This window comes from Myodes glareolus, chromosome 6 (genome assembly GCF_982192425.1).
Source record: "Myodes glareolus chromosome 6, mMyoGla1.1, whole genome shotgun sequence".
NCBI lineage: Eukaryota > Metazoa > Chordata > Mammalia > Rodentia > Cricetidae > Myodes > Myodes glareolus.
Window position 1 is genome coordinate 99,921,571 of NC_142031.1, and position 286,858 is coordinate 100,208,428.

Sequence of the window (286,858 nt, forward strand, 5' to 3'; positions counted from 1 at the left end):
TGACGTCACAGTACTGACAGCCCATCACCACTAACCCGTGTCCTGACGTCACAGTACTGACAGCCCATCACCACTAACCCGTGTCCTGACGTCACAGTACTGACAGCCCATCACCACTAACCCGTGTCCTGACGTCACAGTACTGACAGCCCATCACCACTAACCCGTGTCCTGACGTCACAGTACTGACAGCCCATCACCACTAACCCGTGTCCTGACGTCACAGTACTGACAGCCCATCACCACTAACCAGCCCACACAAAGCTGTTGTAAAAATAATTCTGCAGTGCTAACTACGACATCATACTCTTAGTTAAGACTTTCAATGTCTTTCATGCTTTCAATTATTTCATATCTCGTATAATGAAAATGATTACTGGAGTCAAAAAGTAAAACAATAACATCCATAAAATAACTAAATGTATTTGATTTCTGCCTTAATTCCAACAATAAAATTAAATTCCTCTCCCCACACCGCTTATCTTTTAGACATCTACAAATTCTTGTCAAATTACCTGTTGCTGAGATTTAGCCCCAATGCTGTAAATTATTGCCCCCCCCGAAAAAAACATTTTTAGCCAGCGACTTTTTTCAAGGCATTTCTTTCATTAACTTATTTTAGGGGGTGAACACAGCACTGTGACAGCTTGAGGGGGTTAGTTCTCTCCTTCCATCATGTGAGTCCTGGGAAGCAAACTCAGGTGCTCAGGCTTGGTAGCCAGTACCTTAGCCCACTGAGTCATCTCCCCAGTCTCTCCTGGAGCCATCTCTAATGCCTAGGTAATTCTGACCTCTAACAAATTTCTATTTGAATTTTATCGGTCACTAAGTTTTCTTTAAATGTCCATACCAAAATATCCTCATAAATGGAGATGGCTAGAGCCCATTGAACAGAATATCACATTAAGTGATTTCCTGGCCAATCTTTTCTTGGAAAAAAAAAAGGACAGAGCATTTGATAGAGAAGACCTGGGCTTTAGTCCAGACCCCCACCGCTTATCAGCTAAGTAACCTTCAAAGAGTTTCGCAAACTCTTGGAGACTTATGTCCTCGTGTGTTTAAATTTTTTAAAGAGGGGGATTAAGATTCTACACAGATTTACTGACAGCAAAAATCAGCCTAAGTAAGAGATTTACAAAACTCAAGGCGCTAAATTCTCTTTATAGAAACACACACACACACACACACACACACACACACACACACACAAGCAACAGACATTAAGTCAACAGCATTCTGAATCCACAGGAAGCCCTGGTCAGTGTCCACTGCCAGCTCAGAGTAAAATCAACGTTCCTGCCGAGGATGTTCTGCAAGTGTCGTTTCTCTAACACACATCGTGTGCCCCTGCATAGGTTCCCAGTGCCTGAGGCCAAAGGTGTTTTCCTTTGGGCCTCAGTCCTCCCTAGTCTGTTGCATCCATCTAAAGCCCACTGCTTCCCTGGCAGCAGCACAAAGCCTTCCTTACTGCCCTGGGAGTCCTACAGCAGGAACTTGCTCCCAGCATAGTCACCTTCCCTACAAACTGTGCAAGTCCAACACTTTACTGGGAGACTTGCACCATAGAGATGGGACTCCCAGTTAGCCCTCAGCGTTCATGGTGTCTTACTCTCCTGACCAAGCCTGAATTTGATAAGTATCTTTCTAAACCTCTCTCCATACTTTTGTACATATGTATCCACACACACATACGAGAAAGGACTTTTCTACAAAGGTACAATCAATCTATACCTATTACTCCATGGTCTGGCTCTGCCTTCTTTTCATTCAGTCACAATCAACATAACTTTATCTTAACCTTTTGGAAACCTCGATAGTACCTACAAGGGGCAGGCCTGAATGTGTTCCAGTGAGCACAGCTTCCTACAGCATCATCGATTACTTACTGAATTATTTACTTTGTGCCAGGAATAGGGTGTACAGTGTGGAACAAAACAGTCATTGTCCTGAGGGAGCTAAAAGTCTTCGATAAAAACCAACACCAACAACAGGTGTGGTGGCACACACCTGTAATCCAGCTCTCAGGAAACCAGAACAAGATGATGTGTGCGGGTCTGGAGCCAACCCGGCCTACATAGAAACATTCTCTCAACATCCCCTCAAGAAACAGGAGGGTAGATGAACACATGAAGAAAAGTAAGTAAATATAGCTTATCCTGAGGATACCAGACATACACACCCTATTGGGTGCCTGAAACCCTAGACAGAATTTTTTTTATTATCTGGGTCTTTAATTTAGTATTTTTATTAATACTTTGAGAATTTTACACAATATATTTTGATTATATATTACTTCCCACTCCTTCCCCTAACTCTTCCCAGATCTCTAGGCCCCACCCCCAACGTCCTGCCTGCCATCTTTGTTTCACCCCACTGAGTCTATCTGTGCTGCCCATACACTTTTAGGGACGGGGTCATCCACCGAACCACAGCTGGCCTACCAATGGCCATACCTTAACGAGAACTATAGCAGCCACAGAAATCATCAAGTGTCAACACCTCCTCAGTTAGGGGAGGGGGGCTCAGGAGATCCTCCTTCTCCATTCTAGCATGTTTACTGATTTGATATCTTGCTGGTCATGTACAAGCAACCACAGCAGCTGCGAGTTCCTAATTATAGAGGTCCCCCGTGTCCAGAAAACATTGTGTTGCTCTGGTCCTCCCTGACTTCTGACTGTAATCATCTTCTTGCCTCCTTTTCCTTTCATGATGGTCCCCAACCTTGCAGGGGAAACAGAGTCACTGTGTGTGTGGTTGAGTTCTCCACTGACATTTACTCTCTGCACTCTGTTGGGAGGCTCTGCATTAACCACCATCCACTGCAAAGAAATGTCTCTGATATGGACCGAGAGCTGCACTGACTAATATGTACAGTGACAGGAATCCAGAGAGCCGTTTAATACCATGTTCAGAATAATAGGAATAGGCCCACTCCTGAGCAAAGTGAGCTCCCCAGCCAGATAGATGGTAAGATTTAGAGTACAGGGCATGCACTTCCTTGTGTGGAGTGGGTCTTAAACCCAATTAGAAAGCATAGCCCCATAATATCCATGCCACTATTGTACCCACAGGCTTATCTTGTCACGCCAGGCATTAATTCCCCGCAGCCTACACAGACCTTCTATCCTAGAAAGACAAGCCAGTATGGGAAGCCTCCTGGTCAGTACCAACCTGATTTCACCATGTCCTGTCTGTGCCTGAAGTGTGTGGGATCTTCAGCAATAACCCAACACTACTAAATCCTATGGATATGTTTTTCCTGAAACTATATACCTATAATAAAGTTCAGTTTACAAAGCAGACATTGTAAGAGACGAACCATGAACAAGAATGAGACAAAACAACTAACTATATACAATTATAAAAGCCATGTGAACATGGCTGCTTTCTCTTTAAAGTCCCAAGAAATACTAGTATTTTTGGATTGTTGTTGGCTGCAAATAACTGAAACTACGGAAAGTGAAACTGTAGATAAGGAAAGACTATGCAAATACAATACAGTCATCAAAGCACTTACATTACAAAGACAGCATTATTCACAGCAGCTACTACATTATTGTCCTCACTGCTAAACCTGTGTTCTTGAGTTAACCAATGCCTTGGCATGATCTACATCCTATCTCCATAATGGCAACAATCTGATCACTAACATAACAATAAAATCACTAACTCTAGATTAAAAGGTTTCTACTCTGGAGGAAACAGGTGCGTCAGTGAATGAATGGTTTTCCTCTCCCTTGGGAATGCCAGTAATATGATAATCTGGCTCAATTTCAAAAGAACTTTTTCTAGGTGTGTGTGTGTGTGTGTGTGTGTGTGTGTGTGTGTGTGTGTAGGTTTATGTGTACACATGCACACATGAAGGCCAGAGGTCAATATCATGTGTCTTCCTCTATGGCTCTCCACCTTGATTTTTGAGGCAGGCTCTCTTGTAGAACCTGAAGCTCTTTAATTTGGTTAGGCTGACTTGCCAATAAACTCCAAACATTTGCCTATCTCTGCTCCCCCAACACCTCCCTGCTAGCTCTAGGGTTACAGAAGTTTGCTCCCATGCCTGGTTTTTACGTAGGTGCTAGGGAATCTATATTTGCATTCTCATGCCTATGTGGCAAGCGTGTTACCAAGTGAGCCATTTCCCCATCCCCTTTTCTAGGCTTTAAAGAAAAAAATAGACAGAAAACATCACTACAGGTAAAGGAGGCTAGAGAAGTGATCTCAACCTCTCAAAGGTTAATTTAGCAAAGTAAAGAACATACACTAAGTACCTTGGACTTCAACAAGGTAAGAATTTTGTGCATCAAATGGCATTATCAATACTGTGAAAGAGTGCTGCATGTTAATTCTCTATAGCCCATATTGTAGAAAATTATATGATGAGTCATCAAAACCAAGCATAGAACTGCCATATCATCCAGTAAGTCCTGGAAAACAAGTTCAGACAGTTGGACATCTTTGCCAACACCAGAATTATTCACAACAGCAAAATGACAGATACAACAGACATCATCACAACAGGTACACAGTGTACTACATAGATGTGTGCATGCACAAGCACACACACACACACACACACACACACACACACACTGGAAACGTTTCTCAGTGTCAGAAGGAAAGAAAATTCTGACACCATGCTACAATATGGATTAACCTTGAATATACTATGCCAAGGGAAATAAGCTAGTCACAAAAAGATAAACACTCCATGATTTCACTTACTACCTACAATAGTTAAACTCAGAGAGACAAAGCAAAATAACTTAGTGGCTTAGTGCAGGGGGGGACTAGGAAGTTACTGTTTCCCTGGTATGACTGAGTTTGCAAGACTTAAAAAGGGCTGGTCTTAAAAAGAGTGTACATCTCCATACACCACACATTTGGATGCACTTAATGCCATAGAACTGTACATTATAAAATGATAAATGTCATGATAAATATATTTTATCACATAAAAAGTATGTACAAGATAAAAGTTGTACCTGTATATTAATAATTTACTCAACCAATAAAAATAATACTTTTAAATGAAAACATCTAAAAGTCCAAAGACGAAAAAAAATCATTGAAGATTTAAAAGAAGATGAAAATGTTCTTCAAAACATCAACTTGATTCAAGACTTGCTGTCCAGAAATTGACAAGAGCAAAAGTTGAGATAAAAATCTTTTGAGAAAACAAAAGGTCAAGAGCAGCAAGGTCAATGGGATAAACTTGACTTTCATGACTTGCCATAAGAAAGATAACCAAATTACTCAGGAAATGTGGCCCTGAAAAGGAAGGTTATAAAATCATTTCTCAAGCAACATGGCACAAAAATCAAGATTATTCAGCAACATGGAAGCTACAATGGGGAGTTAATCTAAGGCCAGCAAGATGGTTCAGTGGGTAAAGGCACGTCTGACAACCTAAGTTCAGAACCCATCACCCACATGGTCGAAGGAGAATCCTGCAAATTGTTTTTTGACCGTCATACTTATACACACTAAATAAAAAATAAATACATAAATGTAAAGGGGATAGTAGCTCACCTTTCTACACAAGCATAAGGCCCCTTTAAACATGCAAAGTGATACCATAGAATTTGGAGCCTTAAAACACAGTTATTCCCATATAAACATGATCCAACCAAAAGGCTCTCACTGATCTTCTAAACTCAGAATCAGACCAAATAAAAACTATTCACAAAATACTACCTTAAATTGTACAGAATGAAGGCTGAAGAGATGGTGCCGTGGTTAAAAGAGCATATAGCTCTTAGAGTGGACCTAAGTTTGGCTCCTGGCACTCACCTCTGTCATCTTACAACCTCTCTTACTCCAGTCCAGAGGTCTGATGCCCTCTTCTGACCTGCAAGGGTGTAGTAGTTTGAATGCAATTGGTTCCCATAAGCTCAGAGGGCTATTAGGAGGTGTGGTTTTGTTGGAGTGGGTGTGGCCTTGTTGGAGGAAGTGTGTCACTGTGGAGGTGGGCTTTGAATTGTCATATATGCGCAAGCCACACCCAGTGTCTCAAAACACTTCCTGTTGCCTGTGAGTCAAGATGTAAGAACTCTCAGTTCCTTCTCTAGCATCATGTCCGCAGACATGTCGCCTTGTTTCCCACCATGACAAGAATGGATTAAACATCAGAACTGTAAGCAAGCTACCACAGTTAAATGTTTTCCTTTATAAGAGTTGCTATGGTCATGTTGTCTCTTCACAGCAATAGAAACCCTAAGATTCACTCAAGGGCCCATAACTCTACACAGACACACAGACTAACATATAACTAAATCCTTTTTTCCTTTTTTGTGCAGATTAAAGGACTGGAAAGACAGCCCAGAAGTTAAGAGCACTTGCTGCTCTTTCAGAGGATCCAGGTTTGGTTCCCAGCTACTACCCAGAGGCTGACAACCACTCGTACCTCCAGTTCCAGGTGAAATGACTCCTTTTTCTGGGCTCCACGGGCACCAGACAGACACGGTGTACTTACATGCATGCAGCCAAATACATAAAATAAAAATAAATTAACATTTTCTAAACCGGACGTAATAAAAAGTATAAAAGCCAACAATGGAACAATTTTGTTGCTGCTCCCTTGAAGAATGTGAAGTTGAGTCAGGCGCTGACTAGAGTCCTCTGCCCTCTCTCTCTCCTTAGCCATATTAAACCCGTTACTTCCCTTCCTTTCTTTCTCCACCCCAACCTCCATACAAATTTTTTTTATTTTACTTTGTTTGTTTTCGAGACAGGGTTTCTCTGTAGCTTTGGAGCCACTCCTGGAACTTGCTCTGTAGACCGGGCTGGCCTCGAACTCACAGAGATCCACCTGCCTCTGCCTCCCGAGTGCTGGGATTAGAGGCATGTGAAACCACTGCGTGGCCATACAAAATATTTTTAAATCACTCTGGAATGAAGTCATTGCAGGACATGAAAAGCCTGAGTTTCACACCACGTAAAATCCAATCCACATTTATCAAGGTCTGACCACTCCAGATTCTGGAGTACCAAAAGTTCCCAAGTGAGTAATTTCAGGGTCTACTGAATCAAGGCCAATACTACCACCACTTAAAATCCTAAGTATAAAATATAAACTAAAAATCACATGTGGCCAGGAGGTGCTTGTTTACTTGGGGTTTTGATTAGGCTCTATCTGACCACTGAGCTATCTCACAGCCTCTTCTTACTTCTTATTCTGAAATGTGACCCACTAAGCTGCCCATGCTGAGCTTGAACTACCTCTGCAGCCAAGTCAAGCCTTGAACTTGAGACCCTCCTGCCTCCCTTAGAGCTACGGTACAGGATTACATCATCCCTGGCTATTGAAGCACCTTTAAGTATTAAAAGCTCCATAGATGGCTTAATTGAAATTGCATGTATTACTCTGTCACACAATTACAGTCAGAGTAGAGCTTCACAGACAGCTGCTGGGATAAAGATCTAAGGGAGGAAAAGAGCATGAGAAGTACGGAGCCTAGGTTTCTTCTGTTAAAATAAACATCTCCCTAAAGGGTACTCGGTAAAATCAGCAAAACATCAGCAGCACACTTGAGTATCCAGCTGTTTATAGAACACAGCTAAGCACCAAGATCTAGATGAACTTCTACTACACCCCGTGCCCACACTAGCAGAGCTCAGCACCACTTATACCTATGATTCCTGGATAAAACTCCTTCCTCCAGTCTGCACACTGTCCCAACAGGTCTTGGATGAAGGTGAGCTACAGGGCTAGGTATTAATTATGGGGCTGAAATTAATGGGGCATCCTCTCCCAAGGAGACCCATAAACATATCAATCATGGTATCCTGAGAGGGTAGAAATAGAACTGCCAGGCTCAGAAGGCCAAGACTCAGAGTCAGGTATTGCTTAGTAAAAGCCAAGTCACAAGGAACCACACACTAAAGAAGTAGAGAAAGGGCTGGAGAGGAGGCTCAGCAGTGAAGAATGCACACTGCTGTTGCAGACAGCCTGGGGTTAAGTGTCTAACACATCAGACTGCTCTCAACCACCCGGAACTCCAACTCCAGGGGAGCTGACACCCTCTTCTGGACTCTGCTTGCACACACATGACACACATACATACACTCACTCAGACCCACACACGGACACATAAAAAATTTTCTTAAAAGTAAATAAGGAAACAGAGTGCCTCTTGACCAAAGACAAGGCAAGGTTATAATCAAAGGACAACGGATAAAGGAAGGCATGACTTTTCAGGGGCCATTATTATAGCAATCCGACACGGCCTGTGCTCTACACAGAAAGAAACAAAGAAGGCTTGCAGGCACAAAGAATGTCTTTACAAGGAATAAAACAGTGCCGCAAGAGCAGTGGCCTCCAAAGACCAGAACTGAGGGGACAGGGGAAGCTACGCACTGTCTACTACCACCCTCTGCATCCTTCCTCCGATAGGAGATGCACTTATCAGGTTTCAAAAGCAGAAGATGCTGGAGGATTTCTGCATATTATATATTAACTGAGAGACATTGAAAAGTTGGGAGGAACACAGGCATTACATTAAGGAGAGTGTTACATTTGGTAACATACAAAGGGTTTTATAAATTACTAAGAAAAAACAAATACCCCATTGCTCTCTACTTTCTCTCTCACATACACATAAAAAAGACAAAGCAAATGACTAAATTAGTACCATGTCTATTAAATTAACAAGTAATCTTTGAAACTTATAATATCAAAATTAAGAGTGTAGAGGAACTGGCAGCTTCACATATTGCTATTAGAAGAGCAACTTTAGCTGGGCAGTGGTGGCGCACACCTTTAATCCCAGCCCTCACAGGCAGAGGCAGGTGGATCTCTGTGAGTTTGAGGCCAGCCTGGGCTACAAGAGCTAGTTCCAGGACAGCCAAGGCTACATAGAGAAACCTTGTCTTAAAAAACCAAAAGAGAAAGAGAGAGAGAGAGAGAGAGAGAGAGAGAGAGAGAGAGAGAGAGCAACTTTCTAATGCACCTTCTGAAATGTGTGTGTGAATGTTTACTAATGTGTAACATACTACTGGACTAAGGGTATCACTCACTAATGTGTAATATACTACTAGACTAAGGGTATCATTCACTACTAATGTGTAATATACTACTAATGTGAAATATACTACTGGATTGAGGATATCAAAAGCCTTAAAGTGTACATAATTTGGTCTACAAATTGGGATTTTGCTGATGAATGAGGCAGGCATCCATATGGGTTTATATTACAGTCTAGAGAAAGTCCTTCAAATAATAAATCTAGCAATCACCCTATACAAAGGGCCAGTGTTGCCTAGTAACACTGCAGTGGAACTCAACAGTTAACTCATTCAAGCTCAAAGAGCTTCAAACATGCATCTTAGAATCATATTCTTTAATAAATATGGACTACCAATATTCAACAACTTGAAGAAAAGCCATTCACATGAAAGATTAGCATAGCACAGAAGAATTTCACCAAAATTAATATCCTTACAGAAATAAGACAGAACACTGTCTCCATGACATTTTGACAGTATGTGTATTGGGTACCTCCAAAATTACGGATCAAAGCCTCCAAAATTCAAAAGGAAAATCATTTGTAATTAGATTTCTGTAACAGCACCCAAATTGCTGATGAAGCTTAAAACAAGAATACAAACACTTAGATTTTAAAGAACTCTACAATATATCTCTTCCTCTCCCTTTGAAAGAGAGAATTTGTTCAATTGGAAGAGCATCTTTTAAAGCTATAATAGACATGGCAGTATCAAATGACACAGAGACAGTGAGGGTGAAACCGCCAATGAGAAAGCCTAGAATTAGTACACATGTGAGATCTACTTGAATTGGCACTGCGGGAAAATGGGAAAAGAATGATACTGGCTCAATCAGTTATCCATATGGAAGGATATCTATGTCTGTATCTTGTTTTATATGCTAGAGCAGAGAAAAAAAAGCTAATTTCTATTTAAATATCAGGAAAAGTAAAAATCGTTAAAATTCTTAGGAAGGATGTATGGCTATTAAAGAGATCAGAATTTCTTAAAACTCTCCCTCTTCCCTCTTTCTTTATGCATATTCTTTTCCTTCTCTGTTCTGCTTCTCTTCAAAATCAAAGTATTAACGAATCTGAGTTCATTAAAATTAAGACTCCTAGGGGCTGGAGAGATGACTCAGAGGTTAAGAGCACTGGCTGATCTTCTAGAGGTCCTGAGTTCAATTCCCAGCACCCACACAGTGGCTCACAACCATCTGTCATGAGATCTGGCGCCCTCTTGAGGTGCAGGTGCACATGCAGGTGATCATTGTCTGCATAATAAAATTGAAACTCCTGAATATTAGCAGTGTCAAAGAAAAACTCTAAGTCATAGCCTGCATGCAGGTATTTCTAATACATGTAATTACCAAAAGCTTAAAGTCTAAAATACATGAATAATGCTTTCAATACACATCAACAAACAGCTCACTTAAAAGATGAGTAAAGACTATCTTCAAAGTAAAAACTGAATTGCCAGTGGGCACATAAAAAGATTGTCACAGAGATCGGAGAGATATAAGCTAAAACCAGATGAAATACCATTTCACACTGTATTGGCTTGATAAAAGCCGAGGTCTGCAACACTGCCACTGTGTGAATGTGAAATGTTCTGATAAGCTCGTGTGTTGGAAGATTTGGTCCCTGCTGGTAGTGCTGTTTGGGAAGATTATGGCACTTTTAGGCACTGAACCTATGTTGCAAGAGGCAGGTTGACGTTTTATAGCCTGCTCCTACCTTCTGTTCTGTTTCTTGGGAGCTGATAAAATGTAACCAGCCAGCTTCCTCCTCCGACCACCATACCTCCCTGCCTGTTGCCAAGTCTTCCCACCATGACCCGCTGCATCCTTCTAGAACAGCACACCAAAATAAACCCTTGCTCCTCTAAGTTGCTTCTGTCAAGGCATCTGATCACAGCAACAAAAGACAAACTATTGTACCAGGTAACAGTGAAGCTACAGACTACAAGAAACTCTCCTACCTTTCTAGTGAAAGGAAACAGACACTAACTATGTGGCTACAGCCAAAAACAAAAAAAACTCCACACAGTCTAGGAGTGAGTAACTGTATTCCTAGGAATAGAGGATCCAGGAACAGCTGACAGACGGTTTCCATCATCACACGTATTTTTCACTATGACCCACCCAGTACACTTATACTTATTTTACTGAAAATTCACAAAATACTCTTTATTCTTACTACACATGACATGTTCTTAGAGTTTCCATGCTGGCTTGTTTCCCCTTCTTGAATGTTGTTATGACTCACTGTCTTGCTTTTACAGCACTAATAGATAAACATACCCAGGTGGAGAGATTCCGCCTGAGACAATGTTCTCATGTGCATCTTCTTGTATGGACACAACAGAATGTTCACTATGGCATTCTTTGTCGGAAAAAAATATTTAATAATGAATTAAAACCGAGGCTATTTCAAAATGGGAGAGACATGCTGAGGGCATGTTTGTGGGGAATAGAATAAGGAAGTTATGGGTGTGCATGGTAAAGATGCATTATATACACATATGAAATTATCAAGGGATAAATAAAAAATTAATAAATATTAATTTAAAATAGGGGTCATATTCACACAATGGACTATGATATACTAAATCAAATGAAAGAATTATGTTTATGAATACAAATCTTACCAGCTTAAAACTAGATAAATCCGGAATGGTAGTGCACTGACTACAAACCCAGCATTTAGGAGGCTGAAGCAGAATTCAAGTGAGTTCAAGACCAGCCTAGACAATAGAGAGAGAGAAAGAGAGAGAGAGAGAGAGAGAGAGAGAGAGAGAGAGAATGAAGACATGCTCAGGGAGAAAGAATGAGATTAAAAGAGAGAAAAAAGCAATACGAAGAGCCAAGTGAACATCTATATGCTAAAACATTAAAACTGCCATCTTTAACTGAACCTGTTGCCTCCCAGAACAGCAGCTTCCTTCCAGACAGACTAAGCAAGCTAGAGACAGACGCAGCCCAACTGAGCTCAATCATAAAAGCGCACACCACTCATCGTTTAAAATTACCCTCTTTAGTAATCAAGTACTTACACTGAGTATCTATTTTTAACTAAGTAACGAAATTCAGAACATGCACCAAAAAAATGCAACAGGTACTTGTGGGTGGATGAGATGTCACAGCAGATGCCCCAAACACAGCCATGTGCCAGTGAGGTTGAGTCACTTGCAATATGCCAAAAAAGGATATTAAGGCTCAGCTGCCACCGGTTGCAGTGAGCTGCTCTGCCTTCCCCATTTGACTTGCCAGGCATCATTACAGAGTGCTGATCAGACACTTAGACAACATCAAGATTACAAAACTCACTAAAAATGACAAAGTACAGCATCCTGCAAATAGAACAAGCCTGTGATCAAGTTACCACACATCAGAGAATTAACAAATTGCAGAAAGTTCATGGGATAATTCCCTGTCATTAACAGTGGCCCCTTCGGTCTCAGTATATATTCTATCTAAAAGGATCAATCTGGAGTTGGTGAGATGGCTCAGTGGTTAAGAACACTTGCTGCTCTTGCAGAGAATCCAGGAACTTGGTTCCTAGTACCACATCATCGTTCACGACCCTATGCTAACTCCAGTTCAACGGATCCAACACCTTCTTCCAACCTCTCTGGCACCAGGCATGCACATGGTGCCCATATGTACGTTCAGGCAAAAAACTCACATGCATAAAACAAAATAAATCTAAAAACATGGAAATAAGTGTAACGTTTTTAAAAATTAAATCTAATGCTGTAATGTATTTTTGCTATAATTTCAAAAGGGTCTGCTTGTTTGTCAGGGAATGTCAATTTTTAGAATGATGTATAATAGAATTATGTTAGCAAGACAATAAAAAGTCTCCTGAGTCACAAGAACAAAACTACTCTGACCCTGCAAACTAAGTAACCTCTCCGTGAAACACCTGTCCCATCCACCCACTCGCTTAGCCCATGAGGCACCATGGCAAACTCACAGAAGCATACAAAGAAGTTCAGTAAGATCTCTGTCCTTAAGAGACCGATGGCCCAGCGATGGAGCTTAAAAGTGCACACAGTCCTAAGGACACAGAAAAAAATCCAAGGTCCATAAGGGAAGTGAGGATGAATTATCACACTTTTAAAAAAAGAATCTTGCTTTTATTTGGATCTTGCCTGTCTGTTCAGCTTATCAATCAAATAAGGAAAATGGGTACTAAAATAGCATTTCTTCAAGGATAGCTAGCTATAATTACTAAGAAGATTGTCCTTATAACTTCAAAACGTCTCCTCAGATGATATTCTGTGTGCGTTGTGCCCTACATGGAGTAAACAAAAATTAGAATATAAATCCCAACTATTCCCCATAACCCAGAGCTCTGCAGGTCTAAAAGAAAGAGAAAAGAGAAAAAATGAAATGGTTCAGTGGGTAAAAAGGCACTTGCCATCCAAGCCTGATGACCTGAGATCAATCCTGGGACTCAGGTTGTCCTCTGACTTCCACATATGCATTGGGGTATATACATGTTCACACACAGAGACAGACGAAATATAAATAGATACAATATAATAGGATAAAAGGCCTAATAAGTATCACTAAGAGAAAACCAAAAATGCAGCATATGGGGCCACTCATCTGGACCCCTCTCTGAAGCTGTTGCTGGACTTTCTCTCTGTCTTTCGTTCTCTCTCTCTCTCTCTCTCTCTCTCTCTCTCACACACACACACACACACACACACACACACACACACACACACACACTCACACAAGTGGCATTTCTAGTAAGAAAAAAAAATGGGGAAATGTCAAAACATCAAAAAGTCACTTGACAGACCTCCCAAAGACAAAAGGTGGGAACCAATAATGACAGATATTTTACTCTCTGGCTTACAAAGAGGGTACACCTCACTAAACACATCAGAAATTGGGAAGATCATATATTGAAAATGCATAAAAAGTGCCTAATGTGTCAAGCACACTCCTGGCTGCATGGCTGAGTAGCTGTGGTGTCTGTTATCCTAGCTACTCAGGAGGCTGAGGCAGGAGGATGACATAAAAAGACATGGCCATCATATAGACATGCATTGGATGCCCTGAGGTGGAACAAGACCACTATAGTGCTCTTGGGGAAGCGCGTACAGTTCTGATTTGAATGCAAGAAAGTGTAGTATAGAGGGAGGGACAGATCACAAAATATCTAGCCAATATTCTTTAAGAATGCCAAGGTCAACCTGGGGGGTGGTGGCACACACCTTTAATTCCCCCCCCCCCCCCCCCCCCCCCCCCCCCCCCCCCCGCACTTGAGAGGCAGAGGCAGGATCTCTGTGATCAAGGCCAGCCTGCTCTACAGAGTGAGTTCTAGGACAGCCAGGCCTGTTACACAGAAAAACCCTGTCTTGGAAAACAAAACAAAACAAAAAACAATGTCAAGGTCATTCATGATAAAGAAAGACTTAAAAAAAAAGACAGGCTAGAGAAACTGAGAATACTGACAATTAAACACTATTTGTATTCTGAATTAATCTTAGTCCATGAAAGAGGAAAACAGCTAATCTCAAATAAGAAATACAAAATGATCAGTAATGGAAAAACAATGTGAGTTTCTGTCCTACTTTGCTTCTCTGGTGCTCTGGGAAACACTGGCTACAAACAGCCTAAGGGATGGACTTATTACACCTTAAGGGCTCTAGACCATCACTGAGAGAAGCAAGGCAGGAACAAAAGCAGGAACCCGGAAGTAAGAACTAAGAGCCAGACCTTGGAGGGGTGCTGACTGCTAGCTTGCTCCCCCAGGATACTGCCAGCTATACTTCTCATACAGCGCAGGCTGACATGCCCAGAGATGGCGCTGCCTACCAGACTGAGCCTTCTCCCTCCATCATTTGAAAATCATGAAAATCCCCTTCAGACATGCCCACAGTCTATAAAGTTGACAACCAAGATTATTGCTGCAAATTCCTATAGTATTTTTCCATCTTTTCTGTAGATCTAATTTTATTTCCAAATGAAATGTAGAGCAGGTTTTTCCACTTCTTTTTTCTTTTTGTTTATGGGTTTTTTGTTTTGTATTTAATACATCATATCCAGGTGTGAGACTGGATGTTTTAACCCCATTGTAAAGAGTGATGATGGAGGAGGGTTATCTGTCTATTGTTACTTTCATTGGTTAATAAAGAGACTGCCTTGGCCTTTTTGATAGGATAGCCCTTAGGTGGGTGGAGTAGACAGAACAGAATTGTGGGAGAAAGAAAGCAGAGGCAGGCAGTCGCCATGACTCTCCTCTTCAAGACAGCCACAGATTAGAATCCTCCTGGTAAGCCACCACCTCGTGGTGCTACACAGATTACTAGAAATGGGTTAGATCAATATGTAAGAGTTAGCCAATAAGAGGCTACAGAAAATGGGCCAGACAGTGTTTAAATGAATACAGTTTCCGTGTAATTATTTTGGATAAAGCTACCCGGGAGCCAGGTGGCGGGACACAGCCTGCCGCTCCTTTTACAGAGTGACTCATTCTGGCTAGCTATTGTATTTTTGTATTAAGGGAGATTAGCAAACGATGGCAGACACGGTAGCGCTAAACCCAATCTTACAGTATGTCAGGTTGCAGTAAACAAGAAAACAAGCCAATGAAAGAAGAACACACACGCTGAAACCCAAAGAGATGAATCAGAAAAGAATATATGAGTGGTTCCAGTAGAAATAAATGTCCACGCATGGACACACACACTTATGAAATAAGAAGTATAAAATGTCAAAAATTAAACAAAACCAAATGAATTGAGAACTGGCATGTAACTCTATGGTCAAATTCTTCGCTAGCATGTGTGAGACACTGAGTTCAATCCTCAGCACACATCGTATACACACACACACACACACACACACACACACACAGACTTCTTTAACTCGACTAGATTAGTCAGTAATAAGAGCAAGACTTGAAAGCTACCTGTGATGAACAATTTTAATGAATTCGGTAAGAAAGGTTTATTGTAAAGTAAAGGTTAAGTTAGTTCTGTACATACCCAGACTTCAAGTCCGTTATTCTCAAACAGTTTGTAGCATCCAGCCCCACCTTTCCATTTCGGACCACGCTAGATATGAATGGGGACAGCATTGGAGAAATTCGGTTCAAGGCAATTTCTGGAGACATTTTAACTTGATTTATGAGTCACCACTGAAAGTAGAAAGAAAGGAAAGTGATCAGTTTACCAGATACAATACAGAAATACAGACGTACCAAGTTTCCTGGAAGCTAGCACAGTGCTCAGAATGTCTCTCGTATGAGCAAATGCTCTATAACCCAGTAATACCTCTACCATTAGTCTTCCGGAAGAAACCAGATCCCTGCTGCTCAGATAGTCAGGGCATGGGCAGCTCCATGCTGTTCAGGAAGGAAAGGAACCCTTGAAGAACAATTCCCTCCTCCTTTCCAAAGACGACCCTCCACTAGCACAGTACCCTTAGGCTGCACAGCTTCACAGCACAACCGGCCCTTCCAATGGTTGAGACGGAGAAGCCTTCCCTAACGTCCCTTCCTAGTAACACACAAAACACATGCCGCTGACTTAGGAAGCCCTCTATCCAGTCCCCACGAGGACAAAGAGCTTGATGGGCAACAACAAACTCTAAAGCAAACACAACCAATTATTACTTACTAGACACCATTTATGGCTGAATCCCTTTCTTAGTAAGTCCTTCCATGGTGGACTGTAATTACCTGTATACATGAACTCTCCCCAACAAGACTAAAACGCAAAAGGCTCACATTAACAAATGCATTCAACATATGCTTAGTATTCAGTAACATTTTAATAATAAATAAATTAAGTGGTAAGTTCAAATAATAGATTTTTAGCCAAATTTGAAGCAAGCTTTATTAACTACTGGTCAGGACCATGGATACTGGTCAGGTCTATACATGAGACCCATGTTCAGAATGTGGCCTCAAATAATAGGTTTAATAAAAAATAAACTTCAAACGTATTTTAAATAAATGATTAAGGGGAGCAAAGCTGGAAAAATATTTAGGGATGGAGAGAATATACCCTCAAAAACTGATAGGGTGAGGGGCACCTGGGGAAATGGTTCAGTGAGTAAAATGCTTGGTACGCATGTATGAACATGCATGAGTTCAGATCCATGGCAACCAATAAAAGCCTGACCCAGAGACACACATATGTAACCAAGCACTCGGGCTTGCAGCAGACATAGACACTATACATATATACCATGTACACACATATACACACACAAATATACCAAGCACACACACATATACTATACATATGCACACAAATATACCACACACACATATATACACTATACATATACATACAAATATGCCATACACACACATACACTATACATATACATGGAAATATGCCATGCACACACACATACACCATACATATACACACAAATATGCCATGCACAGACACACACATACACACTATACACAGACACACAAATAAATCACAAACACACCTATATACACAAATGACAGGGGAATAAATACAGTAGAATCTGAAGAATAAGTGAAGAAAAAAAAATGTACTTAACACTTAAATTATAAAAACATACTCCTGTCTAGATACTAAGCACCAAAAAGTAATTGAGTCTTTTCCGTCTTTGATTTTTCAGGTGCTACGCCACAAATACATAGCAACAAATCACATCAACACTACCTGGATATTAAAGGAACTGGAAGAGAGAGTGTATGAATTCCTAATAGACTTCTAAATGAAAGCTGCTACTTTAGAGGTGAATAAGTCAATTCAAATGATCGTTGTCTTTCTCAAACTAAAAGGTTAATCCCACATTGAGAGCTAACTAATTTCCACCCAGTTACAATTATGAGTATCTGCTGTTCCGGTTCTAGATTCTACACACTGTGGCACATAAGGACTTACAAGCTCTGCTAAATTGAATAATTGTTTTATCATTTTTGGATAGCAATAAAGGAATGACTATAGAGATCTTTCCAAAAAATACCATGGTGACACCAGAAATATTTCTGAAATGGTTAAGCTTTATATCACATACTTTAGTTCCAAATGATTCTTTCCTAACTCCTTGGTAGATGCCTTCCCAATACCATTCTAATACATCATCACAAGCAAGAGTACATGCTTCCTCTGCTGTACTATCTACCATAAAAGAATACACATTTCATAGCATCGCATCACTCCTAAAGCACTTCTACATGCGGTGTTGCCACCCATAGCCCGTCTAAGGCCGGTTTCTAATTCCCATTTCCCAGATGACACGGGTAATTGTTTTTTGAATAATATACTATCACCTTGACGTCAAGACTTTTCTTTCTAAATTCTGCAGTGCTTCTATCTGATTTCTTCCCACCAATGCCACAGTTCCTGAAGGGGATCTTATTTACGCCACAGGAATAGCCATCTGGTAGAAGCAAACAGAAAGATCTCTCATGACAACAAATGATTTTTGTCATGATTTTTTCCCCACAGTACCTATCATTTTACCTCAGATTTCTTAAGAAGTAGAAACAAAACTAGCACATTCAAAACCTCACACATGAGCTATTACTCACCTTTCTGGACAGCTATCCACTGCCCTCCCCCCCACAAAGCAGTTTCTAAATGACTATTGTTTCCCTTTTATAAATACAAAACTAAAGGCCAGCAAGATAAAGTGACTTAATGTCGCACACAAAGCAAACAGAAGGATTAGAATTCAAATCCAGACCTCTCTCAAAGTCCGCTATTCCTGCTTTCCTCTCAGGTACTCGTTTCATTGGCCACTGCAGAAAGCATCAAGGTGCAGTTTTAAAGCGCACACCTTGTCAAATGTGAGGACACGGTCAGGAATTTATCCACATGATTGCTTTACAACTAGAAATCAACTAGGCTACTGCTGACCGAGGGCTAATGCCAGCCTGAAGGATTCACTAGCTAAATGCCAAAAGAAACAAGCCGACTCCAGATGCCAAACCACGCTAGTGATTAGGACAGCCTCATCCACTGCAGCAAGTGTCAAGACTTCCGGATCGCACCTGAGGGAATGGATTTCTGTCTTTATTTCCAGAGCGGCCATAATACAGCTTTTGACTGTGCAAGGTTTTGTGCAGCTCTTAGATGTTTCAGTTTTGAAGTGGGAATTCTCTAACAAAGAGGGAAAACTATACTGACTCCAAAACCCGGAATCTGGAAAAAAAAAATGGTCCTTTGGTACAATATGCAGGGATTGTATGGGTTAGAAACATACCCCCCCCACACACACACACTCTTTTACACATGGCATCATTATAACGGATCTCACAGAGGCAGGAATTTTTGGTGGCCAGCTTTCTTGAATGCTTGTTTTGCAATTTGTATTTCTTTCCTGATTTTGACGTATTGCAGGAGGAAAATGCAAATGTATAATATTTATAGATCTCTGCTGCCGCAAGGTAAGGTCGCATGAGCTCTTTCGGTGGGCTGGCTATCTGGGGAATACAAAGACGTATAACAAGCACCGACCAGGCTCTTGCAATTAGGAGGATGACAAACACGAAAACATGTGCCCCGTTGACGTCATGGAACGGAAAGGGGTGGCCTCCTGCTGCATCACGTTCACGTCATATGGCGCAGGACGGAAGTTACGTTGGGGGAGCAATTTCTCCACTGGGCAACATCGGGGAGGGATGTGGAGCGCGAACCGGTTCAGATCCAAAGAATGGCCGGCCACCCATTCTGAGGAAAACCTAAAGTGTTCCGACCCTTTCTCCCAAATTGTATGATTCCCCCCATCAAGCACAAAAAGAAGCGGGGTTCATCAGGGGCCAGGAATGAGCAAGATGTGTGGAAATAGAGAGAGATAGAGAGAGAGTAGCCTCGGGTTTGGGGGGCTCGTTCTTGAGGGGATCCGTGTGCTGGGGGCGAGCGGGGCATCTTTGGAACGCGGGCCTTCTCTTGAGGGAGAGGCTAGCTCTCTGGCCATACTCAAACATGGCTCTCTGCGCCACCTGTGCGACTGAGATCCAACCTCCCCGCACCAGCCCGGGTCCAGGTACCTGGAACTCAGATCAGAAACCGGCGACTGGACGGGGTACAGGTTACCCGAGCGCGCCCCCAACCGACGCACCGACCAGCGCGCGAAGCGCGGGCCTGATGCGCGCGCGCTCCCCCGGACGTCCCGCGCCGAGCACAGCCGGAAGCTAGGGAAGGCGGCCCGGTAGTGCTTGATGTTTCGCCGCGGCGGCCGCCTCCAACCGAGCGAGCTACGTCGCCTCTCGCCGTAGCGGCTGAGCCCTGTGCCGTGAGGCGGGGCGGGAACATAGGTGCTAGAAGAACCGGGAGCCGCCGGAGGCCGGGAATGTTTCACGGACATTAGGGTGGGCAACCCAAACAGACGTGGGGGACCGGCCTCGTCGTTAGGGAGAAGGAGCGGCGTCTCTGGTTACGGGTTCAGGCAAAGGGCAAAGGGCAGCGTCGGGGTCGAGCTAGAGCAAGGCTTTGTAATGGCGGCGTCTGGGGAGCCCGGTAGGCCCTGGCAGGAGGAGGTGGCGGCAGCGGTGGTGGTGGTGGTGGGTTCCTGCATGACCGACCTGGTCAGGTTAGTGCGGGGCCGCAGTGCAGGGTCTCGGGAGGGCAAACCACACTGTTGGGTGCTCGGGCCTCGGATCTGTGGGCACCCGCCGTGAAGTTCTGCTGTGAGCCTCGGGTTTTCCACAGCGCGACTTCTGACGTGGAAAAGGCAGAATTCAAGTCTGGAAGTCAATGGCAAGGGAAGGGACTGGCGCCGCTGAATGACAGCTCTGTTGCCAAAAGACACCCCACTCCTCCCTCCCCAAACACCTGCACCTGGTTTTTTGGCCAGGCTGTCCCATGATATTTTAACCTCTGAGAGAACGGACCTAACTTACAGGGTTGTTATGAGGACTACAAGAAGTGTTTTGTTAACCAGACTCATCTGGGTATTACTCGGTTGAACACGTGTGAAATAAGGCGTCGAGGTGAAAGACACACACCTTTTCACTCTGTCGATTGTTGACATTCCTGCAATGTTTCGTATTTACAGTTTATTTTTGTGTAGAAATGCAACCGTGGGTCAACCTTGTGGTAAAACCCAAGTGGGAGTCCGAAAAAAAAAAGCATAAGAATTATAACTACTAATCACTATGATCAAATAGTGATGAAAAATATGCTAAGTGAAAATAGTTGAGTTAGAAGACCTGTCTGTCCCTAAACCTTTTCCCAAATGATAAGAGAGAACCTTGAAATAAGGCCTTGGTGTAATCAAAGTAACCAAATCCTCACACCAAACTACCTATATCTACTTTTAAATATAGCTCCAAGGTCTTCACATATCCAACTTAATTTTGCTAAAAATAATTATAAATTGTTCAGGGTCATCAAGATGTCTTAGGACAGTGTTTCTAAACCTGTAGGTCGCGACCCTTTTGGGATCCGCATATGAAATATTTACATTATGATCCTTAATAGTCGCAGAATTACAGCTATGAAATTGCAACGAAGAAAATTTGATGGTTGAAGGTCACCATAACATGAGGAACTGTATTAAAGGGTCACAACACTAGGAATGTTGAGAACCACTGACTTAGGAGGTAAACCCGACGACCTGGGTTCAGTCCCTGGAGCCCACTGTGGTAGAAGGACAAAAACTGACTCTTGGGAGTTCTCTGACTTCCTTCCACATGTATGATACACACGTACACATGCAATAGATAGGACAGATAAATGTATGTTATCAAATTAACAAACTCGACGTCAAAGGATAGAACTCAAAAGGAGACTAGTAGGGGCAGCTGTGATTGACAGAAACCTCAGACAGTACATTGCAGGGACTGGAGCCGATGGCTCAACAGTTAGGATCATTGTTTCACAGCCACCAGTAATCCAGCCCCGGGGATGCCCCACCTGGCCTCTGAGGACACTGCATTCCTGTACCCAAACCCTTGCATGCCAAGTGAGCACTTTACCATTGGACTACACTCCTAGCCTTTTATTCTTTTAAGACAGAGTCTCATGAAGTCCCCCATGCTAGACTTGGACTGTGTAACTCAGGCGGGCCTTGACCTTGCTATCCTGCTATAGCTGGGATTACAGACCTTTACCACCACATCTGACTCCAAATTTTAAATTTTGATTTTTCTGAAATATTTGAGCTGCAGTCTTTCTGTATCACTTGGAATAATTTACCACATTTCTAAAAGGTTACTTTAAAAATGTAAGCTAGACCATGTACGACATACCAAACTTAAACATTTACTGTCTGGAGCTTTATAGGGACGTGTGCTGACTTCTCTAGAAAAACATTCATAAGCCTCCTGACCAAGTGTCTTAAACTATAACTACATTGTCTGCCACTTAAAAACAATCATGTCTATCTTGGCAATGACTTATGACAAGGTACAGTGTCATCCTCTTGAAGCACATCATAACTAATTGATATTCCTAGTGGTGGTTCTTCAAGAAAAGGTAAAATGCAGTATTCACTTTATATAAAAATGGGGAGTATGTTTAACTTTAGAAATAGTTCCATCAAAAACATACCAAGTTGAGGGTTGTTACTCAGCTGTGCTTGTGAAAAGTCCTGATTTCAGTCCAGCACCTTCTGTGAATCTTGAGCAGCAAATACTGCTGAGACCTCAGGACCGTCTGCGGTGCTTACTCCTCAGGCTCAGGGTGTAGGGAATAAGCAGTGGCAAAGGCTAAGTTTATGATGTCGGAATTTTAAGGTCTTGTTTCAGAGTTCGAGAGAGTTTAGTGCTGTGACCTGACTTAATGTAACAGAGTCACTGGAGACTGAGGATAGCGTGAATGCAAAGTTAAGAAACAGACAAATTCAGAGTGGATCTCTGTAACCTCCAGGTTATTTGGAAGAGAGGGCAACTGAAAGGATTTGCTGAGGGGATCAAGCCAAAGTGTGTGGCTCTGCCGCTGCAAGGGGGAAATTGACCTTTGCCAAGAGACAAGAAGGACTATCACACCTCAGGGTTGAGGGATAAGGACTGGAGTACCCATCAGACATCTGACCTAGTATATTGAAGGGGCCAAAAGGACAGATACAGCAGTGTAGCGTTCCGAGAAGTCCAGTCTGGAGATACAAATCTTGAAATGTGTCATTGTGAATGAATATTTAGCGCCATGAGGCATGATGATATCACTGAGCTCTGAACTCCAGGAGCACTTCAGTATTTTGAGGATATGTTTCATTTCCTGCCTCCCTTTTAGCCTCTCTGCAGCCCCAAACCTTGCTCTAAGTACAGGTTTAATACACATTTCCAAAGCAATCGACTGTCAGCTAACACCTGTGTTGTCATTTTCCATGCTTCCAATGGGAAGGGGTGGCTTCAGAGAGAAGGCTCAAATGCATTCAAACTTGTAACTTTATCCTTAGCAAATCAGTAAGTGATTGCTTAATTCACAAAAGATTTTATGATACTAGAATAAGGGAAGCAGTAAACCTAGATTACTTTAAAAAATAAAGAGGAAAATAATTTTTTTAATGGGCTAAAGAGATAGCTCAGCAATTAAGAGCAACTGTTTTTGCAGAGAACCCAGGATCAGGTCCCAGCACCCACAGTGTGTGGCTCACAACTGCCTGTAACTCCAGCTCCAGGGGCTCCAACGCCCTCTTCTGACCTCCATGGGCACCAGACATACACTAGGTGCACATACATTTATGCAGGTAAACTCCCATCCTGCCTTCCTGATGCTGTAACATCAGGCCTAATAAAAGTTTCTAGGAAAGTGAGGGGAAACTAACAGAAATTTCCTTTTCATGGCAGCCCTGTAGCCTGGATTGGACTAAGGCATAGTATCATATTAGATCAGGAAAATCTCTTTAGGCCACATTTTCAGTAAAGTAAAAACCAAAGAAACGTTAGTCTAAAATTATCTGACAGTTCCCAATATTTGAAAAATATAATGCCATTCTTCATGATTTCTGCTCTTTTGGTTTTTAATAGATTGCTTTTAAGTTGTAAGTCATATTTTAAAAATCAGTATTTTTAAATATGTTTCTGTCACTTGTGTTCTGTAATGCCAAGAGAAATCATGAGAAATTTGCTAATTTTGATACCTCCAGTGAAAAGAGATACTTTAAAAAGTCAATTCCAAGTGACAAGAAAGAAGCAGAGTGTGATAGCAAGCACCTGCGATCCCAGCAAGAGAGGTGGAGGCAGGAGAATCAGTTCAAGGCCAGCCTTGGTAGGGAGTTCAAGATCAGCTGGGGCTACATGAGACCCAATCTGCTAAAAAGAGAGAGGAGGAGAAAGGGAGGGAGAGACTGCTGTTACTAAGGTATCCATCCCTCATCCCTCACTAGCTCTTCTGTGTTCTGGGGTAGGACAAAGACGAGCGCCAGGGAATTTTGCTTCAAAAGTCTGATGATTTGTATATAAAGACAGTGAAAATATGCTAGACATTGCTCTGAAGCAAGTACCCACAAGTTCTCTGGAAGCACAGAGAAAGCTTACAAAAGGAGATAGATGCTGAAGATGGGGAATCCCAAAACGACCTGAGATGATCCCAGTGCCGTTCTCCCATGCTTCATCATGCTTAACCAAAGCTACCTTTTGAATATAATTGTGTTTGCGCACGTACGTGTGTGTGCACATGTGTGTATTTATTTGTTGTTGTTTTGGGGTTAAGTTTGTTTTTTTCAAGACAGCGTTTCCCTGACTGTCCTGGAACTCATTCTGTAGACCAGGCTGGTCTCAAACTCACAAAGATCCACCTGCCTCTGCCTCCTGAGAATTGGGATTAAAGGTGTGCACCACCACTGCCCAGCTTGAATATAGTTTTAATCCCCACTTTTATGGCCTTGGAGGATAAACTTTCTTTGTATCATATAAGAGTCCATGGCAAATTTGCAAGAATGCCTTTGAGAGCATTCAAACCTTTCAATATTGTTGCCTTTTTTCACAGTTATTCTCTGACTAGCTTGTCTTGAAGCGTGTCTTCTGCTACTGCCAAGTCAAGTGCAAATTATCTTTGTATATGGTTGGTTTGTTGTCTAAATTAAACTTGGTGGTTTTGCTTGTTTTTGTTTTAGGTCTGGGGTTTTTTGTTTGGGATATTTTGTTTTAGTTTGGTTTTTTTGTTTGTTTTCCAAATACATCACATCTTAGGTACTGACTTTTCCTTTTGTGGTCAGAAAAAAGAATCTTGAAATACAGTTCTGTAATATTGCACAAAGTAATTTGTGCAGTAGCTTCCTGAGCGCCCTCTATAAATTGCTCTGTGTGTGTGTGTGTGTGTTTGTTTGTGTGTGTTTTCCTCGAGGTAAGGTCTTACTGTGTTGCCCAGGCTGGCCTCAGACTCAAGGGTTCAAGTGATCCCCCTTCTTCAGTCTCCTAACTAGTTAGGACTATGCTGCCATACCCACCTACAAATTATATTTTACAAGTATTTTTATATATGCACATTTTATAGTCGGTTTTTACCATTTTCGTCAGAATTACTATTTGGGGTAGGGATTCTGATTAAGAGTCTTCATTTTTAAGTGAGAAATGAAGGTATGATTTTCAATTATCTGTGTCTTCAACCAAAGATCTTATAGAATCTCGGTTTTAAAGTCCACTGGGGCCATCTTTGGTGGTACATACCTTTATGTGGTGGTAATTTCAACACATGAGAGGTGGAGACAGGAGTTAAAGGTCAGCTTCAGGTATCTTGCAAATTAGAGGACAACCAAAGCTGCAAGAAATGCTATGTCAAAAACATTACAAAATAAAATTTAGCCACGGTGGCACATGCCTTTAATCCCAGCACTTGGAAAGCAGAGGCAGAAAGGTCTTTGTGAATTACAAACAAGCCAGTGCTTCTTATCGAGAACCTCTCTCAAAAATGAATAAGAAAAATAGTTTGTTTTGCTATCTTCAAACATAAGTATTTTTTTGGTTTTATGTTAAAGCCGAAAGAAAGTAGACAGTATACAGTCTCTAAAACAAGGGTAATAAAAAATAGTACCCTGTTTGTACTTAGGGTTTTACAGCACCTTGCACAAGATCGCTACTTGGTGAATATAAGCTCGCATATCACATGTTCACTCATTCTGTGATGCTATAATAGATACCTACAACCGGGTAATTTCATAAAGAAGTGGGCGCCCTCCTCACTCACCCTTACTTGAAAGGCATGAAGCTGTGGTGGTTTATACAAGTTCACAAGCCCATGTTAACTTCATGTGCCTAGTACTTTATATTCTTCACATTATGGAGGAGAGAACAGAGAGGAAAGGAGGAAGAGAGGGGAAACGAATCAGACCAGGAAAAATAATTGATTAATTAATAAAAATTTTAAAATAATTATATTAAAACCATTTTATATATGATATATGATGGTTTGTCTTTCTAATTATAGCTATATTTATTTTTGTTTTATAATATATATATATATAAATAGAATATTATTTGTCAAATTTATTAAGGTTTATTAAGGTTATACAGCACAACTAAGTAATTATTTTCTGGAATGTCATAGAACATTAAGCTTAAGTTAAATGTGTTCATGTTTCACATGAATTTAAATGATCTCTTCTGATAGACTGTATTTTATACAAACAGTGACCCTCTATAGAAATCCTGACTCTACGCTGGACATGGTAGCATATGCTTGTCATCTCACACTTGGGAGGCAGTGGCAGAGAGTCAGAAATTGAGAATCATCCTTGGCTATACAGGGAGTTTGAGGCCCTGTCTCAAAAATTGCTGAATGAGTGAATAAACCCTCATTTTGCCATCTAAGCAAACATGGGTGTGCTTTTTTCAATGTGTATGATTATACTTATTATAAAAGGAGATAAAAACAATTTTTCATGGCATTTTTTAAATTGATAAATAAAAAGTATTTGGTGCAGTACTTATGATAAACATTCTAGAAACAGTATCTAGCACTAGTGTGTCACTTCAGCAAGTGTATTGAGGCAGCATGTTCATAGGTACAGTCTTAGCTGGTGGTGGTACAGAAACGAGAATGGCACATGACTTCGTAAATGACGAGAGATCTGAAGCAAGGTATCTCACCCACCAGGACAGTTGCATTGGAAGGCCTGGGGAGGCCATACTGGGATGAATGGTGGAAGAATGGATGATTTAACTAAGTGAGGAAGCAAGGGAAAGAACTTTAAGGCATAGGCAACAGACTGCAAAAGATTTAAAACACAAATAACTTTCTAGGAATAAGCACTCTTTTGAGACTGGAGTGGAGACTGCCTCTGGCACGTGAACCTAGAAAGTCAAAGAAGTGGTGAGACAGAATAAACCACAGGGCTTTATTGAACCTCTTTCAATGTCCAATTGTAACTGCTATCTTGTCTGTATTCTGAATATCTCCTCTACTGGTCAAAGTTTGTAAAGTGCTGTCAGAGTACAGCAGCATAAAGACAAACAGCGTGAAGCATTAGCCCTGGAAGAGCTGAGCTGCGTTTAGTTCAGCCCCTTGTGACAGCTATGAGATTTTTGATAAGCAAGTACTTTTCTGGATTCTTTCTCCCCAAAACAGAGGTGATGATGATGCCTATATAATCTACCTTATAAATATTTCATGCTAATTTTAAGTATAATCAGTTCCTGATTATTTATAATGCCTACCCAACCTGCTTACAAATACATTGTTAACTTCAAATACAATGTAATCAGCTGTTGATTACTTAAAATAATGGGAAGCACAATCACCCAAAATCAGAAATAGTAGATAAATGAAAATTTAATAATTAATTCTAAAATACACGATTTTCCCCTCAAGATTTATCCTTCTAATTACATTTTGTTAAGGATGAAATTAAAATCCATTTTTATTGCTTTAAACTATACCAGCAGATGGCAGGAAGATGTAGCCCAGATAATTATAATATGGTGACAGAAGTCATTTTGGAATTTAAAATTTTACTGTAATTAATTGGCAAAATAGAAAATAAAGCATTGGTTCTGTAGCTCTCTGCCACTGTCTTTTTGGTACTGTTTCCGTGTCTGTTAATTGTGAACATTGCTAGGTCTCACTGTGACCTTCCCATCCGAGCCTATGCTGTGCTCTCATTGCCTTTACCCATCACTCACCCGTGCTTGTCCTCCCTCCCTCCGTCTCCAGCCACACCCAGAAGTCTCCACCCCAGTCCTGCTTGTGAGAGAAGCAAAGGATACTTTTCTTTGTGAGGCTGGCTTGTTTCACTCAACATGACAACTTCCAGCCCCATTCACTTTCCTGAAAATGGCATGACTTCATTCTTTGGGGTTGAGCAAAATTTCACAGTGTGTGTGTGTGTGTGCTGCATTGTATTTATCCCTTCTTCTGCTGACAGGCACTAAACTGACACCTTCACTTGTAAATATCACAGCAGCAAGCATGTATATTCAGATATCTGTATGGTTGACTTAATTCATTCGATATACCCAGAAGTGTCATGATCATGTATATGGGTATATAAAATCATGTACATAACAATATATAAATCATTATATTAAATTATATAAATTGTTATAAAAAATAAACTTTTCCTGTCTTCGGTAAATTTAAAAGTAACATCATTAACTTTGCCTTTTGTGAAATACTTGTGTCTGCCAATTTCCTTTCTGTTTTCTATGCCTCCTAGCTTCTTACTGTGTAGAGTCCATGGAAACCTTTTGGCATTTATAACTGCCGGATCCTTCACTTCCTCACTCCCAAATGTGCATTTGTTTCCTGTGTTCTCTTCCTCTTGCAGCCCCGAGTTACGGAACTGGTTCATTCTCTACCTGTTCAAGCTTCTAGTATTTCTCCAGGACTGTTCTTGGGTAAAATTAAGGGGTTGGGGAACATAATACACACACACACACACAGCACGTGTGTGTGTGTGTGTGTGTGTGTGTGCCAAAAATTGTTACTATTGAGGCTATGGGCCTCTCTTAGCACACTATATATTCAAATCTTTCATGTCACCTTAGAAGAGTAAAATCAGCATGTACTTCTTGTCCCCATTATTATGATCATTACTTTGTGGGGTGGGCGGTTTTGAGGCAGGGTCTCTCAAAGTAGCCCTGGCTGTCCTGGAACTCACTCTGTAGACCAGGCTGGCCTTGAACTCACAGAGTTCCGCCCACCTCTGCCTCCTGTGTGCTAGGATTAAAGGTGTGCCACCTCCCTGCTGATCATTGCTTCTAAACTGAGATTAGAAGTTCCCCTCTCATAACCACTGTTCCATCTTGAAATTTTCATAACTAGTTTGTGTGGAGGGCCGGACCACATTCTCCATTGCTTCTAGGAACAAAGGTAGAGATTGACCTCTGTGACCCCAAGGTGTGGCGGTACACGCCTTTAGTCCTGATGCCTGGGCGGCAGAGGCAGATTGACCTCTGTGACCTCAAGGCGTGGTAGTACATGCCTTTGGTCCCAATGCCTGGGAAGCAGAGACAGGCAGATCTCTGTGAGTTCAAGGTATTGTAGCACACGCCTTTAATCCCAGCGCATGTGCTTGGTAACTCTCTACCACTGCGTCCCTGCCTACTTCCGAGGCATCATCAGGGATAATGGGCAGCAGACCAATCCAAGAGTGACACGTCAGAAGCGAGGACTGTTTCCTTTATAAGGGCTGGGTTCCCCTCATTCTGGGTCTCCGCCATGTAAGCTTATGCTCTCCCTCTCAAGACGCATAAAGCTTTACTGCAGAAGAATCCTAAGTGTCCCGCGTCGTTCTTGCGGGCGAGACGGTAGCGCGGGACAAGTTTGCTTTCTCCTTGGATTTCTACATGGCAGAACTTTCCCCTGCCTTCATGTCATTGTACTGCTGGTTAGTAGGGGGGCATCTGTCACCCCAGCTTTCTCTAACTTTATCCTGAGGTGGAAACTTCACCCCGAAATATTCCTCACCCTTTTGTAATATCACACTTATCCTTTCAACATCAATAAACAACTTCCTCAGATAGTGAAAACAGGCAACATGGAAGAAGGAAGCAATCACGATTAGTCCTGACCCCACATAAAGAGAAAATTCCAGGAATGTACAATACAGTAATATCGGAGAGGAAAGAAAACACAGTTCTTAGTTTGGGGAGAATGAGGATGCTAGAATTTGTGTGAAAGGAAGGGGCTAACCAGGAATGTTGAAGTCTCTCCTTAAAGTCCCATGGACTCTACTGCAAACGGTAAATGGATATTTATAGAGAAACTCCACAAAGGCAGCAACTCCTGGATAGCTACAAATTGATCATTTTCCAGAAATTATACAGGAGTGGGTGATGGTTGAATTTTATCCAACCAGAGTATTGCTAAACAACCTAGTTACAGGGGTAAATCCACCTCCAGTCAAGACTGCTTTAAACCCATGCTAACAGATCCCAACAGCCACCCCTAAAGAATCACGCTAGTCCACAGTTAACTACAACGTAAGGTCAAATCCCCTTGGAGAAAGAAAGAAAATAAGTTAATTAAGATGAACTGTAATACTTGTAAAACTCAGCATCTAATCCAATAGTGTTAGATTTTTTAAGAATCAGGTAAATGTGATCCAGAACCAAGAGAGGAAAAAAGGGCAATCAAAAGACAACAAACAATGATAGGGATATTGGATTCAACACAGACATGAAAAGAGTCGTAAATATGCTCAATAATTCAAAGTATGAACCTGGGTAGATGGAAAAAGGTACAGAACCTTTCATGCCTGAGAGACAGCAGTCTGAAATAAGTGATTACAGTCTAAAAGAAAAAAGAGAGAGAGGGATGCAGAAAATATTTGAAGAAATAATAACTAAAATGTTTCCAAATTTTATGAAACCAAAAAGATTTTTATTGAGAGAATAACTCTAAACAGGATAAATAGTATCAAAGCATATTCTAATGAAATTCAGCACAAATCCATTACAAACAGAAACTCTTAAAGTACCAGAGGAAAAATACACATGACATATAAAAGAACAAATGCTTAGATCCAAATTCCTGTCAGAAACAATGCCAGATAAAAGACAATGAAATGAAACTGGGGGGGGGGGTATACAGGTGTGTTCAGTGTATAGGCCTGGGCGTGGGCATTCAGAAGCCAGATGTGCACATGTATATTCAGGTGTATGAGCCTGGGCATGGGCTTTCAGAGCCCAGATGTACACATGTGTATTCAGGTGTATGGGCATGGGCATTCAGAGGCCAGATGTGCACATGCATGTTCAGGTGTGTGAACCTGAGCATAGGCATTCAGGGACCACATGTGCACATACATGTTCAGGTGTATGAGCCTGCACGTGGGCATTCAGAGGCCAGAGAAGATGTCCTCTTCTACCGCTTTTCATCACATTGCCTTGAGACCGGCTTTCACTGAACTGCAAGTTCACCTTTTCAGCTAAGCTGCCTGGTCAGCGAGCTCTCAGGATCTGCTTGTTTGCCCCCGCACCCTGATGTTGGCTGGGGTCACAGGCCAGGCAAACAGATTTTTTGCATGGGTGCTGAGTATTCAAACTCAGGTCTTCATCTTCATGCTTGCAGAACGAGTGCTCTTGCTCACTGAACCATCTTGCCAGCTCCTGAAATGAAATATTTAAGTACTTGGAAAACAAACTATTAACATAGACTTCTCTGTTCTTCATATTTAGGAATCAGAGGCCAGATATGGTAGCACATAGCATAATCCCAACACTCAGTAAATACAGGGGGGAAGATCACAAGCTCTAAGCAAGCCTAAGTCACACAGTAAATTGGAAGCCAGACCTTGGGCTGTATGGTTAGGACTTGTATAAAACACCAAAGAAATTATTCATATTCATATATATATAAAATATATATGAGTCATTCCTTTGACCATCATATTCATTATTTATACATTACTTGGCCACTAATTATTTAGTATCATTCTTGTTTAGCAAACTGACTATCACTGCATAAAAATGCTTATTATGATCAGCTGACACAAAGTGCAAAAATGGTGGCCATGGCAATTTTACTGCAGAATTTTGTTATGATGTTCTGTTTCAGCATTGTTAATTGTTAGGCTCTTACTGAGCCTAATTTATAGATCAAACGTTACTGTAGGTAACCCTTATAGGAGAAGCATAGTGTGCAGCTGTTGGGCCTGGTACTGCTGTTCATGGTTGCATACATCCAGTGGAGCCGGGGTGTGTTAGGACTGACTTCTGGAGATGGCTCAGTGGTTAGGAGAGAATCCTGCCCTTACAGGTGACACCACCTAGGTAGCTCACACCTCCTGTAACTCTAGCTCTAGGGCAATCCAAAATCCTCCTCGGGCCTCTGTGGGCACCAGCACTCATGTCGCCACACACAAGCACATACACATAATTAAGCGTAAGTCTTAAAGAAAACAGACTTATTCACATGAGTAAGGGAGGGCTACCGTGTCCACATGTCTCTAAGCCTGACATCGTAGCACACACCTGTAATCCCAACCAGAGGTCAGGAAACAGAGGCGAGAGGATTGCTGCGAGTTCAAGGCCAGCCTGATCTACGTAGTGTGTTCATGGTCATCCAAAGCTACAGAGTGAGGCCCTATCTCAAAACATAAAAAGGAAAATGTAAAGAAGATGTCTGATTCAGAAATTTCATGTTTCTTAACAGGAGAAGTAATACTGAATAAAAATTATAATTGAACAACAGAAGGTAATGTGATCAGAGAGTCTAAGGTACCATGAGCCACTACGACCATTCAATTGTAAGGTAACATGAGGAGGTTAACATGTGACCAGAGGTTCGTGAATGAAATCACGTTTGTCACGGGGTTACCTGGGAGACTACCGTCATACATGTAATCATCTGCTGTGGTTTGAAAGAAAGTGACCCCCAAAGGGAATGGCGCTATTACACTTTCTCCAACAAGGCCATACTTCCTAAAAGTGCCACTCCCTTTGGGGCCAAAGTGTAGAGAAGGGTTTTGAGATCTCCTCTGCTCAAGTTTCCCTTCATGTGACCGTGAGTTGACTTCCTACTGCGTGCAGGATGAAGCGCTCTCCGCTCCAGTACCATGTCTGCCTGTACCCTGTCATGCTCCCCATCATGATAATGGCTGAACCTCTGAAACTGTAAGCGAGCTCCCTCAATTAAATATTTTTTTGATAAGAGTCACTGTAGTCATGGTGTCTTTTCACAGCAATAAAAAAATTCAACATCATCTTTATTGTCTTTCTGAACCTACCTTTTTCCACATATAACCAAATAAATACAATGAGGTCAGGTTCATGACACTTAAAAGGCTGACTACCTCTGCCTAGAATTTATCTACTCCGAACGTGAGGGTAGCTACCTATATATTAAGACAAAAACAACATCTGAGTTTAGAAAAGTTAAGGGTTGGACACACCCTTGTCAAAAGCAGTTAACTGCTTAAAGTGTAATCAATAATTTATTTCTTTAATCATATACATGTCTTCAAGTTTAGATTAGAAAGAAGGCATTTTGTTGTATTTTGCATGGAAGTGAGACAGCATGTCTCTATATATCCCTAGCTGTCCTGGAATTCACTATGTAGACCATGCTGGCCTCAGACTCACAGAGATCCACCAGCCTCTGCCTTCTAAGTATTGAGATTAAAGGCACACACCACCATGCCTGGCAGAATGCTCTTTTACTTAGTCGATTAATATCTTTCTACAGAGAAAAATGCATTTTATTAATTCGATTGTTAAATTATTAACACATTTATGCATTACAGTATACTATTTCAATACATGTGCTCATTTTATAGTTATCATGGTATTAGCATATCTGTTACCTCAAACGTTCATTTTATGATGAAGAATATTCAACATCTGTTTTAGAATATACAATATATTACTTTTCACTGCCATCACCATACTGTGCATAGAATACTGGCTGTTACTCCTCCTATTCAGTTATGGTTTTGTAGCCAGTTCCCTCTCCCACCTCACCCCTCTGGCCTCTGGTAACTTCCTTTCTACTCTACTTCTGTGAGTTCAACTGGTTTAGCTTTCACGGATAAATGAGATCATGTGGTATTTACCTCCCTATCCCCGGCTTATTTCACTTAACAGAATGCCCTCTAAGTTCACTCATGTTTTTGCAAGTGACAACTTGATTTTGAAATTACACTTAACCTTTTAAATGTGACATACACAAATGCGGAGAAGAACAAGAATGGTTGAAAAATACAGACAGTAGGAATAATTAGTTTGAATTTTAATTAGGTATTAACTAATATACAGTCTCTTATCATAGAAGCTTATTATATACCAAAAGCTTGCAACCAGCAGGAAGGGTCAATGCAAAAGCCAGAAAGCAACCTGTTTCTTGGGTTTTGCCGAAGCAGATGTCAGTGTGACTTCTGCTTATCACCAGGTCATCCCTTCCTGTGGTTGAAGTGATCTCTTGAGAACCTGTAACAACCACCTCATTGTCAAAAAGTTCAAAGCAATTGATAAGATGTTCTGGTAACACCTGTCAGTGAATTCACTCTGAGCACAAAACCCTGGCATTTCAGGAGTTGACAAGTATTATTAAACTGTTTTGCAAGAGGAGAAGCTGGTTCAAAGAGGGGAGAGCTGTCAAGATAATGAGATCAGTAAGTGGGTCAGGCCTCCCACTTCAAACACCATCCTCTAACTGAGCGACTTCTCAGGGCAGGGACGATGCAGGGCTGTCTGTGAGCATGTGTACAGTGTTCCTTTCTGTCCAATTCAAAACTACAACATTTTTTAAGCTATGAATTTGTTCTCAGTTTAAATATGTCTTACGCATGGTTTTGTCTGTTGGGTTTTCTCTATCAAAAGTTTATACTGTTTTAACTTTTAAATAATAGCAACCTTGTTTCTCTTTTCCTTGGTCTTTGCCCCACACTCTCACTGCCTCCACCTGAAGCCTTTTAATTTGTCTGTCTTTGCCACTTTGCTAAGCCTTGGGTTTGACTTAAGGGAACGCCATATAATGCTTCTGTGATGGTTAATCTCTATTGTCAACTTGACCGGGTTAAGAGAAACCTAGGGCGTTAGTATAGTGCACCTTTGGGTGCATTTGTGAGGGTGTTTCCAGTGAGAATTAATTAACTGAAGGAAGTAGACCCGCCCTGAATATAGCCTACACCAACCCATGGGCTGGGGCCCCAGGCTGACTACAAAGAGGAAAGGAGAAAGCTAGCAGTGTGCTGTAGCTCCCCTTTTGCTCGGCTTCCTGACCTGCCCATTTGTCAGCAAGCCAAATCTTCCCTGCCATGGTGGACTGTACCCTCCCCATCACACCATACATAACGTAAATCCAGCTTCTCCTAAGTCACTTCCAGCAGCTGTTTTATCACAGAAAAGTCACCAGAGACATCCTGTGCAAGGGATGGCACTGCGTGCAGGTACTTTCCTGAACTTGAGTGTACTTGAGTGTAACTTCCTGGTGAATGAGGGGTAAAGTTAGGAAAGCCTAATTCAGCGTAAAGTAGGATTTATGGTTCGGGAATATTTCTGTTTGTAACTAACGCTCCAGTTTCTCCATTCTCTTTGCACTGTAAACTATCTTACCCTGGATTAAACAGAAGCAGAGGACAACACAAAGGTTTAAGAACACACACTCAGCCAGGAGGTGGTGGCACACACCTTTAATTCCAGCACAGCACAGAGCAGGTTGATCTCTGTGAGTTGAAGACCAGCCTGGTCTACAGAGTGAGTTTCAGGGCAGCCAGAGCTGTTACACAGAGAAACCCTGTCTTGAAAAACAAAACAACAACAAAAAACCCCACATAGTCTATTCAGCACTGTGGTGGGGGTGGGGCACAAAGGTCCTTGTACCCACAGAGCACTAGGGAATCAGGAATGTTAATCACACAAGGACCCCTCCTTGTAGGTCTGTTTCCTGTCCAGAAGACTGCAAGTGAATAATGTTACAACCTAGTAACCTTTTTGCTATCTGTGGAGGTAGACCTCACCCATCCTGTACCTAGACACTGACCTCACCCACCGTGTACTATAGACATAGACCTCACCCACCATGTGCTATAGACACAGACCTCACCCACCGTGTACTATAGATTCAGACCTCACCCACCGTGTGCATAGACACAGACCTCACCCACCGTGTACTATAGACGCAGACCTCACCCACTGTGTACTATAGACGCAGACCTCACCCACCGTGTGCTATAGACACAGACCTCACTCACCATGTACTATAGATTCAGATCTCACCCACCGTACGCATAGACACAGACCTCACCCACTGTGTACCTAGACACAGACCTCACCCACCGTGTACTATAGACGCAGACCTCACCCACCGTGTGCTATAGACACAGACCTCACCCACCGTGTACTATAGACGCAGACCTCACCCACTGTGTACTATAGACGCAGACCTCACCCACTGTGTACTATAGACACAGACCTCACCCACTGTGTACCTAGACACAGACCTCACCCACTGTGTACTATAGACGCAGACCTCACCCACCGTGTGCTATAGACACAGACCTCACTCACCATGTACTATAGATTCAGGTCTCACCCACCGTACACATAGACACAGACCTCACCTACCGTGTGCTATAGATGCAGACCTCACCCACCGTGTGCTATAGATGCAGACCATATGTTTATCCAGATCTACCCTCCTGGACTGTTATCCTTAGGCCCCGGTTAATAAAACCCATCCTTATGCAGATGTCACATGTGTCTTATGGTCTGCTGGCCTCTGTGCTATCTCAGATCACATTAAATTCTAAGCTTTTAACTACAGAGCCCACCCTCATGGTCACATGTGCTTTGTAAGGAGTTGCTAAGTAGCCACACCTTAAGCTTTATTGTACACCTGGATTGGAATGACTATTGCCTGGAAACCTTTTCCCAAATTGTACTGTGTTTTAAATATGCTGGCAAAGAACCGCTTGGCATCAGACTCCCCAAGTCTGATCCAGGTTGACGAAGTCAATCTGAAGCCAGTTTTCATGCTCACTTTGCAGTTTGCTTCCCCGCCTGGACATCTGCAGGCTCCCCCTCAAGGGAGGAAGCAAGGGCAGGGGCAAGAGAGTTGAAGCGGGGAAGATAGGTGGGTGTGAGACAGCTCGTGGGGGAAGGTGCTGACTGCCAACCCTGACTGTCTGAATTCAGTCCTCAGGGCACACACATTGGAAAGAGAGTCCTTTGACCCCCACGGCCTGTCCTGAAGGATCATAGCAGAGAAATGGAGACGCTCTCAGGAGGAACATAGTGCAGCCCTAGGCAAAGTGCGTTAGTCGGTATCTGCAAGAAGCCAGTTGCTACCCACACAGAACAGGAAGCCAGAAAATAAGGCAGAAAGACAAATGAATCTGAAAGAGTGAGAAGTGATATGCCATCATACAGAACAGTCTTCCTGTGTGTGACTAGGTACATAAGTATCTAACATAAAACATGAAGGCCAGGCTGATAGCATAGTCTATAACCCCAGTTCCCTGAGTGGCGAAAGCAGGAGAATTCAGGGACTACCTGAAGTATGGAACCAGCTCAGACCGAGTATGAGCCTGGAAGAACACTTGCCTAGCACATGTGAGGCCTTGTGTTCAACCCTGTACTGAAAATGGAAACGGGTAGAATGTGAAGTTTCTGCTCCCCACCCTTCTGTGCGGGAGCCGCCATAGCTCATTTTCTGTGTGCTGCCCGCTCCTATGGAACCTAAGCAATTGCATAGTGCATCAAGCTATTGCTGTCAATCACGGACTGTGCGGTGATGATAGTCTCATAAGATGTTCCATCACCTAACGGCACAGCCACCTTGGTTAGTACAAGCTGACATTTGACAAACAACAAAGCTACTCATTTCCCAGAATGTCTACTTGCCGTTAAGCAATGCACACCTGCACACATACCTTTTTCTCTTTAAAAGGCATGCTGAGCTTTTTCTAAGTTCTTGGGATTGAACTCAGGGCCTCACATGTACTAGGAAAGTTCTCCCCAACTGAGCTATGTCTCTTGTAAAAGATATGACTCAGACCTTATATCAGGCTCAACTTTATCCCCTCATCAGCAAGATGATACTGCCCTATAGAAAGCACATCCGGAAACACTAAGTCAACACTTACTGAATTGTTGAATAAACGGGTAAGCAATTGTGTGTTTTATCGTTACAACTCTTGCTTAGAGAAGAGGAATTATAGAGGCTGAAGAGATGGCCCAGACGCTAAGAACTCTCGCTGCCAGACTCTGTCCTGACTCCCCCATCTGGCAGCTCACAAGCACCTGTAGCTCCAGCTCTGGGGGATCAGACAGCCTCTTCTGGCCTCTGAGGGCACCAGCATATGCACACATAAATTTTAAAATGAAAGTAAATCTTTTAAAAAGGAGAGAGGGAAGGAAGGAAGGAAGGAAGGAAGGAAGGAAGGAAGGAAGGAAGGAAGGAAGGAAGGAAGGAAAGTTCTAAGCCAGGCATGAAGGCACAGCCTCTAACTCTAGCACTTGGAAGATAGAGGCCAGAAGCCCAGGAGTTCAAGCCCAACTTCAGCCACAGAGTGAGTTACAAAGCCAGCATGGGCTAAGTAAGACTGTCTCAAAGATGAGGAGGGGAGGAGGGGAGAAAGAGGAAAAAAAAGAATCCTGCTAAAATTTGGAGTGTAGTAGGCAAGATATGGCAAAACATGGAATTGTTGTTAGATAGTCATATAGCCATGGCTGCTCATTTCCTCTTCAATCCCATAATTAGCACCTTACATCCCCAATTCAGAAGCAAAATGGATGTTCTACAGAGGAAACGTGGGAAAGAGACAAAGTGAGTACCTTTTACCCTTCTGTTAAATGGCAGACTCTAGGAACACAACACTGTTCTCTGTCCCCATGCAGGGAACATTAACAACTGGAGACAGGAAGTGCTAAGGGCACAGGGAAGATGGAAAAGGAAGAAAAAAGAAAACAGGAAAGCTCCAAAGATGTGAAGTTTCAATGACTGATGAAATAATTCCACACTTGCTAACATCTGCTGCCTTGTGCTAATATTGCTAAGGGCTCTAGAGAGATGTTTCAGTGGTTAAGAGCACTGGTTGCTCTTCCAGAGGACTGGGGTTCAACTCCCAACACCCTCATGACCGCTCACAGCTGTCTATAACTCCAGTCCCAGGGAATCTGATGCCTCTTCTGGCCTTCACAGGCACTGCATGTACATGGTGCACAGACATATATACATACAGGCAATGGCAGTACACATGAAATAAAGTTAATGTTTTTAAGAAATGAGTCTAAATCTGACCATCTGCTCCCACATCAAGTACACATACATGCCGCCGTGGTTTCACCACCACCACCCGATTTGTTCATACACATCCCATAGTAACCTGGCAATGTAGGGCTCATGATTTCCCACAGGTGATGAAAAGGGACACTTGATTCACAGCAGTGACCCATGACCTAAGAATAAATAGAGCTGAAGGCCTAAGTTCCTCCAAGCCGTAGTCTTGCTAATGAAGTTATTATCTAAGCACGTTAGATATTCTTTTTAAGGTTTGATGAGAGCCGTTTGTAGCAGAGTCAATAGCCAAGAACTCACATCATTACTCCGTCACATGGATTACTCACCGTGGCTGCTCAAAACGGAGTCCTGAAATGCTTGAGATTTCTGATGCAAATCAAAATCTCATCACCACTGTCATTGCTAAATTAAATGACAGGATAATAACATTACTTTAAAACCGTTTTTCTCTTGATTGAGTACCTTTTTCAGAAGTGAACCTTTTAGACGTATATTTTTTCATCAGTACTATAAATGCATGTAGAATCCGAGATAAAAATAGCATTGAAAAGAGGAGGAGTGGGATGTTTTCAAATTGTTGGTGAGTCTCTTGAATCTCAACCGTATTTGACAGTGCGGTGCTGGGGAGAGGGAGAGTCTTGGCTGACTGACTTATTGATGGTTTTAGAAGCACACAGAGAGGCTCACGGGCTCATCTTGGTCTTTATTGAAACCATTGTGCATTCTGGCCTTAATTCATGTCATCCCCCTGTAAACAACCTGTTAGTGGCCTGGAGGAATTGGCACTGTTCTGTCTCTCTCTTCTGATAAAATATGGTGCTCATTTCAGATATATCAAGCCTATTAATGAATACAATCTTATAATCTCCTCAAACAGCATAGATTCCCAGCTGATTTCCACTGGGAGCCTACTCAGCCTTTCTTTCCTACAGAAAGCAGATTCACTTCTGTGGTTCTATCTGCCGTCCTTGACCCCTTTGTGGTCAGGCGGTCAGGCTTCCTCTTGCTTGACCCTATGTTTGAAACTCCTACCATTCTGAAATCAGTCATTTCTTTCCATCCTTTAAAAATGTTATTTCCTCAAATCTTGCCTTTGAAATTATGAAAATATTTATCTGGAACAAACGTTGTGTAATTTTGGCTTGGGTAATACTGCCACCGTTGGCCATACCATTATGGTAAAGATCATGCTTAGCTTCTTGGTCATGGTGAAGACCGTGCTTAGCTTCTTGAGATGCCAGTGGAAATGGAAACAAGAGCAGCTCGGAGCTGATAATAATTAAATCTGACTGGTGAGTGACCAGATAAGGGGTCTACTTATCATTCATACGTTGCATAATAAAAGCTAAAGCCGAAATTTAGTACTTCAGTCTCCATTGTTTTAGGTATGAGTTCTTTTTGACCTAGTGCATGAAATGGCATGGTATGGAGGAGACGGAATTCAAGTCTGTTCCCACCCCACCCTCAAGTAAACAAAGAGGATTGTTTCAGCCCAAGGAATTGCTGCTTCCCTCTCCCCGTTAGGTCCTACACTTGACTAGAATCATGTATACCTTCTGCTTAAAGTGCAGGAGAGGCCCAGACACATGACTTCGCTCCACCAGCTGAGTCCCACTGTGAATAATGCTTGGGTTTGGTGTGAGCAGTAGCTGTGGAGAGAAGAGAGGAGTTCTCTGAAAGAGATGGGTTCTGTCTGTCAGGACCCGAATTGAAAGGAAAGACTGTCTTCCTGGCAGCTTAGCCTCAAGAGTCATCAAACCCCCCGTGGATACCTTTCCGGGCTTCTGAGGCAGGCATGTCCGCTAATTGCAGTTACCAACGTGCTTTGTTTTCTTCTCTTTAAATGATATTAGTCTGACTTCTCACTTGCCAAAAACTGGAGAAACCATCCACGGACATAAGTTTTTCATTGGCTTTGGAGGGAAAGGTGCCAACCAGTGTGTCCAAGCTGCTCGGCTTGGAGCGAAGGCGTCCATAGTCTGCAAGGTAAGCGTGAAACATAGGGGAGGGGTTCAGGGTGGGTGAGGCTGGTTCATGTTCATCATTTCTGTTCTCCTTCACCATTGTCCAATGAACACTTCACTGGGGATAGCGGGGCAGTCCTGTGCTACCAGCTACCCATGAAACTAATTACAAGTTTAGGGCCAGCCTGAGCTACATAGTGAGGCCCTCTCTAAAGAAATAGTAAAGTTCAGCAATACTTAATAATCCACAATGTTTTGCAACTGCCACTACTAGCCAGTTACAGGACATCTTTATTCGAAAGGGAAACTCTTGTCCATTTACACAATTTCTTCCCATTTCCTCTTCCACCTGGAACCCCAGAACCAGCACTCTCCATTCTGTCTCTGTGAACCTATCAGTTCTGGAGACTTTATATAAATGGACTGTGTAATATATGATTTTTGCTTCTGGCTTCTTTCACTGTTTTCGTGTTTTCTCCATTTTGTAACATGTATAAGTATTACATCCTGGACAGTGGTCAAATAGTACCCTGTCGTGTGGGTACACCATCGCTTCTCCATCAGTGAGTGCGCCGATGGGCTCCTGGACTTCTTCCTCTTTCTGTTTCAGAATAACCTGTGGCCATGTTTGTGTGCCTTGTACTTGTTTGAGTACCTGTTTTTAAGTCTTTTGAAAATCTAAATAAGAACGATTGGGCTTTCTTATGCTTTGTATGAGTGGATCCTCTGGCAAGTAGCAGTCCTCAAATGAGTTGATTCCCTGAATACAGCGAGCTTTAACCAAAGTATGCAATGCGAGGGGAATTAACCTGTGCCCCGGCGCCTACAGTCCACCTTGTAAACGGCCTGAGTCTCTCTGTGTCCAGCAGCTGTCACCGCAGCAGCACAGATCTTGGGAGCACAGCCACTCATCACTAAGCCATCATCTACTGCCATGTTGTAATGGCGGTGGGATGTAGGCTTTCATAGCCACACATAACAAATACCTTGGCAGATTTCTGGTTTTGGTGATATAAAGTATGTAACAGTCGGTAATTCTACTGAAATAACTGGTGCGGGAGAATTATCTGTCTTCTGTCAATCATGTATTTTATTAAAATGCTGATTGGCAGGCAGGAAGTATAGGTGGGTCAACCGGACAGGAAGTAGAGGCGGGGCGATGAGAACAGGAATATTCTGGGAAGCAGGAAGTTCCCTCCGCCATTCCTGCCCAGATCACCAAAGAAGCAACATGTGAGCTGACAGCTGAAAAAAGTACCAAGCCATATGGCTAACATAGATCAGAATAATGGGTTAATATAAGCTATAAGAGTTAGCAAGAAGCCTGAGCTAATGGCCAATCAGTTTATAATCTTATGGAGTTCTGTGTGTGAGTTCTTTGGGGCTTGCCGGCTGTGGGATACTGGGCAGGACAGATACCCCAACAAGCTGGCCAGCCTTCATGTTACAAATAACTTGGAAATAATTGTGTTTGGCTGTCAGAAGTTTCGAATTTTATATATTTCATATCATTTGAAAGTGGTAACATTGCTATTGTGAGAAGGCGAAATCATGTGAGTTTAAATACAGGGAAAGTTAGGTTTTAATCTGCACAGCTGCTGATAAGAAAAGCACAAAGAAACTTAGGAAAGATGTCTCTTGATTTTCAAAACGAAAATTTGCAGCAATGTCATTCCCGTTTCCACACAGCACTCTCCTCTCCGTGGGAGCCTTCGTGATGGGTAGGCTGTGCAATTATCACTTCATCTGCTAATGAGCTGGGCTTCATTCCTGGTCCATGACCAGCATACTATTCTCATGGCTGTTTGGTCAGAAACATCACAGGAAACAAAAGGTTCCAAATACGAACCCTCTGCTCTGAAGATTTGGTCCATAAGGATTTAAAATAGTAATATAGCAATCAGGACATAATTATATTTCTAGAAATGGTGGCACTCTGAGAGACTCTGAGAGAGGGCTTACAAAATTCTTTACACCTGACTTATCCCATGTTTGATTGATGAGATTTAGGTAATGGCCCAGGGATGCTCACAGAGGGGTCTCGGGAACTGGGAAGAGCATGTGATTTCCTGGATGGCCAAAGCTGGACGTAGAATTGGTATGGGAAGGTAGGCATCCAGAGTGACTGTCCTGGAACAAGGGGAGTTCTCTGGACCTGGGATTGTAAAAGACATGGCGCATCTTCCCTCTTGGAAGCTTTATGCAAACTACTCGTGTAGCCTAAAGTCAAGATTGCATGTATCCTGGGATCTCATCCTATGCTAAGATTTGGAGATTTTATTTTAGGTCTGTGGAATTTGAAGTAAAGATAGAAAAACAAAATAGACATCCTTGAGTTGCAGAACTGAACTTGGGGGTGAACCGTGACACCATGTAGGAAAGGGGAGAAGAGCAGGCAGGAACTGTGCTCCAGTTAGGAGGGCAGTTATTTCACCTTGGCCTGTTTGCCAAGGCTCATGCCAGCACCTGAGTGCTTCGGGATCATCTCCCATACACTTCCAGTCATCCCATGTTTGTTCCACACGGCTTAGTCTAGGTGTTTACTCAGTGACACATAAGAAAACCGATTTCTAGCAAATCCCACCTAGGGTAATTTTACTTTTGTGCCTTGGTAACTAAGGCAGGGATTTATTTAGATACTTAAATTAAGAAAGCTGTGTGATAGTCCTAGTCTTCTTGTTTTATTTATTTATTTATTTACTTACTTACTTTTATTGTTTTGGTGTTGGAGAAGGAATACAGTCTTACAAATGTAAATGCCTTCTGCCTCTGAACTTCACCCCTAGTATAAAGCCTTTTTATTAATTGATTAATAAGGGGTTTCTCTTTGTAACCCATATTAGCCTTCAGATTATAATCCTCCTGCCTCAGTTCCTGAACACTGGGATTATATGTATGTACCTCTTAGAATTTTTTTTTTGGGGGGGTGGCTTTTCAAGATGTGGTTTCTCTGTGTAGCCCTGGCTGTCCTAGAACTCACTCTGTAGATCACTCTGGCCTCGAACTCTCTCAGAGATTCATCTGCTCTTGCCTCCCAAGTGCCAGGATTAATAGACTTTTATAGTGAAAGTTATCCATTTTCATTATAGTTTTCCACTGTGTAGTATTGTGCTGTGTTGCATTTTTCTTTTTGGGTGTGTGAAACAGGATTTCATACAGCCCACACTGGCCCTGACCTTGCTTACAATGTAGAAAGTCCTTCATTCCTCCTTCCTTTGCCTCTGTAAAGTTGGGGTTACAGATGTGCCCCAGCATTCACAACTTGCAGTGTATGTTTGTTAGACAAATTAACACACTTGTTTTCTAGCAGTTTCTGAAAGATGACAAGTTTCAAATCCAAACCAAAGTCATTATAATAATCAAGATAAAAATGAACAGATGGAGCAAAAGAAAATCTGGTAGCGAATCCGTTGTCATTCTCCTAGCAACGCTACCTATGTATGCTGCACCTCAGCACACTAGATGCCAGGCTCTCCAGGGAAGCTCGGTGGACCAGGAGAAACCAGGAAGGAGAGTTATCTGTAAAGATAACTGTGACAAAACATTACGCAAGAGTTACATCAGTATTCATAGTGACGAATAGATACAGAAGCTCTCTAAGCAGTTAAGAATCAGGCGTTTGGCATTCAGCTGAGTCGTGTGCTAAGGCTAAAGTTCAGCGATAATTGGGGATGGTATTTTTGAAAATGAAAGCCTTCATCCCAAGGCAAAGAGCCAGCCAGGAGCTCTCTATAGACTTCGCCTGATTTGTGTAAACGTTTCCTCCACTTCTCCACTGAAGCCAAATGTTCAAGGTAAGATGTTCCTTCTAAGCATCAAACACGGGTGAACACCTGTGATCCCAGCACTCTGGAGGCCAATGCAGAAGAACCAGCAGACGTGCGAAGCTACCCTACCTTGGGTACTGAGATCCCATGCAGTGTGACGAGTATGTGGATCTGATCTCAATAAATAGAACCCATGTTTATTAAAAACAAAAGCAACCGGGTAGTGGTGGTGCATGTCTTTAATTCCAGCAGAGGCAGGCGCAGCTCTGTGAGTTCAAGGCCAGCCTGGTCTACAGAGCAAGTTCCAGGACTGGCTCCATAGCTACTGAGAAACCCTGTCTCAAGAAGTGGATGGGGGAGGGGGAGGTGGACAGAATGGGAGGAGAGGAGGGAGTGAGAACTGGGATTGGTATGTAAAATGAAAAAAGATAATTTGTTTTCTTTTTAAAAAATAAAAATAAAAACAACCAGACATTCTGGTGTTCATCCCCACACGGGAGAGGCTAAGACCAAGACAGAAGGAGCCATGGAGCTCACTAGCCAGCCAACCTGGCCAAATTGGAAAGTTCTAGGCCAATAAGAGACAATGCCACAAACAACATGAATACTGTCCCAAAAGGACGACGCCTAAAGTTCACATGCATTCACACAGCATGCATACATGTGTATGTCCTCACGCGCGCGCGCGCACACACACACACATACACACACACACACACACATACACACAAAGGAAGATGAAGAAGAACCATCAAACATTGATAACAAGAACCATGTTAAATAAAGAGCTCAAGATGCAGGGGCCCACTGGGAGCCCAGAGCACATTATGTGCAGATGTAAGGAGACCACAAGCAGACATGGACCCCAGGAACCAAGCCAGGAATCAGCACACTAGGGTTGCCTAAAGAGATGTAAAACTCACTCACTCCTAATGCGGGTAATCACCGTTACAAAGGTCAGTCAGGAAGTCCAGGAACAAAGGGTTAGGACAGTGCCACTCAAAAGCCTACTCCTCAGGCCAGTGCCATGCTCAGTCTGTCCCTAGTCTAGACAGTACAAAACCAGAAGTAAACAGAATGATTTATAGTAACTTAAGGCTAGATTTTTACAGCCACTGAATTTAATAGCAATAATAAATGAGACTTTATATCTTATGATACTCTTTTTTGCTTTTATTGCATTGTTTTTCTATTTTACAAATTGTTAATCTGCACTGTGTGTAAACAAGGAAAACAGTAAGTGCGGGGTTGAGGGGCTTCGGGTAAGAGAGCTTGAAGAACAGGGCATGAGAATACCTTCATAATGAGAAGACCCTTTCGATGCAAGACCACTGGGTCCTGAGAATTGCCCTGGCTTACATCTTTGTTGAAGCTGCCTTTGACTGCCTCCTCTCTGCTGGAACAGGCTGCACACACAGACTGCCTCAGATCATGTGCAGTTACAGGAACAGCCCTCAAGACAAGAGCCCTGCTATAGCAAAGCCTTGTCAGCACCAAGCCTTGTCTGCAGCCACAACAGAATACTCTGGTGCTCGTGGTCACATCCCTTCAGGAATAAGACAGGTCCAAGAAAATAAACTGAAAATAAACTGATGTGGCGCTAATGGGACACCTTCCGTGTGCCGGACTTTGGGAAGGACAATATATTTTAAGCTAGCATAACTCCAAGTTTAAGGAAGCCCCAGTGGACAAATATGGAGTTACAAACAGTGTAAGATGGCACTGAATTATGGCAGTGATCAGGAATGCTGTGTAGGAGGTCTGGAAATGAGAGGATTAATGAGAGCCAAAAGAAGGAAGGTAGACGTAAGTTGGTGCTTGAAAAACAGGTACAATTTGAGTAGGTGGAAGAGAGAAGAATGGACTCCTAAGTTCTCAGAAGTAAAGGCAAGGAAATAAACATGAGCATATTGTACGCACATTGTGTTCTCACACAGTCAAGTGACGGGGTCAAGTTAATAATGACTTTCTACTCACAGCTCCGAAAATAAAACCTAATTATTTTTGGCCAAAATTACTTTAGAAAATTAGCTACGGAGACTGCCTGGTGAACATTTGTTTCCATGTCAGACCACAGTCCACGGTGAAATACAAAGCTTATGAAAATGAAGAAAATCAAACAAGATCATTTTTTAAATGTTTAACCTTTTGTTTTTTGTCTCAAGTCCGTCATGTTTTTTTATAGTGAGGAAAAGAAATATGTTCTAAAAAATGCATATGTATACAACTGTGCATAGTGTAAAGGATTAGTAAGTGTGGGTAGTTTGATGGGCCGTTGCTAATGCAAAGAAACGGTGCTACTAACTGTAAAGATGCCAGGTTTCCTCATTGTATAGGTGATGGGTATAAATTAGCACTAATTACTTATTTTTTTAACTCATTCCAGATGGTTAAAGGTTAAAAAGTGTTTCCAAGAATTAGTGTCACATTGAAATTGTTCAAATAAATTATCCATGCCAGGCTGTATATTATGTGATTGTAATTTTCTTCCTTTTCTTGTAGAATTTACATATGAGACCAGAGATGCTGCAACAGGAGCTGCTTCTATAATTGTCAATGATGAAGGTATGTGCTTCACATGCGAGTGTCACCGCCTGGAACAGACAGCCCATTTCCAGAACTAGGTTGGAAGCAACCATTTTTCCCTAGTCCTTCCGGCCTCTTACCACATGCTCCTCCATGACCTGAGGTGTGGCTGTTCCAATCCAAATAAAAACATTTCCCTTAAATTATGTCCCCCACCTTGATCATATGTAAAATACTTCACCTAGTATATATGAAGCATATATAGAGATATTTCCAAATAAGATCTTTGTCCTGTCATGCCCCCTTTACCCTTCATGGGAGCTTGGAACTGATATGTGTATCTCAAAACAGTCAAGTACTTACCTGTCATTTCCACTAAGTAAATAAATGTAAATGGGTGCATACAAAATTTGACAAATCATATTTATAGATTATTTACTGAGAAAATGGCAGCAAGTAATTACTTCTAACTTATCATTAATATTCAACTTTGTCTTTAATCAGCAATGAAGCCTCAGAAGTCAATGTACATAGTTCTGCCATAGTAAGAACATTGCTCTTTAAAAACAGTAGCCACAGCTAGGCCTGGTGGCAGATCTGTGAATTTGAGGCCAGCCTCATCTACATGGAGTTCCAGGACAGCCGGGGCCATAGTGAGACTCTGTCTCAAACAAATAAACAAACAAAAACCAGCAATGACTTTCAAATTGAGATTTCATAATCTACCAACTGTTCTAAGTGTAAAAATATCTACATTGAGTTTTTTATTTTAAATTAAGGTCTATATTTGTAAAGACGAGGCACCCCTGGGGTATGTAGAATAGAACCTAGTGCATTGTGAGATATGTTAGGATCTGTTACAAGGTCTGATTTATAACGTGGTTCTCCCTTATCCTTAGAGCTGGGGTCCTCAACCTTCCTAAAGCTGCGACCCTTTAATACAGTTCCTCATGTTGTGGTGACCCCAACCATAAAATTATTTCATTTATACTTCATAACTGGAATTTTGCTATGTTATGAATTATAATATCTGATATGTGGCCCCTAAAGGGTTGCAACCCCACAGGTTGAGAACCACTGCCATTAAGAAATACATTTTAAGACCGCCAATAATCCTGGTCTCTCTATATGTTTTTTTGTATGTATATCCCTATAGTAAAGTTTAGTTTATAAATTAGAGACTGTAAGAAATTTACAATAGTAATAATAAAATAAAATGTTTATAACAATATAGTATAGTGAATGTATGTCAGTGTAATCTATCTGAAAAGATCTTATTGTCCTGCACTGGCTGTCACGTGATGCTGTGAGGTGACATGACACCTACATGATGAAAGCAAGTGAGGGAATGGCGCGGGCATTCTGCTGTAGCGCTGTGCTGCTGTGCAGAGCTTGAAATGAGCACCAGACCTGCGCTATCTAAACAGCCCGTCTGATAATCAAGATGGCTACACAGGCAGCGTCTACATGCTAGGGTAGGGAGTGCATACACAGGCAGTGTCTACATGCTAGGGTAGGGAGTGCATACACAGGCAGCGTCTACATGCTAGGGTAGGGAGTGCATACACAGGCAGCGTCTACATGCTAGGGTAGGGAGTGCATACACAGGCAGCGTCTACATGCTAGGGTAGGGAGTGCATACACAGGCAGCGTCTACATGCTAGGGTAGGGAGTGCATACACAGGCAGCGTCTACATGCTAGGGTAGGGAGTGCATACACAGGCAGCGTCTACATGCTAGGGTAGGGAGTGCATACACAGGCAGCGTCTACATGCTAGGGTAGGGAGTCCATACACAGGCAGTGTCTACATGCTAGGGTAGGGAGTGCATACACAGGCAGTGTCTACATGCTAGGGTAGGGAGTGCATACACAGATAATGTCTACATGCTAGGGTAGGGAGTGCATACACAGGTAATGTCTACATGCTAGGGTAGGGAGTGCATACACAGGCAGCGTCTACATGCTAGGGTAGGGAGTGCATACACAGGCAGCGTCTACATGCTAGGGTAGGGAGTGCATACACAGGCAGTGTCTACATGCTAGGGTAGGGAGTGCATACACAGGCAGTGTCTACATGCTATGTTGAACAAAGAGATGACTCACAGCCCAGGTAAGACAGAATCAGATGGCATGAAATTTCTTTGTGCCATCCAAAGAGGCATGCAATTTGAGATATGTTAAATTTTTCCTTTCAGGAATCTTTCAATATTTCCACATAATATCAATAATATTTTTCACTTAGTATATTGACTGCATATATACTTTTTTAAGAGGAAAGTTATTTGTAGCCTAGACTCACTTTGAACTCAGTGACATCCTGTCCAGCCTTCTGAGTGCTGGGATTTCAGGCAGCTGGTTTGTTTCTTTGGAGGTTGGTTTCTTTGTTTTTTGTTTGCTTTGAGACAAAGGTGTCATATACTCCAGGATGGCTTTGAACTTCTGATCCTCTTGCCTACATCTTTCAGGTAGTGGGATCACAAGCATGTTCCACCGTGCCCAATTCATGCAGTGCTCAGGACCAAATCTGGGCTTTGTGCAAACTAGGCAAGCACTGGACCAACTTGAGCCTCATCTCCAGCCCCTGATAGTATACTTCTGCATGACCATTTTACGTCGTGGTATAGCGTTTTCATCTCAACTTCAGCAATGCTTAAGTTGCAACAGTAAAAGCACTAGGTTAAGTTCTCATTATGACCATAGAACGCACATTTGTTACGTTAAGCTATGTCATCGATAAGGATTTTTGCCGAAAGCAGGTTATTTCTGACCGTAACTCCATGTTGTCTTCTAGGAATGACTTCAGCTTTTCTGTCTTCCTTTCCTATGAACAAAATCTTCATTTTCAATTCAAAATTTAGTAGTATATATGAACGCCTATTATGGTAAGCCTGATTTATAATAAGGTCATATCCTAGGATGTAGACTGTGCGGGACACGGCAGCACAAGTCTGTTATCCAAGCACTCTGAGGCTCACACAGGAAGATTACAAGGAGCTCAAGGCCGGCCTAAATTGCAGAGAGAAACCATCTAAAAATAAGAATAAATATGGAGAAGTGGAACAATCAGCTCCTTCATATGAAGGGGCAAGAGTGCCAGACAAAATGATGAGCGTTATTTTGGCAAGTTAAATTTAAGGCATGATCGAGCTAGTCACGTGTCTTTGTCTATGGACAGTTTTGGTCTTAGGTTGTCATTCAGCCACAAAAGTCCATCTAGAAAGGCATAGTACACTACACTGCAGTTGTCTCCAGCAGAGGAATGAGGTCACTGCGAGGGAAAAGACGGAGAGATGCAGTCTTTCAGCACGTGGGCTCTTTGCATTTTTCCAAGACTGAGGTTGTGCCTGTGCAGAGCCATCCCCACTTTATTGAGTTTTCCTCGTAGCCAACAAACACACATGTGGTAAGATTATAGGCTGGGGCGGGTCTGTGTGGAGAGGCAGTTTCAGGTCATGTCTGTACACGCTCTGCACAAGCAGCCTGCAGCACTGAAAAGTGCCTGCTACAGCTCATTCCTTTACAGCTGTGCCGTCCAATGGAAATAAAATGCAAGCCACAGGCAGTTTTAAAATTGTCCAGGAACCGCGTTTTTAAAAGAAAAAAGAGAAATAGATAAATTTAATTTTGACAGTATGTTGACCCAATTATCCAAAATATTATCACTTCACCATGTAGTTAAATTTATTTTAAAATTAAAACTTTTCAGTGTGTTTTTACAAAATTAGATTAGCCAGAGAGATGGCTGAGCAGGTAAAGATGCCTGCTGCCAAGCCTGCCAACATAAGTTGCATCCCTAGATCCATGTGGTAGAAGGCGAAAGGCAACTCCCACAGTTGTCCTGACCTCTACATGTGTCCTGTGGCACACACTGCCCACGCGTGCACACACACAAATAAATAAATAAATGTTTAAAAAGAGTGAGATATGTGACTTCCTGTTCTTTGCACTAAATTTGAAGCCATTGTGTATTTTCTATTTAAAGTGCATCTCAGTTCAGACCAGCAATATTTCAAGTGTCAGTAGCACATGTACTGTTGTGAATCCAACGCTGGACAGCACACCTCTTAAGAGTTCATTTTTCAGGTGCTGGCGAGAGAGATCAGTCACCACAGTACTTTAGAAGACTGGAGTTCAACTCCCAAAACTCATATTGAAGAAGAAGAAGAAGAATTTAAAAAAAAACAAAAAAAAAAAAACAAAATCTGGGCATGAAAGCACATGATTGCAATCCCAGCTCTGATGCCTGGGGCTCATTTAGTCTACTTGACAAACTCCAGGCCAGTAAAAGACCCTGTCTCAAAAGATAAGATTTCTTAAAAAGGCAGCTGATGAAGAACAACATTTGTTTTTCCTCTGCCCTCTCCACACACTCAAGCGCACACACATACGCATGCACACTCACATACACATACACACCCCCATATGTCTGCAGATAAGGAGCATCACAACCCCTCCCATGTGGGTGTATATAAGGATTATAGAGAGTGGGTCCAGATGCTAAAGTGTATCAGATCGTTGGCTGTATTTCTTTGTTTGATCTGTACAGTACAGGCCAAATAAAGTTAGAGATTGCATATCTCATTTATTTTCTGTCTTTTAGATATTAAAAAATGTGTTCAGAGTAACAAGGTCACTTTTGGGAAAACATGGTACACACATGAACTGTTCGCATACAGTAGAGCGTTTGTTTCGAGCGTTCTGCAGGGTTATTCCTACCTATATTCATCTCTGTGGAACCCATCATTTAGAATCCACAATCTTTACCATATGCATGTATTAGTCATTTCACATAAAGAAATAAAAGTAGGTTATGTATCATTTCTCAGCTATTATTCTTTGTATGTAAGAATATTGAGATTTTCTTCAAGGTGATCATTTTGCAGGAGAGATGGCTCAGCAGGCAGATCCCTGGAGACATGAGTTTCGTTCCTGAAACCACATGGTAAGAGGAAGGAACTGAATCCTAGGACCTCCACATGCATGCCCATGGCATGCATGCACACACACTCACAAAATAAATAAGTACATGTAAAATGATTAAGTTCTCATAGTAAATCAGTTATAGTGGTATGTACCCATAGTCCCACCTATGCGGGAAGGTGCGGCAGGAGCTCTTAAGCCCAGATGCTCAAGGCCAGCCTGGAAAACATAGCAAGATCCTATCTCCTTTAAAAAGAAAAAATTAGAATATTATGAATCTCACGGAAATAGTGCCAACAATACATTTGGAACATAATAACTAAACCTGAATGTCCTGGAAATGTTAAGATTAACTCTTCTAACGCGTTCCGTATAATGCCTTCAAAGGACTGCTCAACAGTGCAACATATCACTGCTTGGCTTGGTTTGGTATAAATATGTAGAATTTCTTTATAGGCCAGAATATCATCGTCACAGTGGCTGGAGCAAATCTGCTTTTGAATACTGAAGACTTGCAGAAGGCAGCCAGTGTCATTAGCAGAGCCAGAGTGATGATCTGCCAACTCGAAATAAGCCCAGCAACTTCTCCGGAAGCTCTGACAATGGCCCGCAGCAGTGGAGGTAATTCTACAGATTTGTCACTCTTTCTGTGAGAGCTTTTATCACTGTCTTAATTAAAGCTAACCTTTCAAGATGAGTTAAAGCATTGCTTTGTAGTAAAACATTCGTTCCTCCATCTGTGAGATTCACCGGCTTCTAGTTCTTGATAAGGCTAGAAAAACTCCCAAATAGAGTAAAAACAACATGAGTAGCATATCCGATATCCCGAAATATAAAACCTGGAGTCTACTCAGCAGAAACGACCTAAGGAGCAACTGGAGCCTCTGAAGATTGCAGCAAGGTAACAGCCAAGGTGGAAAGCTGTCTCCTACCGCCTGCTGTCGCCCGTCACTGCCCGGTACTTCTGATGCATTGCTCCAGATGTCAAAGATTCAGTCTTAGCCGGGCAGTGGTGGCACATGCCTTTAATCCTAGCACTCGGGAGGAAGAGGCAGGCAGACCTCTGTGAGTCTGAGGCCACCTGATCTACAGAGTAAGTTCCAGGACAGTCAGGGCTACATAGTAACGCCTATCTCAAAAAGCAAGACAAACAAACAAACAAAAACTAAAACAATGATCCATTATTTCTTCTTCTTCTAAAATTCTATCATCTTTTCAGTATACAATAGATTATTTGTATGCAATAGGTGCTATATTGCCAGTGTCTATTATCTGAATTTTGTTTTACTTCAACTTTGAACATATTCAATCCGACCCAGTTAGTCAGCACTGTATGCTGAGGCCCACCTCGGGAGTTAGCCGGCCGGGGTTTCTCTCTTCTTCCTCTCTTGACCTCCCAACAAATACTGCATGAGCATATATTTTTAATCTAGGTAGTTTGTTTCATTTTTTTTCCATGGCCTAGGAGAGAAAGCATCTCATTTCTACCCTTTGTCGGGTTTGGGGTCTTAGCAAAATTAGCTAATTTTTCTGGAACTGATTGTAAAAGACAGAAATGTGTCCTGTGGGCTTGGTCTATGGATAGAATGAAATAAGAGATGATGCCAGGCATGATGTCATACTTGTAAGTCCCAATTTTCTTCTCTCCTATCCATTTTTCTCTCTGAATTGGAATTGGAATAGTTTAATGTTGTGGGCACACCTGAAATCCCAGCACTCAGGAGGTTGGGGCACAAAGACCATGCAATTAAGGTTAGCCTGGGCTACATGCGGAGCTGAAAGCCAGCCTGAGCCAGACCCTGAGCCTGAGTCTCAAAAATAATAAGCTAATACCTTGATGTAGCCCCATTTGCTCAAGACAAAACTAGCTGCTGTTATGATAATGTTTGTATTTGTGGCAATAGAGCTGGAGAGCAAGGAAAGAGGTTTATTGATTGAGGGAGCCATTATGGAGCTAGCAAGAAACCTGGCACTAGAGAAATTTCAAGGAATCCACAGGATAAACCCAGCCTAGACCCTAAGCAATAGTGGAGAGGGTGCCTCAACTGGCCTTACCCTGTAGTTGGAATGATGACTATCTTAAATGTCATCATAGAACTTCATCCAACAACTGATGGAAGCAGAGATCCACAGTGGAGCACTGGGTTGATCTCCCAAAGTCCAGTCAAAGAGAGGGAGGAGTGAGAATATGAGCAGAGGGGTCAAGACTATGATGGGGACACCCATTGAAACAGCTTATCTGAGCTAATAGGAGCCCACTGACTCCAGCCTGACAGCAAGGGAGCCAGCATAGAACAAAACTAGGCCCTCTGAATGTGAGTGCCAGTTGTATGTCTGGGGCAGACTGTGGGGCCACTGGCAGTGAGACTAGAATTTTTGAGCACTGGCTTTTTGAGACCCATTCTCTTTGGAGGGATACCTTGCTCAGCCTAGATATAGTGGGGAGAGCCTTGGTCCTGTCTGAAAGCAATGTACTAGACTTTGGTGACTTCCTATGGGAAGTCTTACCCTCTCTGAGAAGTGGATGGGGAGAGAGTGGGAGGAGGGGAGGGAGAGGGAACTGGGATTGGTATGTGAAATGAGAAAAGATAGTTTTTTAATAAATAAATTTAAATTTTCAAAAGAAGAGTAGAATAGAGAGAAAATGACAATGACTTTCCCTAATAACACTTCCCAGCAAGATGGGAAATAAAGATGAAGACAACACAGTATGTACAGGCGGTAGGTGTCAGGCACTGGGCCCTAGGGAACAGAGCATATGTGTATGGGGTACATGTGTGTGTGCGCATGTACATCATGTGCATGATTTCTCCTAAAGCATTTCATGTTCTATCTGACAATAAGTGGGAAAGAAGTCACTGAGAACTGGCTAGATGGCTTAATGGGTATAGACACTTGCCACTAAGCCTGACAGCATGAGATTAATACCTGGGAACTACATGGCGGAAGGAAAAGCCAGCTCCTGCAAGCTCTCCTCTGAGCTCCACCTGTATACCATGGCGTGTGAGCACACCCCTCCCCCACAATAAATCAATCAATCCAGTTTCTTCTTTAAAGGAAACTCAATCTCTAAAATGATTTTTGTGGAGAATTTTAAAGTGTTTATACTGATTTAACAAATTTTCCTCTTGGCAAAACAATATACTATGGCAAATTCTCACTGACATTTACTGTATTTTTAATGGACTCAAAGCTGTCAGAAAGAATTCGAAGCCAAAATTCATTTGGTTCCATCTTCTTAAAGTGTCACAGATGAGTCCAATGCTCGTGGCGAGCAGTCTCCGGAGCTGGAGGTAGCCAAGCTGTAGACTGCTTCTTAGCATGTGAAATCCAATCGCTCTTGGATCCCCGAGCGTGGCAGTGCACACCTGTCATCCCGGAACCTGGGAGGTGGTGGCAAGACGATCAGGAATTCCAGGGCCGGTCAGTGAGATGGGTCACCTCGGGCCCAGTCTCGTGACCTGAGTTCTGTCTCCAGGACCCACACAGTAGAAGCAGAGAGCTACATATATATGTAACCCACAGTCGTCCTCCATCCTCCACGTGTGCTCTGTTGAAGGAGTGTGCATGTGTGTGCATGAGTGCATACAATAAAGGAATAAATGTGACTTTTGAAAATATTTTTTTTTAAGTTCAGGTCATCCTCAACCACATAGCAAGTTCAAGATCAGCTTGAGCTAACATGAGATCCCATCTCAAAAACCAAAGCCCAGTCTGTGCCTTGTACTCATTGTAAGCAGGTAAAGTGGATACCGTGTGCCAGTCTGCTCGCCTGCCTGATGTTTTCCCTGGAAGAAAACACTGTATGACTCTGTGGACCTGGATTCCAGCCTCGCTACTCTTGTACTTTGGAGCCACTGTTAATAAAATAAGGGTTCCTGGGGCTGGAGAGATGGCTCAGAGGTTAAGAGCATTGCCTGTTCTTCCAAAGGTCCTGAGTTCAATCCCCAGCAACCATATGGTGGCTCACAATCATCTGTAATGGGGTGTGGTGCCCTCTTCTGGCCTGCAGGCATACACACACAGACAGAATATTGTATACATAATATATACATAATAAATAAATAAATATTAAAATAAATAAATAAAATAAAATAAGGGTTCCCTGAACACAAGCACTTCGATACCTGAACAGGCCACCTAAGTGGCTAACAATAGAAGCCGTATATACACGGTGGTAAAGTGATTGACATCCCGGGGGTGGGGCTGGATCAGGATGGCATGAGGCCGGACTGCAGGGCTCAGAATGGTGTGAAACTTATAACTGTAATGTCTGAGTTTTTCCACTTAATATTTTTGGTATCATTGACATTGTCCATGTATAACTGAATCTGTGGAGAGTCAAACCACGATAAAGGCAGCTGCTCCATCATAAGACTAGAAGTGCTAGTAGCTTGTGCTTATATGTAGTTTCCAGTTTGTAAGTTATAAAGCTCTTTTTAATAATTTGATTCTAGGAAACCCTATAAGCTGAGCGTGCTGGTGCATGCTGAGAATGCTAGCATTTGGGAGACTGAGGCAGGAGAATCAAAATTTCAACGTTATCTTCAGCTACATAGTTCTCTCAGATTGAGAATGAAGGAGCTGGGACTCAGGAGGTTAAAGACTTAGCTCAATCAACCTCCCACTTCTTTTTTAATAACTTATTTCTTTTCATTTTATTTGCATCAGCCTTTTGCCTGCAAATATGTGTGAGAATGCCAGACCTAGAGTTACAGACAGTTGTGAGCTCCATGTGGGTGCTGGGAATTGAACCTGGGTCCTCTGGAAGAGCAATCGATCCTCTTAACCACTGAGCCATCTCTCCAGCCCCTACCTCCCACTTCTATTTTTTGTGCACTTTTTAAAATTGTTTTTATTGAGCGAAACATTTTTCTTCCTTCTTCTCCCTTCCTCCTCCTCCCCTTCTACTCTCTCCCGTGATTCCCATGTTCCCAATTTACTCAGGAGATCTTGTCTTTTTCTCCTTCCTATGCCTATCCATGTATGTCTCTCTTAGGGTTCTCTTCGTTGTCTAGGTTCTCTGGGGTAGTGGACTGCAGGTTGGTTTTTCTTTATGTCTGAAAGTCACTTATGAGTGAGTACATATTATATTTGTCTTTCTGGGTCTGGGTTACCTCACTCAATATGGTTTTTTCTAGATCCATCCATTTGCCTGCAGATTTCAAGATGTCATTATTTTTTACCTCTGCGTATTACCCCGTTATGTAAATGTACCACATTTTCTTTATCCATTCTTCAGCCGAGGGGCATCTACAGCTCCCACTTCTAATGAGAGTGGACAACAGGATTTCAGGTTCCACAGCAAAAGCAGCTGTCCCCTAGACCCCACTTTAGAGACTGCCACGTGGTCCTGGTGTAGAAGAGCGTGTACAGAGCAGTAAAGTCCACACATTGTAATAGTGGCCGCATGCCCCCTAGAGCACACCCACTCACCTCTGCCTAGCGCTCCTCCAGATGGGCAGCTTTCTCTAGACCAGTGAGCTGCCCTTATTTGGTAGGTACCAGCCAGACTCTGCACTGTGAGGTGGGGGTGGGGCGGGTGAGAGAGAGTGAGTGTGCGAATTCGTGGGTGTGTTTAGTGCATCTTCAGCTCCAGTGAGACAAGAATGTAAAGATGAAAAGAGAACACTAGTTTAGGGGTCATGAAGAATGGTACTGACTTCCAAATGAATCACTTAGCAAATAGGGAGCCTCAGTTGCAAGTCAGGTGCTTGCTCCACCCTCCCACCCCCCATGTCTCTGCTGAACACTCTCCTGATCACTGCTGTCACCAAGGACTGATCACAGAGCCCACCAGGCAGCACTAGTGACCGGTTCCCACGAGGCAATGGGGTGCTTCTTTGTCATCTGAGTTCATTATCACCCCTTACAAGTAGCAAATTTGAATTCTACACATTACATAACCAGATGACCTACAGTCGCTAAAATGCCAAGAGAAAGTCCTGTATTGACCACACTGTCTCAAAATTGGATTTTACCCAAATGAAAGAATTGCTTTTAGACACAGCACTAACAATGTCGAGACAAAGAAACAACAAAATCAGCTCACACCGGGTCACAGTGCAGTTAGGCGGGCCTGCTGGAGAGCTGGTGCTGGGGCTGCCGGTGGCGAAACTGTTCATGTTGGGTCTGGTCTTTATATCCATTTCAAAGCAAATGGAACATTACAGGGACAATTATAAATTATTGAGACTGTAATATCACCAAGATTAAATCCTAGGTATGATACAAATGTCTTTTAATGCCACTTTAGCCCTTTTCCATTTGGCAAACTGAAGCTCTTGGCAGACTTTTGCAATAACATTGTCCCACATGTGGGCTAAACTTGGAGCTATTTTACAGCTCAACTCCCCAAAAAAGAGCTCCAGTGAAGGGACAGCCAAGCCAGTGTTGGGATCCCACTCTCCTCACAGTTTCTTTGTTTGGGTTAACTTTAGTTCCCTGTTCCCCTGAATCTTAGGCATTCTTTGTTTGCTTGTTTGTTTGTTTTTCAAGACAGAGTTTCTCTGTAGCTTTGGAGCCTGTCCTGGAACTCACTCTTTAGACCAGGCTGGCCTTGAACTCAGAGATCTGCCTGCCTCTGCCTCCCCATTGCTAGGATTAAAGGTGTGCACCACTACCGCCCAGCACCAGAACAAATTTTTTTAAACATGTGTAAAATTCTTATAAATGAGAACCCTAAATTCTTCTTCTTCATCAATGCTACTTTCTGATCTCTGATGATTGCATACTTTTTCTGGTCAGCTCTCCTGAATTCTGATTTTTTTTTTCTGAGACAGGGTTTCTCTGTGCAGTTCTGGCTATCCTGGAACTCACTCTGTAGACCAGGCTGGCCTCAAACTCACAAAGATCCGCCTGCCTCTGCCTCCCGAGTGCTGGGATTGAAGGCAAGTGTCACCACCACCTGGCTCTCAGGGCATTCTGAGCTGGCCTTCCTCTCTTCCCTGGCAGTGTTAAGATCTTCTGCCCCATTTCCCAGCCTACCAGCTGTTTCTCTAGGCTCACCTCCTCCTCGTCAGCATTACTGTGTGAGCTGTTGGTGTGTGGTTAAAATAACCAGGGGGTTAGTGCATCTCCCACTGTAATGGGTGATAATTACTGTTGTGTCCTGTCACCCTCTCTGCAGCTCCAAGTTGTTCTCTGGTTTTCCCGGTCCCGGGGTGACATCATCTTTTCCATCTTGGGTGTGATAAATTTGTACTTCTCTCTAACTACCTGTGTCTACTAGTTCCTCATGTTTCTTCATCCTGGTAAAGGGTTTCTGTTTATTTATAGCAGGAGAAGCTGAAAGAGTGATTTCCTAGCAGCGTTTTCACTTCTGCCCTAAGCTTAGGTCCTCTAAACCACACATTAGACACTAACCACGCTTACATAACCAGAAGCGGTTGGAAAGAATGCTCTTCCCAAGGGAAAGACAGGCAAATAAGATTTGCTTGATTGTATGCAATATTTATGGTAATTAATTTAAAGAGTCTCTTATTCCAGTCATTGATGCTTAAAACACAATGTAATTTTCTTTAACATTTATTTTCATTATAGAAAATTCCAAGTATAATAAGACAGAGAAAATAGCCTAGTAAGCCCACATAATGGCATCATTTAGCTTCCACAACTGTTGAAACCTTGTTGATGGCATGTCATTTGTATCCCAACTTGTTTTCCACTGTCCCTCACTACTAACCTGAATGTCATTTCGTCACTGGTAGAAGACAGGATGCATGTTCAGAGAATGAGGTCTTTCCCTGAAGTATAACACTGAATCTGCAGTCAGACTTCTTCCCAGTAGTCTTTGCAACTAATCATTCATGGTTTTGTGAGCAGCCTCTCAGACTCTTCCTCTTCTCTATGAGCATATGCACACATAGCTATGCTTTGTTTCGTCTTGGAAAGAAAGCCACAAAACTGACTTCTTTTTGTTTATAAAGTACAGAAATTTCTCTGACAAAGCAAAAGTGACGCCATTCATTTTAGCAGCTTTAGAGTATATTGGCTGAGTTTTCTGTCCTGCCCGGTTCCCACAGTCATTAAGTCTCAAAGTAATCACACAGAGGTCTACATTAGTTATAAACTGATTGGCCCACTAGCTCAGGCTCCTTGTTAACTTTTATAACATATGTTAGCCCATTATTCTTGTCTATGCTAGCCACGTGGCTCGATACCTTATTCAGCAAGGCAATCACATCTTGTTTCTTCTGTGGCTGGGTCAACACTACAGATGGAACTTCCTTCTTCCCAGAATTCTCCTGTTCTTATTGACCCTCCTCTACTTCCTGTCTGGTTGACCCACCTCTACTTCCTGTCTGGTTGTCCCACCTATACTTCCTGCCTGGCTAGTGGCCAACCAGTGTTTATTTAAAATATAATTGACAGAATACAGACTATTGCCCCACAGCAAGAGTATTTATCAGGTGGACCAAAGACAAAAAAGGACCAGTGAATGGACTGAGGCCAGCCAGTCCAGGGAATCAACTTAGACCGGCCAGTCCAGGGACCTGACTTAGACCAGCAGCCAGTCCAGCTTTTCTCAGCCAACTCTTCAGAGGGACACGTAGAATTCCCTTTGTTTTTCTCCTACAAGCATGAGCGTCACCATACTGCTCACTAATGTGCCTGTCACCTTCTGTAAGGTGAATATGTACAACAAACTGCTTGATCCTGGATCTTTGGAGGAACCCAAAGGAACTTCTCTAAGAATGGCTTCATTCTGCATCTTTGTTACTGGTGACTTGATGTAGCACCTCTGCTCAAATGCTCGGGGATGCAGGCTTGAGGACCATGCTGGCTGAACAAGGCATTCATCGGATGTTTGGGGGAATAGAGAACAATGTGCTTGTATTGATTGCTTGCCTATGGCTGTAATCAGATACCATGATCAAAGCAACTGCAATAGTTTAATAAAAATGGCCTCAAAGACTCAGAGATGGGGATGCTCAGTTATTAGGGAGTGGCATTATTTGAAAGGATTAGGAGACATGGCCTTGTTGGAGGAAGTGTGCCAGTCAGGGTATGCTTTGAGGTTTCTGAAGTTCAAGCCAGGCCCAATGGCTCTTTCTTCCCATTGCCTGTAGATCTGTATGGAGAACTCTTTACTTCTCCAGCACCACGTCTGCCTGCATGCCACCATACTCACCACCATGATAGCAATGGACTAAACCTCTGAACCTGTAAGCAAACTCCCGTTAAATGCTTTACTTTATAAGAGTTGCCATAGTCACAGTGTCTCTTCATAGCAATAGAATGCTGACTAAGACAGCAACTTACAAAAGAAAAAGTTTATTTGGGGCTTTTGGTTTGGGGGTTAGAGTCAGTGGCCATCAAGCTTGGCAGAGAGCATAGCAGCACACAGGCAGCCATGGTACCGGAGGAACAGCTGAGAGCTCGCATCTTGGACACAGGCACAAGGCAAAGAGAGCTAACTGGGAAAGGCAGAGCTTTTGAAACTTCACAGCCCACACCCAGTGACACACCTGCTCCAGCAGTGCCGCATCTCCCAATCCTTCCCAAATAGTTCCATCAGCTGGGGACCACGTAGCCAAACATATGAGGCTAAGGGGACCATTCCCATTCACATTACCCCAGTGCTATCCAGGAAATATAAAAGCTGACTACATTTGAATGCTGGGCACAAAGGACCTTCTTGTAGAAGGTGCAGCTCTAAGCCCTAAGAGATATGAGAACCCACTGAGAACTTGGTGGTGGGCTCCACACTTGAACAGAAGGCAGAAGGGGTTGGTGTGGGAGAATTGTCTGTATTCTGTCAATCATATTTTAATAAAACGCTGATTGGCCAGGCAGGCAGTATAGGCAGGAAAGCCAGACAGGAAGTAGGGGTGGGGCAAAGAGACTGGGAGTATTCTGGAAGCAGAAGCTCTCTAGCCACTCCTACGCAGACCACTGAAGAGGCAGCATGTAACTTGCCCAGCTGAGAACAGTATGGAGCTATGTGGCTAATGTAGGTAAGGATAATGGGGTAACATAAGTTATAAGGACTAACAAGAAGCCTGACCTAATGGGCCAATCAGTTTATAATCTTATGGAGTCCTGTGTTTGATTTTCCTTGGGGCTTGCCGGTTGTGGGGAACTGGGCCGGACAGAAACCCCAACAAGCTGGCCCTCATGTTACAAGGGGTGGACGGGGGGGGGGTGTCAGCTGTGTGCAAAGGACAGTATAATAACAGTAATAATCTTTTATATCCGGACAACACCTTATAGTTTACATGGGGCTTTAATGTGCGTTTTCTAATTTAAGCTATACAATTGCACTGTACAAAAATCTGAGCAGGAAAAAAAGCAGAATTTATGTGGGAGGGCATTGTAGAGTCTAAAATAACAAAAAAACGTGGAAATACTGTTAGCCTATACTAGCTGAGACCACTGATGGACCCAACTGTTAAATGAGACCTAGGAAGGTACAGAAACAGGCTGTACACACAGGGTTGCAGCAATGGATCACCTCCATCAGTTATGAGTCGATTAGCATCTCCCCTGGACAGTGGGATGTGTCACTACCAAGTTAGCTATGTGAGAGCCACCTGGAGAACTTATGTATGTGCGGGTTCCCTGACAATACCCCCAGAGATTCTGATTCCGTGGCCTGGAAGTGGAGCCTAGAAATCCTACATCTGAACAGGTCTGCTATTGTGCGTACAAATTCCTAATCACTGTTCTGGAGCAGTCTCTAAGAACTGCGGCTAAAGGGTTTTATGTATGACTAGACAGGTAGGATGATTTCCCACATGAGCCGATGGATCCAGTTTGGGAAAAGAAAAGCCAGTCTAGCTGTTTTATCCCAATGTGAGAGATTTTTGCAAATGGAATTTTTTAAACTCTTTAAAAGAATTCACAGAATTCCAAACCAAAATGTAATATATCATGCATTGGAGGATGTGTTGCAATGCATAGAGCTGTGGTCTAGATATGTTGCTATTTTAAAGAGGATCAAGCACTAAAATCAAAGCCAAAGAACTCTCGGTTAGGGCCCAGCCTGACCATGTCCAAGAGGATGAGTGTGATGTCCAGCGTTGGCCTCCTCTCGGAGCTTTACTTCCCCCTCTGAAAAGCGTTCTGTCCATGTAACAATGGCTGAGCGTTCTACCTTCTCTGCTCTGCTGTGCCCATCCATCCTACCCTTGGAGTTGTCTGGTCTGAGCCAGTGCTTAGTCTGTGAGTGACATTTCCTTCCTTTCTAATCTTGTCCTGCTTCCAGTTAGATCCTGGAAGCCAAGAATGGAAGATGGTGTGTGTGTGCGTGTGTGTGTGTGTGTGTGTGTGTTGGTAATTTTAATCTATTGTGGAGGCATACCTGGCTACCCAAAATACATACATGTCCACTAGTTTCATACCTACTATTAATATCAAGAAAATTTTGAATTCTTTGCTGTTTCTTTCCTATCATCACTTTTCCTTCTCTTAAAAGTGAGTTTATGGGGGGGTGGAGAGATGGCTCAGCGGTTAAGAGCACTAGCTTCTCTTCCAAAGGACCAGGGTTCAATCCCCAGCACCCACATGACCGCTCACAACTGTCTGTAACTCCAAGATCTGACACCCTCACACAGACATACATGGAGGCAAAACACCAAAGCACATAAAATAAAAATAATTTTTTAAAAAATGGATTTGTGGACGAGCCCCACAGATAAGCACCTAAATTAACCTACAAAATACTCCCCTTCCCATCTGCATTCATGCATGTCTTTTCATGCCAGACTTTTACTTCAATGTTTTTGTTGCCTGCACCTGAACTATACGACCATGTTAGTTGCAAATGTGATGCTTGCCCTTGAAGCTGACGTGCTGAAGTAAAAAACAGAGGAAATGAAAATAAGAAAGAATTGATACTAGGCTCTCGTGGAAGCTGAGGTCTTGAACCTTTATTATCTGTGGTTTAATAGATGTTTAATCTGGTGAGTGCAGAAATGGTGGCAGATTTCTCTCAATGTCTGTACGTACACCTTGTCAAGATGGTATGAAAACTCTTACTGAAACCCATTTCTTTACATCTAACCTTAAAGATATGTATAAGGACTAAACTAATATTTTTAAATGATAACTACTGAGCCCCTTTCCCATTCCATTGCAGTGAAAACATTGTTCAACCCAGCTCCTGCCATTGCCGACCTGGACCCCCGGTTCTATGCCCTCTCTAGTGTCTTCTGCTGCAATGAGAGCGAGGTAAAGGTAGTGGCTTTCGGGCAATGGGATAAGACCAAGAGGCAGGACTAACCATATCAGTTTGAGCACATGGGAATTCAGTAAAAAGAGATTTTTCAGTTTATTGGGATGTGGAGGACAGAAAATAATTAACCAAGCCTTGGGTGGTCATAAAGGATTCTGATCCATGCCTGACTGAATCTGACACTGACTAAGCCTCTGACCGTGTTAGCGCCCTCCAGTCTGTTTTTTCGAGACAGAGTTTCTCTGCAGCTTTGGAGCCTGTCCTGGAACTCACTTTGTAGACCAGGCAGGCTGGCCTCAAACTCACAGAAATTCCTGGTCTCTACCTCTGAATGCTGTGATTAAAGGTGTGTGCCACCACTGCCCGGCTAAATCACCATTTTTATAGAAAGATAACCTTAGACTAGAATTCTCTCTCATGTTGAGATGCAGAATCTCTTACTCAGTTTGGCAAATGCAACACGCACAGAGAGAAGGGACTGACGATAGATAAAGCTTGCATTTCCTTTGGCACTAAGGCTAAATGAAGGTCTAGGCTCTCTGAACCTGCTCTCTTTACAACATCGTGACACAAGACAAAGAAGGCTGCTACGTGGAAACTAATTTTAACAAACCGCTGTAGATTATGCAACATTTTTGAGCAACCACCATGGCTAGGCATCAGGCTAGAAAAAGGGAATTGTGGGAGGTAGTAACCATTTCACAATAAGAGGTTACATTGCTCTCAACCACCAAACTGGCTTAGATTTCCCTGGTAGGTACTGAAAAGACACTGTATTTATTCTTCAGACAGTTTTCACAGCCCAAATTGTTTATTCAGCTAATGTGTCTCCTCCATTAAATTACAAATTCTATTAGAACACAGCCTCTGTCTGATTACATCCTGCCCTTGTCTATATAGTTGCTATTGCTGTATAGCACATCCCCCAAAGCAACAGTGATACTGCCATTCCCAGTTTCCACGCATGGTGAATTCGGATAGGGAACAGCATGGCTCATTCTTGCTCTGTAGTGCCTGTGGCAAGAGTTGAAAAATTCAAAGGCTGAGGGATTCTTCATTCATATGTGTGATAGTTGATACTAGTGTTTCCTGGAGCAGAATGGGTCAGAACACTTACACATGACTTGTCTTTGTAGCCTGGGCTTCTTCAAACATACACACATATGCACATACATGAACATATATGGGGTAGAGGAGTTGTTAACAGAGATTTCAATGTTTTTAAACACATTTTTAAAGATTTATTGTGTATGTATGTGTGTGTGTATGTGTGTATGTGTGCTCTATCTGCGTGTACAACTTTATATCAGAACAGGGCACCAGTGCTCATTGTACATGGTTGTGAGTCACCATGAGGTTGCTGGGAATTGAACTCAAGACCTCTAGAAGATCAGTCAGTGCTCTTAACTGCTGAGCCATCTTTCCAGCCCCAATTTCGGAGGTTTTTTTAGAAGATATCAGTGAGTGTCTCAAAAATGGATCAGTGAATTTAGCAAACAGAAGTGGTCCTGGGAAAACAGATTAACACAAAACTTATTTTTTAAGATAAAAGGTCTGGGCCTGAAGAGATGGCTCAGTGGTTCAGAGTACTGACTATTCTTCCAGAGGACCTGGGTTCAATTCCCAGCACCTACATTGTAACATGAGCAGTTGGCCATTTGTCACACGGGTGCCTGCTTGTTTGTGCCATCTGTAACATGAAGGCTGGCTTGTTTGTTTATATTTTCTGTCCTGCCCGGTTCCCACAGCTGTTTAGGCCCCCAACCCAAAATCACACAGAGATCTCTATAAGTTATAAAGCTGATTGACCCATTAGGTCAGGCTTCTTATTAGTTCTTGTAGCTTATATTAACCCATTGTTCTTATCTATGTTAGCCATATGGCTCAGTACCTTTTCTAGCTGGGCAGCTCACATGTTGCTTCTTCAGTGATCTGGGCAGGAATGGAGGAGGGAACTTCCTACTTCCCAGAATTCTCTTGTTCTCATTGCATCACCTCTACTTCCTGTCTGGTTTTCCTGCCTATACTTCCTGCCTGGCCAATCAGCATTTATTTAAAATATTATTGACAGATTACAGACAATTCTCCCGCACCACTGCATGGCAACTCACAACTGCCTATAACTCTGTCTCCAGGGGATCTGATACCCTCACGCAGACATACATTCACGCAAAACACGAATGCACATAAAATAAAAATAAATAATTACAAAAAAAGACAATGGCCTCGGGTTCTGTTTTCAGCACCAGCCTGTTAGTTCACAACCATCTTTAACTAAGGTTCAGGGGATCCAGTGTTCTAATCTGGCCTCCTTAGGCTCCTGCACACACTTGGTACACAGACATACACTCAGGCACACACACACATACACATACAAATTAAGTAAATACTTAAAATTGGAAGATGGTCTCAGAGCACAGCAAATCCAGACTGAAAGGGAACATCCAGAAGACAGAAAGAGAAGATACCTGGCCAAGTTCAGGAAACCTTTGCTGTTGGGATCAAGAATGAGCCGACACTTGAGGAATGGGTTTTACACAACAAAAAATTCATTTGGGCGTGATCAGAGCAAATAAAAGTGAAATGTAGTCCCATTCTTAAGAAAATATAAGATATGATTAAAGTGTAATACAGAAAATACATAACTTGGTTATACACTTTAAAAGTTTCTTATACATTGTATGAGTGTGCATGTCCATGCATGCTCACATGCCATGACACGTGTATGGAAGTTTCAGGGGAGTCAGCATTCTCTTTCAACCAGTTGAGTCCTGGAAATTGAACTCAGGTCATTAGGCTTAGCGGCAAGTGCCTTACCCACTGAGCCACCTCTGCAGCCTATTTGCATACTTTTTGCTTTCATATAACAAATGGGTTTCATTTGGGCACATTCACAGTGACTATACACAGGGCATACATGCAGTCTTACATAGTGTATGGTTAAGCGATCATATGGAAAAGAAAATTCAGTTAGACACACTGAGTCAAAAAGTACTATCTAATTCCTTGAGTACTTTTTTAAAAGTGCGGGTCACAAGCAGAGGAGCACCCCAGAGACGCAAGAGGGGCACCTCTCAGCCCTGTTTCAGCCCGAGATGCTTGTCTGTTCCAGGAGAAATGCTGAGCCTGCGTAAGCCCTCCTTGTTTATTGTATGTGATTTAAGGAAGGTCACAGAGGGCTCTTCTGCTTTCAGTGGTCTGCAGCAGCGTGAGAGGGACACCAGGCCAGGAGAGGCCGGGGAATGGCATCTATAGGTGCCCGTGTTCACGGGTGCGGGAATGGCATCCTTAGGTGCCCGTGTTCACAGGTGCGGGAATGGCATCCTTAGGTGCCCATGTTCACAGGTACGGGAATGGCATCCTTAGGTGCCCGTGTTCACAGACACAGCATCTGTGCAGTCACTGGTAGCCGTTGCTCTCCACTTCCCCACATTCCTGCTTCCTTTCAGAGACTGCATTTGCCCTTCCCAGTTCTATACCCAGAAGAGCTGAGAAAGCAATACAGCAAACAGTCTCCCCTCACTGTGAGTGTCCACACTACTATATTCTCCCACCCCCAGTGCATATTTCTTTTCTGTTTTTATTGGAAAATAAAAACAGGGGGCTGGAGAGATAGCTTAGTGGTTAAGAGCACTGACTGCTCTTCCAGAGGACCCGGGTTCACTTCCCAGCACCCACATGGCAGCTCACAACTGTCTAAAGATCAAGTTGCAGGGGATCTGACACTTCACACCAATGCACATAAAATAAAGTTAAATAAACCATTAAAAATATTTTTTTTAAAAAAAGTAAAAACAAATATTTTGTTTTGGTTGAAAGTGAGGTGTAGATAATGCACAGTACCCCTAACTTTTTCAGTGTGCCTCTCCTAAGGACCCCGACACTCTTGTCACATGTAAGATTATCACTAATTCTGTATTGTCATCTAACACACAAATCACATTAATTTCCCCAGTTGTTCCAAGAATTTAAAAAATACTTTTAGATTTATTTTATGCATTTGAGTGTTTTACCTGCATATATGCATGTTCTGGGGCCTGTGGAGGCCAGATGAGGGAGCTGGATCCTATGGAACTGGAGTTACAAGTGATCGCAAGCCACCATGAGGAAGCTGGGAACTAAACCCTAGTCCTCCGCCAGCGAAACATGTGCCTTCAACCACTGAGACACGTTTTCGAAAAGGGCAAATCTGCAGTAGATCTCAGTTGCTTTATTCTGACCGCGGTTTCTTTCCTTGTGTTACCAGGCTGAGATTTTAACGGGCCTCACAGTGAGTAACCCAACCGAGGCTGGGAAGGCTGCATTGGTTCTCCTAGAACGGGGCTGCCAGGTCGTGGTCATTACCTTAGGAGCTTCAGGATGCGTGACACTGTCGCAGACCGAGCCTGTTCCAAAGCACATTCCCACAGAAGCAGTCAAGGCTGTGGATACCACGGTAGGTTCCAAGTTTGAAGAACCCTTTCCACTCTAAATCATGTTAGCACCTGGAAATCATCTAATAGCAAAAATGCCTTTTCTGAAAACTGAGATGAAGAGGTAAGACCTAGGCAGGGTGTGACAGAAGACAGCCAGGCAGGAGAACCATCACTGGGAGACTTTATGTCGCCAACCCTCTCTGAGCCTCGGTTTCCTTAAGGAAAAATATTGCTGTTTCCTATATGAATTCATTCAGTAATATATCCAGAATATATTGCTGTATTTCCTATATACATTCATTCAGTAAATAAACATTTGCTGACCACCTATTGTGTGGCAGCCATGCTCTGGATGCCAGGAACATATGAAGAAGAAGGCTGGAACTAAAACTACAGCAGTAAACACAGCCATGTCTTATGAGCTTCTTGGTGGCAGGAATGGCAAGGCTCACTGATTAACAAGGCTCACTGGTTATGAGGCTCACTGGTTAACAAGGCTTGCTGGTTAACAAGGCTCTCTAGTTACAAGACTCACTGGTTACAAGGCTCACTGGTTAACAAGGCTCTCTAGTTACAAGGTTCACTGGTTACAAGGCTCACTGGTTATGAGACTCACTGGTTAACAAGGCTCAGTGGTTACAAGACTCGCTGGTTAACAAGGCTTAGTGGTTACAAGGCTCGCTGGTTAAGAAGGTTAACTGGTTAACAAGGTTCACTGGTTAACAAGTGTTGGAAGAGGCTTGTTTGTTTGTTCCGGACGCCCAAAACCAAAATAATCCCACAGAAACTATATTAATTAAAACACTGCTTGGCCCATTAGCTCTAGCTTCTTATTGACTAACTCTTACATCTTAATTTAACCCATTTCTATTAATCAGTGTATCGCCATGTAGCGGTGGCTTAGTGGGTAAAATTCCCAGTGTCTATCTCTGGTGGCTCCATAGTGTCTCCCTGACTCCGTCTTTCTTCCTCCCAGCATCCAGCCTAGTTCTGTTCTTCCCTGCCATAGGCTCAAAGCAGTTCTTTATTCATAGACAGAAGGACCTCCCACACCAAACAAGGCTCACTGGATGACATTCTTTGTTTTGTTTTCTTTTGTTTAGTCTTCAGATTAGTACAGAAGTTAATAGGTTTTATTACAGCATCTTCACATGCATGTGTCACACGGCATCTTCACACACACACGTCACACAGCATCTTCACACCCGTGTCACACAGCATCTTTATACACATGTGTCATAGTCACACAGCATCTTCACACGCGTGTCACCCAGTCGCAGTACACTTTGTTCTCATGAACTCTCCCCCCACACGCACTCCACGCTTCTGCTGGACTCTTTTCCCGCAGTCCGTCCTTTCCTTTGCTTTCTTATTACACATTTCACCACTCTACTTCCCACCTCTCTGGACATCTCTTCCTCCTCCTCATTATCCTTTCTAGTTACACACACACACACAAACACTCACACAATTTTAAAACCGGGTTCTGCATATAAGAGAAAACATGGCTCTCGTCTGAGTCTGGTTTGTTTTGCTTAACATGATCTGCAGTCATGTCCATTTTCCTGCCACCGTTATGGTTTCATCCTTCTTCCTGACTGCATAATGGTCCATTGCGCATCTGCACTACATTTCCTTCATCTGTTCGCCTATGTCCTGTGTATCTTGAAAACTGCAGCGATGAACATGGGTGTACAAGGACCAAAATCCTTCAGATGCTAACCGCTAACGTCCTTGCAGACTTCTGTGTCTCCTACATGTGTCTCCTCGAATCCTTGCAAACATTACATGAAGCAGATGTGTTGTCACCCTCATTTTACTCTCTAGTAAGCAGCGGAGCCGTGGCTCCAAAGGTGCTCACATTTCCCACACAGGAGCTTTGGCAAGAAAGCACTGTGTTCAGGAAAGTGCGTGAAATAGCAAGTCACAGCTGCCAGGGGAAATGACAGGGACATGCTGGGAAAATGGTTCATGATTGCCTAACGAGGGAAACAAAAATTGTGTAATATCAGAAAAAAGAGCTAGCCAGCTGATGGTGGTGCACACATTTAATCCCAGGCAGAGGCAGGCAGATCAGAAAATGTCCACCTTAGCTTTCTCCTCCTGGATATGATGGCTGAAGATTGCTTCCCCACAGAGACTCTGTCCACATGCCTCCTGAATTCAGCTCTATCCAATAACCCCACCCCCTGTTCAACCTGAGATGACAGACACTTCCAGAGTCCTGCAGTCTCTTCTTCGGAGAGCCCAGCCCACCAGATCCCAGCATCTCTCTGTGCCTGTGTGTTTGTCTTTTGCATTCCCTCATCTTGAGGCATTTGGTTTGTTGACAAAATTGGCCTCCAATAGTTTGATTCAAACTTAGTACAAATTCATCCTAGTTCATAAGGTACAAACAAACCTAAGAACTTCATTTAAATTTGCTGGTAGGAGAAAATAAAAGCATCAGCAGAAATTTGCCTGTCATTATTGTTAGATATTTAAGGTATAATGTCCATTTTTTTCCAGTTTACACACAACTTCCTGGGTTTTCACTTAAGTACAGTTATTTTTGTTAAGGAAATGACCTAGATTGAGAAACTTTGTGAAGAAAAATAGAAGAACCAGCAAATATTAGAAAGGTATAATGTTTTTAAGTTAAAGTTTTTTTAAGTTTGAAAAAACTTTTAAGAAAAGATTTTAAGATATAAAATACAGATTTTTTTTTCCCTGAAAGGAAAAGATTGTTCTAAAATAGAAAAGGAAAGATATGGCCAAAACCAGAAAGCATGTTGCAAAAGGCCTGCCAGGCCACAACGTTTGTAAAAGATAAACCTTAAATGATTTTACTATAATGAAAGGCTATTGGCTTCCTTTGGTCAAAACTAAATGATGCTCTAATGGAAGAGTAAAATCTAACTCACTTCTTCCAACAATAAGGTCTTAAATTTTTGTTGTTGTTGTTTGTTTGTTTGTTTTTTGAGACAGAGTTTCTCTGTATAGCTTTGTAAGGGGGAAAAGGACTTAGAGAACAAAAACTTTACTGCCCGAATGAGGCTCCTGAAACATTAGATTTTATTACTTAGTTACACGTTTCACTGCTAAGGCTGTCTGTTTTCTCACTGAGTTAAGTCAGGACGCCAGCATTAGCAGCAGGAAAATTTCTATTGGAAAGAATTAATCCTACTTACTGGCCATGACCATACCATTTCATAAAACACCTTTATTTTAGTTAAATTGTAATAATTCCCCAAAACTACAGTAATCAGCACTTCTACACCTGAAGTGGCTTGTTTCCCTAGATCTTGCCACCTGCTGAACCCATGACCAGGGTCATGCTCACTGCTCCCAGCATCCTCATTAAGGGCAATCTCAGACAAAGAGGGAAGCTTTGACCCCCTCCCCTACCCTCTCCCCAGGGCTATCCCTGGTCTTCAGCAGCCAGAGCTGCCCCCACGTTGGGCGCCAAATAATGGCGAATCAATCCCACACCAGTTAGGTTTTAAAGGGGTATTTATTTCGGGGGGGGGGTAAAACTTACATATACACAAATCGTCAGGAAAGGAGCCAAGTCGCTTGAGCAGGAGCTGGAACCAAGCACCAGAACCAAGAGGCCGAGCCAAGGCTTGCTGCTCTTTTCTAAAGAGAAATATACCACGCCCCAGTGGGCTGGTATTTCAGTGGTTATTGGCTGAAGGAGCGGAAGGTGCTCCCGCAGCACTGTGGGCTCGTACTTCAGCGACTATTGGCTGAAGGAGTGGAAGGTACGCCCACAGCACCTCCCCCTTTTGTTTAAGTAAGAGAGTTCTAAGCCTACTATGAAATTATATACAGTAAGTACAAACCTACAAAATTATATACAATAAGTACAAATATCCTATTCTAACTAGCTAAAGTCTTATATAATAAATGACTTGGCCAAGTCATGAGAGGAAAGTAGCTACATTTATCTAGTCTTCAACCCCATAGAAGATCCGAGAAGGGAAATAATGTTACCTGTTACAATTAGGAAGTGCAATCAAAGAACTTCCAAAACATGCAACAAATCACAGAGACAACTGGCTACCTGGGCAATCACCAAAGACCTATTTGCAGCGTTGAAGCATCCAACTTTGACTAAGGCCTAGAATAGCTGACAGATTATTTTTAACAGGCAAGAGATTTTTCAAAACCATCTTACCCTGTCTTGGCAAGATTTAACAGTTCTGTTTATCCATTTCTGGATTTTATCCATTTCTGGATTTTAACAGGCAAGAGATTTTTCAAAACCGTCTTACCCTGTCTTGGTAAGATTTGACAGTTCTGCTTATCCATTTCCAGATACCATGTATTTGTCAGTAGTTGAGGTATGGGCAGTTCCTTGCCCAGAGGCCGGTTTTGTCAAGAAGACAAGCTCCAAGTGGAGTGTCTTTGGTGCTCAACAATCTCTCGGGAATAGGTCGGTGTTGCCAGGAGTGATTGTGTCTCACTACACATAACTCTAAGATTAAATTAAATGCCATTTTCTACAGCTCTTCGAAGAGGTTAAAGACTATTTATATATAATCTCTATGTATCTAAAGAACCTGATTAGTCTAACCATAAATATGACAGACATAGATGACTATTGATCTACAATTCTTAACACATATCTAACTTAAAGACTAAGAGAATAAACAACTGTGCAATAAATGAGGACAATGACCTCCAAATGTAAACAAAAAATATCAATACATAAACAATATATAAGTATCTTAATCAGAGGTAGAAATGTACACTGCAATATGGTACACATATATCACTACAATATATATCAATACATAAAAAATGTTTTAAACAGGTAGAAGCATGCATACATACAATATTGAATATAATTTAACTTTGTATCCATATACAAAAATCTATGCCGATGTAATTATCTATAAACAATAACTCACAAACACCATTATTATCTATCAAATTCCCCCCCTTTTTTTCAAAAAGATCCCTGAGCTTATAAAATTCCTTTCCCAACTCTCAACCGTATACTAATTATAATCAATCCCTAAATATTGTTCCTAAACCTGAGGACAAACTTTGCTGAGAGAGGGGACATCGTCCTCTAGAATTACTTCCAGCTGTCATGGGGGTGAGGTTCTTTCTGGAGGATCCTATGAAAGTAAAATGATGGTTAAATTTCAAGATCAATGTCTTTTAAAATTGCAAACAGTCTCTGAGTATTTTGTGGAGGTCTGGCCAGAATGTTGTACAAGATGTGCACCATTTCAGCTAACCAAGTTGGAATCATCTGTGCAGCTGATACCCGAAACAGGACTTGTAGTAGCACTATCAGTATCATGATGTCATATCAACCGAGTGGAGTTGTTGTTATGGGGGTCCCATCTTCTTCCTGGAAACTTCAAATGTCAGCGCAGGAAAAACTCATTGTTCATTGTGGAAAACTTAAACATTAATTGAATAGACATATACAAACATATATTCAATGAAAGGTATGATAGACATATTCAATGAAAAGTATGATAGATATGAAGAAAAGCAAAGATGTTTTCGAAACTCATATTTCTTTCTGTCTCATATCATGGCTCTTGACATAAGACAGAAACTCCAGAAACTCTGGGTTTTTCTCTTAACAACAGGCTTGGAATTAGAGACGGACCGAGTCGAGAGTCCAACTCCAAAACCAGCTCTATAAATTCAGAAATATGATTTAGTATATTCCAGAGCTTCATACTCACAGAACCTATTCAGTTTTCTTGATAATCCATATTGGGTAGTTATTTTTCCATCTGTCAGTATTCAAACATCCAGGGTCCATCGAATTTTTCAAAGACGAGTGTTTTCCTGTGGCGATAAGGACAGAACCCTGCCCCCATTCTATGTTTTTCTTATCACCTGTATGGTTATCATCATTGTAGATGCTGTCATTTCTCCTTTCCAAGAGGTTTCTTCTCTTCAAATCTAACCTTTATTAATCTTGATGCTATCCACAATTTTTCTTCTCCTGTGGAAACAAGAGCAAAACCCCTTCCCCAACGGAGCACATCTCCTGGCTTCCATTGAGAGGTCAGCACATCCTTGATATAAACCGGTTGATTTAGTTCAGCAGACTTTTCCATTATCCAATATCTTTTAGCTGCTGTTGCTCCTTCCTCGGCATTCAAACGATTTAAACAGAGCATAATAACATACATTATCGAGATTCTCTGTATATTATCCATCTTTATGCAGCTTTATCTTAACCTCTATTTCTTTTACTTTTACTTTTAACTTTTGGCTTTTTGAGACAAGTTCTCTGCATATCTTTGTCCTGGAATAATTCTGTAGACCAGGCTATCTTTGAATTCCCAGAGATCCGTCTGTCTCTGCCTCCCAGGCTGTTCGTTCTTTCTTTCTTTCTTTCTTTCTTTCTTTCTTTCTTTCTTTCTTTCTTTCTTTCTTTCTTTTCTTCCTTTCTTTCTTTCTTTCTTTTTTCTCTAAGAATTTTAACCTTTAGCCTGTATATATTTTTAACATAATGTAAACCATTCTAGGTTTTCTTACTCTTTGAATCTCTCTTTACTATATATCTCTCTTTTTCTGACCACATGAGTCTTTAATTTGCTAAGGAATATGGAGAAAATAACACTCAATAGCTCTTAAGGCATTTCAAGGTCCTTTCCAGGAAGCAAGCTGTAACAATGTATCCATAGTCCCGACTGCCTGCTTGAAAGAGTCAGAGTTTTACCAGGCAGGACGGCCCAGAAAGCCGGCATTTTAAAACAGCGCAGCTTTTTTCCTGCTACGGCTGAAAACTGAAATGCTTTACTCGAATCTTTCCCAAGCTTTCTCAGGCTTTCTGTGGATGCAGTTATCCACGTGGGTGCCATTCTGTAACATGAAAGGACCGGGCCTGCTTGTTCGGGGTTTTTCTGTCCTGTCCCACCCCTCCCCAGCTGTTTAGTCCCAGAGAAAAATCACACACAGATCTCTGTAAGTTATAATGCTGATTGGCCCATTAGGTCAGGCTACTTATTAGCTAACTCTCACATCTTGATTAAACCATTTTTCTGATCTATGTTAGCCATGTGGCTCAGTACCTTTTTCAGTGGGGCAGCTCACATCCTGCTGCTTCAGTGATCTGGGCAGGAGTGTGAGGAATCAGCTTCCTCCTTCCCAGAATTCTCCTGCTCTCCTTGCATCATTTCCACTTCCTGTCTGTTTTTCCCGCCTACACCTCCTGCCTGGCCAATCAGCATTTATTTAAAACATGATTGACAGAATACAGATAATTCTCCCGCACCAGGTTCCCCAATCCAGAGAGCTCCCTTATGAGGGCTTTCTTGGATTACACCTGTTCTGCTGTAGAAGTCACTGTTTCCTTGTCTGTCTGTCTTTTGCAGACCTTGCACTTGGGACACAAAGGCCAGAAGAGGGTGTGGGATTTCTTGAAGCTGGAGCACCTGGCTTGTTATTTGGGTCCTGGTATCCAAACTTAGTTCTCAAAACTGGGCAGTGATCATTCTTAACAATAGAGCCATGTCTCAGCCCTAATTCTTACTCTTTTAAGACAATTTTTTGAAAATATCTTTTAAAACTTGCCTGAAATACTTGGGGTTTACTTTTGTATGTTTTTTTAATGATAAGAAGAGTGCCGATCTTTATGATTCAATATATCATGTCTTCATCATCAGCCATGTCATGTTTTGGTACCAACTGTTTGCTTAGCCAAACGTCTTTTATCTATTAGATTTTTAAAAAATATCAATTCAAGTTTTCACTCTCTCCCCTCCTTCCATTCCCTCTACACACCCTCCCACCCCAACCCTATCCAATACTCAGAGACGGCAAGGCACCCTGTCCTGTGGAAGGTCCAAGGCCCTCCCCACCACATCCAAGCTGAGCAAAGTATACATCCAAAGAGAATAGGATCCCAAAAAGCTAGTATAAGCAGTAGGGATAAATCCTGGTGCCATTGCCAGTGGCCCCACAGTCTACCACAGCCATGCCACTGTCAACCACATTCAGAGGAACTAGTTTGGTCCTATGCTTGTTTCTTCCCAGTCCGGCTGGAGTTGGTGAGCTCCCATTAGCTCAGGCAAACTGTTTCAGTGGGTGAACCCATCATATTCTTGACCTCCCTGCTCACACTCTCCCTCCTTCCACTCTTCAGCTGGACCTTGGGAGATCAGTCCGGTGCTCTGATGTGTTACCCAAACTCCTTACAGTACTTGAACCAAATCTTCACGACAGGAACAACTCAATTGTTCCCTACTCCCTTACTACTCAGTGTTATCGGGATAAAGAACAATTCCAGACTTTACATTGCCAGAGCTCTGTATTAACTCTACCAAGGGAGTTTCCTTGTGGGAGGTAATTCTATTTAGATCTATAACCCCTAGAGAAAAAACAATGGAAAGTCTTCCTGCTAAGAATAGTAACTGGGTCCAAACAACGGAATAACCATTATGCCACAATATTGGAAATGATAAAATACAATAAATTCCTAGATAAGAGTCAGCCTAGAGGCTGGAAAGACAGCTGAGATCCCTTGCCGCCAAGAATAACAATCTGAGTCCAATCCCCAGAACCCACAAGGTGAAGGAACCAACTCACACGATTGTCCTCTGACCTCTACACGCATGCTGTAGTGCAGAGCATATACAGGCACATACATACAATAAATAAGTATAAAGAAAAAAGTGTCAACCTGGCCAGGTGTGTTGGCACATACTTCTAACCCCAATACTCTTCCTTAGGAGGAGTGGTAGGCAGATCTTTGTGAGTTCAAGCAGGCTACTCTACGTAGTAAATTTAGTCTAGCCAGGGCTACAGGTGAAACCCTGTCTCAAAAAAAAAAAAAAAAAAATCCATCTGTTACAGCTCTACCCAGATTTATTTTGGCATAATCAGTTCTAACGACGATCCACCCTGTTAAATGTGGTCAGATATTCCAACGAATGGGATCTAACCAAACTATCAAACATTCAAACTTCACTTTATAGGAGCAACTTGACAGACTCAAACTCCAGATGATAAACACAGTGCCATCAGAACTGAAAGGCTTTGGAATGACATTGAGATTATTGATTCTTACTAGGGATACTAGAAAGATTTTGGATTGATTCTTTTTATCCAAATTATGCAAAAACAGCCCTTAAAGGCAAAAACAATCATGGTGTTTTTAATCAAAATTGGCCAAATGCTTGAGACAAAATTAAGCCTCTCTGGATATATGTGTACTAGACTGGGAATTTTAGGGCAGACTGAATTTGCTAAATGCACACTTTAAAAAAGATCACACCTAAGGAGCCCATGTTTTCAGATCAGATGAGACTTGCAGGCACCACACGCTATAGCTAGCCAGGATTAGAAAAGTGAGAACAAGACTCAGATTTTGCCAATGGCAAGTAAATGGGTAATGCTACAGAGTGAGTTCAACAGTCACACTTCCCGTGCTGATTGTGAAGTAATGAAGGCTTAGTGATGCCCGCAAGTGCAGTGGGACCCTGACTTCTCACAAGTCTGGACTCTAGTTTCTTCTCCTGCCACTATTGTTTGGTGTATGAGGGAAGGACAGCTTTGCTCAGAAAGAATTCAAAGTGATTCCGTATTGTGATCATACTTCTTTTTTAATGTGATTGTCCACGTCGGGATATTGTATAAAATCAAGTGACATTCCTAATCACAAGAAAGAGTTATAATAACTTGGACATTAAAGATCAACTGTTCCTACAAGTAGAGAAAGCCAGTGCACACAAGGTTTATGGTTGTAGAATCAAGAAGAAAAACTAGATTTAAAAAGCAAAATAAGCCAGGCGGTGGTGGTGCTCACTTTTAATCCCAGCACTTGGGAGGCAGAGGCAGAGGCAGAGGGATCTTTGAGTTCCAGGCCATCTTGGTCTACAGAGCAAGTTCCAGGACAGACAGGGCTGTTAGACAGAGAAACCCTGTCTTGAAGAAAATAAAAAAGAATAAAACATTTCAAACACAAACATTAAAATAAAACCTCACGAACTAGAAATGAAATCATATTCAGTCTAGCTGAAGAATAGGATGATAGGTTTTGTTTTTGTTTTTGTTTTTTTCTGGTTAAAATGCCTGTTTCCACCGGGTGGAGGTGGCACACACCTTTAATTCCAGCACTCGAGAGGCAGAGGCAGGCTGATCTCTGAGTTCGAGAACAGCCTGGTCTACAAGAGCTGGTTCCAATACAGGCTCCAAAGCTACAGAGAAACCCTGTCTCGGAAAACAAACAAACAAACAAACGCCTGTTTCCCTCGTCTGCAACCTTTACCATTCCTCCTTTTTGATTTTGAGACGGGGTCTCTCTATGTAGTTTTGGCTATGTTGGTCCTCACTACATAGTCTAGGCTGGCCTTGAACTTACGGAGATCTTCTTGCCTTTGCCTCCCAAGGGCTGGAGATTGGTAGCTTGTGCCATCATGCTTGATTTACCTTTGCTTCTTTGGCTCATTCTATGTTCTTATTTTAATTGTAGGTATAATATTCCTGTTACCTTTGTGTAAACATGAGATGGAGATGGGAAAGAAAGACCCAGAACACGAGGGCTAACAATATTAATATGGTCCAGGGCTTTTTCCTTAATGGCTTTTGCAGCTATTCCTCTCTCTGAAGAATGCCTGCCTGCCCGCTCAGACTCACCTTTACCACGTCTCTAGCACTAGGAGACACATAGAAAACAGCATCTGAATTGGCCAGTTGGCTCAGCTGGTTAGATCTTGGAGTTAGAAAATATCTGGCCTTTGCATGCATGACCAACAGAAGTGTTATCAGAAGTTCCGGGGAAAAAACTATACCAAACTGCATATTCTACCAGAGTGACTGACTGCCTTATTAGAACTCTGTATTTGTAAAAAGTTGGAATGCTGAAGAACCAGAAACAAACTATGTTGGGCTATTTTGGGTGACTTTGATAGACATTTATTGTCCATCTCTGTGTCTGATCCTATATCCTCTAACAAATGAATCTTGGGAACATACTGCGGGTAGACCGCTAGCTTCCACCAACCCCCAAGTGAAGAATGTCATGAGAGCATCTGAACGCTACAGCAGAGCGTCCCCACGGTAACTCACCTACCTGCAGTCTCCTCCCGCGTAGTTAATACACGCACTGATTTATGACCGCCTTTTGTTTTATACTAATAAAAGCTCATATAGCCACTTCCACGGTGGACCTACTTCCATGTCCCTTGGGCAGACCTAAACCCATGCCCCTTGGCCACGGCCACTCACATTTGACTACAAATAAACTGCCTCCTATTCTCCTTGAGAAGAAAGGTCTGTTTTGGCATTCAACCTGAGTCCTCTGGACAATCCATTTTCACTGGGGGGGGGGGGGGGGAGGTCAGCCAGAATGGCACTAGGTACCAGCACAGCCCCTAAATTATATCAGAAGCTATGACCTAAGGTCAACATTGTGGAAATCATCAGCACCTTCTCATTTTATAGTGGGGTAATGTCTCTTATTGTATTGATTTTCAGTGTACACGGTTCCTTTTTACATATATACACAAACACTTAAATATAAACAACAAAATTCAGAAAAATCCAACAGGCAGATAATTTTAGGAAGCCAGGGACACAGAAGAAAAAGTCAGTCACCAGATTTTACAAATGGTCATCTGAACTTCCCTGGCCATGACTTGATATATCATCCCAAATATCCTGTGATCCACAAGATCTTCCTTTGGGATGCTGAACCAATTAGTAGCCATACTTGTCATTAAGATGAGTTCTGCCATCTCCACTTTGACCTACATCAAAAGATAAAAAGAAAAAATGTATTTACTTTTCCAAAGTCAAGAAGAAAAAAATATTCAGACATCAGAAGGTCAAAAGCCAAACAAGGCAGTTTCTTTTAAACAAAAAATTTACTTAAATTTTTTTCTTTTTGTTTGTTTGTTTATTTGCTTATTTTTCAAGACAGGGTTTCTCTGTGTAGCCTTAGCTGTCCTGGAACTTGCTGTGTAGACCAGGTTGGCCTTGAACTCACAGAGATCTGTCTGCCTCTGCTTCCCAATTATTGGAATTAAAGTCATGTGCCACAATACTTTGCTCAGAAAATTTACTTTTTTGGCATAATTTCAGAATATAGTTTCTTTTTACTTCTATTTTAACATTTATTAGTGGATAAAAAGCAAATATTTCTAGAAACTAAAGTTGTAACAGTTGTTAGTATTTTAGAAACACCATCCATCAAAAACAAACAAACAAACAAAAAAAACCTGTGATGGGCCTATGGGGAAAAGAATCACTTCTTACAATGTATGCACCGACTAGTACAAGACTAGAATTGCATTCTAGTACAAGAATTGATTCTAGTACAAGACTAGAATCTAGTACAAGATTAGAATGCAATTCTGGGCACACCTCTGACCCAGGGACCTTAACTTCACTGTTTTCCCTACAGATTATCACCAACCTTATACATTTTATTTACTCACTTTGTTCAGTAATCTTTATCTTTCTCAATTTCAGTGTTTAATAATTTTCTTCATAGTTTTTTTTTTTTTTTTCCAAAACAGGGTTTCTCTATAACTTTGGAGTCTGTCCTGGAACTTGCTCTGTAGACGAGGCTGGCCTCGAACTCACAGACATCCAGGTGCCTCCCAAGTGCTGGGATTAAAGGCGCATAGTGTTTTATTTTATTAGGCAGGGTTTTTCATGTGACTATATAATAAACTTTTATTCCCCTGAATCCCACTACCCTTTCCTTTCTCCCCTCCCTTTAGTCCCTTCATTCCTCTGGACAGTTTCCCCTTTTATGTGTAAGCGTATGATCTCATGTGTCTATGAAAAGTCTCAGACCCACAAATATGGAATATTTGTCTTTCTAAAACTGACTTAGTTCATCTAACATGACTCATTACAGAGTTGTTTGTAATAAACAGCAGAAGACTAGAAACATGGCAAATTTCCAATGAGAGAATTATTTAAATAACAAAGTCTGCTGTAAAAAGAACGAAAGTACACTTAGCCAGACACAGTGGCATATACCTGTGTGACCAAGCTGGTTTTGATTTCAAAATCCTCCTGCCTCAATCTCCAAATGTGCACCATAGAACAGACACCCCCATCTCTATCATATTTGTTCATTATATACACACAACAAAAATTAATAAAAATAAATACACAAATAAATAAATGACAAATAAGGAGCTGTTGAGATGGCTCAGTAGGAAAAATCACTCGCTGCCAAATCCAACAAGCCCAGGACCTACACTGTGGAAGGACAGACAAGCTGACTCTTGCAAGTTGTCCTCTGTGTTCCAAATGTACATCATGGCATATGTGTGTCTGAGTGCACACGTACACACACACGTATGCACAATAAAAAATAAAAACCAAAAATCAGTAACTATGATGTCAATTAAATGAGAAACAAGAAATCTATAAATAGCAGTGGATCTCTGAATTGTGCTAAGTATAAATAGTAAGTAGAAACCCTCCATTTGTGTGGATAAGGTGCTGAAATACATCTTACCTTTTGTGTAGGCATTTTATGGAATGCCTAAGAACTAATAAGAAACTGATACTATTTCATTATCTTTAGATGAGAAAATGAGTAGATGAGGTAGAATCTGTTTTCTTCTTTCAGTTAATAAAATTAAAATTCTTGCAAAAATAAGCAGAAAAATCTAAAGAACCCATATATCCCTTACCTAGCTTTAATGATTAATCATCTGTGGCCAATTCTACTTTATGTGCTATCCCTGAGTAACCCCCACTACCAGAGCATTCTACCTGTGAACCTGTCTAGACTATAAGGACACTTTCCAAAAGCTACCATTCAACATCATGCAGAGTTTTAAAGAGTCAATGGTAATTTCTAACAGCATATACTCAGTTAGTGTTCAAATGTGTATGACTGTCTCATTAGTTTACAAAAATTATTTTTGCTTATTTGTTTATCTATTTATTTATTTTGAAGCAGGGTCTCACATAGCCTAGGCTGGCCTCAAACTTTCTATGTAGTAACAAATGACCTTGAATTTTTGACCATGCTGCTTCCACTCCTGAGTGCTGGTAATGGGCCTGTGCCACCACACCTGGTTTATGCAGTTAGGGATTAAATCCAGGGCTCTACAAATGTTAGGCTAGCACTCTACCAACTGAGTTACACACTAGACCATTATAATTTTTTAAAAGATGCACCAATTCTACTCAGTTGATGTGTTTCTGTATCCTTTAGTAACATCAAAAGGGAGACTTACTATATACTTTTGTAACTTTCTTAAGTATATAACCTATTCAAAAATATAAACAGGGGCCAGAGAGATGACTCAGAGGTTAAGACCACTGGCTGCTTTTGCCGAGGACTTGAGTTAAGTTCCAGCAGTACATGGCAGCCCACAAACACCAGTAACTCCAGTGCCAGGGGCCCCAACACTCTCTTCTAGCTTCCATGGGCAATGGGTTTACATGTTGTACACATATGTACCTACAGGTAGGCGCTCACACACACACACACATACATCTTGAAGGATAAGAAAAATAAAAACTGCACCTTCAGGTGGAACCCACACACAGTAGTCTGGATCATCTTCAGGGTATTTGGAAGAAAGTACGGGTGGGAACTGCAAAGAAGAAATAGACAATTTTACTCAACAGAGTTGTTTCTTAGGTCAGAGTCTCACTGAGTGGCTCAGGGTCCCCTGGAGTCAGTGACACCCTACCTACAATTGTAGGTTTGTCCCATCATGTCCCATCATGTCTGACCCCAAGGACTTTTAGCTGTAAGAATTATTCTTATTCCTGTCAGTAAACAAAACTGAGAAAACAGTTTCCATGAATGGGGGCACACTCTCTCTCAGTGTTGAGTGTCTTCCTCAATTGCTCTCCACTTTTATTCTATTTTTGGGACAAAGTCTCACCATGAAGCTTCAGCCGGCCTGAACACATTACATGGACCAGGACGGCCTCAAAGTCACGGAGATCACTTGCCTCTGCCTCCCAAGTTCTGTTCCACACCGGTTCCACCAAGTATTTATTAATTTGTTTATCTATCTATCTATCTATCTATCTATCTATCTATCTATCTATCTATTTTTGGTTGTTTGAAACAGGGTTCTCTGTGTAGCCTTGGCTGTTCTGGAACTTGCTCTGTGGACCAGGCTGGCCTGGAACTCAGAGATCCCCCTGCCCCTACCTCTGCTGGAATTAAAGGCTTGTGCCACCACACCCAGGTTTCACTTGTTTGTTTGTTTGTTTATTTAACTTATCTATTTGTGATTTTGAGTGTGCGAATTATCCCAGGATGACGGGGACCTGCAGACACAATCCAACAATCCCACTTCTGGTAGCTTGCCATAGTTACAAGATGATACATCCCTAAGATAACTAAGACAGCACTGGTATAGTAAAAATCCAGAAAGAACCCAGCTGTCCTTCTCTAAGGATCTAGCTAAATAGGGTTCATCTACACAGCAGGAAGCTCTTGATAGTAAATGATTTCCATAATAAGTTTAAAAATTAAGATTAGACAAGAGAACATCAATTATACTTTTGTGTCATAAAGGAGGAAGATAATACATTACTAAAGTATCTTTACCTTGCATACTAAGATAAGAAAAAATTAATAAATTAATAAGAGGTAGCTTGTAGGGTAGATGACCAGGGTAGATGGAGAATTAAAACAATGAAAATTAAGGAGAGCCCAGATTTCTACAAGGAGTTAAGGCTGCTAGAAACTCTAAGGCGGTCTCAAGTCACAGACCCACGGTAATACTTACTTTGCCTGGGCCAGGAGCTTTCTTTTTCTTCAATTCATCTCTCTTTTTTTCATATTCATTCTCTGGTGCTACTTTAAGGAGAAAAAAGTAGAAATAGCTATTTTCAGAAAAAGTAAGTGTTCCAGAAAGAAGCTCCCTGGGATGCTGCTGTTACTGATCCTGCTGGCATGTCTACAACTCTAGGATGCATATTGGGCTCAGAAAGCTGGCTCAGGGGTTAAGAGCACTTGCAGAAGAGCCACACTGGACAACTCCCAACTACCTGTAACTTCAGCTGCAGAGGACCCTACACCTCTGGATTCCGTAGGCACTGGCACTCATGTGTACTTACCCACATGTGTGTGCGCGTGCACGTGCACACACACATAACTAAAAACAAATCTTTTTAAAAACTGTTTAAGAGTGCTTGCTGCTCTTCCAGAGGACTAGAGTTTGGTTCCCAGCACTCGTCAAGCAGCTCAGAGGCATCCATAATCTGGCTCCAAAGGAATCCAATGCCACCTTCTGGTCTCTGCAGGCATCTGTACACACGTGGCATACAATCACACACATACATACATGCATTTTAAAGTTTTATACATAAATTTAAAAATAGGTAGGGGCTGGAGAGGTGGCTCAGCAGTTAAAAGCATATATTAATCTTGCATGGACCTGAGTTTGGTCCTCAGCACACATATCAGGTGCCTCACAACCATCTATAACCCCAGCTCTAGAGGGATCTGGCACCTCTGGCCTGTGAGAACAGCAGCACTCACATACATATATCCCCACACAGCCATACACATAATTTTAAAAATAGAATAAATCATATAAATACACACACACATATACATATATGTGCTGTGGAATAGTCCTTTTGTACACTGTAAAGATTTGTCACTCAAATTGGTTTAATAAAAAGCTGATTGGCCGGTAGACAGGCAGGAATTATAGGTGGGACCACCAAACTAAAAATGATAGGAAGGGTGGAATCAGATGAGTCACCAGCCAGATACCAAGGAAGCAGGACATGCACAAAATGAGGTAACAAGTCATGAGCCACGTGGCAGAGTGTAAATAAAGGATATGGGCTAACTTATAATATAAGAGTTATTAATAAGTAATAAGCCTAAGCTATTGGTCAAGCACTTAAAATTAATATAGAAGTCTCCGTGTCAGTTATTTGGGAGCAGGAGGTTGGGACAGGGAAACTTCTGCCTACATACATACATACATACATACATACATACACACATGCATATATACACACACACACACCTGCACGCACACACACACACATATATGAGAATTATGTACATAATGGGAATTTTCCTTTCACTATTATCTTTTAGCTTCTAGTTAACAAAGCTAGGCTATAAGCTTGATTACGACAAGGCTGCTTTTACTAGTCATGCTTTAACTATAACAAGCAAAGCCAGAAAAAGCAGCCTTTCTAAGCCAACCTATCAACTGATTTATCACTACAGATTCGATTCACTTCCATGTTAGAATGTAAGGACTGAGAGATGTAATGCTGGATGGGCTTCTTCTATCTGGTCAGAGAGAAGCATGAGGCATTGAATGCTCTGTGGAACAGATAGGGAGCCCCTGGAAACGGCTAGGAGTAAAAACAAATAGGAAAAAATATGGCACCAAACAAAACCTCTGTGCATTCTCATCTCGTGTACGGCCCTGGCTGTGGCATTTATGTGGCCATTTTCTGTCCTGTCTCCCAAGGCAGTAGCTGCCACCCCCTCGTCACAAAAGCAGCACCTGTGTGCAGAGCAGCACTGGAGTCAGCTGTACGACTTACCTGAAGGGTCCTCACACGATGAAGCTATTTTGCCCATCTCTGGATAATCTTTACTCCGTTCCACTTGGCTCAGTTGAGACATGTTTTCTATAAAAAACAGTGCCAGGATATATTGTTGTTATTTAATTCACGGTAGAGTCCAAAAAGGAAAACCAAGAAGAGCACCTACATACTCATTCAGTTAGAATACCAGCAGATGCGTTAATGTTGACGTCTTTGGTAAATGAGCCCCCAGAAGGCTAGCAGAACCACCAAGCCCCACTTTAAAAGACTTTAAAGCTTAGTGGTGATTCTTACAACAGGCCTTAAAATGTAAATATATCCCTCTCAACTTACAAATTTAAGTTCTAGAAGTATATATTTAAAAATATACCAGAATTAAGCATCAAGTTTTATTATTTACATTTTTGGAATAGCAAAAATTAATACGGCCAGTGAGACAGCTCAGCAGGTAAAGAAACCTGCTGCCAGACCTGAGTTCAGTCCCATGACACACACCGGCAGAAGGAGAGAACTGACTCCTGAAAGTCATTCTCCTGCCTCCACATGCACACCATGGCACAAACACACGTGCCCCACCGCCACACACAATGAAGGTCACTTAACATTTTTCAATAACATTTAAAAAGGATGAAATATTTTACATGTTTAAAAAGTAAAAGGTAATTAAATCATAATGCATACATACACTGGACCACTACGACCCTCTGTAAAAGAAAATCACATTTTAAAAATAATATTTTTACTCTATCTGTTCTACAAAGCCAGTAAGATAGCTCAGCAGCTTCAGGCACTTGCTGCCAAGCCTGATTCCCCACAATCCACATGGTGGAAGGAGAGAACCAACTCCCACAATTCTCTGACTGCCACATGTATGCCATGGCAGTCACAAACTCACATACAAACATAAATGCAATTTTAAAACTAAAAAATAATAGCATTTTTAGAACACAGAAAAAATAGGCTGTAGAACAGCAGGTAGAATATGATTCTGTTTCAAAAAAATAAGAAGAGAACCAAAAGCCTGGAATAATCCCTTATTGATCAGAGATTTACTAATTATTTCATCTTTAAGGCTTTTAAATCAAGTTTTAAAACCTGAGTTCTTAAATCAAGTTATTTCACTCAGGCTGACAACAATTCCCAGAAGACCATAAACTACCTAACAAAAGGCCCCTCATCGGGCACGAGAAACCTCTCCCAGCAGCTGGTCACATCAGTCCAAGCGACTCCCCCAACAACACAAGCTATTTCTATTGCCCTCCACTGCCTTCCAGAGGCTGAAGACCCTGCACCCTAGAGCCTGGAGCTATCTACCTAAGAAGCACTGGTCCTGCCCTCTAGCTTCCACAGTACCAGAAAGTACTATGCAAACTGACAAGGGAAGAAAGGAAGCAATTAACAGTCCCATCCAGCTGTGACCAGTCTGAGCCAGGACAATGACCAACACGGCCAGATCCCCCTAACAGTGCAATAGTGTTACCAACAGCTGCCTCAATAGACTTAAGGCTGGCTAAAAAAGAGAAAAAACAAAACCTGCTATTTTCACATACACATATACTTTGAGTCTCTGTAACAACAAGCAAAACAGGTTTTGCTTTTTCAAGTCTTCCTATAATGAATACAACTGCCCACCAGCAAGCATAGGGAAAAGAAAGATACTACCGTGGCCTTCTGTCTCCGTAGAGCAAGAGGGATCTGTGGGGGCTCTCGGGTCCGGCACTGCGGTTCCCAGCTCTGTCTCCATCTCCTGAGGCAGCCTACTGCTTCCAGCCTCCATGTGCTCCTCATGCTTCTCCCCCACTTTCTCCTCCTCTTCTTCCTCTTCCTCCTCCTCTTCTACTTCAGGTTCATCCTTCATTTTCATTAAAGCTGGAGGGAGCTCTGGACGCTTGGGCGGCAACTTCTACAAGGGAAATAAGACCATGAACAAGTAGTTTTGCATAATGGTAAAAAGAGACAAATTTCTTCTAGGAGGTTAGGTTAAATATATACAATACAAACTTTAGATGAGCAAACCCCAGTCTGCTAGAAGCATGACCTCCACAGGGAATTTTGTCCATCTATGGATCTTAGTAACCACTTTCAGCAATTTCTAGGGCCAAAGACCACTAGACTGAGAACACGTACAATAACCTACACTGGATCTGCGGCACAAAAAACAAAACAACAACAACAAAAAAACAAGCACAGATTATTCAACACTGCATTGAGTATGCAGCTCCGTGACGGTATGCTTGCCTAGCAGATGCAAGGCCCTAGGTTCAGTCTTCAGTGCTACACGGGGTTACAGGATTATCAAATATAAAACACTTTTAGGGAAATAGAACATTATTCAATTGAGAATAGCAGCAGGAATTCCGTCCTGTTATACCTGTTGCTGTCAAAGGACTTTAATTTATTATAAACTCTCCAGGGAAGTAAATCAAATATATGTTTTCAAGAAAACAAACCATTTGTACTGTCCTCCCACCTGCTCCCTTGGGTATTTTGAGACAAGGTCTTACTATATAGTGTTGGCTGGCCTGAAACTCGGTATGTAGACCAGTCTGACTTCAAATTTGGGAGTGATCCTCCTGTCTCTGACTCCCAAGTATAGAAATTATAGCCCCAGGCCACAAGCTAGTCCCTTAATATTTTTAAAATAAAGTAATCTTTTCTTCTTTTAATCTCTTTTTATTCTAGACAGAGTTTCTCTGTGTAACAGTCCTGGCTGACCTGGAACTCATTCTGTAGACCAGGCTGGCCTTGAACTCATTGAGATCCATCTGCCTCTGCCTCTCAAGTGCTGGGAAGAAAGGCATGTGCCACCACCACCCAGCTAAGTAATCCTTTGTTTTGTTAAAGCCTTTTAAGAAATCATTTTTCTTCTATTTTAACCTGGATTATGTCTCTCTCTGTAACTTCATCTTAAGTAAGTCATATAACTCATTCCAAATCTGTAACTGGGACTTTACAGACATTTGGTTCATCATAATTCAAGGTCCTTCAATTTAAATTGTTTTGTTGTTTATTTTGAGACAGTTTGGCTCTGTAGCTCAGGCTGGTTCAGAACTGTCTTAGGCTCCCCAATATGGGGTTAGAGATATACAGTACTAAATCTGCTTTGTTTATTCACACACACACCCTACACACAATAAATCCATGTGTGAGATCCCAACTCCTAAGATCTCTCAAAATGTGATCTCATTGGAGATAAAGTCTTTTAATTGATAAAGTTAAAATGAGGCATTTATGGTAGGGCACTAAGATATACTTAGTCAAATGGCTGAGAAATGCCTGGCTTACTTAAGTCAGTAAGACTGACATCATTAGAGAGGAGAGGCAATTATATGAAAGGACAGCCACCGTAAGCCACAGAGGACACCAACTGCGTCAGCAGCTTGATCTCGGACCTCTAGTATCTAGAACCATGAGGAAATAAAAATTGCAAGGCATAACAGGCTGATTTTATTTTTTTTTATTTAAGCCACTATGCTGACTACTTGCTGTCAACTTGACAAAAGCTAGAGTCACTGGAGAGGTGGGAGCCTCAATTCAGAAAATGCCTCAGTAAGACCAGGCTATAGCAGGCCTGTGGAGCATTTTCTTAATCAGTGATTAATATGGGAAGGCCAGGAGAGCCCAGTCCATGGTGGTGGGGCCATCCCTGGACTTGCGGTATTGGTTTACATAAGAAAGCAGGCTGAGCAAGCCACAAGGAATGAGCCAGTAAGTAACAGCCCTCCACAGCCTCTGCATCAGCTCCTGCCTCCAGGTTCCTGCCCTGCTTGAGTTCCTGTCCTGACTTCCTTCAGTGATGAACAGTGCTGTGAAAGTGGAAGCCAAATAAACTCTTTCCTCCCCAAGTTGCTTTGGTCTTGGGTGTTTCGTCACAGGAATTGACAGCCACCTAGTTTATAGCAGCCTTAGCAAGCTAACACAAGGGTCAGCTCTTCAGGGTGATGAAAATCTTTTAAAGTCAGACTGTGAGTAGAAACGTACATAAGACACACATCATAAGGTTCGACAGGAGAGGAGGAAGATGATGAAACTTGAGAGAAGATGGTCTGACTTTTGCAGCTAGTGACAGGATGATGGATGTGATCTGGGATCCTGCCTGGTTCTCTGCATGGAAGACATAGCAATCCCATGTTGTACAAAGTGTTAGGACTTAATCAGTCACAGAAGGTCATATGGTAGGTGTGAGCACACTGTTATACTAACAAACAAGTTAATGTGTTAGTGTATTTATCAAGCAAATTAAAAACATTCAACACAGGAATTCTACCCACACCCGTGGGCTGCCTAACAGCCTAGTCTTGAGATTACTGGATCTCTGAGCCCTCATCAAAGAAGCTTCTACTTGTAGTAGGTGGTGACTGGCATAAATGTGCATAATGGGTCAAGACATAGAGAATAAGAGACGATGGGTTGTTTACCTCCAAATGGGACATCTATATTCTATCTGATCTTCCCAAGGGTCAGGGATCATCGCAGAAGAGGGGACAGAAAGATGCTATGGAACCATCCCTTTGTACACTATGAAGATTCGTTGCTGTAATTGGTTTAATAAACAAGCTGCCCAGCCAATAGCCAGGTAAAGATTATTAGGTAGGAGAGCTAGACTAGGAAAATGTTGGGAGGAAGAAGAGCAGAGTCTAGAGTTGCCAGTCAGATGAAGAGAGAGAAGATGAATGTGGCATGCTATAAAAGGTACCACCACGTGGCAGAATATAAATTAGGAATATGGGTTAACTTAAAATGTAAGAGCTAGCTAGTAATAAGCCTTAACTATTAGCCAACAATTTATAATTAATATAAGCTTCAGTGTGTTTATTTGGAAACTGCTGGTGGGACAGAAACTTCCACCCACATGTGGTGCCCAACATGGGGCAAAAACTTCCACATAAAACCTGATAAAGCTTTAAAAGGGGGGGGGGTTTAAACATACAAAAACGGAGTCAAACTCAGCTTCTTGGTAACCACCTTTTCTTGGGCAGACTTTTATGTTACTGGCAGCAAGCAGAAGCACAGCTCCTTTAAGAGACGGCTTCCTGACTCAGTGCTAGTGGCAAAAATCCTGCATCTCTTTTCAGAGGTTGCTGTGGGATAATGCTTTTGTACACCGAAAAGATTTGTCACTTGTTTTAGTTTAATAAAATGCTGATTGGCCTGTAACCAAGCAGGAAGTATAGGAAGGACGACCAGACCAGGAGAATTCTGGAAAGAGGAAAGGCAGAGATGCAGTCACCACACAAACATATAGGAAGCAAGATAAGACTGCCTCACTGATAAAAGGTACCAAGCCACATGGCTAAACATAGACAAGACTTATGGGTTAATTTAAGCAGTAAAAGCTAGTTAATAAAAAGCCTAAGCTAATATGCCAAACAGTTTACAATTAATATAAGTCTCTGTGTGTTTCTTTGGGACTGAAAAGCTGTGAGACTTGGCAGGACAGGAATTTTCATTTATAAGAGGCCTGCTACTTAACACTGAAATGGAGTCTATGAGCAGCAGGTGACACACCACTCGGTGGCGGCATGGACCCAGAAACTTCCCAGAGTCGAGACAGTAAACACGGCTCCCAGAGCTGGCAGTAACCGATGCCATGAGACTAGGTTCTCAGAAACCCAAGGAGTGGGGCAAAGCCACTTAGCAGTTTAAAGGCTCATATAGTCAGAAAAAGATAGAGATCTGTAGTAAAAACAGATTCAGACAGAAAAGAAAAAACCCTCTAAATGATTTAAAGTGTGTTTTAAAATGTGCATGGGTTTGGGAGAGAGAAGAGAAAGAGCATATATAGTCTTAGATTTTAAAAATCCAACCTACATATTTTAAAAATATGTTGACTTCAAAATATAAATCAAAAGATAAGCTACTTTGGGGAAGAGGTTATGCTTTTATTTCTACAGAAAATGAGAGACTGTCGCCTAAGACTGCAAGAGTCAGAGGCAGCAAATGACTATAAGAAAACAGTGTTTTCTGGACATAGCAGGACAGTTACATATATGAACACACAGTAGTTCTAACAGCACACACGAGACTTCCACAAGCACAAGCCAGACAAAATCCCAACATGGAAAAGAGAGATGGGTACAAAGTTCTAGCCCTAAGCAAGGAGCTACTGGCAAATGGTAGATGCTGGGAGAGTGAGAGTCGGTTTTCTCTAAGAATACAGCCTCTGATCAGCCAATTATACTCCAGTAGAAGGACACACAGCTAAGAACACATGGACAGCACAAATTCGGTTCAATGGCTTAAAAAAAAGAAGAGGTGCTGGGCTGTGGTAGTGGTGCACACCTTTAATTCCAGCACTTGGGAGGCAGAGGCAGTCTGGTCTACAGAGCTTGTTCCAGGGCAGCCAGAAACTCTATCTTGAAAAATCAAAATAAATAAATAAATAAATAAATAAATAAATAAATAAATAAATGGTCTACAAAGTTGGGTGATCAGAAGGGGCCATGGATCTTGGAGAAGCTGAAGGAGACTGAATACAATCAAAGCACACTGTACAAAATTCTCAATTTTTTAAATGAGAAGAAAAACAATATTCCAGCAGTAAACAAAAACATATTGGGGAAAAAAGAAACCAACACAGGCACTTCTTCCCTAATATAACATTCATTAGAAACTAATAAACTAGTTCCAGGATAGCCAGAACTACATAGTGGGACCATGTCTTTAAGAAAAACAATTACAAATGAGTTATTTTCAAATTGACTAATTAATCAACTCTCCTGTGTACATGTGCATGCCTGTGCACACACACGAGGCCAGAAGAGAACAATAGATGTCCTCTCCAACACGCTCCACCTCATTCCTTTATGGTAGCATCTGTTACTGAACCTGCAACCAGCTAGGTGTTGTAGAATAATTCTCTTGTACACTGTAAAGATTTGTCACTCAAATTGGTTTAATAATACACTGGCCAGTAACCAAGTAGGAAATATAGGCGGGGTGACCAAACTAAGGATGATGGGAAGAAGGGTACCAGCAGATGCAGAGGGAGCAGGAGATGAATGTGCCATGCTAATAAAGGTACTGCCACATAGCAAGAGCGTAAATAAGGAATATATAAGGGCTAGTTATCAATAAGCCTGAGCGATTGGCTGAGCATTTATAATTTACATTAAGCCTCTGAGTGGTTATTTGGGAACTGGGGGAGGAAGAGAAATGTCCATTTACAGCTAGGCTTGTCCGTCACCAAGCCCAGCAATCCTCCTGCCTTAGCATCCCTCAGTGCTGGGACTGCATCTTGCACAGGACCATGCTTCACTTGACATTGGTCCTGGGATACTTGGGCAGCAAGTACTTCAACAGCTGAGCCATCTCTGCAGCCCAGTTCACCACTTCTGAGAAGAGATACTCACACTAAGCCAACAGTCCTTTCCCACATTACTAGGGAACAATACAGAAACTCTTGCTCAGAGACAGTACAAGGACTAAGAGGTAAACACACTCTACACAACTTACCCCAACTGTTCCAGTTTTTAATTTGAATTTGCTTCCTCCTTTCATGGCACCAAAGAGAGGTAATGCAAGTTTCTTAGCTTTGTTTTCAGCATTTGTAGTCTGAAGTTCAGTCCTAGGAAGAAGAACAATTATAAATATCTATCCTAGCAAAGTCCAAGATTTAACTTACATACCAAGAAACTGGGCCCATAGATGGCTCCGTGGATAAAAGTACTTGTCAATAAAATTTGACAACCTAAGTTCAAACCCCCGAGCCCACATAAAGGTCGAAGAAGAGAACTAACTCCCCAAAGTTGCCCTTACGACTACACATACATACCACCCCTCAACCAGAAACACACAGAAAATAATAAGAGACAAATTGTTTTTTAAAATACCATGAAACTAACCAGTACACCTCTGAAAAGCAGAAATGACCACAAGATGATTATGTGGACACAAACTGAGAGGTCAGCAGAGCCTACTGAGGACTGTGAGACAACACAGGTACTAGAGACAAGACGATGCTGCCCTCAGCCCAGTTATTCCCGACAGTCACAGGGCTTTGCATTTATCACATGGTGACTACAGGACACGGTCACTGGTGAAGGAGAATAAAAGTGTAGCCCATCTTTAACGTCTAGATGCTCTTACACTAGAGTTCCAGGTGTCATACAGAGGGAGGAGGGTATGACACACGCTCACCAATAACCTAAGGCAACACTGTGCAATGGAACTTTCTGCAACGAGGGGAAAAACCTTATGTTTAGATTGCATTATTCATTTGATATCAGTTACATTTAGGCAGTGAGCACTTGAAATGTGGTTAATATGCTGAAGGACTGAATTTATAAAACATTAAGAAATTTTAATAGTATATGTTTAGAATGATAGGATGTTACACTGGATAGTACAGACCTAAAACAAGAAATGTTCTGCACAATGTCCACCCGTAATGTACTCACCAGGCTTATTCTTGTATCAACACACTCTACATTTTCAAAACGTGTCAATAAAAGCACATAAAACCTTTAAGTACTGTCATGTTGAAAACAGGATCTTGGGCTGGAATCAAGAGCACTGGCTGCTCTTCCAGAGGACCCAGGGTTCAATTCCCAGAACCTACAGACATCTGTAATTCTAGTTACAGAAGATCTTCAGGCCTCCATGGGTACCAGGCACACAAGTGGTGCACAGATATACATGAAGGCAAACATCCATATACAAAATAAAAATACACGCTCCCACTCATAAATATTAGCTAAGTAAGGGGAAATGTCAAAATCTGGTTTATAATCCAATATACTTCTACAGATAGAAGTAGGGTCACAAAACCAACTCCCTAGAGGTTACAAACCCACCTTTTACAGGAGGTGCTGCTCTTCCAGCAGACCCAGGTTCAATGCCCAGAACTCTAAGGCAGCTGACAACCAGCTGAATCAGTTACAACTCTGGTTCCAGAGGATCTCACTCCCTCTCTGGCCTCCAGAGGCACTGACTATGTGGTATACAAACACATACAGGTAAGTACTCATACACATAAAATAAAAATAAATATTTTTTGGAAAGTACTTAAAAAGTTGTTAGTTGGTTCTGAGGTATACAGATGACAGAAAATAAAAGATATTTGTGCTTAGTGTGGTGGCACATGCATTTAATCCACCACATAGGAGACAGAGGAGGGTGGCCCTCTGTTAGTTCAAGGTCAGTCTAGATTATATATGAGTTCCAGGACAGCTAGTGCTTGTAGGGCCCGGGTCTACCCTTCCTCCTGGGGTGCATTTTGAGGACAGTTTCTGGTCAGCCAGCTAAAACATCCTGTTTGTTCCTGTGCTCCCTCTGCCTCACCTGGTGATTAGCTATAGGGCATTGTTTCATCTTTGGTATGGTAATTTCCCACCTGCCTGGGTGGAAATCCTTGTGCAGCAGCTAGGTATATAAGGATTTCCCCAAAGTTGAATAAACAGCATTCGGCTGATCTCCTTTCGAATGACCCAGGTCTCTTGTGTGTTCTTTCAATCTCCAGGCCCTTGCCCGACTGTACCGAGGGGGTAACACAGAATCGGGTGTTACAAGTGCTACATATAATACCCATGGAAAATCCTCTAGCAATCCATATTTCACAAACAGTCCTTCTGTTCTTAAAGGTTGTCTGCACCAGGGATATGTTTCAGAGGTACAGCACATGCACTATGTGAAGATCGTTTTTGGTTATATACATACACACATACACACACACACCTATATACATTTGATGATATATATATATGTGTGTGTGTATATAATTATAAAAGCACACAAAGTCTTATTTATAATTATAATATATACATATATGCCTACATATATCATACACACACATATCTAGAGTTATAGCTACAATTCCAGCACTTGGGAAGTAGAGGCAAGATGTAATTATATGTGAACTATACATATACCTCTCTAGGTAAATCTGATAAGAGGGGGGAAAAGAGAGGGGATGGAATTATATGAAAATCTCAAAGAATTAATAAAAATATTACCGAAATTTTGTTTAAAAGTTCAGTGTTAGGCTAGAGAGATGGCTCAGTGGGTAAAGTTGCTTGCCACCAACCCTTATAGTCTGAGTTCAATTCCAGAACCCAGATGATGGAAAGAGAGAACCAACAGCTAAAATCTGACCCCAACAGCAACATCTGCACACTCACATATACACAATAAATAAATGTAAAAATAAAAACAGAAGGTCAAGGTCATTGGCGTACAATAACCTGTTTGAGGCCAGGTTGGGCTATGTGAGATGCAGTCTTAGAAACAATTTTTTAAAATTTTCTTTATTTAATAATTTACTTTTATTTTATGTGCATTGGTGTTGCTTGCATGTATGTCTGTGTGATGCTATCAGATCTTGGAGTTACAGACAGTTGTGAGCTGCCATGTGGGTGCTGGGAATAAAACTCAGGTCCTCTGAAGGAACAGTCAGTGCCCTTAACCACTGAGCCATCTCCTCAGCCCCATAATTTTTCTTTTGCAATTAGAACTACTTACTTTTTTAGTTCTGGAATCTCCGCTGGCTTTACAAGTTTTATTAACCCTTTAAGCCTCTGTTGTTCTTTCCTTAGTTCAAAAGTCCTCAAGTGAAGCTTCTTCCGGGACACACCATCTAATGTGCTCCCAGACTTCATCTCTGACATGAATGCATCTAAAGAGTCCTGTGATGACGATTCTGACAGAGCTGCCGAGAAAGGAGTAATACATGGTTAGAAAGACGGCCTAAACACTTTAAAATTCAGTCAAATCATCCACAAAGAGGTCACAAATATAAAGCAAAACACATTGATATTAAGAATGAACCAACAAGCTAAAGCTGTGTGAGACCTTGTGAAGTAATTTAGGCTTCAGTCCCTTCAACTACTAAAAAAAAGACTTTAAGTCAAACAAGTTTTAACATTTTTCTAGCTTTACAATATTACATTGTGGGGCTAAAGAAATGGCTCAGCAGTTAAGAGCATTTGCTGCTCTTGCAGAGGTTCTGGGTTCAGTTCCAGCAACCACATGGCAGCTCACAACCTTCTGTAACTCCAGTTCCAGAAGATCCAGCGCCCTCTTCTGGCATCTATGAGTACAAAACACACATGTGGTACACAGACACATATACAGGCAAAACACTCATAAAACACACACAAAATAAAAAGCTATATTGCTCCTTAAAAGTATCTCCAAAACCTGAACCTTCCAGTGTATCCTAGTGCCTAACATGACGCAGAACATACTTAGTAGACAGGCACCCGGTGGCTACAGGCAGACAGTCTTACCTTTGCTTGATGCCTTGAGTCTCTCAGAGATTTCAGAGAGCTCCCTTTCGGCATCATTTAACTTCGCAACCTAAAAGTCCAAATCAACAGAATTAGCAGATGCTTTCCTTCTTATCACCTTATCGTCATCGTGATTACAAGTTTTAAGATAATTAACTCAGAAGTCCATCTAAATTGGCTTCGGATGGAGTTGATATTTCATTTGTTTACTGTATTCTAGCTGAACTAATTTTAGAATTAAAAAACTCAAACATAATGAGTTACTGGAATTTTACAAGAAAACACTGAAGACATTTGCTTTCATCAATGAGCCAAGAGGCAGATGCTGGATAATGTTTGAAGCTAGGAATACCACTACATATAGTGTGAAATCCATGCCACCTTAAGGCAATTTGATGAAGGCTACGCCATTCCAGACTAAAATGATACCATTTTTCTGAGTTCTCTTAAATGCTAGAGCTTAGTATCAGGTTCATTGTGGACAGCCAAATTTGGAACTTTTTCTTTGCTTCTCGGGGAGTAACATCATATCCAAAGACTGTTCATTCATGGATCAATACAAACCGAGAGGAAAGTCTATATTAGTGAGTAAACTCTTTTTCCACCAATTTGAATAGAATTCGTTATTTGTTACCATTAAATTTAGAGAACACAAAAGCTGCAACTCATCACTAGATTTCCACACTGTTGTTTTTAAAAGTTATAATAACCATAAAAATAGCTACTTCTATAAACAACTTGCCAGTGATTCAAAAGTTTCTGGCTTCTCATCGATCTTCCCAGCCTTCTTCATCCGATTCAAACGCTTCTTCTCGACCAGGCCGGTTCGATCAAGGAACGTATCATCATCACTATCATAAAAATCTTCATCTTCCCAGTTCTTAGCTTTCCTTTTCCGGGATACTAAAAATAAAATCATTCATAATGAAGGCAGTGGAGGGGGAGGGGCCGGGTATAGGTATAGTGTGTGTGTGTGTGTGTGTGTGTGTGTGTGTGTGTGTGTATGAGAGAGAGCGGGAGGGAAGGAAGGAGGAGACTGGGTATACACTTCATTTGGTAGAGTCTGTGCCTAGTATGCACAAGGCCTGGGTTTGATCTCCAGCAGCACCTAGGTATGAAGGAGCACACCTGTGAGCACAGCACTTGGGAGGTAGAGGCACAAGTATTAGATGTTCAAGGCTCTCCTTGACTAAACAGCAAGTCTGAGGCCAGCCTGAGATACACAAGAAGGCACTTATATCACTTATATGAGGTACCAAAGTAGTCAACTTTGTGCTGAGATGACTTAGCAGATGAAGTACTTGCCTCAGAAATATGAGGACAAGCGTTCAGATCCCCGATACCCAGTGAACAATGGGCAGGGGTTGCACCCCACTGTAAGCCCAGCACACTTCTATGTAGAGAACTGAGAGACAAGAGATCCCCAGAACAAGCTGGTCAGCTGAACAAACTTAGGTCTCAGGGTTCAGCAGGAGAGTCTACCTCAGTAAAGAATGCCCAAGGCCAGCCTCTGACCTCCACATCCGTCATATAGTAACAGATCACAGAGACAGAAACAGAATGGAGTCCCCGTGGGCTGGGAGGATGGAGAGTGGAGCTAATAGTCACAGGATACAGCTATACCAGTGATATGGGAAGGGCGAGCTGGGCAGTGGGGATTATATAAGTAAACTTAGTATCAATAAATCATAGTATGTTTTATGTTACATGTACTTTACAACACTAAAAAGTTAAGACAAAGCTGGGCAGGGTGGCGCACACATTTAATCTCAGCACTTGGGAAGGCAGAGGCAGGCGAATCTCTGAGTTTGAGGCCAGCCTGGTCTACAGAGTGAGTTCCATGACAGCCAGGGCTACACAAAGAAACCCTGTCTCAAAAACATTAATAAATAAATAAAGTAAGTAATTAAACCAAAAAAGTCAATCAATAAATAGTAAGAACATGATGTTGGAGAGATGGTTCATTGGTTAAGAGCACTGGCTGCTCTTCCTGGTTCAATTCCCAGCTCTCACTGAGAGCTACACGTTACACAACTGTTTGTAACTCAAGTTCCAGCAGATCCTCACACATGCAGGCCAAGTACCAATACACATAAAAATTAAATGAACAAATAAAAATTACTTTAAAAAAGGTAAGAAGATAAAAAGATCACTAAATATAGAAATAAACCAAGGAATATGGAACTGGTCTGAAACTCACACATGGACCAGGATGGCCTTGAATTACAACCATCCTCCTGTGTCTACCTGGCAAATTACAGATATATGCTACCAAGTCTGGCTCCCAGGATACAGGTTTTCGGTTGTTGTTTGTTTTTCAAGACAGGGTTTCTCTGTATAGCGTTGGCTGTCCTGGAACTCACTCTGTAGACCAGGCTGGCCTAGAATCCACAGACATCTGCCTGCCTCTGCTCCCAAGTGTTGGGACTAAAGTTATGTGCCACCACTGCCTGACTTAGCATTTTAGCCAGGATTTAGTATTTTATAAATGTATATTCACCTATGCACCGAAATGTCTAAGACAATATAAACAACTGTCTTAGGATGGTGATAGAGGGAACTTTTCTCTGCACTTTAGAAAATTCTGTACAATTTACAGATTATCCATGTAGAGAGATTATGCTACCCTTTGTGTTACATTTTCCTTCTTTGTTTTTTTAAAAGAAAAAGAAAGACTTTCATATACTGACCTGCTTCCTGCCGCAGCAATCCCAATGTATCAAGGATCCGACAAGCTTCCAGGGAGCACTGTACCATTGCTTCTTTCTTCTTCCCTGAGTGAACGGCCTCAGCCACCAGCTGCTTCCCAGCGGAGTCATCTACAGGTAATCTGCACGGGTTCACAGGGGTCACAGCTCAGCAAAGCCTGACTCTCATGACAGCAACTGTCACGACGCCATGGTTCCTGAGATGGTGTTTCAGTCTCTCAGGTAAATTCATTCTGTCTTGCCAGGGTTGGACCTGAAACCATTTCCTTTGACTTTTACTCAGTTCACCCCGGCTCCCAGTGCTACTACACTATAAAGGTACCCACTTGGTAGCAGCCTAAAATGCAGAGTAAAGTAACCCTTGGGGATAGGCTCTGCAATCATATGCCAACTTGAAAGTAGTCATTTCCAGTTACAGACATTAACAAGAAAAGAACCCATGAACTCAGTATTTAGTAAGCAAAAGAAAGAGGAGTCCCACAAAACAAGATACTGTCTCAAAAATATAGCTAAAAAACAAGCAAAAAGAACACACCTCACCCTGCAGAGCCAAGTGCTATGGCCCTGCTCATCAAATTCATATTCTAATTCTTCTCCTGCAGAAAGAAGAACAATTTTAGTAAGATCTAAAAATTACTAGTTGGTACAATAAGGAGAACAAAGTTAAAGACCCAAGTTTTAATATCACAATGAGCATTAATTTTCAACAGACATCATTCATTCCTAGGGATCATCACCAGGAAATAAGACTAGAATGAGTGTGACATGGAAGAAAACAATTTCAAATCAGAACAATCAACTCAGGAGGTCTTGGTGGCACGGACTTTTATTTCTTTCTTTGTTTGTTGTTTGGTTTTTCAAGACAGAGTTTCTCTGTGTAACAACCCTAGCTGTCCTGGAACTCACTTTGGAAATTAGTAGACCAGGCTGGCGTTGAACTCACAGATATCCTCCTGCCTCTGCCTCCTAAGTGCTGGTATTAAAGGCATGAGCCACTACCACCTGGTTGGTAGCTCATATTTATAATCCCAGAACTCAGGAGGTACTAGAAAGATCACTACAAGTTCAATGTCAACCTGAGTTACATTGAAAGTTTGAGGCTAGCCTTGGCTGTAGAGTGAGATCCTATCCCCGATTTAAAAAAAAAAAAATGAGGGAAACACCTCAGTGGCATAACGCTTGCTTGATATTATGTTCAACCCCAGTACCACAAAACACAATCCTGGTTTTACAGGCTTGTAATACTAGGTATTCAGAAATTGGGGCAAGATGATCATACAAGGCTGACCTGGTCTATAGGAAGTAGGGTTGGGTTTCAGGGGTAGTTTAGTGATAGAAGGCTTGCCTAGTATGAACAGGCTCTGGATCTGATCCCTGAACTATCAGAACAAAACACCCAAACCAATCATCTCTCTATACATACTTTTATTTATGCAATTTGTGTGTGTGTGCAGAGTGAGGGTCCTCCTCAGTCATCCACCTTAGGATCGCTCACTGAACCAGGAGCTCATCAATTCAGCTAGGCTGGCTGACCAATAAGCTCCAAGGATCCATCTATACATGCTACCAGGTCTAGCTCTTTTTTTTTTTTTGGTTTTTCAAGACAGGGTTTCTTTGTATAGCATTGGAACCTGTCCTGGAACTTGCTGGGTAGACCAGGATGGTCTCTAACTTAGAGATCCGCCTGCCTCTGCCTCCTGAGTGCTGGAATTAAAGGCAGGCACCAGCAATGCCTTTTTAGAAGCATAAATACACATTTTGTTGTTGCTAGAGACCGAGTTTCATCGAGTCTAGGCTGACCCTGAACCTGTGTAGACATTAAACTCCTGATCTTCTTGCCTCTAATTCTGGGACAACAGGCAACAACCACCATGCCTGACTAGAAGCATAAATATTATGTGTTGAAAGCAATTTGCTCATATATATATTTCTAGTTACATATGTGTACATACATATGTATACACACACACAAACACACACACACTGGATATTTTTTCCTTATTGGTAGATAACCAATTGCAGATTGAAAAAGAACTGTCTAGGAAAGATCAGCAGTTAGGAGCACTGACTACTCTTCCAGAGGACCCAGGTTCAATTCCCAGCACCCACAAGGCAGCTTACAACTGTCTGTAACTCCAGTTGCAGGGAATCAGATATCCTCACACAGGCATACATGCAGGCAAAAATGCACATAAAATTAAAGAGAGAGAGAGAGAAGCCAGGCAGTGGCAGTGCATGCCTTTAATCCCTGCACTTAGGAGGTAGGGACAGGTGGGTCTCTGTGAGTTTGAAGCCAGCATGGCCTAGCCTACAGATAGAGTTCCAGGTCAGCCAGGGCTACAAAGAGAAACTCTGTCTCAACAAACTAAAAAAAAAAAAAAAAACTAAAAAAAAAAAAAAAAACCTAAAAAACACTAAGGAAAAAAAAAAACCTGTCAAACTGTCTGCTTTGAACATGTATACTTTTGTTATTATTCCCTAAACAGCAGGTATAATGATCATTTGAATAAATTTACAGCATATTAGGTATTGTAAATAATCTAGAGTAAAGGAGGCTATATGTAGTTTATATGCAAATACTATGCTACTTGAGCATCTTCAAATCTTGGTATCTTCAGGGAAGGGTTTTGAAACCAATCCCCAAAAAAGCCCTGTGAATAGCTATGAATGTGTAAATATATCCATAGAACATGAACACACACATAAATATGCATTAAGGTTCTCTCAAAGTGTCTCTACTGAAACAATTCTCCCTGAGAACTTTTCTTATCACATGAAGGTAAAATCTGCACTAAGAACTGAAAACACCAGGGCTGTACGGCATGGCTCAGTTGGAAAAGCGCTTGCCTAGAGAGTATAAGGACCAGAGTCCAAGGACCCAGAAAAAAGGTAAAAAAATCGGGCATGGTGGCCCACACTTGCAGTCTAGCCCTGGAGAGGCAGTGACGAGGGGATCCCTGGGGGTTTGAGGCCAGCCAGTCTAGTGGTCTAGTGTGATTAGCGAGCCCCAGGACAGAGAGACCCCGTTTCCAAGGAGGAAGATGGTACTTCTGAGGACGACACCTCAGGTTTTCCAGAACACATTCACACTAGAAAGTATTGATTATAACAGACCACAGGATTAGAAACAATGAATTCTAAGGCTTTGCTTCATTTCCTACCACTAAGTCCAAGATCTTTTGAGAAGAATGGGTTTACAGTATTTCTTTAAAATGAAAAGAAAGGTAAACTAGAGTTTTGCTATTTTCAAAACAAAACAAAACAAAAAAACCTGGGGTTGCTGGTACAGCTCAGTGGTCGAGAGAACAGTTTCCCAGCATATACCAAGGGTCTGAGCCTCAGCATCCAACAAAAAGTAAAAAATAAATAGAGCCAAAGAAACTGGTCACAGGGCAAGAACCAGACAAGGAAGACAACAGGTAAATAAATTGTTTATATGTATGAAGTCCAAAGCTTTAGGAAACGGCACCGCTGTGCGCACATCTCACTGCCAGGGTCAGAGCCACATTCCCTTACATACCTTCCCTGTCAAAGAAGCCTTGGAGAGCCTTCTTCGGATCCTTTATATAAAATGCCTCCCGGTCCTGCTGAAAATCCAGGGCAATGGGGTTCTCTTCAGCCTCGTCCTCTACAGCATCCTCGCCTGCAGGGCACAAGAAAGAACAAATGTTCTTTGAGAAGATGTATGAATGACATCCATGATCCTTCTAGATGGAATAAGGATATAATAGAAGAGCTGGCACAGTGACACACACCTGTAAGCAGTGTTCAGGAGGCTGAAGCAGGAGGATCATAAGTTCCAAGATTGCCTGACTACAGAGATAATGTTTCAAGACAGACAGACAGACACACACACACACACACACACACACACACACACACCTACATTTAAAAGTGATTAAAAGATATTTGAGGGCATGGGATGAACAACCACAAATCAAAAATTGCGCAGTTCCTTCAACTGTGTTACCGTTAACTCAGATTCTGCCTCTCGGTCTTCCTCTGGCCCCTAATGAATCAAGGGGGAAAATATAGACATGTATGGATTCAGGAAAGGAGAAATTATTTTCAGAGATACATACCTGTGGGGCCAGACTGACCCTTATTGTCACTGGTGACTGGAAGAATCTTTTTTTCTTTTAGTTTTCTAAATTATGAAGGAGACAAGACTTGTTTCCATGGCGTCTTTCTTTCCATCACTCTAAGACATTTACCTGCTACACTCTGGGAAAGCACTGAGTGCTTTAGCCTATCGCTCTCTTTCTCTCCTACTCGGGTCTTACTCGTTGTGACTGTTCCCTTTCCTGACACTAACTCTAGCATGCTAATGGCTTCTGACCTAGTCTTGACACTTTATATATATAGGCCACAGACATACAAGTGCCACAGAGCACATGGAGGTCAAAGGACAGCTTGTGGGAATCCATTCTCTCCTTTCACCAGGGGAGTCTCAGGGATCAAACTTGGGTCATCACAATTGGCAGCAGACATCTGTACCTGCTGAGTGACCTCATCAGTCCACAACTGCTTTCTTTTTAGATTTTTGAAACTGGGTCTCTCCATAATGTATCTGTGGCTGGCCTTGAACTCACAGAGATCTACCCTGCCTCGGCCTCCTGAGTGCTGGAATTAAAGGTGTGGGTCACAAGCCCTGTCAGCCTCTGACTTCTGTCTTTTCATAAACCCGAGTATTCATCTTCCAAAATGTCTGGATATATCCAAAATGTTTGTGGATATATCGATAGTCTCTTGAATTTTTGTACTTTGTGAAAATAGCCTGGAAGGTGAAATATCAAATACTGATTTCTTAGTCAACAAAATGAAGTAAGTTCTCTACACCCTCCAGTGATAATTATGGAGCATTCTGTGTGTGTATCTGTTTGTGAGTGTGTGTGTCCTTTTTTGTTTGTTTGTTTGTTTTGTTTTTTGAACAGGGTTTCTCTGTAGCTTTGGAGCCTGTCCTGGAACTCACTCTTGTAGACCAGGCTGTCCTCGAAGTCACAGAGATTCACCTGCCTCTGCCTCTCCAGTGCAGGGATTAAAGGCATGCACCACCACCACCCGACAAATGTGTATTAGTCTTTACATGATGAAAGCAATAAGCAAGTTATATGGTGAGAAAGAACTTGTATAGTGCTCACATTTCAATTTTTTTATAACGCTCAAGTTAATGAACCTGGGCTTTGGTTACTCCATTTCCAAATTAAGTTTGCCCTACATCTATATCAAAGACCCATGAAGAGCTGTATGATCAAAAGCATTTAAGGGCGCCACTGGTAATGAACTCAGAACTTCCATTTGCAATGACTTACCCATGCCCCACGTGCAACCCATCTCATCATCTTGGCCACTAGTATTTCTCTTCCTTTCAGTGGTATCTGTTTCCTCTTCTTCATCTGAGTCTTCACCTAACATCTTCTTCTCCAATAACATCTGTTGCTGTTTGCGCAGCTCCTTCAACTGTGTTACCGTTAACTCCGATTCTGCCTCTCGGTCTTCCTCTGGTCCCTAATGAATCAAGAGGGAAATATATACATGTATGGACTCAGGAAAGGAGAAATTATTTTCAGAGATACAGCAATGTACACACAGACCTGTGGGGCCAGACTGATCCTTATTGTCACTGGTGACTGGGAGAATCTTTTATTCTCAACTAAACCTTAAAGAAACTCAGAATCCCAGCATAGTAAATCCCAAGAGTCTTACTTTAGATTTTTCTACTTACCTGAAGGATAAAGAGCCGGGTGCTGCCTCCAAAGCGAAAGACGTGCCCAACGTAAACTCTACAGTAAGTGCGGGGAGGGATGCGAGTTTTGTTGAGGAAAGTACCGTGGGTACTTCCCAGATCATAGAGATAGAAGCCCTGCCCATGACTGTCAGCTTCTCCGTCCGGATCAGACCCCCGGTGCTGTAGCACCGCATGGTACCGAGACACGGAAGGATGCTCCAGGCATATGTCACAGTTAGCGAGCCTCCCGAAAAGGCAACAGCTCATCCCTTTCAAGGTGCGGGTGCCAAGGATGGTGCCACCCTTCAGGGTTTCGAGACTGTAGGGGGCCGTGGCTGGTCTGCCCCACGATGGCTCTTGGTAAGGGGGAGTCCGGGCCGGACCGCCAGAAGCAGTAGCTACCCGAGGGGACCGGAGCTGCTCTGCCGGTGGACTTTCAGTCTCCCCGTTATCCGGATGAGCCGATGGGATCTCGGGTCCCCTACAGCCGGGGTCCAGCAGCACCGTGGGGCATTCCTTCTCCACATCCTCAGGGACTGCGGGACCGGAGGTTGGAGCCTTACTTCGCACAACTGGCGGCACCGGCAAAACAGGCTTCTTAAACTCGCTTCTGACTTCCTGAGGAGCTGGCTGTTCTGGCTGAGAGGTAGTATCAGCCATCCTCAGTCGGGTGCAACCTCAAAATGGGTCCCTCCGAAACTCCGGCCCCTCGTTCTCCACGTTCCCGCGCACGTATCTCCTGCCCAGCTTCCTGCCGTTTTTATGGGCGGCAATGTTGGAGTTCCTCTTTGAAGACGCACCAAGTTGTAAAGATGTGAATAGCCCTAGTGGGTCACAATACCGGGGGTGGGGGGTGGGGGGGGGAACGCTATCGTGGTGTTGGGCAGAATGTGGACATTTTTAGGCGTTACAACTGACTGGTAATAACTTCCTGTGTCATAGGGCGCTTGAAAAAAGGCGCTTCCGGAGGCTTGGACCACTAATCAATAAACTAGCCTCTTAGGCTTCACCTAGTCGTCGATCGAACCTGTCAGAGTCCGACAGCTGCGTAGACCGCTCCTGGAACACGGCGGTGAGTGTTTGAGATTTGCTATCTGTTTCAAGTCCAGAGTTGCCCCTTTTACTGCTCTCCGGGAAATCAGACTTCCCAGGATCCTGTGATTGGCGCCTAAGCCTGCTGGTCGTGATCACGGAACCCCGACCCTGCACCTTCCGGACTTAAACTTGATATCCCTTTTACTCCTTTTGTGAAGTTAAGGAAGAAGGCAATTTCTTGTTAGTTAGTCCAGTCTCTTATTATTTTTGGAATGAATTATTGAGGTAGCATGTTCAGTCACTTTACGAACCTGGCCTTGGAAAGCAACTTTTTCTTTCACCCTTTGTATTTATGACATTGGCATGACGCTGGAGCACAGCTTCCACGTCTGAAAAATTGGAAATAGTAATGTTCCTTTTTTCACAGGATTGTTAAAATGTTTAACTAAACAGTAGTTCATGTTGTAACTGTTTAACAGATGACCTGACACTCTACCAAGATGGTAGCCATAACAGGTAGGAGAATGCAGGTGATTAGGTCAATTAAAGCTAAGGTTCAGGAATAAATGCAAGTCGATGTGAGAATATGAAGAAAGGATGTAATTGGGGAAATATTGGGGATGATGATTTCAGTTATTTTAAAGAACAAATTCAAGTCTGATAAAGATGTAGAGAGTGATACTGGGCGGTGGTGGCGCACGCCTTTAATCCCAGCACTCGGGAGGCAGAGGCAGGTGGATCTCTGTGAGTTCGAGCCAAGCATGGTCTACAAGACCTAGTTCCAGGACAGGCTCCAAAGCCACAGAGAAACCCTGTCTGGGGCGGGGGGGTCGTAGAGAGTGGCAGAGGACACAACTCCAAGAGTCAATTATGAAAATGTCTGATTCCTCAAGAAGCTGAGTAGTGAGGCTGGAGAGTTGGTTCAGTGGTTAACAGTGCTTGCTGCTCTTCCATAGGACCTGAGTTCCATTCCTACTACCCATGTCAGGGCAGCTCACAACTGCCTGTACCTCAGGCTCCGCGGGATCTGAGGCCCTCTTCAGGTCTCCTTGGGCAGCCTGCATACATGTGAAACACACACATACACAAGAAAAATGAAATTTTGGCACCAGGCAGTGATGGTACACACCTTTAATCCCCACAGGCGGATCTCTGTGAGTTCAAGCCCAGTCTGGTCTACAGAGAGAGTTCCAGAACTACACAGAGAAACCCTGTCTCAAAAAAACCAAAACGATAAAAAATAAAATAAAATCTTAGCAAAGAAAATGAGCTGGGGGGCCAGTTAGATCGCTCAGCTGGTAAAAGCAAACCTAACAACCTGGGTTCAATCCCTGGAACCCACGTGAAGGAAGGAGAGAACTGACTCTCACAGCTGTCTTCTGACATCTACGTACACACCCCCAAATTCATACCAAAGTAAGTAAATGTTAAAAAATAATTTACAAAGAAAAAAAACCGAGTAGTGTGATATTGTTAGAACTTAGGTCATTTAATGTAGGAAACCCCTCTGTGTGCCTGCAGGGCACTGAGTCCATGCCTTTAGAGCAGCAGTCACCGGACGATACTATACTAAGATATATTATTTCTGTTTTTCTCACCTCAGGACAAAGAGCGTGAACCTTCACACAATGTCTGGTAGTCAACTGATGTGTATTGAACCTGAAGAGACATCTAGGCATTGAATCTGGAGACGTAAATGGAAGACAGATTGTAGGCTTCATTGAACGGTAAGGCTCAGCATTCTGACTTTTTCCAAGAGACAACAGGATGTCTTCAACTGGAGTTTGTCTGACACCAAGAAGCAAAACAAAAAGCATGCTGGAGGTGTGGTTCGTTGATGAAACACCTGCCTAGCCTGTGTTCAAGCTTCGGTATCATAAAAAGGAAACAAGGGAGCAAGCCCAGCAGCAGTGTAAAGGATAGGTCAGATTCTGAGGAAGACTAGAGGAAGGGACACCATTAGAAGGCAGCTGAAGTCGCTCTGCTTCAGTCTGGGGACACAGCTCAGTCTATAATGTACTTGCCACTGCAAGCTTGAGGACCTGAGTTCAGTCCCCAAAGCCCATATAAAAAACCCAGGTCTGGGGACTGGAGGTGGATCAGAGGTTTAGAGCACTGGTTGCTCTTCCAGAGGTCCTGAGTTCAATTCCCAGCAACCACGTGGTAGTTCACAATCATCTGTAATGAGATCTGGTGCCCTCTTCTGGCGTGCAGAACACTGCATACATGATAAATAAGTAAAATCTTTGAAAAAAAGAAAAAAGAAGAAGAAGAACCCATGTGTGGTCGCATGTGCTTATAAACTTAGTTCTGGGGAGGCAGAAGCAGGCGGGTCCCTGGAGCTCACTGGTCTGGAATGATCAGCAAGCCTAGGTTCCAGTGAGAGATGCTACCTGAGAAGCGACACCCAGGGCTCATCTCCAGCCTCCGTGTGCATGCACACACAAAGAAATCTCTTTTATTCTCTCATATATGTGTTAGAATTGAAAAGCATAAGGCTAGATTAAATGTTCATGAATGCTCCCACCAGGATGAATGAAAATATACTCAGGCATGGCACAGCATAAGAACCATCTATTAGTATTTGTTTGTTTTGTTTTTAAGATGATGTCTCTCTGTGTAGCCCTGGCTGTCCTGGATCTCACTCCATTAGACTGGGCTGGCCTCGAACTCAGAAATCTGCCTTCTGGTGTTAAAAGCTGTGCTACTGCGTCTGCCTGTCCGTTAGTATTTTTAATGCTACTCTTTTTCCTATTAATCTAGCACAATTGTGTCAAAATACTCGGGAAATACTCTAGACCTCTCATTTAAGTTTCACGCTTTGTAAAGTGTTTAGAATTAGGCATGGTGTGTATTCTGGTAAGAAATCACTACTGTTCATCTACTAATGACTGTATTCTTTTGTCCTTCAGTCCAAGAGGAATTGTCATTATGTGATTGGCTTCTGACAATTATTTTTCTCTTAATTTCTTCAAGGAGAACATCCTTCCTCTAGAGTTTTGCCAACACCGATTTCAAATTGATCTTAACTTGCTTTTTATGTAAGAACTGCGTGGACTTCATATTTTTTTACCAGAGAAGCCTATGACCTACAACTGCCAAAGACTTAAACACATTTCCTATAGGGTATCAACTACATTAAACCTGGGAGCTCTTCTCTGTGTGCCCTAAAATGTTGAGATACTGGGGAGAGATACCCATCCCATCGGGACAGACCAACCGAAGTTCCTTTGATCTGCTCCCGCGGGAGTTCCGCCTGGTGGAAGTCCATGACCCACCCCTGCACCAGCCCTCGGCCAGCAAGCCCAAACCCCCGACCATGCTGGACATCCCCTCAGAGCCGTGCAGCCTCACCATCCACACCATCCAGTTGATCCAGCACAACCGACGCCTTCGCAGCCTCATTGCCACCGCTCAGACCCAGAATCAGCAGCAGACACACGGCGTGAAGGCTGAGGAGAGTGAACCTCTTCCCTCCTGCCCTGGGTCACCTCCTCTCCCTGATGACCTCCAGCCTTTAGACTGTAAAAATCCCAATGCACCATTCCAGATCCGGCACAGTGACCCAGAGAGTGACTTTTACCGGTAAGACAAAGCACTGCTATGTTGTCTTTTTCTTAAACGAGATCCCCTCCCCACCAGTGATCCTGTTAAGCTTATAGGAGCATTTCCACTTCTATATGAGGAAACTGAGGGTGGGAGTGATTGACTTGCCTGACATGACTCACGTCATTAGTGGGCTGTTTCAAATGTTAATCCAAATCCTGAGAATCTAGAGTCCGTATTTTTTTCAATTTTTTAATACAGTAGGCATTTATTAAGTGCCTATTAATGCCAGATATTTTACTAGAAGTGAAATAATACACTGATAACACGAAAGGTAAAAAGAGACTGGGGATACTGCTCGGTGGTGGAGCCGTGGCCTAGCAATAGGGAAGAAGACAGCCTGTTACAGTAAGGACCACATTCTCATTTCTTGAGGGGTAATTCAACAAATTATTGTTGTTCACTGTATTAAATTCATGGTATTACTACAATTTTATAATTTTTTTTGTCAAGTTCCTATTTTAATTGTTAAGGAGAATGGTGACCATACCCAGGGACTGGGGCAACTGGTTGACCTCGTGTTCTGTCCCCAGAACCCATATTTAAAAGCCAGCACTGGGAAAACAGAGACAAACATCTCTGAGACTCTCTTAGCCAATCAGCAAGCCCACTTGGTGAGCTAAAGGCCAAGGAGAGACCCTGCCTTAAAATACAAGGCCGTAGCCAAGGAGGCTGCTCAGTCAGTAAAATGCTTACCATGAGAACCTGAGTTTGATAACCCAGTTAAAAAGCTGGGCACAGTGGTACAGGATTGTAATCCCAGTGTGAGGAAGGCAGAGAGAGGAGGATCCCTGGCACTTGCTGGCTGGCCAGCCTAGCCTAATCAGCGAACCATAGCCTAATCAGCAAGTTGCAGGTTGCATTGAGAGACCCTGTCTCAAAAGCCAATAGGAATGTCACCACAGGCCCACAAGCATTGTGCACACATATACATGTATCAAGCCTCTACACACACACACACACACACACACACACACACACACAATTTGAAGCTAGTTTGTTTTATACATATAATACCAGCTACAAGGTGCCAAGACATCATTTTTCATTAAAGAAGTCTATGTAGACTATCGATGTTGCTCAGTGTAGAGCACTGCTGGCTTGTGCAGGCCGTGGGTGCACAAGCACTACAAAGGAGAAAACAAAAGTCCATATATTGCTCACATTAAGTGATAGTAATTAGTGCTTTAATAGGCACTTCTGATGCTTTTAACCTTTGGCCCAGATAGACTGGCCATGGACATGTTATAAAAAGTCAGTTGCTGTCTTCTTTTCGGCTGTCCATAGCATGCAGTGTTGCTGTGAGCAGAGCATAGGTAAATGCGTGAGTGGCTCTTCAGGCCCCCACTTCTACAGAGCACGGCGACTTCAACAAAGGAGCAGGGATTTTCTTCTCTGCTTTATTTTTATTTACAAAATAATTCCCTTGCCAGAGGAAGGCAGAAGGCCAATAAATGTTGAGAGAGGTTGGAGGGGTTACACCTGGGTAAGAACACTCGTTGCTCTTACAGAGGAAACAGATGCTATTCCTAGCACCTGTATGGCTGGCTCACAGCTGTGTAACTCCAATCCCCAGGGATCTGATACCTTTGCCATTCTCCTGTACTGTTTATTTTAGACATGCATGGCCTGTTCCATCTGTGTAACTGGGGGGGCTCATGCCCTAAGAAGAGCAGGATGAAGCTGACTGTTTACCCACAACAGGGCCAAGGATTTCTGGAACTGTAGAGCCCCCAGTGAGACAGGTTGGTCCCCCTTGGCAAGTACACAAGTAACGCCGCCATGTCTCCACTTTCAGCGGAAAAGGAGAACCAGTGACTGAACTCAGCTGGCATTCCTGTCGGCAACTCCTCTACCAAGCGGTGGCCACAATGTTGGCCCATGCGGGCTTTGAGTGTGCTAACGAAAGTGTCCTAGAGACCCTAACTGACGTAGCACATGAGTACTGCCTCAAGTTCACCAAGTTGCTGCGCTTTGCTGTAGACCGGGAGGCCAGGCTGGGACAGACCCCTTTCCCTGATGTCATGGAGCAGGTGTTCCATGAAGTGGGGATTGGCAGCGTGCTCTCCCTGCAGGAGTTCTGGCAGCACCGCATCAAGGACTATCACACTTACATGCTACAGGTGAGGTGACCCTGGGGCAGTCGGCAAAGGTGTCATAGTCTGGGAATGTTTGGCAGGGTCTACAACATGTGTTCTGGAGCGTAGCGCACAGGGAACGTAACCCACTTTCTCATGGCCTGTTGTTTCTCTGTCCTCACACTGATGTAGTGAGATGTCAGGGCCTCTTTCAGTCAGTGGACAGCCCCACTCATTGCTTCTGTCTCTGGAAGACATACACAGGTATCTGGAGTCGTAGACACTCTTCCTCAACAAGTATTTACTGAAGACTTACTATGAGTCAGGCATTGTGGGAGACTGTAGTTTACAGGTGGGTAAACGCTTGTGAGCTTACAGTAGTCATGAGAACAAAAGCAGGCAAGCAAGTAATAGCCACAGCAATTCAGACGTCCCTGCGGGCTGAAACTGAAGACCCAAGGAGTCCTGGAAGGGCGCCTGAGGGTAGAGCAGAGCACAAACATCTCTCCACTTCCTGAGGGTTAGGCAGTTTCAATTCTCCACTTAAGATTGACCAGGAGCTTGGCAGTGGTGGCACACGCCTTTAATCCCAGCACTCAGAAGGCAGAGGCAGTGGATCTCTGTGAGTTCGAGGCCAGCCTGGTCTACAGAGCGAGTGCCAGGACAGGCTCCAAAGCTACAGAGAAACCCTGTCTCGAAAAACCAAAAAGAAGTGGGGCGGGAGTGAAGGGTGAGTGACTAGGAACCTTCATCGTCTAACAGAAAGCCTTTGCTTAGGGTCCAGATCGCTGCTTCACTCAGTGTTTGCCTATGTCACTTGTCTGAGAGGTTTCTATTGTGCGACAGGATTCCACTGTGCAGGTTGGCTTTACTCTTCACCCTTTTCAACCTCCTAAGAGGTAGAATTCCAGGTTTGTGTTGCAATGGTCAAATAATTGTTTATTTTTATAGGCAGAAATGCAGTATTCTGTCTCAGATCTTATTTGCCTTATGTAACTTTTAATTAATGATCAAAACATTTTCTGACACATTTTCCTTTGTATGTCTGTATCATAAACTCTGACCCAACCCATTGCCAGTGGAAGTTGTTCTTGTTGCTTTGTGGTGCTTGGGATGCCTGGCCTTGCACACCGTAAGCATGCACTCCCACTGAGCTGCACGCCCAGTCCTAGCAGCAGAAGTTTTAAAATTCATCTTTCAGGCTGGCTCAGTTAGTAAAGTGTTTGCCTCAAAAGCATGAGGACCTGATTCATATTCCCAGGGCTCATGAGATGCAAGGCGGACATGGGGATTCCTGGAGCTCGCTTTCTCAAAAAAGTGGAAGCACCTGAGGAAAGACAACAGAACTGACTCTTTGACCTCCATACACATGCACTCAAGTGTGCAAGTAACACAGACATACACACACACACACATGCACACACACACATGCACACACACACATGCATATATACATGTACATATACATGCACACACCAGAAGGAAAGAAAAATAAACAAAAGTACACCTCATGTATTAACTTGTACTCTGCTGGGTTCTCGTTGGGTACCACCAGTTGACTATCCAATCTCCTTCTGAAATATCCTTGGAGAATTAATTCTTGTTTGCCAACAGATTAGCAAGCAGCTGTCTGAAGAATATGAAAGGATTGTCAATCCTGAGAAGGCCACAGAAGACACTAAGCCTGTGAAGATCAAGGAGGAGCCTGTGAGTGACATCACGTTCCCTGTCAGTGAGGAGCTGGAGGCTGACCTTGCTTCTGGAGACCAGTCCTTACCCATTGGGGTCCTGGGAGCTCAGAGTGAGCGCTTCTCATCCAACCTGGAGGTGGAGGCTTCGCCACAAGCTTCAAGTAAGGAACAAAGTGTATTCATTTTGATCCAAGTTCTGTCCATCTCAGCAGTTAATGACATCTTAGAATCATACTCAGAGTAGGAGAAAAGCTGGCATGGGCAGAACGGAGGTTGCTGGGACAGACAGAGCTGTGGTAAATGCTTAGGATACACTCTGGTTAAGTAGCCGTGTTTCCTTGACAGAAGTTGTCTAAGAAATTGCAGACCAGGGCTGGAGAGATGGCTCAGAGGTTAAGAACACTGACTGCTCTTCCGGAGGTCCTGAGTTCAATTCCCAGCAACCACTTGGTGGCTCACAGCCATCTGTAATGAGATATGATGCCCTCTTCTGGCCTGCAGGTATACATGGAGGCTGAACACTGTGTACATAGTAAATAAATAAATCTTTTGAAATTGTTCTGCCTGGTTTGAATAGGCTGGTCTCTTGTAGGTTATAGCTGTGATGACATTAGGAACCTGGACAACTGTTCATCACTTTTTCATTTTTAGGGAATTATATGTTTATTTGTTTGTTTAGTTGTTGAGACAGGATCTTGCCATATAGTCTAGGTTGATCTGAAATTCAAGACCTCCTGCTTCAGCCTCCCTTGTGCTAGGATTACTACCCCACACACTGCCTGCTTCACTGCCTGAGTCAGTTAAATTGCAAATTCATTTGGATACTTACTTGTTTACAAACATAAATGTGTAAGAAATTTAAGTATCAAATCTTCAGATGTGACCCAAACAGAATTAGGCCAGTGTTAAGCGTGCTGAAGGGAGGCGTCGCCAAGGAAGAAGTCACAGTTAAGAGCAGAGCTGCACTACCTGAGTACAGAGAGGTAGTGTTGGACCCTAGAGTCCAGTCACCGAGGAGGAGTTGCCCCAAGAGACCACCACAGTTGATGGAAAAGCATGAGGATTTTATTAGTTCTGTCACGACAGGGTCTTTCAGCATTCGAGAAGCCAAAAGACCTCAAATAGCTGGTATAGGCTACTTTTAAAGCAAAAAGCCACAGAAACAAAGGGGGGAATCTGGGGATTGTTTTTCCAACTATTAGGATTCGCTGATTCAAAGGGCTATTAATGATGATTGGTCTGAGCCTGGACTGGAGGTCGGTTGCCTGATCAGGTGATGTAAGAGGAAACATTTGAGGGTTACTTTGACCCCTTCCCAGGGACTGAGTCAACATCTAAGGGTTATCTTGCCCCAATCTCAATAACTGAGTTCTATCTGGAGAACATCCACAAGGACACAGGGGGGTGGAAAATCCCCAACATTCCAGTACTTGCATGTGAAGTTGTTAGGTCCTTGGTTCCCAGGGGAGGGGTAGCACTACTGCTGAGAGGCCTCAGAAATGGCCTCAGAGTTGTTAGAAATGACTTCAGAGTTATCCTAGAGTTTTACAGTAGGGGACATCAAGGACCATGTCTCTTGTCAGGAGAGACAAGCAGAAAACTGATGTCAGCATCAAGTAGTGATCATAGTCTTCAAAATGTAGGAGAGGCCCAGAGGATCCTCTAATAAAAGACAGAAAAATAAGACAGCCTCATAAAAGGAAGGAAAAGGAGCTAGAGAGATGGCTCAGTGGGTAAGAGAACTTGCTGTGCAAGCACGAGGACCTGAGTTCAAATCCCCAGCACCCATGTAAAAGGTCCTGGCTATGTGTGCTTGTAATCCCGTTATTGGGAAATGGAGACAGATGATCCTAAAAGCTTACTGGCCAGCCAGTCTTGCAAAAATAGTGAGTTTCCGGGTCAATGCAGTAAGAGAGCGATAGAAGATACCAGCACTCTTCTCTGGCTTCTCCATATAGATGGGCACACATACCTACAGGTTTATTTGTATAATACACACACACAGAGGGGGTGTGGAGGGGGAGAAGGACAGAATAAACTAGCTGAGTAAGGCCTGTAACTATATCTGCCTTTAAACATAATCTTTCCAGTGGGCGTGGGTAAGGTGAAGGAGAGAAAGATGAAAGAAGTTGGTAACTTGGGACTGACATTTTGAACCATAGATATCCTTAATCCAGGTGTAGAACAGCGATGAATACAGTGCAAAGGAACTGGGTTGTGGTGGTGCACACCTTTAATCCCAGCACTTGGGTGGCAGGGGCAGGCAGATCTCTCTGAGTTTGAGACCACCTAGTTTGAACTAGTTTGAGCTAGTTCCAGGACAGACACCAAAGCAACACAGAGAAACCCTGTCTCAAAAAACCAGAAAGAGAAGCAAGCAACACAAAGGACTAGTCAGCCCTGAATGGGAGATTCAGTTGCTCTATTTGGCTCGGCCCAGGGCTCATACTCTTTGCCTTCATTTCTAGGTGCAGAGGTAAATGCTTCTCCTCTTTGGAACCTGGCTCATGTGAAAATGGAGCCTCAAGAAAGTGAAGAAGGCAATGTGTCTGGGCATGGTGTGTTGGGCAGTGATGTCTTTGAGGAACCAATGTCAGGCATGAGTGAAGCTGGCATCCCTCAGAGCCCTGAGGACTCGGACAGCAGCTATGGTTCCCACTCCACTGATAGCCTCATGGGGTCCTCCCCCGTTTTCAACCAGCGCTGCAAGAAGAGGAAGATTTAGCTTCAAAAGGACACTTCCAGTCCGGACCTGTATCAGCAGAAAGTGTTGTTTAGATTGTCTCTATAAGTAGTGATTGGCTGTTTTTTGGGGGTTTTTGTTTGTTTGTTTGTCTGTTTGGTGTTTTTGTTTTTCGAGACAGGATTTCTCTGTAGCTTTGGAGCCTGTCCTGGAACTAGCTCTTCTAGACCAGGCTGGCCTTGAACTCATAGAGATCCGCCTGCCTCCTGAGTGCTGGGACTAAAGGCACACACTATCTATGCCCCGCTGGATTCTTATTTTTAAATTCAGTGGGCTTTCCGAATTTTGGAGAAAAGGTTCTTAACCTAGTTACATTTCACTTTGGCATTGTTTGTACTTTTTCAGAACAGCTAAGTAAGCCACTGTCACAGATGGATTGTGATGCTGGCAGTAATCAGACCAAAGCACTGTCCCAGCTGTTATTTTACTGTGGGACAACACACTTTTCCTAGCTTCTCTCAGCCATCTCTCTGGCAGGGTTGAGAAGAATCAGGTCACTTTGATGCTCCCTGCAGAGGTGTGAAGCTGAGATTGCTTAATGCTTAAATGTCAAAGCTTGCATAGCGTCACAAATATACGGCATTATAGATGTCAGACCTTCATTCATTTATTTTGGAACAAGTCACGTCACTGGGATCCAGCAGTAATACAGGAGATAGTTAAACATAACGGAGCTCAGCAGGCAAGTTTCCAAGCCATTTCTGCTGCTCAAGCCTCTCACAAAATGAGAGCCCTGTGGTGACAGCCATTATCTTTATGCAAACTGCTCTTTCCCCACAAGTCTTCCTTTTCTAGATCATTCCATCCAGCCTCATCCTTTTCACTTTTAGTATGCTTTCTACTGACAGACTTTCATGCATTTCCCCCGTGCTCATTTCCTGTGAAGAATACAGACAGGGCCCTGCTGCAGTTGCTAGGTGGGCAGCCTTTGGTTTGTTTCAGGTTCTTTGTTCTTTAAAAACACATTTGAGGAGCCAGAGAGATGGCTCAGTGGATGAAGACAACTTAATGCAACTTGAGTTCGATCCCCGGTACCCACCTGCTGCAAGAAGAGAACTCCAAGTTGTCCTTTACATGCCGTGGTGCATGCCGGGACACAAACACAAATAAATTATTTTTTAAAAAAGTCATTTGAGTTATCCCAACTCTTTATAAAATTCTCTGACCATTCCATACATGTACATAATAAATATTTCCCTCTTTCAAAAAAGTCCCATTCCTCATCCTTCCCCCACAATCGTCTCCCCCACCACACACACAGCTCCTTTCATGTCTTGTGTGACCCAGAGTTGCCTCAAGCATGGGTGAGAACTTACTGGAATAAGAGCAACTTAGCAGCAGCTGTCTCACTGAGGAAAGGTTTGCACCACCCTCCCTCAACAACCATTCTTTGCCAACAGGCCCTGGGAGGGGCGGGGGCTCACGGGTGCCCTGGCATCACAGTGAATGCTGGCAGGCCTGTCCTGTGCAGTTTGTGAGTGCAATGGCTACATTACGTCCAGAAGGTAGCTTTTTCTGTACATCTCCCATCCAGTGGTTCTGAAATTCTTCTCACCCCTTATTCAAGGTTCCCTGAGCAGGGAGAAGGGAACAGAGATGTCCTAATGAGCGCTTCACCATCACTCACTCTGTCCAGTTCCGGGTTTCTGCATTAGCTGATGCCCACTGCTATAAGCACCAGTGAAGGCCGAGCTCAAACAGCAAGTTTAGACCCAATGACGTGTGTTTCCGTCTCAGAATGTTTCAGGATTTACTATGTGCATTTATGTTAGCGCATGGTATGTGAGGGGGCATGTATGGGGAGGCCAGAGACAGCCGTGTGCAGTCAGTTCTCTCCTTCCTGCACACGGCTCCAGGGACCGAACACATGGCGTCAGGTTGGCATACTCTCCATTCCAGGTTTTCGTTTTGTTTCTTTTTTTTTTTTGGCTTTTTGAGGCAGGGTTTCTCTGTGAAACACTCTGGCTGTCCTGGAACTCACTCCCTAGACCAGGATGGCCTTGAACTCACAGAGTTCCACCTGCCTCTGCCTCCAAAGTGCTGGGATTAAGGGCATGCACCACCACTGCCCAGTTAGTTCCAGGGTTTTCAAAGACAGTCACATCATGTACCCTAAACCAGCTTCCTGCAATCCTCCTGCTTAAGTTATAACTTACTTAAAATATTTATAAACTTGTGGCCTGGCAGTGGTGGCACACGCCTTTAATCCCAGCACTCAGGAGGCAGAGACAGGAGGATCTCTGTGAGTTCGAGGCCAGCCTGGTCTACAGAGCGAGTTCCAGAACAGGCTCCAAAGCTACAGAGAAACCTGTCTCCAAAATATGTGTGTGTGTGTATGTATGTGTATATATATATATGTGAATTTGGAAATTAATCTTTAACATTCTTAAAAATCTATTCTATTTCGATCCTCACTTTCCAGAATGAAGTGGCCAGCAGGCAGCTCGTGTATGTAAAGTTTTTAGCTCACTTAGAAAACATTGAGCACAGTGAGATGAAGACAAGCCGCTTGCAGAGCTGACGGCAGGAGAGGGAGGCGCCATGGAGAAGAGCAGAGTGTGTTCAGAGCTTTGCTTTGCAAACGGTTTCCCCTTACATAGGTCAGGCAAGTATGGTGGCCCCGCCCTATAGAGGCAGCACTCAGGTGCAGAGGTGGTTTGAGATACACACAAGGGTGGGTCCTTTTTCTCTTCCTGTTTTAAGAAAGGGTCTCACTATGCAGTTCTGACAGGTCTTGAACTCAGAGATCCACCTGCCTCTGCCTCCCGAGTGCTGGGATTAAAGAAGTGCACCGCAATGTCATGATGTTGGGCAGAGAAGATTTAAGCTTTGAAAAAAGAAAGAAAAAGCTCATATTTTTAGAGGTATGGAATATTGAATAATAAATGGTAAGATAAAATTCTATGTTGCTTTAAAATAATACTAGAGAACAGGCACCGAGTCTGAAAGGCAAGTTGTGACGACTGGGACTCAGGCTGAGCTGGGGCAATGCTGTGAAGGCAGAGCACACCAGGCCACCTGCAGGACTTCCTGAGCGGCCTGTTGAGCTCCCCACTCTGGTGAAGCTCATTGGAGAGGTGTCGCTAAGACTCTCCTGGCTGCTGACCTTCCTTTTGTTCCACAGACTACACTCTGAGAACCAAGGTAAGCCCTTCTAGTTATGGATTATTGGGTGGATACCTAGCCAAACCCTGCGGTCACAAGCAATGCTTTATATTGTTCTAAGGACAATATAAACAGGACAGGTTTGGGGACCTGGTTAGGCGAATGCATCTGGGAAATTAAACTACAGCTTACAGCCGACCAGGTCTGCCTTTAAAGCTCAGTTGTAACATCTATTAGTGATCACACAATTTCTAATCTGAAATCATGACACAGAGTTAAAGTTGAAAACTTTATCCAAGTCACCATTCAAACAGGATTCTTTATAACGTGTTACACGTCTTGTGCAAGCACACCTCACTTCAGCACTGGCTGCCAAGGGCAACGCGCTGTCCCTCGGTTCAAGCTCATTCTCCCCTCCCATTCTGCTTAGAGAACAGATGCAGAGTCAAGAGCACAGTGCTAAAGAGCTGAGGCCACAGATCCAGCCTAGCCAAGGTCCAAAGTTGTCTCCAAGATCGAAGTTCTCCTTGTCCAATCAGCAGCAAAAGACTTGAGTTCAAACAATGCAGCTTGAAGTCTCAGGCTGAACGATTGTCAGCTTCCAGAGCAGTGAAAAGACACTTCCTTGCATAAATACCAGGAGAAGCTGACCAAGGACGGGCACCCACCTGCCAGCTCCACCTTCACCGACTTCATCTCAATCTGGAACCCTCAAAGAAGCTACTATCCTGCTCTTGACTGCAGCCCTGACTCACAGGAAGGGCTTCTCTGTGTGGAGACCCAGTACGTTCGACTTCCAGCAACAAGTGGGATGGTCTATTTGTTTCTCTTCCAGTGTTGTGCCATTGATTCTTGCATGAAGTTCTGAAAGGCTGGCTCTTCGCGGCTTTCCTCTGTAACTGTACGAGGGAAGGATGATTCTTTGAAAACCCTCGGGATGACAAGCCAATCAGCAAGCCTGTTACTCACCCGACAGAAACCCCATTTTAAAATTATTTTTCACGTTTTCAAGACAGGGACTCACTATAGATCCCAAGCTGGCCTGGAACCCATAGTCCTCCTGCCTCGGTTTCTACCATTGAGGTTACAGGCATGTGCCATAACACCTGGCTAAAACTATTTTATGGCATTAAGGACTCACACCCTCCAAACATGCGGCATCTAAGTAAAGAAAACATCCCTTTCATAAATAATAACAATGAGCTCTACTCAGGTAGGCAAGAGACAAAAAAATATCCATTGTAGATTTACCTACTGCTTCAGCCACCCAAGAGCTAGGAATAAAGTAGGGAACCACCAAACTTGACTGTTAAACACTCAAAACAAACAGAACAGTCAGGGCTGGAGAGGGGATTCAGTGGCTAAGAGCATTTGTTGCTCTTGCATAGGCCCCAGTTTTGTACCCAGCAGCCACGAACCTCCAATTCCAGGGGATTTCTGACCCCTGTGGGGACCAGGCATTCACAGAGTGCATACACAGACATGCAGACAAGACTCTCACATACATAAAGTAAAAATAAATATATCTTTAAAAAAAAACCCAATATTAATGACTCAGGATGTAGCTCAGTAGCACATGCTTTTAGCAAGCAAGAGGTCCTGGGGTACACCCTTATCATCAATTAACCAAAACAGCAGTAACAGCCAGAACAGTGGCACCTGCAGGTCGAGTCAGCAGTTACAAGACATAAAAGGCATGGCACTGGGGTTGCCCACTGTGTGTAGCCCGTTCCTAGACGGCAGTGCTGAGCTGTATCAGTGGAAACCAAGCTGATCGCATACACTCAGGTGGAGCTGTACACAGGTACTGCTCTCTGCTCCTGACTGTGGATGCGACAGAACCAGCGTTTGAAGTCCCTGCCTTGACTTCTCCATAGTGACAGAACGTGGAATTTTGAAATAAACCCTTTCTCCTCTAAATTGCCTTCTGTCAGGCTGTTCTGTCACAGCAAGGGGATGAAATGAAAACATGCAGCAAGACCAGAACCCTCCACATAGGAAACTTCGCTGGCACCATAAGCTTTGCCACCTCCTATTCCTGCCACTGATCACAGGCTCAGGATCTTCAAGTCTCCGCCCACCACCTCTCACCTCTGTGGTCAATGTCATCAGTGTCACTCTCGGCTTCCTCGTCCTCTTCATCCAAGGTTCCTCGCGTCAGGATCAAGTCACAAGGGTCCAGTGCAGGAGACAGGCTGTCTAGGGTTAAAACACTAACCAGTACAGACATGCCTTGGTTTCTGTTCATCAAGAGCACTTTTCACGATTCACTGGCAGCATGAAAGTACTCTTGACGAATGGAAAAGAAGGAGCTGAGTCTTCTAATATCAGAACTTCACTTGTCACCTATACAACTTCTACGATTGGTTCCACCGAGGAAAACCTAAGAATTGTATCCCTGAAACCCCAGCACTCTGCCTCACGAGCTTACAGACTGGAAGAAACTGGTTTTTCCAATGAGAGATAAAGGAACATAAGGCTGCAAACTGGCAATAGTTCAAATAATGCAGACGCTTCTAGGGAGGATGCAGGTCAGGGGGAGACTGGAGAAAAAGGTTGAAATAATATGGAATAGAGCAGCTGTGGCAACTTTCAAGCAATGGAAGGGGGGGGTAAAAAAGGGAAATCAAATATACTACTAGCCGGGCAGTGGTGGTGCACACCTTTAATCCCGGCACTCGGGAGGCCGGGCAGGCAGATCTCGGTGAGTTCGAGCCCAGCCTGGTCTACAAGAGCTAGTTCCAGGACAGGCTCCAAAGCTACAAAGAAACTCTGTCTTGAAAAACAAAAAACAAAAACAAAAAACAAAACCAAAATACCACTAGAGGCAAAATTCCATACTCAGTGAGTAAGGACTAAGCCCTAAGAATGAGAAGTAAGTCTGATCCCGAAACTGAGTGGGACCTAAACCTACAGGAGGGTGTGACCACTGACCAACGTTCAAGTGACTGTGAGACTGAGGAGTTCAGCTGGGGAGGGTTGTAAGACAGGCTGAAGGCAGTAACAGGGAGGGAAACAGATCTCAGTGGCCAACCAGGAGTGGTGGTGAATATCTTTAATCCCAGCACTTGGGAAGCAGAAGCAGGCAGATCTCCATGAGTTCTAGGGCAGCCCTATCTACTGAACAAAGTTCCAGGACAGCCAGAACTGTACAGTGAGACCAAGGCTCAAGGGGAGAAAAACGAAAATCTCGGGCCTATGATCTACACAGCAATGATGACTGAAGACGCTAACAGTGAATGCCTCCTTCCACACCCAACTAAGAATTATGCAGATATCTGAGGGATGTTCCCCAAATCATCCATGGAAACTCTCCTTCCCATCTGGATGCTGCAGCAGGAGAATGAACACCTGTGACTCTAGAGGACCTTGGTGTGCACTCACACACAGATGGGGAGGGTGTCTGGTGGCACGGAAGCATTTGTGTCGCTGGCTCTGCAGCCAGGTTCCCCTGTGCTGTGCTCTGATGAACACAAGCGAACAAAGGTCACAAATAGAAGCTTTTTTCTCTTAATAAGGTACCCCAAGAAAAAACTGTTGCTATATGGAGAAAAAAAACTCAAGTATATAATTTTTTTTGACACAATAAATACACCAAGCAGAATTTATATATTAAAAAATAAAGTCCATCTATTTGGTTTCTGGGTCCCACAACAAATTTCCACTCTGCTTTTTGTGGGCAGTCCATCATCTTGCCTCTCAAGGAGGTGGGACATATATATTTTAGACTTATTACTTTTATGTGTATGAGTGTTTTCCCTACATGTATGTTTATGAACCACATGTAAGCCTGGTGCCCATGGAGGTCAAAAAAGAGTGTTGGATCACCTGGAACTGGAGTAGGTAGGTGGTCATGAGCATCATGTGGGTGCTGGGAATTACGCCCCAGTTCTCTGCAAGAGCTGCACTTAACTGCCGAGCCATTGCTGCAGCCTCAGGGGTGTGCATCCTAGACATTCCCTCTGAGGGCCAATGACAGAGTAACAGGAAGAAGGAAGGAAACGGGCAAACAGGAGGAAAGGAAGCAAAGAAAGGCGGGAAGGACAAAGACTAAGGTAGCAGGATAAAAGAGTGAAATACAGAACACAACACAAACCCACGCCCGTTGGAAGACCAAGCAGTTTAAAACAGTAACTCTTAATAAAGAAAATAAAATCCACTGCATAATGCAACAAGAAATATGCAAAATATACTCAGGATAACATTCCAGAAAGACACAAGAACTGCCAAATACAAAAATTCTTCCTGCTCGAGGAGGAAGAGGTAACACCAGTCATGTCGGTTCTTCCTGAACTATTTAAGAAGCACAAGCGAACCTCAACACAAATGCCGAACTTTCTGGGAAGCCAGAGAAGCTGATGAGGAAGTGCATGTGAGAAGAGCCAGGGAGGGGAAAGAGTACAAGGGAGACCAGTCTGCGCAGACACTGAAGCATTTTGTAGTTCTAACATGTACAGGCATGTAGGTAAAGAAATCAGTGTAATAGGGCTGGAGAGATGGCTCAGCAGTTAAGAACATTTACTATTTTTACAGAGGACCCAGGTTCAGTTCCCACCACCGACATAGTGACTCACAACTGCCTGTAATTACACTTTGAAAAGATCTGACCACCTCTTCTAGCCTCCACAGGCTCCTGCACACGTGTTAGACACACTCTCGTACAAGCCCACACACATGTAAATAAGTAATGTCTTTAAAAACTAAAAAGTAGAAAGAGGAAGAGGCCTCACAGCTGACAAAAGACCATGTCTACCAAGCATCGGTTACCTGCATGCATACAACATATTGGACATGAAGGTCACTGGGTTGGTACTTCGTGATGTATCCATGACGTAGATGACCACTGTGGGAAATGAGGATGCCTATAACACAGAATAAGTAAAGTCTTAATCAGAGGGCTCATTACCTGCTTCCATGCTCTTCCTCCCTTCTTGCCAAGAGAGAACAAGTGTTGACCAGGTGTGCAGAGCCCCGCCTCTCCATCTCACACTCAGCCCCAGGCAGCAAACAGAGGCTGAGCTAACTCTCCAGATGCTCTCATGAACAAGACCCAGAACACTCACCAGGGCCTCAGTGATGACTGTCCCAGAAGCTGACCAGGTGAATACTTCAATCTTTCCGGGTGTGTCAATCAAGACATACCTGGGTCAAGGAGACCATTAAAGGGTGTTATACTCGGGCAATTCTGAATATTTCCCATCACAGAGAAAGCTCAATGTCTGCAGATCCAAGATAGCAATAACCTCTGCACATTGCCAAACAGTCCTATCGTGCCCGAAAGTTACATATTCCCAAAGCTCGCTCCAGGTTCAAGATTCATGCTACTGAGAAGAGACAGCACAGCCAAGCTGCTGTAAAGAATCGGAGAAAACTGTGATGATTACAGGAACACTGCACTACCAAGGGGACATGAGGAAAACCAGAATGACACTCTCTGGGGAACCATCCTGATTCTTAAGGACAAGGATGAGGAATGGAGGGCGTGTAAGATCTACCTTAATAAATATACCTTTAGAAACAGGCAAACTTGGGGATGGGGTATAAGTCAGTGTAGAAAAAAGGCTGTACATGGGCTTAAGGTGTTCAACATCCTGGGTCCAAGCCACACGGAAATAAAGCAGTAACAAAGTCAGCAAATAAACACAGGACAGGCACCAGGGAAACAGATAGGGAAATTAAGGAGTGACTGCTAATGGTGGCGGCAGGGCTGTGTGAAATTAAGCAATCATGATCCATGCACCAGTATGTAAATATAATAAAATATATTTAAAAAAAGAAAACTTCACAGAATGTGATCTCCAAAAACCTGTTTTGGTGATGGTGCACGCCTTTAATCCCAGCACTCAGGAGGCAGCAGGTGGATCTCTGAGTTCAATGCCAGCCTACATAACAAGTTCCAGGACAGCCAGGGCTACACAGAGAAACCCTGTCTCAAAAAACCAAACCAAAACAACAACAAAAAAAACCTGTCTTATTATTTTTTCTTATATTTCTGATAGTGAGCCTAACCTTTAACAGCTGAGTCATCTATCCAGCCCTTGTTATTTTTTCTAATGAAAACAAAGATCGACCTCAATTACAATCCCATCTTTGTAAGACTTTATGCATAGAATAGGTGAAATGTCAATCCCTGAACAACAGTAATTGGTACTGGGACTGAGAATGAGTTTCATGTTTCAAATATTATGTATTCTTTTAAAATAATTTTTCTATTAAATTTATTTAGTTTACATGTGAAAGTATAGAGCTACAGCAAGCATATGGGGGCCAGAGGTCAACTCATAGTTCTCTGCTTCCCTACCTGGGTCCCAGGAATCGGACTCTGGTTTGGTGGCAAGTGTCTTTGCCTGCTGAGCCATCTCCCTGACCCATGGAGATTCTTTTTCTTTGAGACAGGATTTCTCTGTGTAACCCCAGCTGTCCTAGTGAATTCTTTATAATGAGCTTGTCTCCTTTTTTGTTTTTTTTATAAAACAGTAAATTATCTTTCTCCCTTAGAAAAGGTAAACATATCAAAATTTAATAATAGTTAATGAGAAATGATGCCTTCCCCATCATGGTAGACTGTGTTCCCTCAAATGATGAGCAAATGTCTTCTTCCCTTAATCTGAGAAAGGAGAAAGAATTAAGTGTTTCTCCAAAAGTCATGTAAAACGAAGAGAAGTGTTGGGGGGAGGGTGTCACCGTAACTGGGAGTAATCCTCTGTATTAAATGTCATTTCAACAATTTTCTTGTCCCCTTTGTTTGCATTTCTAACAACTTGTCTCAGTTAAGAGTTTTAGAGGTCAAGGCTCTCCAGATCCTCTCAAAGTCTAGAAATGTGTCAATGACAGGCAGGAAATGAGTAGGCATTGAGACCACCTACTTGAATGTGTTCTGGGCCTTCTCGATAAATTTCATCACCTAGAAGAAAAAGAAGTCAATTGTAACAGGATCTGATTCCAACACAACACCAGAGGTCACCCTCCAGGGTGGCCCATGTTAAATCAGCATCACAAAGCACAACCCAAGGACACCAAGCAAGGGACTCAAGGAAGCAGAGCCAAAGTGGCAGCTCTGTCACTGAGAAGTCAGGGTCCCTGGCACACTGGCCACAACTGTGTGTTTTAAAGAGCCAGGTCAAACTGTGTTATCCAGGCACACTGTGGACTCCAGGCCGTTCAGCCTCCTGAGCTGGGAATTCTGGTACAAACCACACTGCTGGCTGTTGTCAAATGTTAATGTCTCAAGTAGCAGAATCAGAGTAAAATGCAATGATTATAAGCCACTCTCATGGGAGTGACAGACAAAGCAGAGGATGGCAAATACTCATTACAAGAAAAAAGTGTATTATTTCACCGTCCCTTGCTGTAGCTAACCGCAGCGCCCCGTACCTCAGTACCACCATAAGCTGATAGCAGGCCAGAGAAAGAACCCAGGTCTCTTGGATTTTGTTTTGTTCTCACAAATATTAAATGCGAAGCTACCACACTTAGAGGCTGTTGTCTACCAAAATGCCTGCTTATTTTCACTATGTCTCCACTTTAGCGGCCCTGCTTATCCTGTGATCAGACGAGAGCACACAAGAGTCAGGTTTTACAGTGCCATGCCTATAAACGTAAAGGAAGCCTTACCTGATCAAATCTGGTAGCAAAGAGATTGAGTGAGGTCACTATGCCACCATTTGGCCCAAGTCCATATCTGAGCATTCAGTTAAGGATTTAAACTGCACAGGTGAGATTATATAGTTCATACCTAGATTGTCATTCATCCAACAGCATTATGTTCAATCTTGACACTATTTTCAATATATAACAGTATTAGTGTTCAATTAATGGGTACTGCCAACCCAGTCTTTGACAACCATATGACCTTAGTGTTACAAGAATTATTTACTAGCAAGGTCCTCCTTGTTCCTCTATCATTTTAGAGATGGTCATACAAGATAAAGACAACAGAATGGCCAAAATTTAGTGAGGACACACGTGTCAAACAGTGACAGACTGCTGGCGTCAGTTATTAAAATCATCTACGGAGCCAGACATGGTAGCTCAACACCTTCAATCCCAGCATTCAGGAGGCTGAGGCAGATCTCTGTGGATTTCGAGCCAGTCAGAGCTACATGTAACACTCTTTACTGAGCCTCACTAACTAAGCTACCTAAAGTTACTTACAGTGAGCCACATGCCATGCAGAAATCAATCCATAGGAATTAATTCAACTCATCGTATTTTTCTTGAGTTTCCAGGTCAAATTCATAGTTATCAATGACTATCTCACCCAAGGCAACATCATTTCACTGGACCCCGGCAGCTACCAAGTGGTCACTCATTTACTGATCTCTAATTACAATCCCTGTGGTCTGAGCATGCTAAGAAACTGAAATCAAATGGCAGGGAAGTATTGCTGGGAATCTCTGATCTCTCCCACATTCATCTTATTTATCTGACATCTTTCTAATATGATGATTTAAAGGAAGCTGAGTGTTCTACTTGTGTATTTCACAGTTTGACAGGAAAACCACTCCCTCAAAGTGGGGAGCAATTCTGCAGGAACCAGTCAGTCCCTGGCAGAAGAGGAAAATAATACTGCTTCATGACTTCTTTATACTTCACTGTGTCACGAATATCTGAGGGGAAAAGAGAGAGAATGGTTTATTTTCTGAGGCATGGTCTCAGTTGTCCAGACTGTCTTTGAACTTTCCATGTAGCCCAAGCTATCCTCAAACTCTGAGCGATTCTCCTGCCTCAGCCTCCTGGGAGCTGAGGTGGCAGAGAGTCTCACCATAACTGACTTAGGCTTCTTAACCGGCATTTTCTTATACCTTTCTCCACTTACAGTGGCTTCCTTCCTGACTAAGAGAACCACTGAGTATCCTGTTAAGAATGTTAGGCTCCTGGGTGTGATGGTGCACACTTTTAATCCCAGCACTCATGAGGCAGAGTCAAGCAGATCTCTGTGAGTCTGAAACCAGCTTGGTTTACAAAGTGAGTTTCAGGACAGCAGGACTACATAGAGAGACCCTGCCTCAAACAAACAAAAAAGTTAGGCTAGAAGTTCTTAATTATGATAGCTATTGTCTGAAACAAGATTAAACATTTTAGAGAATTTCAATGGAAGTGGGCACATGCACGGGGCAAAAACAAAACAAACAAAAAGCCTCAAACCAAAAACTACGGCCTGATAATAAAGGCAACCTACCCACCAGGGGCTGGAGAGCTGGTTCAGTGATTAAGAGCACTTCAGGCTCTTACACGGGACCCAGATTCAGTTCCCAGCTCACAAATATCTCCAAGTCCCGTTTCAGGGGTTCTAGCACCCTCCCCTGGACTCTGAAGGAACCAGGCACATACCATGGTGCACAGAAGCAGGTAAAACATCCACACACATAAAACAAAAATCAATGAATGAGAAGAAACCTACCCACCAGTCTGAAGATGACCAATATTACAATTTTACCCTCAAGTTTCAATAGGAAAGTTTTTGTAAAATCTTCCGAAAATGACTTATGATTCTTAAAACAAGATCTTCCCACCCTCCTTAAATTGCATATTTTGGGTATAAGAAGTTTAAAAAGATTAACAAGTGACAGTTATGGCCAGGGATCAGGAAGCCTGAGCCCAGCAAGAACCCTGTCCCTGGATCAAATGAGTCTACCACTCACCCCCACTTTTTCTCTCTTTAAAAAACAAAAACACAAGCAGGGTTTGGCTATGAAGGTCTCACTGACCCCGACCTCTCAATATTCTGCCTCAGACTCCCTTAGATAACACCCATACATAATCTTTCTGATAGTCAGTCAGAAACCCTGCTCAGTGCAGCACACACACACACACACACACACACACACACACACACACACAAAATGGTTTTTCAAGACAGAACGCCTATTTTTAACACCCCCCCACACACACACCACACAACTTTGGGAATGGAAAGGTCCTTCCTACTGATCAGAGTGAATTATATCAGAACCTATAAACTATTACTACACTCTGACAAAAGAAACTAAATGATTTATGTGTTGTTTTTTAATAGACTTGATGTCACTTCTTCACAAATGAATTACAAGAGTTTCACATACTAAGGACAAAAGAGAAATGGGGTGAATGGAAATGATACAAACTTAGGAATTGTTAGAATAAAGAGAGGGCTAAGTCTCAACAAGGAGAAACCTGTTGTGTATCTCGGGCAAGTCCATAGGAAAAAAAAGAAAAAGAAGATAGTGAGTTAGTTCAGAAAAAAATGAAAACTGAAGGCACTCACCAATATTGGCGGGAAAGGGGACTTCATGCACAGCTGGGTCCAGGTTGATGACATAAAGCGGGGAGTCTTTTCTTGTGGAGGTGTCCTGTGAGCCTCTGCAAAAAAAAAAAAAAAAAAAGAAAAACGGGAGAGGGTTGGAGGGTGGTGATAAACGCTAGGACAAGGACCAAAGAAGTCCCATTACTTTACTGCCAAGCCTATAAAATCTGTAGCAATTTCATTCTCCCCTCCACCGATTACACTGAACTCTCAAGCCATCTAGCTCGACTACAGACCTACCAGGCCTCCTCGGCCCTCCATCACCTCTCCACTAACTTTGAATGTCCCTGTAAAGGTCTTTTTTCCTATCTCCTTTACTAAACATTAACTCCGTGAAAATGAAAACATTAACTGTCGATTTCATTTTCACTGGATAGTCAGAACTTAGAACGTGGTCAGTCGAAAGAACACCCAACTCCTCATGCAAAACTGGCATTATATCCCCCTACTCTTGAACCTCGGGCCTTCAGAAAAGCTGTTAATTTACAGCGAGACAATTTCAGTGGCACCAAGCATGCCCTAAAGTTACAGAAGGTTGCCTTAAGGGACCCAGGCTAGGGTTCGAGGCTTCGGGAGTCACAGGCAAGACCCCAGAAAACTACGCGCCCAGACCCTCCAACTCCCAGACAACTTCCTCCCTGGCCACGGGCAGCCTGCCGAGCGATACTACCGCTTCCGCGCAGTGCACGTCACCTGTACAAAAGTAGTTTTCCCGGATCCCGCCATTCCCAACACCAAGAGACACACGGGAAGCTCAGGAGCCCGGGAGGCTTGGGGCTCAGCCGGATCTGCGGGCGCCGCCATCTTTTCTGAGCCCCGCCCACCGCTCCACGGAGACGCCTACAAGCCGGAGATTCGCGGCACTCCGAGCTGCGATTGGCCGGAGAATACGCCCTCTCTCCATTTAGAACTGCGATTGGTCAGATGATCCGGCCTCGTTGCGTTTAGGGCTACGATTGGCTGGAATCCCCATACCTGCTGGGCCGCGTTCTGTGGGCTCAGAATGGCGTCTAGACATCAGACTCTGTGGGGTTTTTTTAGTTGCTGTAGCTGCCAAGTAGGGGCTTTGGACAAATGAGGGGGAGTGTAGGGAGCAGGGAGAGTTGACGGGTAGGACCCGGGAGGGGCAAAGTTTGTGTCTCCAGAGGCGCAACGAGGTGGGATCCCAAGCCTAGGGTCATAGGGTCACAAACCTGTCAAGATTATGAGGTTAGCCTTCTATCTTATTGACTAAGAAGAAAAAAAAATTTTAACGGTCATTATGTTCTAGAAAATATTAGGTAAAAACTGGGGTAACATTTGAAAGGATGAATACTGCCCTTGAAATAACCATGGAAGGAACAGTTCAGGCTGAGTCTTCACTGAATGCGAAAAGGATGAAAAAAGAGAGGGGTATTTGTGACTCAAGTGTAACTGAGTAATTGATAGTGAGGGATTTGAGTAGAGGCAAGTAGTAATGGAGGACCTTCACCCCTTATTCTCAAAGGGACGAGAAGAAATTTCCAACACAATGTTTTCCCAGGAAGATAGTGGCCTTCTCTTCAGTCACTTAGCTCAGCCCAGCCAGCCACCTAGTACAGGCTGATAAAATGGCCTAACTCAAGAACAGTGGTCTTGCTCTAAGAACGAGGAAAAAGCTGACTTAGCAGAATGGGAGGGAGCAAAAGTCCTTGTACCCGTGCCAAAGCAGCTTCAAAGCCTCTTTGTAGTTATGCCTTTAAAAGCCTAACCCACAGAGGAGATACAACTCCTCTCTCTACCTCGCTATAACGGGGTCAGTAGACAGGGGTTCCAAACATGTTTGTATTACGCTGATTAAACCTTGCTTATTACAGTCTGGGCCTCCCTGGGGGGTTGTAATCTGGGCACAACAGTATGAGTCTCATGAAGGAGAGACCTTATAACAAGAGACTGTGACCAAAAATGTTTTAGTTGTCTATCTGTACGCCCGTTTGTCCCAGGGAAGAAGAAAAGACTAGATGGTGAAAGAAAATCAAAAGCCCAAGAGAAACATGGTAAAACTCCTAAAAGTCCCTAGTGTTACAGTGTAGATGACTGTTAATCATATTCCTAGCACAAAGGAAATCCCACCCATTATGTTAGAAATAAAAGAGGGCTCATTGTAATTTTTAAAACTAATTGGAGTCACAGCAGGTGCTCAAACCTGGGGATAATTTAATGTTTAAAATCCTTTTATATAACACCAGTCCTCCCAGCACTCAGAAAACTGAGGCAGAAGATTGTCAAATTCAAGGCCAGAGTGAAAAACAAAGGGTAGTGAGTACCCAAGAGGTGGAAGTAAGTCCCAAATGCAAATTGTGTCCACAGCAGATTAGCTACCCAGACCTGCTGGGCATGGTGGGTAATTTGAGGTTAGGGAGACATGGTACCTGAAACATATCCAGTCTCCTGTCCTTGCAACACCCCTTTCTCTTTTCCTTCCCATCTAAAGGGTTCTGGGGACACAATATAGATTATCTTGACCACACTGTTCTAAAATTTCAATGGGACACAACCAACCAAGAGGCAGATCTGGGTGGTGGACCCCTAAAAAAGCCAAAAGAGTAAAACATCACACAACAGTCCCCACACCTTACAAGAATAAATTTGTTTCCTAAATCTATTGTACCCTGCAAAACATGTTTTTCTTTCTTTTTTAAGATTATTATATATACAGTGTTCTGCCTGCATGTCTGCTTGCATACCAGAAGAGGGCACCAGATCTCACTACAGATGGTTGTGAGCCACCACATGGTTACTGAGAATTGAACTCAGAACCTCTAGAAGAGCATCCAGTGCTCTTACCCTCTGAGTCATGTGAGTCATCTCTCCTACCCGCAAAACATGTTTTTCAGCCTGCACTGAACTTATGACCCCATGATGTATGACTGACCTTTATCTTACAAAATATGTTCTCAAGATACCTTGTCCTATACCAGTGACCAACTATCCCATAATGTATGACTCTCCTTCAAATTATATATATACATATATAAAGAATATATATTATAAAAAATTAAAAGCAAGAATATATATATATATATATATATTACCTTTCATTGTATTTCTTTTCTTTTCTTTCTTTCTTTTTTTTTTTTTTTTTTTTGAGACAGGGTTTCTCTGTAGCTTTGGAGCCTGTCCTGGAACTAGTACTTGTAGACCAGGCTGGCTTCAAACTCACAGAGATCTGCTTGGCTTGCCTCCCAAGTGCTGGGATTATAGGCATGTGCCACCATCACCCAGCTCATTGTATTTTTTTCTAACAGCCAATTACCCCACCCATGTAAACATGCTTATAGCTGTTTTCTATTGACCTTAACCTTTCCCATAAAAGGAATCTCAAAAAGCCCATAAAGGATTGTTATCTGAAAAACAATCCGTACTTAGGGTGAGACAACCGACTGGCAAATCCTGGGTGCATCTCTACAATACAGTTTGCTTTACTTGGACAGTGGTGGATTTGGTCTCTCTCCTAGCATAATCGGGTTGAACAAGAGTCGTTTTGAAAATTATTTGTAAATAATCGCTGAAGTTGAACATATACCACAAGCCTGGGTTGTTTGGGTACATGAAGAGAAACATGTCTCTTTTCCAGGTGTACCAAGAACACTACACATGAATAACAGAAGTTACAATGCACTGATGCTAGGAACATTCATCAGAGAATACACCTGTCCTCCAAAACCCTCCCTGACCTTCCAGAACTGCAGACAAACGTTGTGTGCACCCTGTTCCCCGTTTGTGTCTTTCTCCAGGTAGCATATGGGCAGCCAGCAGCGGTCTTTCTAGTAGAACGTTAGTAAGAGTGGCATGCTGCTTCTAGCCTTGCAACTGTACACTGTGCTATCTCCCCCTTTCTTGGCTAGATCAGATGGCTTTATAGGGCCCTAGAGGAGAAGAGTGCACAAAGATGGAAGATGTGTGATCTTGTGAAGGAGAGCCACCTAATAACCAGGAACACCTATCAGAAACCATTAATGGGGCACTTACCATCTCTAAGCTGGACAGTGCTGGCACACACTTTTAATCCCAGCAGATTAAAGAGGCAGAGATAGGAAGTTCTCTGTGAGTTGGAGGCCAGCCTGGTCTACAGATTAAGTTCCTGGATGACCAGGGCTGTTATTCAGAGAAACCCTGTCTCAAAATAAGTAGATTAATAAACAAACAAATAAATAGCTCTAGTATACAACTTTTTCTGTCTAGAAGGAAGAATGAATAGTAATGTATTTACACACTGAGTTATATCAGCTATAAATTTAATAAGGCCGTCTAATTATGAATAAACTTCAAAATAGTGCTGTCTGGGAAAAGCAAGTTATAGACACATCAAATGTACCACTTATATATGTGTGTGTGTGTATATATATATATTTGTATATAATGTATGTGTGTTCATATGTGTGTGTATATATACAAACATATTATATATATATTTATATTTATGTTTATATTTATATTTTGGACAGGAATAAGTAACACCAAACATAGGCTAGGATTCAGGGGGATTTCAACTGAATTTTCATGTTTATTTTCAGTACTAAGGACTATATCTAGGGGCTTTCCCCTTGCTACACTGCCCTTATTACGCTACCACTGACTTACAGCTGCCCTCTCTTACATTGGTTCCCAAAGTGACCTTGAACTTGGAACCCTCCTGCCTCAGCCTCTCAAGCAGCTGGTGTCACCCAGCATACAGCTCACATCTTATTTCTGTACAAGGATAAGGAGTGGAAGCTCTTTGTACTTCAGAAAACAACTTTCAAGACGCTGGGTGTGCTGGCTCATGCCCGTGCCTGTAGCACCCAAAAGGCTGGCACTTGTGACTTTGCTGTGAGCTCAGTGGCTACACAATAAAATTCCAAGGCAGCCCCGAATACCAAGTGAGGTCCTGTCTCAAAAAAACAAAAGATACTGGGAGACAGAGGCCAGCCTGTTTTACAGAGTGAGTTTCAGGACAGGTCTGAAAGCTACAGAGAAAACCTATCTCTAAAAAGAAAGAAAGAATAATTTATCTCTCCTACCTCTTTCTTAAAAGCAACACTTTGGATGTTTTCCTCACTGCAACCTGCTCTTTGCTCTCTCTCACCCCCAATCTCTTCAGTTTCGGGGCAAACGTTTCCACTGTGTGTTCAGCCAACACTGTGTGTAGAAGCCGACAGCATCATTTTCTCTTGTCTCCTTGACTCTTGACTCTCTGAACCTTACCAGCTTCGCCTTCCCCTCCTCAACCCAAATTCTTCAATCACTCATCAGCAATACTTCTTTAAAATACGATTTCACATTTAGTGTGTGCACATGAGTGTGGGGGGGGCATGTGTGTGCACATGAGGGCATTTGTGCGTGTGTGCACATGTGTCTGTGTGCGGATGAGGGCATGTGCACATTTGCGTGTGGGCATGTGTGTTCATGAGGGCGTGATTGCATTGTGTATGTGGGCGTGTGTGTGCACGAGGGCGTGTGTGTGTTTGTGCGCATGTGTGTGCATGTGTGGGCGTGAGGGCATGTGCACCATGGTGCCCAGGGGGAGGTGAAAGGACCTGCTTGAAGGAGTCTGTTGTTTTCTCTACCCTGGGTTTTGGGGATCATACTCAGCCCGGCTGCATACACCCTTACATCCGGGTCATCTTGTTGGCGATGCTTTTGTTATGTGCACAGTTTGTTTTTTAAAATGACTCGCCTCACTCTGAATTTAGGGCCTTTGCATTCAGTCCTTGTCTCTTCCTGGGATGTTTCCTTTCCGGTTTGCTCAGTAGGCTTTAATATTCAGGTCTAGCTCCGTGTCACCTCACTCACTCTCTCTAACATCAGCCCGTTCCATTTTCTCCCATAAATGAGAATGCTCGCTAAGGTGGGTGGAGTTTTGGCCTTACAACAGACTGAGGCTACAAGGAGTGATTTATCACACTGTGAACCCTACTTTATGAAAAATCCCATGTCATCCAGCGGCCCTCCATGGGCTTGAAGGTCTGCATTTTGTTGGGCAAAGCTGGATGCCAGTTCCTGCTTCCTTCGCAAGTTCACTAGGGGCACCAGGTTCCGTCCTTTGCATGGTGAACCATGGTGGCAAACAGTGCCTTAGAAATCCCGAATGAGACAAATATCATCCATAGTACCTAGTTTAAGGACTCAGAAACCAGCATCAAGATGATGCTCTACTAAGCACTGCTACAAAAACCTGCTGAGATGCATACACCTCCCGTGGTGCCTCAAACTGAGACCTCTCTCCCCTCCTAAAACTGCTCATGTCATGGTGCTCATGTTGTCCGAGCAGATACTTCTGAATGGGACTGGAAATGGCAGCATTTCCCATGACTCATGGGTGGTAGGATACCTGGGTCACCATGGAAACGGTTCAGAGAGATGAGTGGTTATTAGCATGAAGCCCTGTCCTGTCTCACATCCCATGGGGCCAGTAGAGTCTGGATGGGTTTGGAGGATCTTCACCAGTCCAAAAATTTTTTTCAGGTAGATTATGGCAAATTAAGGCAAGGGAGCCCAATGCAAGGATCAAGGAGAAGGAAGCATGTAGCTACCAAAGTTTCTTCCCTTCCCTCCTGGCGATTCGCAGGGCCTTGTGACCTCCGGCTTCCTGGAGTCTCTGCACTAGCTCTGGCTTGAGGGGATAACTTAGCAAGAACCTGGTTCTCTTTGTTATGGTGATTCCACTTGTATTCAAGGTCTTAGCAGTGGGTCGATAGCCTGGCTCCCTAGATTACCCTGCCCGAGGCTCCGGGTAGGCTTTAATCTTCCTCCTGCTCCTGGATGGGAGAAGGCCTTGCATTTTCGATTCTTCTAGCCCACTGATATAAATACCTGTCTTGAGTTTAATAAAGTTGCCATTTACTCTTGTAGATGAGCCAGGTCTCTTTTGTCTGTGTCTTCTTTTCCAACCCTCAGGACAATCGTCCCTTCTCGTGGGCCCGAGTTCAGGAAGCGCGCAGCCTGGGTCGGGCGTGGGTATCCATTGGAAAATGCAGACTCTTACAGAAGCAGTCTCTGGTTGTGACTCCAAATTCACAGAGCTTTCTTCAAATTCCCTAAATGAGCAAGGCACGCCCTTTTCTGTATCCTGATGCACCCTGCTATACCACCCAGTACGAGATCAAAAATGCCCCACAACACTGAGGTCGAAGGGCAGCCTCTGAAGATGGTGACCAACAGAATGACCAGTTGTTCACCTAAACCGAGTTCTCATCTACGCCAGACTACTGGAGAGGGCACATTACGATAGTAAACTGAAAATGTTACAAACCAGTGTACAAGAGCCCAGGTGAGCTTTAAGGCCAGACACACTACTGTAGACAGCCTCACAGCCCTGAAAAAGAGAAGCAGCAAGGTGAGTCCTGCACACAAGGAACCTTCTCTGAGCAACGTAATCATTTACACTGGCTAATTCCATATCAGGAGCTAGAAGATCAGTCGCCAGTGCCACAAACCAAATACTAATAAGCACACAAGAAGACAGAGGCGAGGAGGAAATCCAACAGAGAAGACAATAAAGACGGCAAACTGTAGGGCCGAGCTGTCCCTTTCCCTTTCCCGCTCTCTGATATGTAACAGAACACTCAAAGTTTCAGAGTTATGTTTTATTTATTTCTATCAACTATATCTGTATTTATTTCTTCCAAAAGGACTACACTATCAGCTCTGGTACTAATTTTAAAGATAGCAGCAAGTCTCTGCTGCTCTACCATTGAGAAGCGGAGTCCATTCACACTTTCTCTGAGTCTGGGTTAGCCCTACAGTATTGGTCTGAATTAAGAAATATTCCTCCACAGACTTCTGTCTTAGTTACTCAGTTCCTGTGAAGAGATACCATTGACTAAGGTACCTTATAAAAGAAAGCATTTAATTAGGGACTTGCTTACATTTAATTAGGTTATGGGTGGGCCATAACCATCATGGTGGGAAGGACGCAATAGACAGGCAAGCACAGGGCTGGAGCAGTAGCTGAGAGCTTACAGCACCCGTAAGTTGGAAGTAGAGCCAGAGTTAGCTGGGAATGGCCTGGACTTTTGAAACCTCAAAGCCTGCCTGTCCCTAGTGACACACCTCTTCCAACAAGGCCACATCTCCTAGTCCTTCCCAAACAGTTCTGCCAAGTAGGAAGTAAGCATCAAATAATCGAGCCTGTAGGGGCATTCTCATTCACACCGCCACAGCTCCCATATGCTCCACTTGGTGGCACTGTTTGGGAAGTTGTAGAACGTCCAGGAAGTGTAGTCTTACTGGAGGAAGTACATCACTGGGGGTGGGACTTAAGCATTTATAGTCCCACTCAATTTCCTGTTTGCTCTCTGCTTCAAGCTTGCTTTTGAGGGCATGAACTTTCAGCTTTCTGTTCCTGCTACCACGCCTGCCCCTTGTGGCTATCCTCCCCACCACATGGATTCTATCACTCTAGAACTGTGAGCCCGAATGACTCTTCCTTCTGCAAGCTGCTGGTCACAGTGCCACACCAACAGAAAAGGACGAATACACCTGTGTTGCAATCGACTAACAGGAGCTATGAAATGACGCTGTACAAACTGTGCAGTGGGACCTCAGAAGGGCTGCACCTTCTACTTCTGTGTCTAAAGCTGGTCACTTACATCCCCCACGGGCAATCCTGCTCTTCTGCAGACAGAGAAGACAGATGGAGTGCCACAAGCTCAGTTGAACGCAGCTGATGGGACATTCCAGTTCACTGCACACGAGTGACCTCAGACGATGCTGCATGTAGCAGCAGGGCTATCCTGATGGTCATCAGAATTATGGCGGTACCCGGTTCTGAACAAACTAAATCATGGTTGCACGCCTCCACACAGTTCAAGTACTTCATCATGAAACAATCAGGAACTAAAGCATCAGATTTTCCAGAATTTACATTATTTACTGATACAATGAAAGAGGAAGAGTCACCTGGTTAGGACACTGGATACGATGGTACTTCTTGATATCCGTCTTCCACTTGTGCAGTACTTCCTGGCTGAATGCAGGCAACCCAGGGCGAGTGTATTTTAACTAGAAGACAAGAAACACTGAATTGCAACAATGCAACGCCCAACCAAGATACCTGCAAAGCTTCGCACCAACTTTAAGAAAGGCGTAGCTATTTTATTTCCATCATGGATGCCTGAGTATGGGTATGTGAACATGAGTGAAGTACCTGCAAGGGCCAGAGAATGGCTTTGATTCCCTTGGGGTTGCAATTACAGGCACTGTGAGCTGCCAAAGGTGGGTTCCAGGAACAAAACCGGGATCTTCTACAAGAGCAGCAAATGTGCAATGCCCATCAAAATCCCAGCAAAATTCTTCAAAGACCTCAAAAGAACGGTACTCAATTTCATATGGAAAAGCAAAAAACCCAGGATAGCCAAAACAATCCTGGGCAATAAAAGAACTTCTGTAGGCATCACAATCCCTGACTTCAAACTCTACTACAGAGTTACAATACTGAAAACAGCCTGGTATTGGCATAAGAACAGACAGGAGACCATTGGAACTGAATAGAAGACCCGGATATCAATCCACACATCTTCGAACACCTGATCTTTGATAAAGAAGCAAAAAAAAAATCGATTGGAAAAAAGAAAGCATATTTAACAAGTGGTGCTGGCATAATTGGATATCAACATATAAAAAAAATGAAAATAGACCCATATCTATCACCATGCACAAAACTCAAGTCCAAATGGATCAAAGACCTCAACATAAAGCCAGTCACACTGAACCTTATAGAAGAAAAAGTGGGAAGTACACCTGAACGCATTGGCACAGGGGACTATTTCCTAAATAGAACCCCAGCAGCACAGACACTGAGAGAAACAATTAATAAATGGGACCTCCTGAAACTGAAAAGCTTCTGTAAAGCAAAGGACATGGTCAACAAGACAAAACAACAGCCTACAGAATGTGAAAAGATCTTCATAACCCCATATCAGACAGAGGTCTGATCTCCAAAATGTACAAAGAACTCAAGAAATTGGACACCAAAAGATCACATAATCTAATAAAAAAATGGAGTACAGACCTAAACAGAGAATTCTCAACAGAGGAATCTAAAATGGCTGAAAGACACTTAAGGAAATGTTCAACATCCTTAGTCATCAGAGAAATGAAAATCAAAACAACTCTGAGATTCCATCTTACACCTGTAAGAATGTCCAAGATCAAAAACACTGATGACAACTTATGCTGGAGAGGTTGTGGGGAAAAGGGAACACTTCTGCATTGCTGGTGGGAATGCAAGCTGGTACAACCCCTCTGGATGTCAGTGTGGCAATTTCTCAGAAAATTAGGGAACAACCTTCCTCATGACCCAATAATACCACTTTTGTATATATATCCAAAGGATGCTCAATCGTGCCACAAGGATATGTGCTCAACCATGTTCATAGCAGCTTTGTTTGTCATAGTCAGAACCTGGAAACAACCTAAATGCCCCTCAATCAAAGAATGGATAAGGAAAATGTGGTACATTTACACAATGGAGTACTACACAGCAGAAAAAAACGACAGCTTGAATTTTGCAGGAAAGTGGATGGAACTAGAAAACATTATTTTGAGTGAGGTAACCCAGACACAGAAAGACAATTGTCACATGTGCTCACTCATACGCGGTTTTTAAACATAAAGCAAAGAAAGCCAGCCTACAAACCACAATCCCAGAGAATTTAGACAACAATGCGGACACTAAGAGAGACTTACATAGATCTAATCTACATGGGAAGTAGAAAGTATAAAAAGACAAGATCTCCTGAGTAAATTAGGAGCATGGGGATCTTTGGGGGAGGATTGAAGCGGGAAGGGAGAGGCAGGGAGGGGAGCAGAGAAAAATGTAGAGCTCAATAAATATCAATAAAAAATTATTTAAAAAAAGAGCAGCAAGTGCTCTTAACTACAGTTAAGTTTCTCTAGCCCCTCACGCCTACTTCTATAAATGAGGCATTTCAGCAGCCTACAAGATCAGGTGAGCACACAACAAAAGCAGTCTGTGCAGCCTGTCTGCAGAGAAACTAGTTCAGTCTTAGATCCTCCCACACCCTAGACGGCAAGTCTTCTATGGTAACATTTCATCTGTATTTTTAGAAGAGAAAAGTGAGGAGGTGGTACATACCAGAGAAATAAAAAAGCCCATGAGGACCCTCAACCAGAGTACAGGGCTGGTGTCATTCAGAAGCAGAACATCTCCTTAGCAACTAATTCCATTTGCCACTCTAGGTCCCTTTGTTAGAGGATGACCGTCCAGAAAGCACTACTTTTATAAACTAAACCACCCTATTGACTTAAGTTAGAAACCATGCAACTGTGGAAGAAAAGAATGAGGGTGATCTTCATGAAGACACTGAAGTGATTTCCAGGATATACTCTTTTTCTTCTTCTTCTTCTTGAGGAAAGATTTCTTTGTGTAGTCCTGGCTGTCCTGAAATCTCCCTGTAGACCAGGCTGGCATCAAATTCAGAGATCCACCTACCTCTGAGTGCTGGGATTAAAGGTGTGCACCACCACCTCCAGACACTCCAGGATATATTTTTAAGTAAACTAAACCAGGGAATAAACAAGAATCCAGGAAGATGGGAGTGTAATAAAATGTACAAGTACCTGGCCCTGCATCTGGTAAAGATGCAGGAAGGATGAACAGAAACTAGCGAGTTGGTCATCTTTTGAAGTAGGAGGGAAAAGGACAAAATGAAAAGGAAAATGCAGGGCAAGAAGGATGGCTCATTGGTTAACAGCACTGACTGTTCTTTCAGAGGACTCAGGCGGTCCAGTTAGGACATCTGTAACTTCGGTTAGGACATCTGCCACTTGAGGGGCATGGACACACGACTCTGAAACAATCTGATGTTCATGCAGTCTGAGCAGCACTGACCAGGTTTTCACTGCTAGACAAGGAGGGATGAATAGGAAGGAAGGCTGGAACTGGTCATATTGGACTGGAATTTAAGCATCATGTCTTATAATCACACAAGCCTGTGTGTGTAGAATAGCTGTAGTAGTTTGAGATGTCCTCCATCGCCACAGGCATTTGAACACTCAATTTCTAGGTGATTACACTGGGTAGGTTTAGGAGGCATGGTTTCATTGGAAGGAGTATGTCACTGGAGCTGGGCTTTAAGGTTTCAAAAGTCATGTGTCATTTCCAGGGCACTCTCTTTATTAGCTGCTTACGGTAGAAGATGTAAGTTCCCAGCTGATCCAGACGCCATGCCTCCCTGGCCCACCATGCCATGATAGTGATGAGCTCTTATCCCTCTGGAACGGTAAGTCCAAAAGAAACTCCTTCTGTAAATTACCTTAATCATGGTGTTATATCAAGCAATAGAAAAGTAACTAATAGTATGTGTCTGTGTGTGTGTGTGTGTGTGCACGCATGATTAAATATGGGCTTTATGTGGGACATGAATAACCACATATATACAATAGTTCCACACTGGCAGGACCCAGAAGCAATGAAAGCCAAGTAGGCATAAACACACTTAGCACTCAGATCTTCTACTACATATTCTAAATATATTTTCTTAATAGGAACCAGCATATCTTATAAAAATGGCTAATTTCAGGAGTGGGGCAGGGAAAATACAAGCTAATTTTTCAGTATCTTATGGTGTTTAAAAAAAAAGTCTGGGCTGGAGAGCTGGCTCAGAAGTTAGGAGCACTGACTGCTCTTCTAGAGGGATGGGGTTCAGTTCCCAGTACATACATAATGATTTAATGATTAACAACCATCCGTAACTCAAATCCTAGGGGATCTGATGTCTCCTGGCCTCTGTAGGCACCAGGCATGCACATGATGCATGTACATACATGTAGACAAATACTCATACATATAAAATAAGTAAGTTTTTGCTTTGTTTTTTATTTGTTTGTTTGTTTTGTTTTTCTGTGTTTCTCTGTGTAGCCCTGGCTGTCCTGGAACTCACTGTGTAGACCAGGCTGGCCTCGAACTTAGAGATCCACCTACCTCTGCCTCCAGAACACTGGGATTAAAGGTGTGCATCATCACACCCGGCAATAAATGGCCTTTTTGTTTTTGTTTTTTTTCAACAAAGACATGTTTAGGTACATCAAAAGACGCAGGAGTCTATTTGACATACCATTAACACTCCAAACTGGGTCAATTGGAGGAGAAAGCTAAATACTACTAGTAGTGAATTAGAACCTAGAGACTAAAATACGTATCTAAAAGAGCGAGTCTCCATGCAGAGCTATTCCAGCAGCTGTAGCTCATGAAGATTGAGTATGGGCCGGCGGGAAGGCTAGGTACTTGTCACCCAGCCTGAGGACCTGAGTTTAATCCATAAGATTCACGTGATGGAAGGAAAGAACAGACTTCTCCTTCAAGTTGTCCTCTGACACCCATATGCATCCCTCTCCATAAATAAAATACATTTTAAAATATATATAAAGACCGTGTATGTAATGTAATTTCAGTTACTATTCTTGTCACTATTCCTTAACTAATTCAGTACCACAGCTATTTTGTTTGTTTTTGTTTCTCTGGAACAGGGTCTCACTATGTAGTCAAGGCTGTTCTTTTCCATGCGTTCTTTCCCCTAATCTCCTAGTGCTCTGTGCACCGCCACACATGGTGTAGTAACTACTTGTAAAGCATTTCCTTTGTATCACATAGTTAAACAATCTAGAAATGACTTAAAGTACATAGGAGGTACACACAGATGCTAGGCAAAGTCCATACCATTTGGTAAAAGGTGCTTGAGCATCCATAAGATGTTTGAGTGTCCATAGACTATCATCATTTGTGAGATTTTCTACAACTAATTCCTCATGAGTTATGAGGGAAGGCTTCGCTACTAGTAATAATTTTTTCTCACAGTACACTTACAATGAATAACTACACAAGTTATGAAATAAATGAGTTTATATAACCCCATAGTAACACTTGCTGCAGGAAAGTTCATCAGTCAGTGAATGCTGACTGAGTATGAGACAGAAGATCTTTGCACAGGCTTGGTCTCTATTCCAACGATGCTCTAATTAAGGGACCCGTGTAGTTTTATCCCTGAGTTAGCTGGAAGACACTCCCTTGCCAACTGATCAGTTAGCACCACAGAAACTTTCTGCTGATCACCAGTATCATATAACTTCTGACTTGATGCATCAAGTCAACCAGGTTCAACATTGCCTGGGTAGTATTCCTATAAAAACCATATAGCCTTCAACCCAGGCTTGAGAGAACACCACACAAATCCATACTTGGAAACATCTATACAATAGTGTCAATGACACGTGACCTTACCTTCCGATCGTCGGGTACCAGGTCCTGGAGCACCTTCCTCTTCGGCCATTCCTTGGTCAGTTCAGCAGAGGCCAGCTCCTGCAGATGGTACACAGCTATCTTGGCAGAACACCGCTGAACTCGACCTCCACCCTTTGTCTCCAGACTCATCTCCTTCAAACAGTCCGGCTGTGCTGATTCTGGGAAGAAGACCTGCAAGAGTGAGCCATGAAAACACGCATGAAACAGAGTGGCTTCAGTCACAGCCAGTGATTAAACAAGATGCACTTCTTAGCAGGATAAAAACCGTGACACTAGCACATGGGGGCAAGACAGGCAGATCCTCAGAGCTCCCTGGCCAGACAGTCTAACTAACACAGATAAGCACCAGAGTCATTGAGAGACGCCATCTTTAAAAATAAGGTAGAACAAAACTGAGGAAGACACTCATTGCAGACATCTGACTTCAACATGCATGTTCACACATGTGCACGCATACCTACACATGCATGTGTACATACACACAAACACATCCATACTCATATTTCCCCACCTCACACAAACACATCCATACTCATATTTCCCCACCTCACACAAAGGGGAGGGCAGTAGGAGGAGATAGCACTGTCTGTTAAGGTTGCTCCCCCAAACCCACATTAAAAAGATACGTGTGGTGGCACATTCATAATCATGCCACTCAAGCAACTGAGACAGGAGGAACTCTGGGGCTCGAGCAGGCTAGCGAGCCTAGCAAAATGCCAAACCCTAGGCCAATGAGAGACCCTGTCACAATAAAAAAAAGGTGGACAGCTACCGAGGAATGACACCTGAATTGTCCTCTGGCCTTCACATTCCTTCACATCCACATGTACCTGTACCTATACAGATGTGTGCATGCATATACGGGTGCACAGAAAAGAGTGGAAATGGAATATAGAAACAGAGTCAAGACAAAAAGAAAAAAAATGAAGAACAAAGACAAAGCCCCACAAAAAATATAAGTAAGAGGGAATGTTTAATTTTAAAAATACAGTAATGGGGATTGGAGAGATGGCCCAGCAGTTAAAGCATTTCTGCTCTTGCAGAGGACCTGGCTTTGATTCCCAGCATCCACATCATAGCTCATAACCATCTGTAACTCCAGTTCCAGGGGATTGGAACCCTTTTCTGACTTCCATGGGCACTAGGTACTCACACGGTGCACATATGCACACTCAGGGAAAATATTTATGCATATAAAATAGATTCATAAAAAATTAATATATTAAAGCTTGGAGAGACGGTGGAAGGAAAAAGTACTTGTCATGCAAGCATGGGGATTGGAGTTTGTATCCCTGACACCCACAGAAAAGTTGGGTAGGCACAGCAGCCCACTGGTAACCCCAACATTTAGGAGGTAGAGACAAGCTCATCCTGGCTAGCTAAACTGTCCAGAACTGCTGAGTTCCAGATTCATTCAGCAAGAGAACCTATCTTGAGAAATAAGTAAGTGATCAAGGAAGACAAGATCAACTTCAAACCTTCATAAAAGTGCATATACATGCATGTGCACCTGCAAATACATATGTGCCTAGACACACGCACACACACACACACACACACATATGTTGTGGTGGTCTGAATGAGAATGGCCCCCGTGAGCTCCGATGTTTGAAGACTTGGTCCCCAGTAGATGGAACTGTTTGGGAAGGATTAGGAAGTATGGCCTCGTTAGAGGAGGTGTGTCACTGGGGGTGGGCTTTGAAATTTCAAAGGATCTTGCCATTCCCAATTAGTTTGCTCTCCCTCTGCCTTCTACTTGTAGATTAAGATGTGAGCTCTCAGCTGTCCTGCCACAATGAACTCTTAACCCTCTGAAACCATGAGCCTGATTAAACACTTTCTTGTAAGTTGCCTTGGTAACTAAGACATATGTACATCCTATTCCCCTACCCCCCATTCTCTCCATAGAAGAGACAACAAAAGCCTTCAAAGAGTAAACAGGACACAAATGAGGAAGCAAGGATTCACAGAAGATACAAGAGGAAGTGTCTAGAGAAGAATCAATACTTACAGGCCCGTGCTCTGACCTCATGTGATATGCAAGCCCAGCCTTTGACCTGTATGGTTTTCCACAGTGCTGCCATTTCAGGGTCAACTTCTCCAGCTCTGCTGCCTCTTTGCCACATTTTCTAACATGGTACAGATATCCCATAGTGCTGGTGACGGTACTGGAGCGACTCTGAGCATAGGAAAAAAGCCTATGTCAGAATCATACACGTTTCACATGATCCTTAAATTTCTCAGGCATTGCCATGCACCACAAGCCACAGACAGTGAGATTGCAAGATGCTCACCTACATTTCCCATTGGCACCACCCTCCTTCTAGGCAGTACTGTCTATGGTCATATTATCAATCAGTTGAGTAATCATTAAGAAAGTAGAAGCATACACCTACTCTGCATCAGAACTTCCCTCTTTGGACTGTGACCCAAACCCACCCCGGTATCAACTAACCAGCAACATCCAGTTCTTTATAGTATGAGCTCATGAGATGAATCATCTTCATCATGCTAAAGGAAGATTAGTAAAGAAGCCCCTTTGTGGGCTGGAGAGATGGCTAAGTGGTTAAGGTCACTGATTGCTCTTCCAGACGTTCCAGGTTCAATTCCAAGAACCCATGTGCAACTTACAACTATATGTAACTCTAAGATCTGATAGATACCGTCACATGAACATACATACAGGTAAAACACCTATGCATATAAAATAAAATAAAAATAAAAGAAGAAGAGGAGGAAGAGAAGGAAGAAAAAGGAAGAAGAATGAAGAAGAGGAGGAGCAGGAGGAGGAGGAAGAGGAAGAGGAAGAGGAGGAAGAGGAAGAGGAAGAGGAAGAAGAAGAAAGAAGAAGAAGAAGAAGAAGAAGAAGAAGAAGAAGAAAGAAGAAGAAGAAGAAGAAGAAGAAGAAGAAGAAGAAGAAGAAGAAGAAGAAGAAGAAGAAAGCAGCAGTGATCCCTTCAAGCAAGGATGAGAGGGAATATATTTGTGGAGAGGAGAAAAACTAAAGAACAATGACTGCAAGTGACCTGGAAAGTAGGTACCACCCGATGCCACCAGACGGCAAGGGAAGAGGGGAACAAATGGGAAAGAACAACAGAAAGACACAGACCTAAGACTCCAGAAGGATCTGCTGCCATGGGTTCTTAACTCCCGCATACACCTGAGCTTCCCCATTCTCTTGAGAACCGTTTGCAGCCGCTCCCTCTTGCTGGGCTCATCTACCTCATCTCCTGCCTTAAAAATTAGTTGGAAAAAAAGAGTAATAAACATGATTTATGGAACAGAAAACAAAACAGCACTCCTCCACCTAACCCCCCCCCCAAAAAAAAGACAGAAAAATCAACAGTTGAACTATGAGCAATACTGATACCATGAAGTCCCAAGTTCCGGCTGTTCTGAGAGATCGGTCTTGGTCTGGGAAAAATAACTTGCCTCGAGGGAGTGGTGAGACTCAAAAGTTCTTGTCTGTGAATCACTCTGGGAGATTTTACTTGGCTCCCTGGAAACAGGATCTTCCCTATCGTAAAGTATCCCGAGAGGAGACTCTGGCTTTCCTAAGACGGGAAACTGGGCCCCTGGACATGAGACAGGCACGTGCTGAGTGACTTCCTGGAATATATCACCGAGTTTTGAGTTTGTTTTTAGTCCCAATCTGGTACCAGAGTACTGCTGTATTATGGAGGATGTGGATCCGCGTGTCCACATCTTTAAGGGCATTCTTTTCTCGTGACCATGACATAGAATATGTCTCTGAATATAGCTTTTGACCACTGAAGTCTGTGAAATCATCCTTGGACCCCTCTCTACTAGGCTCTGGGAAAATTCCATCAGTTCAGCTGAAACCCCAAATAAATTCTGAATAGATCGGCAGATATCCATAGTGGCTCCTTCTGTTAAAAACGGTTGAGAACAAAGCTTCCTTTCCATAGTGGTTCCTAGAACATTCCCTAGCATTAGCATATTGGAGAGATACTTCCTGGGTAGTCACTGCCTACAGACATGACTTTCCCAGATGTTCAGCTGTCTGCCCAGGAAAGAACGGATAGAGTTTCTTCGAGATCCTAATCCTGCCTGAAACTCTGAGGGTAGTAATCTCAGTGGATACGGAGAATAGCTATGCAGTGAATTCCCAAATTCTTCCATTTGCTTCTTTTCAGTTGATTCCTTAGTTAAGACATCCATTTCCCAGATCTCAGGATATAGGGATCCCACAGAGTTCCCTGTTTTATCAGAGGGAAGGACCTAGGGAAGAGCTGATGACCGTATTATTGTTCTTAATGATGTTGGGGTGCCCCGAGTGGCCTGCAGAGGCTGCTGCCAGAACAGTGCAGGTTCCCCACAGCAGCAGAGCTGGTCCCGCCATGTGGCTGGCTGGAAGAGTCAGGCAGGCGGGTGCGGCGGATAATAGTAAATAGACGTAAAGCTAAACATAGAGGTAAACATTTATTACTTAAAAAAGAGGGAGACAGAGAGACATAAAAACAGACATAGAGACACAGAAAAGACATGTGTTCACATGCCGAGACAGAGGGACAAAAAAGAGAGTTAAGATGGTGACGAGGTTGGTCAGAAGTGGCTGGGAGTGGGCGTGGTTAGCCCTTAAAGGAACCACAAAGGAATAACATTCCCGGATCCTTTTTATAATAAAAAGTAGAAGGTTAGACATTACAGTTTGAAGGAATTGGGGTGGTGAATTCTCAATACTGTTTCCGGCTGATTTGTGGGCATCGTCTTTTTGGGGAGGGAGGGAGATACGAGAGAAGGCTGGGTGCTGGTCACATTCTGGCATAGTTGGTCTCTGCTCCCGACAGGTGTTTGTGACATGGAAATGTCTGGTGTCCCTTGTACCTGGTTAGGGTATTGGCAGAAAAGAAGGACAAAGTTAAATTAAGAAAAAGTTTTTAAGATCAGGGAATTGAAGGGCATGTATTTGACCTGTTTATGGTGGGTTCTTTAATTTGGCTCCCTGGAACTCATAAGAAAAATAGAAGTTTTAGACATATACATTGTATAATGGCTGTGACATATTTTTGTACAATGAAAAGTATTTTTATTTGTTGAGGCAACCTGGCAAAACCTCTTAGCTATCAGACTGTCAGAGATCTTTGAGAAGGATAAGATTTTACTTGAGTTACTGATTAAAAAATGACAGAGAACTTACTTGGTTGGCACCCAGTGCTACTCTTTTGGGTCCTCCCTGGTCGCTGAAGGTTGCAGTTGACCTTTGCTGTTTAGTGCAGAGCCTGTCAGGCTTTAGAAGACCCTGTGGGCTAAGAAATCTGTAGGAAGGGAGGCCTACCTTACCCAGTCAGCTAGGCTGTTGATTCCAGTGATTCTGTCCACGTCTGGAGGTCTTCAGTTTAGGTGAAAGGCAGTTTTTGCCCAATGGTCAGCGTTTGGCAGTCAAAGCGAACTGCAGATGGACGTTGTTCTGCAACTGCAGATGGATGTTGTTCTGTGACCGTTTGTCTTCTGTCTTCTTGGAGGAAACAGAGTGCTTGCTAGGAGCCAACCTGTCTCTTTTTGTTATGAAAAGTTTTTTAAATAATTAAATACTTAAATATCGCATTCCCCAGATCTTCTGAGCAGTTGAGGCTGTTTATTAAGTATAGCTGCAATATGGAATCTGTCTGGAAGGTTGGGTTTGAGTTTGACTACTGGCTTTTAACATTTATAAGATTTATACTCGTAAAAAGACAAAAAGAAAGAAAAAAACTGTAACATTAAGATTAGTGGCAGAACTGACAATGGTAGAGAACAGCTTAATATTAAATATAAGAGTTAAAAGTACATACCTGTTTAAAATATGAGACTTATGATTTTGTAGTCTGAAATGAGATGTAATGAACAATTATTATACATAGAAAGATTGAACAGGAATTAGGCAAAGTGCATGTCTCTGATGGGCCCTATCAGAAGCGCGTCACTATGCAAAACACCTGTAACCAGAGTTAACGAGAGGATTTCCGTGAACACCGAGGAGGGGGAGGGAAAGGCAGGACATACATAAGAATGGAAGAGCTTGGTCATGTGACCTGGCTCTCAGTGAATCTAGCGATAAAGTCACCTGACCCCAATGAACATGGCGGCGCCCACGTGTTGCGGGGAAAAAGTTACAATTTTTGAGCTGTAAGGATTTTAAGCTTAATAAAGAGTGACCTAGAGGCCTGATCTGCCCTGTTGCTGAGCTGCCATGCCGAACCATAAGCCGCAGAGGGGAGCAAAAGACTGGAAGCGAAAAAACTGCACCATGTCATGGCCAGCAGGAATTTTAAAAGCCGAAGGCCGCCTGCCGTGGGCAGTTGTTATTTAGAATGTAAATCGTGAAAACCCACACAAACAGACAATTTAAAAACGGATAGGTGTGGAGGATTTTAAGTAAGGCATATTTAGGCTGGAATGACTTGCTTTCCCAGGTCAAGACCATGAAAAACCTGCAAAAACTGTGGCATCTCGAGCCTACAGCAGGAAGGGCTACCCATTTAGGTGAGATGCAAGCGAACATTGGGACATGTGTCCAGGCGTCCGAGGTACACATGTGGGATGCTATTGGCTGAACCGGATCAGCCAATCCGTCCGTGAGAAAGATAAGAAGGAAGAAAAGAATGAAATAAAGAGGAAGAGAACTGGGGGCCCCGGGTCCCCAGGTGCGGGAGTGCTGGGAGCTGGCCAGGCCAGCTGTCCCAGGCACGAGCTTAACAGAGAATGCAAGCCATAATGAATGCCAGTAAATGGGCGAAGAAGTCCCCGCCCCAGCCTAAAAACAGCGGGAAAACCGGTCAATCCCAGGTTAAAAGGCTCAGTTAAGCTGGCTGGAGTGGGGAAACTCACGATTAGAAGCCGGTGTTGTTTGTAGGAGTCATGGACATGCAGACGGGACACGTGGGTCGGTGTGGAGAAAGCCCTCAGTTTCGATTCAATCCCGGAAAGTGGAGCTCAGAGTTCCGGATGAAACCTGAAGCTGGGACCCTGGCTGGGTGAATCTCTCGAGTCCGCGGCACCAATATTGTTCTTAATGATGTTGGGGTGCCTCGAGCGGCCTGCAAGCCAGGCAGAGGCTGCCGCCAGAGCAGTACAGGTTCCCCGGGCAAGCGGCAGAGTTGGTCCCACCATGCGGCCCGGGAGAGTCAGGCGGGCGGGTGCGGCGGATAATAGTAAATAGACGTAAGACTAGACATAGAGGTAAACATTTATTAATTAAAGGAGAGAAAGAAAGGCAGAAATAGAAAAGAGAACAGAGAGAAGAAAACACATGTGCTCATGCCAGGAGAGAGGGACAGAAGAGAAAGAGTTAAGATGGTGACGAGGGAGGTAAGCAGTAGCTGGGAGTGGGCGTGGTTAGCCACAAAGGAATAACACGTATAATAGTGTCTGTATAGGATTTTGGAGACTGCAAAATGCCAGCATTAAAGTTCTTCATATTCAAGGCTCTTGGCACTTCTGGCATTCCAGAACCCTGAAGGGGCCCTAATTCGATTGTTTTGACAGAGCTTGAAATAAATGGGATTGGAGGGCTGCTTATGAACCTAGAGAAGTAATTCTCTGATTGTAACTTTTCTGATGTTATCGTTTCCGAATCTCTATTCTGGCACACCCGTCCTTGGTTCAAATCCATTTCCAGTACTTTAGGAGATTCTCTTTTGATTCCTACAGATTTTCCAGCCTGAAGCCTTTGCTTGTGAGTTAATACTGGAGGTTCCTCAAGTGGAGATGTTTGCTGTAAGATTAATTCTGTAAAATTCTCTTGAATATTTGCCCTTTGAGTTTGTTCTATAGGTTTTATCTTGTCTTGAAGATGTGGTCTTGAGAGTAAATTCAAAGAATCCTTTACTTTAATTCTTGATCTTGTGGCAACTCCTATTGGTTCTACAGCCTGGGAACTTGGTCCTGGTTCCAGTTCTTGAGATTTCACAATCAGAAGCAGTGGCTTGGGACGCAATATAGTCTTTATCACATGAAAGCCTGATAATTCTATCGTTTCTAAAATCTGATGTGTTGGCTCTGTGATTAATTTCTTAGATTGCACATTTTGTAGCCAAAATCTTGGAGCAAACTCTGAAACTATCACATCACATAGTGTGGGAGTCAAATCAACATATTTTGACCCTTGAGAGGTCGGCTCCGGTATCATCACTGACTCTATAACTTGGAAGGGTGGTCCAGGAATCACTGTCACAGATTCAGAAACTCGAGGAACTTGAAGCCGTGTCTTTGCATATTCTGTCACTTGATCGAGTGGCTTTGGGCTGATCCTTAGAAAGTTTATCATTTGATCCAGTGATTCTGTTGGAGTTACACTTTCTTTTCCAATGCTTGCATTCTGGGGCTTTATTAGACTCCTTACTACCTCTTCTGTCTGACATTCCTCAAACGCCAGCTTGACAGAGGCTGTATTTCCCACAACTTGATTGGTTGGCTGGGCGGCCAACTCTGAGAATTCTTCCCTTTGCAGCCATAGCTTAGATTCAGGAATCTGAGGTCCTGGTGTTATCCCTGGAGCAGAATCTGGAACATGGTAGAATGGTCTTGGTGGCGGTACTACAGATTGTTCCCTTGGGGATCTTTTCTCAGAGCTCAGCACCACAGGTCCTAAGCCTTGAGGATATGGCCTTGGAGATTTTTCTGTACATTCAGACCTGTGGCATGGAGCAAACTCTGAAGAGTTCCCTCTCTGAGACTGTGACCCTGGTTTCACATGCATAGCTCTAACTGTTTGAAAACAAGGTCCTGGTGAAAATGCCTCACTTCTTAAGTCCTGCAGACCACAGCCAGGTGTCAGATTTACAGAGTTCGTACAAAGCAATGGCTGTTTGTTCAACTCTGGAAACATTCTATCTTCAGGCAGTGGTGTTGGTAAAACTTTCACAGAGTCCACACCAGTTGACTGAGGCTTCAAAGTCAACATGGGTTGTGCAGTTTGCTGCCGTGACTCAAATTGCTTCTTCGAAAGTGGGATCTCTTGAAAATTTGCCCCTACCATTAAGTTAGATGGCTTCACACCTTGAAAAGGGGGTCCAGGGTTCAATAGAACAGATCTTGGACACTGAGATTCTGATCCAGGGGCCCATTCAAAGGACTTCATGTTTTGCAACTGTGGCCCTGAACCAAGCTTCACTAAATTTATGGGTTGTAATTTTAATCCTGTATTCAATTCAGAAAAATTCACACATTGTTCCTGTGGCCCAGGGTTGTATTCTACAGGTGCTATACCTGCAATAGTTGACCCTGGAGTTAATTCAAGCTTTAAATCTTGCAAGTGCTGTCCTGGGTTAACTGTTACAGGTATCTCTCTTTGAATTCCTGTCCCTGGGTTCAACTCAGAAAACTTCATACCTTGAAGTTTAGGAGCTTCTAAATGTGGCCCAGGGTTGTATTCCATAGAATCTGCAGACTGTGATTCTTGTCTTCGAGTACATGCAGAAAAATTCACATTTTGCAAATGTGTTTGGACACTGCACCAAACAGGATTTACACACATAATTTGTGGTGCTGGAAATGTTATACCTGAATGCGTACCTTGAAGAAGTGGCCCAAGATTATTCCTATTAGAATGTTCACACTGAGGGTTTTGCCCTGGAGTGCATGCAGAAGACTTCACACCTTGCAAATGTGCTTTAGGATTGCACTCAGTGGAATTCATACATGGAGGACTTGGCTCCGGGGTGCATGCAGAAGAATTCACACACAGAGGACTTGGCTCCGGGGTGCATACAGAAGAATTCACACACGAAGGACTTGGTCCTGGGGTGCATACAGAAGAATTTACATCTTGCAAATTTGGCTCATGATTGTACCCAGTAGAATCCACACATTGCAATTTTGGTCCTAAAATACACACAGAATTCATTCCATTAAAATGTGGCCCAAGGTTGCACCCAGAATTTATACATTGAGGGTCTGGCTCGGGAATGCATGCAGAGAAATTTGTGTTTTGCAAATATGGTCCAGGTTTATATTCACTGGAATTTGTATACTGAGAATTTGCATTGGGAGTACATGTAGAATTCACATCTTCCAAATGTGATCCAAGGCAGAATTCCTTAGATGTTATGCCTTGAAGGTCTAGATCAGGGTGCAACTTAGACGACTGTACATTTTGTGTTCCCGTCTTGGATGTCATGATATTTTTACAGTGAATCTGTGGCCCTGGACTCGAGTCACAGAATGTCCTACCTTGCAACTCATGTTTGAATTCCAGAGATGACTCATCTGGCAGCTTGGACTCTGTGCACACCTCAGGAACTTTTATCTCTTGCAACTGTTGCTCTGAATTGAATTCCGTAGACTTCAGGTCTTGAAGTTTTGTACATACTTCTGATGACTTGATATGTTGCAAATGTGGTTCATGACTGAAGACTACCGGTTTTATACTTTGAAGCTGTTGCTTTTGATTTAATTTGTGAAACTTCCCGTCTTGCTTCAGGTTTCTGGCACTGAGTTCAGAAGGTACCACACAATAGATTGTTGAGTCCGAGTCCTGCTCAGCGAATCCCACAACCTGCAATTCTGCACCATGATTGATCCCCATATCCTTCACTGCTTGGACATTTGTAGGCTCGGGTTGCACGCCTTTCAACTTTGATCCATGCTTGACTGCCTCAGGTTCCATACCTTGAAGATATAATTCTGGGGTTAACATGGATCCTTTCCCATCCTGGAACTGAGGGGTTTTCAGCTGCAAAATCTTCCTGTCAAGTGCCTTGCAGAAAGTCCGCCTAAGAGATTTTACATCCTGCCACAGTGACTGGGCCTCAAAGCCCATGGGTTTCTCTCCTTGAAGCATGTCCTCTGAAAATACTTCATAAGTCTTCATACCCGACAAGTATGGGTGAGAACTGACCTCTGTAGGTCCTGCATCTTCATGCTTTATCCCCAGAACTGACTGAGAAGATTTCTCATCTGGTAACTGAGGGCCCAAGTTGAACTCCACAGAGTCCCCACTTGGAGACTTTGACTCCACAGTCAAAGATTCCATACCTTGGAGCTTTTTCCCATGAGTCAACTCAGACGGCTTTTTATTTTGTGACTGTGGTCCTGAATTAAGGTCCATTGCTTTTACACCTTGGGATTTTATATGTGTTGCCAGCTCAGAAGATTTTATACTTGCAACGTGATGTTCCATAGAGTTTACACCTTGAAGTTTCATATCCAAGATCTGCTCAGGATATTTCAAATCTTGTAAAGGGGACGCTGAGTCCAGCTCTATTGATTTTGTGCCCAAAAACATCTTCCTTGGGATGAAATCAGGTTTCTTACCTTGCAACTTTGAAGTAGGTTTGCTTTCTACCAATCGCACACCATGAACCCTCTTCTCTGTAAGGACTTCAGCTGGCATACCTTGTAATTGTGGTCCAGGAGTAAAGCCCATAGCTTTGACATCTTGGACTTTTATACCTATGATTGTCCTTGAAGATTTCAGATCTTGTAACTGTGGGCCTGATTCACAGTCTTCCATCTCCATTTCTTGGGACTTTGTCCTCAGAACTGAATTGAATTTTGTACCTTGCCACTGTGACCCATGTTTACAGTCTAGCTGGACACTTTGATTGGCAAATGGCTTACCTTGACTTGATGTGATACATTTCATATTTTGGGACTTTGTTTCAGGTGTCAAGTCAGAACATTCTGCACTTTGCCACTGGGGCCCAGAGTTGATCTCAGATTGAGGTTGTGTTCCTGGGGGTGACCCTAAGACTTTCACTTCTTGTGGTTGCATTGAAGGGTTCAATCCAGGAGAGCCTGTGCCTTCTAAGTGAAACCTGGGTTTGGATGGGAATTTTATATTGTTAATCTTTGACCTTAAGTGTGGGTCACCTCCTTTCATACTTCTAAACTGGAGCTCCGATTTAAAATCAATAGCTTTGAACCCATGAGACTGATGTTCCGGGGTTGACCCTGAAGGTTGTTTACTTTGTAACTTCGGCCCTGTAGTAGTTAACTCACTAGAAGTCTTCACGTTTCTTAGTTGTGCCAAAGGGTTTAACTCTTTAGCCGTGACATCTTCAGATTGTAACCTAAGATTCAGCATAGATTTCTTAGCTTTATAGTCAGACACTGGGATCCACTGAACAGATTTCGTATTTTCAAGCTGTAATCCACGGTGTAATGCCACACTTTTTACACCCTCAGCCTGTGGCTCTGATCCGTGGTGTAATGCCACACTTTTTACACCCTCAGCCTGTGGCTCTGATCCGTGGTGTAATGCCATACTTTTCACACACTCAGCCTGTGGCTCTGAGTTTTCCCCTTCTTGTAACTCTGGTTCTGGGGACGCCTCGGGGGTTTTTATGTGCTGTACTTTGGGCTCAATGTTAAAATCCACAGATTTATTCCCTGGAAGTTTTGGCCCTACAGTCGTTTCAGGTGGTTTCACACCTCCCAACTGTATGGATGGTTTCTGCTCTGTAGATTTGACGCCTTGAGATTGTGACCCACGATTTAACCCTAAACACTTCACACCACGGAACTCAGGTCCTGGTAGCCACTGAATGGATCTAACACTTCCAACTGGTGGATCTTGGTTTTGAGGCTGTGGTTCTGAAGTGGATGTGACATTTTCTCCTTTCTGTAACTCTGGTTCTGGGGACAATTCAGGTGTCTTCATATGGTGTACTTGTAATTCAAGGTTAAAACCCACAGATTTTTCTCCTTGAAGTTTTGGCCTTACAGTCGTCTCTGATGGCTTCACACCTCCCAACTGTATGGACGGTTTCCGTCCTGTGGGTTTGACACCTTGAGATTGTAACCCATGATTCAATCCTAAAAACTTTACACAGTGGAACTCAGGTCCTGGTATCCACTGGACGGATCTTACACTTCCAGCTGGTGGATCTTTGTTTTGATCCACAGTTTTGATTCCTTGAGGTTTTGGCTCTGATGTTAAGTCAAAAGTTTTTTTCTGAAGCCCTAGTGCTAACGGAGAGGTTTTTACTTGCTGTGACTGTGGCTCAAGATAAAACCCTACAGATTTTTCTTCTTGAATTATTTTAGACCTGACAGTCAATTCAGGGGGCCTCACGCCCCTCCATTGTGTAGACGGCTTCAATTCTGTAGGTCTGGTACTTTGAGATTGCAACCTAAAGTCTGACCCTACCCATTTCTCACTTTGAAACTTAGATATTGGTATCCACTGGACGGATTTTGTACTTCCAATCTGTGGCTCTGTGAGCACCATGGTTTTCACATCTTGAAATGGTGGCTCTAACGTTGGCTCTGAGACTTTCACCTGGTGCCCCTGTGGCCCTGGAGTCACCTGGCATGGTTTCATACTTGACACCTGTGATTCATCTTGGACCTCTTCAGGTTTTACACTGTGAACAACTGGTTCAGGAGTCAATTCAAATGATGGTATATCTTTAAATTGTACTTTAAATTTGATCTCTTTGGGTTTTTTATCTGCAGGTTTGGCTTCTTGACCTGACTTCATGGACAACACATCTTCTGACTGAAAATGTTTGCTCAGCTGGTCTAAAATCCCGCCTTTCCGCTCGGGTGATCTTACAGTTATCTGGTCATCCTGTCCAGGCTTTGGAGTTAAATCCGTGGGTGCCATTCCTCGACACAGTTGTGTTGAGACTAAATTCACAATTTTTTCTCCTGGGATTCCTTGTGTTTTGGCTATATTCACAGGTTTTAGACTTTGTGGCTTCAAATATGAGATAATCACATGTTTCCTATCCTGCATTTGTGACTGTGAAGTCAGTTCTTTAAGTTTTATACCTTGTAGTTGAGGCCCTTGCAACACCTCCATAAACTCATCTTGAAACCGTACCCCTGGTACAAAAGTCACAGGACTCTCTTCTTGCTTCTTGGCTTCAAGTTTCAAACCCATTGCCTTTACATCTTGAACATGTGTGTCACAGGCCAGTCCCACAGTCTTCAAATCTTGAATTGGAACGGTAGAAGTCAGAACATCTGGCTGCTCTGGCAGTGGGGTCAGATTTTGAGTTTGGATCAAAGCCCTAGGTTCTGTAACATGTGGCTGTCCTGGTGGAATTATCTGCATGGAATCCATAGTTTGTTGGGCCACTGGAGTTGCTTTTGTATAATCAATGGCTTTAGGAAGTTCACTGGAGCTAATTTCCAATATATTTTCATGTGTTGGACCAGGAGTAATCCCAATGTATTTTGTGGCTTGATTCTGTGACCCCAAGGTCATGTTCGATGTTCCCATGACTTTATGCTGAGGCTGGGGAATCACTTCCACAGTTCCCAGAACTGATTGCTGTAGCCCTAGACTTTCTCCTGGTCGTATGGCTTGGTGGCCATGCAATGTATCCACCTTCGCCGATTTCATGACTTGGTATTGTGGCTTTGGGGCTATTTCTGCTGGTTCTATGAAATGTGGGTGTAATTCATTCACCATCCCCATGGAATCCATGATGTGAAGCAAGGTCACAGGAGTTACCTTCATATTATCTGTGACTTGACTCAGTCTTGAGGCCATACTCTTTGATTCCGTAGCTGGATGCAGAAGACTTGTTAATGTATTTGGTTCAATTACCTGATCTGATGGCCCAGGAGTTATACTCCCTGTTTCTGCTTGATTTGGTGGCTGCGGGGGAAACCCCATGCCGTCTATCACCTGCGTGTGTGATTCTGGAATCATTCCCATCGAGCCCATAACCTGAAGCAATGCCACTGGAGTGACCTTTACGCTGTCCGTGGCCAAGCATGCTACCTGGTCTGTCAGTTCCACATCAGTTACTTGTGCCCTTTGTGGCTGAATCATTTTTTCTGGAAGACCTAGGACCCTCTGATCTATATTCAGCTCTAACACATGCTTTGGATCCTTTTTCAGTAAAGCGTTTTCTTCCTGAACTATGTTAATGGGAGATGGAGTGCCCATTGATATAACTAAAGAGTTGTATCTAAGAACCTGGCGGTCATTCTCAGACTGTAACTGCTTGTTTGAGGTAAGCGGCTGTGCCACTTCTGTCCTGCTTAATTCAGAATTCACCCCAATGTTCACATGGACATGAAACGATGGAACATCTGGAGATCGATTGCTATTTTGCTCAGCACTCTGAGGGATGAGTTTAAGAAACTGAGTTTTGGGGAGCCCTTGTTCAGGGACTCCTTGTACATCCATCAAATTATTGAGTATTTCCCAGGATTTCTTCACGGGCAGAGGCACCACTTGTGCCCGCAAAGTAGAAACCTTCTGAGATACGTGTCCTTCCAGTTCTCCTCTGACTAAAAGAGAGAGCTGAAAAGTAGGCAGCGATGAGCCCTGGCTTCTGGGAGTGGACGTGGACGGTTCCTTTCGGGAGAAAGCAGGTAAACTACGGCTCCGGAATTTCCACGTTGTTCCTTCAGGAAAGATTGGAAGATAAGACAGGTTCGAGCTGTCGTTGGATGACACAGAGGACATACTGGAGTCAGAAGAACTGTTTCCCATCTTACAGTAGCAAGAAGGTGGGATAGCCTCCCGGCCCACAATGTCAGAGACGGAGGAGGAAGATAAATCTTGGGACTCTTGTAAACTCATTTCCATAAATGTTGACCTGACAAAAAGAAATATTTTCATTTTCTTTGGAATCAGTAGACACAAAATCAGTAAAAAGAGAGAGAGTGGTTGTTTCAATTCCAAAACACTTTTGGTCTAACACTTTGGTTGCGTTTACAAACATCAGTTGTTTGTGTAAAGAATCCCTCTACCAAGAGCAAAATGTGTGAGTCAGTCAGTAAAGTACATGCTATTCAAAGAGAGAAGCTGAGTTCCATCCCCAGGACCCACATGAAAATAAAGGGACATAGTGCCCCAGTGCTGGGGAAGCAGAGAAAAGTGGGTCCCCTGGGGCTCACTGGACAGCCAAGGCTAATTAGTGAGTCCGAGTGAGAGGCATTATCTCAAAAATCCAGGTGGATGGCTCCGCAGAAATGACATCCAAGTTTTGCAGACACGCAGACACACACACACACAAAACCTGTGCTTGCCATTAAGCCAGAAGACCTGTGTTCGATCCCTAAGAACCACATGTTAGAAGGAAAGCACTGACTCCTGTGGCTTGTCTGATGACCACTATGTACATGATGTGGTACACATGTGCACACATGCACAAAAAGTACACACACACACACATATGTACATACACTGTGGGGTCTAGAGAGATGTCTCAGCAGTTAAGAGTAGCGTCTGCTCTTCTAGAGGACCCAAGCTTGCTTACCAACACCCACATGGTAGTCTACAAACATCTGTAACTCCAGTGCCAGGGGATCCAATGCCCTCTTCTGGCCTCTGTGGGCATCAGGCATGCATGTGGTGCACAAACACACATGCAAGTAAAATACCCATATAAAACATGGAATAAATAAAACTCAAAATATTGTTCTCCATTGCTCAAACTCACTTTTCTTTTACCTCCCTCCTTTTACTCCCTCTCTCTCCCCTACCGAGAAACTCTGTTTCCTGACCTTGCATTTTCCAGCTGTTGGAAAATCCGTTGAAGACTCCTGTCTATTGACCAGAATACATAGTCCTGGGTCCAGCCCATAGGAAGTCCTGAAATACTGAGCACAAAAGGGGATGTCAGTGGAATTGAAGTGATATTAATAAAGTACCAATAAGCCAGCCAATAAGAATAGGAAGTTAATTTAGGAAGGAGGCAATTGCTATCACAGTAAACGAAGTAAAAGTCCCAGGATTTTACATATAACATTTACGGTTAAGGTGGTGTCGCAGCTAGGATTTCCACTGTTGTGCTGAAACACGGTGACCAGAAACTTAGGGGGACAGGGTTTGCTTCAGCTTACAGTTCTCAGGTTACACTCCATTGCTGAGGGAAGTCATGGTAGGATCTCAGGGCAAGATGGATTCAGGAGGCAGCAGCTAATGCAAAGGCCGTGGAGGAACCCTGCTTACTGCCTTGCTTTCATGGCTTGCTCACCCTGCCTTCTTGTACCACTACCAGTCCATGGGTGGCATCACCTACAGTGAGCGGACCTTCCCATACCAATCATCAATTAAGAAAATGTAGCTGGGCATGGTGGCACACACCTGTAATCCCAGCACTTTGGAGGCAGAGGTGGGTAGATCTCTGAGTTCAAGGCCAGCCTGGTCTACAGAGTGAGTTTAGGACAGTCAGGGCTAGGTATTTGTCATAGGACAGTCTGAAGACACACTCTGCTTACCATGTTAGATCAGCTTCAATGATATTCATCATTCTAGCTTTTTCCACCTGTGAAACTGTAACAGGAGTAAAGAGACCGTGAGCACAGTGACTACTGACATCATCTAACAATTAGGGGAGCAAAGATGAAGTCACATCATGAAGCTGATGAGTGGTACAGCCCAGCCATCAAACTTTGCTTTGTAAGCAAACTATACTGTCTTCATTGTGTACTAGAAGTGACCCCAGAACGCAGCAGTGGGGGACATGGAGATCCTGATACATCTTTTCCTCTAAAGATGTCTGCCCCACATCCACATCCGTGGTAGCGGAATAAAGGTGATGGACCGCCCTCACCAAACTCTTGGTAGTTAATCTTTGCCCATTCTCCTTTCCCATATTTTGGGCTTCCCATGAAAATATATGGGACAGAGAAGCATGAGGAAAGCAAACAGTGGAGAAATTATGGAGCTGTTTGCATGACTTTGGAAATGAAGATGTCAGAAAGATGGGGTACTCTTCAGGACACCCTCTTTTTCAACTTTCTTCCACCTGCTGTTAAAGACTAGAGTCTGAAAGCATGGCCCACACATCAGTCACCAGCCTTGAGCTGATCAGCAAGGGAGAGAATCATTCTGACCTGTGAGTTTCTGAATTTGTTTTGGATCATGTTGCTTGGCAATCTAGAGAAACACACAAAAAGAAACAAAGTCAGGTTTATGCTCTAGATTGGGGGTTTTATGGACAAAACATCTTACCTTATCTGTGGGATACTGACACATTTTATATCAGGTATCAACACGGTTGTCATCTGTAACCATATTATTAGTTACCTTCTCATCTTAATTATGTATGAATAATTTATTAAATATACTAAGAGACCAGCAAGATGGCCCTGTAGGCACAGGTGTTTGACACCAAGCCTAATGATCTGAGTTCCATCTCTGGAGCCCACAGTGTAAAAGAAGAAAAGCAATTTTCACAAGTCATCTTCACCTCCACATGCATGCCATGGGCATTTGTACATGGATGTACACACATACAAATTAGTCCTAGATTATTGTGTGTAGTACTGAGACTCTAGAGATAAATATGAGTCCTGTATTCTAGAGACTTGCATTCATAAGGAAAATAGCCAACTAAACAGGTAAGATGCCATATGGGAGCCAGCAAAATGACTCAGTGGCTAAAGACACCTGTGGCCAAGCCTTGGCAACCTATGTTCAATCCCTATGACTGGTATGGTATATGTAAGAACTGACTCTTTCAGGTTGTCCTCTACTTCCACACTCCCCTGGCCCCATGCCCTATGCACACATGCACGCACACACACACACACACACACACACACACACACACAAATAATTTTCATTTTGTTTTGTTTTTGTTTTTCAAGACAGGGTTTCTCTGAGCAACCTGGCTGTCCTGGAACTCGCTTTGTCGATCAAGCTGATCTGGAACTCATAAGGGTCTAACTTCGGCCTACTGAGTGCTTACAAATGTAATTTTTAAAACATGGGGTACCTCACTCAGGATAGTGTTTTATAATTCCATCAATTTGTATGCAAAATTCAAGATGTCATTATTTTTTACTGCTGAATAGTACTCTAATGTGTAAATATGCCACATTTTCTTTATCCATTCTTCAGATGTGGGCCATCTAGGTTGCTTCCAGATTCTGGCTATTACAAATAATGCTGCTATGAACATAGTTGAACAAATGCCCTTGAAGTATGATTGAGCATCTTTATGAGGTAACCCAGTCCCAAAAAGATGAATATGGTATGGACTCACTCATAAGCAAATACTAGCTATAAAGAAAGGACACTGAGCCTATAATTCATGATCCTAGAGAAGCTAAGTAATAAAGTGAACTCTAAGAAAAACATATAGATCCACCTGGAAAGTCAAAATAGACAAGATCGCCTGACAAAATTGGGAGCACGGGGTGGGGGAGAAGGAAGGGTAGAAGGGGAAGGTTAGGGGAGAAGGGGAGGGGTGAGAAGAACTTGAGGGAATGGGATAGTTGAGGTTGAGGAAGGACTGAGATGTGAGTAAGGAAAGAGATAGCTTGATTGAGGGAGCCATTGTGGGATTAGCAAGAAACATGGCTCTAGATATAGGAATTTACAAGGATGACCCCAGCTAAGACCCTAAGCAGTAGAGGAGAGGGAGCACCAATGTTAATTTGCCCTGTAATCAGACTGATGAATGTCTTAAATATCACCATAGAACCTTCATCCAGCAACTGATGGAAACAGAGGCAGAGACCCACATCGAAGCACTGGACTGAGCTCCCAAGGTCCAGTGAAGAGTGGGAGGAATGAGAATATGAGCAAAGAGGTCAAGACCATGATGGATACACCCACTGAAACTGTCTACCTGAGCTAATGGGAGCTCACCAACTCGAGTCGGACTGGGAAGGAACAAGCATAGGATCAAACTAGTCCCTCTGAATGTGGATGACAGTTGTATGGCTGGGGCAGACTGTGGGGCCACTGGCAGAGGCACCAGGATGTATCCCTACTGCATGTAATGGCTTTTTGGGAACCTACTCTCTTTGGATGGATACCTTGCTCAACCCAGTTATAGTAGGGAGGACCATGGACCTTCCCCAAAGCAATGTGCCTTACCCTCTCTGAGGATGGATGGGGTAGGGTGGGAAATCTGCTTTGAAGCATTCTGTCCTTGGACTTAATGACTAGGAACTTGTGAGAACTGAGAAGCACTGACGTGTAAGTGCTGTGACGGCAGACGCTGAATAACAGCTGAATTAAGTACATTCAAAACTGCTGGACGCGGAAGAGAAAGAATCCCTATACTGCCCCTGAATTAAAGAACTGTCATAGCCACGTGAATAGTGGGGTGAAGAGCTGGTGTGTTTTCAGAAATATCGGGCATCAGAAAACAGCAGAATAAATTCTGCAATGTGCTAAAAGAAAACAACCGCCCATCTAGACTTACACTCCGCAAAACTACTTAAAAATGTAAGATAGGGCAGAGAAATTGCTATCGAACATAAACATAGTACACCTAACTGGGTAGACAAGAGCTTACAGAATGATGATGAATATAAATATTTGGAATTTATTCAAACAATGTATGAATGTTTAATGTGACAGAGACGCTTGCACATCAGTGTTTACCGCAGCATCATTCATAATAACTAAGTTATGGAGCCATATGTGTGCAGCTGCAGAGGAATGGGTGTTAAATATGTCTGTATACACAATGGATTTTTTTCTGTCATGAAGAAGTTACATAGTTTTCAGGGAAAGGGATACAATTGGGGCTCGTCTGAAGTCAGTTAAGCCAGAAGAACCAACACCATATGATCTTTCTCATTTGTAGTTCCTAGATTTTATATAGACACATAAAATCACAGGCGTAAACATGCCGTTAAAGCAGAAATGAAATTACCTGCAAGAGTAAATGAAACCAATGGGGAGGCAGTGAAGACGAGTGGGGAGGAAAGGAGGATTATGCTCAATGTTCAACACTTACTATGTGAAATTATTCTTATGGAACAGCACCATACACAATAGAGATACACAGTGAAAATGGTTTTTTAAATAATGCATAGCTATTTAAACATAACACAACGATAAATACATTACATCATACTAACAACATAAGTGGGAAACTGTCATGGTCATTTCAATGGTGCAGAAAAATAAAAACAAACATCTACTTGTGTTTTCTTAAGACATTTAAAAAATTAGAAATACCAGGGAGCTTCCCCCAACATACACTGGGTCCAATGCTATCCCACAACTTGATATGTAGAAACCCTTACCCCCAAGGTAATAGTGTTAGTAGGTGGGGTCTTTGGGAGGTAGATACGTCATGAGATAGAAATCTACAAAACATTGTTGTAGAAAGTAAATAGTAATTAAGACATTCTTTGTTCATGATTGGAAGGTTTGATGCTGAAATGACATTACCAACACAATCTATAGATTCTGTAGGGATACTACATAATTCCTATCCAAACTCCTTTTTTGTATAAATGATAACTCTGTCCTAAAAATCCCTGTGGAATTACAAAGGTCCCTCAGGAGCCAAAACAATCTTGAAAAAAAAACAGTAGGAAGGACCATATTTTCTGATTTTAAAACTTTGTACAGAGCTGGGCAGTGGTGGCATTAACCTTTAATCTCAACACTTGGGAGGCAGAGGCAGGCACATCTCTGAGTTCAAGACCAGCCTGGTCTACAGAATGAGCTTCAGGACAGCAGGGCTACACAGGGAAACCCTGTCTTGAGAAACAAAACAAAACAAAGAAATGAAAAACTGTGTACAAAACTACAGTACTCAAAAATAGTTGTGGTTTAAGAATCTAATATTAAAAATCAGCTGGTTCTCAATACAGGCTCCATGACCATTCAATGAAAACAAAATAATCTTCAACAAATGGTGCTGGGACAACTGGATAACCACATGGAAAGGAATGAAGGTGGGCCTTTACCTCATATCCTATTTAAAAACGAACTTGAGATGTAGTAAAAGCCTAAATGTAAGAGCTGCTTAAGTCATGAAACTCTTTACCAATAGAAAAGGAAGAACTGGGCTTGGGAAGACGGTTCAGCAGTCACAGCGCAGCTCTTGCAGAGGACCCAGGTTTGATTCCTAGCACACATAGCAAATGCTCACAATTGCCTGTAGCTCCAGCTCCGGGGGGGGGGGTCCAGCACCTCTGGCTTCTGCTGGTACCTGTGCTCATGTTCAGACTCACAATTATACAAAGACAATTTTGTACACACACACACACACACACACACACACACACACTTTCAAAAATGATAATGATAAATCTTTTTTGTTGTTGTTGTTTTTTGAGACAGTGTTTCTCTGTGTAGCTTTGGACCTGTCCTGGAACTCACTGTAGACCAGACTGGCCTCAGACTCACAGAGATCCACCTGCCTCTGCCTCCCGAGTGCTGGGATTAAAGGTGTGCACCACCACCGCCCGAATGATAATAATAAATCGAAGCAAAAGAAAGGAGTGTAATGGTTAATTCTTATGTCGACTTGGCTAGGCTATGGAGCCCAGTTGTTTGGTCATATATTATTAGTCTAGAACACTTCTTTGACAGTAATTTTACATATGATTAACATTTAGAATCAGTACAATTGGAGCAGATTGCTTTCCATACTGCAAGTGGGCATCACCCAATCAGCTGAAGGCTTTAAGAACAGATACCAGGCTGGCCTCAGACTCACAGAGATCCACCTGCCTCTGCCTCCCGAGTGCTGGGATTAAAGACGTGCGTCACCGCCGCCCAGCTGAGAGTCAATTTCTTAATTTTAGTCACTATTCCTTTGGGGAGTGTGTGTGTGTGTGTGTGTGTGTGTGTGTGTGTGTGTGTGTGTGCGCACGCGCGCACATATGTGTGATAAAAAACAATCTGGTCTTTGTTCCAGATTCTTAGTACGAACTCCCAAAACCCCTGTAACTCCATGAGCATTGAGGGTGTCTGTTTCATTATTGAGATGGAAATGTGGATTTGCTTCTGTTTAAATTGAGGAAGCTGGAACAATCACCATTCTAAAATCTAAGACCTGACCACTCAATATATTTATGCAAAGTTGCATAAGTACCAAACAAAATATTAGAAAACTGAATCTAATAAATCTAATTAAAGTATTGGAGCCAACATTACAAATGAATTATACATTTCCTAGGAATTCACAGTTGATCTATTATCTTACATTCTCATGCAATTCGGTACATTGATTGAACAAACAAGAAAAAATACGACCATCTAAATAGAGGCAGGAAATATACTTATCACTTAGCACCCAGTACAAAGAGATTAAATTTAAAATTTTAGAACATTTTTTAAAAAGTTAACACCAATTCTTGCTAAAATTTCCTTGATTTGCTAAATAATATTTGAAAAACTACAGAAAACATTATACATAACTGGTGAATTATTGAAAATGTTCCTTGACTTAATAAAAGACAGATGCCCACAACACACTGCTCCTGAATATTGTACTGAAGTCATATTCATAAATGAAGGCAAGGAGAACAAAGTCATCAATAAGAACTGGAAAATAAGTAATAAAACTGTTGTTATTTACACATAACATGATTTAGAGAATATTCCTACAGGAGAATAGATTCAAAGTGATAAACTTATCAGGGTCCTCTAAGCAGATCCTTATGGAAAGATGTATTTGGGGGCTTCAGCATCATTTATACAATGGTATTTACAAGGGGCAGCGGTGGCACATATCTTTAATGCAAGCTCTCGGGAAACAGGAGAAGGTGGATCTCTGTGAGTAGGCCAGCCTGGTCTACAGAGTGACAAAGTGAGTTCCAGGGCAGCCTGAGCTACACTGAGAAACCCTGCCTTAACCCCCTCCCCTGAAAGAAAGAAAGAAAGAAAGAAAGAAAGAAAGAAAGAAAGAAAGAAAGAAAGAAAGAAAGAAAGAAGGGAGGGAGGGAGGGAGAGAGGGAAGAAACATTATTTACAGTATTAAACCAGTATACCAGGCCTGAGGATGTACTTCAGTGGTAGACTGCTTGCCTAGCTCACCAGACCCCGAATTTGATTCCTAGCACTAAAAATACATAAAAAGATAGATATAGGTGATGTAAGATGATAGATAGATAGATAGATAGATAGATAGATAGATAGATAGATAGATAGATAGATAGATAAAATGCCATACCAGAGCAGACAATATGTGCCTCCTGATGATTATCATGACCTATTAAGTATGTCCTCTCTTCTCAACAAAAAACAAATTCCTCCTGGTTCTAGTTTATATTGAGTTGCAAAAAATAGAATATTTGTCATCAGCTCATCTTTGAAGGAAAGGGTTTAGTTGGTTTCATGGTTCCAGAAGTCTAAGAGCCTAGTGCTACCATGTCCTTAGCTTTGCCTGACGTCTCTGTACAGCTTCAACTCACAGCAGAAGTGGAGGAGCTGGGGCTGCGTGCGGAAGACAAAAGGGTTCCGACTCCTGTGGTGGCTAACCCAGTCCTCAGAGAGTAAGGGGTCATGCCTGGGAGACCTTACCCAGTTTGCAAAGAAGGGTGTGAATCCCTCCTGAAGGTCACACTTTGCAACCCTCTTCCCCTGGAAAATGCATATATTTCTACATGAGTTTTGGAAATCCCAACTCACAGAAAGTACAAGAGGCAGCAATATTTATCAAATCACAACATGGAGGGTTTTTTTAAAAAATAATTTTTCCTAGTTCAAAAATATTTTATGCCAGGCGGTGGTGGTGCATGCCTTTAATCCCAGCACTTGGGAGGCAGAGGCAGGCAGATTTTTGTGAATTCAAGGCCAGCCTGGTCTACAAGAGCTAGTTCCAGGACAGGCTCCAAAGTCACAGAGAAACCCTGTCTCAAAAAACCAAAAAAAATATTTTATACATGCATACAATAAACTATAATGATACCCACCCCTCCCCACTCCAACTTCCCCCACATACCCCACAATATATCCAACTCCCAGCCTCATGTTTGCCTTTTTTTTTTAATAACCCACTAAATCCAATTAACATCGTCCTTATGTGCACAGCTACACGGCATGGGTATTTGATCAACAAAATGTTGACTGTAAAATCTAGAGAAATGTCCCTTTTATCCAATACTTAAATAACATTATTAAAGAAAAGAGAGACTTTGTAGATTGGAATAAAGAAGCATTCTGGCAAGAAACCTGGCTCTAGAGAAATTCCCAGGAATCCACAAGGATGACCCCATCTAAGACCCTAAGCAATAGTGGAGAGGGGGCCTGAACTGGCCTTGTCCTGTAGTCAGATTGATGACTATCTTAAATATCACCTCAGTACCTTCATGCAGCAATTGATGGAAGTAGAAGCAGAGACCCACAGCGGAGCACTGGGTTGAGCTCCCAAAGTCCAGTTGAAGGGTGGGAGGAGTGAGAATATGAGCAGAGAGATCAAGACCATGATGGGTTCACCCACTGAAACAGCTTGCCTGAGCTAATGGGAACCCACAAACTCTGACCTGACAGTGAGGGAACCAGCCTAGGACCTAACTAGGCCCTCTGAATGTGGGTAACAGTTGTATGACTGGGGCAGACTGTGGGGCCACTGGCAGTGAGACCAGGATTTATTCCTACTGCTTATATTGGCTTTTTGGAACCCATTCTCTTTGGAGGGATACCTTGCTCAGCCTAGATATAGTGGGGAGGGCCTTGGTCCTGACTCAAAGCAGTGTGCCAGACTTTGTGGACTCCTCTCTGAGGAGTGGATGTGGGGAGGTGGAGGGAAAGGGAGGAGGGGAGCGAGTGAGAACTGGGATTGCTATGTAAAATGAGAAACAAAAGTTTTTACTAAATAAATAAATAAATAGAAATATACTGTTTGCCAGGCAGTGGTGACATGCACCTTTAATCCCAGCTCTTGAGAGAGAGGCAGGCAGATTTCTGTGAGTTCGAGGCCAGCCTGATCTACAGAAAGATCTCCAGGACATCCAGGATTACACAGACAAACTGTGTCTTGAAAAACCAAAAGAAAAAAAAAAAACTAAAACAGACAAACAAACAAAAAAAAAAAAGGAAAAAATGCACCAGAAATGTAAAATCATTGCTTTGCCTGGAAGGAGCACAGACCTGAATTTGATCCTCACTAACATACACACAGACACCCAGATACTCACACGCTCACACACACTCACACACTCACGTCCACACACACTCACACACAAATTCACACAAACAAAAGCACACAAATGACTTGAATAGGCAGTTTACAAAGAAGAATTTCCAAACAACTAATGAACCTGAGACGTTGCTCAATGTTATTTATTGGGGGGCAGGGTGCGGGGTGCACGTGAAACCACAGTGAGATGCCACACACTTACTGGAACAACTCAATAAAGAGGTGGACTTGCCAAGTCTGGGCAAGATGGCAGGACTGTGGGAGAGCCAGTCACTCATGGTCTGTTCAAAGGACCGAAGACTCAGAAGAGACATGATCTACTGATGTTTCAAACACGTGAACCATGTACTCAGACAACCCCTCTCCCGCTGGAAATAGAAAATCCCCAACCAAGCAACACTTGCAATTCACTTCCTGAGACCTTCTTTGTTTTGTCATATGGTTATAAATCTTTCTTTATAAGACAAGCTCTCTCTACCATCTGCCTCCCATCCATGCAATGGACAATATCCACACCACTCTTACTTACCACATTCTTTTCCATAACTTCCCCAGAGTTAAGTCATATGAATGTTCCATTTCAGCTGGAAGTCCTAGACAGCACTTCCTCTATATCTAGTAATTCTTCCTCAGTGTCTATTTGATAATAGATCCTAAAGCTACTGAAGCTACTTCTTTCTTCTTTTTCTTCTCCTTCTCCTCCTTTTTGTCTTCTTCTTCTTCTTCTTCTTCTTCTTCTTCTTCTTCTTCTTCTTCTTCTTCTTCTTCTTCTTCTTCTTCTTCCTCTTCCTCTTCCTCCTTCTTTCTCTTCTCCCTCCCCTCCTCCTTTTTCCCCCCTCCTCCCCTCCTCCTCCCCCTCCCCCATCTCCTCCTCGCCCCTTCCTCCTCCTTTTTCTCCTTCTTCTCTTCCCTCTCCCCTCCTCCTTTTCCCCCTCCATCTCCTCCTCTTTTCCCCCCTCCTCCTCCCCCTCCTCCTCCCCCTCTCCTCCTTCTCCTCCTCCTCTTCTTCTTCTTTCTCTTCTCCCTCCCCCTCCTCCTTTTCCCCCTCCATCTCCTCCTCTTTTCCCCCTCATCCTCCCCCTTCTCCTTCGCCCACCCCACCCCCTCCTCCTCTTCCTCCTCCTCCTCCTCTTCTTCTTCTTCTTCTTCTTCTTCTTCTTCTTCTTCTTCTTCTTCTTCTTCTTCTTCTTCTTCTTCTTCTTCTTTCTCTTCCCCCTCTCCCTTCTCCTCTTTTTCCCCCTCCCTCTCCTCCTTTTCTCCCCTCCTCCTCCCTCTCCTCCTCCCTTCCACCCCTCCTCCTCCCCCTCCTCCTCCTCCCTCCCACCCCCTCCTCTTTCATCTCACCCCCTACTCCTTCATCCCACCCCCTCCTCCCTCCCACCCCCTCCTTCTCCTCCTCCTCCTCCTCCTCTTCTTCTTCTTCTTCTTCTTCTTTTCTCTTCCCCCTCTCCCTTCTCCTCTTTTTCCCCCTCCCTCTCCTCCTTTTCCCCCCTCCTCCTCCCCCTCCTCCTCCCTCTCCTCCTCCCTCCCACCCCTCCTCCTCCCCCTCCTCCTCCCTCCCACCCCTCCTCCTCCCCCTCCTCCTCCCTCCCACCCCCTCCTCTTCCATCTCACCCCCTACTCTTTCATCCCACCCCCTCCTCCTTCCACCCCCTCCTTCTCCTCCTCCTTCCTCCTCCTCCTCCTCCTCCTCCTCCTCCTCCTCCTCCTCCTCCTCCTCCTCCTTCTTCTTCTTCTTCTTCTTCTTCTTCTTCTTCTTCTTCTTCTTCTTCTTTATTTTTTGAGACAGACTCTCTCTGCTTAGTCCTGGCTGTCCTGGAACTCACTATGTAGACCAGGGTGGTCTTGAAATCAGAGATCCTCCTGCCTCTCCCTCCCAAGTTGGGATTAAAGGTATGCACCACCAAACCCATCCTAAGGCTTCTTGAAGTGAATTAAGAGAAAGACAAGGTGGGTAGTGGTGGCTCATGCCTTTAGTCCCAGCACTTGGGAGGCAGAGGCAAAAGAATCTCTGTGAGTTCAAGGCCAACCTGGTCTACAGGAATCAGGAGAGCCAGGGCTACACAGAGAAACCTTGTCTTGAAAAACCAAAACAAAAAGAAAAAAAAAAGGAAGCATCTATCAGTTCTGTCTCAACTCCCCTCTGCCCTCCATCCAGGTCCTCCTATGGTCCAGAGGACAGGCATTTAGACAAACCTATAGGCCGTCAGCATGAAGAGAAGTGACCCGAGAAAGAGTGGTTATCACGTACCTGTGTCTTGGCTGCCACCTGAACCTGGTATGCGCCACAGACTAAAACACCAAGTAACATTAGACTGAGATACACTGGCAGTGGAGCAGCGAGACCCCACATTAGCGCCATTCCTCAAGCCTATGATCCTCTCAGCTACAGTTCCTGCCTTTATACTGAGAGTCCATGACATCACAATAGGCACTGTCAGGGAAAGCCAGTCTGGGGGCGCACTCAGGTACCAGCTGCTGCCCTTCCCTGTGTCTGCCTGTGGCTCTGAGAGGTCTGGTATCTAAAACCCAGGAAAGAATCTATCTGTGAATCTCCTAGGGTTCAGCTAGACAGACTTGTCATTAAGGGGGGCGTGATAAGGCAGACTTTCAAAGGTCTTCCCAAATGACTTGTTCTGACTCACATTTTCTTTGGAGCCGGTCACTGGTCACTGTCATGTTTGGACTGGGTCTATGGCCACAACTTGCAAACTGCAGGTTAGAACACAGAACCAAGTGGAATCTAAGAGAGCTGGGATAGATCAAGTGGAATCCCTCAGGGACCTAGAGGTGCTTGGTTTTCTAGGTTTACAAGTCTCCATATTTCCTAGTTGCTGTTGCCCTGACACACATCACACTGAGCAGTGGCCTTAAGAGAGGACTGACGGTCTCATTGCCCAGTTCGGTCATTACGCCACCCATCACTCCATCTTCCCTAGAGTCAATGCAGTGCAAACAATGTTGATGTGAACATTGATAAAGAAAAATGCTTTTTTTTCATCTAGGAACACTAACGGACTACTGCCTAGTAGGCACCGTTTTAGAAGACAGACTAGGTCTTTTCCCCACAGTGTCTTCCGTCTATAGGGGCAGCGCAATTCATATTCTTGGGAATCCCACTAAAAAAAAATAATAAATAAATATGGTGTGCGTGCTTTATGAAGCACTGTTCAACTTCTACAAGGATTTTAATTATAAAGAACTCTGGCTTGTACCCTGAACAGCGGGCAGGTGCTAGCCACATAGCATGTATGTATGTACACCAGGGTACACCAGCCTAGAGCTCTGGGAAGTAATTAGCAGTGAAATATCCCTTTGGGTTCTTAAAACATTTGTGTGCAGTTCAACAGGAACCCTTAAAGATTTACTTTTCTATTTTAAATCATGTGTGTATGCATACGCACGTATGAGTGCGGATGCTGTGGAGAGGGGCCGAGAGGGTGTCTGCAGGGACAGGTGTGTGAGAACCGCACAACATGGGTGCTGGGTACTGAACTTGAGTCTCTGCGAGAGAAGTCTTCATTCCCCACCTCCGGGCCACCTCCAGCCCTAACAAGGAGCTTTTAGGCCCTGTCATTCAGATTATGATGTCAGCGTGTCCCTTAAGGGTTCATGGGGGGGGATTTTATCCCATAGTGAGGCATTAAGAGAGTAGGAACTTAATTCAACTACATAAATAGTTGTTAATTATTAAATAAAATAATGTTTACTATTTTATCTAATATTTTTACTTAACATTTTTGATACAGGACCCAGTTGGGCCTCAAATTCTCTATGTAGCCAATGCTGGTTTTGAACGTCTTCCTTTTTTAAATTTTATTTAAAATTTCTTAAAATTTATTTTACATATTAACCAGTTTCCCTTCCCTTCTCTCCTCCCCTCCCATCCCCACCCCTGCAACTCCCTTCTACCCCCTTTCTAACCACTCCTTCTCCATTCAGAAAGAGCAGGCCTCCCATGGGCTTGAACACAGTACAGCACATCAAGTTGAGGTAGCCCCGACCTCCTCCCCCTGCATAAAGGCTGGACAAGGTAATCCAGCTAAGGGCCAGGCCCAGGTCCTGATCTCACTGCTAGAAGCCTTACACACAGACCAAGCTACACAACTGTCACACACACGCAGAGGACCTGGATGGGGCCTTGAACTTCTTGGTCTTACTGCCACCACCATCCAGGTGCTGGAAGGGCAACGTAAGCACCACTAGCCTGACCTCAACTGCAGTGATTAAAAATGGGAGCTTTCCGGGGAGATTAAACATAAAATTATGCAAGCGGAGCCCCCATGGCCAAAGACTGCTAGCCTTAGAAGGGGAAGAGATAAAAATGGACATACGTACACACATGTACTCCCTATCTCTTGCCACATGACAACCCTCTCTGTTCCACATCTAGATTTTACCAGTGAAAGGTCACCAGATGTGGCCTTTCAACACTGCTTCAACTCAGAACCAAAATAAACTTCTTTTCTTGATCAAGGAACCTCCTAGTCTGTACAAAAAAGATATCCTTTCTTTCTTAATTGTTTAGCCACCATGCCTGGGATGTATGCAGTCTCTATATGTCCATTCAGTCCACTTGCATAGTGTCTATGGCTGCTTTCATGTCACTTTGTCACAGGTAAGTAGCTGTGCTGAAGGATGAGATAGCAGCATAGGAAACCTTTATATGCCTTTAGTAAATATCTTTTCTGCCAGTGCTGAGAGTTTCAGACCAGGGACTCATATATGCCGGGCAAGGACCTGACTACTAAGCTACCCCCTAGTGAGTGCCTTTTTACAAATCCTATCTCAAAAAATAAACTAAAAACACTGGCGTATTTACTATTAACTGAACCTCAGCCTTCATTTGGATGCCATATTTTCCCACCAATGTTCAGGATCCAACCCATAGTACCATGTTGCTGGAGACCAAACCCAGAGTCCTCTGAGGGCTCCACCAGCGCTCAACCATTGTGCCAGTAATAGAAAAAGAAGAGCCCTAAATTTGTGTCTCTGTGATGTTCCCTGTATGCTTAGACTGAGATTGTGTTGGTGGGGTGGGGTGGAAATGGACACCACACAGCTGTGGCATGTCCTTCTTATTCCAGCACGCCAAGAGGGACATGTGACTAACTTGTGGTACTGGTCTCAAGTCCTTTGCAGGGCGGTGCATGCCACATTCCCCACCTGAAGTTATTATTTTCTTTCGCTCCTACTTTGCTTCTGGAAGGGGCAAATCTATACATCTGACTCCTGTTGGAGGTACGGGAGTTGGCATGATTCAGTTCCATCTCCTGGAGGAATACTATAACACAACACATAGTATTTGAAATTCGTGAGTAAGAAAAATGTGTCTCCCTCTCCCCATATTCTATTTGCTCATTTGTGTTTATTGGTATGGATGCGCGCATATTTCTTTTGTACTTTGTATTATGGCTCGATACCATTGTTATTTATTTTGTTGCTAAATTTTTCCAGCTTTAGCGGTGAGAAGCTCTTCTGTCTCTTTGTCTTCAATACGTCCCATCATTCTGGAGTTTGGGGCCCTGTAAACCAGAGCTCATCTTCCCGTGCCTTTCTCTCACTCTGTAACCCTCAGCCACGAGCTAAAAAATGGACCCAGTTCTTCCCTCTCCCATGAAGGGAATGCTTTACCATCTAGATTCTATATACAATGTCTGTCCTCACAACACTAGGATCTAATCCATGTGTTTAATTCAAAATGGATCTAGGATTAGATCCAGGATCTAATCTGCCTTGAATTTAGATGGGATACTGGGCATTTTGCTATGTTTATGAGCCCATATATGGAACCAGGTTGGTACTTTCATCCCCTACCTTTCTTTGACCTTACAGACTCTTTAACTTATTCAAGACCTATACAAGCCTGCTTAAACCTCCCAGCACCACCTACGTTGTGAAAATAAGAGGTGACCTGGAAGAATGGAGTTCCTTTTTTACTGTATTAGACTTCGTGTACAGTCAGTATCCAGATGCCTCCTAAGCCAAATCCTCTTGGCTTTGATCCAGCAAATGGATACCCAAGAGATTATTTGCTTTTCCCTTCTTCAATCCAGTGGTCAGCTTTCTGTCAACATTTCGGCATCACCGCTGCCTTCTCTGGTTGTTTTTCTCTCCTCAGATGTTTGCTTTCTCCAAAGAGTGCTAGTTATTTCGAGACAAGTTGTAGCCCATCCATCTCTGGATAATTTTATGGGGGAGAGAAAGAGAGAGAGAGAGAGAGAGAGAGAGAGAGAGAGAGAGAGAGAGAGAGAGAGAGAGAGCTCTTGATATGAAGCCTCCCAATTCACAATCTCCTACTGCTCCTCTCAGATGAAGGGATTACACAAAGCAGCACCATGCCTTACTCAGTTCTAACCTATCTCTGAACTGTTTAAGCTCTGCCTAGAGCCCAGAATTCCCTAAGAAGGACCCAACTCTGTCGTTCACGCCGCACGCTGGGAGCTGTACAGCCTAGTCTCAGATCAGCAGAAGACTTACGTGTTCTATGGGCTTCCTCAGGGCAAGGCACCTGTGGAAACAGACTCTTGCTTGGCAAGACCAGTGTAGGAATTTGCAAAATTCATGCAGCTTGCAGGTTCTTTTCTCTCTCATTATTTTGGTGATTCTTTGGGTGGTTTTTAGTTTTACCCTGTCAGCCACACGTGCAACAGCTGTAATTGCCCCTGGAAATTCTGCTCCTTTTAAAATATTTTCCCCTAATAGTCAACAGGGGGCTAACGCTTCTCAAATCTCTTCTCTGGAGTTGCTAACTACAACTCCCAATCCTGGGAACTTTTCTGACTCGATAGAGACAGGTACGCATGAGAGAACAACACTTGGAACACTCACTCTGTCTCATGGTTCTAGAAAGGAGAGTAAGGCATGCGTACACAGAATAGGGGGAAAGTCTTAGGGATTCACACAGCGCCATCTGTTGATAGTAAGGTCCCCGGACACCAAGCATAGAATCATTGGTAGGATCTGGTATGCGCCAAGAGGAAACAGACAATGCAAAATATGGGATGGAGAGATCCATCTTTACCATACACAGGAGCTTGTCTTGGTGGGAGATGCATGGTACAGTGAGATGGGAAGAGTGCTTATCAAAGTCTGCCTTCTACAGAGAGATCGAGACATAGGACCCTCTTGTAGGAAAAAGAGCTGTATAAAAACACACCTTGCAGACATGAACCAATGTCTGGGTTGGAATATTGTCCTTAAAGCATTGTTCCCATGTCTATTACTTTTAACTTTGTAACCGCAAGCAGCTGTCAGCTGACAAGCGCCAGAAGAACAGTCTGTGTCTGGCTCGATATTGTTAAGGCCTGCAAAAATGCTGAACTCTACGTCTATAGTAAGGTATTGTAGTGGGTGGGACAGTGTATTTGGGGAAGCATAAAGGGGAACAATGGGTTTTCATACTGTATTCCTTCATTTGTGATGTATTTCTTAAAGTCTAAAGTAGAAGCCAATAATAAAGTTGTTCACGTAACCCTGGTAAGAAAATTTCTGGTAGGTATAAATAAAGACAGCCTGAGCTATTCGGGGCCTCTTAGCACAGCCCACTTGGTGGTCAGAAGTTTTCCTTGGCCAATGTCCCTTCCCTGCCTCAGGACCTGAACTCAAGTCGAGGCTAAACCCTAGCAACGTAACACTGTAAGCCTTCAAAACATTCTCAGGTTTTATTTGCCTCACTCTAATCTTATTTGTTCGAAAAGTTTCCTTGATTCTTGACTTCCCCAGTAATACCCCAAAATAATTCCCTCCAAAGGGGAGGTCCTGGTAGCGGGGGTGAGGGGGGGGGGTGTGGGGGGGGGGGGGGTACGATCTCTTAATTGGCTATTTCTCTACCACAAGGGGGAGCCAGATCTCTTCAGTAAGAGCCTTGGCTGCAGGTACTATAGACCGTACCTGGTATGAGTCCAGGTGTCTTTGATTTATCAAAACCGTGATTGCTGAGGTCTAAAACTGCGCAGACAAATTTCTAGTGTTTGTAGGGTCCCACCACCAAAGGGTCCCCAGCACAGCCAGAGTTCCTTTGCTCTTTCTTGCAAACACAGGGAGAGCGTGCCGTCAAAACCCTCCACTCTCTGGTCTCTAAGGGGGTATGGCATTCACTCTGGTCAGAAGGACCTTGGGATTGTCTTTCTCTAGCGGATAATATCTGAAACACAGCTTCTCCTTGCCCGGAATTACCTGGTGCCACCATTTTCTTGTTTGTGTGTACTGAGTCTGATAACTGACTTTTGGCAAGGTTAGGTTCCAAAACAAGACAATCAGTTTTATTTCTGAGATTAGAAGATGCCAGTGGCTCTTCCCCGGTCCCGGGTTGTTAATGCCCCATCCCCACCCCCCAAAATTGGGTTTGTCCCACCACCACGTGTATCTCTGGCACAAGTCTTCGTGGTACTGGACCGAGGCTCTGCCCCTTCACGGTCCCAGAAACATCAATTTACTGCACTATAGGCTGTTGGGTCCCCAAGGGCTCGGGTGGTGGGCTTCTGGCCCGGCGCAGAGGGCGCTCCTGACAACCTCGCAGATTGAAGGAGCTGCAGCCAGGCGAGCCTTGGCCTCTGTGATGGAGCAGCATTGTAAAAGGCTCAGCAAGGCTGCGGGGATCACCTGTGGGAAGGGGCAGGGCGAGCTGGAGAAAAGGAAGGTCATTTGAGAAAGAACCCTGAAGGGGGCAAAGAATTGGGCACAGGAGTTTGGCTGGGTGAAAGAATAGGAAGGTGGTGGCACATGCCTTTAATCTCAGCACTTGGGAAGCAGAGGCAGGTGGATCTCTGAGTTCGAGGCCAGCCTGGTCTACATAGCTAGCAAGTGCCAGGACAGGCTCCAAAGCGACAGAGAAACCCTGTCTCAAAAAAAAAAAAAAAAGAAAGAAAGAAAAGAAAAGAAAAGAAAGAAAGAGAAGAAAAAAAGAATAGGAAGTGGGGTCAAAGCAGAGAAAAACCTTCACTTAAGCAGGAAAATTCCTGTGCCAAGACCCTTCTCTCAGTCCTTTTTGATGCCCCTCCAAGGCAGAACAGAAGCCATTTTGTTGGTATGTTTTTTGCCTCTGTAGTTTCTGCCACTGTTATGCCTCCTCAGCCCACCCCCACCCCCATCCACCTACCCCTCCAAATGGGAGCTCCACGTGGCTCGGATCTCTGAGCTTTGTAAATCTAGAGTCACACCAAGTTCCTAAGATGTTTAAGTTCCTCAGAAAGTGTTTGTGGAACGGCCAGCAAGGGGGAAAGGATACCTTTTCCTTCTCGTGGGCAACCTGGACGCGGCGGGAGATGGGAGCAGCCCAAACATCATCTGACAGTGGTTGAGGAAAATGGATTGCTTGGAGGAGGCTCTCGATTCAGCGAGCCTTGGATTGTCCAGAGAACTGCTGTGGGAGTAGTAGTAAGGTCAGTGTTGGGGTAGAGCAAGGAGAACTGAGAATAGTATCACAGAAGAAAGCAATCGGAGAAGGAGGGCAGGACGGCTAGGATCCTGAAGACTGGCTGAAGACACTGTGGAGAGTTTGTCCCTCCTGGCAATCTCATAACCACAAGGTATAAAGGAAAACTGGGCTAAGGAGTTGATGGTGGACCATCATTGGCCCATGATGAATGGGAAGTTGGTGAGAGTTACAACAGTGATCCAACAACCCCATAGATAAAGGATAGCAACCTTCAAGGCCGTCCATCATGCTCTCTGCGGAGCATCCATTCTCTCTCCATCTAGGCATTAGCCCTTTTCTTTTCCTGGATAGCTGCTGGTGTCCATTCTGAGACCGTAGATATAATCAAGCCATCCTGCCCCACCAGCTGGGGATTAAAGGCGTGCACCACCACCGCCCTACTACCAGTTGGGTTTCTATTGCATCCTTGAAACCTAAAGACTGCCGACTGGGAGTTACAGTTTCACACTCATGCACCATTGTGTGCATGCAAGGCCAACTGGAGGGTACTCCCAAGAAAGACACCCCTGTGAAAACCTAGCACTTAATCCTACACCCCTCCCCAACATTGCAAAAACCACCTTCTGCAGCAGTCTAGGTTTGGGGGTCTCCTGTCACACTCCCACCTGCAACATGGCCAGTGCCCTCCAAAAGAGCTTGGGGTTGGCGATGCGGAGGTCCAGCATGTGGTTCTGTAGGATCTTCCCCAGCAGCACGTGGGCCCCGGTACTCACTGTATTCAACACCCACTTGGTGCTTAGCTCACACTGGAACTTCTGAAATACAGTCACACGGGAGTGCGAAAGTTAGGGGCTGGGAGAGCAGCCGGGTGAGAGAGCCATATTATAACACAGAAAACCTGGGCTAAGATAGCAGCCACCTCGTGGCTGAAGAGATGGCCCAGGGGAAGAGCACCGGCTGCTCTTCCACAGGTCCAGAGTTCAATTCCCAGCAACTACGTAGTGGCTCATAATCTGATGCCCTCTTCTAACATTGTATGACATTTAATGATGTACTCATCATTAAAATATGAATAAATAAAATTTTTAAAAAAACGAAGCTACAGTACTGAAAACAGCCTGATACTGGCATAAGAACAGACAGGAGGACCAACGGGACCGAATAGAAGACCCGGATATCAATCCACACATCTTCAAACACCTAATATTTGATAAAGAAGCAAAAAATATCAAATGGAAAAAAAGCATATTTAACAAGTGGTGCTGGCATAACTGGATATCAACATGTAGAAAATGAAAATAGACCCATATCTATCACCATGCACAAAACTCAAGTCCAAATAGATCAAAGACCTCAACACAAAGTCAGCCACACTGAACCTTATAGAAGAGAAAATGAGAAGTACACTTGAATGCATTGGGGCATGGAACCACTTCTTAAATATAATCCCAGCAGCACAGACACTGAGAGAAACAATTAATAAATGGGACCTCCTGAAACTGAAAAGCTTCTGTAAAGCAAACAACACGGTCAACAAGACAAAACAACAGCCTATAGAATGGGAAAAGATCTTCACTAACCCCACATCAGACAGAGGTCTCATCTCCAAAATATACAAAGAACTCAAGAAATTGGACAACAAAAGATCACATAATCTAATAAAAAAAATTGAGTACAGACCTAAACAGAGAATTCTCAACAGAGGAATCTAAAATGGCTGAAAGACACTTAAGGAAACATTCAACATCCTTAGTCATCAGCGAAATGCAAATCAAAACAACTCTGAGATTCCATCTTACACCTGAAAGAATGACAAAGATCAAAAACACTGATGACAACTTATGCTGGAAAGGTTGTGGGGCAAAGGGAACACTTCTGCATTGCTGGTGGAAACGCAAGCTGGTACAACCCCTTTGGATGTCAGTGTGGCGATTTCTCAGAAAATTAGGAAACAACCTTCCTCAAGACCCAACAATACCACCTTTAGGTAGATATCCAAACGATGCTCAATCGTGCCACAAGGACATGTGCTCAATTATGTTCATAGTAGCTTTGTTTGTCATAGCCAGAACCTGGAAACAACCTAAATGCCCCTCAATCAAAGAATGAATAAAAAAAATATATGGTACATTTACACAATGGAGTTCTACACAGCAGAAAAAATAACGACAGCTTGAATTTTGCAGGAAAATGGATGGAGCTAGAAAACATTATTTTGAGTGAAGTAACCCAGACACAGAAAGACAATTATCACATGTACTCACTCATAGGTGGTTTTTAAACATAAAGCAAAGAAAGGCAGCCTACAAACCACAATCCCAGAGAACCTAGACAACAATATGGACACTAAGAGAGACTTACATAGATCTAACCTACATGGGAAGTAGAAAGTAGAAAAAGACAAGATCTCCTAAGTAAATTGGGAGCATGGGGACCTTGGGGGAGGGCTGATGGGGGGAGGGGAGAGGCAGGGAGGGGAGCAGAGAAAAATGGAGAGCTCAATAAATATGGAAAAAGAAAAAGAAAACCGACACTGGACAGATCATTTGTTTGACGAAAACAGTGTTTAATAATCTTTTTTGTCTTTGATCATATTATTGAGAGAGCTAATGTTAACCTGTAAGCTTCACTTGCCCAAGGACAGATAACTTTCTAGAATGCTGGGGGCTGTTGTTCATGCAATATATTAAGCCAAGTGTTTTCACTTCAGTAAACAAAACTGGTTGCCCCAACTGGACAGGATGTGCTTGATCACAAGGCCGGCAGGAGGTACACCTGCAGGAAGTGCTCAGGAAGCATGCTTGCCCCGATTGGATGAAGTAACCTTGTGGATTTTGCCTTTATGAGCACCTATTAACCTAATTCAGCACCATTCTCTGGGAATCCTGGTTATGGACCTGGCCAGTGTCCATCTTTCTGGCCAATATTTATTAAAGTTTGCTTTAATTAGATAATCGTGGATTTGGCCTTTCTCCTCGAAATTTTCAGGTATAACAGTCTATTTTTTAATTTATTTACTTGTATTTTTAACATGTATGGGTACTTTGATGGCATGTGTGTCTGTGTACCACATGTATGCCATGTACTCGGGGGCCAGCAGAGGGCATCCGATCCTCTGGAACTGGGGCTGACAGTTGTTATCTGCCCTGTGGGTGCTGCCAATGAACCTGGGTCCTCTGGAAGAGCAGACAAGTGCTCTTTGAAGGAGACTGGACAGTAGGGTCTTCCTCCGGGACCCCAGATTAGGCCCAAGCCACATCCAAACACCTGTTTGACCTTGCAGGTGTAAGTTTTAAGAGGAGGAAAAGGGGACGTCTGTGTTAGGGTGGGCTAGGACATAGTGGGATATTTTGAAGGGCATGTTAATTAGGTAAACCAAAGGGGGCTTTTGATTGCTGGACTTTGGTACTCATCCTCAGCCTGGCATAGGAAAGTATCCAAATAAAGGAAAGAGCCTTCATGGTTTCGCTTCAGGAATGTAATCTAATGGTTTTTAGCGAGGCAGAGGGAATGGGGGAGAAAGGCCAGGCCTGTCAGAGGCACGCGCTCCAGTGGGCTAAGTGTCCCTTTGCTCTTAACTGCTAGGGCATCTCTCCAGCCTCCAAGTTTTCCATTTGACCCTTGAGGGATCCATAAAGCCATAGATACCATACAAGTGGGAGGAGCTAAGTACTGGGACTCATCCACCAGCTACAGTCTCGCTGAAGGCAGGGGTGGTGTCCAATTCTGCTCCAGGGTCTCTGTCCTTCCAAGGTATGAGATTGTCACACAAACCCTTGGAAGAGTGCATACAAGAAACTTTTCTATCCACTTTTTAAAGGGTTTCCCTTTATCACTAGTGCGTGTGTGGGGATGGAGAACAAGCCGAGCAAGCCATGGGGAGCCATCCAGAGAGCCGCGTTCTCTATGGTTTCTGCTTCAGTTTTCGCCCTGACTTCCTTCAGTGATGGAGTTTGACCTTGGAGTTCTGAGAGGAAATAAATACTTCTCTTGCCCTGCTACTTTTGGTTATGGTGTTTTATCACAGCAACAGAAAGCCTGAGACAGATGCTATATGCCATTTATCACATTGCCTGTAGGAAAGAAGCCAATTAAATCTGAGTTATATTATTAGCCATTTATCCCATTAAGTATCACTAACAAAGTTATTTTGAAGTTTACATGATTGACTTTAAAGTTCCAATGGAGAAATAAATCTGCATTTATAGTTAGGAAATCCCTTAATATTTAATGAAGAAAGGACTAATCCTTCCAAATATTAAAATGTCATAAATCCTCTATCAATAAGCTCATGGCACCAGCGCATCAAGAAAAAGGCCAGTGGGAAAAATAGGAAATCCAGACTACTTCTAACATTAAAAAAAAAACATGCAAACTCATTGTTGTTACTGGACCAGTGCACATGGAACTTGAATATATGGTACATGTAATATCCTTCGTCACTCAAGACAAGCTATACTTCAAAATTAAACTGAGACAATTGGTGTGGTAGTTTGGGTGAGAATGGCCCCAATAGGCTCATGTATTTGAATGCTTGTTCCACAGTTAGTGGGACAGTTTGGAAAGAATTACGAGAGCCCTGTTGGAGGAGGAGTGTCACTGGGGGTTGACTTTGAAGTTTCAAAAGCCCACACCATTCCCAGTTAACACTCTCTGTTTCATGATTGTTGTCTCAAGATGTAAGCTCTCAGCTGGGTGGTGCTGGCACATGCCTTTAATCCCAGCACTCGGGAGGCAGAGGCAGGTGGATCTTTGTGAGTTCAAGGCTGTGAGTTCAAGGCCAGCCTGATCTACAGAGAGTTCCAGGACAGCCAGGGCTACACAGAGAAACTCTGTCTCAAATAATAATAGTAATAATAAAATAAAAATGAAAAATAATAAAAAGGATGTAAGCTCTCAGCTACCGCTCCAACACCATGCCTGACTGCCTGTTGTCATTGTCGCTGCCCTGATGGCCATGGATGCCCTCTCTGAAACTGTAACCAGGCCTCCAATTAAATGCTTTCTTTTAGAAGTCGCCTTGGTCCTGGTGCTTAGCCACAGCAATAGAAAAGCAACTAAGACGATTTTAGGTAATTGCCTGGAAAAATATAAACGAGTTCATGCCTTGCTGCTTTCACAAGAATAAACAAAATTCCTAAGAACGGCAAGAAGAAACAGAGGTGCCATACCAGCATGCGTGTGGGAGGAGCTTTCTGTGCTTCAAGCCCCAGATGGCAATGGAGAGATTGACAAATTCAACCTCGGAAAAACTGAAGCAGACTTCTTGCAAGCTAAAGCCAAGAGAAAATATTTACAACGTGCATCAGAAATAGAACACTAATGGCTTTGTAAAGAACTCAAGGCCAAAGGAGTCAGCGAAGATTTCAAAGCCTGTTGGATGATGGAAGAAGTCTGTAATCCCAGCATGCTGGAAGCAGGAAGAAAGGGGCCATTATGAATTTGAGGCTGGTTGATTGACATAGGGAGGTCCAGGACAACTGAAAGAAGGAGTTAGGCAGGGAACAAATAGAGAGGGGTGGGAGATGGCGGAGAGAGAAAGATGCTCCACTTCTCACATCATAGAGATATAGGCTGGGGTGTGGCTCAGGGGCAGAGCATTTGCCTAGCATGTGTGAAGCCCTGGGCACCATCCTACTCCTTCAAAATCAATAACTAATATAATATAAACGAAAATTACACAGAAATTGAATGAAGCTAGACAAAACTCTCTGGGAGGCTGTATGGAGCCAGCATCAATTCAAACTTCAACTGTGGAAAGCAAATGGTACAAAGCCTATGGAAGAAAAGTTTACAACATAGAGCAAAATAATATTTGTATTTAACCTTTGACAAAGATCTAAATTTCTACATATTTATCAAAAGAAGCACTGAGATATGTGCATAATCATTGCTTTGTTATTGGCAATAGAAAAATATTCTTATTTTATGCCCCAAATAAGAAATTGGTCAGGTCAATTATCACGCATGTGCACACACAGCTGTCGGTGAAGATGAGATTTGTACATTGCAGTTGAGTAATATTCAGAAAATATTAAGTAAAACACATGGGATGTAAATTGTATGCCACCCTTCTCCCAAACATAAGAGGGTGGTTTGTTTGTTTTTCATTTTCTTTTTTTCCGAAAAGAAACATACAAAGTATGTCTAAATATGGATGTGAATAGGATCGAGGAAGCCACCCTGAATATGCTCTCATTGTGAGGATTAAAATGAAAAATTAGTACTAGAGAAAGTATTAAGGGAAGCAAAGCATGACACACACCTTTAATTCCAGCACTCAAGACACATAGGCAGGTGGATCTCTGTGAGTTCGAGGCCAGCCTAGTCTATAGAGGGAGATTCAGGACAGCCAGGGTTGTTACACAGAGAAATCCTGTTTCAATAAATGAGAGAGAGAGAGAGAGAGAGAGAGAGAGAGAGAGAGAGAGAGAGAGGAGAATGTATTAAGGGGCTGGAGAGAAGGCTCAGGGTAAAGAGCACTTGCTGCTCTTACATAAGATGAGTTAGCCTCGCAGCAGCCACAGTTTACGATCACCTGCAACTCCAGTTCCAGAAGATCCTATGCCCTCTTCTGGTCCATGGCACTGCACACACATGGTGCACATACAGACAAGTGCACACGCGCACACACACACACACACACACACACACACACACACACACATATATATATATATATATACATACATATATATATATATATATAAATAAAATAAAATAGAATGCATTAAAATACATCTAAGCCATGCATGGTGGTAGATGTCTATACTCCCAGGGTTCAGGAGGCTGAGGTAGGAGGGCTATGGGTTCAAGGCCAGTCTGGGGTATATAAAGAGTTCTAGTCCAGCTTTGGCTACATAAAAACCCTGTCTTTAAAAGAAAAAATCTAAACATTTAACAACAACAGAAAATTCATGAGTCCATAATGACATTAAACAAATACAGATGGGGTGGGGAGAGAATAGGAAGTTCCTTGGAGAAGAAAGCCAATTAATGAATATAGATAAGAGGAAGAAGGCTAGAAATAGAAAATCACCATTTGAGAGTCACCACGGGAACAACTGAGTCAAGCAGAAATCATCAGCAGATGCGAACACAGTGGGTACGGACAGCTGGGTGACAGGATGCAAAGAAGCAGAGCAGCCGTCACCACCACTGAAGAAGCCACCATAGCCTCGCCAAGGAAGAGACAAGCAGATGCCAGGCGATCCCGATGTGACATGCCAGTCTCCCCCAGAAGAAAACAAAACCAAAAACAAAACAACATAAGCCCGAATATGACGAAGAAACAATACAGCAAGTTGTTTGTACGTGCTGGAAAAGTGAGGTACACTCTGGGAAAGGTTTGCCTAGACTTCTAAAAATATCAATGTCAAGAGAGACAGAAGAAAAAAAAAAACCAAACCAAAAGACTGTTAAGCGAAAGCCGAGAGACCTACTGGCTAAAGTCAGGAGATTATCCTTGATTGGATTCCAGGTCTGGAGAATAACAGCTTCCCCAGGGACATCTCGGGAAATCTGAACTTCAGTAATGGTATCAGATTAACTGTCATTCCCAGCATGGATAATTACATTGTTCTGACAGCAGCAAATGCCCTTGTGAGTAGCACGTGTATTATGAAGTGATTGGTGTGAGCTTTGGGTTTTTTGGATTTTTTGTTTTGGTTTGGTTTTGGTGTTTTGAGACAGGATTTCATGTAACTCGGGGTGACCTCAAACTCATTATGTAGCTGGGGATGGTCTTGAACTCTTCCTGATTCTGCTTCTGCTTCCCCCTCCTCCAAATGCTAGGATTACAGGTATGTGCCACTCTGCCTGGCATAGTGTGAAATATAAGATAGTTTCACTTATGTTTCAGGTAAACAAGAGAAACAAAGGGGATGAAGTAAATGTGGCAAAGGACTGGGGAGGAAGGCAAAATGTTTCAAATTAAAAACAAAGACGGGGGCTAGAGAAACGGCTCAGTGGTTAAGGGCACTAACCGCTTTTCCATAGTTCCTAGGTTCAATTCCAAGCACCCACATGGCAGCTAACAACTGCCTGTAATTCCAAGATCTGACACCCTTACACAGGCATACATGCATGCAAAACACCAATGTACATAAAATAAAAATATTGTTTTTTAAAAAGTGAAGACCACCAGGCAGTGGTGGCACACACCTTTAATCCCAGCACTCAGGAGACAGAGGCAGGCGGACCTCTGTGAGTTCGAGGTCAGTCTAGTCTACAAGATCTAGTTCCAGGACAGGCACCAAAGCTACAGAGAAATCCTGTCTCAAAAAACAAAATACAAGTGAAGACCATTACAGTATCAAAACTATTTCTACAACCAAAGATAATCAAGTCTGTGCCGGTTTTTGTCAACTTGACACACACTAAGTCACCTAGGAAGGGAGACTTCCGATGGGGAATTACCTCCATCAGACTGGCCCATGGGCATGTCTATATGGCGTCTTCCTGGTTGATGACTGATGTGTGAGGGCCCAGCCCACTCTGGCGGGCAAGGCCGCCCCTGAGCAAGTGGTTGTGGTTGTATGAGAAAACAGGCCGAGAGCTGGTGAGATTGCCCAGTGGGTAGAGGTGCCTGCTGACCATCTAAGTTCAATCCCTTGGATCTACAAGGTAAAAGAGAGCCAACTCCTTCACACACACACACACACACACACACACACACACACACACACACAAATAGTAAAATGTAACAGAAAATTCAAGAAAAAAGAAAACAGAGCATGAAGAATAAGCTGTTTCCTTCTCGGTCCCACCTCCACTCTTGCTTCCTGTTGGAGCTCCTGCCTGACTCCCCGAAATGATAGACCGGAAAGTGTAAGATGAAGAGTCTTAACCCTTCCAAGTCGTTTTCGATCAATTCCCATCACGGCAGCACAAAGCAAACTAGAACACGGTGCCAGTGGAAATCTACATTTTCAGACAGTTCCATACGGAAAGATGAAGGCAGCATCAAGTGAAAGACTGAAAACCACATGGGAAAAAAAAAACTAATAGATTTGAATACAGACAAAATTTAAATAAAACGTCATTACATTCAAAGCAGAAATTGCGGGGCATAGTGGTACACACCTTTAATCCCAGCACTCAGGAAGAAGAGGCAGGTAGATCTCTGTGAATTCAAGGCCAACCTAGGTTACAAAGCCAATTCTTGGACAGCTAGGGCTACACACACGCACACACAAACCCTGTCTTGAAAAACAGAAAAACAAAAAAACAAAACAAAGAAAGAAGGAAGGAAGGAAAGAGGAAGGAAGGAAGCAGAAAGAAGGGGCTGGAGAGAAGGTGAAACTGAGCACACGTGCCTTAGGAGATTGCTATGAGAACTGAGCTAATATATATGAAACATTCATAGGGTATAAAGGACTATATTTGTACTAAGCATCAGGATTGTATAAGTGTGGAGAAGAATAGACAATGTCAAGTTAATCAGAGAAGACTTCTTCAAAAGCAGGCAATTTCGGAAGAGAACACTGAATGTGGGGCCTGTGCCAAGAAGTAGGGATACGACACAGGAACGCTTAGAGCAAAAGACAGAGGAGAGTGGGTTCTCCACTAGGGAGAGACAGTTATGTAAGACCTCTGGAGAGATGGCTCAGCAGTTAAGAGCACTGGCTGCTCTTCCAGAGGTCCTGAGTTCAATTCCCAGTAACCACACGCTGGCTCACAACAAATCTCTGTAATGAGATCTGGTGCCCTCTTCTGGCCTGCAGGCACAAATGCAGGCAGATTACTGTATACATAGTAAATAATTTTTTTTTTAGAGTGCTGGGTTCAATGAGGCTGGGTCCTGGCTCTGTCTGAAAGCTTCCAGAAGGAAGTGGGTTGAATAAAGATGAAAGAGTACACCTTCCCCCCCACAGCATCCCTTCTGGGCCCTGGTTCTGCCCCTTGAAAGACGGACAATCTACTGTGAGAAAAGTGAGGCCCCGAGATATAAATTTGTCTTCTTTCTTGGGACACACAGTAGAGCTGAACTGGCACCCAGATTTCCTGGTGCCCGCTCCAAACCAAACTGCAAAATGCACACAAACTTCTTACGATGTCTATGATGCCTCTCGGTGTGTCTCCTGATTATAATTTCACTATTGCACAAGGGCTCCATCGTAGTCAGAGCTGCATTACGTTCAGCGTAGGGTGCCGTGCAAAAGAAAGAGCCTTAGACGCTGTAGGGTGGTGATAACGACTTCAGTATCAACAATTAACCTGTCCCAGAGAACAAATGAGCGCGTGGTGATTGGTGGCCTGTCTCGCCCTTTCTGTAGGTTCCTGGGAAGACATGAACCCTGTTGCCTGGCAACTCTGTTTAGAGACCTGATAATTTGAGAATTTTCCCAGCTTGGGGAGGAAAGAAGACAAACAGATATTTAGGCTTTTTCCCATCTAGCTTTGGGGGTTTTTTTGGGGGGGGGGACTCCTCTCCTGCAAGCATTGCCTTCTCATCCCCGCCTATCTGGACGTAGCTTCCTTCATATCCAAAGAAAAGCAGTGGCCATGTGATGCTGATGACGGAGGAAAAGAGCCTCTTTAGAGGGCCCTGAGGGGAAAGAGATAAACAGGGGTGCTGTGTTCCAGAAAGCCTGGGCTGTATCACACCCAGATCTTCTCCCCATTGCTGGACACTCACCGGCAAGGACTGCCCCACGGTGCCGTGCACCAGGGCCTGGATGTTCGTGGTCTTCTCTCTCCCCTGCTCCACCAATGCCTGGACCTCTGTGAGGTTATCTGGATGGGACAGGAGGCATCCGAGTTAAAAGGATGACCTATGAGGCTGTTCTTCCTGCCACTCTGAGTCCTGCCAGGACACTCCCTCTGCCCTCTGTTTTATGTCAACTTGAGCCAAGCCGGAATCATTTGGGGAAAAGGGAACTTCTACTGAGAAAGTGCCCCCACCAGAACGGCCTGCGGGCAAGCCTGTGGCACATTTTCTTGACTGATTATTGATGGGCCCAGCTCACTATGGATGGTGCTATCCCTGAGCTGGTGGTCCTGAGGGCAATAAGAAAGCAGACTGGGCAAGTCATGAGGAGCAGACAGTAAGCAGCATTTACCCGTGGATTCTGCTCTCTGGGTCTGGTCTCTGGGATCCTGCCCTGACTTCCCTCAGTGATAGACTTATAAACTGTAAGGCTAAAAAAACAAAAACAAACAAAAAACCTTCCCCATCCAAGTTGGTTTAGGTCATGGTGTTTATCACAATAGCAACCCTAACTAAGACACCCTCCCTCTGACAAGGCACCCTGAGACTCAGAGTGGCAGCCCCTCTAAACTGCTGCTGCTTTCAGCCCACTGGTCCCATCTTCCCTCTCACCATCCAGGGTGAAAATGAAGACCACGGTGTCAGTTTCCACGAGGGATGGCAGAATGGCCGTCAGGAAGTCCTCCTGGGAGAAAATGAACTGGGGACCCTGGGACAGAAGAAGGACGCTCAAGAACACAGACTTGAAGACTGAAGGGGACCTTAGGGGGACATCTATTACAGCTCTTTGGGCTTCACTTGAAAAGAACCAGTGTTCAAAATGATAGCACTTTACCAAAGGTGACGTAGCAGGTCAGTAGACTATAGTCGAGTTTTCAAGGGAAAATCAAGAGCCTTCCATACCATAGCGCTTTGAAGCTCCAGGACCTCTGACCTACATTCTGACTTGGGACTGTCACCCCCCCAGCCTCCCTTCATCCCAGCCCCCACTCCTCTACTGCCCTCTGCACACCCATGAGTTCTACACCTTCCCAAGTCCTGTCCTCTTCCGACCTGGTTGGTGAGCTCTGCCTTCTGGTTAAACATGTCATTGTGGCCACCCATGAGAAAGCCACAGACGTCTTGGAAATCTGGGAAATTTAAGATGAGAGAGAAAAGAAGGGTGGGCTTTGGAGGATAGGAAGGTTCTACTCCAAGGGCTGTCATGGGGTCAGGAAGTGGGATGTGGGGTGAGCGGTAGTAACCCGTGTGGGAAGCTACAGTTAAAGCACTGGAGTGGGACCTGAGAGATCAAGGACCGAGGTGGCATTTGGAGCTTCAAGTGAAGAAAGCATTTGACTGAAATGCCTGTTTATGTAGGACAGAATGGGCGGGCACTGGAGAACCTCGGTGAGGGGGGGGGTTGCAAGAAAATGCTTTGCTAATGTATCCCAATTGGCAGGGATGCCTTGGCTCTGGAAGAGCATCAAGACTAGAGCCTACCAGCACCAAAGGTGTGAACGCACTCTACTCCATCCATGATGGCGATGATGCCGAGGGTCTGCCAGCCAACTAAGTACACTCGGCCCTTCTTCTCCAGGCTGAGAATGAGCCAGAGGCCAGGACACGAATGACCACCGTGAAAAGAGGCCGCAGAATAACACGAAAGTAAACACACCCAAGACCTTCCAACGTGTGGACCCATCACCCTTCCCACGCTAGCACATCTCACAGAGTGTCCCCTGCTCTCAAGATGCCCTCTGCAAACACACAATCACATACCTGGTGCTGACTTGCTTCATCAGGGTGGCAATTTTGGAACTTTGACTGTAGGTCACCCGATGAGCCCGCTCAAATGTCCTCAGGATTTCCAAAAGGCATCTGGAAAAAAAAAATCACTAGCTCCCAAGAAGGACCTGGTGCCTCCCCTCCCCCCCTCCGAAAAGAGCTTGGTACTCCTACCCACACCTAGGGGATGCCACAATTCCCATTTTTAAAAAAGTTTTGCTAGTCCATTCTGGAGGAAAGCAGGGGAAGGAGGAGGAAGAAAGATCCCTGTTAATAAGAGCAGAAAGGATTCTATTTTTAAAAAGGGCTGTAGTGGGAAAAGCAAAAGCCAAGAGAAGGGTGGACTTGAACATTCTAGAATGGGCCAGAGACTCTGGTAAGGAAAGGAAGTCGCAGCAGGCTGGCTTCTAGCCTGCATGTGTCTTAGGAGCTAGGACCTCCCATCTCTTCCCCCGTGTCACCACGGTGTGGATCTGATGCCCAGCTTGTCTGCTTCCTCCATACCTTTGAGAGGCTGCAACACCCTGGTCCACAGTCCTATGGGCCGCTAGCAGCAGGGTTTCCAGCAAAATCTTGGTGGCGCTCCCGCCTTTCATCAGGGAAGAGACACTGAGCCCCTCGGGCTAAGGAGGCAAGGACACTGACTGGGAGAAAGAACAACCCAGGAGTCTACCAGTTCTCCAGTTCATGACCCCTGAGCATGGAGAGGTGTTGGTAATCCTTCTAATGGAGTGTGGTTGGTGATCCCTGGGCACTAGCATGTTTGGTGGTCCCCATTAGATGCTCACTCTGATTAGTGAGCCATGAGCACATCTTTTACCAGTGGCCTTGACTGTTTTATAAAGATGGGTGCTGTCTCTTGTCAGTTGGGTCAAGGGCTTTCAGAGAATACTTTTTGTTCTTTTTCTTTTCTTTTTCTTTTCTTTTCTTTTTTTCTTTCTTCCTTTTTTCAAGACAGGGTTTCTCTGTGTAATAGCCTTCATTATCCTGGAACTCTGTAGATCAGGCTGGCCTCGAACTCAAAGAGAGTCCCCCTGCATCTGCCTCCAAGTGCTGGAATTACAAGTGTGAGCCACCACTGCCCAGCCAGAGAGTATTTTTCTTTCTGAGAACCTTCCCTACCATGATTTATGGTAGTCTGCCATTCCTTAGTGCCAAATTTCCCGTGCTCTGGACAGACACAGGGAACAGACACTCTCTGGTACAGATTTATGACATAGTACCTCACAAAGACTGCAGCAAAGAAAATGACATGACCAGTGATTAAAACAGAAGACGAAGGACTGGGGAGATGGCCCAGGGCTTAACAGTGCTCACCGCTCTTGCAGAGGACCTGAGTTCAGTTCCCAGTACCTACAACTGGGAAGCTCACAGCTTCCTGTAACTCTGCTTCAAGAAAACTAATACCCTCATCTGGTCTCCATGGTCACCTGCATGCATGCGCGCGCGCACACACACACACACATACACACACACACACACACACACACACACACACACACACCTAAAACATAATTTTAAAAATAAAGCTTTGAAGAAACAAACAAACAAACAAGAAAACCAACCAGTAGAGTCAGGATGAGACATGAGATGTGAGACCAGAGCAAACTATACACACCATGGAATTTCCCTTCCTATCTCACATGAAGATCGAGGGGAAGGGCTCAGATGTGCCCACTACTGGCAAAGGGAGGTAGGAAGCAAAAATTTTGGTTAAGAAAAAGTAGGGAGTCAGGCTGTAGTGGTGCATACCTTTAATTCCAGCACTCGGGAGGCAGAGGCAGGTGAATCTCTGTGAGTTTAAGGCCAGGCTGGTCTATAGAGTGAGCTCTGGGACAGCTTGAGCTACACAGAGAAACCACATCTGGAAAAAAATAAAAAGCATCCCCCCAAAAAAATTAATAAAATCGCATCCTGGTTTTTAAAGCCATATTTGACATGTGAATCTGCAAGAGACCAGATGAGACCTAACAGCGGGTGGTCGAGGCTGTCTGTTCATAGATAGCAAAAGGCTCTTTTGAAACCGTTCTAGACTCTCTGACCTGTTCCAGCTCTTTCAGACTGTTCTAGTTCTTCTAGACTGTTCTAAAGTCTAGAAGTGCTTACTGCTTACTAATCTGAGAAACGCGGTTAAAAAGAGATAAAAAAAATACATTTTGAGTTAAGAAAAAAATAGGACTTCATTGGAAACATGTGAGCTGACATGAAATTCCTTGGGGATTTGTGAACAGGGGCCATAAGATCAAAGATTCCCAGCAAGTGACAAGCAATTCCTGCATGCTTGAAGAGGCGCATGGAGCAAAGAAAGTCTGGCCTACCCCAATGGCGGGATTGAGCACAAAATCTTCCTGTTCCTCTTGCGTCTTCTGCATCCGCTCTGCTACTTGCCGGAATGTTGATCTCCAGTCTTCAATGGGGTCATTTCTGAGGTCCAGAGAAACACGGAGGAGAAAGGCTTGCCTGTGAGAATCTGAAGAAAAGGCCTCACTGGTGATTAGGCTCAGTGAGGGAGTGGGGTCAGAGGTCAGCTACTTCATAGAGAAATATTTGGAGCATCGGGGGTGGGGTGTCCCTGAACCCCAAGGATTGGGCTAATAATACCTCCAGCAATAAAACCAACATTCAAGTTTAAAATTCCAGCCGGAAGTCAAGTGTCAACACTACCACCTTATATTTCATCCTAGACTCCTCTGAAATCCTTCCCGTCCTTTGAAATACACCCTAAAATCACTCCAAGGAGTGAACCCCTACTACCCGAGGGAGGAATCCTGGTCCCAAGTGAGATATAAAGTTACGCTATTAACTGTAGCATCTGTTGGTGACTATTACACCATAAACTAATCAGGAACAAAGCAATGTGTTAAGGAGACAAGAGAGCTAGTACAGTCTATGTGCTTAGCTACAGATTGTAGAATCTCGAAAGTGTGAGGATCTTCCGAAGTGGGGGATGATTTGTGAATTGCTCAACGTGGCATGGCCTCAAAGACTGAGCCAACCCTGCACACAACATCTCTGGTTTTACTTTATCACATCCCTGTCAAGATTCCATTCCTTTTCGAACTATTTCTTTTAGTGTGTGTGTGTGTGTGTATGTGTGTGTGTGTGCGTGCGCGCGTGTGTGCTTCCCTGGCACAGGGATAGCAGGCACACAATAACTCCTTCTGGAACTATTTTACAGATTTTTCTCCCGTGTGAATCCTGAGGCAGACAAGATTCACCTATTTCATACCCATTGTGTAAAGTGCCTTCTATTGCTGCCCTCAAGTTCACTTCTAACACTTCCTAGAGACCCTAGAGAGAGGAGACCTAAGAAGGGAATAGAAAAAGCACCAACATTGTGCAGTAAAAATTGGGATTCCCAGACTTCGTTGAACATCAACACCCAGGGATGTGGGGGGCGGAGAAAATTATGTTTTGCAGTAACCACCCAGTTCTGGACACCGCACCTACCCTGAGGTTCAGTCTCAGCAGGTACGCACAGAGCCCTAAACTGTATTTTTTTAAAGCTTCAGAGACAGCTCTGAAGATGAGCCAAGACAGGGAACCACCGCTTTAAGGAACAACTGGAAGATCTCCACGCCTACATTGTTTGAAATTCTTCATTTCACTTAGTCACAGGGCCTGAAATTAGCACCCACTGCTGCAGATATATTTTGGGTGAAGAGTCCTCCATGAAAAGGATCAGGGCTAAGAGTACCACAAACTCATTTACACCTTAGTACGAGTCACACTACAAGCCTGGAATCTCGGTCTGGGAAGAGAAAGAACCAGGCTCTCCTGCTGCAGTCCCCCACAGACAGGAAACCGTCAGGGTCACTGGGTGATCCAATCCAATGGCTTATTCAGCAAGATTTCCCAAACTTGGCTGTGCATTGGAATCACTAAGGACGTTTTAACAAAATAGATATGTCATGGCCTTACCCTAAATCAATAAAGAATGGCATCTGCACAGTGTTAGTTAGCCACATGGAGTGTCAGATCAGACCAAGTGGCCTTTTGGATAGGACAGCCTGGGCTACATAGCAAAATCATGTCCTCCCCCTCCCCAGCCCAACGAAGGTGGTTCTGCAGCACAGGGCTTCAAGGGGGAGGAGGGGCAGATATGAATCGCTGGAGAGGAGCCGAAATGTGCCTGGATTGATGAATGAAAGAGCTTGAGACAAATAGATGGGAAGAGGAATGTGTGCCCACTGGGGACCCACTGCTACACCAAAAAGATGCTTAGGGGTCACCCCAGGAGGAAGCATAGACTTTTCGGGTACACACGTTTCTGACCCTGATTTTTCCTTCTACCACTTTCTTTTTTTAACCTCTTCAATTCTCGCTCTAAATCTGTGGTTCATGTAGCTTTTGCTTTTTCATTTTTTATTATTATTATTATTATTTGGTGTTTTTGGGGGGGTTGGTTTTTTTGTTTGATTGTTTGTCTGTTTGCTTCGATACAGAGTTTCTCTGTGTAGCTCTGGCTGTCCTGGAACTCACTCTGTAGACCAGGGGCTCAAACTCAGAGATGCACCTGCTTCTGAGTGCTGGGATTAAAGGAATGACTACCACTGCCCAGTTTATGCAGCTTTTGTAAGCTGCCTTCCACCCTTTCTGAAACAGGAGAGACCATCTAAAGTGAAGCAACCAACAACTTCCAACGCTTAGGGACCACCGCTTATTTATTTTACATTCTGAGACTTGGCAACCAAGACTATGGATCCCTCTTCCTGCTGATTATACTGTGGACTATTGACTGAGAGTTCTGTCCCCCGCCTCATTCCCGTTCCACAGCCGTTCGGCCCCAAAGAAACACACAGAGGTTTACATTAACTATAAACTGGTTAGCCTAGCAGCTCAGGCTTCTTATTAACTAATTCTTACATCCTACATCTTAACCCATAATACTTGTCTATGTTCGCCACGTGGCTTGGTACTTTTATCAGCGAGGCATGCCCCTTTGACACGTCGCTTTCCCAGGCTCCCACAAGGCCTTGCCAGTCCCAACAGAAGCCTCACCTGGTCATGCTCACCGGATTGAAGCCAACCAAGACTGGCAAGAAGACTGCTGTGTTATCCATGCAGTAGTCCATCTGGCCTGCCACAAAGGGTGCCTGATGGTAGCAAGAGAGGCAGGCACAATGAAGGGAACGGCTCTAAGTGTTCCCCAAGGTCCACAAGGAACCTGCCCCAGCATGCTTGCTAGAGATACTGAAGCCACAGCCAAGACGCTGAATCCAAATTTGATGTGGGAAAGCATACTCCTTACAGGTACTCCAAAAGTTGCTGAGCTATCCTTTTTCTCGGCTATGATTTCCTTGTATAGTCCAGGCTGGCCTTGAACACACAATCATCCTTCTGCCCCTCATGAGTGCTGGGGTTACAAGCAAGAATCGCCCAGCTAGGGCTACATTTTTCTTATGTTCCTCCACAGAACTCTTCCAGATGGTGAAGTTCGGAAATGACTGATCACAATTGTAATTGCAACGGCCTCCTTGAGGTCAACGTCCTGTTGAGGTCATCGCCCAATGGCTGGGATCTAACGCTCTGCACCCTGAACGCTTAGAATCAAAACTGTTGTGGGGTTGACAGGACATCAAACCCGGTGTTTCTCACACAAAACATCCTGAAAATCTTGTTACAATGCAGACTGACCCTTCTGTCGCCCAAGAGCTAACAAGCCCCCCTTGATGATGATGGTGGGATGAAACCAGGAGCCAGACTCTTCTGTGAAGACTCGGACAGTAAATACTTCAGGCTCTGTGGGCCCTATGATCTCTGTTCAACTACTTAAGCCTAGCACAAAAGAGGCCATGAATTCTAAGTAAACACAAAGACTGTGTGTCAGCAAAACGATCCACAATTTCAGGCGGCCTGCTACGCTGACTGCCAGCAATGCTTGCTGACCCCTGGACAAATCGGTCCATCTTGGCTCAATACACAATTATTCTGAGATGGAATTCTCTCCCCCTCTTTTCATAGTCATAAAAATAGATCAAATTGGTGAAAACTGAAATCAAATTCCTTGTGTAAGTTTTCTGTTTCCTGGTACCCACCTCATCATTCTCCTTTCCTTTCTAGTCCCACCCCTTCCTCGTAAAGTAGCCCCATCAGCCTGCATTCACACTTACAGAGAGTCCCACAGAAATGCCTATGACAATGACTCTCTTCTTCCCAGCAGCCACCTAGGAATGGAGGAGGTGTGAGTTAGGGTGACGGGGAGCAGAGGGTCTCCTGGGGGAGGTGTGAGTTAGGGTGATGGGAAGCAGGGGGGTCTCCTGGAGGAGGTGTGAGTTAGGGTGACGGGAAGCAGGGGGGTCTCCTGGAGGAGGTGTGAGTTAGGGTGACAGGGAGCAGGGGGTCTCCTGGAGGAGGTGTGAGTTAGGGTGACAGGGAGTAGAGAGGACACCAGGGTACAAATCTATTGCATGAGAAAATCAGAGCCAGAGGAGGGGCCAGGCCTTGGTTGAGGTTTGGGGTTTTTCTAATCCAATGAAAAGGGGCATCTCTAGTTGAGTAGTATTGGAAAACACAGACCTTCTTCAGTTCATCAATCCCATGTAGGGCACTGTCTTCTGTCCGTTCCTGAGAGGCCACGACAGACCTAAGGACGCAGGCACAATCAAGGTCAGTGGCGCTGGCTAAGAAGCAGAAACCTATAGCTCGTTAGGAAAGGGCACACAGAGAGAACAGAATGGAGAAAAGTTACTATTGAAAGGGCACCTACTGTTTAATGGGGACCAAGGTAGATGCACCATGGAGTTAAAAACAAAACAAACAACAACAACAAAACAAACAAACCAACAAAAACGAACCAGGTAGGTAATAAAAGTCTGTAAAGGGACCAGATGTAAGGCAATGAAGAATGGAAACTGAGGTAGGTTCAATATAATCTTTGACTAAACTCATTCAAATGCAGTTTCTTTAAAAAAAAAATTGGACCACATGTGCAGGTCACTTACCTGTCGCCTCCTGCAATGAGGTATGTGTAGAGAGGCTTTTGCCCCAGACCTTTCATCAGGTGGTTAAAAGAGACCTGTCCAGGAGGAGAGAGGGCAGGAAGAAGGAATGAGAGAGAGCATGCGCTGTGGAGTCTCAGTTTCTAGAGGACTGAGGATGCAGAAGGGTCTTTTTAGACCAATATTTCTCCCTAACTTATTTGCAATCTCCCGCTTAAAGATGCAGCTTGGGAATGATTGAGCTGTGGGAATGCTAGCCAGAGGAGGGTGGTGATCTAGGGAGGTCAGAGAAACCTGACTCACTCCAGGCTCTAGCTTTTGGAAAGGAGGTGGGAAGAGAATATATCTACGGAGAGAACTTACCTCTAATGAGCTTTATGGTTCTGGGTGACATCCCCAGAAGGACGGGAGAAAACAGGGAATTAAGGAACTCACAGACATGAGGAACGCCATGCGGCCAGAGGTTCCTCCTCCACTCAGTACTACCAGGCGTCCATCTGGTTCCTGAGGAAGAAAAGAGGCCCAGGTCACCAGGCCCAGCTCAGGAAGAATCATACTTTCCTTTCTCCTTTGTAAACGACGGAGGAAGACGGAACTACTCAATCTTCTCCTCATCATAAAACTGAGCAGAACATGGGCTCTGTGAGGTAGCAAAAGAGAACAATGATTTGGAGAAAGAACTCCTCTTGGCTCACCTCTCAGACTAAGCTATTCATTAAAATTCCTACTTATTCCAGCAGGGACTTGAGAGCAGTTCTGTCAATTAAATAAAAATAAACAACCAAAGCAGACGCATCCAGCAGTTATTAGCTGGATACATTCAATCTAGCTCCTGTGAGCATCCTTTCTTTGTTTTCTGGTCTGAGAAGAGAAAATTGAAAAGAAAAAAAGACAGTAATGTCAGCGTCACAGGTTTCTGTGCAGGCACTGAGTGAGTGTGAAAGTCCATTGCTGGGGATGGAGAGGTGGCTCAGCGATTAAGACACTGGCTGCCCTTCCAGAGGAGCCAGGTTTGATCGCCAGCACCCACATGGCAGCTTCCAGACATCGGCAGCTCAAGTTCCTGATGATACAACACTTTCTTTGGCCTTCCATGGGCACCAGGTACTCATGTAGAACACAGACACACATACAGGCAAAACAACCATACACGTTTAAAAAATAATAACAGAAATAATTTTTAAAAGAAAATGTATGCTGGGCGGTGGTGGTGCACGCCTTTAATCCCAGCACTTGGGAGTCAGAGGCAGGCAGAACTCTGTGAGTTCAAGGCCAGCCTGTGAAACTCTGTGAGTTTCAGTACAGCCTGGACTACACAGAGAAACCCTGTCTTGAAAAACCAAAAAACAAAGCAAAATTAGAAAATGTATTGCTGATGATAAAGTATTATTCATCTAGCAATTATCATAACTACTATTGATGACCAAGATAACAATAAACATCCAAAGGGAAGACCAAGATAATAAAGAGTTGAGATTTTTAAAAATCAGAAATGGAGACCCAAGAAAGAAGACATTAGAGGGAACAGAAGTGTTTGGATGAGAAGTAGACGGAGAGTTAGCACCTTCAAGACCTCCTGGACTTTCCCAGCCACTTGCAGCATGGTGGTCAGAACTGAGTCACTGTACAGTCGCTGTGGAGAGTGGACAGGAATCAGTAGGAAGAAATGGGAGCTAGGAGGGGGGCACGAGATGGCTCTGTGGGTAAGGGGATTGCCGCCAAGCCTGATGATCTGAGTTCGATCCTGTGACCCACATGATGAAAGAACAGACTGATTCCCAAAAGTTGTCCTCTGACCTCCATACATTTCCCCATGGAATAAATCCTCCCGCCTCACAAAATAAATACATAAGTAAACAAAAAAGGGGGGATGAGGGAAAAAGGAAAGAAACAGAAGAGAGTGGGTTGGAATGGTGGAGAGGGCTCAGGATTTCCAAACTTAGAAACCGTAGTCTGGTAGGGTAGATGTTGAGATGTGGTTGGCTTAGCATCTCTTTGGCAATGTCCGAGGTTTGACTGTGGGTCGGTCACCTGGTAGGTGGACACGATTTGCCCCTCCTCCTGGAAGATCTCAGCATCACACTGCCCCAGCAGTTGAACAATTTTCTCCGCATCTGCTTTGTCCAAGTTCCGAGTCAAGGGGTTGGACTTCTCTGTGACTGGCACAGCTGCTTCATACCCTGACAACTAGAGAGACGGGGGCACAAGGGCAGGAACAGGAAGCCAAAGTCTGCCTTATGCCTGCTGGTCTGGAGGTGGGAGTGGAAGTAGGCACAGTATCTGGCTTGGATTAACATACTTCACGCACACACACATACCATTCACATACCAAGAACTTAGTCTTCATGTGATGTTCTGAGCCTATCAGGGACGATAGGAAAAGGATGTCTATCATGGGGTGTGTGTCTTTGATTCTAGTATTTGGACAGTGGCAGCAGGAGAATCAGAAGTTTAAGGCTATCCTCAGATATATAGCAGTTTGAGGCCGGCTTGGGCTATTCCCTATCTCAAAAGCCAAAAAAGAAGAGGAGGAAGAGGAAAGGAACAGAAGACCAGGCTCGAGGCCAGTCCAAATCAGAACTGTTCTAGGAATCAGTGCAGAAGCCTGAAATTGAGAAAGGGCCTCACCTCCCATTCGCCAGGCTCAGGGGTCTCGATCACATGCTGATACCTTTTCGTGCCTGGCATGGTCCTGTACTGCAGACACTCCGTCCTGTCTGCCTCTGCAGTCACACAAACCCCACTGGTGACAATAGCTTTGCTTCCAGCTGGCAGGGTCTTATCTGAGCCATGGAGATGATTAACCTGCGGGCTCTGGGTCTCTGATCGCCACCCCTGCACTCCTCTCTTCAACACCCGTTCCTGTCACTAGTTCCCAGCCCTCCGCGGGAGCTCCTGAGGGTCCTCTGTGCACACCCTCTGCCTTTCCAGCCTCTTCTTTGCTCTTGAAGAAGACGACCAGAAGGGCATTGCGCTTGCCCTTCAGGCACAGAGTCCTCTGGAAGGCTGGGAGCCTGGACGGGCAGAACAACACCCAGGTCAGAACAAGAGAACTCTGGGGCACGAATGCCTCTGAAGGCCAGAGATCGGGGTCAGTAGAAGTCAGAGGACCAGGGCCATGGCTTGACCACGTGTCAGCACGCAGCCTTTCCCTGCCCCACTGGCCCATTTTATCCTCTCCTCAAAGAAAGAAAAGCAACAGAAGCTGCTGGGTCCCAGGTGTACGTGCACTGAACTGGATATCACAGAGGAAATTTCATGGAAATAGAAATACTGTAAGAAGAATGAAGACCGAAGAACCTGCCCTAAATACAGTCAGTCTCTTTCCCCCAAATGGTAGGCATCCCCGGATACCTGGACACTTAGAGTCATTGCTGACAGCCTTGTGTTAAGACGAGCAAACAGGCTCAGAGAAGTGGTCAATTGTTTAGTATTATACAGATTTCATACTCAGCTAAAATATGAGATAATTTAAGGACTTACATGCGTCCTGAATGAATTTTGCAACAACTAGCAAGTTGGAGCAAAGGAATAGCACTTCATACAGTAGCAGAAGGTTTTTAAGGATCTTTGTCCAGCATTGTCGCATTTGATAGTCTAAGCTCTGTTCCAGGAGTCTATGCTTTACAGGTGGGAAACCTGAGGCGCAGGTTGATGGATTTCTCTAAAAACGAACGAATTATTTACACACACACACGAAAGAAAGAGGAAGAGAGAGAGAAAGAGAGAGAGAGAGAGAGAGAGAGAGAGAGATCTGTTTTTTAATTGTTCCTATATGCCCAGCAGTGTTTTTAAGTCATCTCCAGCTCTTCTAAAGGAAGACACACTGAAGATGCTCAGGAAATATTTGCTGAAAAAATGAAAGAATGAATGAGAAAGCGAATGGAATCCAATCAGATCATGAATGGGAAAGAGACTTAAAGGCTGACGCAGTCTCCAAGAGATTGTTAAAATAATTATCATCTCCACCACTCTGTCTCCTCTCCTCTCTGCCCCCTCCTGCCTTAGGAGATGGAATGCCTCCTCTCAACTTGGCTAATTTCATGCCGGGAAGGAGGGGCTCTTTCAGGTGCCCTAGACCCTCGCACCTGCACCTGTCCGGGTACCCCAGTCAGTTCATCTACTAGAGCAGGAAGGATGAAGGAATAGGGGCCCAGCAGACCGCCATTGGGAGGGTCGTGGGAGGAGCCCCGAGAGAACAAGGCTGGGTGGGGGTTAGGTAATGGGGGGGGGAGGATGACGGCGACGAGAACCCTAGCGGGGCGGGGCGGGCCCGCGCGTCCCAGCCGGGCTGCAGCGGAGCGCGCGGGGCCAGCTCTGCAGAAGGCGGCGGCTGGCTGGCCCGGACTGTCACATCCCGCTGCAGGGGGCCAGCCTCGGCCGCCGCACTGTCCTCTGCACCGGGGACGCAGGCCAGCTGCCAGGCGTCGCCGGCAACGCCCCCTGCTCCGAGACAGACTACGCGCGGCCCTCGGGAACTCTGGGGGCCCCGCAGACCCGCGGCCCGCGGCCACTCCGCCTCTGCCCTCTCTGCCCGCAGCTCGGCCGGCGCTGCCAGCCTCGGCAGCGCCGAGGGATGGGGTAGGGCCAGCGCCAGTCCGGCGATGGGCCGCCCCCTGGGCACCGAACAACCCCCCGAGGCCTGACCGACCACGAGGACCCGGCAGGTGGGTGTGGGCTGATCCGAACTGCGCGGGTGGGGGCTGGGGTGGGCACCAGGGTTATGCGGAGGCGGGAAAGGCGCGGGGAAAATAGGCTGTGGGCCGTGGGAAGCCTGGGAGAGCTGCTGCATCCCGCTTGCGTTCTGGACAGCTCCTGACCCCCTCAACTCCTGCCTCTTCCAGGATCCCCGCCTGGATGTTAAGCGGATGCCTCCGGGCCCCTCGGCGAGCTCGGTGGAAACCATGGCTTCTTTGATGCCTCTTTCCCCATATCTGAGTCCCACGGTCCTCCTGCTGGTCAGCTGTGACCTGGGCTTTGTGCGAGCAGGTGAGTGAAGAGGACGCCCGCAGTGGGGGTCCGTCAGAGCTAGTGTGGAAGTGAAACCTCTTAACCTGTCAACACCCTGGCACCCCCAGACCGACCTCCCTCTCCTGTGAATGTGACGGTCACTCACCTCAGAGCCAACTCGGCCACTGTGTCCTGGGACGTCCCAGAAGGCAACATCGTCATTGGCTACTCCATTTCCCAGCAAGTACGAATCACCCTGTTTCCCCAACCTGTGCCCTTGGGTCTCTGAACACCCCTCCACATTACTCCTTTGGAGTGCTTGGATGTTACAGAATCCCGAGTTAAACCTGATGGTCTGGGACCGGTGCTAGGTTGTTCTCCTTTCTCTACATCTTCTTGCAGCGACAGAATGGCCCTGGGCAGCGTGTAATCAGAGAGGTGAACACCACCACTAGGGCCTGTGCTCTTTGGGGCCTGGCTGAAGACAGTGACTACACCGTGCAGGTCAGGAGCATCGGTCTCCGGGGAGAGAGTCCTCCTGGGCCCCGTGTGCACTTCCGTACTCTCAAGGGTTCTGACAGGCTGCCCTCCAACAGCTCCAGCCCAGGTGAGAGCCTGTGTCAGAAGAGTCTCCGGCTTTTGAACTTGCTTAACGCTAACAACGTTCTAGCTCAGATGAATAGAAAGATGATATGATTGTTCTACTGCCAGGAAAGGAAAGCAAAACAAGTGGGCAGGGGACCAGCTACAGAGACACTGCTAATGAATCCTTTGGGGGGGAAGAGCTTCCTGCTTCCTTTCACCCAAGCTCACATCACACCTGCCACAGCCTGCATGAGCAATTTCTGTGATCACCCATTGGTCTCTAAAGCACGGGCTTCTTCCTGAGAAGGGCAATGATGGGCCCTGCTGACTCTCACCCCCAGCATCTCCCTTCTGTATATAACAGAGCTATCCAGTGGGTCCTCTGTAACCCCGAGGATGGCTCTCTCCTCAGGAGACATTACAGTGGAGGGTCTGGATGGAGAGCGGCCATTGCAGACTGGGGAAGTGGTCATCATCGTGGTGGTGTTGCTCATGTGGGCTGGTGAGTACCGGATGGGAAGCCGGGGACTTGGGTCCATGATAGTGGGAAGTGGTGAAGGTTATGGGCCCCAGGGATTCCAGGATTTTATAGAAGTCGTGTTGCTATTACAGCCTCAAGGCTGCGAATGGAGAGGTCAAGATCAATGCTCAGATGGTATTGTTGTGTTTCAGCTGTGATTGGGCTATTCTGTCGTCAGTATGACATCATCAAGGACAACGACTCCAACAACAACCCCAAGGAGAAGGGGAAGGGTCCTGAACAGAGTCCTCAGGGAAGGCCAGTGGGGACAAGACAGGTGACCAGTGGGAGACCAGTGATGTGTGAGAAGGGTGATCTGGGTGCCCAGGAGTATTCAGTGAAAGGCAGTGAAGGGGGGTGAGGCAAGAATGGAATGTCTAAGATGAAGGAGTCCAGGAGGCAGGAGCAGCACCTTTACCTGTCTGAAATTTGAGATTTGGGTAATTTTCTCTCATAGAAAAAGTCTCCTTCTATCAACACCATCGACGTCTGAGTGAATGAAGAACCAGAACCAGAAGAGAGATGCACTGATAATGGGGGGTGGGGTCAGGGAACGCCTAAGGTGGTGATCTCTTGAGAACTCCCACAAGGCTGTGCACTCCCAGAATCCCAGGCTGGTACCCATCCTCTTTCCACTGTGAGCAGGGCCAGAAGGTAGGTCTGTTAGAAGCTGTACCCCTGGACCTGGGAGTGGATATCTAATGGAACATCTCCTATCCCCCAGGTCCAGGGGAGTCATTTATTCGACCATATCCCACTAGGTCCCAAATAGGGGCCCCATCTCACCTGCATCAGGACTATTGGCATCCACTAGCTGCCCCCACAGCTTGCCTCTGGGCCTCAGAGAGGGCTGTTTCTGTCTGTAGTGCCCTCTTCCACAGAGGAAGAGGAACCATCTGGGCCTGGAGGCAGATGCCACACTGCACTACTCCAATGTCTTCCACGGAGCCTCAGGTGCTCCCCCCTCACCTGGCAGCCCCTCCAGCTGCTGGTGATCTCAGCCCTGGGACATTTTTTCCAATAAAGGTTCTTGGACAAACCGGAACTGACTGTATGGTATGCTGAAGACATCTCTACACCTTTTCAGCTCTCCAAGGGCCCCTCATGCCACCATCAACTTAAAGGAACAGACCCACTATAGGATGTTTGTGTCAGTGTTTTCGTCTAAGACGGGTGGAGAAAAGACAAGGAAAGGGTACATAGAGCTAAAAGCTGCCTCTCTTTGGCTTTGTTGAATTGCGGCGGGAGGCGGGGTGCAATGAGAAGACACAGAAGTTTTTGCACCATTGGAAACCAGGCCAAGTCACCATAAAAGGGCCAGTAGATTTTCTTTCTTTTATCTTTGTCCAGGACCTTGTGCATAGCAGGCAAATGCTCTACCACTGAGTTACATAATCGACCCCCTCCCCATTCTTTCAACTCCACCATTCCCTCTGGGAAAATGATCAGAAGGACTGAGCAGGGTCATGGAGGGCTAGCCAAAGAGCAGCTATCACGGAGGTGTCCCTTGGTGCCGTGTATCCTCACCCTGTGCATACCAGTGCCTCCTCTCTGTTTTCTCTTTCATCGATGTCTCTGTTCGTTTAACATTAATAATAATTGTAATCCATAAAGGCATTTATATTTATACTCTGTAACATATTCAGAGCATTCTAGAAATAAAACAAAGGGGTTTGGATGCCCCTGTAGAAAAAATTATAATCTGGGTTCTGGGACCTATTTGTGTTATCTGTGAAAAATGGAAACTGCCTTCTACTCGTTCTTAATTTTTCAAGAGGGAGGTAGTGTTGGGGAGAGAAATATTCGTTGCCATTGGCAACCGCTGTGCATGCAAGGTTTTGGGACCCAGCTTTGGTCTGGAGATCATATGCTATGCTTTTGGGGGGTATAGGTCTTGCCAACCTGGGACCATTTACAGAGAAAGGGCCTTTTCTGCATTTCAGTCAATCTCTCTGATACGGTGCAGGACACTAGAACAAAAATTCTTGAGAGCATTCCATTTAAACAAAATAAAGACAATAATATCTTTTCTTAGTCAATCCCCAACCTCAGGTATCACCAGCTTTAAGCTAGGAGGGCAGCCCAGCTCTGTCCATTACACTGACCCATAAAGACATCTGGATTTCGGCCAGCAGCCTTGAAGTCACCGTTTACCCACTGATCAAATGGTGCCTTGCCTTTCCTTAGCCAGTGCTTCCAATGCATCCCTCAGACCCCATCACTTCCTGAGACCGTGTTACAGGTTAGAGAAGCTGAACAAAGAGACAATGAGTTGAGAAGACTTGAATCGTTTTACGGGAGTTAAAAGGTTATCAGCTCTGGGTTGAATTCCGGTTCCATCGTTTATTAGCTGTTTCAACATCGGCGTGTGACCCCCTCCTGTTGTGTAAAATGGGACTGTACCTCTGCCCACTTCAAACAGGTATATCCTTGAGCATTCACTGGTACCTATCAGTTGAGTGGCCTCGCGCAAGTCACAGAACTTTTGGCGGGGAAAACGGAGGCTGCAGTTCTGCGAATTGGCTTTCGCTCTCGGAGCACCTGCCTTGCCCTTCTCCGGAGTTTAAGCAACTAAAGCGCACTTGGCAGGATACAGCAATGAGAAAAGCTGGGGTTAAAGTGATAGAGGATCGAGGGGCGAGGTTGGGGAGGGTGGGGACGGACGAAGACTTGTGGGTGGGGCTTTGCGTTGGATTTGCATGCAAGTACAGGATTGGTCGAAAATATACTTCGACGACCCCCCCCCTTATGGGCCCGCCCTAGGATTCACTGCGCTTGCGTACGTTCCGTTTGCACCGTCGCGAACCCACTACGTGACCTTATGACGCGTGTCGCACTCACGTTGCCTGTGCGTCAGCGGCTGGCGCCGTCGCTGCTTAGCGGGTTGTCCAGGTAACCGCGGGAGTTGTCTCGGTCAGCGAGCATCCGAGACCTGTGTGCGTCATGCAGTTGAAGCACCTGAGGACCCTGCTGAGCCCTCAGGTGAGGAATCGCGTGACTCTCTCATTCCCCGGCCACCGGGCGTTCCAAAAGAAAAAAAGTGGGGTAACAGAAGTTTATAATGTTGAGCGCCTACTGTGTGCAGAAGATTGTGAAAGATCTTTCAGTAGGCGACATGAATTGCTAAAGACCGCAAACTTTCATTGCATCGCATACATCATTTGAGTGCCAAGCGTCGAGTTACATCACAGGCTATGAGGGAGAGGGGCATATCTAGACAACGACCATAAATCTACACAGGATGAAATAAGCGCAAGGCTGACGCTTCATTTGAATTGTGAAAGCGTGTCTCAGATTCAGAAGCGGCTGGGCTCTAGAAGAGGAGCCCAAAAACATGAAGGAAAGGTTTGGGAGTGAAGGGATCGGAGTTCAGGTTTAGCACTGATTTGACCAAATGGTATCTCTGGCTTTAACCCTCATCATACGTGGCCTTTCTGGCATTAGCTTTGTTTTTGGGAAAGAAAGGCCGTAGTGAGAGCAACTCCAAGAGCCTTAAGAGAGAGTTAAGTGAAGTTCAACACACACACACACACACACACACACACACACTATAAACAGGGTTCGGTGGCGCCAAAGGCCGGAAATCCCAGCAAGTGAAGACAAGAGGGTCAGGAGTGCATTCGTGGCTGTATAGAGAATTCAAGGCCAGCCTGGGCTGCAGAGACTATCTTGAAAAAAGAAAAGAAAAATTGGGCCAGTGAGATGGTTCAGTACATAAAGGCACTTACCACTAAGCCTGACTCCCTGGGTTTGAGCCCCGAGACCCACACAGTGGAAGGAATGAATCCATTCATGCAAGTTATCCTCTGACCTCCACACATGCGCCACCCCACCACACACAATAAATAAATGTAAGGAAAACAGTCTTTTAACTTCCTTTTTAAAATTTATTCTTTGTGTCTTTCATATCATGCATCCCGATCTCACTCATTTCCCTTTCCCTTGCATCCGGCCTCTTCCCCAGCAACCTACCCCCACCCCTCACCCCCTACTCCCCCACACACAATAAAATTTAAGATAAAAAAGGAAAAACAAAAAAGGAAGAAGGGGGAAATCTCGTCATGGAAGCTGCAGTGTGGCACAGAGAGTCACACGGTAGACTCCTTTGTCCATACATCTTTACATGTGTGGGTTCATCGCAGAGATTCATGGGTTTCGTTCGAGGCCCCTGGTCTCGGCTACGCTACCAACACTGGGGCCTCACCCGGACTCTTCCTGGACATCCTGTTGCTGCCCTGGATCATGGAGCTGTAAGGGACAAGTGGAAAGGACATTATGAACTGGACAGCTGTATAAAGAATGATAGACAACAGGGAAGGACATCGAAATGGACAGGACAGGCTGACAACACAGATAAGGTTGGCAGTGGGGGAGATGGCTCTTCATGAGGATGAGATCTCCAGCATCCACTTAAAAGCTAGGCACACCTGTAATCGCGGTGCTGGGGAGGCAGAGACAAGTGGGTCCCTGGAACTCACTGGCCAGCAGCCTAGCCAGATTTATGAGCTCCAGGTTCAGTGAGAGAAGAGACCCTGTCTCAAAAAGAATAGGTGAAGAGCAATTAAGAAGACTCTTGATGTTGACCTCTGGCCTCTGCATGCGCACCCAAACAGGCACATGTGACCCCCAACATATAAAAAGAATGTGCTATTTGCAGAGGATGTTGCTGAGTAGACGAGCACGTGCTTGGCATGCGTGAGCCTCTGCATGTGTCCCTAGCACTACCAAAAGAAATTCGTTGCCTGATCATGGTGCTGCATGCCTGTAATCGCAGAATTTGGGAGGCTTGCTGTGTGCTCAAAGCCAGCCTGACTACATAGCCAAGACCTCCTTTTAAAAATAAGAATACTGTGTGACTTTTAGAGTTTCCTGGAGAAGTAGGGTGTAGTCCTACCTCAACTAGATATGTCATGCCTTATTGCCGCCCATGGGAGGCCTTCCCCTCTCTGAATAGAAATAGAAGAGGAGTGGATTGGGGAGGGGAGGAGGGATGAATGGGAGGATAGTAAGGAGGGGAAAGTGCAGTCAGGATGTAAAATAAATAAAATTAATTAATTAAAAAAAAAGAATAGCCAGGCATGGTGTCTTATGCCCTGAGGCAGGCAGATCTCTGTGAGTTCAACACCAGTGTGGTCTACAAAACTAGATTGAGGACTACATAGAGAGACCCTGTCATCATCATCATCATCGTAGTCATAATGGCAACAGTCAATAACAGTGTATGGCAGAATTAAGCCATTAATATATATGCCACAACAGCATAAAGAGAGAGTTATAGCTTGTGGAATCAAACATACATGCATTCAAATATTGCATCTGTCATCTAAAAACTGTATGTGTGACTCAGAAACTTTCTTAATTTTCAGGGCCTCAATTTCCCCATATGTAAAATGGGAATCATAATAGCTTCTGCCTCAGAGATACGAGGTGAGGTACTGACTGGGTGTCCAGCACTTATGAAAATGCCTGTCCTACTTTCCATTCCACTCAATCCCCAGGCAGTCCAGTCAGGCATGCAGTGCAGAGAAAGACGTTTCTGTCAATTATGGGACTCGGGGATGTTTGCACTGTGTGAGGAGAGCAGAAGTCGGTTAGAAGAAAGGAAAGCTGAAGGGATAGAGCCCTGGCTCAGTGGTAGAAATAAAAAGTTGTACTCCTTGCTCAGTAAACTGGTACTGTTATCTGTCATTTCAAAACGCCCTAATGGAAAAAATGGAAATAGAACCCTTTGGTCTCTAAAAAAAGATGATGTCATGGTGCAGCTGGGCCAGATGCCCAGGATGGACTCAGCCTTGAGGAGGAGGAGCAGCCAAAGCTGATGAGGTGCCTGCACCCCCTTCGAGCCGACGGTAGTGAATGGTTGGCTCATGACCATGATGGTGGTGCAGCTATTTTTGGTTGTAGTTTGAGGATTTGGGGGCAGTGATTCCCCTGCTGGTTCTGGACGTATTTGGGTTAGGTGTAGAAAGTAAAGGTGTTGTAAGCCAAACCTCTAGAAGCCCAAGTGGTTAATCCAACATTTGGCATAGGAGCCAAATTTCACCTCAGGAGCCTGAGAGGACAGCTGGTGAGGGACAAGCAGAGTAATTCACTGGGTGATGATCACGTATTTTCTTTTTTGATTTTTTTTTTAAGTCGGGGTCTCATATAGCTCAGGCTGGCTTCAGACTCGCTGTGTAACTGTGGAGGACTTTGAACGTCTGACTGTCCTGCTTTCCCCTTCCAGGTGTTGGGATTGCAGGCGTGTGCCGTCATACCTGCCATTCCCATATTCTTTTTATTTCTTTGCTTACTCTTGTGCGGTGCGAAGGCTCACACCCGGGGACTGATGAATGCCAGACAAGCGCTCCATTATCTGGGCTGTACCTCTGTTTTTGCAGTGGTCACTTTCACCGCGAGCCTTTGATGGACAGTTAACAGGGGAAAGTGACGTTGCTTATCCCAAGTCTCAATTCGAATTCTGTTGCTCCTTGTTTCTAAACTTACACCGTCTCTCCTGTTCCTGCCCAATAAATCCAAATCATTAGCAGCCTCCAGAGGCCCTTTCTGAGCTAGCCCAGTCTACGCTTCCTGCCCTGCCTCCTTTCTGGTTGGCAGTCCCAGCTTCCTTAAATTGCTGGTCCTTGGCCAGAGCTTGACTTTGTTCATGCTCCTCATTACATCTGAAATAATTTACCATTCGATTGCATCCCTTCTTCAAAGTTGAATCTTGACCATTTAAGCATAAAATTGTCTTGGGCTTCTCTAAATTATTACTACACTCATATTGTTCTTATGGGACATTTCCAATTTCATAGCATCCAATTAGGACCTGGGTCAGGATGTGTGCTTTGCTCTTTGTCTTTCTGTCATCTTCCAGCCAAGTGTCTTTGACAGTAAAGTGCTGGAAAACATTAATTGAATGAGTAGCTATAAAAGCTAAAATTTATCAGATTAATTGACTTTTTTTTTAGTCGCAGACCTGAAAGATGGGGGAACAAGGAGGCCATTGCTTTTGGAATAGTTGATGCGTTACATTTGTATCATGAGTCTCAGAAAAACACATTAGGGGACAAGAAGGTGTGGCTTGGTAGTACAGTGTTTGCTTGTCTCGAGTGAAGCCCTGAGTCCTGTCCCCGGCATGGTATAAACTAGATGGGGTGGTGCACGCCTTGAGTCCTAGCACTCAGGAGGTACAGACAGGAGGATCAGAAGTTCAAGTCATCCCTGCCGTAGAGTGAATCTGAGGTCCGTCTGGGTCATGTGAGGCCCGGGAGACTATTGTTCTTAGAGTTCAGGTATCCAAGCACTTTGTCTTGTTTTGTTTAATTTTGAGAGAAAACCTGTGACGTAGATGTAGAACAAAGGCACATGAAGACTGGTGGTCCTGGAGACGCTTTGTGTACTGGAGACCAGCGCCATGTTTACAGTACCCCTTTGCCTCTGCAGGATGGAGCTGCGAAGGTGACTTGTATGGCCTGGTCCCAGAACAACGCTAAATTTGCTGTCTGCACAGTGGACCGAGTGGTATTGCTGTACGATGAGCACGGGGAGCGGAGAGACAAGTTTTCCACCAAGCCAGCTGACATGAAGGTGGAGAGGACTCGCGTGTGCTCCAACACGTTATCCGAGAAAGCTGTGTGATCTGCCTTCTAGCCGTAGACATGGGCAATGGTCTACGCTGTTTCTCTCTATAAACTTTCTGGTCTTTGGGGAAATGTGTATTTTCTTTTCTCTTTCATTTCTACTCATTATTTTTGTTTTGACTCCTAGTATGGCAGGAAGAGCTACATGGTAAAGGGCATGGCTTTCTCTCCTGACTCCACTAAAATCGCCATAGGACAGACTGACAACATCATCTATGTCTACAAGATTGGAGAAGATTGGTGAGGACAGGGGGTGGGCGGGTTGTGGCCACTAAAGAAGAGTTGGGCATGGGATGTGCCTCACTGGGATACTGATGGCATCAGGTGTGGAAGGCAGGGACTCTCTAGAGCCTGATTCTGCCTGCCCCACGTGTCCTGCAGTCCCATCCCTGGAGGGATGAGTGTAAGGCCAGCAGAAGGTCCCGAGAGCCAGTGCTGTACTGTGTCATTGGCATAGCTCCAGGGCTCCTTGGGGACCCACTCACTTCTCCATCAGGCCTCCCACAGAGGGACGGGAAGGGTTTCCACTCTTGCCCCCTTTCCCCACTGACATGTCGGGCAGTTCATTGGGAAGTGATTTTTAAGGTTACTTCCTTGCCTTTTGTCTGACAGGGGTGACAAGAAGGTCATCTGCAACAAGTTCATCCAGACGGTAAAGTTCAAAGATGAGCCACACCTGCTTCTCTCCTTGTAGATGTAACCAGGAGTTGCCTTATTCAATGTCTGACCCCGACTTGACCTGCTAAAGGATGGTGTTGTCACCTACGTGAGAGCACTGTTGTGTCCCCTCCCTCTTTCTCCCCTGGAGAGGACTAGAGTGAGGGTGTGTGGTGGGTGGCAGTTGTTCTGAGTGTGCCGGTCCACACAGGTGGGTCACCCTTTCACCCCTTCTCATACAGAGTGCTGTTACCTGTCTGCAGTGGCCTGCAGAGTACATTATTGTCTTCGGACTGGCTGAAGGCAAGGTAACAGAGGAGAGGGAGACACAGGTTGGGTATTAGGTGGGGATAGTGTCCTGGGGTGCCGGGCAGTATGGTTCATCTTTCCCCTGGAGCTCAAGTATGTGCCTGAGAAGAAGGCATGAGGACTAATTTTGTCATTTTGGGTTTTTACCTCTGTTTCTCGGTGCCTGGGTGACACTGTAAGTAGCCTAGCCAGACTTGTTTGGTTTTCAGGTTCGTTTAGCAAACACTAAAACTAACAAGTCGTCTACCATCTATGGGACAGACTCGTATGTGGTGGCGCTGACAACCAAGTGAGTAACAGAAGTAGACTGGGACTGTCGGGACAAAGCTGCATCTGATGGAAAGGGGACTGTCACTGGGCGGAAGTCCCTCCCTCTGTGCCCACCTCTCTGCCTTTGCCCTTCAGTTGCTCTGGGAAAGGCATCCTCTCAGGTCATGCAGACGGCACCATCGTCAGGTATTTCTTCGATGATGAAGGCTCCGGAGAGTCACAGGTATGAACGGCGCACACTCACTCTGGGGTGGGGTGGACATTCCAGGAGCCCTCCCTGGGACACTGCGTGTCTAAGCACCAAGAGGGCGATCTTGGAGAGAAGCGTTCGGTGCCATCACGGAGATTTGCGTTCAGGAGGCTAGAACTCACTATTTATAGGGAGGAGTGGGCGGAAGGGACCTTGAAAGAAAGGAAATAAAGACTCTAAGGGGGACAAAAAATGAAAATTATTTCCATTTATGTAAATACATACATATACACAAATGTATGTATATACATATATACATGTTTATGTAATGTATATACATCCAAATGCATAGGAGGAAAAAGTTAACAGCCCACCAAGATACCTCAGCAGGTAAAGGTGCCCAGTGCCAAACCTGACGGGACCCTTGCCATGCAAGGACAGAAGTGACTTCCGCAGTCATCCTCTGCCCTTCAATCATGTGTGCACTTGTGCAAATGTGCGCACAAAACACACACAAATAAATAAGATGTTAAAGAATTAACTATTTTCTTGGATAAAGAAAAGATAGACATAAAGGGAAACTTTGCTGCTTTGCTCTGTATAATTCAGTACTGCGGAATCATTTACATTGTGAGTTACCCACATAATTAATTAAATTTAGCCCTTGATGCCATGTACTCTCTTGGACCTAGACAGTGTTGGTTAATGTGTGTCGTCTCCCTTTGGGTGGCTTTACTAGTATACACCAGAGGTCTCAACACACCACTGTGAGTACACGGCCAGTGTACACATGGCATGTGTGTGCTCATGATACAGAGACAGGTTGTAAAGCCTTCAGAATGAGGACGTGTTGATGTGGGGAAATGCTGGCAGGAAGGCTTGTTTTCTCTCCAGGGTAGGATGGTCAACAGTGTGTGGATCAGCTGCTAGGCTGGACAGTTTCTAGGCTGGCATTTGCAGCAAACAATTGAAATATTCTGTCTCAGGGGAAGTTGGTTAACCACCCATGCCCACCGTATGCCTTGGCTTGGGCAACCAACAGCATCGTGGCTGCAGGCTGTGATCGGAGAATTGTAGCCTATGGAAAGGAAGGCCACGTGCTACAGACTTTCGACTACAGCCGTGACCCTCAGGAGCGTGAATTCACCACAGCTGCGGCAAGTCCCGGAGGCCAGTCTGTCGTGCTAGGAAGCTACGACAGGTAGGGCCCCCGGGCAGTTGCATCTTCTACTTTCTCTGTGAGCTCTGCCCTAGCCAAGTTGTTCTGAATCGCGGCGGGAACCTGGACAGAAGCAATGTGTGTTGAAAGGGATTCTCAGATTGTCGTCTGCTGGCATGCTGGCAGCTTCAGGATGTGCTGTGCTGCCTCAGCCTGGACTCCACAGCAGAGGCCATCACGTTCCCCGTGTCCCCCTGCCTCGTCCCCACTATGCCATTGTGTTGTAGTTTGAGAAGAAGGCTGAGTAGCTGTCTTCATCTCCAGTGCCTGCACTGGCATGGTCTGTAACGTAGCCACCGTTTGGTGAATGAATAAAGAAACAGCCAAGCAGCTAGGGTTAGGTCTCCTCTTTGTCTGTCTGTGTTTATGTCCTTCCAGTCTTGCGTGTCTCCTTAGGTTCCATCCTTCTTTGCCTCTTACACTTTGTTTCTTCCTCTTCCCACTCCTGGCAGTCTGTTTGCCTCACTTGTCCTGCTGTCCTGCTGTCTCTACTTCTGGCCTTTCTGTTGTTGTTGGTTTTTGAGACAGGGTCTCATTCTGTGGCCCCAGTTAGCCTGGAACTCACTAGGTAGACCAGGCTGGCCTCAAACTTACAGTGATCCTGCTGCCTCTGCCTCTCACCTGTTGGCCATTACAGGCGTGTACCACCACACCTGACATCCATCTTCTTACCTGCTCCTTTCACCCCTACTCTCTCAACTCCCCGCACCTTTTCCCCTCCCGTTAGGCTGCCCTGCTGGTCTGCCCTTTTGCATTTGCTTCCCTTTCTGATAGAGTGAGATGTTTCCCTATTAGTACTAGCCTGTTTTCACTCTTTACCTTTCTAGACTCCGGGTATTCAACTGGAGTCCTCGAAGAAGCATCTGGGAAGAGGCCAAACCCAAGGAGATTTCCAACTTATACACCATCACAGCCTTGGCGTGGAAGCGGGACGGCTCCCGGCTCTGTGCGGTGTGTTATTAGGAGCTCCTTTCTGTACTGGCGATTGTCTCCACACTACAGTAAAATATAAAATACTCCCTGTGCCAAGGGAGTCGTTCTACTCTGACACAAGAGAACTCCAGCTGCCTTGTGACTTCAACCTAAAAAATACTGTTAAAGGCAGGAAAGGGAAACTTAGACTTTCCAGGAGGCCCTGAGGGACACGCTTGTCCAGGACGGCCTGATTTTTCCCTCATTGCCAACCCACATGTGATCCCTGTAAGTCCTAGGATTGCCACTTTTTTTTCTGATATGTTCAAAACCTGCCCACCCTTTTGCTGGCCACTTCTGTCTAGATTGTGACACTGAGGTTTGAGGTCTTGGGGGTATATCCAGATGCCGTCCACAGCCAGTGCGCCGTGCATTGCCTTCCATGCTGTCCCTCTCTCTCTCAGGGCACCCTCTGTGGTGGGGTGGAACAGTTTGACTGCTGCCTCCGAAGGAGTATTTACAAGAACAAATTTGAGCTGACGTATGTGGGACCCAGCCAGGTGAGCAGCTGATGGCCTATCATGCTGAGACCTCTCTTAGCTCATCTGTTCTTACATTTCCCCCACCTGCTGGCCACAGCCACAGTGTCACATTTAACCTTCCTCCCTCTGGCAGAGTTGTCCTAGGAAACTGAATGTGTCAGGGCGACTTCTGGCAACCCTCCTGCTACGTAGTTGTTCTAACCCATCGTAAGCAAAGTTTACGCACTAGGCTCAAGAGTACAGGGATTGGCACCTGTAACTCCCCCTGTGAAGCTGTCCTCAGCGCCACCCACTAAAGTTGTGGATGAGCAGGATCATGGGCAAATTGTAATGCCTGTGTAATACTCTGTTGTCCCAGAGACACATGTCTCACTCTCCCACTTCCCTTCCCTTGCGTTTATTACCGATTTGTTCCTGGATCTTTCCAGTCTCTCCAGAAACATTTATCCTTTCTCTACTGTTGTTAGATCTGTTAAGGACTGAGAGTACAAAGGTAATTTATCTGTAAGACATCGTGCCAGGGCCAGAGATACGGCTCTTACTATTCTTACAGAGAACACAAGTTCAGTTCCCAGCGCCATGTTAGTGTCTCACAATCACTGGGACTTCAGCCTTGGGGATGTAACACCCTCTTTCGACATCTGCCGGCACCTGCACTCACCTTTGTACACACCCACACACGTAATTCAAATTCTTTTTTAAAGAGACATTGTGGTCTGGTATGTGGCCAGTGAGTTTGAGGCCAGCCTGGTCTATATAGCAAGTTCCAGGCCAACCAGGGTTACATGTCTCAAAAAAGAAAAAAATCAGAAGTAGAAGAGGAAGAAAAAGAAAGAAAATCTTAGCACTTAGGAGGATGGGCAATTGGAGGTCATCTTAGGCACGTGATGATCTAATAACGATAATAATAGGAACATAACTATATAACAGTGACAATATATAGTATTCTGTCTTCGTAGGTAAAGAGTGATTAGTGTTACCCAGTAGAGCTCTCAGAACCGAATAGTCATGGACAGCCTAGGAGAGCATGGGGAAGTATTTCCTAGGTAGCAAACCCCTGTGTGGATGCAAAGGTTGTCCTTATCAACAGCATCCTAGGCCGAGGGAGAAACAAAGTATCCTGGAGTTGGGTGAGGGGCCAGAGCACCTTCCCTCCTCTCCTGCGCCGGGAAAGCCTGATGGGTTGGACTGGTCCCTTCCCAGGTGATAGTGAAGAACCTGTCTTCAGGGACCAGGGTGGTGCTCAAGTCCCACTATGGCTATGAGGTAGAAGAGGTGAAGATCCTGGGGAAGGAACGGTACTTGGTGGCCCACACATCGGACACGCTGCTGCTTGGAGACTTGAACACTAACCGCCTCAGTGAGGTAGGAACCGAGAGAGGAAGGGTGGGTAATGGGATGTCCTGGCTTGCTAATTCTGAAGACGCAGGGCCCCCAAGAAGTAAGATTCCCCAAAGGATACCATTCTGATATTATTTCCTGGAATATAAACTTCCACAGTCAGACTGGTTTTTGCTGCTGTTTCTCTCGGAAATAAGAGAATCAGGGCAAGAGTCTGATACAGCACCTTTTGTGTAACGTCAAAGCCTCACTGAACGTCATCTCTCTTCCTTGCCACTGACATCCTCCAACCTTGTCTTGTGTAATTGTCTACATCGTCTGATGTTTTCTCCTCACTTTGCAGATAGCCTGGCAGGGATCTGGTGGCAATGAGAAATATTTCTTTGAAAATGAGAATGTGAGTAGCCTCGATTCCCTGTCCCCATTTCACTAAGCCCCATTCCTGCTTCTAGTCAGAGGGGTGAGTGGCAAGGGATGGGGAGACTGCAGGTAAAGGGTGGGGATGAAACAGGAAAAGACAGGGAGAGGTCACCTGAACTACAGTGCCCCTTCCCCCACTTCTCTCCACATCGCCTCCATTCTTCCCCAGGTGTGCATGATCTTCAATGCTGGAGAGCTGACCCTGGTGGAATATGGGAGTAATGACTCCTTGGGTTCTGTACGCACTGAATTCATGAACCCTCACCTCATCAGGTAACTGAACTCTGGAAATCCAGAAGGATTCCTTTGGGACTTCTAAAATGTGTGTCCCCAGATCAGGCTAAAAATGTTATCCCGTGTGGTATTTCAGAACCCTCGAGAAGACCCTAGCTAAGCCCATTTTACCTTACCTTGTTGTTTCATGTTTCAGCGTCCGTATCAACGAGAGGTGCCAGCGAGGAATGGAAGATAATAAGAAACTGGCTTATCTTGTTGATATTAAGACTATTGCTATAGGTAAGATGCTTTTATAACTTTAGTACTGACACAGATACCTGTATTGCACTTGTGTATCATGGGATCGTATTCAGTGATGAAGCTGAAAGGCACCAGGTAAATATGTAACCTCATTTTTACAGTGTTAGAGGAAATGTTTAAGTCCCTGTGGGTATGCCTTCTTTATGAAGTGTCTGGCTATGGATACATTCATGCTCAGACCTATCAGAAGGCCTGTCCATAGAATTACCGTGTTCTCTCGTCATATATCTTAGGGTCAGCAAGTTGTGAACAGCAGAGAAGAATTATCAGCAAATTTAGGAATTTTCCTGTTTAGACATCATTAAATCCTAGACTCTTTAGAACTGGAAGGGCTGTATTTTTTATATTTATGTTATTAGTAACCCTTATTATTAGTAACTAGTAACAATAGAAACATAATTTGCGTTTCGCAAGTGTTTCATTTATGAATCTCCACTTTATGATTTCTGCCACCAAACGTTCCAGGCATGGCAGGAAGAACTGAGGCTAGCTTAGGATCGTGCAGAAGGTAGAGAGACGAGCATGCCACATAGTGTGTCTGTAAGGATGGGGCTGGTGTCAGCTACCCTGTTCGTACTTACTGCTCTGTGAGCTTACCAAAGTTACTTCGTCTTTCTTAGTGTCTTCACCCACAGAGTGAACGAAGATGTCAGATAAAGCACTCAGATCCTTCCCTGCCACATAATCGTTAATAAATTCCAGCTGCTGATAGGCATGACATATTGTTAATACTTGCTTACCCATGCCTAGCTCTGTTAAATCTTAACGTTTTGTTGCATTTACCATTTAGTTTTTTACCTCATCTCTTATTCATGTGGTGCGGGAGAATTATCTGTATTCTGTCAATCATGTATTTTAATAAAACGCTGATTGGCCAGGCAGGAAGTATAGGCAGATCAACCAGACAGGAAGTAGAGGCGGGGCGATGAGAACAGGAGTATTCCAGGAAGGAGGAAGTCCCTCCGCCACTCCTGCGCAGACCACCGAAGAGGCAGCATGTAACTTGCCCAGCTGAGAAAGGTACTGAGCCGTGTGGCTAACATAGATTAGAATAATGGGTTAAGATAAGTCATAAGAACTAATAAGTAGCCTGACCTAATGGGCCAATCAGTTTATAACCTAGTGTAGACTCTGTGCTATTTTCTTTGGGAATTGCTGGCTGTGGGGTACTGGGCAGGACAGAAACCCCAACAAGCCAGCCCCTCATGTTACACTCATGGGCATTTAGAGAGAGGGTTTTTTGTTTGCTTGCTTGCTTGCTTGTTTGTTTGCTTGTTTGTTTTGGTTTTTTTCATTGTTTGGTTTTATTTTATTTTATTTGAGACAGGGTTTCTCTATTTAACCCAGGCTGACCTGGAACTCACTCTGTAGACCAGACTGGCCTCGAAATCAGAGAGATCCACCTGCCTCTGCCTCCCATGTGCTGGGACGAAAGGTGTGTGCTGCCACAGCCTGCTGAATATTAATTTTTTAAAGGTTTATTTATTTTAGTTGTATGGATATTTCGCCTACATGTAGGTCTGTGTGCCATGTGCATGCCTTATGCCATTGGAGGCCAAAAGAGGGCATTGGGATCCCTGGAACTTGGTGGGTGTGAGCTGCCATGTAGGTGCTGGGGATTGAACCTGGGTCCTCTGGAAGAACAGTCAGTACTTTTAACCACTGAGCCATTTCTTCAACCCCTAATTGTTTGGGGGGGTTGTTGTTTGGTGTGGTTTTAATCACATTACTGCTACTTGCCGAGGTCCACGCTTAGAGCAGAATTGCTGAATCATAGAGGAGCAGCTGTGCCTTCAGCCTCACTAAGAATCTCCCATTGCTCTCCAAAGAGGACGATCAATGTCTGTTCCTCTCCAGTCAGAGTTCCTATTTTTCCACATCCTCTCCAGGACTTGAAATGCACGGTGTGTGTGCAATGCCATTTCATTTACTTATTGATCACTTGGATTTCTCTTCTGTGACTTCCAATTTCTCATCCCTTATGCATTGTGAAAGTCAAGTGGTCTCTTTGTTAGAGATGTGAAATTCTTACGTATATAACCTCTGATGGTTACTTACATTGTAGATTTTTTTTTCTGTATGTGTGACTCTTTTAGGTATCTTTAGTATTGAGACATTTAAAATTTTATTATAGTTATTTATGTAATGGAACCAGTTGGGGGAAGCATGTATGCCATGGCACTCAAGTAGAAGCCAAAGGACAACCTGAGAAGCCGGGCAGTGGTGGCGCACTCCTTTAATCCCAGCACTCAGGAGGCAGAGGCAGGTGGATCTCAAGACCATCCTGGTCTACAGAGCGAGTTCCAGGATAGGCTCCAAAGGTACACAGAGAAACTCTGTCTTGGAAAAAAAAAAAAGACACACTGAGGCGGTAGATCCCTCCTTTCCACTGTGTGGGTCTAAAGGATCAGACTCGGGCCCTGTAGCACACACCTTTAAATATTAATTGAAGGGCCAGTGGGATGACTCAGCCTCTAAAGACACCGGTCCAAGCCTGATGTCTCAGGCTGAGTCCCTCAGGAGAGGACCGACTCCTGCAAGCTGTCTTCTGACTCCCACCTGCGCTCCTGCAAAACAGAAACAAAGAGCTAAACATGTAATTAACTAATTCTTAGTTTAAAAAATTGAGTCTAGGGATATAGTTCAGTGGTGAAGTGCATGGGAGCCCTGTGTTCAATCACCAGTGCTGCCAAAATGATAGTAATAAAAATTGCTGATTTTTGAGGTCTCATTTAAAAACTTTTCCCCATATTCCCTCCTATATTTTAACATTCTTAAGTTTTGCTTTCCATCTGGAATTTATTTTTGTATGTGATGTGGGTAGGGTTTTAACTTTATTTTTTCCATCTGTTTAACCATTTACTGAAAGCCCACTAATTTGTTATACCATCCCTGTCATAAATCAAGCTTTCGTATACATATGGGCCTCTTCTTAAGATAGTTTCCTATTTCATGAATATTACATTTCACATCTGAGCTCAGAAATGCAGGTATCTGCAGTGGGAATGATATGTAGGCCAGGAGGCCTAATTCTCGTGGTGGTGATAACTCTGAGACCTCAGACCCGTCCATTTGCTTGGGCCGCAGGGTTCATTTCAATATATGTAAAATGATAATCGGTCCTCTGAGTCACCGGTCCCTTTTAATGTAATGAAAATTATAGACATTTCCCAAGAAAATGCATATATATCAAATTATATATATAATTTCAGGGTCCCTATGGGGTCCTGGAAGCTCTAACATGACTTGGTTTGGTTTGGCTTTGGTTGCTGTTTTGTTTTTCAGTGTTTGGAGGCAGGGTCTCACGTTGCCCTGACAGGCTTTGAATTCCTGGGCCTCTTGTCTCAGACCCCTTGGTACTGGGATTTTAGGGATGAGTCACCATGTCTACTGTCATAATTTCTATGTCTCCAGGTTACCAGTCTGTGTGCCAGCTGGTCCCATTGGGCATCCTCCTGCCTCAGCCTTTTTGCCTTGTGCTTGAGCTCTGGGTGTGAGCCACTGAGCTTCACTGAGCCTAGCTCTCCTCAGAGGCTTCCTTCTCCATTGTCTCACTTGTGCATCCATTGCTCTAGTGACTCCTCGCAGCCAGGGTGACATCACCAGGTCACTTCACTTATCAACTCTCTCTGGTACTTAGTAACACGGTCACCCTCTTTCACTGTCTTTTCAAGACAGAGTCAAACGAGGCAGCTGGAGCTGGCCTACATAGAAGGGCTTGTCTGCCTCAGATTTCTGAGGGCTGGGTTATAGCATGTATCACCATTTCTCCATGGGATCCTCTATCTAGTTGCCTATAAAGCCAAGTAAAACATTTATAATTCTAGACAAGTTTATTGACAGTATTTCTCTGTGTAGCCTTAGCTGTTCCTGACTGTCCTGGAACTCTCTCGGTAAACCAGACTGGCCTCAAATTCACAGAGACCCACCTGCCTCTGCCTCCTGTGTGCTGGGATTAAAAGTAGGCGCCACCACACTTGGCAAGACCCAGGGTTTTTTTTGTATTTTTTTTTTCGAGACAGGGTTTCTCTGTGGCTTTGGAGCCTGTCCTGGAACTAGCTCTTGTAGACCAGGCTGGCCTCGAACTCACAAAGATCCACCTGCCTCTGCCTCCCAAGTGCTGGGATTAAAGGCGTGCGCCACCACCACCTGGCTAAGACCCAGTTTTTTAAGCATCTTAGAAAAATTGTGCAATATTGGTCATTTGTGGTCCCCATTGATATCCCTGAACTGATAAAATATTCTTAAATCCCAACATGATTATCAAACCAGCCTTCTAGAGACCAACTGCAGCCCTCTTCATGGAGGGGTTCGCTCTTCTTACCATGTCTTCTTTGCAGTGGATCTGATTGGCGGCTACAACATTGGTACTATCAGTCATGAGAGCCGTGTGGATTGGCTGGAACTTAATGAGACTGGGCACAAGCTTCTCTTCAGGGATCGGAAACTTCGCGTGAGAGGGGTTACTAGGGTTTTAGGCCTGGGCTGGTCCACAAGCTGTTACCAGGGACTATGGGGGCAATGCAGGACATAAGTTCTTGGTTCCATATGCCATTAGCATAGCAAAGTGGACCAAGGATAGTCTATACCCTGTCAGAAGCTGTGCTAGGTACCCTGACAGACTGTTTACAGGCTGTGTCCTCGTGAAACTGCTTCCCCTCCTCAGGTCCAGCTGCCCTTTGCCCAGTCCCACTGCCGCAGTGTGCTTCAGCCACACTTAGCTGAAGGCATGGACACTGACTCCAGCAGCCCTTCCTAGCACTTACGCAGTCTCTTGTCAGTGTGGCATCACCAAAAGTTCATTTTTCTTGTGATGCTTCATTCCAGTGAGAGCCACACACACTGCAGACTGTCAGCTCACTTAGTTTTGTTTGGTAGCCTTACCTGTTAATCTGGCCCAGGGTTACTCTAAGAACCTATACTCTATAGTCTGACCTTTACCTTACCATACCTTGAATTAGGTTGTAACTTGTTTGGTCATCTCATACTCGACCAGTCAGGATATACCAACTTAGCACAAACTCCAAGGGCTGGCAACTCAACACATAACTGACTGGTGGGTCATTTTACCGTGGGGAAAATGGGCAGAACTAAATGACATCACCATACGCCCTCCTAACTGTGCTGTCTCCTCCTCCAGCTGCATCTATATGATATTGAAAGCTGCTCCAAGACAATGATCCTCAACTTCTGCTCCTACGTGCAGTGGGTTCCCGGGAGTGATGTGCTGGTAGCCCAGAACCGAAACAGCTTATGTGTGTGGTACAACATTGAGGCACCTGAGAGAGTCACCATGTCCTCTATCAGGGTATGTTGGTACCAGGAGGCCCAGATGTGTCGCTCTAACTCACTAGCGCTCCAAGGAGAAGTATGTGAGACCGTGTGGTGTTCTCTACCCACCACCCACAATCGCTGTGATAAAACTGGCAAGCGAAACGTTCACCCCCCTCCCCATACTGGCCTGGCCTCCAGAATTATCCTTGCTTGCGTTTCCTGACCTTGTATTGCATTCCTAGAGATGAGGCCACATTCCAGTGGCCCTGGGACTATATGAAGTCACCATATGGCATTCTTTGTAGTCTAGAACATAGACCCCAGTAGGAGGGATGGTTCCATGCCATCATACTTGTCCTTGTTCTTGGCCATTCAAAATCCCTCCTTTTTCAAATTTCACATCAAACATTCTTTACTGTCCCATCACAACACCACACACACACTACACACACATCCTCCACACACACACCACACACATAGCACGTGCACATACACACACACACACACACACACACACACACCACACCATATACACACACCACACACATACCACACACATATGCAGGCCCTTGAAGGTTCAAGTTAGCTACCATGTAACTTTCTCTCCCCACAAATAATATAGGACCTTGCAAGGCTTTGACTTTGGTTACCTCTCTTTTTTCTTTGTTGAACAGTATTTTCATTCTAACCTTTAAATTTTTAAATTACATTTATTTATTTTGTGTATTTGTGTATGCATCTATGGAAGCCAGAGGACAACTTGTGGGAGTCTGCTCTTCCCACCATGCAGGTCCTGGTAGTGAATGCAGGCCAATAGGCGCCTCTACCTGTCGAACCTTCTCTCTAGTTCTTAGTGCTAATTTTCATTGTTGCTGCTGCTGCTGCTGCTGCTGCACTGGAATCAAACCCGGGCTTCAAGCACACTGCACAAGTATTTACCACTGTGCTTCCAGTAGTAAAGGGTTTTCTTTAGTTTTGATGATTTTTTATTTTGTTGTGTTTTTCTTTTTTTGTGTGTGGGGGTTTTTGTTTTTGTTGTTGTTTTATTTTGGTTTGGTTTTTGGGTTGTTGTTTTTTGTTTTTTGTTTTTTGTTTTAGAAAATATTTATTTATTTATTTAAGAAAGGAAACAAACTATCTTTTTTCATTTTATATGCCAATCCCAGTTCCTACTCCCTCCCCTCCTCCCCTTCCCCTGCCTTTACCTCCTAAGTGCCTGAGTGCTGGCATTACCGACCTAGGCCATCATGCCTTGCTATTAAGATTTTTTTTTTAACTTCCAAAATGGGCGTCATTCATATTCAATTTCTTGTTCTTTCTCTCCTCTCCTTCCTCCCTGAATGACCTGGAACTGGAACTTGTAACCCAGGCTGACTTCCCTGAGCGCTGGTATCACAAGCACTGGCCACCGCACGTGATTTATGATGTTATTACCTTGTATGGACAGAACTTAGATTTCCCACCAGCACATTTCTTCCTACTTTTTCTTCTTGCAGTGTTGGTCTCCCGTCAGGAATTATTTTTCTGCCTGGAGAATATCACTTAGAAATCCCTTTGGTGAGGGTCTCTTTAGTGGAAGATTATACTCTCTCAGGTTTTGATAATATGAAAGTAGCTTTGTTTAGCTTTTGTTCTAAAAACACTTTGGGACTCAGTACCCAACTCCAGACTGACAGCTAACTTTTCTTAGCTTTTTGTAACATGTTACCCCAATAGATAACTTGCATGTTGTACACATGTGTGCAGTGCCTCTGAGGCCAGAAGAGGGCACCAGATCCCTCAGAGCTGGAGTTACAGGCCACTTGCTGTGAGTGCCTATCTTGGGTGCTGGGAACCAAGCTCGGTCCCTCTGCCATAACAGTCAGTGTTCTTAATCTCTGAGCTGTCCACTCTAGCCCCTTTGGTTGCTCCTAAAACCTACTTTTTTTTTTTTTTGGATGTTTTGACACTTGACTACAATTATTGTACATAGTATTTTTCCTCATGAAGGGGTCTTGCCATATAGCACAGACTGGCCTCAAATTTCGGGATTCAGGCTGTCTTCCTGCCCTGCCTTTTTAGAGGCAGGGACCGTAGTCACAGGCCACCCATCGGGTTAGAGGGTTTGGGGGTTGTTTTTGCCGTGGATGGCTAGTGACTGAACCTGTGCATTAGAAGTGAATTCTCTAGTCTGAGCTGTACCCCGGCCTTTTTACATGAATTTAAATGATATCCCACGCAGCATATGTTGTGTTTCATGTAGTTCCAAACACACATATCGCGCTCAGTCTTGGGAACTTCTCAGCCACTCTCTCGGAATGCTGTTGCCATTCTCCCGGGAATTCTAACTCAGTATATGCTTCGTTTCTTGTTCCGTCTTGTTTGCCTTTCCAGCTTCTTCTGTGTCTCCTGCTCCATGAACATTCTAGATGACATCTTCAGACCCATCCTCAGCTCACTGGCTCACTCTTTTCCTTGTCTGCTGCTTATGCCACAAGAGGAACTTGTCCTTGTTCAATGTCACAGGCTTCACTCCGATAAGATTTGATTTGATTCTCTTTCCAGTGTGCCCAGCCACTCCAGTCTTTCCTTAGTTAATTTTCCATGTCATCTTTATCTTCAAATATGTAATATTTAATTTTATTAAAAAGCATTATCTATAACTGCTATTTTTAATATCTAAAATGCTTAAAGACCTAAAATTATTGTTTATAATTACAATTTATTCTTTCATACTGGTTGTGTTATATTGCGTGTGCTTGCACACATACACCCACATGTCACTTTGAAGGCAGTCTCTACTTGTTTTCCTGCTGAGATGGTTGTTTGCTTCTGTAGCAGTCAGAATCCATGTTAAGGCTGTGCTCCACTTGCTTTGGTGCCCTTTGCTACAGAATGGGGGGGAGTTTACTCAGAGACTCTGACTCAGCCCATCCACGTGCTGAAGGGCCCAAGGCTCATTTTCGGATTCATGTGTTTGCCTTCAGAGTAGCACCCCCTTTCCCGCTGCTCAGATTTTAGCTTCTTGGCCTTTTCTCTTCTGTCTGTTCTTTTTTTATATATTTTTTATTTATTTATTTTGGATTTTCGAGACAGTGTTTCTCTGTAGCTTTAGAGCCTGTCCTGAAAGCCTGTCTTGTAGCCCAGGCTGGCCTTGAACTTACAGAGATCCTGGGATTAAAGGTGTGTACCACCACTGCCCAGCGAAAAAATGTCATTTTACTGATTTGTTTTGTTTTGTATGTCTTTTTTAATTTTTTAAAAGAGGGATGGGTAGCATAGAGGTGGGGAACATTCTTAGTGATTTTTGTCACATGAACTGAGCAGTGCATGAAAAGAAAAAGTATGTTCTGGGTTTGGGTTCAAATTGTAATTTAACTGGAGGACCCTCAAGAATATCTCAGTCTGGGGCCTGGGAAAATGGTTCCATGGATAAGGGTGCTTGTTGCCAAGCCTGATGACCTGAGTTCAGTCTTCAGAGCCCACATGAATAGACAAACACATGCTAAATAAATAAATGTGAAAAAGTAATTATATAGATATATATTACAGGGTTTCTCTGTGCAGCCCTGGCTATCCTGGAACTCACTTTGTAGACCAGGATGGCCTCAGACTCACAGAGATCCACCTGCCTCTGCCTCTTGAGTACTGGGATTAAAGGTGTGTGCTACCACTGCCCGACAAAATAATACACTTTAAAAAGAATATCAGTCTAAGAGTTGAGAAGATAACTCATTTGGTAAAGTGCTTGCTGTTCCAGTAGAGGGACCTGAGTTTGAGCCCCAGAACATTCAGCAAGAAAGTGAAGCATTATACACTTAAATCCCAGAACTGGAGAGGCAGAGACAGGAAGACCCCTCGGGCTCAGCCCACCTTACTTGGTAAATTCCAGGGCCAACCTGAGATCCTGGTTCAAGAAAGAAAGGGTGAAAGCAGCTGAGGAATGACACCCGAGCGTGTCTTCTGGCCTGCTCAAATGTACAAGCACAGTCATGTGGACACACGCAGTCACACGAGCACCCACAGTCTGTGCGTGCACACACACCCCTTAGTCTGTTTACAACTGAAGAACTGGATGCCACTCTTTGTATACTGTGCAGGGTGATGTTGTAGGTCTGGAGCGAGGTGGAGGGAAGACAGAGGTGATGGTGACCGAGGGTGTGACGACTGTGGCCTACACCCTGGATGAGGGCCTGATTGAGTTTGGAACAGCCATCGATGACGGCAACTACACCCGGTGAGAGACTGCTGGCAACCAGTGTGGTGGTGAGCCAATGTGGGCATAGGGGACGCCTGCAGTGACCGCTCAGTGGGGCCCTGTAATCATGGGAGGAGCCTTTCTTTCCCCCTCCTGCTGTCCTAGCAGCACCAGGGTTCCTCTCTGCTCCTTGAGATCCTGCTTCACTCCTGTGCTTTCTTCCCTCCCTCTCCAGGGCAACAGCCTTCTTGGAGACCCTGGAGATGACCCCAGAAACAGAAGCAATGTGGAAAACCTTGAGCAAACTGGCCCTGGAGGCAAAGCAGCTCCATACTGCTGAGAGGTGAGAGTGCTTGGAACTGAATGCTGGCAACTAGGAGGCCCGTGGGTAGTCACCTATGGGCTGCTTCTGTCCTGTATGTGGGCATTGCTCCCCACACTCCCCACCAACAGTATGAGCCTCCCCAGTGCACTTATTGCAAACACCCTCCTACTCTAGATCAATATCTCTTTTAAAAAATAGTTTTAAATTCTGTGAGTAAGAATGTCAATGTGTGGGTTTGTGCACATGAGTGCCAGTGCCTGCCAAGGTCAGAAGAGAGTGTTGAACCTCCTGGAGCTGGAGTTCCAGGCGGTCTTGAGCCACCTTGATAAAGGTGCTGGAACCAAACCCCAGTCTCCACAAGAGCAGTCCACACTCCTGATTGCAGAGCCGTCCCTAATATGAATATGCCCTAATGTTTTAGCTTCTCCTTTACAAAGCTCTCCTTTAACAGGTTGTTTCTTGTTTGTATTATTCCTGTTTATATATTTAAGGTTTTTATGTTTTTAAGATTTAGTTACTTTGAGCTGGATGTGTTTTAGTCACTTTTCTATGACTGTGGCAAAACACCGTGACCAAGGCAGCCTATAAAAGCAGCACGAAATGAGCTTACAGTTCCATGGGGTTAGAATCCATGATGGGTACAGTGCAGGCATAGCGGCCTGGACAGCTGAGAGCTCACATCTTGGAACCAGCAAACACAGCACTGGAGATGGCAGAAAGCTTTTGAAACCTCAAAGCCTCACCCTCACCCCTTCTCCAACAAGGCCACACCTCCCAATCCTTTCCAAACAGTTCCACCTCCTGGGGACCAAACCTTCAAACATCTGAGCCTGTGGGAGGCAGTCTCATCTACACTGCCACATGTGTCTGTGTGAGGGTCCATGTGTGGGTATGGCCACATGAATGATGGTCCCTGCAGAGGCCAGAGGTGTAGGATTCCCCTGGAGCGAGAGCTTCAGGCAGTTGTGAGCCTTCATATGTAGGTACTGGGAATTGAACTCAGGTCCTCTGCAAGAGCAGTACACACTCTTAACCACTAAGCCATCTCTGCAGCCTGTCCAAGCATTTTAAACGTACCTCTGTGTCTTTCCTGGGTGTGGCACAGAGGTAATGAACACATTTGGGACCTCAGATTCCTTGATCAAACGTTGGTTCAACTTTTCATCTTGTATACACTTAGGTCATTCATCCTTTCCAACCCTGGGATTTGGTTTTCTTCATATAAACTGGGGGCAATGATGACAGCATTTACCACACAGTATTAGAAAGGAGAGTGCTGAAGGTAATGGTGGTGAAGAACAAGAAAATCTGCAAAAGACTTAGATGTAAGGGCTCAGTAATGTCAGCTGCTTCCCAGAAACAGTTTGAGCTTTTTCATATACACTCCTCCTCCCTCGACCCCATGTAAACTGCTGCAAGTCCTACCTTGTCTGTCTGTCTGTCTGTCTGTCTATTTAGCGCTCGCTCTCTCTCTCTCTCTCTCTCTCTCTCTCTCCCCTCTTCGCTCCCTCTCCCCCCTCTCCCCCCTTCCCTCCCTCTTTCTCTCTATCTATTTGTCTACTTTTTACCTTTTAAGGTGTATTTTATTTTTACATGTATGACTGTTTTGCTTTACATAGGTACCTATGTATGCCTGGCACCCATGGAGGTCAGAAGAGGGCATCAGATCCCCTGAAACTGGAGTTACAGATGGTTGCGAGCCACCTTGTAGGTGCTGGGAACCAAACTCTAGTCCTCTACAAGAGCAACAAATGCTCTTAATTGCTAAACTGTCGTTCCAGCCCCAGTCTTGTTTTTTGTCTTGTTTTTTCAGATTTTGTTTTTAAGCAAAGTCTTGTGTAGCCCATGCTGGCCTCAAATTTCAGATATAGTCAAGAGTGACCTTGGAGTTCTGATCCTCCTGCCTCTTCCTCTCTGTGCTGAGATTGCAGGCTTGCACTGCCTCGCCTAGTTTATTCAGTGGTGGGGATCAAACCCAGAGCTTAGTGAACACCAGAGTGCTCAACCAACTGAGCTACATCCCAGCCTAGGTCTTAGTCTTCACACATATTCCAAGTCTGATATCTGGCTTGGCCATACAACCACCAGTGCAGACCACCAGCATCTCCCACCCTCAGTCGTACAAAAGCCTCTTCCTTAGCCTTACTGATGTTAGCCTTGTCCTTCAAAATCTGTCCATCACACAGTGGGGACCCACAGTGTAGACCAAGTTGACCTCAAACTCAGTGATCTGCTCAGATTCCCCAGTGCTTAGATTAAAAACCTGTGTCATGACATTTGACCTACTTTTTTTTTTTTTAACTAAGGGGCTAGAGAGATGGCTCATCAGTTAAGAGCACTGGTTGCTCTTCCAGAGGTCCAGGATTTGATTCCCAGGACTCACCTAGAAACTTATAGTCTTCTGTAACTCCAGTCCATGTGATCCAATGCCCTCTTCTGGCCTTGGGGAAAACCAGGCATGCATGTGGTGTACAGACCACATGGAACATAGACATATATGCAGACAAAATGCCCATACACATAAAATGAATATTTTTTAAACCATCAATATAGGACCAGCAAGATGGCTCAGTGGTTAAAAGGTCTTGCTGCATAAGCCTACTACTGATGAGCGTTCAATCCCCAGAACCTACAGTAGATGGAGAGAATCAACTCCACATGCACAGCATAACACAGGCATGTCTGCATTCACACACATGTAATACATACACACAAACAATAACTAAAATAATTTTTAAGACAATCAATTAGAGGCTGGAGAGATGGCTCAGTGGTTAAGAGCACTGGCTGCTTTTCCAGAGGTCCTGAGTTCAATTCCCAGCAACCACATGGTGGCTCACAACCATCTGTAATGAGATCTGGTGCCCTTTTCTGGCATGCAGGCATACATGCAGGCAAAATACTGTATACATAATAAATAAATATTATTTTTTTAAAAAAAGACTATCAATTAGAGGCCTGGGGCTTGCCTAGCACACGTGACGCCTGGCTTTGATCCCCAGCACCACATGTGCAAGGTTTTATAGCACATGCCTATAATTTCAGCATTTGGGAAGTGGAGGCAGGAGGATCAGAAACTCCTTGACTATATAACGAGTTCATGACCAGCATGGGCTACATGAGACCCTGTACATAAAACAACCACCATAAACCCGCTGTGTTGTATAACTGTTTTTGCCTAGAATTTTCCCGTAGTTTACTCTTATATTCCATATAAAACCTAGAATGCTTGCTGTGGCCAGGGGTGCAAGTATTTGCCTCTGCTTTTTTCTTAGGCCAGTTATCTGCTCGTCCAGGAGTTTCTAGCCACATCGTACCCCTTGGCTCTGAGCATGCCCTCCTCATCCTTGCTGGGCATGTGTTGCACAGCCATCCGCTCTGCCATGTCTTGTCATGACTAACTCCCTTAACTTTTTTTCTATTGGCATAGATTAAGCATATACACTAATGGGTTTCCTTATGGTGTGTAATTCATTTTTACCATATTCACCCCATTGCCCTCTCCCGTCCCCTCTCACTGCCTCTGATCCCCTTCTTCCCAGCCAGCCCCTCTGCTACCTTTGGCTTTTAATGATTCCATGAGTTTCTTTTAGAGTTGCTTACAGGAGCATGGGTGGGTAAGGGGTTGCTTACAGGGGTGTGAGTGAGGAGTTGCTTACAGGGGTATGGGTGAGGGGTTGTTTAGAGGGGTGTGGGTGGGGGTTGCTTACAGGAGCATGGGTGGGTGAGGGGTTACTTATAGAAGTGTGGGCACCTTACCAGTAGCCACACCACTAAAGAAGTGTCTTTCCCTCCCCCACCAACCATTAACTGCCCTTCGATCCTGAGGGAGGGCTGGGGCCTCTTGAGTGTCTCCATCCCCATAACAGGCTATGTCAGTCCCCACATGGCAGAGCCATGTCATACCTGGAAGACAACATCCTCCCTTTCTTCCAACTCTTACATTCTTCCCATTCCCTCTTCCATGATGTCCCCTGAACTTTGATACATATGTGCCATTTTAGGCTGAGCATTCAACAGTCCCCCACCCTCATTACTCTGACCAGTTATGTCCCTGCAGTTACATCTGCCACTACACGAAGAAGCTCCTCTGACCAATGCTGACCGCAGCACTGATCGAGGGCATAAATGTAATTATTTGGAAGGCAGTCTGGTGAGCACATCATGTGCATTTAGCAAAAAGTAACAGCAGTCACTTCCCAGCTAGGGCCTGTGACTTCTCGATCACAGACTCTGGGCCAGTTTTACAGCACCAGATGTGAATTCCCTCTTACAGGGCAAGCCTGGAATCCAACGAGAAAACCCTTGGTTCTCCCCCTTAACAGACTTGTTTTAGCAGTGAGCATATTTTTGCCTGGCCAGTGACTAGCTGCTTCTTGTGTTCCGGTCCCAGCCAGTTTCAGTGGTCTCGGCCCCTGTGGCAGCTACTCATTTTATTCTTCATTCCTTCCCGAGAGCAAGGCTTTTACCTTCCTGTGCCTCTGTGGGCTTTCTGTGACAGTCAGCAGTGTCGGCGCACACTAGATGCCACTACCTGTTTGTTGAACCAGTGACTGAATGACAGCCCTGTACTAATGTAACGTGGTATTATTGCTTCTGTGCTGACTGAATGACAGCCCTGTACTAATGTAACGTTGGTATTATTGCCTCTGTGCTGACTGAATGACAGCCCTGTACTAATGTAACGTTGGTATTATTGCTTCTGTGCTGCAGGTGCTTTTCTGCTTTGGGTCATGTGGCAAAAGCTCGATTCCTGCATGAGACCAATGAGATTGCAGATCAGGTGTCCAGGGAATATGCAAGTATTGTCCTCTTGCTTCATTCAGTCTCCCAAGCTGGAGTTTCTGTTAGTTTTCTTCCTGATTCCTACTCTCCCAGCCTCTCTAGCTTCCACCCTACCCACTTTGGAATTGCCTGTGAAACCTCAGGCTGCTAAGTCCCTGAAAGATCTTTAGCTTCTCAAGTCTGTTAGCCCCCATGTCCTCCTGGCCTCCCTGTGTCCACCTGCGCCGAATGACCAAACCTCCTTTTCCCTGTAGGGTGGAGAAGGAACTGACTTCTATCAGGTCCGAGCACGACTGGCCATGCTGGAAAAGAACTACAAACTGGCAGAGATGATCTTCTTGGAACAGGTAAGGGGAGATGAGGAGCAGGATGGAAGAGGGGATTTGGGAGGGGAAAAAGGATGAAAGACCAAGACTTCCAAAAGTTGGGAGAGAACTTTTAGGTTTAGAGAGTTCATTAAACCTTTCTTTAGGTTTTTCAGTTTCTTCTCTGTTCGTCTTTTTTTTTTTTTTTTTTTTTTTGAGACAAGGTTTCTCTATGTAGCTTTGGAGCCTGTCCTGGAACTCGCTCTATAGATCAGGCTGGCCTCAAACTCAGAGGTCCACCTGCTTCTGCCTCTCAAGTGCTGGGATTAGAGGTGTGTGCGCCACCACCGCCCAGCCTCCTCTGTTAGTCTCTATCTAGGCAAACATCCTTCTTTGGTTTTAATTTCTTCTTCCTTTCAAAAAGTATCTTAGCTCCTCTCTACTCCAGAACGTGTCTTTGCAACCTTTTATTTCATTTATTTATTTGTTTGTTTGTTTATTGGTCTTTGCAATTTTATGCACAAGGTAGATCCAAATTTTTGTGGCACCCAAAACACATAGTCTGAGGAGCCTTCATTAAGATAAATTGCTCTGAGTACCTGTGCAAACAAGGAGCCCAGTAGTCTATAATAAATTTATCACTGAGTCAGGTGCATAGCTCAGTGGTTGATCTTGGGCTTAATATGTGCAAAGCACTCAGTTCAGTTTCGATGCACTCACAAACAGCATGTTCATACCTGGTATCTTAGACAGTCTGAGCAGGACGTATTGATGGTCTGCCTTCCCGGGGTCCTCTGTCTTTTGTGTGAATGCTCTTAACCCTTAGAATGCAGTGGAGGAGGCCATGGACATGTACCAGGAGCTACACCGCTGGGATGAGTGTATCGCTGTGGCCGAGGCCAAGGTATTGTTCTGTCTTCTCTGCATGATTGTTCACGACTTGGCATCACCAATTTTAGCTGTCTTTCTAAGGAAGCCATAGGATCTGGAATGGGGTTGGGGCTGGCTGATAAGGTGAGGGATTAACATATTGGTGGAATGGGAGGAGCCACACTGACCCAGAAGAGGAGCAGAAGAGACATGGAATCCCTAGCTCCCTCTGTGATGTCCAGGGACACCCAGCCCTGGAGAAGCTGCGCAGGGATTACTATCAATGGTTAATGGACACACAACAAGAGGAGCGAGCAGGTGAACTGCAGGAGAGTCAAGGGGATGGGCTGGCAGCCATCAGCCTCTACCTCAAGGCTGGGCTCCCTGCCAAAGCTGCGCGGCTAGTGCTGACCCGCGAGGAGCTGCTGGCCAACACGGAGCTGGTAGAACACATCACCATGGCCCTCATCAAGGGGGAGCTCTACGAAAGGGTATGTGGGCTACCTCTTCCCAGTCATTATCTACCCAAGGAGACCTAGGGGTCCATAACTCTCCCTGACTGCCAGCATTCCTTCATCGGGGAGCTGATTCCTGACTCTGTGTTCAGAGTTTCATTGTAGTCATGTGTTGGCAGGCCGGTGATCTCTTTGAGAAGATTCGAAACCCACAGCGGGCCCTTGAGTGCTACTGTAAAGGCAATGCATTCATGAAAGGTACTAGCTGCTCATCAGCTGTCTTTACCACTGTGCACTCCTGCCCACCCCGTATCCCAGCATCTCCTTGGGGACATCTCTTCAAGCTGACTGGCTTTCTTCCCTCTACATTCCTCCACTTGTCACCCATCCGTCCATACTTCATCTCCCTGTTCTGTTTCCCTGGGTCCATCCCCGGGATTCTGAGCCAAGTGCCTCTTCTGTCCCTGGTAGCGGTTGAGCTGGCACGACTGGCTTTCCCCGTGGAGGTTGTGAGGCTGGAGGAGGCCTGGGGGGACTACCTGGTGCAGCAGAAGCAGCTGGATGCAGCCATCAATCACTACATTGAAGCCAGGTATGGTGGCACAGGGCACAGGGATCTGGGCATGACGTGAGAAACTGGGCGAAGGAGGACGGCACGGCCTAAAGGAAGAGATCTCAGAATGTAGGTTAGGATGTGCTTGGGGTCTCTATTCTTCCATCCTCCTCTCTCCTCATACATATTAATGTCTTCCCTGACTATGCCAGGTGCTCCATTAAAGCAATTGAAGCTGCTCTGGGTGCCCGTCAGTGGAAGAAGGCAATTTATATATTAGATCTCCAGGACCGAAACACTGCGTCTAAATACTATCCTCGTGTGGCCCAGCACTATGCATCTCTGCAGGAATATGAGGTGAGGAGAAATCCCGTTTCTGCAGCTCTGAAGCAGTGCAGTGCAGGGCAGTAAGGACGTCCCCTAGAACAAGATATGGGGCAGCTCACCAAGCTCTTCCTGCTGGAGCGCAGCCATCACGTCCCTACCATCATCCCAGCATGGCACAAATATGATCTCTAGCTCCCTTTCCTGTGCCAGCTCATGATTCTTCATGACTGACTCTAGCATAGCTAGTGTAGATCGCTCTATGTGGCAGAAATGTGAGGCCCTTTAAGTTCCACCTGAATAGGTGGCTCAGCAGTTGAGAACACTTGTGTGCAACTGGGAGAACCTACGTGGTCTCACACATGCCTGTAGCCCCAGAGCTGTGGGGGTGAAGCCCTACTAGGGCTTGCTGGCCACCAGCCTAGCTAAAAGACACATGCTCCAGCTTCAGAGACCAACCTGCCTCAAAGAAACAAGGCAGAGGGCAATAGAATTAACACTCTGTGCTCTTGCTCCTGTGTTTATGTGTGTGCCTAACACATGTGCATACACCACACATACGTGCAACACACACACACACACACACACACACACACACACACACACACACACTGCTTTGATCTAGTGTTTCTCCTAGAGACACATTTTCTTGTACTCATCTTTCCTGCAGTATCACTACAGGCTCTCCAACACCCCTGTTGACATCTTTGCAATTTCAGATTGCTGAGGAGCTCTACACCAAAGGAGACCGGACCAAAGATGCTATAGACATGTACACCCAGGCTGGCCGCTGGGAGCAAGCCCACAAGGTAATGAATGAGCAGTGTCCATGAAGAAAGAACTCTGCGTTAGTGGTCACCATGTTGCCTCACTCCTTGATCTCCAATACCCCTCCTTTACTAGTTCCCTGAAAGCTAAGAAAGTACTAAAATACAGCCTTGACAGTTTGGATCCTGTCCCTTAGCCCGCACTTCAGCTTGTGGACCAGGGAGCCAGGCATTCTGAACTACCATTCCAAAGCCCCTGGTCCCTTGATAGCGCTGTCATCTCCCCTACACTGCAGACCTCAGTAGAGTAAGCAGAGGTGTGGTAATGCAGCGTGTGCTGCATATCCATCTCTCAGGCCTTGGCAGAATGGAGCTCTTCATGGGCTCCTGATGGGCATGACATTGCCTGGACTGAGAGTGGCAGTAACTAAATGCCAGTGATTGTTGGGCGGACTCAGAGTTTCCATGTGTGGCCTGGCGCCTGAACCTCTGGGTTCCATGTTCACAGCTGGCAATGAAATGCATGCGGCCAGAGGATGTGTCAGTGCTGTACATCACCCAGGCCCAGGAAATGGAGAAGCAGGGCAAGTACCGAGAGGCTGAACGGTGAGTGTGGAGAAGGGATGGGGCTGAGGCATCAATGCGGAGAAGGGATGGGGCTGAGGACTTGTGGCCTCCTCCCAGAAGCAGTGGCAGCAGGGATCTAGCTGTAGGAGGCTCCAGGTGCATCCCCTGTCCTCAGGTTGTATGTGACAGTGGAGGAACCTGACCTTGCCATCACCATGTTCAAAAAGCACAAGTTGTATGATGACATGATCCGCCTGGTAGGGAAGCACCACCCAGATCTACTCAGTGACACACACCTTCACCTGGGCAAGGTGAGCCTTTTTACCCCTGCTCATGCCTCCCAGCCAGTATCCATCACCCCTTCCATCATGATGCACTACCCCACAGGAGCTGGACCAGCCAGTATCCATCACCCCTTCCATCATGATGCACTACCCCACAGGAGCTGGACCAGCCAGTATCCATTACCCCTTCCATCATGATGCACTAACCCACAGGAGCTGGACCAGCCAGTATCCATTACCCCTTCCATCATGATGCACTACCCCACAGGAGCTGGAGGCAGAAGGCCGACTGCAGGAAGCTGAGTATCACTACCTTGAAGCCCAGGAATGGAAGGCAACTGTGAACATGTACCGGTCCAGTGGGCTCTGGGAGGAGGCCTACCGGGTGAGGAGTTCATGCATTCCTCTTTCCTGTTCTTACATGACAAATTTTAACTAAAGTCACAAAGACCTGAGTATTTCTGTCTGAAGCACAGCCATACCTGTTTATATAGCATTTGCTTATAATTTTAAGGGCTTATGGCTTTCCTGAAGCCATCCTCTGTCCCTAAATACTGTGAGCCTATGTTAAGAGACCTGGAAGCTGGTCCTCTTCAGTGTTGATCTGGAGCAGGATCCTGATCCTCATCACAGCTGGGGCAGGAGGCCAAAGGTGACAGGGGGCAACTGTGCAGTGGGCAATGCTCTAACAAATTTGCTTTACAGGTGGCCAAAGCCCATGGAGGGGCCAATGCCCACAAACACGTGGCCTATCTGTGGGCGAAGAGTCTGGGAGGAGAGGCTGCAGTTAGACTGCTTAACAAGCTGGGGCTTCTAGAGGCTGCCATTGACCATGCTGCTGACAACTGGTGGGTCTCAGTGCAGTCTCCTCTCCTTCAGCTCCATCCCACTCAGAGCAGCCCACACATAAGGAAAACTGACATGCAAACTGAAAAATAATTTCAGAAGCTGAAGCAGAAGTAAAAACATGTGAGCTAGGCATGGTGGTGCCAGTGTATAATCCTGCCACTTCCAGGTGGAGGCAGAAGGATCAGAGGTTCAAGGCCAGCTTTAGCTACATAGTAAGTCTGAGGCCATCCTAGACTATATGATACCATGCTTCAACAAAACAAACTAAAGAGTGAAAAATTGGCCAGGCATTATAATAATACATAATTTTGGGGTTTTTTTGTCGTTGTTGATGGTGGGGTTTTTTGTTTGTTTGTTTGTTTGTTTGTTTGTTTGTTTTGAGACAGGGTTTCTTTGTGTAACAGTCCTAGCTATCCTGGAACTCACTTTGTAGGCCAGGCTGGCCTTGAACTCAGAGATCCACCTGCCTCTGCCTCCTGAGTGCTGGGACTAAAGGCATGTGCCATCACTGTCTGGCACAAGTAGATCTCTATGAGTTCAAGGCTGGCATGGTCTACACAGTGAGTGAGTCTCAGGCCAGGCAGCCAAGGTAACATAGTGAAACCCTGTATCAAAAGAGAGAGAGAGAAGGAAAGAAAGAGAACATAGCAGAGAGAGATCTTTGGAAGGGAGGTGTTTTATCAGTGGTTCTAGAGAGACAGGTGGGGCAGGAACAGCATGAAAAGTTAGAACCATACTAAGTAACATTTCTGGGTCATCAAAGTATACTTCTGTTAAATGAAAAATGCAAATTTTTCTCTTTTATCTTAGACAGTTTCATAAATATATACAATGCATTGTGGTCATACCCCCTCAATTACCCTGTCCTATCCTCTCATTTCTGCTAGCCCCCAGCTAATCTCCCTGCTACTGTGATGTCTTTTGTCTGCTTGTGAGCCACTGTAAATCAGACTTGCCTGTGTGGACGTGGGAGGGGGTTAACTACTGCAGCACACACACTTGATCCATGCAAGTGTCTGTATTTCTTAACAAATGTCACAAAGCTGGGAGCAGAGTCACAGGCTGGGACTCCATAGTAGTCAGGAGAAGGGGTGGTTGTCTTTTCTCTATTTCCTCTCCCTTCTGTAAGTATTATACACAAACTCGGTCTACACCTTCCATTTCAGCTCCTTTGAATTTGCCTTTGAGCTCTCTCGGCTAGCCCTCAAGCACAAGACCCCAGAGATTCATCTCAGATATGCCATGTATCTGGAGGATGAGGTATGAATGTAATTTAGTTCCCCCTATACTGCTAACCTCTGTGACCAGTTCAATCCTGTCTTCTAAGTGACTGTGATGCCAGGCTCCTTCTCACTATATGTGACTATCTTTCTGTCTAGGGCAAATTTGAAGAGGCTGAAGCAGAATTCATCAGAGCTGGTAAACCCAAAGAGGCAGTCCTCATGTGAGTTTCCCCACACTGTTTCTGTTTACTTATGGGTATGGAATGCATGCACAGCACATGTGTAGCGGTCAGAGGACAAGTTGCAGGAGTTGGTTTTCTTCTTCTACCATGTGGGCTCCAGAATTTGAACTCAGTTCATGAGTTTTGTGGCAAGTACCTTTACCCACTAAGCCATCTCCCCAGCCCCCGCTGTTTGGTCCTGCTCTGGAATAGGATAAAGATACTGTCCCAGTATCTTTCATGGTCAACTTTACTTCCAAAGCTCGCACAAATGACACCAATAGCCCCTCAATTGTACAGCTGTCTGTCTTCCACTACTGAGGCTTCAGTCCTGTACTCAACGTCTTCTGTGTCCCCCATTTTGGGCAGGTTTGTCCACAACCAGGATTGGGAGGCAGCTCAGCGTGTGGCTGAGGCCCATGATCCTGACAGTGTCGCTGAGGTACTGGTAGGTCAGGCCCGTGGGGCCTTGGAGGAGAAGGACTTTCAGAAGGCAGAAGGGTTGCTGCTTCGGGCCCAGAGACCAGGTCTGGCTCTCAATTATTATAAGGTGAGCCATTTTATTTGTGCCACAAAGGGAGAATGAGATAGTGAGAGGCCACAGATCTATACTGATTCCTGGTGATGAAGAGGGCAGGAGAGAGAAAGGACAGGCAAGAAAAGGGAGGAGAAAGGCTAAGAAGTCAGGAACCCAGCCAGAGGAAGCCTCAGGGCTCCCACCTCTGCCCTTCTGATACCTGCAAATCTGAGCAGGAGGCTGGGCTCTGGAGCGATGCTCTGCGGATCTGCAAGGACTATGTGCCTGGCCAGCTAGAGGCCCTGCAGGAAGAGTATGAGCGAGAAGCCACCAAGAAGGGGGGAAGGTGAGAAGCCATGCGTCCTGGCAGTGTTGTCAGGACCGGGTGGGTTGGACCACACTGCCCCTGCCCAATCCTGAGCATTAAATATTCACATCCCACAGAGGTGTGGAGGGACTTGTAGAGCAAGCACGACAGTGGGAACAGGCTGGAGAGTATGGCCGTGCAGTGGACTGCTACCTCAAAGTTCGAGACTCAGGGAGTGGCGGCCTGATGGAGAAGTGCTGGATGAAGGTGAGGCTCCGGTTCCCGCAGGTCCGTTCCCGTCAGCTTCCTGCACAAACGTTCATCTCCATCCTCCTGTGTCTCTATCTCAAGTAACAGATATCTCCTGGGTGCCTGCTATTGTACTAGAGCCCCGCAGCTGAAGACTAGAAGGGATGTAAGATAGACACCCCAGCCAGAAGTTAGGAGACTTAATTACTACCAGATCTGAGCAAAGACTGAGGTGTATGAAGTGGAGTTCAAGACAAGTGCTTTGTGGGGGCTGGAGTAGTTCAGAAGGTTCTCTAAGGAAGGAAGGACTTGAATGGGAGCGGAAAGGACAACTCCAGACCCCAGGGCATAGTTGAAGGCCAGGACGAAAGCATGGCTCCTCCTCCAGCACCCCAACCTGACAGCTCCCCTTCAGCAGACTGAGCCAGCCTAATACTCTTCACCAAGCTGAAGACAAACTATTGGTCAGAGAAACAGAACTGATACATGTGAGCATATGTCTGAGATAAGGAACTGACGCACGCAGTTATCGGAGTGGGCAAGTCCTAAGATCTGCATGGAGCCTGACAAGCAGGAAGGCCAGGAGAGAAAGTGCTGTAGTTCCTATCTGAAGGCTGGCAGGCTGGAGATCCAAGAAGAGTCAGCATTTCAGTTCCAGAGTGAGAGCAGGAAAAAGCCAGTGTCCCAGTTCAGACATTTGGGCAGGAAGAGTTTTCCTTTACTCGGGGTAAAGTAAGCCTTTTGTTCAATTCAAGCTTTCAGCTGATTGGATGAAGCCCATCTATATTAGAAAGGCCAATCTGCTTTACAATTTAAATGTTAACCTCATCCAAGTACAGCCTACAAAAACACCCAAAGTTCTGTTTGAACAATGCCTACATACTGTGCAGTCATCATGCAAAACTGATAAGCCAACCCTGTTATCTTTGTAATTAGACATGCAATACATAGTTTGAATGGGTACAGGGAAATACGGGATTGGGAGTCCTGAGGGACTAAGGGGGTTCCTGGCTCTCTAAATAATACTGTTATGTTGATGCCCATGCAAGATGTCCTTAAGTTCTGGGGTCACTGAATAGGTCCCAGAAGGTGAAACAGGAAGTAAAGGGGCTGTTTGGTTGTGAGGTTTGAGCACCCGATGCCTTTACACCGTTCACTAAAGTCTGTGCAGGGCTGTCCCTTCAGGTTGGTCACAGGATGGCTCTATCGATGGGGAGAAGGCATGCTTTTTTAAGCCTTGCTTACAGGGTTTGGCAGGGCAAGAAAGGAAAGGGAAAGGACAGGGGAATTGGTCTAGATAATAGCCAAACTGGGTCTCATGGAAATTCAAATCAGTGAGGATGTCAGCATCCCAGTGGAAACAGAGAGTTAAACTGCCGTCAGATCATCCAGACTAGCACTATCTGCTGAAAACGCTATGCAAGCTACAATGTTATTGCAGTTTTCTCATACCTGTTCTTGAATAAGGTTAAAAAAAAAGAGAGAATTTAAAAAAATGTAATACACCTAATTGAACATTTAAACGTTGACTGGAGAGATAGCTTAATGGTTTAGAGCAGTTGCTTTTCTTCCAGAGGACTCAGGTTATGTCCCCATCAACCACATGGCAGCTCACAACCATCTAAAACTCTAGTTCCCGAGAATCCAATGCCCTCTTCTAGTCTCCATGGCATCAGAAACAGGGAAAAATGCATGCAAAATGCCCATACACATAAAAATGAGCAAAATTGGGGCTGGAGAGATGGCTCAGAGGGTAAGAGCACTAGCCGCTCCTCCAGAGGTCTTGAGTTCAATTTCCAGCAACCATATGATGGTTCATAACCATCTGTAATGCACTGTGGTCCCCTCTTCTGTCCTGTTGGCATATATGCAGTATAGAAACACTGTACACATAATAAATAAATCTTTTTAAAAAATGAGCAAAATTTTAAAATATTGGCATTTCAATATAATATCCATTGAACTTAATATTATTGGTATTTGCCATTCCTTTTTTGTTCTATTTTCAAACTCCAGTGAGCATGGATAATCTGAGACTCACAAACAGTTGCCAGGTTCCCGACAATTCTCATTTCGGTTTTCTCTATACTATGCTATCAAGATTCTATCTGTGACAAAGTGCAGTGAGCGCGTACAACAAATGAAGTGTGCAGAGTTGCAGCGACCCGAGAGGAACATGATAGGTTCTCTGGGGTCACACAGAAGACCTGTGGGCCAGGCTTAGCCTGGGAGGGTGGAAGATGAGGAAGGATCACAAGAATGTTGGAAGCTGGAGGAGGAAAACACGAAGGCCAATAACCCTAGTAGACTCTTTCTTCTCCCCATTTCTACCTTCTGTTCGACCACTCAGGCGGCGGAACTGTCCATCAAATTTCTGCCTCCCCAGCGCAGTCTGGAAGTAGTTCGGGTTGTAGGTCCCCAGCTGATTGGAATTGGAAAGCACAGTGCGGTAAGTAGGGTGCTAGGACCGGCACACTCCCATGTACACGGGATAGGGGGTGACACGTGATCCAGATGTGTGGGGTGGGCCCTTTGCAAGTGCGCCAGTGTTCTGGGGAGAGAGTTCACCAAGTGGGAGGCCACTGAGTCAGATGGAAACATAGCTTTCACTCAGATTTCCCTCTGTGCAGGCTGCAGAACTCTATCTGAACCTGGACCTTGTCAAAGAAGCAATCGATGCTTTCATCGAGGGTGAAGAATGGAACAAGGCCAAACGGGTAGCCAAAGAGTTAGACCCGCGGTAATCGCCAGGAGATTCTTAGTTCCTTTTGTAAACACTGAGGAAGATTTCTTATGGCAAGGGTGTGGTGTTACATGACCATAGAGTTAGCAATCTCTGTGTATCTTCCCAGGTATGAAGACTATGTGGACCAGCACTATAAGGAGTTCCTCAAGAACCAGGGCAAAGTGGATTCGGTAAAGCTCTCAGTGTTAGGAGGGAGAAAGCAGGAAGAGGCCAGAAGGGCTAACTAGGTGGTTGAGCTCTTGCCTCCCATGTGTAAGGCCTGGGTTCCCCAGCACCACCAGAACAAGAGTAAAAGCCAAATTCCTGAAGAGGTACTAGAGATCCTCCCTTCTCCTCTCAGCACATCTGTCTTTACTGCTCCACAGCTGGTGGGTGTGGACGTAGTAGCTGCCTTGGACCTGTACGTGGAGCAGGGTCAGTGGGACAAGTGCATTGAAACAGCTACCAAGCAGGTACTGCTGGCCCTCCCATTCCCACCCACCTCTTCTTGATTCCCTACCTGCTTCTGAGCATCCCACCCCTTAACTCCAATGCCCAATCTGCAGCGGCCCCTAGTGAGCACCAGAGAGCTGTCTTCTGTCCTCTGATTCTGAGATCAGAATCCTCAAGTGCCCTTTACCTCCCAAACAAACCCGTGGTCTCTTGTCACTGCCTGTCCTTGCTGACCCGGCCTTTTCCGTGCTGTCCCTCCACTCCCAAACAGAACTACAAGATTCTGCACAAGTACGTGGCTCTGTATGCAACTCATCTGATCCGAGAGGGTGGCTATGCCCAGGCACTGGCCCTCTATGTGCAGCACGGAGCCCCTGCTAACCCACAGGTACCAGCCTTCTTGGGATGAATGTTTCTTCATCCTCTAGAACCATCCCTTCATTTGTCTCAGAGAATCCTGAGCTGAAACGGACCCTCTGGAGGATTTACCCTTGGAAAGAAAACACCCAGGCAGCTGTCCATGTTCTTAGTAAACACACACAGACCTGTCTGTCCAAGAGGAATCGTGGATACCCTCAAGGGTCCTTACTGACTTCCTCTAGAACTGACAGTTCTACGGAGAATCAAGAATTTCTACACTGTAAGCCTTAACATCGTTAATCACCCACACTCACTGAACACCAGCTAATATGATAGGGTTTTTTGTTGTGAGTTTTGTCTCTTTTCTGAGTCAGGAACTCATGTAGGCAAGGCTAGCCTGGAACTATGAAGCCTAGGATAACCTTGAAATCCTGGCCCTCCTGCCAAACTCAGTTTTTCCTTGGGCCTCTTCTTCCTTCATCAGTTTCTTAGCTCCTAAACACTCAGGTCCCTCACTCAGGTCCCCTTCCCCTCGACCTCTAGAACTTCAACATCTACAAAAGGATCTTCACTGACATGGTTAGCTCTCCTGGGACCAACAATGCCGAGGCCTACCATAGCTGGGCTGATCTTCGGGATGTCCTCTTTAACTTGGTAAGCAAGGGTCAACAATGGGTCAAAGTTCCTTCTGTTCTATTCTCCTTAGTAGACATAAACCTTTACCTTCTCAGTGCAAATGGCCAGCAGTGGCCACTCTACAGTTCTCCTTGGCCCTCCACTGACCCGAGCCTAGCTGTGCTTCCCCCCACACCCCCTTTTCTAGTGTGAAAATCTGGTGAAGTCCAGCGAAGCAAACTCAGCAGCTCACGAGGAGTTTGAGATGATGCTGCTGATTGCTCATTACTACGCTACACGATCTGCGGCCCAGAGTATTAAACAGCTGGTAAGATGCAACCAGAGAGATTCAGCACAGAGCGCTCGGTCACAAGGATGCACCTTCAGACCTCAGGAGCCAAACACATCCAAGTTCTGGGTCTTTGAGCTTAGGTCTTTGACCACAATTCCCTCTGCATGTCTCTTCTAGCCACTCCAACACTTGCTGAGATGGGGTTTCTTCCCAGACTGTCTGGCCAGAGGGCTGTGCCCACAGCTCTACCAGTCTCATTATGTTGAAACATTCAGATAGCATATTAGTTTTATGTACCACCTAGAAGTACACACACTTTGGCTTATTTAGTTACAACTGTGCTTACATTTCATGTACGTGGTCAAATTCTAGAAGTAGAAACAGCCCTATATATAACCTGAGCTGGGCATGTAATGCTGATGAAAAGAACTAAGACCGGAACAGCCTGAGATGGAGAGGGTTCAGAACTGATTGCTGGTTGTCTAGCTCCATGGCTGGCTTAGTTACAGGCTCATTGCTCTGGTAGCTCAATCGCCACAGGGCCGGGATCATAAACTGTTTAATCCACAGGAAACCGTAGCTGCCAGGCTCTCCATCTCACTCCTGCGCCACACCCAGCTGTTACCTGCAGACAAGGCCTTCTATGAAGCAGGCACTGCTGCCAAGGTGAGCTGGGGCAGGGAAGGGTGGAGACTGCCTTGAGCACAGCCGAGTAAGGGGCGGATGTGGAGGAGGACACAGCCTGCCTCTTCTGGAGCGTTCTCCCTGACCCCAACCTCACACCCATCTGCACCTTTCCTGTGACAGGAAGTTGGCTGGGAAAACATGGCTTTCATTTTCCTCAACCGATTTTTGGATCTGACTGACGTAAGTAGGGAAACTGTGCCTAGAGACTGGGGCCTTTGCCCGTCACCAGCTGTGCGGATCTCATGGTGACTGCTCTGCCACAGGCAATTGAGGAAGGGACTCTGGACGCTCTTGACCACTCAGATTTCCAGGACACAGACATCCCCTTTGAGGTGCCACTCCCGGCCAAGCAGCATGTACCGGTAAGGTGTCACCAGTGGGTCGGCACCGAGAAGGGTTGATGGCTTTGGGATGCTATTTTTCAGTGACATCAGCCCTTACTGTTACTCGGGGGAAGCAGAAGCAGTTCCATGGTGGACTACTTATAGCTAAAAGCCGATGTACAGGCTAAGGGCTCAGCCCTGTCCTCACCCCCCAAGCCTCCCAGCCCCATGTGAAGCTAATGCTACCTCTCTTTCCCAGGAGGCCCAGAGAGAAGAGGTTCGAGACTGGGTGCTCACAGTCTCAATGGATCAGAGGCTGGAGCAGGTTCTGCCCCGGGATGAGCGTGGAGTCTATGAGGCTTCCCTGGTAGCAGCGAGCACTGGGGTTCGGGCCCTGCCCTGCCTCATTACAGGTATGGAACCCCACGTTACCCCATATCCCGTGGCAAGTAGAAAGGAGGGAAAAGCATCAAAATCCATTTCCAAGACAGGACCACCCATCCCACTCTACTCCCAGGCCGCTGTTCATCCTTCCCAGTCCTCACCAATCCCATCACCATCTCGTCCTCCACCACAGGTTACCCCATTCTGAGGAACAAAATTGAATTTAAGCGGCCAGGGAAGGCTGCTAACAAAGACAACTGGAACAAGTTTCTTATGGCCATCAAGGTGAGAAAGGGAGTCAGTCGTAAAGGACAACAGCTGGGAATGGGGTGGGGTGGGAGGCACCCCAAGTAGGATTGTCCGAAAGGCAGAACCAGACCCTGTGCCTGATCCTTAGGACACCCAGGAGCTCCAAGGAGTCCCTCTCATGTTCTCCCCTTTGCCCACAGACCTCCCACAGCCCAGTGTGCCAGGACGTACTCAAATTCATCAGCCAATGGTGTGGTGGGCTCCCCAGCACCAGCTTTTCTTTCCAGTGACTGGTACAGCTGAGGCGGTTAGCTCTGTCCCACATTAAAGCCCTGTAAGTGGTTGAGACTGCCGCATTCTTTGATCAACACCTCTCCACCCAGCACAGTGCGCTGGGCTCCAAAAGTAATTGTAATCAGACAGAAAACAAAAACTAGTCCTTTTATTACAATTATTTATATCACCCTCGGGTCAGGGCCCCTTGCGTAGTAGAAAACACCTGTGGATTACGCCTCGGAAGAGCAGCTGCTTGCTAAAGAAAGAGCAGACCTGCATCAGAGAACAAGCAATATAGCAAAACAACAACAACAACAACAAAAACTAACTGGTCCCAGTCCCAAGAATGCATCCCACCCCGGGGGCCTTTTACCTGTTCTAAACCCAGGTTTTCTGTTTAGTCTGGAAATCCTGAGGGTGGTGGAGTAGCTGCACATTTTCCGGCCTTTTACACTCAGAAAGTTCAAGGTCGGTCAGTTCCTCCAGCTGCAGGAGAGGGTGGGTTCAGTAACTGGGCCTTAAGAGACACACCTTTCAACACAACCAGGGTGTGGAATGAACCCTTCCTGTTTCTCTTCCTTACCTGCTCCTGCAGCCCTTCCTTCCTGCAGGGCCCAATTCCCCGCAGGGTGAGTGCAGCTACACAACAGTAACCAGAAAGAGCAGCCTCGCCTGCAGACATGAACAGAGAGGGGATCCAGAGAGCCAAGGCTGTATCCTAAAACCAGAAGTGACAAAGAGGACTAGGCCTTGGAAGGGGGAGGAGCAGCACACGGGGCAAAGGTGAAGCCCAGAGAACACCAAGAATCCACTCACATAAATTCTTGTGGGATCAAAGGGGCAATCAGTGTGTCCAGGCCCCTGGTCCAGTGGTATGGAGGGATCCAGCAGTCCTGGATGGCAGTCAGCAATAAGGCGGCGGCCACCATTGGCAACAGTGAGCGACACAGCAAGGAGGAGGCCCATGGAGCAAGCAGCAGATACAAGCAGATTCACTAAGGCCAGCGTCAGCAGGGCCCAGTGCTAGTGGGGTAGAAGACCGGGGTGAACAGCCTAGTTATGTTTCCCCGTGATTTAAAAATCTGAGTTTCTATTTGAGGCTCCTGCCCATTGGAAGTCTGAGCTGAGACACCTCCACCCCTCTCACCAGTCGTGGACGAAGAAGGTTCCTGGATGCCAAGAGGGCCACAAGTCCCACGGAAACGCTCTGCGGAAGCAACAAGCCTAAGGTTCACTGTCTCTCTGCGCCCAGCCCACCCCGCTTGCCCATCCATCCGCCAGTCACGCTCACCAGCAGCCCCGAGCCCACCGAGATGACATTGGCCGTAGTGTATTCCGGTGTGACCGCGCCACGGGGGTTGGCCACGTGCCGCAGGACAGTACCATGCAGCACAGCGCCCACCAAAAGGTTCACGTGGCCCACCAGGATCAGAGCGAGGCCCACGCGCATCAGCCGCCTGGGCCCCCGGGCGGCGTCTGAAAAGTAGGGGGAAGGGCAGATATTAGCCGTGCAGGGCGGGGCCACAGGGCCAGCCGCGGCGCGTGGGACGCCGAGAAACTACAGGTGAGGAAAGCCAGGCAACTTACCGAAGACGCAGAGGCGGCAGCACCTCATCGTGGGCCGCTCTGCCCCCGCCACCACCGGTCCGCCCTATCTGGACCTGGCCTCGCCCCGCCGCCGAGCAGAACCCCAGCTTCCGCGCCGCCGCAAGGCAACTCCACCTGGGCCCGCCCCGTCCCCGACCTGAGGCCCAGCCTCCAAGGGGCCGCCCCACCTGGGGCTGCCCCGCCCCCACCTGGGCAGCTGTGCCACCCAATGAGCCGCAAAACAGCAAGCCACTCTTTTAGCAAAAAGTAGACTTTATTACAGCAGCAACTGAGGCGATTCGAATGGCCCCCGGGGCCACCCCTGCAGCACCACCTTTCTCTCCCGCCCATCCGCCCCAGCGGGATTGTAGAACTCTGCTCCCCCAGTGCCCGTGGGCCTCCTGTCCACACAGGCAGGGCAGGAGCCAGCAGGTCAGCTACTAGCTCCAGCTAGAAGGTGGCTGCTGAGAAGGCCCAGGCCCACGTCTGTGCAAAACAAGTAAACAAAGTGCAGAGGGGAGGAAGAGAGGGGTAGGGGCAGGATGATGCTCAACCAGGGAGCCCCTAAAGCCCTCCTGAATAATAAGGGGAGACGGGGCTTCACAGGGTAATACTGACTGGGGAGAAGGGACAGGAGGACTGCAGCATGTCCAGAGACAGCCACACTCAGATAGGGGCCTGGCTCAAGTGAGCTCTATGAGGAGACGGTGACAGCGGCTGAGTTGAGGGTGCTGTTCCTGGCAAAATTGAACTTGTTGAGGGTCTCCTCGAGCAGAGAAGTCAGGCGGCTCTGATCAGCCTGAAGAAGAAGGTCAGTGAGACAAGGCTGACAGACGGTGGGGAGGCAGCCAGGGCACAGAGGGCAGGAACCTCACCTCACTAATGAAGCCCAGCTGCACCAGCTCAGCTGCCAAGTCCGGGATGTTCTCATCTGACAGAAAGATAGGAGGGTGAATGAGTCCAGTACGGGAGCCCTTTAGCTGTTTCAGAAGCTAGGAGTCATGCTCTGAGTCACTTTCCCTCTCCCTGACATGCCCCTCAAAGTATCCTCCTCCAAAACAAAGGAGACCCTCACTTGGCATCAGGTCACAGCTCAGGTGCCGGTTCAGCTTGTCCTCCAGCTTCAGCAGAAGTGTTAGCTAGAGAAAAGAACGGAGAATGAGGCTGCTCTTCTCCATCCAGTGCTGCCCTGCGCAGACCCGTCAGCCCCCGCCCTGAGCTTACATGATGTTTGACTCCCTCCTCCACTGATTCGATGTTGCACTGCATCAGCACCACCTGGAACAGTACAGAGAGGACGGCCACTAGAGACCAGTCACTAAACCCTCAGACACCTGGAAGCCTTTCCACCCCACAGAAGAACCAGGTGGCCAGGGGGCAGAAATGCACTCCATATAGGACAGCGCCGTAGTTGAGATGTCCGCCCCCATAGCCAAAGCCGCAGTCACACCAGAGTCCCCACCTTGCGTGTCTCCACCTCAGCTGGCTCAGGAGTTGGAGTCTTGACAGAAGGGGGCACAACAGGCGATGTCACCTCCTCCTGCTGTGGCTGCTGTGGCCGAGGTAGCCCAAAGGCTGTCAGAGGGTAGATCCCATTCCTGGTGGGAGATGACGTAAGTCACACGGACTCTTTGAAAACCGCAGGAACCTGCCCCTGCTTCCTCACAGAAGCCCACCTTCTCACCTGACATCTTCAAGAAATTTGTCTAATTCCAGGGCTGGTGACTGAGAGTACCTAGAAGGAGGAGGAAAAAGAGCACGAGAATGAACATTTTACAGAACCTCAGAGTGGTAGGGATCAATCCATCCCTTTCAGACCCTCTCAGCTGGGTACTCACAAAGTCTGAACTGGTTCTCGTCCTGGCCCAGCAGGGATTTCCGCTAGTACAGCACTGGTATCCATGTTTTTGGTGATCTCCTCTAGAGCGTTCTCTGGGATCATGTCTGGTGGGTATAATGGGGTGGAACATTATGTAAAGATAGAATTGGTTCACAGGAGGCTTAGAGGCACAGGGGTAAAGAATCCCTTTGGTAACAGAATAAAGATGCCATGCCAGTGATGGAAGCCCCAAATTGGAAGAAAATCCTAGTAATCTTTGTTTAGCATGGATTCAGTCCCACTACCAATTTCTAACAGGGTTCAGAAAACTCACGTTGGTGTCCCACAATACAGTGAGCAGCAAGGAGTTTGAGTGAGGGCACTTCAAACAGTGCTGGGTGGAACAGAAGTTCTCTGGCTGTTGGTCTTCGAGCAGGCTCAGACTGCAGGCACTTTTGAATAAACTCCTATAAGAGAACAAGGGACTAAAGCAGGCATCTAGCAAGCCTCTCACAGCCTGTAAATATACATGCTTGAAGGCAACACTTGTTGGGGAAGCACTGACCCATCTCTTGAAAGGGCTTTAAATACATATGTAATGTGTAAAATTATCATTCACTATCTTCCTGGCTTTTCTTTTTAGACTTCATTTTTCTGAGACAGGGTCTCTTTAGGTGGCTTAAACTAGCCTGGAACTTGCTATATAGTCCAGGTTGCCTTTGAACTCACAATTCTCCTGTCTCAGCCTTTGAAGTGCTAGGATTACAGGCATGAGCCACCATGCTAGCTTTGGTTATTTCTTTTCCACTCTACAACCACAATACCTTTTTTTTTAATATTGAGACTTAGTATTTGTGTGTGTGTTAGTAGTTCATTCATGGCCAACATTTTTGGATCTTTGCCAAATTTAGTTTTTCCCTTCCCAAACTTAGCAAAGTATTATTCAGTATTCACCATATTCTGTTTTCTAAGACTATTTATTACCACACTTCCTTTATCCACTAAATTCCTGAATTCACCATATTCCCATGCTTTCTCTAACCACTTCACCTTTTCTGCGTTTGATCAAATCCTATGGCATCATACTTTCTAATTTTCAGTTGTAAAAAGTCACATACCTGTGATCTTTTATCCAACAACCCATCCTAATGTGAACCAGACCCTGACTCCATCCTATTAACTCTTCGACTAGATCTCTGCTTCTTTCTTGCCCCCCATTACTGTCCCTAATTAACTGTTAATGTTCCTTCCTTGCTTTTTGTTTGTTTGTTTGGTTTTGTTTTGGGTTTCAGAGACAGGGTTTCCCTGTGTGTAGTTCTGGTTGTCCTGAAATTCCCTTTGTTCCCAGGCCTGCCTCTGCATCCTGAGTGCTGGGATTATGAATGTGCACCACCACCTCCTGGCTGTCATTTTGTTTTTGAGACAGGGTCTAAGGTAGCCCAGGTTGGCCTTGAATGCTCTATGTAGAGGAGGGTTGACCTTGAACCCCTGATCTTTCTACCTCCACCTCCCAAGTGTTGGGATTATAGGTGTATGCCTCCATGCCTGACCTAATTGTTCTTGTTCAGACTGTCCTGTCTCACTATAGTTAATCTACCTACTGATTCATAATTCTTTCATCCTTTATTTTTTTTGTTGTTGTTTTGTTTTTCGAGACAAGGTTTCTCCGTAGCCTTAGAGCCTGTCCTGGAACTAGCTCTTATAGACCAGACCAGGCTCGAACTCATAGACATCCACCTGCCTCTGCCTCCCAAGTGCTGGGATTAAAGGTGTGCGCAACCACCACCCAGCTCTTTCATCCTTTAAATCTTAGCTCATTAAATATAAAATCCAAAATGACTGGTTTGATATTTAAATTTACTTTGGAATGCCAAGATTATTGTGGAAGAGTGTGTAGCAACTGACTAAGGTAACCATCAAAATCAGCTCATCTGTATGTAGACATACTTAACTAAGACATTATTTTTAACCTTAATATTATTACCTATCTGAACCCCTTCACAGGAAAATTGTGTTTAGTGTTTTCTATTTTGATTGTATTTCTTTTCTCTTGGAACATATTCCCAAGAAGTACAATAAACTTGAAAGCATTTGAAAGTCACTTAAGGATGGAGATTGATCCCAACGACTCTTACCCTCTGTAGTGGGTCTTCTAGTAGCTGGATGGCACTGCTGATGGCTTCCTGTGGCACATATGAGGACTCTCCATTGCCCTGAATCTCCAGCACTGCCATCTGCATTGAGGAACCCAAGGGAAAGCTGAGATCTGAGGAACACACCCAGTGCTCCCACAGTCACTCCCAGCATTTCCCTGTCTGTGTTCGAATTCCACGCTTTCTCTTTTCCCTTCCCTTGGGTCTCCTTACCTCCAGTGCACACATGCCAAAGGAGTAGATATCCACAGCTGTTGTCACATTAGTGACTTCTAAAGAAAACAAATGTCTTAGTAAGAAAGAGAATTGATTGGATAAGAAGTGGCCAAGTGGGTGGGGCTGGAGAGATGGCTCAGAGGTTAAGAGCACTGGCTGTTCTTCTAGAGGTCCTCAGTTCACTTCCCAGCAACCACATGGTGGCTCACAATCATCTGTAATGAGATCTGGTGCCCTCTTCTGGCCTGCAGGAATACATGCAGGCAGAACACTATATTCATAATAAATAAATACCTCTTTGAAAAAATGTATGCAAGTACAGAAAGATGAAGTTGTGGTTCTATTATCCCTGTATCTCAGGTTATAAAATATAAACCAAGATCTGAGGTCACTCTATCAGGGAGGGTGTAGGTGAAGTGGCACAATCTGTCCGAGGGACCGTAATTTAAAAAAAAACAAACAAACAGGGTCTGAGAACACGGCAGAAAGGCAAAACTACTCACCTCCATACTCTGGTGCAAAGAAATGTAGGTTCTTCTGTTCTTCCCGGCAAGTCTTCACATGGTTGTTGATAGTATCAGGAGCCACTACAAGTAGGGAAACACCCACAATCTGACCACCACCAAAGCATGACCTTACTCTAGAGAGAGGCTGCAAAAGCCATGTTTCTCCTGAAGTGTGTTTTCTAATACTCAGTGGACACAAACCTACCAGTCTCCCAATCTTGAGCTAGAGATTACATAAGAACACCACCTATCTCCCCTTTCTGCAGCCTAAGGTTCCTAACTCAGAAACAACAGAGTCTACACACTGTACAGACAGACAATGAGGCTTCAGGCTCATCATGTAGCACAGCAAAGGAAAAGCTTTCATTTGTGACCTGCTCATCTTTCCAAAGTCACAGATCTACCAAATCCATAGGCCATAAAAATGCTAGGTTTATTTGATTCATCTGCCCTGCAATTAATATAAAAACACAGGCAGCCCTTCCAACTATGGGACAACTAAAGACCTTATGAACCTGGATAAGAAAGGCAAAGCAGCATTAACATACAACCAAGGAGCTAGCCTCTTCCTTACCCATCTGTGTTAACTCAAACTCAGTGAACCAATATCCTGAAATCAGTTTCACTTTTAATCCACCAAAACTTTAGAAGACTCTTATTCCTCAAAATCACCTACCACAGGACTGAACGAGGTACCAGGGCCAGGCCGAAGCTGGACTCACTCTGATCGTAACAATGGCTACAAGTCACAGAGAATCTAGGCGCACAGAATGATTTAGGGAGCCAGCCGGATGATGAGGGGAAGATGATTAAGAGGAAGTGTCCAGCCAGGCAGAATCCACAGGAAACAAGCAGGTTATAAAGGGACAAGCAGGTGGAGGCTGGCAGGGCAAAAGCTTAGCAGGCATAATTAGACACGGGAAGCAGGGAACAGGCCTTGCTCCCACGACTGCATGCACTGGGCAGCCGCAGAGGGAGCAAAGGGAGCACAAACAGAGCCCCAAGTGGGGCAGAGGGAGCTCTCACCATTAGCAAAAATCCTATGAAAGACTGTTGGGAACAGAGCAGCCCGTAAGCGGGAGGGAGGAAAACAGAGAAAAGTTGTGAGCGATGGAGCAGCCAAGCCCCAGACAAATGGTAACAACACACAAACACAGCACACGGAAATGTCACTGCACACAAATATACAGCAAATGAAAGCACTCACAGCAGGCACAGTCTGGAACCTCTTTGGTAGGGTTTGGCCCAAAGGGCTCAAGTCAGACCTCATATCCATCTCTTGCCCTTTCCCAGCCTCCTATTTCTCTGTATTAGTCCAAGTTTCTCTCCAAGAAGTACAAGATTATATACCCTACCCCATTTCCACTAATTGGTCTCTCCCTATGAATTACTTCTACAAAAAGTCTATCTCTTATCACCAGCCCACACCTCAAAATTCACTATTCTCCCCACGCCTTTTACCTTACCCCCATGGTTCCCAAATTCCCGAGGCTCCCCTGCCCAGAATCTCTCCCTCCCCTCACCAGAGCCAATCTTGATGAGTCCGTTGTGCTGGATGAAGATGGTGTCACAGGTCAGGTTCCCATGGATGATGGGAGGGTCACAGGAGTGCAGGTAGCTGTGGGGGCACTGGGCTGTTAGAGGGGCCACTAGGAAATTAAGGGCAGGGGGAACCCAAGGGTTAAGAGGAGCAATTCCTGGCCACCATAATGGCAATTCCTGTACTCTGAATCTCTATTGTGCCAAGTGACTTAAATAGGAAAAGCACAAGGAGAATGAGGCAGGGTCACTGTAGTGGTTAGGACATGAGGAAAACCCCATAAGGGGGACTAATCGTGTCAGCACATGACTCAAAGAAATTGGGGAGAGGCAGAATAGAAAAGCAGAGTAATGCCTTGCAATCTGTTTAAGGAAATAAATCAGGAGACAGTGGGGAAAAACCAACCACGTATTACTTACCTTAGGGCAGAGAGAATCTGTGTGCACCAGCGTTTCCAAGCCTGGAAAAGAGTTTGGTCCAAGCATCCGCAGTAATATCCTCTCTCTCCCTCTTCCTTCTCCCCTCTCCACCCACCACCCTCCTTCTCCAGGGTCTCACTGTATAGCCCTGGCTGTCCTGAAACTATGCAGAGCACACTGGCCTCGAACTCCTGAACCAAAGGAATGCACCACACACCCAGTGATACTTTCCTCTCTCAGCCTTCACACTAGTCCTTGCCATCCCTCCTTAATTGGCTTCATAATTATCACCATCTTTTTAAAGCCCTAAACCAGCCTAAAACTATAGCTAGCCTCCCTCCATACCTTTTCATTCATAGTCTTGTGGTTCTTTTTGGTCTTCTTCAGAAACTGCTTAAGGCTTCCAGACGACATGTATTCTGTGATGAAAATCACCTAGGAAAGTGAAGCACTTCCTATTAAAGCTTTAATCTAGACATTATCTCTCACCTGGTGACATTTATACCAGATACATATTAAACTGTGTTTGTTCAACTTCCCTTTCCTTTAGGATCACTTTCTTAGGCTTAACAGCACAATTAAAACACAGAAGCAAGTAAATGTTCACTCATTCCTCCCCATCTTTAGCTGGGAAATGCTACAGTAAGCAGATGAAGCCCTGCTTTCTCTTCCACAGCTGAAGATTTCAGTTCTTGTCTCAAAATTACCTTGTTTTAGCCTCTGAATGTAAAAGGGACAGTAAATACAGCTGTTCTCTGGTAAAGAATTCAGGAAATACTAGGCAAAAAAAAAAAAAAAACATCTTACCCTGGCCTTGTTCTCTTTAACGTCAGCCCAATACTTGTGAAACTTAACAATGTTAAGATGTTCCAACTGAATCAGATTATCAAACACTGCACGGACCTTTTCCTGGAGCAAGGGAGACAGGGACAGCAGTTCACAAATTGCTGTAATAATACGAAAGCCACCACGACCCCTCCCCTTAGATGATCTAACCATGAAGGCTCTCCTACAGCACTTTCCCAATAGCTGTTTAAATACTGGTTCGAATGCCCCCAGGCCTAATCACCTACCTCCTGCAGTTTGTAGTTCTTGCGTTCAGAGAACTGTACCTCATTCCACACAACCTCCACACCTTCCTCTGTATCCATAGCCAGGTATGCACTGTCAATACCTGGAACATTACGCTGATTCACCTGAGAAGCAGTTCAAGTGGAATTAAGTCACCTCACAAACCCACCATTTTAGTATTGCATATGACCATCTTCCAACCCCACCCTACTCAGGTCTGGTCTGTTCCCCTGGACAGCTACTCCGGTTCTCACTGTTTACAACTCCACTGCCATCACCTTACCTCTTCCCTCCTCTTTTGCCAGCGACCACAGGGTGACTCTTCCAAGATCTCAGACTCATCTTCACTTTCTTCTTCCTCCTCAGGAGAAGCAGCTGAGGTGGTAGAGGTCACAGGAGGTGACACTGAAGTCAGGCCAGGAGCTGAGGAGGAGGATTCTACCTTTGGGTCTGAGCCACTGCTGACTACTGTTTGGGACTCCCCTTCCGACATGCTGGAATGAACACTCAGCCTGCATCAGTTGGGCAAAGACAGGAGAAGACAGAGGTCAAAAACAGATCTATAAAATTTTAATAGTTTTAACCTCATCTTCAGGTTCAAAAACACATATCCCTTATTTCCTTTAAATTTAAAGTCAGAACTACTCATACCCAAATAATGCAGTGTGAATGACTCTCCTGCTTCTGGAAGAGGCGTTACCCTAGCTGGAGACCACCCTGAAGTGCCAAACACAAGGCTAATGACAGCATAACCCACTTTGGGCAAACCCAAATACACAATAAAATTGGGTTCCTCATTTCTTCTCAGAAAATAATGATGCAATTGATATATTTCCCATTGACTCGCCATGGGCCTCAATTTTCACTGTGCTCAAAAACGAGGGTATACAGGCATTACTCAGAATAGATGACTCTAGACTCCAAAATGGTCCACTGAGACAGCCCTATTAGCCTATCTCATCCTTAGCCAGCTCGCTGAAATGCCCAACTGATTTAGTCTGCTAGAACCAACAGTGACATTATCCACCCCTCCCACACAGACAGCTGCTGTTGGGCCAGGTGACTGACAGGAGTGACTTCCATCCCTATTGACCTCACTTCCTTAAGACGTGTGACTGGCAGATGGGTACTGTTTAACAGCATTGCTTTTCATTTACTCACTGAAATGTTTAGTCACATTTGTAGGTTACTGCAGGTCACACGCCGGGTGGGTGCTTGAGATACATCAGTGAATTGAAATAAACGAAATGCCTGAACTTAATTAGAACAAACTGAAAAGAAAAAAACAAAGCCCTCAAGCTTCCCGCTCCCCTTCATATTGCTCAAAGGCTCTGACTTGCCATTCTCTGAAGCACTGCACCTGACACCGGTCACTGCCTTCAGGTACGGATTATTCAAGCTACAGCCTTCATAAGCAACATGTTAAACTGCAACATTTCTGCAGGGGCAGAACTGCTTGAAGGAAAGCTTAAGTTTTTCATTAACCCATGAAAAAAATAATAGGACCACCAAGCAAACAAAGGCTGTAAAGGACTTGCAACCTGTGTGTGCTTAGGCTCAGGGAGTACTGTCTAGTAAGAAGGTGATACCCTGAAAGTTAACTTGCACTCCAAAGTCAGTTCAGAACACCAGAAAGCTGCAATCAACACCAAGCCGACCACACTTCTCTCTGATGCCCCTTTCTGCACATCTCTCTCCAGCCCACACCGTTTGACCCGAATCGAGAGCTACACAGCGTTTTAGTAAATTCCAAGAGCAACAAAGCGCTACAGGAAAAAATATCTGATAGGATAGTTCCCCGACTTAATTTCTAAGAAAATCCTTGTCTATCCGAGAAATTCTCCTCAGTCTGCCAAGAAAGCTATGTATGCGAATGTTTTAGTAATCTAACAGAAAAGATGAGCTAGGCTAAGAAAATAGTAGTCTGTTTCAATCAGTTCCTAGAGCAGCTCCGTTCACTCGATGTGCCTAAAAGCTGAGCTGCTCAGTTAACTTTCTAGCGCGATTACAACAGACGGTAAGAGTAGAACGTCAATACAGGAAGCTGGATCTATGAAATCTAAAACTACTGGACCGAGGGCACAGTCACTTCACAGGTCACAGGAAGAGAAGACTGTCTGTCATCAGTTAGAGACAAACGTCCCGGAAGGTACAAGCTGTGTCTTCCCTCCCCAGTCACGCCCCAGTGGGGAAAATGAGAGCCGAGCCTAAAGCGCCCCAAGCACTCCCGCCAAGGATGCGAAACTTCTGTAACACGGGGGGTTTGGTCTCGGGGCTGCTGACAGGTTTGGGGGGTCACACGTGGGAAGGCTCATTTACATCGGCGAGGGCGATCTTCCCCGCAGCCTCTAGCTCCCCTGAGGGCGCACTGTGCATCCACTCCAGGGCATTGTCTGTTATCTTGCAAAGTTGTTCTCCGGGCTTCCACGATTACTTGAGAGCCCACTGCGCGTCACTCCACATAGCTCGCAGTCACAGGACACTCTGAGGAAACCCCAAAAAGCCTCTGAGGTCAGCAAAGCCGCACAGTCGGAAAGAAAGTAAGCTCCGGGGCGCGAGGTCCTCAGCATCTCAACACTCCAACAGGTCGCCGGGCCAGCATCGGGAAGGAACGGCGGCGGGGGCCGATCGCCCCTGCAGATAGGCGGACGAGCACCACCGAGCACCACCGCCACCTCATCAAAGGCCGGCCCCGCCGCGCCGTCAGGCCGCAGGCCACGCCCCCGCGCTCGGCGCGCCGCCCCGCGAGCAGGCCGGGCCCGGACGCCGCGCTTCCTTCCGCAGGCCCTCCGGCCCGGGCCCCCGCCCCGCCCCCGCCCGCGCCGCGGCCCCGCCTCTCGCGGCCAGAGTTCCAAGAGAACGCCGGGGCCCCCCGACCCGCGCCCGCAGAATTCCGGGCCGCCGCGGCCACGCCAAAGACACTAGGAGGGCGGGCGGCGCCCTGCGGCCAGGGTGGCCCCTCAGCTGCGACGGGCCGGGCCGGGTCGGGCCCGACTCCCGGGGGAGCAGGGCCGCCCGACAGCACCCGCCGGCCGAGTCCCGCCGACCCGCTGCTCGGGGCGATCCCGCCGCCCTTCCGCGAGCCCCTCCCTCCAGGGCCTCCTTCTCCGGAGCTCACCTGCCGACTCGGCGCCCGCAGCCTGCGCTTCAGCTCCAGCTCGGGTTCCGGGGCCTCGGATCGCAGCGACTCCCTCACAGCTGCGCTCCGCAGCGCAACCGAACTGCGGGCCCCGCCCTCGCGGCGTCCGGACCAACAGATGGGCGGTGCCGCAGCGCCGCCAAGTTTCCATTGGACAGGGCGGCGGGGGGCGGTTCCCGCAGATGGGCGCTCTCAGGGCAGCCTCCTGCCGGGTCTCCTCCCCTTGCGGGGCTCCGGCGGACGGCTTGCTAGCGTTGTCTCCTGTCTCTCTGTCCACCCTCCACCCAGTCGAGGTGCCCCAAGTAATTCTGCCGGACGAAAGCGAGGCCTTCTCCCTCTTCTCGAAAGCGCCATGACAGTCCTAACCCTCCGAAAAGACAAAAGGAACGAGAGGTGCAGCTTCAATCCAAGGGACGATCCCGCCCATAGTCCCCGTTTGGGAAGGAGACAGGGCTCCCGGCACCCGTTTTTCAGAAAGCTTTTTGTTGCTGCTGTTTTTAGTTGCTTAACATGAAAATTAATAGTTGTTGGTTTGCATAACACTATGCCCAAACACACCTGACGTGACCCTCACGAAGGACGAACTCACTGAAAGTATCCATTGATAGTTGACGAATGCGAAAATGAAACAAACAAAAAAAGTTACCCAAATTTAAGCCCAATGAAGAATCCGAAATGAGAGTCATCAAAACTGTCCTTGAGAAAGTGTTTGCTAAGAATTTAGATTGACTGCTACTCAGTGTCAAGAAAGTACAATAGACTCCACGTAAGCCGTTCATCTTGGAAGACTAAAGGCAGAATCTAAGCGGTGGAAATTCATTCTGCCATTGTCTATGTTTTATCAGGGGACAAGGGTGAATCAGCTGACCTGAGAATGTCACCATCACCAATTTCCCAGCCTTAAACGGACTAATTAATCCTTCTTCACGGTTCAGAAGGAAATCGTGTCGAAACTGATTTTCTCATCGCTTCAGTTTAAACGACTTATTTTAAAAACTAGATTTCCTCTGGGCAGTGGTGACGCACGCCTTTGATCCCAACACTTGGGAAGCAGAGGCAGGTGGATCTCTGTGGGGTCGAAGCCAAAATGACTTCCAAGACAGCCAGAGCTGTTACACAGAGAAACCTTGTCTCAAAACAATAACAACAACAACAAAACAAGTATATTTTCTACCGGTGGTTGTGTGGTGGTGCACGCCTCCCGAGGTAGAAGCAGAGATCCTCCAGGATAGCTAGGGCTTCACTGAGAAACCCTGTCTGGGGGAGAGGGAGAGGAGATCGGGCGGGGAGGGCGGGGACATGAATAACTAAATTTTCAACAGTCATGTTGAATGTGGTACTCAGGCGGACGGCTTGGCAGCGTTGTCTCTGGTCTCTCTGTCCACCCTCCACCCAGTCGAGGTGAATCTCTGTGAGTTTGAGGACAAACAGGGCTACATAATGAAACCCTGTCTCAAAAACCAAGCTTTTTTTCCCCCCAGCATAGTGGTACAAACCTGTAATCCCATCATTCAGTAGGCTAATGTCATGAGTTCAAAGTCAGTCAGAGCTATAGTGAGACGCTCTCTCAAAATAAAACAATATAAAATCCAATGTGTATTAGCAAACCTTTTGCATTAAAGATGCATGTACCTAAAATGTAGAGCACACATTTTCAAAGTGTGTTTTAGTCTCAAGGGGAAGGATACTCATCCTCTTCGGATTAACCTTCTCTCCTGCGGGCACCAAGGCAATTGGAACTTCTGAACTGTGGCAAGCACTCACTAAATATCCCTTCATGCTACTGTAGTTCTCCAATATTTTCTGTCAGCACTATCAACCTTTGCATTTCAACTAGCTATTTCAAATATACATGGAGGATCGTTTGGCAACCTCATTTTCAATCATTCTCTCATTCATACTTAAAATGCTCAACTGCCGCCTACACCTTTACCACTTCATTTATGTTTCCTGATTACAAAAGAAATAAATATATCCTGCTTATAAAAGCAATAATTGCTTATTGTAGAAACTCAGAAATGTACAGGGAGAGTGGGCTCAGCAGTCAAGAGCACTGTTTGCTCTCACAGATAACCCTGGTTTTGTTGCCAGCACCTACAGAGCTACTCACAATTGTAACTCCAAGTCAAGAAAATCTGGCGCCCTCTCTTGGTCTCCACAAGTACCAGGCATGCGTGCACCTACACATAGGCAAACTTAAGCATAAAAAAATTTTTTTTGAGGCAGGCACAGTGGCCCATGACTTTTAATTCCAGCACTTGGGAGGCAGAGGCAGGCAGATCTCTGAGTTCAAGGTCAGCCTGGTTTGCAGAGCTAGTTCTAGGACAGTCAGGGCTACATAGGGAAACCCTGTCTCAGTAATAGAATAATAACCAAATAAATCTTTATTAAAGAGCCACTAAAAAGCAGTTGTGGGGGGAGCAGGGGTGTACATGCCATTAATCCCAGCACTTAGGAAGCAGAGGAAGGCGGATTTCTGTGAGTTCCAGGACAGTCATGGATACACAGAGAAACCCTGTCTCATTAATATAATAATAAGCAAGTAAATATTTGCATAAAACCCACTAAAAGACATCTCAAAAATGTTTCAGCATAATATCTGCATAGTAACTTCTATGAACCAGGCACTGTTGTTTGTTTTTAAGTTTTATTTACTATGAGTGTGTACATGTTCCAGTAAGGATATTGCTGGTCACCAGTCTTAATGGGGTTATGATGAGAGAACTCAGATACAGCTACTATGAGCTCCTGAGTGGCACATAGCCCTAATCTGCCTTTTGTCTTCAGCACCTTCTGTTTAACATGTGAATCATGTAGGAGAGTTTCCCAAAGGTGCAAAGCCTGTGCAAAACATAGTTGGGAGACAACCTGGAAAACCATGGATTTTCTGATTGAGAATTTGCATTTGGCATTGTCCCTTTGGAAGCTTAATTAAGATGGTTTGAGGACATGAAAATCAACATGCTAAGGTGTAAACTGGAGAATATTGAAGAAGTCCTCAATGAAGGGAAGGTGGTTCAGTCCATAGAGATGAATGCACCCTGCAGCTGGAAAAGGGATGATTTTTCATCCTTGAGGAGCCTCTGTACTTCTCTCCTGGACCATGTGAATGAACTCCCACACCTGGTATACAACAGGCTTATGTTAATCTCATCTTCATAACAATTATGTAAGTATTAACAATTTAATTTTAGAGACCCTCCCTTACATAATCCTACTTCCTTCAAACAAAAAGATTTTTTGTTTGTTTGTTTGTTTCTGAGACAGGGTCTCTCTATATAGCCCAGAATCTACTGAAACTCACTATGTAGACTAGGCTGGTCTCATATTTAGAGAACTGTCTGCCTCTGCCTCCTGAGTGCTGGGGTTAAGACTTACACCACCACACCCTGCTGCAGGATGAAGTCTTAACTACTGAGTCTTCTTTCCATCCCCTATACTTTTCTATAACAACTTTTTTTACTTTATCAATAAAGTATTACATTTCCCAAATATATCCATATTTAATTAATAACTACCATTGGACAAAGGAGTGATTTCTAACTAAATATTATTAGCAGTTAATATTCTGTTGTATCTTGCCTGTTTGTGAAATGATTATTTGGGGGGAAATACAGGTATTGCATTGATGTGTTGGATTTTATAAGGAAGCTTTATTATGACAGTGTTCTGCTGGGCAGGAACAGAAACGAGACAGCTGGGTGACAAAGTGGAAGAACACTTACTACATATCCACTGTGCCTTTTGAACTTTCTGTTCTTTATATATTTGTATTTATGAAATGGAATAGGGCTGGGAATGGTTCACTAGTAAAAAGCTTGCCTAACATTATAAGACTCTGATGAAAACATGTATCATGAAAAAAATGGGGGGGGAGTAAAAAAGAAAGGAAGAAAAAAATGGAGCAGAGAACAAACTAGTTAACAAATGAATACTTTTCCAAGTGATTAGAGATTGCAGAGCCGCTCAGAGATCAAGTGCTTCACCTAGCATGCTCAATACCCTGGGTTACATTTCCAGCACAAAAAGAAAAACTTTATGTGTACAACATATTTGTTTGTTTCCTCTTGCTTACTTACTTACTTGCTTACTTTATTTATTTATTGCCTGTCTGCCTCCCAAGTGATGGAATTAAAAGTGTGTGCCACCACTGCCTGAACTTGTTCTTTCTTTTTTAGACAGAATCTCACTGTGTAGTCCTGGCTGGCCTGGTAGCTGCTATGTAGACCAGGCTGGCCTAGAACATACAGTGATCTATCTACCTTCCTATTCCTCCCAAGGGCTAGGATGAAAGGTGTATGTCACCAGGTCAAGCAGGGCTTAAACTTAATGTTATGACACCTCAATCTTCCAAGTGCTGGCATAATAGCCCACTCCAGTTTTAACTTGATGCTTTGATATATGTATATATTGATCACCACAATCAAGCTATCTGGCAAATTTTTGGTATGTGGGTGGTTATGCTGATCCAGATAGTCAAACTATATACAATGAACACATTTTGTTCCTATGCCATAGAGCAACTTTGAATGCTTGGGACAAGATTCAAGAACTAGGAAAAAGAATTGAATAGTGGACTAAGGTTACACAAAACCCAAGAGAACCATTTAGTGACTTTTTGTAAAGATTAACTAAAGCTGTACAAATAGGAGTAGCAGATCCAGAAGTTAGATGAGTACTCTTTGAATCTCTGACTTTTGAAATGCTAATATAAAATGCAAAAAGATACACTGGCCCTTAAAAGTCAGATCAGCACCAATGGACAAATGGATTCTACACACAACCCATCCGAGTCCTTTGACCACAACACTGAGGTTTGGGTAGGAAAAGAAATTTCCAAAGGTATGAAGAGAAGTCAAAATACCGAATGTTTTAATTGTGGTAGAGTAGGCCATCTGAGAAGGGATTGTAGACAGGGCATTCCTAGGAATAATGTTTCTTCTGTGAATCACCCAAACAGAAGTCCCCAACCTTCTGGATTATGCAGAAGATGCAGTAAAGGCCAATAATGAACCAATGAAGGTTGATCTAAAAGAGACAAACAAGGCAACCTATTACCATCGGGAAACTCCTTGGGGGGCCTCTCACAGGCTACCAGGCTGAAAGTGGTCCAGTCATTCCCAGTTACTGTGGAAGACATGCCTCCCCAAGAAAATTAGAAAATCCAGTGCCTTATTTACAAAAAAAGAAAAAAGAAAAAAGAAAAGACCAACCCATCTGTTCTGAATGATAGAATAACCATGGAGGATGAATCAAAAATTTCAATGTATAATTTGGCAGACTTCTAAAAATGATCAAAGACCAAAACTGAGAGAAAGATCACAGCACAAGTTGGAACCTTTGCAGGTCCCATGATGTGTGAGGAATGTGGGCGGGGAAACAAAATATGCCATGCAGAGAAAGGTTAGGAAATATTTTTATTTAGGAAGAGGGTATTGGGAGGGTAGGGGGAAAGGACGGAAAAGATACAGAGACAGAAAAAGAGAGAGAGAGAAAGAGAGAGGAAGAGAAGCAGAGAGAAAGAGAGAAGGAGGGAGGAGGAGAGAGAAGGGGGAGGGACAAAGAGTTGCCTCTTCATAAAAAGGGTGGGGAGAGAGAAAGAGAGAAAGAGAGAGAAGGCCTGGACCAGCTTGCCTCTCTGTGGGAATGGAGAGATTAGGAGTGGGTGGAGCTTGTCTCTTAAAGAGACAGGCTACTGTCTGGGTTTACCCTGCCAGGTGACAAGGAAGGCCAGAATAACAGAGAGTATGAATACATAACATTATAATTAAAGTATTATTAGACACAGGTGGAGATGTGGCTACTGTTACTTCATAATCTTGGCATCCAGATTGGCTTCTTCAGGGTGAGGATGTTCAATTCCTAGGAATTGGAACCCTATCTCAAGTAAAACAAAGCAAGAGATAGGTTGAATACATAGGGCTAGAAGGGCAGAGAAGAAAGCTGAAACCATATATGGCTCATATAGCAGTGAATCTATGGGGTTGAGATATGCTACAACAATGGAATACCCAGATTAACCTCCCTGTATCTCAGAAATGGACCATAAACCAACTCATGTTTCTGGAAAGAATATTATAAGGTAGTATAAAAATATTCAGCAAACATTGGGTGTAAAAAAAAAACACAACAACAACTGGTGAACTCTAAGAGGTACCAATGGCCCTACCTTTAAAATGATTAACTAAGAAACCTATATGAGTTAAGCAATGGTCTTTAACAAAAGAGAAACTACAGGCTTTAGAACAGTTGGTACAGGAGCAACTAGGTGCTCACCATATTGAAGAACCAACCAGCCCTTGGAATTCTCCTGTATTTGTTGATAAAAAGAAATCTGGAAAATGAAGAATGGTGACAGATCTAAGAGCTGTTGATAAGGTGATTCAGCCAACGGACTCTCTACAATCTAGAATTCCTTTGCCTTCCCTATTACCTAAAGGATGACTTCTAATAGTTATTGATTTAGAAGATTGATTCTTTACTATATCTTTACAAGAAAAAGACAAAGAAAAAGTTGCCTTCACAGTGCCAGCTTATAATAATTCTCAGCCTACTAAAAGATATCAATGGAAGATTCTCCCACAGGTAATGCTCAATAGCTCCACCCTGTGCCAATATTTTGTAAATCAGTCATTGGAAATGATACATAAGCAATCTCCTGAATCTATAGTTTACCATTACATGGACAACATTTTACTATCTGATTCAAATATAGATACTTTAGAAAGAATGTTTGAAAAAGTAAAGAAAAATTTGTGTTTTGGGGGATTTCAAATTGCTCCTGAAAAATACAAAGAGAAGATTCTATTAATTATTTAGGCTGTAAAATAGGTTTCAAAAAATTAGACCTCAAAAGGTGCAAATTATCAGAGATCAGTTGCAGACTCTGAATGATTTCAAAGGTTGCTAGGTGGCATTTCCCATCTATGGCCCTCTATTGGGATAGAACCTGATGACCTAATTTATTTAAACAAAGTTTTAGATGGTGACAAGTATGTAAATAGTTCTAGGGAATTGTCAGCTGAAGCTGATAGAGAATTGACTTTGATTGAAGAGAAATTGCAGAAGGCACATGTGGATTGTAAGGATCCAAATCTTAACTACATTCCGGTCATATTAACCCTCCAAACATTTTCCCTCAAGAATTTTAATGCAAAAGGAAGATATTATCTTAGAATAGATCTTTTTACCACATAAACCGAGTAAAAAATTAAAAACTTATGTGGAAAAGGTCTCTGAGTTAATTATAAAGGGAAAATTGTGACTTTATCAATTAGCAGGAATAGACCCAGCAGAAATTGTAGTACCCATCACTAATGATGAAATCGACAAATTATGGGAAGAAAGTGAACCCTGGCAAAGATCTTGTAATAATTTTTTGGGAGAGATTAACAACAGCTATCCAAAAAGTGAGAAAATATGACTTATCAGGAGAACTAATTGGATCCTTCCTCACATTGTATGGGACATACCAATAATTGAGACCCTGCATTCGATACTGATGCAAATAAATCAGGAAAGGCAAGTTACAAACCCGGAAACTTTAAGTAAAATAGGAGAAATCTCTTATGATTCTGTGCAAAAGTTAGAATTATATGTTATTCTCATGGTACTAAGGGATTATAAATAACCTCTCAACACAGCTACTGATTTGTAATATGCAGCAATATGCAGGAAGAGTTGTTTTGCATTTTGAAACGCTGAATTTTTAACAGCTGATACAGAATTATTTATTCACTTACAATATTTAATCAAGAATAGGCATCATTCCATAAACATAACATACATCTGATTCCATACATGTCTGCCAGGTCCTCTAGCACAAGATAATGCAGAAATTGATCAATTATTGATTTGAAATGTTCTGAAGGCCTCAGAATTTCATAGAAAACAAGTAAACAGCAAAGGTTTAAAAAAGAACTTTTCCATCACATGGCAACAAGTCAAGGAAATTATAAGGAGATGTCCTACTTGTTGCTTATACAACCAAACATCACTTCTTACAGAAAGTAACCCAAAGGATACTCAAAGGAATAAAATATGGCAGATGGATGTTTTCCATTTTGTAGAATTTGGAAAATTAAAACATGTACATCACACCATTGATACCTATTCATGTTTTCAATGGGCAACTGCTTTGAGTGCTGAAAAGACTGATTCAGTAATCACACATTTACTAGAAGTTATGGCCATCATAGGTATACCTGCACAAATAAAAATAGACAATGATCCAGCATACAGCTCTAAGGAAATGAAACCGGTTTTTGCTTATTATAATATAAAGCATATTACAGGTATACCAAACAATTCTACAAGTCAGACAGTTATAGAAAGATCAAATAGAACTATAAAGGATATGTTAAATAAACAAAAAGGGAAGGTAAATACTCCAGAAATAGATTGCATAATGCAATAACCTTGAATTTTCTTAATGCTAATGAGAAAGGAACAACAGCTGCAGAGAGACATTGGACAATAGAAAAAACTTCTGAATTAATCAACCAGTGTACTTCAAGGATTTGTTGACCTCAGAATGGAAACCAGGACATGTGCTACATTGGGGAAGGGTTTTTGCTCTTGTTTCCACAGGAAAAGAAAAGCTATGAATACCATCAAAATTAATCAAGATTCAATTTGAACAGAAGAAACCTCTTGATAAAGAGAAGTCACAGCTCATCCACAGAGGTGACAATCCTACAAGCTGTAAGGAAGCAAGGGTTTGGGCAGGGTTCTGTTCTTGTCTTTGCAGGAAAATAGAAAAATACTCATCATCGAGAAGTCAAGAGACCTTGGACGTCTAGATGTCTAAAGAAGAAAAGATTAAAAAGAAGGAGGAGGAGGAGGAAGAGGAGAAGGAGGAAGAGGAGGAGGAGGAAGAGGAGGAGGAGGAGGAAGAAGAAGAAGAAGAAGAAGAAGAAGAAGAAGAAGAAGAAGAAGTAGCTATCCACAAAGAATCACCAAGCAAAGAAAAATCTGACTTATGATATCAATATTCTCTGCAGCATAAAATCTCACTACTTAAACGTACATATCTCTTTACTTCTCAATATAATGGTAGTCCTGACTCACTTAAAAATCAAAGCTGGCTTTGGAGTTGGACTGTGGCTCTCCTTCTCTGATATGGGATTCCCCTCTATATGCTGTGAATATGTTTTATTACCATTGGTTAATAAAGAAGCTGCTTTGGTTTATGGCAGTACAGAATAGGGCAAGGTGGGAATTCCAAGCAGAGATAGAGGAGAAAAAAGAAGGCGGATTCAGGGAGATGCCAGGTATCTGCTGGAAGAGACAGATGCGCCAGAACCTTGCCAGTAAATCACGACCCTTGTGGTAAAATATAAATCAAGAGAAATAGGTTAATTCAAGATGTAAGAGTTAGCTAAAAATATGCCTAAGCTATTAGCCAAGCAATGATGCAATTAATATAGTTTCTGTGTGTTTATTTCGGGTCTGGGTGGCTGGAAAATGAACAAGCAGTCTCCACCTACACTTGTTGGTTGCAACATACACTTTGTGGGAGCTACTACACTTCTCTTAAATCCAAGCATGTTGTTAAAAGAAAAATTCAGAGTTTCGGTCTCATTCCAGGAGAGCCACCTGGTGTGGGACAGAAGAAAAATAAAAATCTAGGGACTAAGGTTATCAAAACTCTGTTTTCAAAAATTCTTCCCATACTTATTTCTGCCTCTATGGTACCTTTCTTTGAATATATATAAATTCAAACTTTCTGTTTTGATATGAATAATGTTTAAGTTTTCCAATAAATTTTCCTACAGTAATGTCTGAAATCTATAGGCAGAAGATGGGGCCCCACAACAACAATTTCACCTGGTTCATTTGATGGCATTCAGCTGATAGCACCACTTAAAGATCGGTTTTGGATTACAAACTGCTCAGAATAATTTCGAGGTGGTTAGTTGAAATGATCCAGCCTTACAGACCACTCTAGCCAGGACCCAAGAAAAGCCCTGCACTTTCCTATTACACAGAGACTGGACAACAAATGATAAAGCTACCTCTCTCAGGAATTGACAATTAATCTTTTTTTTTTCTTTTCAGGATCCCCTAAAGATACTATCACCTCCAGACAACAGGAAGTAAGTTTAGGAATACAACGCCCACATTCCCAAGAGGTGGGGTGGGTGGTTTTTGGTCATTCAATGAATTATAGTTATTTATCATTGTTTAGAGATGTTGGTTACAAGGTATTATTGGTAATGGCCAGGAAGAAAGCTAAACAAAGGAAATTAGAATCAAGGTTCTTGTTTTGAAAAGAAAAAAGGGAGGATATGGATATGACAAGATAAAAAGGTAGATAATTGAATCTACTTAAAAGGCAACTACTAGGGGGCTGGAGAGATGGCTCAGTGGTTAAGAGCATTGCCTGCTCTTCCAAAGGTCCTGAGTTCAATTCCTGGCAACCATATGGTGGCTCAAAACCATCTGTAATGACATCTGGTGCCCTCTTCTGGCCTGCAAACATACAGACAGAATACTATATAAATAAATAAATAAATAAATAAATAAATAAAAAGACAACTACTAGTTTTAAATGTTTTACATTGGATTGGACTCTTGTATATTGTATACAAATTTTGTATATTGATACAAATTTGAGATAAATTTTGTTAAAAAATACTGTACATAAGTTACTAATCTTGTTCAAGGTATTGTACCAATATAGAACATTTAACAATGTATGCAAATTTCTAGTCTTTGACAGTTATTATTATCAACTATTTAGGTTAGTAATTAGTGACCTATTATAATTAAACTTGTAGTCACATTAGGTATGTTTTCAACGTCAAAAAAAGATATATTTTAGATAAGTCATATTCAAACACTTCTGAGATATAAAGAATATGATATTTAAGATGCTTTAATAGCACAGGCTCTTTTTTTTATGACAAGGAGACCTGTCTGCTCCTGGCAGCACCAATCTACTTCAGAGAAGATAATGGGCTTTGAAGAAACTCCACATGGAGTTTACTTTCTTTGTGGCAAAAGTAAACCACTAAGCAATGCCCTTGCCTCAATAGCTGACAGCATGCTGTCCTAATTGGACAAACAGGACACAAATGTGACTACCAAATATTGTCAAGACAAGGAGGTTTAGCCCTTCAGAATTGCCTCCTTCGCAGAAATGTCTATTGGATAACCTAGGCCTATAGGCTGAAGAAAGATGACCAGAAGAAGAATGTAGCAGAGGAATTTTGGGTGACTGTCCAGGCAACCAGCTGTTTCTGTCATTTCTCACATTTTTTGGAAGTCACTTGCTCACACTTCCTGCTTACTCAATGTTGGGGGCTGTGGACCCCCAGACCCTGAATTTCCTGTAAACAACTTGCTTGCAGCTGCTCTGAGCAAAACAACTTATTTTCCTGTATTTGCAGTTGCTCTGAGCACAAGACCCTGATGGCAGGGGAGAGATTTCTAGTGACTGTAGCTGAAAGATCCTGAGAGCTGGGGCATGGCCAGGGCACTATATAAACTGTCCCTGTACACAATAAAGTGGGCACTCTTGGCATTCTTGTTTCAAGGATGGCCTATGTCCTTGTGTCCCCATCTGTATGTGTATGTTTTTAAATCTCCAGCCTAGTTCATGACTCATGTACAGAAATTCAGTAGTGCAGGCAGATGGTACAACTCAATTAATATTATTTACTTCTTGAGTCTCTGAGGGAGTTGAAGACTAGACAGTTATAGTTATATTTTCCTTGTTTACCTGATGCAGAAAGCAAGTTGTAATATAAAGTAAAATAGGTACAAGACTTTGGACTCACCAAGATAAGGTAGATATGGAGTATTTTCTCTGAATTTGTCAAATGCAAATGGATTAGACATTGTTGATGGATTTATTTCTGTATATATTGTCTATAGTCCTTGTAGTTACTGTATATATATATATATATATATATATTTGTATTCATTATAGTCTTTTTTTACTTTAGACAAAAGGAGAAATGTAGTGATATTTCATTTATATTTTTTTTGGGAAATGTAAACTTTACTTGACCTTTATTCAAAATGGAAGTTCTATCCAAAATGGCTTCAGTTTGGTTCCTTCTTACAATATTAAACCTAGATCTCCACTCAGTGGGCCCATATCGATAGACTCAGACTATCTCAGACTCAGACTCAGATCCAGTTTTATATTCCTTCCACCATTATCCCACACCCTTAAAATCTATTCCCACACATGCTCCCCAGACTTCAGTTTGAATGAATTAGCAAGCTCATTAAGCTCTTTAGTAGTGTAACGCACCTCCTCATGAACTACACTTTCTATCTCCTCTCTAGGAGCCTACTTAGTCTTATAGGTCTATAGGCCCTGAGGTGTTGACAGAGGTTTCTGTCCCGCCCAGTCCCACAGTTGTTCAGTCCCAAAGAAATACACAGAGGTCTACATTAATCATAAACTGGTTGGTCTATTTGCTCAGGCTTCTTATTAACTCTTATAATTTATATTAGCCCATAATTCTTGTCTGTGTTAGCCATGTGGCTTGGTACCTTTTTCAATGAGGCAATCACATCTTGCTTGCTCTGTGTCTGGGTGATGACTCTTGTTTATATTTTAGTAATTAAAGTTTGCTGAAGATCAGAGAGTAAAACAGTCCTACTGGTCAGCCTTACAGACCAGGCAGTGGTGACACACACCTTTAATCCCAGTAGTAACATTAGTTTGCCATAGAAACCAGTCAGTAGTGGTACACCACTTTAATCCCAGACCTAGAGAATCATATAAAAGGGGAGGAGACAGCTCTCAGAGAGTCTCATTCTGAGAATCCTGAAGGCAGGATCACCATTTCATATTGAAGTTAAGGTAAGAGCCAGTGGCTGTTTTGCTTTTCTGACCTTCAGGTTGAACCCCAATATCTGTCTCTGGGTTTTTATCAATACATTCCCCCTTTAAATTCCTCCCTCCACTCAGCCATGTGGTGCTCTCCTCCACCTCCCTAGTGTTGGGATTAAAGGTGTGTGATCCCAAGTGTTGGGATCACATTTGTGTGAGCTCTGTTTCTCTTTTAGACAGATTCAATCTTGTATAGCCCAGGATGGCCTTGAACTCACAGAGATCCATCTGCCTGTCTCCCGAGTCCTGGCTAGTATGGTTGCTTTGCCCTCTGATCTTCAGGCAAACTTTATTTATTAAAACACAGATAATATACCGCTATACCTGTGTTGCTGTTTCGGTTCCTGTGCGTTCATATGCACCTTGCTTAGTTAATTCAGAGGGCCTTGTTCTCCTGCTCTTCTCCATCCCCTCTGGCTCTACAACTTCCTCAGGATTCCCTGAATTCTAAGGGTGGGGATTTCATGGAGATCTCCCATTTAGATTCTCTCTGCTGTGAGTCTCTATTTGTTCCCATCTGCTGCCAGAGGAAGTCTCTCTGATGGTGACTGGATAAGGCACTGATCTATGAATATAGCAGAATATTATTAGGATTTTACTGATACTTTTTTCTGACCACTAGTGTTTGGTTTTACAGAACTCTGGTCTATCTAGTCTCTGGGTTGTTTGTTTGTTTGGTTGGTTGGTTGGTTTTTCAAGACTGGGTTTTTCTTTGTACCCCTGGCTGTCCTGGAACTCTGGAACTCACTTTGTAGATTTAAGTCTATCTCTGCCTCCTGAGTGCTGGGTATAAAGGCATGTGCCACCATGCTTGGTATGTCTCTGCTTTTTGGTTACCCAGACAGTGTTAAGTGTGGGTTCCTTCTTGTGGAGCAGGCCTTGGGTCAAATTGAAAGACCCTGGGCCACCTCAGCAAAACTGCCCCCCCTCCCCTGGGAACCAGGAACTCTCCATCCTCTTTGTAGTTTTTCTTCAATAGACCGAGGCCCTGAAACTGGGGCAAAACGACCTGCAGATGACCTGCAGGTGTTTCTCCTTGTTCAATCAACTCAGCAATCGCCATAACAATGACCCATCATAGTTAGCTGACCATTAAACAAGCTAGTCACAATGGTTGACAAATGACTTCTGCACTTCCCTTTTGATTCTGCACTCCCCTTTTTGGTTCTGTGGTTTTTCCCTTTAAAAGAAGCCTGTAATAGCTTTTTGGAGTCCTTCTCCTCCCAAGGCTGAGAAAACTCTGTCGTGACAGAAATAAAACTTCCTCTTGCTTTTGCATCAACTGCGGTGTGAGAGTAGTCTCTTTGGGAGACTCCTCCTCAGTGATTGGACTTTAGGGTCCAACATTTGGTGAGTTGGCTGGGAAAGAGTCGCCCCTAGACCCACTCCAGACCCACCCAGTTGTATGTAAGAAAGAACAAGCTTGCTTTTATGTCTGTCTGTTTGTTTACTATATTTCTGTTTTTGTGTAATTGTGAGTCAGTAATTTGACAATTATGTCTGCACAGGGCTAGTATTGGAGCAGGGCCAAGTGGGGAGGCAGAAATGTCCTGAGACCCTTAGCCCCAGTCCTGGGAGACGCTCCAAGGGCATTCTGAGGGGACTAGGAGCGACCAGTTCACCCTCACCCCTGGGAGGCATGATCTGCCTCCATCTCAGGTTATACTTCCAGTTTTACACCAATCTGTTGCCGCACAGCTTCTGATTTTGAGTCTGTGTCTGCCTTTTTGTATTTTTGTTTCTGTGTGTTGGTTTGTCTTTGATGAAATGGAACAACACATAAACCATCTGCAGGAACTCAGACTCCAGTACAGGCCCCAAGGCCATCATCAGCTCCCCTGATTCTGAAAGCGGAGACGGCGGCAATGGCGGCTGCCCCTCCTGCGAGCCTTTTGTCTTCTCTCTTTCCTGTACAGGAACAAATGAAACCCAGAACCCAGGAGGCACCTCTGGTTCTTCCTGACACCCAGAATTACCTTCTCCCTCCTCATCCTCCCCTTGGAGGAAGTACTTTCTTTACCCATTCCCGAGGAGCCCACTGGTCAGGCCCCTAGCCCTGATACAACTAAAAACTCCAACCCTTTGCCCTTGGGCCAGCTGCATCTATGCCTAGAAAGAGAAGGAACATCCACAGGGGACAGGGGAGGGACCTCCCAAGCACTTCCCCTTCACTCGGACCCTCAGGCCCTGACTGGACTCATAGAACCTGTTCTGACTACCCACCAGCCCACTTACAATTTCAATATGGCAACAGGTGGGGGCAGCTGACAGTCAATCGCTGAGCTGTCTCATGGCAGGTCTCAGAGGGGTTTCAAAACACCCCACCAATTTGGCCAAGGTAAGAGAGGTTCTCCAGGGGCCAATTGAATCACCATCTGTGTTTCTTAAATGTTTAATGGAAGTTTACAGGTGTTTTACTCCCTTTGACCCAACCTCTAAAGGTCAGCAGGCAGTGGTAGCCATGGCCTTCATAGAACAATCAGCATCAGATAGGATTTTTTTTAAAGATTTATTTATTTATTATGTATACAACATTCCTTCCATGTATGTTTGCATGCCAGAAGAGGGCACCAGATCTCATTATAGATGGCTGTGAGCCACCATGTGGTTGCTGGGAATTGAACTCAGGACCTCTGGAAGAGCAGTCAATGTTCTTAACCTCTGAGCCATCTCTCCAGCCCCATCAGATAGGATTTTGACCACAATGGTAGGGGGGAAAAAAGACAGGACCTAGACAGATAGAAAACCTGAACAACAGAAGACCAAAGATGAATAAAGATGGACAGAGGCATCCCTTGGACAAAGACCGCCTGGGCTGAATAAAGACAATGAGGAGGAGTTGGCCCTGCAGCTGCTGACAGGACATTTCCTAAGCAGCCACTGAGCAGAAGCGAGTGGTGGGGACCGGCCGAGCCGGGCCCCAGATGGAGGAGGGGACGGGGCTTGGACCCCCTCCCCACGTCTAGGGTAACCCTGACTGTGGAGGAGACCCCTATGAATTTCTAGCGGACACAAGGACTGAGCACTCTATGTTAAAACAACCATTTAAAAAGCTAACATAATAATTAAAGCAACTGGACAAAAACAATATCTGTGAACCACCTTACAAACTGTAGATTTTTTTAAAAAAGACAAGTAACTCGTTCCTTCCTGGTTATCCCTGAGTGTCCCATGCCTTTATTAAAAAAAGAATTGTTAACAAAGTTAAAGGTCAAGATCAGGTTTACTCAAACCAGACCAGAGGTGATCAAAGCCTTTTGTTGACCGAACAAGGGACTTTCACTTCCCCTGCTGTTCTTGAGCTCTACAGGAGCTGTAGGCTGCTAGATCTGCTCTCTGCCTCTGCCAGGGATGGCCCCCGCTGCCTCTGCTGCCATTGTGGTGGTGGCAATTAAAGTCATGCAGCAAAGAGGGATGGGGAATGGTCGCTGCTGTCTCCTAGGAGGTACAGGAGCCTGACTGCACTCGTAGCCAACCAGCCGTCCCGAGCCGCTTGCAGGTTTCACAGAGAGCACCGTGCAAGTATCACATGCACACAACTGCTCCCAGCTTCCCAGACCACAGCTGTGGGGAACTTGGGGTACAGCAAACAAGATTCTGTGTTAAGCTGCCCAGGCAGAGCTGGAAATGGTGACAAAGCTTGCCCAAGGTGCAAGGCTGGGGGTCTGAGCCGAGCAGGTATATGGATAACAGTTTCGTGACTAAAGGTAAGTGGAAGGTGGGGGCAGCTGTGATGGACAGGAAGTGAAGCAGGTGATCGGAGCTAATAGCCTCATTAAAGTGACATCGGCCATTTTGATACAAGCTCTATGGATGGCAGAGAAGCTTTTCCTACCAGGACTGAGACGGCCAATGTGGTAGCTAGAAAGATCATAGAAAAAAACATCTTCCCGAGGTTTGGGATGCCCAAGATAATCAGGTCTGCTGATGGACCTGCCTTTGTTGCCCAGGTAAGTCAGGGACTGGCCACCCAACTGGGGATCAATTAAAAATTACATTGTGCTTACTGACCCCAGAGCTTAGGTCAAATAAAAAAGATAAATAAAACCCTAAAAAGAGACCCTGACAAAATTGGCCCTAGAGATCAGCGGGAATGACTGGACATTTGTCTTGCTCCGGGTTCGAAACACCCCGGGACGATTTAAACTTACTCCTTATGAGATCCTATATAAAAACTGCCACTGCTTACTAAAGGGAATGAGATACATGCTCCTAATGCTGTTCTTCCCAGACCATTATCTGAAGGCCCTCCAGATCTCCAAGCCCAGGCATAGAGACCCCTGGCCGCTGCCTACCAGCCCAGACACCTGGAGATTTCACACCCATTCCAGGTTGGCGATTCTGTGTACGTCAGGAGACACCCTCTCAGAGCCTTAAACCTCACTGAAAGGGACCCTACACCATGCTTCTTGTGGCGCCCACTGCCCTCAAAGTGGACGGTATTGCAGCCTGGATCCATGCATCCACAGGATGACCCCGAATCTTCCAAATAAAAGCTTCAGCACACCCAAAATCCTGTCAGCCTGATCCTGCCAGTCCTGCTGGCCTTTATTCTGATGCCCCTGCCCACCTATAGTAACCCCCATGCACCCCAGAAACTGACTTTGCAGGTTTCCTCACAAACCAGGAAGGTAATTAGGACTACCTCCAAAACAGTCCCTCCAGGTTCTTGGTGACCCACCTTTATCCCTGATTTCTGTCAACTAATGGCTGGACTAGATTCCTGGGATATCCCAGATGCACAGCCCCAACAGCTGCCCCTAGACACTGGCACCTCTCCGAAGGGAGACTCTGGGGGTCCAGTTGGGTGTGGGAGCCCATGGACAAAATGCCACTTGGGGAAGCTAGGTTTTTATGTCTGCCCCAGAGATGGCCGAAATTGGGCCACCGTCTGACGTTGTGGGGGGTTAAAAAGTCTACTCTGTGCAGCCTGGGGATGTGAAACCACTGGAGATGTTTATTGGAGACCCACCTCTCCCTGGGACTGGACCTCCGTCCACAAGAATTACACCTCTCCAAAACAGTGCTCCAGGGAGACTGCAGGAACCTGTAGCACCAGCTTCCCTTAAAAAAAAAAAAAAAAAAAAGGATTAATTGGTGTTGGGTATTTGTGAGCTATTGTTTTTAGAAAATTGTATTGGTGTTGATTCTTGTACATTGATATATTGAATACTGTATGTGAGTATGCTTCTACCTCTATTTGTATTGATATATATACATATATTTATCATATTGCAGATTGTTTATGTAATGATATACATTGTTTACATTTGGAGGTCATTGTCCTCATTTATTGCACAGTTGTTTATTCTCTTAGTCTTCAAATTAGATAGATATCGAGAATTATAAATCAATAGTCATATATGTTTATCATATTTATATTTAGGCTAATCAGGTTCTTTAAAAACATAGAGATTACATTTAATATAGATAGTATAATCTTCAACCTCTTCGAAGAGCTGTGAGAAAATGGCCTTTAATTTAACCTAGAATTTCGTGCTAATGAGACACAATCACTCCTGTCATCACCGCTCTACTCCCGAGAGAACGTTAAGCACCAAAGACACGCCACTTGGAGCTTGTCTTCTTCTTGGCAGAACTGACCTTTGGGCAAAGAAAAAGCCCATACCTCGATCACTGACAGAATTACAGAATATCCGTAAATGAATAAAAACAGGATTGTCTTATCTTGCCAAGACAGGGTAAGAGAGTTCTAAAAGGTTCCTTGCCTTTGAAAATGGCATGTCAGTTAGGTTAGGCCTTAGCCAAAGTTGGTTGACTCAACATTGCAAACGAGACTTTGGATGATTGCCCAGGTAATCAATTGTCTCTTTCATTTGTTGCACATTTTGGAAGTTTCTCGCTTGTACTTCCTGGCTGCTTAAGTAAAATTATTTCCCTTCTCAGATCTTTGATGGAGTTAAAGATTAGATAGTTGTAATTATCCTTTACATTATTTAGACTCCATGAAATAAAATGTTTAGTAAAACTTTTGTTATATGTTTCTTGCTTAATACTGTTTGTTGTTTATAATTTTATATTTGGTATCTTTTCCTACTGTATATAATTGTATTGGGTTTAGTTCAATCTTGTTTAGACAAAGGGGGAGATGATGGGGAATCTCAGCCAATCACATTCTGCTTAAGGTGTGTTCCCCTGAGGTCACACAAAACAAATAAAAGATCGAAGGGCCTTGCCACTTTCTCTCTTTGGTTCCCTGCTCACCTGGTGTTCGTGGGATCTCTGGTTGTGTAAGTTTTCCCTTTTTATTAAAAGCTAAATCTTTTTATATTGAGTTGGCCTGGTTAATTATCGATCGATCACGCCCACCACAGCCTACCCTTAAATATCACCTTTACTCCCCAGGGGCAAGCAGCAGGAACATCTTTTCCCATTCTGTAGGTTGTTTCCTTATCCATTTGATGGTGTCCTTTGCCTTCCAAAAGTTTCCATGAATTCCCATTTATTAATTGTTATCTTAGAGCCTGGCTAATTGTGTTCTGTTCAGGAAGTCTTCTCTTATGCCAGTGAGTTCAAGGCTGCTCCCCAGTTTCTCTTCCATCAGGTTTTACGTTAAGGTCTTTGATTCACTTGGACTTGAGTTTTGTGCAGGGTGATAAGTATGGATCTATTTGCATTCTTCTACATGCCGACATGTTTGACCAGCACTATTCGTTGAAGATGCAACCTTTTTTCCAGTGTGTTATTTCTGACTTCTTAATAAAAAAAAAAATCAAGTATCTGTATGTGTGTGGATCTATATCAGGGTCTTCAGTTCAGTTCCATTGATCAATGCGTCTGTTTTTATGACAATACAATGCAGTTTTTATTTCTTAGCTCTGTACTATAATTTGAAATCAGGAATGGTAAGACTTCCTGGAGTTCTTTTATTGTTCAGGATTGTTTTAGCTGTCCTGTTTTGTTTTGTTTTGTTTTTTTCCATATGAAGTTGAGACTTGTCCTGTCAAGGTCTATAAAGAATTGTGCTGGACTTTAATCCCAGCACTATGGAGATAGAGGCAGTCAGATTTCTGTGTGTTTGAGGCTAGCCTGGTTTACAGAGTGAGTTCTAGGACTGGCTCCACACACAGCGACAAGAAAACCCTGCCTCAAAAATAAAAAAAAAAAAAAAAAGAATTGGGCTGGAATTTTGATGGGGGTTTCATTGAATTTGTAGACTCCTTTTGGTAGGATGATCATCTTTACTATGCTGAACTTACCCATACATGGCAGGGGAGGTTTTTCCATCTCCTGATAGCTTCGATTTCTTTCTTCAAGATTTGAAATTTTTATCATACAAGCCTTTTTCTTGCTTGGTTAGAGTTACCCCAAAATATTTTATATTATTCAAGGATACTGTGAAGTGTTGTTTCCCCAATTCCATTCTCAATCCACTTGTCATTTATAGATAGGAGGGCTACCAATTTTTTTTTGTTGCTGTTTACCGTGTATCCAGCTACTTTGCTGAAAATATTTATCAGCTGTAGGAGTTCCCTGGTGGAATTCGTAGGGTCGCTTATGTATAAGATTATATCATTTCTAAACAATGATACTTTGACTTCTTTTCCAATCTGTATCTCCTTGATTTCTTTCATTTGTCTTAATTGTTCTAACTAAAATTTCAAGTACTATATTGAATAGATATGAAGAGAGTAGATAACCTTGTCTTGTTGCTGATTTTAGTAGAATTGTTTTGAGTTTCTCTCCATTTAATTTGATGTTGGCTATAGGATTACTGTAAATTGCCTTTATTGTGCTGAAGTCTGTCTCTTGTGCCCCTATTCTCTCTAAAACTTTTATCATGAAGTGGTGTTGGATTTTGTCAAAGGCCTTTTCTGACCGTGTGGTTTTTTTGTTTGGTTTTTTATTAGTTTGTTTTTATTTTTTCGAGACAGGGTTTCTCTGCAGCTTTAGAGCCTGTCCTGGAACTTACTCTTTAGACCAGACTGGCCTCGAACTCGCGGAGATCCATCCGCCTGTCTCTGCCTCCCAAGTGCTAGGATTAAAGGCATGCGCCACCACTGCCAAACTTGTATTTCAGTTTTTTATGTGGTGGATTATCTTTATTGATTTTTGTATATTGAACCATCCTAGCACTCTGGGGTGAAGCCTGCTAGAACGTAGTGGATGATCTTTTTAATTTGATCTTGGATTTGGTTTGCAAGCATTTTATTGAGTATTTTTGCTTCTATATTCATAAGGGAAATTGATCTATAATTCTTTTTGTTGAGCCTTTATGTGGTTTCAGTATATGGGTAACTATGACTTCATAAAATTAATTTGGCAATGTTCTTTCTGTTTCTAATTTTGGAATAATTTGAGGATTATTGATGTTAAATCTTCTTTGAGAGTCTGTTAGAATTCTGCACTAAAACCATCTGACCCTGGGCTTTTTTTGGTTGGGAGTTTTTTAATGACTTTTTCTATTTCACTAGGGGTTATAGGTCTGCTTAAATTGCTTATCTGATCTTGATTTGACTTTGGTAAATAATACCTATTGAGAAAATTACTCATTTGTTTTAGATTTTCTAATTTGGTGGAGTACAGGCTTTAAAAATTATGTCTTTATGATTCTTTGGATTTCCTCAGAGTCTGTTGTTATGTCTCCTTTTCCATTTCTGATTTTGTTAATTTGGTTTTCTCTCTCTCTCTCTGTCTCTCTCTGTCTCTGTCTGTCTGCCTGTCTGTCTGTCTGTCTCTCTCTCTCTCTCTCTCTCTCTCTTTCTCTCTCTCTGTTTGGTTTGTAATGTGTTAGCTCCAGAAGTTCTCTGTTTAGTTTTTGTATGGATGACCTATCTATCGATGAGAATGTGGTATTAAAGTCTCCTACTATTAGTGTGTGGGGGTTAATGTGTGGTTTCAAATGCAGTAGTATTTCTTTTACAAACCTGGGTTCCCTTGTTTGGGGGACATAAATGTTAACAATTGTCATCTTGATGGATTTTTCCTTTGATAAATAGTGTCCTTCCTATCTTTTTAAGTTAGTTTTGGTTTGAAGTCTATTTTGTTGGATATTAAAATGGCTACACCAGGCCAGGTGGTAGTGACACATGCATTTAATCCCAGCATTTGAGAAGCAGAGGCAAGTGGATCTCTGTGAGTTTGAGGCCAGCCTGGTCTACAGAGTGAGTTCCAAGACAGAGAAACCCTGTCTCAAAAAAACCAAACCAAACCAAACAAAAAAGCATACATTTGTTTGGAATCCATTTGTTTGGAATATATTTTCACAGCCGTTTACCCTGAGGTAATGTTTATCCTTGATGTTGAGGTGTATTTCTTGGACGCAGCAGAATCCTGTTTTTTTTTTTTTTTCATCCATTCTGTTAATCTGTGTCTTTAACTGGAGAATTGAGACCACTGATGCTGAGAGAGGTCAATGAGTGAGTGGTGTTTGCTGGTTCCTGTTACTTTGTTGTTGTTGGTGGTGGTGTGTGTACACATGTGTGCACTTCCCTTTTTATTTTGCTGCTGTTAGAGTATTAATTTTTTTTCAAGAGTGTAGTTAGCTTCCTTAGGTTGGAGTTTTCCTTCTAGCATTTTCTGTAGGACTGGATTTGTAGATAGATATTGTTTAAATTTGACTTTATCATGGAATATTTTATTTTCTCCATCTATGGTGATTGAAAGCTGCCAGGTAGAGTAGTCTGGGCTGGTATTTGTGGACTCTTATTAGAGTCTGTAGAACACCTGTTGAACCCTTCTGGTTTTTAGTCTCCACTGAGAAGTCAGGTGTTATCCTAACAGGTCTGCCTTTACATGTTACTTGGCCTTTTCCCCTTGCAACTTGTAATACTTTTTCTTTGTTCTGTATGTTTAATGTTTTGATTATTATGTGCTGGAGAGACTTTCTTTTCTGATTCTATCTATTTGGTGTCCTATATGCTTCTTGTACCTTTATGAGCATCTCCTTCTTTAATTTAGGAAATTTTTCTTCTATGGCTTTGTTGAAAGTTTTTTTTCTGGGCCTCTGATCTGGAATTCTCCTTCCTCTACTTCTATTATTCTTATCTTTGGTCTTTTCATACTGCCCCAGATTTTCTAGATGTTTTATTTGAGAATTTTTTTTCTGAGACAGTGTTTCTGTATGTAACAGCCCTAGCTGTCCTGGAACTCACTCTGTAAACCAGGCTGGCCTCGAACTCACAGAGATCTGCCTGTCTCGGCCTCCCAAGTGCTGGGATTAAAGGCGTGTGCCACCATTGCACGACTACCAGAACGTTTTTGGATTTAACATTTTCTCTTACCAAGGTATCCACTTCTTCTATTGTATCTTTAGTGCCTGAAATTCTCTCTTCCATTTCTTGCGTTCTGTTGGTGAAGTTTGCCTCTGAATTTCCTGTTCGAGTTCCTAAAATTTTCATTTCCAAAATTCCCTCCATTAGTGTTTTCTTTATTGATCTATTTCCATGTTCAGGTCTTGAAGAGTTTTATTCATTTTCTTTAACTGTTTGTTTTCTTGGATTTCTTTAAAGGAAATATTCATTACCTCATTAAGAACCTCAATCAACTTCACATAGTTGGTTTTAAGGTCTTATTCTTGTGTTTCAACTAATTTGGAATATTCAGAGCCTGCTGTGGTAGGATAGCTGGGCTCTAGTTAAGACATATTTCCTAGCTGATATCGATTTTATATCAGTTTTTATACTGGTGTCCAAGCATTTGGGTTTGGGATGGTTATAGCTCTAGGTACTGATTTCTGGGTTTTTCATTGTTGGGTGGATGTTTTGTTCATTGGTTTCTGTTTCCTCCCTAGATTTTCCCCGAGTCTGATGGCTGTGTGTTGCTTGTTTTCCTGTCCTGCTCAGATGGTGTGTTCACAGGGAATACCTGCTGGTGTTGAAGGCTGGGATATTGGGATGAGTTTGGTCTCTAAAATCCATGTAAAGGGCTAGAGAGATGGCTCAGCAGTTAAGAGCATTGTGTGCTCTTCCAAAGGTCCTGAGTTCAATTCCCAGCAACCACATGGTGGTTCACAACCATCTGTAATGAGATCTGGTGCCCTCTTCTGGTCTGCAGGCATACACACAGCTAGATTATTGTATACATAATAAATTTTAAAAAATATTAAAAAAACAAGAAAGAAAAATATGTATAGCTATACATCTCACCTGGAGGTAGGATTTCGACATAACGTTTGAGGAACACAAAAATTCAGACCATAGCAATAGGCAATAAAGAAATAGCCGTTTCTAAAAAAAAAGAAAAGAAAAGAAAAGAAAAAGAAAAAAAAGAATCCATGTAAAATGAATGAATGAATGAATGAGTAAAGCCAAGTGTGATGGCACAGTGCTGGGGAGATAGGGAATGACATAATCAGTAAGCCCTAAGTCCCAGTGAGAGACCCTGTCTCAAAAAACAAACAAACAAACAAAGCTGACAGCTCCTAACCTCCAGCCTACATACATACACGCACACACAGACACACACACATGCACGCATATACACACAGGAAAGTAGTAGTATCACAGGCTGGAGATTAAGTGGTAAAACATAAGCCTGTGGGAAAGATTTCATATTTCCAACTATGACATACTTTAGGTTTTGAATGGTGATCTTTTCCCAGGTAAGAGATACCAGGATGCTGAGTGGCACTAGTGAGCCATCTCTCCTACTGAGACATATAATCACAGGACAGGTAACTGGTACCCCACCACACACTGTACTGCTAATGCGATGCTTGGTAGGTTAAGTGTATTAAGTGAATTTTCAGGACAGCGAAATGGTTCAGTGGGGTAAAGGCACTTGCCACAGAGCTCGACAACCTAAATTCAATCCCCAAATCCCAAATGGTAGAAAGAGAGACCACAGTCTACAAGTTGTCCTCTGATTTCCACACACACGTGAATGTGGCACATGTGTGAATACATGTGTGGGCACACACATGCACACATAAGAAACAAATAAAATGTAATTTAAAAAGTGGGACTATGAGAGATCTTTAAGAGGTGCCTAGGGCTGGAGATGTAACTCAGCAGAGTACTTGCCCAGCAGACACAAAGCACTAGGTTCAGTCTCTAGCAGCACATAAGCCGGCTTGAGGGTGCTCTCAGGTAATCCCAGCACGTGAGAAACGGAAACAGAAGAATTAGAAGTTCAAACTCATCCTTGGCCACACAGCAAATTCTAGGCTAGCTTGAAATACAGTAGACTCTGGCTCAAAAATACCCGCTTGCTCCACACATAGTAACAAAAGAAATCTCTTAGAAGGTGTGAACAAAGGTGTGAAGTTGAAAACAATCGTGAGTGGGAGCAAGGCAGCTTGGTAGTCGAGAGCATATTGCTGCTCCTCCTACCTCAGATAGCTGGCAACCACCTGGAACCAGCTCCAGAGGGAGCTGATGCCTCTGACTTCCTTGGTCCCTGCACTCTTGTACATATACTTCACATGCAGACACACATGCATACCCAGAATTAAAATAATAAAAATTGTTATTAAAAAAGAATGGCTTTGGGGACTGGAAAGATGACTCAGAGGTTAAAAGCACTGTCTGTTCTTCCAGAGGTCCTGAGTTCAATTCCCAGTAACCACATGATGGCTTGTAGTCATCAGTAATGAGATCTGGTGTCCTCTTCTGACTATGTAGGCATACATGCAGGCAGAACACTGTATACATAGTAAATAACTACATCTTAAAGAAAAAAATGGCTTTTCTTTTTTTAAAATTATGACTATAGAGACTGAGAAAATACATTAGCAAATATAGTTCACAAACATGGGAGAAACAAATTCTTTTTTGTTTAGAGACAGTGTCTCACTATGTAGCCCTGACTGGCCTCCAATTCATAGAGATCCACCAGCCTTAGCCTCCTGAGTGCTGGGATTAAAGGCGTGTGCCACCATGCCTGGCTTGAAAGCAAGTTCTTACAAAAATTAAACATAGGACTAATACATGATCTAGGTATTTCTACTCTCCGATGTACCTTAAGCAACTTAAAAGCAAGGACTCAAACGGAATACCTCAAGCACTATTCACAGTGGCTCAAAGTAGAAATATACCAAATGACCACTGGGGATGAGTAGGTAGGGCTAAGGAGATGGCTCAGGGGGGGTAAAGCTTTTGCACAAAGTGTGAGGACCACGGTTCAGATCCCCAGAAACTACGGAAAGGCTGGCAGGAGTTAGTGGTCCACCTGACATCCCAGAGCTCTGGAGGTGGAGACAGGGACTCTCCAAAGCAAGCTGGCTAGCTAGACTAGCCAAATGGTTGAGCTCTAGGCCCAAGTGAGAGACCCTGCCTCAAAATACAAGGTAGAGAGTGATTGAGGAAGACTCCCCACATCAACATCTGGCCTTCACATGTACACACACATGCATGAACATCTACATATGCAAGTGTACCCATACACACGCAAACACACACATGTACACTATTAAGTGTGTAAAATTCTTTTTAAATGGCTAAACAGACAAAATATGGTATCAGTGAATAAACAGAGCCAAGCATGATGGTTCATACCTGTAATTATAGCACTTTGGAGACTGAGCAGAAATATTATTACAAGTGAGCAGCTACATAGTGAACTGAAGGTCACCCTGAGCCACATCCCAAGACTCTCTCTCAAAACAAAACAAAAAATAAACAAAATATGTGTAAGTAGATGTATACACACATGATGAGAGACAGACAGACAGACAGAGAGAAAGAGAGAGAACTCACATTAGAGTATTATTCAGCCTAGTGGGGTATAGGCCCTAGCACTCAGGAGGCAGAGGCAGAAGGA

The 286,858-nt window shown here is 44.2% G+C and overlaps 10 protein-coding genes, 1 long non-coding RNA gene and 1 pseudogene across 21 annotated transcripts; 5 read left to right on the top strand and 7 right to left on the bottom strand.

Moving 5' to 3' along the window:
• Positions 1-6,014: 6,014 nt before the first annotated feature.
• On the top strand, positions 6,015-6,558 carry LOC148121913 (uncharacterized). Its single transcript, XR_015738169.1, has 2 exons — positions 6,015-6,130; positions 6,294-6,558. It is a non-coding gene; the product is annotated as an uncharacterized LOC148121913 (long non-coding RNA).
• Positions 6,559-20,430: 13,872 nt separating this feature from the next.
• LOC148121914 (ribokinase-like) lies at positions 20,431-83,299 on the top strand. 3 transcript variants are annotated; one of them, XM_087907408.1, is made up of 6 exons: positions 20,431-20,527; positions 47,294-47,356; positions 52,695-52,859; positions 64,321-64,412; positions 68,663-68,851; positions 81,314-83,299. In XM_087907408.1, exons 3-6 carry the CDS (start codon positions 52,790-52,792, stop codon positions 81,356-81,358), a joined length of 396 nt encoding a protein of 131 aa, XP_087763534.1. In that variant the 5' UTR covers positions 20,431-20,527; positions 47,294-47,356; positions 52,695-52,789; the 3' UTR covers positions 81,359-83,299. The 3 variants fall into 3 exon arrangements, with proteins under 3 accessions (XP_087763534.1, XP_087763535.1, XP_087763536.1); XM_087907409.1 differs by lacking the exon at positions 81,314-83,299 and adding an exon at positions 70,969-79,034 and having other exon boundaries at positions 20,433-20,527; XM_087907410.1 differs by lacking the exon at positions 81,314-83,299 and adding an exon at positions 79,267-79,953 and having other exon boundaries at positions 20,434-20,527.
• On the bottom strand, positions 78,379-106,746 carry LOC146894430 (kanadaptin-like). 4 transcript variants are annotated; one of them, XM_087907398.1, is made up of 14 exons: positions 105,974-106,746; positions 105,561-105,756; positions 103,769-103,891; positions 100,784-100,844; positions 100,231-100,370; positions 98,283-98,443; positions 97,541-97,610; positions 96,774-96,963; positions 93,771-93,882; positions 87,978-88,218; positions 86,313-86,399; positions 84,521-84,588; positions 83,296-83,365; positions 78,379-80,542 (listed from the first exon to the last, which is right to left on the bottom strand). In XM_087907398.1, the coding sequence occupies exons 1-14, from the start codon at positions 106,634-106,636 to the stop codon at positions 80,493-80,495; spliced, it is 2,232 nt and encodes a 743-aa protein (XP_087763524.1). In that variant the 5' UTR covers positions 106,637-106,746; the 3' UTR covers positions 78,379-80,492. The 4 variants fall into 4 exon arrangements, with proteins under 4 accessions (XP_087763524.1, XP_087763522.1, XP_087763525.1 ...); XM_087907396.1 differs by having other exon boundaries at positions 84,521-84,591; positions 105,974-106,744; XM_087907399.1 differs by having other exon boundaries at positions 96,774-96,960; positions 105,974-106,741.
• A 153-nt stretch (positions 106,747-106,899) lies between these two features.
• Supt7l (SPT7 like, STAGA complex subunit gamma) lies at positions 106,900-118,259 on the top strand. The gene is made up of 6 exons (XM_087907407.1): positions 106,900-107,048; positions 108,615-108,738; positions 109,988-110,596; positions 112,416-112,740; positions 114,310-114,547; positions 116,855-118,259. Exons 3-6 carry the CDS (start codon positions 110,184-110,186, stop codon positions 117,109-117,111), a joined length of 1,233 nt encoding a protein of 410 aa, XP_087763533.1. The 5' UTR covers positions 106,900-107,048; positions 108,615-108,738; positions 109,988-110,183; the 3' UTR covers positions 117,112-118,259.
• A 2,250-nt stretch (positions 118,260-120,509) lies between these two features.
• Positions 120,510-131,341, bottom strand: LOC148121916 (GPN-loop GTPase 1-like; annotated as a pseudogene). Its single transcript, XR_015738168.1, has 9 exons — positions 131,213-131,341; positions 130,481-130,575; positions 128,804-128,843; positions 127,849-127,915; positions 127,101-127,138; positions 125,298-125,376; positions 125,002-125,096; positions 122,326-122,429; positions 120,510-121,133 (listed from the first exon to the last, which is right to left on the bottom strand). The product of XR_015738168.1 is annotated as a GPN-loop GTPase 1-like (transcript).
• Positions 131,342-135,178: 3,837 nt separating this feature from the next.
• Positions 135,179-149,178, bottom strand: LOC148121917 (zinc finger protein 512-like). Its single transcript, XM_087907412.1, has 6 exons — positions 147,931-149,178; position 147,427; positions 146,794-146,961; positions 144,762-144,953; positions 139,421-139,522; positions 135,179-137,834 (listed from the first exon to the last, which is right to left on the bottom strand). Exons 1-6 carry the CDS (start codon positions 148,050-148,052, stop codon positions 137,742-137,744), a joined length of 678 nt encoding a protein of 225 aa, XP_087763538.1. The 5' UTR covers positions 148,053-149,178; the 3' UTR covers positions 135,179-137,741.
• A 2,781-nt stretch (positions 149,179-151,959) lies between these two features.
• LOC148121918 (uncharacterized) lies at positions 151,960-172,928 on the bottom strand. 2 transcript variants are annotated; one of them, XM_087907395.1, is made up of 6 exons: positions 172,794-172,928; positions 162,534-162,576; positions 161,916-161,970; positions 161,199-161,294; positions 154,956-160,288; positions 151,960-154,607 (listed from the first exon to the last, which is right to left on the bottom strand). In XM_087907395.1, exons 1-6 carry the CDS (start codon positions 172,902-172,904, stop codon positions 152,074-152,076), a joined length of 8,172 nt encoding a protein of 2,723 aa, XP_087763521.1. In that variant the 5' UTR covers positions 172,905-172,928; the 3' UTR covers positions 151,960-152,073. The 2 variants fall into 2 exon arrangements, with proteins under 2 accessions (XP_087763521.1, XP_087763520.1); XM_087907394.1 differs by having other exon boundaries at positions 151,960-160,288.
• A 5,873-nt stretch (positions 172,929-178,801) lies between these two features.
• On the bottom strand, positions 178,802-202,462 carry Gckr (glucokinase regulator). The gene is given in 21 exon segments (XM_087907411.1): positions 178,802-179,041; positions 179,043-179,146; positions 179,772-179,906; positions 180,587-180,736; positions 186,460-186,465; positions 190,393-190,470; positions 190,561-190,658; positions 191,245-191,341; positions 191,686-191,762; positions 192,115-192,212; positions 192,394-192,492; positions 192,904-193,022; positions 194,718-194,823; positions 197,401-197,495; positions 198,513-198,566; positions 198,919-198,985; positions 199,344-199,417; positions 199,776-199,844; positions 200,905-200,973; positions 201,372-201,527; positions 201,969-202,462. Coding segments are annotated over 21 exon segments (1,881 nt in total). The 5' UTR covers positions 202,029-202,462; the 3' UTR covers positions 178,802-178,971.
• A 1,169-nt stretch (positions 202,463-203,631) lies between these two features.
• Positions 203,632-206,440, top strand: Fndc4 (fibronectin type III domain containing 4). The gene is made up of 7 exons (XM_087907413.1): positions 203,632-204,007; positions 204,185-204,329; positions 204,419-204,534; positions 204,693-204,897; positions 205,288-205,377; positions 205,548-205,672; positions 205,853-206,440. Exons 2-7 carry the CDS (start codon positions 204,209-204,211, stop codon positions 205,886-205,888), a joined length of 693 nt encoding a protein of 230 aa, XP_087763539.1. The 5' UTR covers positions 203,632-204,007; positions 204,185-204,208; the 3' UTR covers positions 205,889-206,440.
• Positions 206,441-208,223: 1,783 nt separating this feature from the next.
• Ift172 (intraflagellar transport 172) lies at positions 208,224-249,071 on the top strand. The gene is made up of 49 exons (XM_087907414.1): positions 208,224-208,377; positions 212,824-212,967; positions 213,148-213,260; positions 213,633-213,672; positions 213,920-213,985; positions 214,196-214,275; positions 214,392-214,479; positions 215,433-215,647; positions 216,493-216,616; positions 217,042-217,137; positions 218,323-218,484; positions 218,804-218,857; positions 219,050-219,153; positions 219,311-219,396; positions 223,758-223,870; positions 224,558-224,725; positions 228,771-228,907; positions 229,104-229,211; positions 233,907-233,991; positions 234,233-234,325; positions 235,110-235,187; positions 235,396-235,644; positions 235,788-235,866; positions 236,080-236,200; positions 236,374-236,518; positions 237,205-237,294; positions 237,761-237,858; positions 237,995-238,130; positions 238,372-238,488; positions 238,809-238,951; positions 240,119-240,212; positions 240,332-240,396; positions 240,766-240,946; positions 241,150-241,259; positions 241,358-241,487; positions 243,820-243,918; positions 244,100-244,209; positions 244,322-244,385; positions 244,581-244,667; positions 244,919-245,035; positions 245,551-245,661; positions 245,831-245,950; positions 246,485-246,580; positions 246,722-246,781; positions 246,865-246,963; positions 247,184-247,337; positions 247,502-247,593; positions 247,758-247,891; positions 248,933-249,071. Exons 1-48 carry the CDS (start codon positions 208,339-208,341, stop codon positions 247,845-247,847), a joined length of 5,250 nt encoding a protein of 1,749 aa, XP_087763540.1. The 5' UTR covers positions 208,224-208,338; the 3' UTR covers positions 247,848-247,891; positions 248,933-249,071.
• Krtcap3 (keratinocyte associated protein 3) lies at positions 247,980-249,576 on the bottom strand. Of its 2 annotated transcripts, none has more exons than XM_048436529.2 (7): positions 249,421-249,576; positions 249,125-249,309; positions 248,981-249,040; positions 248,650-248,856; positions 248,417-248,551; positions 248,207-248,319; positions 247,980-248,089 (listed from the first exon to the last, which is right to left on the bottom strand). In XM_048436529.2, the coding sequence occupies exons 1-6, from the start codon at positions 249,446-249,448 to the stop codon at positions 248,212-248,214; spliced, it is 723 nt and encodes a 240-aa protein (XP_048292486.1). In that variant the 5' UTR covers positions 249,449-249,576; the 3' UTR covers positions 247,980-248,089; positions 248,207-248,211. The 2 variants fall into 2 exon arrangements, with proteins under 2 accessions (XP_048292486.1, XP_048292485.1); XM_048436528.2 differs by having other exon boundaries at positions 247,980-248,106.
• A 99-nt stretch (positions 249,577-249,675) lies between these two features.
• Nrbp1 (nuclear receptor binding protein 1) lies at positions 249,676-260,384 on the bottom strand. Of its 3 annotated transcripts, none has more exons than XM_085691231.2 (19): positions 260,263-260,384; positions 257,428-257,656; positions 257,147-257,269; positions 256,881-256,982; positions 256,419-256,508; positions 256,074-256,114; positions 255,638-255,732; positions 255,141-255,164; positions 254,112-254,195; positions 253,606-253,664; positions 253,375-253,473; positions 251,574-251,706; positions 251,259-251,364; positions 251,105-251,155; positions 250,883-251,018; positions 250,645-250,698; positions 250,496-250,559; positions 250,296-250,351; positions 249,676-250,219 (listed from the first exon to the last, which is right to left on the bottom strand). In XM_085691231.2, the coding sequence occupies exons 2-19, from the start codon at positions 257,635-257,637 to the stop codon at positions 250,115-250,117; spliced, it is 1,632 nt and encodes a 543-aa protein (XP_085547357.1). In that variant the 5' UTR covers positions 257,638-257,656; positions 260,263-260,384; the 3' UTR covers positions 249,676-250,114. The 3 variants fall into 3 exon arrangements, with proteins under 3 accessions (XP_085547357.1, XP_085547356.1, XP_048292482.1); XM_085691230.2 differs by lacking the exon at positions 260,263-260,384 and adding an exon at positions 259,464-259,716; XM_048436525.3 differs by lacking the exons at positions 255,141-255,164; positions 260,263-260,384 and adding an exon at positions 259,464-259,697.
• Between the last annotated feature and the right edge of the window lie 26,474 nt (positions 260,385-286,858).

Bases quoted from the DNA above. Each gene is read 5' to 3' on its own strand.
- LOC148121914 (XM_087907408.1), top strand. From the start codon at position 52,790: ATGATCTGCCAACTCGAAATAAGCCCAGCAACTTCTCCGGAAGCTCTG. The intron at 64,413-68,662 runs GTAAAGGTAGTG...TTGTGTTACCAG, and splicing joins TCTGCTGCAATGAGAGCGAG to GCTGAGATTTTAACGGGCCT. The intron at 68,852-81,313 runs GTAGGTTCCAAG...TTTCCAAAACAG, and splicing joins TCAAGGCTGTGGATACCACG to GGTTTCTCTATAACTTTGGA.
- LOC146894430 (XM_087907396.1), bottom strand. From the start codon at position 106,636: ATGGCTGATACTACCTCTCAGCCAGAACAGCCAGCTCCTCAGGAAGTC. The intron at 98,444-100,230 runs GTCAGTATATGA...TTTTATTTTTAG, and splicing joins ATTGCTGCGGCAGGAAGCAG to TATCCCGGAAAAGGAAAGCT. The intron at 80,543-83,295 runs GTGCAGTTTTTA...CTTTTGATGTAG, and splicing joins TGTGTGGGTTCCACCTGAAG to GTCAAAGTGGAGATGGCAGA.
- Supt7l (XM_087907407.1), top strand. From the start codon at position 110,184: ATGTTGAGATACTGGGGAGAGATACCCATCCCATCGGGACAGACCAAC. The intron at 112,741-114,309 runs GTGAGGTGACCC...GTTTGCCAACAG, and splicing joins ATCACACTTACATGCTACAG to ATTAGCAAGCAGCTGTCTGA. The intron at 114,548-116,854 runs GTAAGGAACAAA...CTTCATTTCTAG, and splicing joins GGCTTCGCCACAAGCTTCAA to GTGCAGAGGTAAATGCTTCT.
- LOC148121917 (XM_087907412.1), bottom strand. From the start codon at position 148,052: ATGTTTATTACTCTTTTTTTCCAACTAATTTTTAAGGCAGGAGATGAG. The intron at 144,954-146,793 runs GTAAGTATTGAT...TCACTCTTGCAG, and splicing joins TGAGGTCAGAGCACGGGCCT to GTCTTCTTCCCAGAATCAGC. The intron at 139,523-144,761 runs GTAAGGTCACGT...CTTGTCTTCTAG, and splicing joins TGGTACCCGACGATCGGAAG to TTAAAATACACTCGCCCTGG.
- LOC148121918 (XM_087907394.1), bottom strand. From the start codon at position 172,904: ATGGCGCTAATGTGGGGTCTCGCTGCTCCACTGCCAGTGTATCTCAGT. The intron at 161,971-162,533 runs GTCAGAATGATT...CTCCTGTTACAG, and splicing joins ACAAATTCAGAAACTCACAG to TTTCACAGGTGGAAAAAGCT. The intron at 161,295-161,915 runs GTAAGCAGAGTG...TTTTGTGCTCAG, and splicing joins ATTGAAGCTGATCTAACATG to TATTTCAGGACTTCCTATGG.
- Fndc4 (XM_087907413.1), top strand. From the start codon at position 204,209: ATGCCTCCGGGCCCCTCGGCGAGCTCGGTGGAAACCATGGCTTCTTTG. The intron at 204,898-205,287 runs GTGAGAGCCTGT...CTCTCTCCTCAG, and splicing joins CTCCAACAGCTCCAGCCCAG to GAGACATTACAGTGGAGGGT. The intron at 205,673-205,852 runs GTGACCAGTGGG...TTTCTCTCATAG, and splicing joins GGCCAGTGGGGACAAGACAG to AAAAAGTCTCCTTCTATCAA.
- Ift172 (XM_087907414.1), top strand. From the start codon at position 208,339: ATGCAGTTGAAGCACCTGAGGACCCTGCTGAGCCCTCAG. The intron at 238,131-238,371 runs GTGAGCCTTTTT...ACTACCCCACAG, and splicing joins CACACCTTCACCTGGGCAAG to GAGCTGGAGGCAGAAGGCCG. The intron at 240,397-240,765 runs GTGAGTTTCCCC...CATTTTGGGCAG, and splicing joins CCCAAAGAGGCAGTCCTCAT to GTTTGTCCACAACCAGGATT.
- Krtcap3 (XM_048436529.2), bottom strand. From the start codon at position 249,448: ATGAGGTGCTGCCGCCTCTGCGTCTTCG. The intron at 248,857-248,980 runs GTGAGAGGGGTG...CTACCCCACTAG, and splicing joins ACCTTCTTCGTCCACGACTG to CACTGGGCCCTGCTGACGCT. The intron at 248,552-248,649 runs GTGAGTGGATTC...TTCTGGTTTTAG, and splicing joins TTGATCCCACAAGAATTTAT to GATACAGCCTTGGCTCTCTG.
- Nrbp1 (XM_085691230.2), bottom strand. The intron at 255,165-255,637 runs GTGAGGGGAGGG...TGTTCCCAACAG, and splicing joins ACTCATCAAGATTGGCTCTG to TCTTTCATAGGATTTTTGCT. The intron at 253,474-253,605 runs GTAAGGAGACCC...TCCTCAATGCAG, and splicing joins TTGGCATGTGTGCACTGGAG to ATGGCAGTGCTGGAGATTCA.